Source organism: Sus scrofa, chromosome 9 (assembly GCF_054392235.1).
Source record: "Sus scrofa isolate SSC_HxYL_T2T_F1_AM1 chromosome 9, Sscrofa_HxYL_maternal_Yorkshire_Landrace_v2.0, whole genome shotgun sequence".
Classification (NCBI taxonomy): Eukaryota; Metazoa; Chordata; class Mammalia; order Artiodactyla; family Suidae; genus Sus; species Sus scrofa.
This window is the reverse complement of record NC_139391.1, coordinates 46,470,138-46,750,330: the sequence shown is the minus strand read 5'-3', so window position 1 is coordinate 46,750,330 and position 280,193 is coordinate 46,470,138. Positions and strand designations below refer to the sequence as shown.

The window sequence follows — 280,193 nt, the reverse complement described above, 5'->3', positions numbered from 1 at the left end:
AGTCAGCAGTTTGGCCAGGGGTCAATTGGGGCGGCTCATCTGTGCTCCGTGTGGACTTGGCAGGGCTCACCCATGCATCTGTGGTCAGTTGACAGGTGACCCGGGGGCTGGATGATCCTAGAATGGCTCACTCAATGCCTGGCAATTCGGTGGGCTGTGAGCTGGAGCATTTCAGTTCAGATCTCTCCAGGCGGCTGGCTTGGGCTTCCTCACACAGCAGCTGGGTTCCAAGAAGCAAGCCCTGATGGGCAGGCACCTATGAGGGTCCCTGCCTACATCATATTTGCTCAGATCCCATTGGCCAAAACGTGTCATGTAGCAGAGCCCAGAATCAATATGGAAGCTGCATGATTCCCTGGGGAACCGTTAACATAGCCATCTACCACAGTCTGCCCCCTACTCCTAATGATGCACGGCCTTCTCACATGTACAATATACACCCCCTCCCCAAACACCCAGACATCCAATCTTGACACCAGGCTCAAACTCTTCGACCTCATAACATGCAGCAAGTCTGGATGTGACTGAGTCTCTTAGGATATAACTCCTGAGGTCTGGCTCCTTTTGATCCAGAGGCCTGTGAACTAACAAAACAAGATATCTGCCCCCCAGCATGTCCAGTATACAGTGGTAAAGCACATACAGGATAACCCAATGGATGCTCCCATTTAAAGGGGGAGAAACAGCAGGCACAGATCAATCATGGATTCAAAGCAATGCTGGAATCCAGCCAGGTACTGTCACTAGGCTGCCCTACTCCAGAGGCAGGGACTGTTACTGGAATAGAGCTCAGTGCCCTTTGGCTTCTAGTTATGGCCTCTAGGCTCTTGGTTCTGCCCTCTGAGAGGATTTTCTTTTCCATAAGAAAAGGCCTGTGTGCATATCGGCCAGCTTACTGCCCATAGGGAGTTGGGGGGCCCAAGGCCTCTTTTCTTTTTAACTGTGTCATTCCCTTTTAGTCCAAACTCATAGAGTTTTTGCCCATACAATACGTTTTAAAACTTTATGGGCTTTCTGTATTATTGGGTTCACTTTGTGCCCCAAAAGTCACACACAAAATTAATTTCGAGAAGACTGCTTCTGCTATGGGACAGCATCCTTAACATCCTCAGAAACCCTTTGGTTTAACCGAGAAGGTCCACTAAGCACCATCTTAAATCTTCCTGGGGTGTGAACAAATGTTCTATAATCATACCCTTGATTTAATCTTTACCCTTAGGCTAGTTCTCCCTTTGAGAATCTGTTGCCTGCTCGAGAGACCAGAAATGAGAACTAGCTCTTTTCCACCTCAGCGAACTGGAGAGATTCTTAACTTAGTTCATCTCTCTCTTAGAATACTTTATCTATCATGTCAGTGAGAATCACCCAAATAACACTTTCAACCTTCTGCCACTAGATCCCTTAGCCAAGTCCACAAATTCGGTAGGTATATTTTCTAAGTTACCGAAAGCAACGTTTTCACCAATTGTTTTTCCACCGTATAACACAAGTCACCCTTGGTCCAGCCTCCAGGCAGCTTCCTTACTTCTTCCCCAGCCTCTCTTAGCAGTTCATTCACAGTCCCTCCAGTCTACACAGCAGCCTCCTCCCTGCCTTTCATCCAAGCCTTTGCCCACCACCCAGCTGCAAAGCCAGTAAACATGCTTAGGTTTTTGAAGCAGCACCACACTTCCAGGTACCAATGTACGTATCAAGTACCTAGTGTCACATAACAACATCACCTAAAACAACAGCTTAAAACAACCACTGTTTTATGAAGTTCATAGATTCTGTGCATCAGGAATGCAGACTTGTGCTCTGTCCCACAATATCTGGGGGCTTTGCTTGAAAACTCGAACAGCTAGAAGGACAACTCAAACAGCTTGGGGCTGGGATTGTCTAGAAGCATCTTTACATGTCCAAAGACTGGGCTTGAAACCATACTCCTCAAATGGGACTCGAACCCAGCCACAATCCAGATGGGACTTGAACCCCCCATTTTCTGACCAAAACAACACACCAGGTCTCAGGACTTACTGAAGCTCAGGTGCTTTTATCCCAGCACAGAAAGAATTCGGTGAGAGCCAAAGTGATAGGTAAGAAGTGATTTATTAGTACAGGATGTCCGTAAGAGATCCAAGCAGGCAGGCAAGAGATTGCCACCCCAGGAGCTGAATGAGCTGCATTTTTATAATCAAAGGAAAAGTGGGGAGAGGAGAAGACCACCATCTTCTTTGTTCCTCAAGTCTTCCGTCATTAACTCCTGCTACTCATGGCACAGGGGAGTTTTTGACCCTATATGGCGCAACCGAGACTGTCATGGCACAATGGAAATGTGCAAAAAGGTGGCAACATATACTAAAATGCAATAAATCATCTCAGGTTTTGGTACAGTGTTACCTTTCACCTATATTTCTGCTCTTAGCACATGCAGAACAAGCCTCTTCTCAAGACTTCAGTGGGCAGGATGTGGGTCTCATTCCAACTTTGTTTTATGGTTTGGGGGGCATGTCTCATGCTGCTATTGCATAGCTTTGTGCTAAGCCAGCCTGCTTTCTTGAGTGATCATTAACTTACAGGGGGCTCCCAAAGTTCCTTCTCCATATGTGATTTCCTAGTGGGATTTCTGAACTAGCTGGGTACTCTCTCCCTAAGAGGCTGAAATGACTCTGACGGCTAAGGTCACTTGTGTCTGTCTACCAGAGTACCTACACAACACCTCTCCTCACGACAGGGTGCCACAGCATGGCCTCGGGGTAAACAGACATCTTATATGGCGGCTCTGAGAACAAGTGTTCCAGCAAAGTAAAAGCTACATGGCTTTTTTTGTTTGTTTTAATGGCCGTACCTGTGGCATCTGGAAGTTCCTGGACCAGGGGTTGAATCTGAGTTGCAGCTACAGTTGCAGCAACACTGGATGCTTTAACCCACTGCGCCAGGCCAGGGATTAAACCCACACCTCTGCAGCAACCCTAGCCGCTGCAGTCAGATTCTTAACCTACTGCCCCACAGCAGTATATATGGCCATTTTAAGACCTAAATGCAAAAGCCTTTTAGCATCTCTTCTGCCATATTCTATTGGTGGAAGCCCATGGAGATTCAAGGGCAGGGCGAGGAACACAGACTATAATTCCTAAGAAAAGAGATCAAAGAATTTCTACCCACCTTAGTAGGCCTATTAGGGATGCTTCATTTCTGTTCTGTATCATTTAGCATTAGATATGCTTTTGTGATTGTGTAGCAGGTCAATGGGAGGCTAGCTGAACCCTATGGCAGTTGATATAAACTGAGGCACCTCAGTTCTCCACATGACCAGCTCGAACTTCCTCACATGGCAACTGAATTCCAAGAAAGCACATCCCAATATATAAACACTTACCAAGCTTCTGCTTACATCTCATTTGCGGACAGCCCATTGGCCAAAGCAAGGCACATGGTCAAGGCCAAAATCAATGCAGAAGGCGGTCACGTCAGGGCATGGATATGAGGATGCCTGATTCCTTGGAGGCAGAAATGTAACAATCTGCCATACCTGGACAACTCCCATGTGTCTTTAAAGACTCAGTTCATGCCTCTCCTCCTCCAAAAAGGCCTCTTTGCAGATTGGGAAATTTGTTGCTTTTTTTTTTTTTTCTTTTTAGGGGCACACTTGAGGCATACAGAAGTTCCCAGGGTAGGGGTTGAATCAGAGCTACAGCTGCCAGCCTACACCACAGCCACAGCAATGCCAGATCTGAGCCATGTCTGCAGCTCATGGCAATGTGGATCCTTAACCCACTGAGCAGGGCCAGGGATCAAATCCACATCCTCATGGATAATAGGTTCGTTACCACTGAGTCACAACGGAAACTCCTTTTTTTTTTTTTTTCAAGATTTTTAATTTTCATAGACTAGTCATAGCCCCAAAGAAGTCTGAGGAACAACAGAAAGTTACTGATTTTCTTTTTTTGCATAGAAGAGACACTGAAAACATACCATCTCACATCATCAGTTCAAAAAAGTAACTTAGGAGTTCCCATAGTGACTCGGCAGAAACAAATCCCACTAGCATCCATGAGGACACAGGTTTGATCCTTGGCCTCACTCAGTGAGTTAAGGATCCTGAGTTGCTGTGGCTGTGGTGTAGGCCGGCAGCTACAGCTCTGATTTGACCCCTAGCCTGGGAACCTCCATATGCCATGGGTGCAGCCCTAAAAAGACAAAAAAAAAAAGACAAAAAAGTAACTTAGGGAGTTTCTGTCGTGGCTCAGTGGTTAACAAATCTGACTAGGAACCATGAGGTTGGGGGTTCGATCCCTGGCCTCGCTCAGTGGGTTAAGGATCCGACGTTGCTGTGGTATAGGTTGCAGACCCAGCTCAGATCTGGCATTGCTGTGGCTGTGGTGTAGGCCGGCAGCTACAGCTCTGATTAGGTCCCTAGCCTGGGAAACTCCATATGCCACTGGTGCAGCCCTAGAAAACAAAAAAAGAAAGAAAGAAACTTAGAATGACAGTATAGACCAGTGACAGTATAGGAGGGCAGGTGTGTGGACTCTATTAGGCCAAATTAGGACTCAATAGTATATACCATCTTGACATCTGATGACATTGGGAGGGTCTCAGGTGGCTAACCACAAGTTCTGCTTCCCAAATAGCAGCTTCTTCTGCTAAGTTCCTCTGGCCAATTAACCCTCCTTTTCATGGGGACCAGGTATAGTTCCTGCTTACCCCTGAGAATCAGGCTTCAGGTTCCTGCCAACCCACAGAATTATTCAAACAAGCCAATCATACCCTCCTGCAGGAAAGGGGCCATCCACCCTTTGGATGTGACAAAACCTACCTCCCACACCCCCTGCTTATTCACTATTCCTGAGTACAACCCCCAGGTGGCAGTGCCTGGCATGTGGTGTCTTTCCCTGGGCTATGAGTACAGGTGACTAATAAACTGCTGTCAATAGCATCTGTCCAGTGTCAGGTGTCACATGTTCAACCATCTCCAAAACCCTAGAGTGGGAATCTGGGAATCCTGCCTTATCCACAGAGAGATTAGGAGGCAATCAGAACAAGGTAGCAATCTGACAGCTGTGCTCAGAGTACCCTACATGACCTTGTTTTTCTCATTTCCATGAACCAGTGAAGTTGGTCCAGCAGAAGTCTGAGGACCCACCCTGGGAGCAGAGGAGAGCCCTGAACATAGAGTCAGGAGACCTGGGATCCAGCTAGTCTTGGCTGTGCTCCAAGGTATTTATCTGACCTTTGACAAATCATTATCCTTCTTGGGCCTCGGTTTCCAGCTATAAAATGGTAGATGTCTTCTGCCACCTCTGTGATTCTATAAAGACCATCTGATGAAATCAGGCAACAACAAGAATGAATGGCTACTAGTCCCTGGGTCTTCCTAAAGGAGTCTGCATTTTTAGAGGCGTAATTACTCCCTGTGTCTCTAGATGGGGCAACTGGAGATGATGGGAGAAGAAAGCCTAAGGGACTAAGAGGAAAGCCACAATCTGTCGGTAAATCCTGCCTTGGGTAGAATCTTCTAAACCTTTCCCGCTTTCAGCACTCTTATCCTGTCCCACAGGCAAAGGGGAGTTTTTAAATCTCCTCTCCATCACCATCTTGTGTTCCGCCCTGGTTCCTAATTGTCTTACTTGAGCCATTCACTCCATCCAGCCGAGACCTTGTTTTAGCAGACACACAACTGCCTAGAGTCTACACGCCCCTCCCTTTCCCGAACTAAAGTGCTTAGGGACCCAGAAAATAGGCCAGGTCCTCGTAACCTTATCGAAATAGCACAGCTAGGCCTTCCACCCAACAACACTCAGAGACTGGGCCATAGGGTAGGAAACAGCATCCAGAGTCTTGTCCAGACAGAGCCCAGACATCTTCTGTAGTTAAGAGCCCTCTGGGTATTCTCACGTCCTGCCCCAAAAAAAGGAACCAAGCTTATCTGGGGGCGGTGGGGAGAAGGGGGTGTAAGCCAAAGCTAAAGCAACTAAAGCAACTGTGTTCTGATAGGAAAGATCCCTGGACTGAGAACAAGAAAGCTGTTCCGCAGGAAAGAACACACTGCGTGGAGTGTCAGGGAGGAGGCCAGCACCTCTGGAATGCGGCAGGAAGATGAATGGGAAAGATGAGGTGGTGGTGGAGGGCAGCAGCCAGGGCCTTCAAAATCATCCTCCAGACAATGACAAGCCCGGTCACCTGATCTGTGAAGAGGGATGGTCTGCAATCTCCAGGCCCTCGAGCCTGTGCAAAGGGCAGGCTCAGGCAGCTCTGCTGCTAGACTAAGGACATCCCAGGTGGGCACGGAGAGCTGCATTTCTCGTAAAGCGCCCTAGGAGCTTCTGTTGTTCACCAGAACCACGAGCCCCTGGACTGGACCGTTCACAAGGCTCGTTCCAGTTAGAAAATTCCATCACTCTAAGAGCTGGGAGGCACCTAACCTCCAAGGGAGGGAGAGGGAAGTGGATCTCCCACTTGCCAGCCCAGGGATGACTTCCAACAGTGCCATTACAGTAATGGAAACTGCAGTGAAGGTGCCAGGGCTGACTTCTGTGAAGAAAGAGGAGGACAGGAGTTCCCCTAGTGGCTCATCAGAAATGAATCTGACTAGCATCCATGAGGATGCAGGTTCAATCCCTGGCCTCATTCAGTGGCTTAAGGATCCAGCGTTGCCGAGAGCTGTGATGTAGGTCACAGACGCGGCTCAGATCCCGTGTTGCTGTTGCTGTGGCTGTGGCATAGGTCAGAAGCGACAGCTCTGATTTGACCCCTAACCTGGGAACCTCCATATCCCGCTAGTGCGGCCCTTAAAAGACAAAAAGAAGGAAAAGAGAAGAAAAGACATAGGCGAACAGAAAGGCAGATGACAGGGTGGCAGGGCCAGCCTACACGATGGCCCGACCAGAATTCACAAAGAAGCCACAAGGATGCAAATCAATCAAATAAACCTTTGTTCAAAAAAATTTATCTCACCTGTGAGTGGGAGAGACAAGTCACCCCAGGGCTTCTGGTGACTTCAAATTGATAGGGAGAAAATGGTTGCCCCAGGGGATTAAAAGCTTGGTATCTGCTACTCCTTTAGAGTTGGCCTGTCTCCTCCACTTTCCCACAATTCCACCATTTCCCCCTCCCACTGGGCTGGGATGCAGCTGTGGAGTGGCTCAGCTCCAAGGACTAGGGGCTCCACAGCCCAGGTCCGGCGGCCAGCCCTCCCACTTCCAGCCTGGAAGTGGGATGGGGAGTGGGATGAGATGAACCCGGCAGATTGTAGCCACAGATGTGGATGTGCAGGGTCCAGCACAGGGCTTGGGTGAGGAGGGCGGCACCCCATCCCTTGTCTGAAGACCAAGCAGACAGTACTCAGGACTTGGGAGGGGGTTGGGGGAGGAGGAGTGCATGAAACTGAGAAGAACCTTCTAGCTGCCTGCGCCAGGAGGTACCCGGGAGCTGAAGGAGATGGAGTGCCCCAGAGCAGAAAGCCCCTGCAGGTCTGGATGTTCTAGGCTGGATGAGGGGGCGAGGCAGGCCTGGGGACCTGGGAAGACCAGGCGCAGTACCTGCCTTGCTTCTGAAAATGCTGCTCCAACGTGGAAAAACACTCCCACCATCTTTCTTTGGAGAAAGCCTGTAATATTCCAACACCAAAACCTCTCACTAGAGGTTCCCGTGGAGATGGGTTCCAGATGAAAAGGGAAGGAGGAGGCATGGGCGCTGCCTAACCTCCATCCTCCATTCCTTACCCCTCTCCCACCGGCTTCTGAAGCCGGGGTCAGAAGAAAGGGTTAAAGCCTTAAAAGGGGACCGATTTTGCGGGGCTCTGGGGGTCGGCTGGCACACCCTGAGCGGCCCCGCCCTTCTCTCTAGTGTCCAGAACCCTCCCTGCCCTGCCCAGGCCTAACGGCCACAGGGGGAGGGCCCCCCTTTACTGCAGACCGCCACTCTCCCACACCAATATCGGACCGCCTCCTCCTCCCTCTGCCACCCCTTCTCGCTCCCCACTCAGCCTCTGATTGGCCGAGCCCCCGGGTCCTCCCCGCCCCTCCTCTCCCACCCTTGGTGAAAACTGCGGGTGCCGGGCAGGGTGCAGCAACTGGAGGCGGCGGCGTGTCCGGAGCAGTCTGCGGCGGCGAGGGACCGGAACCCAGGTGGGAACTGGAGCCAGGGCGGGGCCCGGAGCGCCCTCGGTGCCCCTGCAAGCTCTCCAGACCCCAAGCTTCAGAAAACCATCCGAGGGCGCTCAGGGAAGGAGCAGTGCAGGGCCTGGGGAGGGGTCTGCTTCCCAGGCAGGGGCGGGAGCCGGACGCCAAGGCTGCAGGCCGGGGGCCGCAACGCATCTTTCGCCCGCTCGGAGGACGTTTGCCTGGGGCGGGGGCGCTGGAGGAGAACTGGGAGGAAGGGCGCCAAGGACAGTTTTGGGTTCTGCTCGCCACCCACACATCCCCAAGCCCCGCTTGCAAAGACAGGGGCGGGGGGCGACGAAACTCGGGGGAGAGAACCGAGGACCCCAAACTAGAGGGAATCTCTGCCCTCCGACCTCGCGACAGGCTGGGTGCGGGGCATCCAAGGAACGGGAAACCGCAGTGCCGCGGGCGGGGACTGGGAGGAAGGCAGGCAGACGGGGGAGGCGAGAACTGGAAAAGGATGAGAGAGGGGGAAGGGGGACTTCAATTGGGAATGGAGGAGATTGGAATGGGGAGACGGAATAAGGGTGGGGTTAGTCGAACGCGTGCTGAGAGGGAGGGAACGCAAAGCTTCTGCGGGTTCTGAGCTGCGGGGACCCAGGAAACGAAAACAGACTGCGCCTCCCCTACCAGCTGTCTACCCCTCCCTTTGGCTCTCCATCCCCTGCCAGCCCCAGCCCCGTTTCTTCCTTTCTACCCCTTCCTCTCCTGGATCCCGAGCTCACACTCCTCCTCTGTAACTCAGCGTCCGCTAATCAAAACCAGATGTCAGTCCCCCTTTCTTCCCCAGCAGCACCTCCGGGTCCCTCTCGGCAGGGGTCTGGGAAGGAGTTGACTGCGTCCGCGGGCGCCGCAGTACCCCAGCCTCGCCCCTCCCTCCCCACCTCTGGGAGCTGGGCTGAACGCCTGGGACCCTGGAAGCCGCGAGTCGCGCGCCCTGCGCACCCGGCCGACCCCCCTCCTGTGGCCTCTCCCTGGAGAACTCCGCTGCGGACAGGCTAGGCTACCTGCTCTGTGTCTCCTTGCCAGAATATTGATTCAGCCTAGGCTGCAAAAATAAGACAGGGCAGAGAGCCTAGGCAGGGAGGCTATGGAAGCCAAACTGGAAAACTGCAAGCCCAAGAATTCCTCCTGGAGAGCTAGAGAATTGGAAAGGTCTTGGTTCCAAGGCAGAGAACACATGCACGCATTTGCAATAGGACAGCACTGCCGTTTTCCTCACACCCTTCGCTGTGGGCCAAGTACAATCCTACCTGGGGCCCCACACATACCTGACGTCATCCCTGGCCACACAGTCATCTAAGAGAAAGGAAATTAATGTTTGTGGATCACTTACTTACAGTGCCAAATGTTTGTCATTTTTCTTAATCTCCATCACGGCCCCGTGTTATGTATCTAAAGCCCAGTTTCGTTCAGTATCTTTCAGGCATCTGTTATCTGCCAGAAAGGTCTGGCCATCGGGGATTTTCTTCTGAATACGAAATAGGAAGTCTTTGTTTAACAGGTAGAGCGTTTTAGTTTTGCAGGATGTCAAGAGTTCTGGAAATTGGTTGCACCACAATGTAAATGAACTTAACACTTCTGAACTGTACACTTAAAAATGGTTTAGGAGAGGAGTTCCCTGGTGGCCTGGGAGTTAAGAACTAGGCATTGTCACTGCTGTGGCTCAGGTTTGACCCTGGCTGGGGAAATTCTGCATGCCACAGGCACAGCCCCGCCAAAAATGGTTATAATAATAAATGTTATGTTCTGCGAATTTTACTAAAAAATAGGAAGTCCCTATCTTCCTGAAGGGAAGAGGAAGTGGTAATTTCAAGACACTTACTCAAAGTCACCCAACTAGTAAGCATTCAGCACAGATACCCACCACCAAAGGGTATGTTCTCCATCCCTCTTGCTTTCTCTGACTGGGAAGAGCCGAGTGTCTGTCACATTCACTGAGAGGTGGGAGGGGAGAGGGCTACAGAGAGGGGCTTGGATGCCCCCCATGGCCATTATGGCATGTCTCCCAGGGGCCCCCAGGCCTGGCAGTAAATGTGGGCATACCTGCCCCGCCTCTTGGCTGATTCCCACCCTGTTGCACGCCTAGGTCCAGGACTGAGCTCCCCGGCACCATGAACCCTACCATTGGCATCGCTCTCTTGCTAACAGGTACCAGGCGGGCGGCGGGGCTGGGATTCCAAGCACCCTGGCTTCCTTCCCCTCAGAGAAGCTAGCTTCTTCCACACAACCTCAGAAGGCAGGGGTGACTAAGGGAGAGAGGGCTCCTTTTCATCCCTAAGTCAGCTGAGCAGCCTAGTTGATCTGACTCCCTGGGATGGTTTTTAGAAACACAAGTCTCTGAGCCTGCCCCATATTGAGCTGGAAATCTCCCATTGGGGACCGGGAAGTTGCATCAACTCCCCGAGGTCTCCTGCCACTGGAACATACTGGTGGGACCCAGGACTGGAGGAGACGAGGGAGATAGGCTGGCGTCTGCCCTGGGGAAGGCGGACTAGCCCTCACGGACCTCTGGGTGGAGAGAGGTACTCAGAGAGCAGACCCCTATGCCCTCCCTAGCCAGGCCCTTCTCTGCTGTCAATATGGGTGGGGAGCTCCCCTGCTCTGCAGGTCCTCCCCAACTTGGAGGGGGCACTGCTGGTGTCAGTCTTGCAGGTGGCCCGTGGACAGAAGGTGACCAGCCTGACAGCCTGCCTGGTGGACCAGAGCCTTCGTCTAGACTGCCGCCATGAGAATACCACCAACCTGCCCATTCAGTACGAGTTCAGCCTGACCCGCGAGAAAAAGAAGCACGTGCTCTTGGGCACTGTGGGGGTCCCTGAGCACTCCTACCGCTCTCGAACCAACTTCTCCAGCAAGTACGACATCAAGGTCCTCTACTTATCAGGCTTCACTACCAAAGATGAGGGGATCTACGCATGCGAACTCCACCTCTCTGGCCAGACGCCCAGCATCTCCAGCAAGAATATCTCTGTGTTCAGAGGTGAGGCAAGCCCCCGACAAGACTGAGTGAGCTGGGAGAGGTGGGCTGGGGAGGAACGGGCCCGAGAGGACAGTGGTTCCCGACCCTTCCCCTCTCCCCGCACTGCTGCCTGTTCCCGGCGGAAATCATGCCCTCAGCGAGAACAGGGGAAGGGCTAAGGGGACAGGCAGACGGGCGGACGGTGGTGGCGGACACTTCCCCCATGACTGCGGGCAGGTCACTTGGCATCCCTACACCTTCTCGCCACCTGGAAAACGGGATGGCACTAGCTACGTCAGCCATAGTTCTCTGGTGATGATACTTGTTCAAGGGCTCCGGAACTGGCAAATGGGAAAGATGGTTGGTTCTGTTCCACCAGGTTGGCCCTGGTTCCAGCCCAGACGCCATGGGAGGGCGGCCTTGCTCTGGGCCTGGGCCTGCTGAGTCCTGGTCCCTCTTCATTCCTGCCCTGCCTCTCCACCCCGTTCTCTCCACAGACAAACTGGTCAAGTGTGGGGGCATAAGCCTGCTAATCCAGAACACCTCGTGGCTGCTGCTGCTTCTGCTCTCGCTGCCCCTCCTGCAGGCCATGGATTTCATCTCCCTGTGACTGATGGGGCCCGTGGAAGATACACGAAGCCACAAGGCCCAGTGCAGAGACCCTACTTCTCTGAGTCAGCTGACCCCCTCCCCCCAACCCCTCACACACCTTGGGGAGAACTGGGGACCCCACCGCTCCTAAGGACTCCCAGTGCTGCATGCCATTATCCCCCTCTCCCCCACCGCCACCTCGTACCCTCTCCGCACGCCACTGGCTATTCGTCCTCTTTGTTCCAGAGCTGCTTTCTGTCTGGTTTATTTAGGGCTTGTCCTTCCTTTTCTTTGGAGTTTGTGAAAAGGGAAGCCAGGGTTGGGGGCCTGATGGAGAGTGGGGGGGATGGAAGGGTAGTAGGAGGGAGGGGCACCAGACCCAGGGGGCTGTCATCCTTGCCTGGGAGAGACCTGGACGAGGAGGGGGGCCTTAGCACCTCTTTCAGCAGGAGGGATGGTGCCTGAAGAGCTCCGATGTGAGGGGAGTGCCAAGCGCTTGTGGCCCATCAGGTGAGGAGACAACTCAGCATCCCCGGAAACACTTTCTGTGGCAGAAAAAAGGCAGTCTTCTTACCCCAGCGCACGTGCCTGGGCCCAGGGCATGGTCCAGTGAAAATGGAGATTCTGCCTGGAAGGCAGTGATGAGGGGCTGGAGAGGCAGGGGGAAGAGGGTCCATCATCCCTCCCCTCCTGAGGAAACTACAAATGGGAGTCCAGCATCTCGACCAGCAGTTGGGAGGGTGGCGAAGGAGGACAAGCCCCTTCCCAGGCTATCAAAAGTTCCTAAGAGCTTCCAGAACTCTGACCCGGGGGCAGGAAGTCAGGCCAGGTGGAGCCCCAGAGGCCTACAGAGTCTGGCCCAAGTGTTTCTCTGGGAGGCTCTGCCCTCCTCCCCCATCAGTGCCTGAGCCTTCAGACAGCATCCTGCCCCACAGGCCTGCCTTCTCGGGGTCCGCTGGGGGCCTGAGGGAGGCCATGGGGTGAGACCCATGAGCGGGACATGCTTTTCCCAACACCCAGCTCCCCCACCTGGCGGCTCTGCCCTGTCCTGTGACCGTGTGTAGTGTCACACAGCTTATGGCATCTCATTGAGGAAAAAGAATATTGTACAATAAAACCAAGCCTCTGGAATCTGTCCTCTGTCTCTGCTTTGCTCCTCTCTCCCCAGGCCCGCCCCCACCCCCTAGCCGGAAGATCCAACCCACCACCTCTTCCTCCCCCCCTTACCTGCTTCAGCAAGGCCTTCCTCTCTGCACCCCCACCCCTACCCCCGGCCCCCAAGGATGGACCAATGCTTGACAGGCTCTTCAGAACCACCCCAACCCAACACGATAAATGAATGTTCCATCTCTGCTGATTCACCTGGCGGGAACGACCTTACCTGCGCATGTGTGAGTTAAGCCACATGGCGCTGGTTCCAGAATACGCTAATAAGCACGAAGGTGCAGAGTCCATGTTTTCCTCTCAGATCTGGTTGATCTCAAAAATGCCCTGTCAAAAAGAATGTATATGGATGTATGGCTGTATCACTTTGCTGCGCGGCAGAAATTGACAGAACATTGTAAATCAGCTATAATAAAAAAAATGTTTAAAAAGAAAAAGAAACACCCTGTCAGGTTACATCTGCTATTGAGCGGGGCACCGAGAGGAGGCTTGGGAGGCCGTAGGTGGGCAGCGCATCAAGGTGTAAGGACCAGTGTGGCCACATGAAGGACTGCGGGTGCCCATCCCCAGCTCACGCCCCTAAAAGTCACTGAGTGGAAGGGGAACAGCGCCCCCTGGCATTAGGGGCTAGAACATCATCACAGGGTGGTTCTAAGTCCCTGTTGCTGGCAGTCAGGCCCACAGCCGAAGGCCTTCCCTGCTTTGCCAGGGAATTAGGGGAAAGAGGGTGGTGACTACGCAGAAGCTGACTCATTTGAAATTTAGCACTGGATAGGATGATTTTTTTTTTCCGGCGTTTGCTTAAAGGCCCAGGATCTAAATTCACACCACTGGCTCCCACTCTTCGGACAGCTCCCATCAATGCCTGGACCTTGCCAGTGGACCCTGTAGTGGCCATGTTCGAAGAAAGCGAGAGAAGCCCTCAGGGAAGAGAGGAAGCTGCTCTTGTCACCAAGCACAGGGGCCCACCCATCCCTGCCTGGGCTGTGGGCCATTCCACACAGTGCAGCCAACCTGGGGTCCCCAGAGGTGGGGACCCCCCAGACACAGACCCCTCGTGTTCTGCCCTGCTTGCAGCCAGAAAATGAAAAGAGTCCTTGTACAGGAAGGGGATTCAAATGCCTCCCTCAGGGACTAAGAGAAGGTCTTTCTGGAAGGAACTGGGAAGCCAGGTGTAAAGCCCCGACTGAGACCCTGGACCCTGTGTAAGGACTTCCGTATGGTCTTTGTTACCCTGGTGCTGTTTCCCTGAAGAGTTTCGAGCCCACCCGCAGTGGCCTGAGGAGTCAGCACTGCCCTTGGCAGCCACGCTCAGGAGGGGAGAGCCACAGTGAGTGGCATTAGCTTAAGAAGCCACGGAGGCCATTGGAAGCTCAGGGACTGTGGAGGAAGGCAGGACTGAGGGAACAGGCCTGGGCCCGAGAAGAGGCTGTACAACTTAAAGTCAGGGTTGTCTGGAGTTCCCACTGTGGCACAATGGGATCAGCAGCATCTTGGGAGCGCTGGGATGCAGGTTCAATCCCCAACCCAGCACAGTGGGTTAAGGATCCGGCATTGCCACAGCTGCGACTTCAGTCTCGACTATGGATCAGATCTGATCCTTGGACCGGGAACTCCATACACCTCGGAGCAGCCAAAAAAGAAAAAATAAATCAAAATTAAAAAATAAAGTCAGAGCTTGTCTCACAACACAGGGTGACCCAGAAAGACTGCAGGCCAGGGCTGCTGCCATAGGCTTTCAGAGGCCACGACCAGTTCCTTTCTGGTCAGGTCAGGAGAGATTGTGGGGGAATGGGACTTCTGCAGTGACTTGGCTAAGTACAAAGAGGGCTGGGGAGGAGTTCCCGTTGTGACGCAGGAGAAACGAATCTGACTAGGAACCATGAGGTTGAGGGTTTGATCCCTGGCCTCGCTCAGTGAGTTAAGGATCCAGCGTTGCTATGAGCTGTGGTGTAGGTCGCAAATGCAGCTCAGATCCTGCATTGTTGTGGCTGTGGGGCAGGCTGGCAGCTACAGCTCTGATTAGATCCCTAGCCTGGGAAACTCCATATGCCGCAAGTGCGGCCCTAAAAAAAAAAAATAAATAAAAAATAAATAAAAAATTAAAAAAAAAAGAGGGCTAAGAGGGCTGGGGCCTGCCTCAGTTCCTGCATACTTGCCCAGATCCCACCCCATCAACTCCCTCCCCACTCCTCCTCACCCCTCTCCCATGACCCCCTCGGCCATCTAGGTCCCTGCCTAAGGGCATGGAATTCTCACTCAATAGCAACAGAAAGCCCCTCTCCACACCCCCATTTCTGATTCCACTGAGACAGAGAAGTATCTGCAATGTGAGGGTCCCCCGCCCCCAACATCAAGGGGCTCCCTCAGGAAGGGCAAGGTCACCATAGCACAGGGACAAGCAATAAATATACAGCATCCAGGGGACCTGTGACACACATCCTCCAGCAGCCCAGCATGACTTCCCCCAGCATGACGCCCCTCTCCTCTCTGTTCATAGCCTCCATGTTGTGGTGGGCAGGTTTGTCTTCACATGTGACAGAAGCAAGTCCCAGGTTAGGAATAAACCATTTCCTCATCTACCACTGAGGAATCAGAGGGGCTGGGGTCCTTCCAGAGACCTCAGAATTCTGGCAAAGTGTGAGGGTCGTCAACTCCCTCCTAAGCCAGAGGCCTTCAGGACGAGGGTAGGACTGCCTTCCTGCCCAGGGCTCTCAGGCACTGAATGTCCCCCTCCACCTTTCAGGGAGGATCAATAGTGTCCTGTCTTTGCCTGGCAAAGGGAAGACCTCAGGGCAGGGGAGCTACAGAGGTGGGCACATATTGAGAGTTCCCCAGTGGCTCAGCAGCTTAAGGATCAGGCATTATCAATGCGTGACTCGGGTCACTGCTGTGGCATGGATTTGATCCCTGGTACGCAGGTACAGCCAAAAAAAAGAAGTGTGCATGGGCTGTAGAGGCCAGTGTGGCACCTATGGGACAGTTCCGTGGAGGCCAAGTGTGGCTTCCACACCGGAAGTGACCTTTGATGGCTGGAGTTCCCAGCAGCAGAGGCGAAAGAATGGCTGGGCACAGTCAGTGGAGGCCACCTGCCCAGTCTGCGGGAAAGCAGCTTCCTGGATTCAGTGGGAACCCAGGCTGGATGACCCTCAACACTTCACCCTTCAGTGCCTCACTTCTCTGATTTCTAGAATGAGACAGTAGGTAGCACTGGAATCATTTGTTCGTACAATAAACATTACGCACTGGGCCATGCTAAGAGGTAGATGACACAGCGCCTGGCTGAAGGAATCCACAGCCAAGTAAGAAGTGAGGAATTGAGTTCAGTACAGTGATAAGTGCCAGGACGTAGAGAAGCTGCAGCAGACAGTACTTGGGGGTTTCTCAGCATGCATTCTCCTCTCCTTTCTCAGTAAGAGGACCGGCAAATTAGAACTAGAATACGTGGTCCAGAATAAAGACTTTTCCCAGGTCCCTTGCAACGAGATGTGCACATGTAGCTAAATTCTGTCCAATGGAACATTAGCACAAAATAATATCTATGAAGTGCTTTTAAAGGGAGAATGCATGCCTTTCAACCCCTTTCACCTTCATGCTGGCTGGAATGTGAAGCTGATGGCTGGAACTGGAGCAGCCATCTTGGACAACGAGATAGAAACTGCCTGTGACAAATGACACAGCACGAAGACAGCAGCCTGGTTCCCTAACCATGGAAGAGCTGTCAGAGCAGCCATGGAAGACCGTGTTAGGAGTTTCCTGCACTCACAAGTGAATTAAATGTACCTTAAAAGAAGCTGTTATTTAACACGACTGGACTTGAGATGGAATTCCCGTTGTGGCTCACTGGAAACAAATCTGACTAGTATCCATGAGGACCCAGGTTCGATCCCTGGCCTCACTCAGTGGGATAAGGGTCCAGCATTGCAGTGAGCTGTGGTGTAGGTGGCTGACGCGGCTCGGACCTGGTGTTGCTGTGGCTGTGGTGCAGGCCAGCGGCTACAGCTCTGATTCAACCCCTAGTCTGGGAACCTCCATATGTCACAGGTGCGGCCCTAAAAAGATAAAAAGCCAAAATAAAAATAAATATAAATAAAATAAATAAAAGTGGTTAAGATAGTAAATTTGGGGTGGGGCCGCAACCTTAGCAGGTGGAAGTTTCCAGGCCAGTGATCAAACTTGCGCCACACCTATAATCAGAGCCACAGCAGTGACAACGCCCAATCTGTGACTGCTGAGCCATGATGGAACTCCTAAGATGTAAATTTTACATGTATTTTTTACCACAATAAAAAAAATAAAAAGCCAAAAGTCAAATTCAGAGAGCCAGGAAGTCGAATGGTGGTTGCCAGGGGCTGGGGAGAAGGGGAATGGGGAGTTATTATTTAATGGGTACAGAGTTTCAGTTTTGCAAGATGAAAAGCATTCTAGAGATGGAAGCTGGGGAGGTGGCACAACAGTGCGAGTGTATTTAATGCCACCCAACTCTTCTGGACATTTTATCACAGGTATTTTTGAGAAAAGGAAACAGCCAAAGCACAAAGGAACTTTTTGGTGTGCTTACATGAGCACTTATATTAGTCAAAATTCATCAAACTGTACGTTAAAACAGGTGAATTTCATGAAATGGAAATTTTACTTCAATAAAGTGCCATGAGAATACATATGTAGGGCCCCTTGCCGGGCTAAAGGGCTTTCCAAAGGAGTCATGATAGGCCTTAGCACAAAAAACAGGCGCTATTTTTTTTTTTTTTAATGGCGGCACCTGCAACATATGGAATTTCCCAGGCCAGGGACTAAATCCAAGCCGAAGCCTCAACCTACGCCACAACTACAGCAACGCCAGATCCTTTAACCCACTGCTCCAGGCCAGGGATCGAACCTGTGACTCTGCAGTCACCCAAGGCACCACAGTCACATTTTCAACCCACTGCACCACAGCAGGAACTCCACAGACTCCTGTATTTTGAAAGCTGATACAAAGATAGAAGTATCATTTTATTTCTTCTATATCCTGAAAGACTTGGGAAGGGGGAGCAGAAACCACTGAGGGTTCAATCCGAAGACAAGTCTCAGTCCCTCTCTCTGGTAACTCACAACTCCTGGCTGATACAACAGCCCTCAGAGCACATGGGCTTCCCTATCAGGGTCCCTGACTCATATCCATCCAAGCATTTACTAAGCGTGCATCCCAGGCCAGGAAGGGTAATTATCTATGCAGCGCAGTGGGAACAGAGCAGTGAGCGGTATAGACAAATTCCTTCCCCATAAAAGAGGAGATGGACATGAAGCAAGTAACCTAAGAAGTAAATCGGATTATTGTAGACAGGGATTGTTCACACCTGAGAGGTGATAAGAAGATAGGCCACTTTAGTTGGAATGATCAGGACAAGACTGAGGAGGGAGCTCTTGAGCCTGGATGGGAAGGATGAGAAACGGCCAGATTTCCAAAGAGATGCAGAAGCACAACCAGGTGGAGGGCACAGAAAGGGCTCAAGGTGCCCAGGCAAGGAGGGTACAAGATGTCACCGAAGAAGCAGGTGTGAGCCAGGTCCCATAGGGCCTGGGAGGTCATGATGAAGAGCTTGAATTTTATTCTAAGGGAAACAGGGAAATGATAAAGGATTTGATCTAATAATGTTTTTAAAGATCCCTCTTGCTGCTTTGTGGAAAATGGACAGGAGGAGAATAAAAGCAGAAGCACAAAATCAGGAGGCTATTGCTGTAGTCCTAAAACAGATGATGGCAGTATGGCAAAACAGAGAGAAGTGGTGACTTTGAGATACATTCAGAGTTAAAACAGGGAAGACTGATGAATCTGAGTAAGGGCTGTGGATTTTGCCAATATCAATTTCCAGGTGTCTTCTATTTGTTTTTTTGGGGGGGTTGTTTTGTGTGGCTGGCATGCAGAAGTTCCCAGGCCAGGGATCAAACCTGCACCACAGCAGTGACAATGCTAGACCCCTAACCACTGGGCCACCAGGGAACTTACTCCAGTTCTGATATTGTACTAAGGTTATATAGATGTTACCATTGAGGCAAGCTGGATGAAGGGTATGCAGGACCTCAACATACTTTTTTTTTTTTTTTTTTTTTTTTTGGCTTCTCCTGCAGCATATCGAAGTTTCCAGGACAGGGATCAAATCCAAGCCACAGCTGCAACCTAGGCTGCAATTGTAGCAACGCCAGATCCTTTAACTCACTGAACCTCGCCGGGAACTCCTTTTCATTCTATTTTTGTAACTTTCTGTTCATCTTTAATTATTTTAAAATAAGGGTTTGGGGAGTCCCCATCGCGGCACAGTGGAAACAAATCCAACTAGGAACCATGAGGTTGAGGGTTCGATCCCTGGCCTTGCTCAGTGGGTTAAGGATCCGGCGTTGCCATGAGCTATGGTGTAGATTGCAGACACAGCTCGAATCTGGCATTGCTGTGGCTGTGGTATAGGCCGGCAGCTGTAGCTCTGCTTTAACCCCTAGCCTGGGAACCTCCATGGCCTTGGGTGCAGCCCTAAAAAACAAAAAAATAAAATAAAATAAGGGTTTGTTTTGTTTTTTAATTCTCAACAACCAAAAAAAAGACATAAATATTAACTCCAGAAGCTCCAGAGGGACGAAAAAAAGAATTCTAATCATACAGCACATTACATGCCTTAGATGTGAAATATTTATAGAGTCATAATAATATAATATAAACACCAAATAGTGATTTTAACCAAAAATTGTGCTAAAGCGATATTGAAGGCTGAGAGAAGGCTAAGTATATGTGTTTGGTGGGGAGGAAATGGGCATATAAGAGAGCTAAACTTCATTTTCCATTGGTGAAAGTCAATGAATAATTGAAAAATCAAGAAATAGCTATCTTGGCGTTCTCATTGTGATTCAGTGGGTTAAGGACCCAACTAGTATCCATGAGGATTCAGGTTCAATCCCTGGCCTTGCTCAATCGGTGGGATAGGATCGGCATTGCCACAAGCTGCAGTGTACATCCCAGATACAGCTCGGATCTGGTGTTGCTGTGGTTGTGGCATAGGCTGGTGGCTACAGCTCCAATTCAACCCCTAGCCTAGGAACTTCCAAATACCTTGGGTAGGACCCTAAAAAAAAAGACAAAAAACATACATATATACACACACACATATATGTACATTTGTGTGTGTATATATACACACACACACACACACACACACATATATATGTGTGTATGTATGTATACCCATATATGTGTATATTGTGTGTACACATATGTGTGTATGTATGTGTGTATATATATACACACAAATATACATATATATATGATGTGTGTGTATATGTGTGTATATATACATTCTTTTTCTCACATTATCCTCCATCGTGTTCCACCACAAATGATTAGATATAGTTCCCTGTGCCATACAGCAGAATCTCATTTCATATCCACTCCGAATGCAATAGTTTGCAGCTACTAACCCCAAACTCCCAGTACATCCAACTCCCTCCCCTCCCCCTTGGCAACAACAAGTCTGTTCTCCATGTCCGTGAGTTTGGTTTTTTTCTGTAGATAGGTTCATGCGTGCCATGTATTGGATCTCAGATATGTGATATCATGTGGTATTTGTCTTTCTCTTTCTGACTTACTTCACTTCGTATGAGAGTCTCTAGTTCCATCCGTGTTGCTACAAATGGCATTGTTTTGTTCTTTTTTATGGATGAGTCAAAAGTTTTGAAAAAGAGCAATCAACTAGGTCAACTTTGGTGAAACAGTTGGGTAAGATGAGGACCAAGTTGTTGACGACTAGAGTAGCTAGTCTCAAAGACGGCCTCCGAAATAAAATATTCCTGTGTAATCCTGTCCCCTTGTACCTGGCATGGCTCTGGGTCTTACTCATAATCAATAGCATATGGTAGAAGTCATGCATAACTTCCGAAGCTAGGTCACAAGAAGCCTTACAGTTTCCACCTCATTTTCCAAGAATGCTCACTCATAGGACACACCTTCTTGGAACCCAGATATCAGTCTGAAAGCCCAATCCACATAGTGGCCACATGTAGGCACTCCAATTACCAGCCCCAGTGAAGCTCCCAGCCAACAGCCACCATCAACTGCCACCATGTCAGTGCACCATCTTGGACATCCAGCTCAGCCTATCACTGGGATGACTGTGACCTCATGAGAAAGAAATGCCAAGTGAGAAGTTTCCAGCCAAGCCCATCAACTGCAGCAGCATGAGACACATTCATAAATGTTTAAAGCCGCTAGATGTTGGAGTGGTTTGTGATGCTGCAATAGTGACTTTAACAAGAACAGTTCAATGGAGTGGTGGTAAGAGAAGCCAGTTGGGGAGTTCCCATCGTGGCACAGTGGTTAACGAATTCGACTAGGAACCATGAGGTCGCGGGTTCCATCCCTGCCCTTGCTCAGTGGGTTAAGGACCCAGCGTTGCCGTGAGCTGTGGTGTAGGTCACAGATGCGGCTCGGATCTGGCGTGGCTGTGGCTGTGGTATAGGCCAGCAGCTACAGCTCCGAGTAGACCCCTAGCCTAGGAACCTCCATATGCCGCAGGTGCGGCCCAAGAAAAGGCAAAAAGACAAAAAAAAAAAAAAGAGAGAGAGAAGCCAGTTGGGAGTGGGTGAGTGAAAGTGAATGGGAGGGGGTAGACCTCTTTTTCATGAAGCTGAGCTATGACTGGTGTGGGAGGTAGAGTCAAGGGGAGTTGTTTATTTTTAAGATGGGAGATACTAGAGCATGGTTGTAATGTTGATGGTGATTATTCTGGAGACAGGGAAAGACTAATGAACAAGGAGGAGAAGAAAGAGAAGAAGCAGAGTCTTCAGGAAGGCAGGAAAGGAGGGGCCTAGAGCAAGGAGTAAAGCCAAAGAGGATCGGTATGGACCAGGGGAGATTCGTGAACTTGAAGGTAGGAAGTTCAGGGGTTTTCACACAAGTAGCAAGGACATCAGCTGAATAAGAGGGTGACGAGATGGAGGGCAGATAAGACAGGTTTGAAAAATGTAGATAATATAAAATAGTCATAAAAAAAGTGGGAGTTCAACATCTTACAATAATCTATAATGGAAAAAAATACATATGTACGTAATGTGTAACTGAATCAGTTTGCTGTATAGCTGAAACTAACACAATATTGTAAATCAACTACACTTCAATAAAAAAAATTTGTTTTTAATTTTAAGACCCATAAGAAATCCAGACTGGTTAAAAAAAAAAAAAAAAAAAAAAAAAAAGCGGGAGTGGTAGGGGAATTCTAAAAAGAGCCTCCCAAGTTTCTACAGCCCTTACTCCTGGAATCTGTGAATGAGATGAGATGTCGCCCCGAGGTTGTGTTACATTAAAGGGCAGCATTGATCTGAAAAGAGAAGATCATCTGGGTAGGCCTGATCCAATCATGTGAACCCTGAAGAGCAGAGACCTTTCTCTAAGAGGGAGACGGAAAGAGATCTGAAGCACAGGGTGATTCAACAGGCCACCACAGGCCATGTGAGGAGGACTGCCGGCAGCCTCTAGGAAAGGAGAGCAGCCCAGCTAGCAGGCAGCAAGAAAACAGGGACCACACCTACGGCTGTAAGAACTGGATTCTGCCAACAACCTAAGTGAGGTTGGAAGTGAATTCTTGCCCTGAGCCCCCAGATAAGAGGCAGCCTGGCCAACACCTTGATTTTGGCCTTGTAAGACCCTCACCAGAGAATCAGCGGAGCCCACCAGAACTTCTGACCTTCCAACTGAGATAAAAAATGAGATAAGCCATTAGATTCCTGATAATGTGTGATTCCTGATAATGTGTTAAACGCACAGTATCAGAAAACTAATACGTTGGGAAAATAAACATCCTGGGGAAACGTAATAGAAATGCTGGGCGGTGCTGAGGTGACCCACTGACGTCTGTGGCCATGAACATAAAGGAGACTTAATTGGGTCACTCACCTGCCAGGGTGCAGGCATACCAAGGAAGGGAAGATGGCCTCGGAGAGGGCCCAGGTTTTTCCAGGCAAGAGCAGCAGAGGGCAGGAGGGGCAAAGGAATGGAGGAAGTTAGCAAAGGGGTGATTCAAATGAGCCTTAACTGGGTCAGGATGGGAAGCTGTCAGAGGGTGGGCAGATCACCTGTAGAGAGAAAGAGGAGATAAAGAAGGTCAAAAGCTGACAGGCCAGAAGGTTGGCCTGTTGAAATCAGGGAGGATGGTGGAGTTCCCGTCGTGGCGCAGTGGTTAACGAATCCGACGAGGAACCATGAGGTTGCGGGTTCCCTGCCCTTGCTCAGTGGGTTAAGGATCTGGTGTTGCCATGAGCTGTGGTGTAGGTTGCAGACACAGCTCGGATCTGGCGTTGCTGTGGCTCTGGCGTAGGCCAGTGGCTACAGCTCTGATTAGACCCCTAGCCTGGTGAACCTCCATATGTCGTGGGAGCGGCCCTAGAAAAAAGCAAAAAAAGACCAAAAAAAAAAAGAAAAGAAAAGAAATCAGGGAGAATGATGAAAGAGAAGGAGTGGAAAGGCAGACAAGGAGCCAGGTATGAGACGGGTGACCTAGAGCCAGCACAGGACAGTAGTGAGGAAGGGTGGTGACAGGGTGACCAGATGCCAGGAGTCCTGGCAGGGGTGCTTGAAGGAGGGAGGAAGGGAGGAAGAATATTTACCCCACCTGCAGTGGACTGAATTGTGCCCCCCTCTTCCAAAAGATACTTACAAGCCCTAACCCCTGCCATCTATGAATGCGACCTTATTTGGAAATAGGGTCTTTGCAGATAAACTAAGTCTGTGTGAAGTCACAGGATTAGAGCCTGGCATCCTCATAAGACAAAGAAAATCTGAACCCCAAGAAACAGGAGATACAGAGGGAAGACAGCCACGTGAACACGGAGGCTGAGACTGGCGTGGTGCTGCCCCAGGCCAGGGATCACCTAGGGCCACCAGAAGCTGGAGGAGGCGGGGAAGGATGCTCCCCTAGAGGCTTCAGAGGGGGCATGGCCCCGGCAACACCTTGATTTTGGATTTCCGGCCTCAAGAAGTGTGAGAAAACAAATTTCTGTTGCTTTAAGCCACCCAGTCATGGCCATACGTCACAGTAGCTCTAGGAAACCCACACCCCAGCTCCTGCCCCTGAGGTGTGTGAGGGTCAGAGTGAAAGCGGACTCCACTGAAGGGGGCTTCAGGGGGAATGGTGTCCTCAGGGGACAGTGAGTTTCATTTAAGGCCAGAGTGGAAGAGAACCTCCGGAGAGAAAGCTGAGGACGAAGCAGAGCCCGCCCATCCCAGAGCCGGGTCCTGGCACGAGAGGTGGGGGCAAAGGGTGGGGAATTAGCTCAGGCGAGGAGCTGCAACAGGAGAGATGTGCTGATAATCTATTTATTAGTTGGACTCTTTGGATCTCAGGGGACAGAGCCAAATGGCAAGGATTGGCAGGACGCCGTCACTGAGGGGCCGGTGGGCAATCAGTTCACTGTTGGCCCGATGCTCACGCCCACCGTCCTGGGTCCCTGGTGAGTCCCCTGCAGGAGGGGCCAGCTCTCAGGGAACCTGAGCCCTGGCACATTCAGGACACTGCCCCCTCCTGCCACAGGGCCTTCGGAGGCAGCTCCACCCCTCCCACAGGTGACACAGCCCCTTGGAGCCTCCGTGTCCTCTGGATGATGACAGCCAGCATCGGTATCACAGCTCTGGGCTCAGGCATCCAGGAAAGCTTTATGGTTTTCGGCCATTTGACCCGAGCTGTCCAATATGGTAGCCACTAGCCACAGGTGGGTATTTAGATGTAAACAAATTACATTTCAGTAAATTAAAAGTTCAGCTCCTCAGTCCCACCAGCCACATTTCAAGTGTTCCATAGCACGTGTGGCTAGTGGTGTTCCATCCTCACAGAGAATTCTATTGGACAGAGCTGGACTAGACTGCAGGCAGGAACCACAGCTGGCTGAACTGCTGCCCTTAAGAGCAGAGCTGGTCCAGAGTTCCCATTGTGGCTCAGCAGTGACGATTCTGACCAGTATCCATGAGGATGCAGGTTCGATCCCTGGCCCTGTTCAGTGGGTTAAGGATCCAGCATTGCCGTGAGCTATGGTGTAGGTCACAGATGCGGCTCAGATCCTGAGTTGCTGTGGTTGTGGCGTAGGCCAGCAGCTGTAGCTCCGATTCAACCCTTAGCCTGGGAACTTCCATATGCCTCGGGTATGGCCCTAAAAACCAAAACAGAAAAAAGAAAAAATTTGGAACTGGTCCACAGCAGGTGAACTCTTGAAGAGGGGCAGGGCAAGGACAGAATAGCCCTCAGAGGGACACGGCTCAGCCTTGCTCCCTGAGGTGAAGGTCAGCTCCAGGGATTCTCTGAGCACTCCAACGGCTCAAAGCCCAGGACACAGTGTCATGAGACCCAGAAAGGGCAAAGCTTCTCTTTACTGCAAGTCCAAGGCCTGCCTCACTCCCTGTCTCAGCACCAATGACAGCAGAAACTCCACTTCCTCCAACCCCTCCCTACCCAACCACAAGGCTGTGATACACCTCTAACCCTCAGAGGCCACTCACACCAGGACTCGGTCCATCCCAAAGCCAGCTGTGGGACAAGAGTAGGTCTGCATGGAGTTCCTGTTGTGGTGCAGGAACCATGAGGTTGCAGGTTCAATCCCTGGCCTCGATCAGTAGGTTAAGGATCTGGCGTTGCTGTGAGCTGTGGTGTAGGTTGCAGATACAGCTCGGATCTGGCGTCGCTGTGGCTGTGGTGTAGGCCAGCAGCTGTAGCTCCGACTAGACCCTTAGCCTGAGAAACTCCATATGCTGCGGGTATGGCTCTAAAAAGAAAAAAAAAAAAAAGAATAGGTCTACAGGGCGTCCACAGTCCACCCCACCCCTTCTCACTTTCCTTCACCCCCCGGTCCCTTTTGCGCCTCAGCTCCTGTAAACACCTGCTGGGCCCAGACCCAGCCAGAGCACCTGAAACTCAGAGCAAAGAGATACTTTCTCCCTACTGCCTTCTAAGAAACAAGAAGGAGAGAAAATAATTCCCATCCACCAGATCTAACATTCCTCTCGGCTCAGTGGTGGATACTTGATTTACATCTAAGAAACTAAAAGCTAAAAGCAAAAATAAACCAATGGGACCTAATCAAACTAACAAGGTTTTGCACAGCAAAGGAAAGCAAAAAGAAAACAAAAAGACAACTTAACAGAATGGGAGAAAATACTTTCAAATGATGCAACAGACAAGGGCTTAATCTCTAAAATATATTAAAAACTTCTACAACTCAACAGCAAAAAAAGCCAACAACCCAATTGAAAAATGGGCAAAAGACGTGAACAGACATTTCTCCAAGGAAGATATACACATGGCCAACAAGCCCATGAAAAAATGCTCAACGTCCCTGATTATTAGAGAAATGTAAATCAAAACTACCATGAGATACCACCTCACACCAGTCAGAATGGCCATCATTAATAAGTCCAAAAATAACAAATGCTGGAGGGGGTGCGGAGAAAAGGGAACGCTCCTGCACTGTTGGTGGGAATGTAAGCTGGAACAGCCACTATGGAGAACAGTATGGAGGTACCTCAGAAATCTATACATAGAACTACTGTATGACCCAGCAATCCCACTCTTGGGCATATATCCGGACAAAACTCTCCTTTAAAAAGATACTTGCACCCTCATGTTCATTGCAGCACTATTCACAATAGCCAAGACATGGAAACAACCCAAATGTCCATTGACAGATGACTGGATTAGGAAGATGTGTTATATCTACACAATGGAATACTACTCAGCCATTAAAAAGAACAAAGTAATGCCATTTGCAGCAACATGGATGGAACTAGAGACTCTCATACTGAGTGAAGTAAGCCAGAAAGAGAAAGACAAATACCATATGATATCACTTATATCTGGAATCTAATATATGACACAAATAAACCTTTCCACAGAAAAGAAACTCATGGACTCGGAGCACAGACTTGTGGTTGCCAAGGGGGAGGGAGAGGGACTGGGGTGGATTGGGAGCTTGGGGTTAATAGATGCAAACTATTGCCTTTGGAATGGATTTGCAATGAGATCCTGCTGTGTAGCACTGGGAACTATGTCTAGTCACCTATGATTAAGCATGATAATATAAGAAAAAAGAATGTATACATGTATGTGTAACTGGGTCACCATGCTGTACAGTAGAAAAAAAATGTATTGGGGAAAAAACAATTTAAAAAGAAAGAGAGAGAAGGAAGGAAGGAAGGAAGGAGGAAGGAAGGAAGGAAGGAAGGAAGGAAGGAAGGAAAGAAACTAAAAGCCCCCCTTTGGAATGATTTTCCCGAAGCAAAGCATGAGTCAGCCCCCAAGGTGAACTGAAGTCTCTCCCTCCCTAGAGGCTAAAAACTTGCAACTTTTAAAGGATGGTTTTTCCTGTTTCTCTTTACTAAGGTGTCAAAATCTTGGGCTGGCACCCTTTATAGAGGGTTCCCCAGAGTCAGCCAGAAGACCAGAGGGGGCCATAGTAACCAGCATCCCATGCCAGCAGAAGGTACCTGGCATGTGAACCCCTCACTGAATCCATCTGCATCCAAAAGAACTGGATTTACCACCCTCTTGTTGAAACTGCTGGGAAATCCTAAAAAGGTAAAATTACCCAGGAGTGATAAATAGAAATATAATACATGTACTCCTGCTAACTTCAGATCTGTAAGATGTTATTGATATTTTCTTTACTGCACATGCTAAATGTTCGTGTTGATTTTAGTGAAGATAAAATATTGATCAGGCATTTAACAGGTCACTCAGTCTTCCTAATCTTATTTTTTATCAAAGGTCTTCAACCGTAAAACCTCCTACTTTTCCAGCAACTTGATCCTCAGGGTTGGGAGGAAAATTGCCAAACAATAAGAAGTATAAGAATGACACTCTGAACTAAGACAGAAGCAATGGCGACAGAGAGAAGGGACCCTGAGGGGAATAAAAGAAAGAGAACCAAAGCGGCTCTGACTAGCATCCAGTGGGTTAAGGATCCGGTGTTGCTGTGAGCTGTGGTGTAGGTCGCAGATGCAGCAGCTCAAATCCCACATTGCTGTGGCTGTGGTGTAGGCTGGCAGCTACAGCTCCAATTCAACCCCTAGCCTGGGAACCTCCATATGACGAGGGTGCGGCCCTAAAAAGACAAAAAAAAAAAGTTTCAGGCCTCACAGTTGGTAATCAGAGAAATCAGAAGTTATCCCAGGAACTCTACAATCTGCACGTATAACAACCACTGTGCTTTAAGCTACACAAAAGCACCAGAGGAAAAGGAGATGGAGGGTGGGGGGAAGAAAAGCATTACCACAAAATCTGAAGGAGGAGAGGACTGCAAGGAGGAAATGGGTGCAGGTATGGAGTTTGTAAGAGGTCAAGTAATTGACTAGGACTAGAAAGGCCCATTGGACTGAACAGACGGCAGATGGTGCTGACTGGGTGAGGGAGGTTTCCTGATGTCTGGGGGGTAGGAGACTTCCCACAGGGAGGTGGGGAGACACAGGACGTACAACTCCTCCAAGAAAACTATCAAGAGGAGAAAGCAAAAACCTAAGTTCAAGATTTTCATTTGTTTAAAGGGAAGAACTGGGAGACTTATACATCAAAGGGAAAGTTGGTAGAAAAGGTAAGATTTTTGTTTTGTTTTTTTTTCTTTTTTTGTCTTTGTAGACACTTCAGTTCAATAGAAGTCTTAGCTCCTCCTCAAGGGATATACATAACAATCTGATGTAAATCTTTTTAAGTTCTGCTAGAACTAAGCCCCCCCCCCCCCATGGAGGATGGTAACTATGTAACTACCAGCTGAGACCCTGGTCTGAAACTAAGGAATGATGTTGACCTTTGCTGACCCTCATTGACTTCAGTCAACTAAAGCTTGGATTCTGGCAACCTTTGCCTCAATTCTATTGTGAATTCTCTTTGGCTCAAGGCCCTTCATGAATATGCATGCACCCTTAGCTTTAAACTTCCCCAATTTTGCTGTTCCAGGATACACTGCTTGGGGAAAGACACCGCCGTGCACACGCGCGCGCGCGCACACACACACACACACACACACCCTGCCCCGGTGTTCTTCTTACTTGCTACAAGTAATAAATTTTACCTTCTTCCAATCTTTGGCTTGGTTGTGTCTTTTGGCTTGAAGCCCACCAAGAGGTGAACCCAGTTTTCAGGTAACACTAAGGAACAATTAAAGAGTTGAAATCCAGAAGGGATTTGTCCTGGACAAGAAGCGGGACACTTCTTTCACTGCTCTTGGAGCAGAGGGAACACTGGATTTGGATATATTTGTAGGAAGAACTTTAAGTGTTTTCCTCCTGATTGCTTCTAGTTTCTCTGGGAAAGAGAAGACAAGAAGGGACTTCAGAGTGATGATGGGCAGAAATACCAGCCTTGCATAAGAACAAGAGAAGCAGCTAAGGGCACGAAAGGATTGATGGTCCAGGTGAAATTGAAAACCTGGACTTGCCCCGGCACCAATCTACATGGCTATGCGGTTTTCTTCACCACCGCAGTGTAAGTAGAGAAAGGTTATACACAAAGAAAAGGAGCGGCAAAAATTCAAATTTCCTTTCGGCTTTTTCTGAAAAGACAAAAGAGAATCCTTCCATTGACTCAGTGCCTCCGTTCACCCAGTCAAGGGGTCATCACTAATCACTGGTCTCCTGTTACTGAGTGGAGAGTCTTAAAGAGTAGAGAAAAAAGAGAAGAGGCAAAAAAACAGGTCCGCTCCTGGTCGGGTGGGAAGGAGAGGAACATTTAGCCTTCCCTAAATACTAAAAGCTGCTATATATGCCCTGGGACTCAACTTCTGACCCTTCCCCCCAAGACGCTTCCTCTTTCCCAGTACCTTACACCTCTCCCGTCGTGCCACATTCTTGCCGCATTGGGACCCTTCTCGTTGTGCTCCACCCCGCCTCCAAACTCACCTTTCCTTCACGTGGCTCTCTGTATATATCGGTCGCCTGGGAGACCCTGGCCGGGCGGAGTCTAATGACGCCACAATAGCAAAAAGCCAATAGCCGTGATGCGTCTCAGTGACGCGAAACGCGGGGTGTGACTTTGACGGCCCCGGCGCAATGAGGCAGCTGCCCGCTGGGTGGCGCCGATTTCCCGGGGAGGTCCTCTCTGGGCCCCCGGCGGAGGTGGGGGAGAGGCGGGCTGGAGCGGAGACCAGGGAGCCCTCTGCGTCAGCTGCTGCTCACTGCGCCGCTCCAGTACCAGTCAGGACTCACCCGCAGCTCCATGCTTGTGCCCGGCTCGACTCGTCCATCCTCGGAGAAGAGGCAGGTACCTGCCACCTGTCGGATACTGGGGAGGGGTGATGCGGAGGGCAGTGTTGTTTGAGGCTCAGAAAGTGAGGTGCCAACGACAGGCTGGGCAGAATGGGCACTAGAAATGTAGGGCGAGTTCCAGCTGCGCTGAAGATCTCCAGCTGTGGGTACCAGTTGTAGGGGGGAGGGGGGGCACCAGCTGACAGCCCAGGGTGCCAGGAAGAGCCATCTGTGCGCTAATCAGTGTGTTCTACGGAAACGCTGCTTGGGCAGGTCCAGGTCTCTGAGCCCTGGGTGGGATGTGGCTGAGAGTGACGCCTGGACACTGACAATCCTTTCCCCACGTGTGCGAGCAGCTCATTTACTCCCTCTGTCAAAGCTCCTGGGGGCTGTCTCTGGTCGGTTTGCCAAAGGGGGTGGGGTGGGGGGAGGGTAGCATTTAAGTGGAAGGGGAGATTTTCCACCAATCCCAAACCAGAAAGAGGCATCTTTGAAATCTTCACCAATCCCAAACCAGAAGCAGGCACGCGGTGCTCTAAGGCTAGTAACTTATATTTAACAGCCAAAGGGAGCCCTGGCCAATCCATTCTAGTTGTCCTCTAAGGAGTGAGCATCTACCTCCTGACCTGGCTGCTCTTCGAATGGGGCCGAGTTGGAGATCCTGCTGCTGCTCGCCTCCCCAGGCACAGGCATGAGAAGGTCCCCCAATGAGAACCCAAGGAAAAGGAGAGCTGGTTGAGCTGGGGTTGGATCAGCCACCCCTTCTCTGATGCTGTAGATAATGTCAAGCCGGGGTCGGAATGAGGACTGGAATGAGGGCCGGGGACAAGGGCGTCCTCTGAAGTGCATCATCAGGACCGGAGCTGAGTCAGTAGCCTCTGCTGAGACAGGGTGGAGGCCCCATCTTGGGTACTCCCAGTCCTCAGGGAGAGCCATCGAGAAACAGACCAGACAGACTGGGAGCAGACCAGAGCACCAAGAGCCGAGAGGTTAAGAATCCTGCTCCTTCCTCCTGTGACCCTGCCCAGCCAGCCCCACTCCTTGGGCTCCGGGATCCTGAGCACTCCTACAGGTAGAGTGGAACTGCCCCAGAGCAGCTGGGCTTGCTCCCGGGAGCCCCGGGGAAGCTGCACTTGCTGTATTTTTCTAGGCAAAGGAGGAAGGAGCCCAAGAGGGCCCGGCCTTTTGCCGGTGGGTGGACTGGACATCTGGGAATGGGGCAAGCCTCGTTTGCCTTGCCACTTATGGGACACAGACCTGCTCAGAAAACCATGGCATTAGAACAGCACTCCCGCGGGGTAGCCTGGAGGCCCTTTTCTCCCTAGCCAGGTTCCCCCGAGGGTGCTACTACAAAAACTACCTCTAATTATAAGTGGAAGTATTCAATATAGTAATAATTACCATTTATTGAGCTCTTACTAGGTGCCAGGAAATTTACAAATATTATTTAATCCTCACACCTGTGAGGTATAACATTATTATTATTATTATTCCCATTTTACAGACTAAATAAGGTTCAGAGGGCTTAAGGGACTTGCCCACCGACTTAGAGCCAATAAAAGGGAAAGAAAGAATACAAGCCCAGGCTTAGAAGTCCATTATAAATGAGAATGGCCTGGGAACCTGAGGAGGTCTCACCTGCCTTTGTATCCGTGTGCCCTTGAGCACGCTGCTGTCTGCCTCTAGGGCTCTTCCATCTCAAGAGTAAAGCAGGCAGACAAGCACTGAGGCTTCTTCCTCTCCTCCAGTTTTGTGACTGGCACCTCCTTCTCCATATTTTTGCCTCCATTCCACCCCCATCCCTCTACCATCTTTCCAGTTCTATTTCCCCTTGAATCCCCCTTCTGTCCCATTTCAAAATCCCTCCCTTCAAACAGTCTTGTAGGATCTTGCCTGGCACGGGCCCACCTCAAGGGAGGGCCTGCCACTGCCCCTTTAATTCTGCCCAGGCTTGGAATGCCAGTGAGTGGAGCTAGCCATCTCCGTGAGGTCAGATAAGATACTATATATATCGGAGTCAGTAACCTGAGCTCCGGATTACCCGGCCCCAAGTCAGACTCCTGCCTCTGGGCTCGCCACTGCACTCCCTGCCCTGCTGGGGAAGGAGAAGCCCCCAGATCCCATCCCGTGTCCCTGGACACAGGTCAGTAGCTGTCCCTTTGCTATCCAAACTTCACAGGGCTGTTGTCCAGAGGGCCCTGGACTGTCTGTTTGGGGGAGCCCTGTCTGTTTGGGGGAGCATGTGAGAGGCTGCCCCACCTGGCCTGGTAGGTGCTATGAGCAAGACCAAAGGCTCAGAGACCAGGAAGAGGAGAGGAAGCCCTAGAGGAGAGAGGGAGCCTGGGGCTCTCCTGTGGGGTGGGGGCACCCAGAGGGAGGTGGTTGGAAAAGAAGACCTGAGGACTCCAGTATTGCCTGGGGGCCTATATCTTTGCCTTTTCTTGGAAGTGTAGCAATGCCCACCCCCTCCCAACCCCAAATCAAGAAGCGCCCTCTAGAGACGCCACCCTCAGCCCACCCAGCTCTTCTCCAGGCAGGATTCTGGCTCTAATCTCTGGTCTCTTTATCTAACCTCTTTGCCCCCTCCGATCCCTTGGGCAACTACTGGGATTGAGAGAGACTGAGAGGGGCCCCAATCCCCTTGGATGACCCCCTTCCAAGGCATCTGCAACTGGTGGGTCACTGGGTGCCAGCCCCTGAGAGATAGAACTGTGAGTGACAGGCCAGAGGGAAGGAGACAGGCTGGGACTCCTAGGGGCCTGAGGAGTAAACAGAACTCCTGGACGGTGAGAGCAAAATATCCACCACCCCAGCCCACCCCAGCCCTCACTCCGTGTATCCTCCACTTCTGCCAGGACAGCCCTCGTCCCAGGAGTTGCCACTTGTCGAGGCAGTGTCCCAGCAGCCAGGAGTGTGTGCGGCTTGGAAAGTGTCGAGGAAGGGAGACAGGGCCCCTCTCTCAGCCCACTTTACCCTTCAAGGTCAGCCATCAGCAGGGCCTCATTCCGATGTTATTAGCAAGCGGCTTTGGGAAGCTCTGAGGTCACCCCTGTGGAGGTTCCCAAGCACCTGTCGGGACTGGCTGGGATTCCCCACTCACCTGTCCCAGACATCTGGGCAGGAGGGAAGGGACTGACCCTGTTGAGGCATACCTCTGAAATCCGACTAGGGGCTTTCTAGTCAGGCAGTGGCAAAGCCACAGAAGCCGGCCTGCCTTCACCCCAGAAAGGAGAACGGATTGGGGCTCAGAGAGGGGCCTTGAAGGCTGCTGGGATTTGGGACATCACCCATTCTCTACCCTGGGGGCCAGGAGTGCCTGGGATTCCTGGGGAGCAAGTCCCTCTCCTGGCTGGGCAGGTTAGGGAGCCCTTCACGTGAGCAACAGGAAATGACAGTGGCTGATGTAAGGGTGCTGGTGGCCCCAGCAGGGATAGGGTTCATTTTAACCCCTGACTCACCTTGCCTGGGTACCTTTGGGAGAGGACCAAGTTGCCACAAATATAGAAGGCCAAGGGGGAATGTCCATAACCAGGCCTTGGGCCGGGGCCCTACTGGGGCCAGATGCTGGTGCCAGGGGACACGCAGGAGCTTGGCACCACCGGGTGAAATGGAGGCCTCCTGGACCATCTCACAGCCGATCAGCATCGTAAAGGGGCTCAGGTTGCAAGTGGCTTCACTTTCATTGGCCTGCAGTGGAAACTTGAAGGGCAGCTCCTCCGGGAGTCTGTACCTGCCATGCTGTTGCCTAGACAGTGGGTGCCTAGATCCACCCCCACCCCTTGCTACAGCCCCTCCCACCCCCCCGCGCCAGCTCAGGGAGAGGCCAGGGAAGCGTGAAGTGGGGGCCTTGGCTTCAGTGCAGCTGTTAGCAGACAGAGCACGTGTAGGTCCCGATCCAGCTCAGCCACTCCCAGTGTGACCTTGAGAAAGTTACATCACTTCCCCGAACCCTAGTTTCCTCATCTGCAAATGAACATGATGATAGCACCTGTTGCTTAGGGCAGTTGTGAGGATTAAGTGAGTTAATACACCATGTCCCAGAAGTCCTAGTGCAGTTTTAAGCTTTAATGACTTCAGAAATATGAATGCTAAACGCTTCATGTGAATGTTTCATTATTTAAATTGCTTGTCTATTTTTTTAAATTTTGAATGACAATGTTTTGAATTTCAATTTAATGTAAAAAAATTAACCTTCAAATGATGTTTGTAAGTTTGAGGTCTTTATTTAAGTAAATTATTAGTTAAAGCTTCAGGAGTTCTCTCATGTGGCAGTGGGTTAAGGATCCCAGCATTGTCGTCTGCGGCCATACCACCCTGAACGCATCTGATCTCGTCAGATCTCGGAAGCTAAGCAGGGTCGGGCGTGGTCCGTACTTGGATGGGAGGACCCCAGCATTGTCATTGCGGCAGCTTGGGTCGCTGCTGAGGCAGGTTCGATCCCTGGCCCAGGGACTTCTATATGCTTTAGGTGTGGCAAAAAAAAAAAAAAAGTAAAGCTTCAAACTGACACTCCATGTAAAGTGCACTTAGAAGCGTGCCTGGGGCTCAGGGAGGGCTGTCTGAGCATTGGACCTCAGGCTGCTGAGAAATGAGAAGCTGCATGTGAAACAATCAGCGTGGTGCCTGGTCCAGAGGTGTTCAGTACGTGCTGGCGGCCAGCTGGCTCACGCATCCTTTCAGGAGGGGGAATGCCACCACATCTCCCAAGAAGGGGAGACTGAGCCCAGCCAGAGGAAGTCCGGCAGAGCCGGGAGGAGCGGAGGCCCCTCTGGGAGAGCAGGACGGGGAGGAGGCTGGCGAGGAGATTGCCCCTGCTGTCCGAGGTGGCAGGCACCTGGGGAGGCGCTGCCTGGAATCACATGCCTGTACTTGCCAGCTCTGGGTAAACAGTGAAAGGAGTTGGGCAGCAGGGGCCCCACGCTGGGCAGGGAGGGGGACGGGGGATCACAGCCAATGGGCTGGCCTCCCACTGCCCCATGAAAGGGCCATTCAGTTCAGGCCGTTCCTTTGGCAACAGGGAGACTCTTGCAGCCATGTGAGCGCCCGTCCTGTCCCTGTCTTGCGCAGCAAGGCTAGAGTCAGGGCCCTGGCCTGCCCTCCCACCCAAGGTGCATTCTGCAGGCTCCCAGGACAGCCCGTGCCAGGTAATGCCAGGGGCACCAACCCACCTATCTACTCACCTGAGAGGTGCTAGCCCTGAACTTCAGAGTAAAACTGGGGGCTGGGGGAAGGGATGGGCCTGCCCCAGACCTCAGTCCCAATAGGGAGCCTCTCCCCAGAGAGGGGATCTATAAGCCAGCTGCCTGCACTTAGAGGCAGCTTCCAGGGGGCTGTTAGTGATGGCTGCTGCGCCAGTGGGAGGTCTGTCACCAGCCTGCCAGATTGAAAAGAACAGGAGAGTGGGATTTAAGAGCCCTCCTGGGATTCTTGGGGGCTGGAAGGTGGGATTTCCCCTCCAGCCCCCAACCCTTCCCAGGGCTGCTCGTGGGCCATCCCAGGGTCGTCCCTGTCTGCCGTACCTTGTTTGGACCTGGCACTTTGGCATCTGCTGGAGAGGTTGCAAGCTTGGGGCACAGCCTGCTGAATACCAATTCCCTGGGAGCCTGAGTGTGGGGGAGGGGAAAGGCCCATGGCGGGGCGGGGGTTGTATCTGATTGGCTGTCGGGTGTCCCAGAGCCCAGCTCCTGAGGCCTGGAGTCTCTTTGACTTTGAATTATTGATGGAGCTCTCTCCAACGTGAAATAGAGCAGGACTGGTCCCCCCACCGCCGCCCCCCGGCCCCACCCCCACCCCCGCCTCTTTCTGTCTCTCCCCCTGGCCTCCCTCAGCCTTCATTCTCTTCCTTCCCTGGACCCCAGAAAGCTAAGCAGATAGGAGGGAAGCGTGTGGTTTCCCCCTAACCCTGCATGAGGTCCTCTTCCAGGTATTTTTTTCCTACATAGAGGTGAAAGTTGTGCTGGAGGTAGGAGCACAGTGGGCGAGGGAGTGTCCAATGAAGGGTAGGGGGTCCCCTGGCCAGGTGGGGAAAAAGTGGTTGGTAACTACAGGTCAGACCTCTCTGATGCCGAAAACGGCTGGAGGGCTTCGGCAGGGCCTGGAAGTTCTGTTGTGGGGCCTAGATGGAAGGTGCCACCTGCCGCTCTGCCACCCCTGCACCTCTCCCACGCCTTATATGGACAGAGTTTCTAGAGTTCTCTGCCCAGCCCTCTGCATGTGGGGCTTGGCACCAGCTCCTCTCTGCCCGCATGGGCTGGGCTGCCAGCCTGGGGCAAGCTGTGGGCTGCCCACTGCCCGCTTATCCGCTTATCCCGCTGGGAGCTGCAGGGAGAAGCCTGGCGCCCAGGGCTGCGGTCAGAGGCCGGCCAGGCCAGGAGACAGCCAGCCCTGACGTTATTATAGGCCTACAAACGGAGGAGCCGGGCCGCCTGGCAGGGGCTGGGGGAGGAGATAATAACCACTGTCCTTGTTGAGGGCTTTCGTGTGTTATTATCTCATTTATTCCTCGCGACAACCCTGTGAGGTAGGAATCTAATGATGATTATTACACAGATGAGGAAGCTGGGGCTCAGAGAGGGTCAATGACTAGTGCAAAACCACCCAGCTAGTCAGCGCAGGGCACAGCCCTTACACGCACGACTCTGAGGGTCCTGCACCCCCACCACCCCAGGAGCCCCCAAGAGCCACTGCTGACCCTCAAGGAAAGGAGCCAATCCCACTTGCTCCTCCCTTTAAAGTACCTTGCCCTCCAGCTCCATTGTAGATGAAGCCTGCAGGTTTAGGGTGATGGAGGGACTCTGGGGGTCCCCACATGAGCCTAAATGTGATGGGGGTGTGAACTGAGGTAAAGTCGGAAGAGCACTGGGCTGGAAATCTGAGAGACATGGACGCCAATCCCGGCTCTGCTAGTGAGTGACCCTGGGCAAGTCAGCAGCCCTTCTCCCAATTGTACGACAGAGGACTTAAGATGGACCACCCTGTAGGGCCCTCCAAACTCCTCGATTCAGAGATTCTGTGTTCCTTTAGCAGGCCCACCCCACTGCAAGGACTGCGGATGGGGCCCCGGATTGCTGCCTGCAGTGCAGGATTTTAGCCTCTAGGGGGCCCCTTTTGCACAAGTCATTATCACCATGGTGGTGCTGGTAGGGGAATGGGAATCCCTGTGAGGCCACAGGCCCTAACTCCACTGAGAACCAAAGGTTTGGACCAGTGAAGAGGGTGGACTCCACGACATGAGGATCCCCCACGGCAGCAGGTGACCGTGACCAGGGAAGAATGAGGTCAGGCACACTCTCTGTCACTCGCCGCCACCTCTCCACAGCCCCCTCTCTTCCTTTCTTCATCAGGGATCTTCCTTTCCTCATCAGGGATCTGGCCAAATGATCCTCGGGTCATGCCAGCTCAGACAGCGTAGGATTCCCAGGACTCACTCATGCCACCGGTCAGAAAGAAGGGGAGCAGTCTTAACTCTTGGAGTGTCCAGCGTTTTCAATCCAGGGCATGAGGGCGGTGGCAACCCCCCACCTCAGGAGTATCTGCAGAAGCAGAGGAGAGGAAGCAGATGGGATCTGGGTTGGAATAGCACTTGCTGCTTGAGGGGCTGCTGAGGTAGGGCAGTCCCTGCCCTCACACTGAGTGTACTCAGAGTGGGCAGGACATGCTGAGACTGATTGCCCCCCTGTGGTTTATAAAAGCCAACTCAGGGGAAAATGAATCTGACTAGTATCCATGAGAATACAGGTTCGATCCCTGGCCTCGCTCAGTGGGTCAAGGATCCAGCATTGCTGACAGCTGTGGTGTAGGTCACAGATGTGGCTCAGATCTCGCATCGCTGTGGCTGTGGCATAGGCCGGCAGCTGCAGCCCTGCTTTCACCTCTAGCCTGGGAATTGCTATGTGCTGCGAGTGCAGCCCTTAAAAAAACAAATGCAAAAAGCCAGTTTACCCCGTGTGCTCTCTCTAAGGTGTGAATGCATGGGTGCATGGAGACCTGCGTGCCTGCATGTGCGCGCACACGCAGAGGTGTGTCTCAGCGGTGGGCAGCAGACTGTGTGGTTCCTGGTCGAGATCTTCGGTCTGGCCAACTGGGGATGGAAAGCAGGTACGGTGGGATATGACCCCCCCGCAGGACCCTCTGACAACTGCTTTCCTTGTCTTTCAGCCCATGAGGCTCCCAGTCCCCAGTGAGTGCCGCCCTGAAGGATGTCCCAGCTCTCCTCCACCTTGAAGCGCTACACAGAATCAGCCCGCTACACAGATGCCCCTTACGCCAAATCAGGCTATGGCACCTACACTCCCTCTTCCTACGGGGCCAACCTGGCCGCCTCCTTCCTGGAGAAGGAGAAGCTCGGTTTCAAGCCGGGCCCCTCAACCAGCTTCCTCACCCGTCCCCGTACCTACGGCCCCCCATCCATCCTGGACTATGACCGAGGCCGCCCCTTGCTGAGACCTGACATCATCGGAGGTGGTAAGCGGGCGGAGAGCCAGACTCGGGGCACTGAGCGGCCTTCAGGGAGTGGACTCAGCGGGGGCAGTGGATTCCCTTACGGAGTGACCACCAGCTCCCTCAGCTACCTGCCCGTGAATGCCCGCGACCAGGGGGTAACCCTGACCCAGAAGAAGTCGAATAGTCAATCGGACCTGGCCCGGGATTTCTCCAGCCTCCAGACCTCAGATAGCTACCGGCTAGACCCGGGGAACTTGGGCCGCAGCCCCATGCTGGCCCGCACGCGCAAGGAGCTGTGCGCCCTGCAGGGGCTCTACCAGGCAGCCAGCCGCTCTGAGTACCTGGCCGACTACCTGGAGAACTATGGTCGCAAGGGCAGCACGCCTCAGGTGCCCACCCAGGCCCCTCTCTCACGAGTCCCTGAAGTCCTCAGCCCCACCTACCGACCCAGTGGCCGTTACACTCCGTGGGAAAAGAGCAAGGGCCAGACCCCTGTATCCAGCCGCTCCAGCTCCCCCGGGCGAGACACCATGGTGAGTTTGCCCCCTGGGGACCTGGTGATGGACTGGGGAAGGCAGCCACTGATGTACGAGAGCCAGGCTGAGGCAAGGACTCCCAACTTGACTGATGATCAAAGGCAGAGGTTTTCTTCTCGGACCTCACAGGGGCTGCTCCTGCAGCCCAAGTGGGGATGAGCCAGGGAAGCCACTTCAACACGTCTGGTGCCCTCGGGGCTCAGGACCTTCCTTGCTTAAGGGCCTTCCTGTTCTCCCTAGGAAACCTACTTCACCACCTGTGCCCTTGATGGTGGCCCAGCAGTGCTCTTGGAAATACTCAGCTACCCCCACATACACTGCGATTCTTGTCTTCTACTTTCCCACCCAACATGCCCAGGTTCCCTGCAGGCCCTGCCCTGTCCTGAACTGAATGCTGAGACCCCCAGACCACCACTGGGCCCTGTGGTAAGAGGGGCTTCCTTGACTGCCTGCGTCTCTCCTCCTGCTCAGACTATTACCTTCTAGCCCAGAAATGGGCTTAACCCTGGGACATAAGACATCAGGGCCGGGGAGGGGAGAGAGTTCCCATTGTGGCACAGCAGAAACGAATCTGAGTAGTATCCATGCAGATGTGGGTTCAATCTTTGGCCTCGCTCAGTGGGTTAAGGATTTGGCATTGGCCATGGGCCATGGTGTAGGTCGCAGGTGCCGCCCGGATCCCGCATGGCTGTGGCTGTGGTGTAGGCCAACAGCTGTAGCTCCGATTAGACTCCTAGCCTGGGAACCTCCCTATGCCAAGGGTGCGGCCCTAAAAAAGAAAAAAGGAAAGGAAAAGACATCAAGGAAGAGGGGCTGTCCTCAGATGGACCCTGCCTGGCTCAGGGAGTGAAGACAGGAGTGGTTCTCATGTATCTTTGGAGAAAAGTGGTAGAGAAGTTTTGTCGAGGACTTTAGACAATCCAGTCCCTTTCTACTCCGATCCTGGCTGAGCTCAAATAAGGGAAGAGGCTCAGCCAGAGACCAAGTAAGGGCAGGCATGGCCCTGCTCCCATCTAACCCCTGAACACCTCTCTACATTCTGCCTTTGCTGTAGTAACTAGTTTACCTATTAGGTGGTGAGCTGTCAGAGGATGAGAGAGAAGTCAGCTCTCTAGGCCTCTCCCCATGTGCCTCGCTCAGTGCAGACCTCAGCTGACTGCTGATCCCATGGATGAGTGGGTAGCTGAGAGGGCAGGAGGGTGAGTGGATGGGTGGGGGGATGAGTGGGTACATAGATGGACAGGCAAGCATGTGGATGTTGATTGTGTCTCCTTCATTACTTTACGGACCCTTCCCCTACTTTTAGGACATGTGTCTTTGGGGACCAGTTTCTGTGCCATAGCAAGAAATGCTGCCTAGGGGCCCTGTCCAGAATAATGGAGCAAGGGTGCAGGATGGAGGCGGGGCTTTGAGTCATTGACCTTGAAGCTTGTCATAACTAAATGTCTTGAGAGGGAGCTCCCACTGTGGCACAGTGGATTAAGAACCCGACTAGGATCCGTGAGGATGTGGGTTCAATCCCTGGCCTCGCTCAGTGGGTTAAGGATCTGGCATTGGCCCTGAGCTGTGGTGTAGGTCACAGATGTGGCTCAGATCCCGCATTTGCTGTGGCTGTGGTATAGGCCGGCAGCTGCAGCTCCGATTCGATTCCTAGCTTGGGAACTTCCATATGCCACGAGTGTGGCCCTAAAAAAAAAAAAAGAAAAAAGGTCCTAGAGAGGACAATTTTGATACCATTACTTAGAAAGTCTTGGCCTTGCTGGGCCATCTCTGAAGTGTCACAGGAGATACCGAAGCTGGTGCCTCCCAGAACATTCAGACCCTGTGAGGGCAAGGCTGGCTACACCGGAGGGCTGGTGTAAACGAGGCGTGCTAGATGACGGAGCCGGCCCGGGAGAGAGGGGCTGTGCTCTCAGGGACAGATGTGGGTTAGAGCCTGACACCCATTCCAAAGCAGACACCCCCGGCCCCACCTCCACCCCCAGGGCCAGGGTGAGGGGAGTTTTGAGAGAGGACCTCAGAGGGGTGGCAAATTGACCCGAGCAAACTCAGCCACCCTCACATCCCTCCTTCCCGCCCAGAAACAGCTCACAACACACTTAAGTAGCAGCAGCCCTACAATCAAGCTAGCGTTTCACTCTGAGCTCACGCTCAGGAAGATACCAACCACTGGGAAAGGCCCCTCTTGATTTAACCTCAGACCTTGATTTAACCTCACCTTCTCTCTCCTCACCACCCTTACCCTTGCTTTTGGAGCTGACATCTTGCTGTGGTTAGAACAACCCTGTTCATGGGGCCTGGACCACTTTTTTCTAGAACCAGGTCCAGTTTCAGAGTTCCTGTCATGGCTCAGTAGTTAACGAATCCGACTAGGAACCATGAGGTGGTGGGTTCCATCCCTGGCCTCGCTCAATGGGTTAAGGATCCAGCGTTGCCGTGAGCTGTGGTGTGGATCACAGACGAGGCTCGGATCTGGTGTGGCTGTGGCTGTGGCATAGGCTGGCAGCTGTAGCTCCAGTTGGACCCCTAGCCTGGGAACTTCCATATGCCATGGGTGCAGCTCTAGAAAAGACAAAAAAAAAAAAATAGAACCAGGTCCAGTTTCTTTTTCGATCTCCATGTGGGGATTTTCTGTCTCATTCATTCCTTCACGGTGCTCAGCTTACTAGCAGCGTGACCTCAGGGAAGTTCCTGACCGTCTAAACCTGTAAAGTGAGATCCGCATTGTTCCCACTTCATGGATTATTTTGAGGCGTCAAAGGCTGCAGGCGAATGGGCCTGACACACAGTAAGTGTTCAAAAAATATCAGTCTTCTCAGTCCTGCCACCTCCCAGGAGCTTCGGGAGGTAGGAGAGGCGCGAGCCACATTCCCCGCCCTCGGTGCATTTGCAACGAACTTGGGGAAATAAGCTCTAAAAATAATTGCAATAGAAGGCAGTCCTAGGTGTTTTTCAAGGTCAGAGGTGGTGGGAAAGGGAGAGGTCACAGAGGCTGGGTTGGGCTGCTGTGACCGCTGGAGGAACAGTTTGCCTCTTTAACCTTGGACACCTCTCATCTGAGCTGTTTCCTCAGCCATAAACGGGAATGGTCACACCTGCCCTGCCCTGCCCAGCTCACCGGGATGTCATGAGGCTCGAAGCAAATAATGGATGTGGAGGAATCTGAAACCAGTAAAGCGCGATGGTAGCATTGGTTTAAACTTCAGCAGGGAAAGGAGAGGATGGAAAAGGGGAATCTGGCAGCTGACTAGAGTCGGGAGCAGATCACCGCCGGGAGGAAGAAAGGTGGGGGAAAGCACATCCTGTGGCAGAGTCCAGTGAGCTGACTCCTCTGGGGCCCCCTGGGGCAGCCCTGGCCCCCGGGGTCTCAGGGTAGCTAACTTGAACTACAACTGGCCTTCATAAAGGGAGGTCAAAAGTAGGCCCAGGAGCTCCCATAGCGGCTCAGTGGGTTAAAAACCTGCCAGAGTGTCTGTGAGGATGTGGGTTCCATCCCTGGCATTGCCACGAGCGGTGGTGTAGGTCAAAGATGCAGTTTGTGTCTGGAGTTGCTGTGGCTGTGGCATAGGCTAGCACTACAGCTCCAATCTGACCCCTAGCCTGGGAACTTCCATATGCGCAAGAGTGGCCGTGGAAAAAAAAAAAAAAAGCCCAACCAGGGAGTAGAAGAGTTCTAACCCGACTCTCGTTCCCCTCGTTCATAGTAACAGCCCACACGAACTTGGAATATCACAGATTCAGTGAAGGATTGGTGGAGGGGGACAAGAATTCTGAGTAAGCTGCCCTGGCTTAAGCACCCCAAAATGCCAGTCCACAGAGGTGCCAATCAGCCTAGAACAAGGAAGGCTACCCCAGGCTCTACCTTCTGTTGGAATGGAGACAGATTAGAGAGGAGGGAGGTCTGTGTTGAGATTTAAAAAAAAAAAAAAGGAAAAAAAAAAAACTTTCACCACCCCAGTTGAGACTCCAGGCCAGGCCAGGTGTTTCTGCAAACAGCCAGGGGCCCAAAGTGCCCAACCTGGTCATGTCCCCACTCTGCCCATCTCTCCTGTTCCCTTGGGCCTATGGAAGGACAAGCTGTTCCCATTGAGCCCTGCCAGGGCTGGGCTTTAACCCCTACAATCCATCCTAATCCTCCTCTGCTCCACCCCCTCCAGCTGCTCCCTCCCCGGCCCTGGCATCCTGCCTGCCAGCCTCAGCTCTGCCCTGCTCTGGCCACCCCCTCCTCTCCCCAGGAAGAGCTGGGGTTGGGCCAGGGCCCTCCAGAGCCGTCCCCAGGCCCGGCACCTGCTGCTCAGATGCAGAGCCAGGGACCGAGGCTCAGAGCCTGGCCCAGCCTATTCCTTCCACACCCTTGCCCTCTGCTCTGGGACCTGTTGCTGGGAGTGGACGGCCTGGGAATCTAGAGTACCTGGGTCCTATTTGCCACTGGGGCTGCTGACTCATCCCCTGAAGCCTTGGGTTCCAGCTGTTCAGTGACAGGGAGATTATATAAGCTGAGGTCATGTGATTTTTTTTCTCTCGGGTGGGACTTTGGACTTGACTGCTGCCAAGCGGCAGGGGGAAGGGAGGAGTCTTACTCCAAAGAGAACATGTTGAGGACAGCAGGGGCTGTCCCAGGGCTCCGGGGTGAGAAGGGTGACCTTCGTCTCTGTCCCCTGCCTTCTCACTCTGTTTACTCAGCCACGCTGAACTGCATCCCTGCTGTCCTGTTTGTCCAGCTTGGCAGCCTTAGACCCTGGGGCCTATCCTCACCCACCCTGAGGAGGATGAACTTTCTGAGGGCCTGAATCTGTGTTGACAGCCTAGGAAGGTCACATAGAGGGGATTTTTAAGCCAGAGGGGTCCCATGGCCAGGACCAGTACTTGCTGCTGAAAAAAGAAAGGGCGGTCAGTTTGTGACCTGTGGTTAGAAGCAGCAAGATAACCCATGACTCCATCCCTTGAAGGCCAGCTGTGGGCTGTGACCTGGCTGGTGGCCTTGGCGCTGCCTTACCCAGGCTCCGTTTCTCGGTCAGTGCCCAGCACCGTGCTCCCTATGTCGTCCTCCACCTCCACTCCAGGACAGCCCCATGTGTTTCCGTGGCGCTGGGTGGGGCTCAGCAAGGCAGAAGTCAATCCAAGCCTGGCAAAATGTTCCCTGCCCCGGGGCAGCCGCTCCACTGACCCTCAGCCGCAGAAGTGAACATCACGTTCTGGGCCCAGAGCCGCACATGTGACCCCCTGAACCCTCTCACCTTCATGGATACATAAACCCGGCACCCCACACAGAGGATAAGGGGGAGAGGGAAGTGCGTGGGCCTCTGGAATCCAGCTGGTTCAGGCCAGACTGCCCCTGGGCTCAAGGGAGTAGGAACTTTGGCCTCCTGGGGTCTGAGTGATGCAGAAAGGCGGAGCTTCCTACCGACCTAGGAAGGGCTGACCCGGCCTCCCTCCCCAAGGGCGCTGAGCCCCTAGCAGTTCAGTCATTCAGGCCACCAGTCTGTCCATCTGCAGTGGTAATAGCAGGTGCATGCAGGAGCTGGGCTACGGGCCTTGATGTGTTTGCCTGGGCCTAAGCAGTGTTTCCAAACCCGGGACCAAGCCCACTAAGATCTGAGGAAGCAAGATATAACTTCACAGTGTTGCCTTTGCAGAGAGCTAACCCTGACTTTTTTTTTTTTTTTTTTTTTTTTTTTCTATCTATCTTATTTTTTTCTAGGGCCGCACCTGTGACATAGGGAGGTTTCAGGCTAGGGGTGGAATCAGAGCTGTAGCTGCCGGCCTGCACCACAGCCACAGCAACGCCAGATCCAAGCCACGTCTGTGATCCTTAACCCACTGAGCTCACAGCAACGCCAGATCCTTGCCACACTGAGTGGGGCCAGGAATCAAACCCAAATCCTCATGGATACTAGTCAGGTTCACTACTGCTGCGCCACAACAGGAACTCCCCTGACTTTATTTTTTTTTTTTATTTTTTTTTTTTGTCTTTTGTCTTTTGTCTTTTTGTTGTTGTTGTTGTTGTTGTTGTTGCTATTTCTTGGGCCGCTCCCGCGGCATATGGAGGTTCCCAGGCTAGGGGTTGAATCGGAGCTGTAGCCACCGGCCTACGCCAGAGCCACAGCAACGCGGGATCCGAGCCGCGTCTGCAACCTACACCACAGCTCACGGCAACGCCGGATCGTTAACCCACTGAGCAAGGGCAGGGACCGAACCCGCAACCTCATGGTTCCTAGTCGGATTCGTTAACCACTGCGCCATGACGGGAACTCCGCCTGACTTTATTTAAATACTCCATCCATGCCATGAAGGATTGGAGGTGAGAAAATTATTTATCCATAGGGGAAGCAGGCCAAGCACAAGCTCTGAGAAATGGCTCCAAAAAGAAAGAAAGAAAGAAACTACGGAAAAGGGCAGTTCCCGTCATGGCTCAGTGGAAACGAACCTGACTAGCATCCATGAGGACGCAGGTTTGATCCCTGGCCTTGCTCAGTGGGTTAAGGATCCGGCATTGCCATGAGCTGCAGTGTAGCTCAAAGACACGGCTTGGATCTGGAGTTGCTGAGGCTGTGGCGTAGGCCAGCAGCTACAGCTCCGATTAGACCCCTAGCCTGGGAACCTCCATATGCCCTAAAAAGACCCCCCCCCCAAAAAAAAGGTCCAGAAAAGAGCCCTACTCAGATTAGCTCTGTGTTTTTGAGGCAGAAAGTCATGGAGCAGGAGCCAAACTCAGATCCCAGACCATGTGCTTTACCCATCCCGTTTCAGGAAATGGCATCGAGGAGAAAGGGTCTCTCAGGGGCTGGGCTGGTTGAGAAACGATCACAGTTCTCAGTTCTCTGTTGCTTGTGTCCTGCACCCCTCAGACCTGCCTAACAAGACTGGACCCTGTGTGAATTCTTTCCGCCCAGACTCCTTAAAGGGTTCCCATGCCGGAGCTTTCCCCTTCCGGGCCTCCCTGCTCCCAGCAATGCCCCTAAACTGTGTGTCCCAGGAAAGAGGGAGAGAGCGTACTGGCAGAATGCCACCATGTCCCGGGGTGGCCGGCCTACGTCATGGGGAGACCAGCCAAATGCTCCAGCGGGTGAGCACCTGATAGACAGCGCTGCCTGCAGCTCGCTTAATTCGACATGCAAACCCCAGCTCGCCCCACCCTCTGAGGCTCAATGGGACTTCTAGGATGCCCAGCAGAGCCGGGTCTGGCCCCCCTACGTGACAAGCTCAACATCTTCATTAAGCACCCACTAAGAGAACCCACAACCCTGCCCTGGAGGAGGTATCAGTGTGATGGTACAATCAACACACTACCTCAGACCATAAAAGAAGTCTTAGAGACACTTAGAAAACAAAGGTAAACATATTAAGACAAATTCACACGGTAGAAACTAAATACTGGGGACTGAGTGTGTACAGTAATGAATGGGGTATTTAGAGTTGGGTGGAGTTCATTAGAGAAGGCTTTGCTGGAGTTCCCCCTGTGGCACAGCGGGTTAAGAATCCGACCACAGCAGCTCCAGTCACTGTGGAGGTGCAGGTTCGATTCCCAGCCTGGTGCGGTGGGTTAAAGGGTTGGTTTGGAGTCTTCCATATGCCTCAAGTGTGGCCGTTTAAGAAAAGAAGAAAAAAGACTTTATGGAAAAACGTTGAGTGTTGAGCAGAATTTACAGGCAGGTAATTGACAGAGACCAGGAAGGGCATTCCAAAATTTCCTGGTAGTTGTTACAAGCATGGGTATTCCTATGGGACAGGTCTGGGTTCAAAGCCCCACGCTGCCATTTACTAGTTTTGTGGTCCTGGCAAGTCATTTGACCTCTCAGGGCTCAAGATCCTTCATCTAGAAAAGAGAGATAACAGTTAACCACCTCATTGTGCTATTATACAAGTTTACTGGGATAATATATATAAACCACTTAGCAGTGCCTGGCATTTGGTAAGCACTTAATCAATCAATGGCAGTTTTGTTTTTTAAGCAGAGAAGGCAAGTGCTAAAGCAGGTTGGTTTGGCAGCAGGGATCAGAGAAGGGCAAGGGTGGTGACAGTGATGTCGTCTAGGCTATGGACAAGAGCCGCACAGACAGGGCTGCCTGAGGCTTCCAGATTGGATAGAAGAGTCAGGTGTTACAGAGCCGGGGAGTGAAGTGACGAAATGCAAGCACTGCTGCAGACAGTGTAGGACTGGCTCAAAAGGGTGTGGTTAGACAGAAGGAAGCATGGAGAAAAAGGCCGTTGCATTTTGTCCAGGGTTCAGGTTTGGTCACCAGGCAAGGTTAGTGACCGTGGAGATCACCCCTCCTCACATCACACCCTCACTTGTCACCCAGGAGAATGCCCTGCAGCTCGTGCCTCCTGCCCACTCCTCCCACCACCCCGTCTGTGCTCCCCTCTCAACAGCACAAAATCACTGTTCTGTGGGAGGCCTAGGGTACAGCCACACATGCGTCCTGGACACATTCCCCATGTGCCTGTGGTCATGTGTGCAGTGCTCGTGTACATGTGGGGATGAGCAGGCCAAGAGAACAGAAGGAGGCCACAGATGAGTAACAGGCACACTGCTGCCTCTCAGAGTATTTTTAAATGCTAAAAATACTGGCTAAAAATAGCCATCAAGCCCCAAACAAGATACTTTCTCCAGGCAAAGATTCTGTGTCCCTTGCTGATAGGTGAGGCGGGTGGAGCAGCAGGAAGAAAACACTAAGACCTCTGATCTTGAAGCTTTGTTGCCCATAGGGTCAGAGAAATACACTCACCCCCGCACCAGCTGAGCACCTATTTCTCCACCATAGTGTTACTTTCTCCCCATCTCCCCAAAACAAAGCAAAATTTGAGATTCTCAGGAAGATGGAGTTAGGTAACTGGAGAGAAAACACCAGAGAAGGTTCTGTCCTGGGACCAAAAGGGACAGTGACCATTGTACCTTATGAAAATACAGGCATTGCTTCTCTTGATAATGGGCCAAAGTAGGTAGGACTAGAGGAAGGGGGAACTCAATTCTAAAGCCATGTGAATGTATCTTCCTGACATGGGCCAGCGACCCTCGCAGGATGTATGGATGTTGGCCTCCAAGGAGGCCCCCTGAATGCTGTGCAAAAGTTTATTCGTGGGTGCATTTTCCCCTGGAAATTCAGTACAGAGCTTTCATCGGGTTCTCAGAATGAACTGCAGCCCCCCAAAAGTTAGGAATCTCAGGCTGACTTTGGGAAAGCTCTCCTGGCTGACACTCGGCCTTGGTGACGGGTCCCCGGCGGGTCTCTAACACAGTTTAGCCCGGGGTCCCACCCCCCCGAGGCAAGGTCGGGGCTCCGCGCTCCAGTCCCACCCATCCCCGGTGACTGCAGGTCTCAGCCGCTGGCCGGCGGGGTCCCACAATGGCCTGGGGGTTGCGAGCAGCCGGGCGGTGGGCGGATCCGCGGGAGGCGCGTGGGCGGCCGGGGGCGCGGCCTCACTTGGGTCCGCGTGCAGGCTCTGGGAGGCGGGGTCGGTAGGAGGGGCGGGGCTGGAGCCCTGGCCCCGCCCCTGCGCTGACGTCGCGCGGCCCCAGCCGCCCGCTCGGACGCCAGTCGGCCGGAGCGCTAGAGCGGGGACCGGGGCGGTTGGCCGCGCGCGCCGGGGAGGTTGAGGCGGAGGAGCGCGCGGTCGGCCCGCCGTAGCGGTTACCGCTGGGCGCCGCGGACGGTGTCTTGTGGCTGCCTCGCCGGCTTGGGCGTCCGGGCCGTGAGACCGCGCGGTACTGCCCCGCGCCCTCTTGGCCAACGTTAGGCGAGGGGCCGAGCCCGCCCCCCCCCCCCCAGCATGCGCACCTCGTACACCGTGACCCTGCCCGAGGAGCCCCCCGCCGCCCCCTTTCCTGCCCTCGCCAAGGAGCTGCGGCCGCGATCCCCTCTCTCCCCTTCCCTGCTGCTCTCCACCTTCGTGGGGCTCCTGCTCAACAAAGCCAAGGTACGCGGGGCCCTTTTCCCAGACCCCCACTCCGAGGGCTGGCTTCCGCCCCCTCCCCCGCCTTCGTCCGCCGCGCGCCTGTGCCCGGATTCTTCCCAGCCCCCACCTCTCCTTTCCCTGGGTCTCCCGGCAAGGAATGCCCCCTCCCCAGGTGATCTCACTCTTACTCGCGGCCCCCTCCCCTTGTTGAGGTCCCAGCCCCTCCCTGAGTAGCCCCTCCCGCCCGACCCCGACACCAGGTGGCTCTTGGGCACTTAATTCCTGGCACCTATCAGGACAGGTGCAGGAAAGCGTAACCTTGACTAGTCCTCGCTGTGTGCAGGAACGGGCACCTCGCGGGCGTGACTCCTTCAAGGCCAAAACCCACCCAGAAAGGCTGGTCGGAAAGGGGCCGCCTCCCTGTCATTGATCCCCACAGGCCCTCTCCCAGAGGGTCCGTAACAGGTCCTTTGACCCCGAGAAGGGCAGAGGAGGTGCAGCCGGGGAAAGAGGTCAACATCCCTTCTTCTCCCAGCCCTCCCCAGTTCTGCTAAGTGCATGCTGGATCCCTCAAATGACGTAGCCACCCCAGTGATGCTGGGGCTAAAGGCTGGGCACTGCCCCCTCGGGGAAGGGAGAAGGGGCCAGAGCTTGACAGATCTTATGTAACAGCACCAGCTCCCGTGTTGGCAGTGCGTGCACTGCCCCGTGCCAGGGCCACACCAGGCTCCTTGGCCGCAGCCAGGACTCATGGCTGACCCTCATGGCACAGGTGAAGTAAGCCAGAAAGCTCTTTCCTGGGGTCTCTAGGTTTGTGAAGGCGCAAACCTCCATCAGCCTTTCTTAGATGGCCCGTGTTCCTAGATGATTCCTTGGCCTTTCTGTGGAGGGGGCTCTTGCTGAGCCTCCCTGCTCCTTCCCTGGGAAGTGAATGTTGTGTGTTTACTGTCTTTGGAGGTGGCATCGACTTTCTGGAACAGTGGTTGCTGAGTCAAGTTAGGTTTGCTGAGGGCTAATTTTAAGGCAGTTCTTGACCCCGAACTTTCTCAGCCCTTTGCACTTGAGTCCCAGCATCCCAGCTGGAGTCACTTCCTTCTCTCCTGGTGAGAGGCTGGCTGTGCAGGGTCTCTCCCAACTTCTCCAGTTCTAGCCTCTCCCTGTCAGCCCTGAGGTAGGATTGTTTTTTCCCGGTAAGAAAGGTCACTCCTGGAACATTTTGTTCCTCTCTGGAATGGAAAGTGCTGACTTTCCCCGGAGCTCCTGATTTCCTCTTCACAGCTGGACATAAAAGAATATCTGGCCGAACAGAGAACAGCCCTGCTCTCCCCTCCACTCCCACTCCCTGACTCCTCTTACCCAGTTGCCTTCTACCCTGATACTCAGAAATTGGCAAGTAGTTTTGAGCTCACCCCCAGAACTGAGAAAGTGGCTGCAGGGAGACCTCATCTTCCTGCATCTCTCCACCCTCCGGGCCATAAGTAGGGTTAGATCCTTAAGAGTAGCAATCATAGATGGTGATCTGTTCTTCTTGACCTCCCTCAGCTGGGTCACAGTTAAGTGTCAACCCCACAGGAATGCTTCATTAGAAAGATGACTCCAGTCCTATTGCGCCCCCCCCCGCCCCCCGTGCTTCTTGACTGCGGTCTCAGCCAAGGGCCCACTTTGGCCAACAGTGACAGTCACCAGCGGGAGAATGCTTTGCTCCTATGGCCTGTGTAGGCAGGTGTTGTCTGGGGGCGGGGGGGAGCACTGGTAAAGTGCTGCCAGAAGTAGGTGGAAGAGTGGCTGTCTGTCCTGGGGAAGAAGGAGCAGGTACTCGGTCGTGGGCAGGCTTTAATGTTTAGTTCCAAATGGGCGACACGGAGACGTCATTGTTTTTGTTGGGCCCCAAGTCGTCCTCCAAATGCGGCTAAGGTCTTTGTCCAGGGAGTTCTCTCTCTTGTGGCACTCTGACTGGCACATCAGGGTTTTAGATGTCAGAAAGGTGAGCTTTAAATTTTGTGTTTGGGACCCAGACCCTGCTTTGTGCTTCGGTGGCTGCTTTTACCCCACCTGCTGCCAGTAGGCTTTTCTTTCTAGCTACAGATGGACACCAGGTTTCTCTTTGGGTTTAGGTGTTTCCTTCCCTACCTGTTAGTGTTAGACCTAGTAATCGGCAAGGAGGGATCTTACTTGTGGGATCAACAGGGCCATTCCTGAAAAAAGCCCTCCTTCAGCCTGCCTTTCCCAACCCCACCCCCTTATGCTGACAACCTCATGGGCTTTGAGCTGCTGACAGCACACGGCATGAGTAATTTTAGCTGAGTTATTTCAGGCTCCTGTTCTGATCAGGGTTGAGCTGGCCCCACGCATGCCCCAGCCAGCGTTGCTCCAGAGTTGCCTCCTCCCGGGTCCCCTCCCTGAGAGAGAGGGTGGCAGGCTCATCTCTTTAACCCTTTGAGCCTGGAGGTTTCCTGACTCCTTGGAGGCTGGGCCAGGATTAGCCAAGAGATCTGGACAAACAATACAGTCCTCAACTGAGCACCTGTTCTCTCCCCCACCCGCTCCCCAGCCTCCACAATAGGAACAGGAGCAAGAGTAGCACCTTCAGCCAGGTGCTTACCTCTGCTTGGCCGCTATCTGCCATCGGAAGGATTCCCAGCCAGTGGCCAGTGAGGATGTTGAAACCTGAACCAGGCAGGGAGGATTCTCCCAGGCTTCCATCGGCCCTTAGGGGCTGAGCTCAGCTGGAAGGAATTCCACCTGTCTCCAGCAAGTCGGAATAGCAGGCCAACTAGAGATTTTTCCCCAGCTGGAGATCTAAACTCAGTTAAGGTGTTTGTCATTGAACTTTGCAGGACTTCCTTGAGGAGCTTATGATGACAGCTGTTTTATCTATCAGACATCTAGGGGTACAAATGTAGGGTCATTTGAGAGGACACCTGGATTTGGGACCTGAGATTTCTTGGAGCCAGGAATGAGATATGTGAACACCGAGTCGCTGGCTCTAATCTCCAGTTTACGGTATGGCAGAGAACGAAGAGTAACATAAAGATGAGAGAAAACACATAGTCGATAAAGGAAAGCAAAGTATTTTTGTTGTGAAGAATATTTTTGCTGTGTGTTGGAAAGGATAGGCATTCCTCACCCCTCTTTCCTACAACATTCGTAGACTAAAGTTGAAGAGACAATACTGTGTGCGACCTGATTCTAGTGGCTACAACTGGCAGAAGGTTGCAGAGAGAACCTAGTACAGGCCGGGCCTCTTCCTGCAGCCTTATGTGCCACGTGTTCTTTGCTTACAGAACTCTAAGAGCGCCCAGGGTCTGGCTGGTCTTCGAAACCTTGGGAACACGGTAAGTTTTTCCCAGCCCACTTCTTTCCTGAGGCCACTCCCTACCATCCCAAGTGGGACCATCTAACCAGGGTCCCTTCCTGGCTTCAGCTGACTCCCTACCCCCTAGGCCAGTTGGTACCTGCCCTTCCTGGCTGGTGTTTTACAGAATGGCTGGGCTCTGCCTCATTCCTTGCCCCCAGCAGGGAGCACTGCTAAAGAGGAGTTGTCCCTTTAACCCTCAGCTTAGCTCCTTTTCTGGATTCTTCTCCGCAAGGACATCCATCACTTCCCACACACTTCTGTCCGGCTCACCCACACCCTTTTGTACACCTCTGTAGTAAATGCCCAGTTACGTCACCCGTGCCAGCAGTGGGAATTTGCCTCACTTCACCGCTTTCACTTACAAAAAGAGGAACTTGAGGCTGTGGGAGGATCCATTTCTGGGCCAGATGAACCAGAGGGCCTTGGGTAGGTATTAAGTAAAAAGACACGCCAGACAGGGGTCTTTGTTCCGCTGCTGATTGCCTGGGTGCTCTCTTGCAGTGCTTCATGAACTCCATCCTGCAGTGCCTGAGCAACACCCGGGAGCTGAGAGACTACTGCCTCCAGAGGCTCTACATGCGGGACCTCAGCCACAGCAGCAGTGCACACACGGCCCTCATGGAAGGTGAGGGCCCATCCTTGGACACTGCATGCTTTTCCACTCCACCAGTGCTGCGCTCTAGTCATGTGTTATATGTGCCTCTCTTTCTTCCCTTTGGCTTCTCTTTGTGGGGACCCTAGTTTCTTAGAGAAAATGGCCCATGTGTCCTTCACTCCTACAGAGTTTGCAAAACTAATCCAGACCATATGGACCTCATCCCCCAATGATGTGGTGAGCCCCTCTGAGTTCAAGACCCAGATCCAGAGATACGCACCGCGCTTCGTCGGCTATAAGTAAGGGCTTCAGGGACACATCCTCCGCACCGTGGGTGGGGGCAGCAGCAGGGCCCAGAGGCAAGAGGTATTGCTCACTCTCTTTCTTCGGGTTCAGTCAGCAGGACGCTCAGGAGTTTCTTCGCTTCCTTCTGGATGGGCTCCACAACGAGGTGAACCGGGTCACAGTGAGGCCCAAGTCCAGTCCCGAGGGCCTCGACCATCTCCCGTAAGCAGGAGGAGTGCTGGGGGCAGGACTGTGCCCGCTTCTCTGGGAGTAACGAGTGGGGAGAATTCTGGATATTAAGGGTTTCGATGGCTGGGCCTTTAAACTTATCATGGTTTGAGCACTGACCCCCTTGTCTTCCTCTCTCTGGGTCCTAGTGATGATGAGAAAGGGCGCCAGATGTGGAGGAAATATCTAGAACGGGAAGACAGTCGGATCGGGGGTAAGTGCGGGCATGGGGGAACACCCGCCTGTCCTGGGACCTGCCTGAGCAGAGCACAAGAAGCCTGCTCTCCCAGGGACCCCTTCTGCTGCCCAGTGCCCGGCACCAAAGGCCTGAGGCAGGAGCCATGAGGAGGGAGGAGTCTTGGTGCTTAAGCACCTCGTGTCCGTCTCTTCTCCAGATCTCTTCGTTGGGCAGCTGAAGAGCTCCCTGACGTGTACGGATTGTGGTTACTGTTCTACAGTCTTTGACCCCTTCTGGGACCTCTCCCTGCCCATTGCTAAGGTATATACCCCTGCCGCTGCGCTGTTGAAAGACCCACTATGACTTTTCCATGTCATCGACCTCTGACCTTTACCTTGCTCTCTTCCAGCGAGGTTATCCCGAGGTGACTCTAATGGATTGCATGAGGCTCTTCACCAAAGAGGATGTGCTGGATGGCGACGAGAAGCCAGTAAGTCACCTTCCAAGACAGCGAGAGCTCATCTCCCAGAGCCCTCTCGGGGGCAGACTGGCACGGGAGCTGCTGGATTCGGCTGTCGACCTCTCTGTGAGTCCTTGCCAGCCCTGTCTGTCGTGTTTTTCAGACGTGCTGTCGCTGCCGAGCCAGAAAACGCTGTATAAAGAAGTTCTCCGTCCAGAGGTTCCCAAAGATCTTGGTGCTCCGTATCCTTCAGATCCATCAGGGCAGGGATGTGACTTGTAGAGAGTGGCCGATGACCAGGGGCCAAGGCAAGGGCCAACAGAGTAGGAAACAAGGAAGCTTCCTTCTCTTGTTTGCTCGTCTGCTTCCCGAGACTCGCAGTCACCCTCAGGGACTCCGTCTCCTTTTCTTTGACTCTTCTTGTTACCCTCTTTGTCCTTGACACACATCAATGCCAGATCTGAAGCGGTTCTCGGAATCCAGGATACGAACCAGCAAGCTCACAACATTTGTGAATTTCCCACTAAGAGACCTGGACTTGCGAGAATTTGCCTCAGAAAACATCAGTGAGTACTTTTCAGCTGGAAGGGCAGAAACAAGGCACAAGTGTCTGAGATACAGATGGGAGGCCAGGAGGGGGAGGGAGGCGGCTAAGGAGTGAGATGTGGACACGGGGTGCAGAGGCGGGACGGGAGGGGCGAGGGATGCCTTGGGGGCTTGACACGCTCTGCCTCCTCCTCAGACCACGCTGTTTACAACCTGTATGCTGTGTCCAATCACTCCGGAACCACCATGGGCGGCCACTACACAGCCTACTGCCGGAGTCCCGTCACGGGCGAATGGCACACTTTCAATGACTCCAGGTGAGACAGGCCTCGGGGCGGGCCCGGCTGTCAGACCCCCGCACCTCACCCAGAAGAGGTCAGGGCCAGAAGGTGTGTCGCCGCCCCTGGGAGACTTTCCAGAAAACAGCAGGAGAGGGGGCCAGGGCAGGGGTGTCTGCTAGATCAGGGACGGCCCCCCTCCGCCAGGCTGACCTGCCCTGCTCTCTCCGCAGCGTCTCCCCCATGTCCTCCAGCCAAGTGCGCACCAGCGACGCCTACTTGCTCTTCTACGAGTTGGCCAGTCCGCCCTCCCGCATGTAGCAGCCAGGAGCTACGTCCCGTCCGCCCTTCCCCGTGGTAGCCCCACACCCTGAGTTTTTTAAAAAGACAAAAAAAAAAAAACAAAAAACAAAAACAAACCCTGACGTATAAGAAAAATAAAGGAAAATGAAGCTGCCAGCAGGAGTTGCGGCAGCATGGCCGGGATCTGGAGGCGGGAGCCGGGCGCTCCGCAGCCGGCCTGGCAGGGAAGATCCGCAGGACACAGACCCAGCGGGCGCGGCGCCCCTCGGCTGTTTGCATTTGCACACCCGCGGCTCGTTCCTGTGTGTGAGAAACGGCAGCATCTGTGGGGAGAAGACAGCACCTCGGCGCTGCGCGGCCGCGGCCTCCCGAGAAGACAGCGCCCTCTAGAGCCTGCGGGGAGGATCGCCCCCGGGAGCGCCCCGCCTTCCTCACCTGGACCCCCCGCTCACCGGTGCGGGAGCAAGGAAAACACCTGTGAGCCAAGAGCCCTCTTAACGCTGCTAACCCCAGGGGGACAGATGAGGGGACATCTTTGAAAAAAAGCTGTTTTTGGTTTTTAGAAGCCCAACTTTTTTAAAAAATTACCATAACTAAAGTTTTCAGACTGGAGATGCTCTCCTTGACACCTCTTCACAGCTGGGACGTCGTGCTGGTCATTTTTCTTTCTTTCCTTTTTTTTTTTTTTTTTTTTTTTTAATTCTTCAAATACAGATTTTCTAGTGCTAGCCCCCAGTGGTGCTAGGTGGGAGTTGGCCAGGCCCCAAACACAGCCACAGTAGATCTGGGATCTGACAAGTTTTTTGTTTGTTTTTTTAATGTTTTGGATGGAATCTAGTTGCCTCCAAGAACTGTGCCTTATAGCATTTGGGGACCAGGGGGTGACTGCCCCTCCCTGAAATATCCCACAGCCTCTTCCCTTTTCCCCGGTGCCATGTTCAGAGCCATTGGAAAGCTCGGGGTCTTGCCCTCAGCCCCTGGCTCGTTTCGCATCGCAGTGAGGTGAAGAGGAGAGTAGGTCAAAGATTTCTGATAGTGTTTCAAGTTCTGCCCACCTGCTTCCTCTAACCTGCCCCTGGTCTGCTCCCCAGCATTGGAAGGATAGCACGAGCCCCCTACCCTCAAGCTTCTCCCCCCTTTAATTTATTCCCCCTTAACAAGCTCTCCTCCGCCTTCCTGCCCCAGCCCCCTTCTCAGAACCTCCTGGCATAGGCCCTTTGGACCGAGTTTCTCAGGGATGCCCGTGCCACCCCCCGGCTCCTCTTGGCATCAGTCTGCAGTCCGGCCTGGGAGCTGGAGCCTGGGTATTTGGGGACATCTTGCCTCAATTGTATGATTCTCTGCCATGGGCGTGATTGTGCCCTACACAGCTGGGCAAAACTCTATGCTGTCCCAGGAGAGAAGCCCTTCAGCACCCAGGAACCGGGCTCTGGGCCTGGACCTCTCTGCACACCCACACAGCTGGGCCCTGCCTGTGTCCCTTGGAACCCAGGACTTTCCTGAGCTCCCAGGAGGCATCCGGAAAAAAACACACCCTGAGTTTAACTGGCCTGACACGCTTCTCCAGGGAAGACCTGTGAACCTGAGCCAAAGGGCTGGGGTACACTTGTTTACTGTGTAAGCAAGAGTAGAATGTGTGATGTACAGTGGAACCTTGTACAGAATAAATAATAGCTTTGAGAGATGAGTTGGTAAGTGGCAGAATCTTGATTTGGGAGGGGTTTGAACCCAGGGAGAGCGCTTAACCTGTCAGTGGCCAGGTATTTTACTGCTTCAACCAGATGGTAAATTCCACGTTCTGGAAAAAATTACACACTGTTTCGTTCAAACTTCTCAATTCTGTGAAAAAGCTGAAATAGTACATATTTTGAACAGTATATTCCTCCTCTGGATTCACTGATGTTAATATTAACATCTTGGGTCTTCCCGTTGTGGCTCGGATCCATGAGGATTCAGGTTCGATCCCTGACCTTGCTCAGTGGGTTAAGGATCCAGCATTGCCGTGAGCTGTGGTGTAGGTCACAGATGCGGCTTGGAGCGTGTGTTGCTGTGTCTGGTGTAAGCTGGCAGCTGTAGCTCTGATTCGACCCCTAGCCTGGGAACCTCCATGTGCCTCGGGTACAGCCCTAAAAAGCAAATAAAGGGTGGATTATGAAAATAATCTAAAAAGTAACATCTTACCACATTAGTTTATGTATACTTCATTTTTGGAGGCAAACATTTAGGGATGAGGTGTCCTATCAGCACTTCTAGATAACCCCAGCGTGTCTCCCCATACCTGGCACTCTGGCTTCCCACTTAAGAAAATTAGCATCTCTAATAGACATTTCTTTAAATAGACTGTCTGCTTTTTAACTGCTGGTATGGGCACTCTGGTGGTTCTCTGTTGACACACTTGGGTGTCTGTAAAGACCTCTGACGAGCTAAGACAAGCCTCTCCAGCAGAGGCTGAATACAGCCAAGTTTGCTCTTGGAAAAGAGTGGCTATTCCTGGATACGGAGTGATCGAGGTTTGGTTCTTGGTAAATTAACCAAAAGATCTCAACTTGCCCCACTAATACCTGGAAACGGCTGCCTTTGTGCTAAAGTGCTGCTTCCAAGATGGCACCAGATTTAACTCGAAGGGAGGGCCTCACGGGATCCCCAGGGATGTGACTCCTTTGGTTTTTCCCTCAGGACTTCAGATTTTTCATTTCTGCCACCAATCCTAGAACTTGAAAAACAAAAGTCTTCACCAGCTGAGCTTAGAGTATTTTATCGGGGTTTTTCCTGCCATCCCTGCTCCAGACACAGAAATCAAGGCCTGTCTGTGTCTCCCTCCCTCGAGGAATCAGGGGCACCTGTTGTCACTCCCCACTCCTGGGCTGAGACAGTGCTGGGGGGCGGGGGGGGGGCGGCGCTTTTTTCCTGCACATTTCCCAAGAAGGATTGAAAACAAGAGTGACTCAAGCCTAGAGTTTCTCCCCCACCTGCTGGGAGGGGCCTAACCCAGGATACGATGTTAAATACTGAGGATTTCCCTCACACCACAGGTAAACAGGATCGCCTTCAAAATGGAAACATTAGGCTTAGAGCAAAATGGCTAGCTGAGCCCTGGATTAGCGTAAAGTGCCATACCCTTCCTGCACCTAGTGTTTCACTGCAGGGGGAAACCGCCTGTGTGTTTCATTGGCTTCTACTGGGGAATATTCAGACTATAGGTAGCTGTTGAGGGCAGGGGCTCAGCCCCCTCCAGCTTTGCTCCCAGCCCTCTTTTCTGTACTTAACCTGTGGCGCTTTCTCTTCCCCATGGCAACAGGTCCTAGTGCTACACAGTCCCCCACACACAACCTGGCCCCGTGTTTCTCTACCCAAAAGCTTTGCCTCCTAGCAACAGGGATTTCTCTCCCCATTCTTTGCTGGTGTTCCAGCAGGCCTCTCCCTCAGGGAGGCAGTGTCCCTGCACCTGCTCTTGTGTGACCTTGACCAAGAACCTCCCTCTTTCTGGGCTTTAGTGTCTCATCTGTGAATTAAGGAGATTGGACTAGAGGATCTCAAAGGTCTCAGCTCACGTGTTCTCATCCTGAGTCACTTTTTCCCTAAATACAAGTCCTGTGTTAGGGGACTTGCCACCGCTGGCTCCCTGGTTGCACTTTATAGAGTTTCTATGTTTTTTTTTTGTTGTTGTTGTTGTTGTTTTTTTGTCTTTTTGCCATTTCTTGGGCCACTCCTGCGGCATATGGAGGTTCCCAGGGTAGGGGTCGAATCGGAGCTGTAGCTGCCAGCCTACGCCAGAGCCACAGCAACGTAGGATCCGAGCCACGTCTGTGACCTACACCACAGCTCACGGCAACGCCGGAACCTTGACCCACTGAGCAAGGGCAGGGATCAAACCCACAACCTCATGGTTCCTAGTCGGATTCGTTAACCACTGCGCCACGACGGGAACTCCCGAGTTTCTATGTTTTAAAGTGACCAGTGCTTAGCAAATGCATACTGCTTCAGAGTTTGGACCATAGAGGTCAGCTTGTCCACTGGAGAAGCCCCACTCAAGTCCACCAGCTCATCGGTGGCAGAGGCAGGATGGAAGCCAGGGATCTCGTCTCCCCACCCAGATCTCTTTCCACCTGAATGCTCTGCCTTTGGGTCCAATAATTGACAGTAATGTGGTCCAAAATGCTGCAGGATTTTCAGCAGCAAATTTCCCAGCCCTGTGTCTATTAGCAACTGATCTGAACAGCAACGTGACCAAGGAACTCCTTGACTCTACAGGTTCACACTCACCCAAGAGCAAACCCAGCACAATCTGTCACATACCTGGGACCAAGCAGGGCTGGGCGTGCACTTCTGAGGGGCCAGTCCTTCACTGCTCTTGGCCACAAACACCTGTGCAGGAGGCAGCAGAAAGAGACTAGCATTTATAGTCCAAGCAAATTACTTAATCTCTCTGAGTCTCCATTTCCTCCTTTGTAATCTGAGCATAACTATAGCTACTGAGTTACGAGTGTCCAGCACATAGTAGGTACTCAACAAAGGTCCATTTCCCGCACCTCACCTCCATTTCCAGGACCACACAATCCATGCTCTACTGAGATTCTCCTAGTGGGTGATCCTCAATAAATGCTTAGTTCCCCTGGCCTCTCGGGATGCTCCTGACTTCTCAGGAATTCAAAGTAAATACAACATTGTCCAACCCACAGAAGTCAGTGAGGCAGAGCCACCAAATGGGCTTTCCAAAGCCGAGAAATTAGCTTTCCTGATTTCCTGATACTCGGTGTGACCTGCCTCTCGGAGGCGGCAGTGGGTTGGCTGGGAGTGAGCTGCAGTCTTCCAGGCTCCTGGAGACTAGAGAAGATCCAGAAACCAGGGGGTGAGCATCAAGGATGGGGCAGCCGTGAACAAGGAGAGGAGGGAGTGTTTGATATATCGGGTCGGGTTGGGGCAAAGTCGAGTCCTAAGGCACACCTATACTGCTGGTCCTAAGAATGAACAAAAGGAAAGTGTTCTGGTCAGAGGACAAGTCTGAACAAAGACAGGTAGGGTGGGAACAGCAGGTTCCAGGGAAAAGGAAGAGGCTAGAAGGGCTGGAGGGGAAGGTTGGAGCTGGAGAGCCAGTCGGAGGGAGGACTACAGAGGGAGAGTTTAGAAGGCGATGGCTACCCTCAAGCTGGCCTCACCCCTCCTGGTTACTGAGGGGCCACAAGGCAGTCAGCCAGGCCAAGCTGCAGTGATTCAAGCTTCCAGGAACAAAAACAAAAGAACAATGGAGTTTCCAGGGGCTAGAGATCACTTGAACAAGAAAAGAGGTAACTTACCTTTGTTAGTTTTATCCATTGTGGTCGACAGAAAAGTCCACACACCCACCTCTGCAGCAGCAAGGAAAGAAGGCCTGGAGACACTGTGTCCCTGCAGACAGCAGGGAGGTGGGGGGACCCCAAGAGAAGGAAGAGGAGGGAAGGCCAAGGCCCAGGGACTGTGAAGGAAGAAAAGGAAGCCCGACAGGTGGCCAAGAATGAAGCAAGCGGCCTGGGGCTCAATGGCTGCAGGCCTGAAACCTCCCCAGGGCTTCTCTGCTCACCCGGGCTCCAGCAAACGCTGCCCACAGGACTCCTTGCCCACAGCCCTCTTGTCCCCACTCCTCTACAAGTTTATAGAAAGAACATGGAAAAATGTAAAAGAGGAGTTCCCATCGTGGCACAGCGGAAACGAATCCAACTAGGAGTCATGAGGTAGCGGGTTCAATCCCTGGCCTTGCTCAGTGGGGTAAGGATCTGGCGTTGCCATGAGCTGTGGTGTAGGTCACAGACACAGCTCAGATCCTGCATTGCTGTGGCTGTGGTGTAGGCCGGCAGCTGTAGCTCCGACTGGACCCCTAGCCTGGGAACCTCCCTATGCCACGTGTATGGCCATAAAAAAACAAATAAATAAAAATTTTTTTTTGTCTTTTTGCCATTTCTTGGGCCGATCCCTCTGAATGTGGAGGTTCCCAGGCTAGGGGTCTAATCAGAGCTGTAGCCGCCAGCCTATGCCACAGCCACAGCAACGCAAGATCCGAGCCTCATCTGAGACCTACACCACAGCTCACGGCAACGCCGGATCATTAACCCACTGAGCAAGGGCAGGGACCGAACCCTCAACCTCATGGTTCCTAGTCGGATTCGTTAACCACTGCGCCACAACAGGAACTCCTAAAAAAATAAATTTTAAAATGTAAAAGAAAGGAAAGAAAAATCAAAGGAAAGGGGGGAACGAACCAAAAGCTGAAAATGAGGAATCCAGCAGACCCAGCTCCGAACCCCAGTGCTGCTCCTTTCCAGCTATGTGACTCTGGCACTCAGTTACATCTGGACAATGGGAACAAAAACAGCTCCTGACCTTACCTCCCAGGGCTGTTATGAGGGTCAAACAAGACGATGAGTTGAGGGGTCTGCGTTCTGCTTCTCTCCTTGTCCCTTTACCCGGGCCATTCTCCCACCTGCCCTGACCCCTCACCGAGCGGCTTAGCTGCTCTCCTAGAAATGCTTTCATGGAGTGGCCAATTGCAGGGGCGCCTGCACCAGCAGAACCGGGGTGCAGCAGAGGACGGCTGTGGAGCTTCCTGCTCCCAACCTCCCTCTGCCTACTTTCCACCATCTTCCCACAAACAGGGACCATTCTAAGACCAGTTCTGGAGTTCCCATCGTGGCGCAGTGGTTAATGAATCCAACTAGGAATGATGAGGTTGCAGGTTCGATCCCTGACCTCGCTCAGTGAGTTAAGGATCTGGCATTGCCATGAGCTGTGGTGTGGGTCGCAGACTCGGTTCAGATCCCAAGTTGCCGTGGCTCTGGCGTAGGCCAGTGGCTACAGCTCCAATTAGACCCTAGCCTGGGAACCTCCATATGACGAGGGAAGCGGCCCTAGAAAAGGCATAAAAAGGCAAAAAAAAAAAAAAAAGAAAAAGAAAATCTAAGACCCAGTTCTGACCAAGCCACCCCCTGCCTAAAATGGGTTACAAGCCAGACTCCCTAGGCCCACCATGCTAAGCACCCCTCCTTTCTGGAATCCTTACCTAACCCCCAAGTTCTCCTTGTTAAAAATCTTTTTCAGGGAGTTCCCGTCGTGGCGCAGTGGTTAACGAATCCGACTAGGAACCATGAGGTTGCAGGTTCGGTCCCTGCCCTTGCTCAGTGGGTTAACGATCCGGCGTTGCCGTGAGCTGTGGTGTAGGTTGCAGACGCGGCTCGGATCCAGCGTTGCTGTGGCTCTGGCATAGGCCGGTGGCTACAGCTCCGATTCGACCCCTAGCCTGGGAACCTCCATATGCCGCGGGATCGGCCCAAGAAATAGCAAAAAAAAAAAATCTTTTTCAACCGTCTAACTTTAGACTAGATGCCCACCTTTTCCAGGGAGTCCCCCTGCTTCTTATAGCTATCAACATTTACCGTGGTAAAAGCAGACCTGAAAGAAAGTCAAATATTGTCTTATGAATTTTTAAATAACAAATTTAAAAATAACAGTAAACACTTTACATGCTAACATAAATAACATTTTCTTTAAACTACATTTTCCAAAACCAAAAGAAATTAGTAAAAAGGGGAGCATCGTTTTGCATCGCCACCCCTGGCTTAAGCCCACGGGAGCAGCCTCTGGAAGCCACGCTGTGCACCCACCAGCGAAAGAGAGAAGGAAAAAGAACGTGGCTGTGTTATCCTGTCAATGCTTTCAACCTCTCAAACCCTCTAAAAGCAGTCACATCCCAGGTCCAAGGAAAAGCTTATTCCTTAGACAAAAGCAGCCTGGGACTCTCGGGGCAGGGGGATTGGGGTCGGGGGGGGGGGGGCTCTCCCGAGGGTGAAGAGAGCTGCCTTCGGATCACAGGTCCCCTCCCGTGTTTCCTCTCTCCCCACGGGGTTTTTCACTTTGTCCCCCTCTGTCACCAGCCCGCCTCAGGCCAGTGCAGGGCCAAAGAGGTGAGTCACAGAAAATGGGCGCTTTGGATTTACCCGATCCTGGGTTCAACCCTTGTCTCCATATCTTACCGGCCGTAGGACCTTGGGGAATTTACTTAACCTCTCAGAGCCTTAGGCCATCATCTGTAAACAGTTCTGCTACCTCACAGAGTGAGTCAAGGAGAGAAACCGCACGTAGGACCTCTTCTCACCCAGGGTCTAATACATAACAGACCTTGTGCAAAGGGTAGCCAGAAATATTACGCGGCCTCCCCGCCTCCTGCCCTGCCCAACTCAGAGACTCGGCTGAGTATGGCTAACACAAACCAGATCAACAATCCCTTTTCCTTCTCCTCGAGGAGTGCTGCGCCAGGCTGGGATTTTCCAAGGAAACCTCATTCACGGAGAGAGAGGCGAGGAGCGATGTGGTGTGCAAGGTTTCGGTCCTGCAGCAGCAGATGGCACACCTGCCCGGCTCCACGGTCCATCTGAAGGGCCCACCCTGACCCCTCCCTCCAAGGCCACGGGCACTTCTAACTTCCTCCTGCCAGCTGAGGGGACCCAGGAAGAGGCAGTCAACCCTACAAGCTCCCCTACTTCCATCAGTATGCACCTGTTCTGCCCCATAATGGCTTATCTCCTTGTCCTGGGCACCCAGGTGCTTTAGGAGGATTTGCAAAGACCCAAGCTTGGCTAATGCCTCAATCACCCAGATGGGCCGCCGGCTTCGTCGAGAGCCCCTGGGACTCACAGCTTGAAGCTGCCAAATCCTTATTTGAAGGTTCCTTCATGCCTGCAGCCACCTCCCACCGCCCCCATCCCCCTTCCCTCCCAGCACCCTTCAGACCTCCCTCAACACCTCGGTGAGGTTAGGAAGGGGGTGGCCAGCTCCCCATCACTCCCCACAACCACCACAGAGCACTTCGCTTCCTGTGCCTTTAAGGACTGCTGCCCTGTGCCAGGGTCTTGACCTCAGCATCCTCAGCTGAGTTGGATTAAGGGACTGTTTTCATGCCATTGCGAATTCCTTCTGGCTGCTGTCCCTTCCCCCGCACAGAGGCAGAACAGCCAGTAGCCCGAATCAGTCTGCCAAGGGCAGCTGGAGAGTTGGTCTGACCTGGCAGCCCCCGCCCTCAGAGAGTAGAGGCTGCTCCTTTGATAGGCGGTTTAGGGGCACGGAGTGGGCCCTTTGGGGTCTTGGGCTGTCACGGGAACTCCAGAAGGCAATGCAGAGCCTAGAGCCATGAAGGACTGCTCAGATATCATCCTCTGTGTGGAGACAACAGAGCTGAGCAAGGTAAGAGTCACAGAGGGTCACTCCTGCAAGACCAAGAGGCAGTGCCCGGTCAACACGACTGCCAATTCTCAAGCTCTCAAGTCTCTCCCTTCAGACGGAGTTCTGCAATCCTGCTTTTGAGCCTGAATCAGGGCTGCCTCGCCCTCCACCTGCCTTCCGGGAGGACCCCAGCGGCCGCTTCCGAGCTCCCTGGCATGGTAACCATTTCAGGGGTGGCCTGGGGGTAGGACAAAAAGGCACAGGAGCTGAGGGCTGTGTGAGAGATGCCCAAGGAAAGGGCTCTCAGAATCCCACCCACCACAGGTCAGCGCCCCCGAGGGCTGCAGCCAGACTGCCGCTTCTCCTGGCTGTGTGTCCTCCTGCTGGCCAGCCTGCTGCTCCTGCTGCTCGGGCTGCTGGTGGCCATCATCCTGGCCCGTAAGTACCTGGGGCCTGCTGGGAAGAATGGCTTTAGAGTGAGACTCCAGGAGCAGTCCATCCCCTCCAAGGGATCCAGCTCCTCTGAGTCCTACCCCCCTTCTTCCTGCCTCCAGAATTGCAGGCTGCATCCCCATCTGAAGCCGCCTTTCATCTACTGCCTTCCCGAGGCTTCACCACCACTGGGGCCCCTAAAAGGCAACTGGAGGCAGGCATGAGCCCCACACCCCAGTCCAGTAAGGGCAGATCTTCCTGGGAAAGGGCTCAAGATGGCAGCCGGGGTGGGGTGAGGGTGCCAGGAAGAGGCACCTTGGGGAAAAAAATAAGTTCCCTCCTTTTGACCTCTGAACTCTAACTTCCATCTCTGCAGCCTGTGGGGGCCTCCTTCCTGGCCCAAGGGGCTTCTTCAACAGCCCCAACTACCCAGACCCTTACCCACCCAACACCTACTGCGTGTGGCATATCCAGGTGGCCACAGACCATGCTATACAGCTCAAGATTGAAGCTCTCAGCATAGAGGGGGTGGCTTCTTGTCTTTTTGATCGCTTGGAAATCTCCCCCGAGCCTGAAGGCCCCCTCCTCAGGTGGGTTCCTCTGCCCCCAAGAGATCCCACCCCCATCCTGAACCGCTGTCTGGAGGGCAGAACGAGGGAGCTGCAATAGGAAAGGCTTGACTGGGAGGAAATGGAGAGACTTGGTCTCTGGGCTCTGCCACCATCTTGCTCTATGACCTTGGGAAGGTCACGTTCCCCTCTCTGACCTCAGTTTCCAAATCTGGAAATCGGAGTTCCTGGCTCTCTTTCCCATAAATGAATGCTGCGAGGTTGGATGTGCAAGGGCCACGGTGGTCAGAGCTCCGTGGGAAAGGAGCCTCTTTGACACACTGTCACCAGGAAGGGGCTTGAGGAATGAGGACCACAGGGCCCAGGCAGGCTCCACTCTGGCTGGACCTGAGCTCTGCACGTCCATCACCCCAACCTGGCTTCTTACAGAGTGTGTGGGAGGGTGCCTCCCCCCACACTCAACACCAACGCCAGCCACCTCCAGGTGGCCTTCGTCTCTGACAGCAGCGTGGAAGGATCTGGCTTCCACGCCTGGTACCAGGCTGTAGCCCCAGGGCACGGTGAGAAAACGCCCACCCCATCCCCAGTGACCTGTCTATGGTCCAATTCCCTCCCCTCCAGCCACTGGCAAAAGGGTTGGAGACTCCAGGGGGGTGGGGGTCCTGAATCCAGATGCCCACCCCCAGGGAGCTGTGCCCACGATGAGTTCCCCTGTGACCAGCTCGTCTGCCTGCTACCTGACTCAGTGTGCGATGGTTTTGCCAACTGTGCCGATGGCAGTGATGAGACCAACTGCAGTGCCAAGTTCTCAGGTATGGCCCCCACCAGCCTCAGGGCGGGCACTGTCTTCAGGCATCTGATCCAGGTTGAGGCCGTCTTCCTCAGGCCTGGCCCAGCCCCAAACCTGCCTGGTTACTCTTTTGGCCCAGAATTTGTTTCCCCACAGGCATGGCCAAAACTCCTCTGCCGTCAATGCCAGCCCTACTGGGTGAAGGCCCAGACCTGGCAAACTCATGAGCCTCTCTGCCCCTGTACAGGGTGTGGGGGGAACCTGACTGGGCTCCAGGGCATGCTCTCTGCTCCCATCTACCTGCAACAGTATCCTCACCACCAGGTAAGCCAGAGCTCTCTGGGGAGGGTGGTGTGGTGCACGTGGGCATACCTGAGCATCCGGGTTAGTATAATTGAAAACAGCATAGCAGGAGTTTCTGATGCAGTTCAGTGGGTTAAGAACCCAACTAGTATCCCTAAGGATGCAGGTTCTATTCCTGGCCTCGTTCAGTGGGTTAAGGATCTGCTGTTGCCACAAGCTGTGGTGCTGTTCACAGATGTGGCTCGGATCTGTCATTGCTGTGGCTGTGGTGTAGGCCCACAGCTGCAGCTGTGATCAGACCCCTAGCCTGGGAACTTCCATACACTGCAGATGTGGCTGTAAAAAGAAAAGAAGAAAGAGAGGAGTTCCCATCATGGCGCAGTGGTTAACGAATCCGACTAAGAACCATGAGGTTGCGGGTTCGATCCCTGGCCTTGCTCAGTGGGTTAAGGATCCGGCGTTGCCGTGAGCTGTGGTGTAGGTTGCAGACGCGGCTCGGATCCCGAGTTGCTGTGGCTCTGGCGTAGGCCGGTGGCTTCAGCTCCGATTAGACCCCTAGCCCGGGAACCTCCATATGCCACGGGAGCGGCCCAAGAAATGCCAAAAAGACAAAAAAAAAAAAGAGAGAGAGGGAGAGGGAAAGAAAGAAATAAAGGGAATAAAACAGCATGGCAGATACTGCCTTGTACCTGGGAAGGTCAAGCAGGCAGGAAGTGAATGATTATGAAGTGTTTCCTGGGTTCCCAGATGTTCCCGTGCTGGGTAAGCTTATCTCTGAGAGCCCACAAGTAAAAAGGCCCTTCGGCCACTGATGCTGGGAACAGTGGGCAGGCCCCACCCACTCCCTACCCCGCCTGCATCAGGGGGAAGCCCATGTGAAGCTCAGCCTGGCCTCACAGACCTTACCTACCTGGAGAAGGTAAATTACTCCATCTGTGCCCCCCGCCCCAGCAGCTTTGCACCTGGCATATCTCAGTGCCCGCTGGACATGGCATAGAACTGCAGTTTCACAACTTCAGCCTGGACACTCAGGACGCGTGCAAGTTTGACTATGTGGAAGTTTATGAGACCAGCAACTCAGGGGCCCTCAGCCTCCTGGGCAGGTATCAGCAGAGCCAGTGGAAGGGGCCAAGGAGAAACCCCATCCTCCACAGTCCAATGGTCAAGGCTTCCTACAAATAAGCCCCCTTGTCTCCTAGCTTCAAGCTAGAGGTCTCTTCACTGTCACCCCCAAAAAGGCTTGTCCTTCCTCACCTGCGTACCTTTGTACCTGCCCCTCTCACCTTCCCCAGGAGGCCCTTCCCAGGCCTCTCCCCAACCCAGGTCCATTCCCATGCCCACAAGAATGATCACTGATCTCCTCCAGCTCAAAGTGGCTCAAGTTCAAGCAGTTTGTTTGTTTAGTACTTTGTCTACTGAATACCTGTCTTCCTCACCAGCCCCTAAGTTCCAGGAGTCAGCGACCATGCCTCCCATGCCCTCTGGCATCCCCTGGAGCACCCAGTGCCACGCCAGCCCCGCAGGGGACCTTGTGCACGCTGGCTGGGCCAAGGGCTCCTGCACCAGGACTGCTGTTTGCTTCCGGCAGGTTCTGTGGAGCAGAACCGCCACCCCGGCGCCTCATCTCCTCGTACCACCAGCTGGCTGTCCTTTTTAGGACAGATCATGGCATCAGCGGTGGGGGCTTCTCGGCCACCTACCAGGCCCTCAATGCCACAGAGAGTAGGTGGCCATGGGCGAGTGGGTGTGGGCAGGAGAGGCGCCTCCAGAAGACTAGAGAAGGGCTCTGGACCCTGGTTGGGGCACTGTGAAGGCAGCAGGAATACAGGCATGTTCTGGGGCACTGCCACGCCCCCTGTGCCTGCAGAGCCCTGTGGACCTGGAGAGCTCTCCTGCCGGGATGCAGGGTGTAAGAGTCTGCAGTGGATGTGTGGCTTATGGAGAGACTGTGCAGAGAGCAGTGGTGACAACTGCAGCAGCCCCTTGTTCCCACCCCCAGGTGAGGAGCTTCCCCCAGGGCACCGCAGCCAGGGACTGCAGGCCTGAACAGGCTGCGTGCCCATGTATAGAAACCCCCTGGCACACTTCATAGCAGCCACCCCTCTCCTCCCTGACGGGGGCAGGGGACCCACTATCCTGACTCCGGACCCCTTCACCAAGTCCTGGATTCTCCCCCAATGGGGGCAAAGGCATTTAGGGTCACCCCTAAAGGAAATGGGAATCTGGGAGTTGACAGCTTCAAGAACCAGTCCAGCCTTGTCAAACCAGCCCTCTCCAGGGCCCACCTCAAAGATGTGGGTGAGAGGAGGGGCACTCCTTCCAGAGGCCCAGCAGTCCTGCTGATGTTGGGGCCCCGTGCTCCCTGATGCGCAGGGCTGGCGAATAATGCCCATTCTCGAGAAGAGGAATCCTCAACATGTATAAAGCATCTCTCCCTGTTATCTCTGATCCTCACGACAACCCCCATCTGACCCATACAGAGCAATTAGGTGACTTGTGAGTGTTCCCCAGAGTGACCCTCCCCTCCCATCCTTGCAGAGCTGGCCTGTGAGCCTGTCCAGGTGGAGATGTGCATCGGTCTGAGCTACAACACCACGGCCTTCCCTAACATCTGGGTGGGCATGGCCACCCAGGAGGAGGTGGTGGAGCTCCTCAGAGGTTACAAGGTGCTCTGCGCAGAGATAATGAGGGACCCCCAGAAAGGGGAGGGAACCTGGGGAGCAGGATGCCTGAGGGCTGATCTCCTTCTTCCACAGAGCCTGACAAGTCTGCCCTGCTACCAGAATTTCCGGAGGCTCCTTTGCGGGCTGCTTGTGCCCCACTGCACCCCGCTAGGCAGTGTCCTTCCCCCTTGCCGCTCTGTCTGCCAGGAGGCAGAGCGCCAGTGCCAGTCTGGCCTGGCACTCCTGGGCACCCCCTGGCCCTTCAACTGCAACAGGCTGCCCGAGGCAGCTGGCCTGGAGTCTTGTGCCCAGCCCTGACCTTGAAGCCGGCCCCTGCCCTCTGCTGCCCATCCTCCTTTGCCTATCAGGGCAGGCAAGCAGAGAAGCAAAGGAAGGGGGCCAGCATGGGACTCTGCCCATCTCCTCTGGGTCTCCCCAGGGAGGGGAAGAGAAGTCCTTGGGGCTAATGGGACCCTCCCACCTTCCCAGATCCCTCCCCATCCCTTTACTTGCTCCAGCTGCTGCAAACAGCTGGCCTGACTCCACCACCTATACCACCAACAATCTGGACCACTTCCCACCCAAGCCTCTGACCCCAATTTGCTACCTGCTTTTTCAGGCTCTCCGCCACTCACCTTCTGACATTTTCATTTACTCAACAAAAAGGTACTGAGTGCTTAGTTACATGGCAAGCCCTGTTCTGAGCACTGGGAAGCTGCTTTGTCTACTGCTGCTGGAACCTTCCACCCTCAGGTCTCATCTTACCTTTCTCCTGGTCTAGAGTGTTGCCCTTGGTCTCTGTCACAGCACCATCTCTCCTGCCTGCTCCTTGGAGTTGTAGGCGCCCTGAGCATCTGTCTCTCGCGGTTCTGCCTCTCTGTGCCCGGCTCAAATCTCTCTCTCTCTCTTTTCTCTCCCAAACTTTGGCCGGCCGCCGGGCGACACCACGAGTTATTTCCCTGCTATTTCCCAGCCCGGGTTCTTGGCCCCTGAACAACTGGTTTCCTCTTGGAGTCTGGGAGGAGCAGAGCAGCCGGCAAGGAACGACCCAGGGCCAGGGAGGCGCCGAGGGCAGGGGCTAGAGAGAAGTGCAGGGCAGGCAGCAGGGCTCAGCTGGAGGGTCCGGAGTAGCGCGCCCCAAAGGAGGCCAGAGAGAGCGCGAGCTGCCCCCGAGCCAGGATGGAGGGGTGAGTGGGGGGGGCGGGGAAACGGAGTTGGGGGAGGGGACTGTGGGAAAGCCTGGGCGCCGGCCCGTGGGGGAGGGGGAGGGAGGGTCGGCCTCTCCCTTCCCCGCTGCGCGGTGCTCCCGGGGGTTCTCGGGTCTAGGGGCGCCGGGTTCTTCATCCTCCCGCGGCCGCTCAGCCTCTCTCAGGCGCATGGCAGTGGGGTGGGTCCCACGCCGACCGCGCCGAGGCCGGGAGCGAGGCTTGTCGCGGGATTCTGGGTCCCGACTCCTGTCCTGCCCGGCCCACAGACGACCAGAGGCCCCCGGCGTCTGGGCTCCGCGTGCCGGCGCCATGAGGCCGCTCCTCGCCCTGCTGCTCCTGGGTCTCGCGGCCGGCTCGCCCCCACTGGACGACAACAAGATCCCCAGCCTGTGCCCAGGGCACCCCGGCCTTCCTGGCACGCCGGGCCACCACGGCAGCCAGGGCCTGCCCGGCCGCGACGGCCGCGATGGCCGCGACGGCGCGCCCGGGGCTCCGGGAGAGAAAGGCGAGGGCGGGAGGCCGGGTAAGAGGCGCCTCCGCTGCGATCCGTGGGGACGTCGGAGCTAGCCCGGCCCGGTTCCGCTCTCCGGGCCCGGGGCTCGATCTTCCCACCAAGGGGGCGCCGCTCCTGTCCCACACCCCACCCCCACTCCCGACTCCGGCGGCTCCCAGAGCCGGGAGAGGAGAGGGTGACTCAGCGGCGGGAGCCACAACCCCTGGGATCCTCAGATCTGCCCCAAGCCCTGCAGGAAGAGGGGAGGGAGCCCTGGGGCGCAAGGCGGCCCCGGCCGGGCAGTGGTGGCTGGGAGGCTGAGGGTGGATGAGGGAGGAGCAGCGGGCACACCCTAACCGCTCCGCTTCTCCCCCACGCCCCGCAGGCCTCCCGGGGCCGCGTGGGGAGCCCGGGCCGCGAGGAGAGGCGGGCCCGGTGGGGGCGATGGGGCCTGCGGGCGAGTGCTCAGTGCCTCCGCGCTCCGCCTTCAGCGCCAAGCGCTCCGAGAGCCGAGTGCCACCGCCATCGGACGCGCCCCTACCCTTCGACCGCGTGCTGGTGAACGAGCAGGGACATTACGACGCCGTCACGGGCAAGTTCACCTGCCAGGTGCCCGGGGTCTACTACTTCGCCGTCCACGCCACCGTCTACAGGGCTAGCCTGCAGTTCGATCTGGTCAAGAATGGCGAGTCCATCGCCTCTTTCTTCCAGTTCTTTGGGGGGTGGCCCAAGCCAGCCTCGCTCTCCGGGGGCGCCATGGTGAGGCTGGAGCCCGAGGACCAGGTGTGGGTACAGGTGGGCGTGGGTGACTACATTGGCATCTATGCCAGCATCAAGACAGACAGCACCTTCTCTGGATTTCTAGTGTATTCCGATTGGCACAGCTCCCCTGTCTTTGCTTGATGCCCGCTGGAAAGTGAGCCCGTGCTCTCTCACTCCGAGGTGTGACACTGAGGGCCACATCATCCTGGAGGGCTGGCCCCCCTGGAATGTTGTGTAGGACTGCAGAGGTGGGATGGGGGCCTCTCCCTTCTGCTGCCTCAGGGAATGGGGACAGAGACTCTGAGATCAGGGCTGGCAGCATGGGGCAGTGGCTGGATTTCTGCCCTAGACCAAAGGAGTGCGCTGTGCTGGCAGGGTCCCCCCAGTTGTTCTGGCCCAGAACCCCAAAGTGGGGTGCTCCTTTCCTGGTCCTCTGCTTCTCTGGGTCCTCCCTCATCTCTCCTGTTCCTGGGCTCTTTTCTCAGAGATCATTCAATAAATCTAAGAAAACCTCCTACTGGCTTCAGCCTTTCTTCTTTAATGGTGGGGATGCCCTGATCCTGAAACTGGGGTGGTGGTGGGAAGGAGTGGGGAGAGGGTGCTCAGGCAGACGGGAGGGCTCTTAGGCTGGATGGAGCTGTGGGGCAGGAGACACAGGAAGCAGGCCCAGGTGAAAGGCTGCTCCACAGAGCTTCTGCCTAAGCTGTAAAGGTTGTGAACAGGAGTGGCCTGCTGAGGAGGGTGTCCTGGTATGGGGCTCCAGCCCCAAAAGGAAGCCCCTTTTTCCAACTCATTGATAGTATATGGACTGGCTGTGATTTCATCACACACACCCCTGCCCTGACCAACTAAAAGGAGCCCAGGATTTTCATTCATGACTGCTCTGGCTGTTTGCCCGGTCCCTATGTAACTCCAAAGCTATTTCTCTGTCCCCCATGCCAGGGGAGTGGAGTGCCCTTGGACGTCTAGAGGTAAGTCATTTTGGAGATGGCCACAAGGGGGCGTCCCAGTTCCAGAATGCAGCAATGACCCTAGGTTGCTTGAGCTCCTGACTACCAGGATTGTTAGTGGGAGAGAGGCTATTGAGCTCTGCCAATAGCATCCAGATGGGGGCTGAAGGAAAAAAGGGTTTTTTTCTCCCAGCTCAGGAAGTTTATCTTCTCTCAAAAAATGTTTATCCTCACTTTAAACAGAGACTGGAAGGAGCCAAGCTCCCTTTGCAGGGTTGGGGGAAGGGGGAAAAAAGCCCTTCCTCAGGCCTCCCAACTCTAAGGTGGATGTGGGAACTCTCCCCTACTGAGCTGGGCCGCTCCACTAAGTCTGAGGCTAGCCACAAAGCCCCTTCAAGGCTCCCCTCCCTGATCCGCAGAAGCCAGCCCCTGCCCCACTCCCAACCCAGTGCCTGAGAACCAGGGTTTGCCAACCCACATCAGCTCAAGCTCTCAACTCAAGAGAAAGTGGAGGGGCCTCTCCTCAGAGTTGCTTCCTGACCTCCTCTTTTTCCTTCTTGCCCTCTCTTCCAGAAGACTGTCCCTGGCATTATGCTCCTAGGTTTAACTTACAGTTACGGGGTAGTGTCCCCCGTTCTACAGGTCCTGTGGAGGTACAGATGACCCATGGGGACTGGGCCGAATAGCAAGCTACACAGACCAGCCAGCTCTCCACCAGGAGGTCCCACGGCCACACTCCAGCCCATCACAGCACCACTCAAAGACACGAAGACAAATACCAACTCCTCCAGGGATCTGAGGGTGGGTTGGACTCCAGGCAGCAGGGACCCCAAGTTCCCTCCTGGGAAGCGCAGCACCAGAGGAAAAGCTGGGAGGGCTGACTCAAGGGGTGAGAGAGTTCACAGTCCTCTCTACTAGGGCTCAGTTCTGGGAAAACTGATCTAAGATAGGCAGAGCTTTCCAAAAGCCATGCACGTGACAGGGAACAAACTGGAGGGGGTGAAAGTGAATGCAGTCACCCCTGGCACGGGCTCTCCCCAAGGCACAGAACCCCCACCGGGTCTTACCTCTTCCCCTGCCAGGTCCACCACCAACCACACCTGTGACTCCAGCGGGAACGAAGGACACTGACGACAGCTGACCCTTGCAAGGACGCACACAGAGGCCACTGGAGCTATAACAGAACTTTATTCACTGGAACCTGGGCCAGGCAGACCCCTCAGGGAGCTGCGTGCCCCTCTGCCCTGGCACCCTCTATATTTGGACCCTAGTGACATGAGCACAGTCTGCCCTCTGCAGGGCCAGGAGAGACAAACAGAAGGGGAACGCGTTTTTCTCTGTGATGTGGGGAGTGAAAGGGGTAAGAGTAGAAATCCGGCAGTCCCTCCTGAGGCTCCCAGTAGTGCTGGGGCGCCAGAGGGTACATGGTCCCAAGGCCAAGTGCAAAAGTGCACACGCACGCACACACACACACCCCCGCACACACACACACCCCTGGGGCTTAGCTCCTGATCCCAGCTCTTGGGTCAGACTGGGAGGGGGCCTCAGAAGAGCATGCCAGGTAGAAGTGGCAGCTGTAAGGGCACCGGAGAGATACAACCCTCAAAGCCTGCAGGGACTCAGAACCCCAGCTGAAAGCAAAGTTCAAGATCATTCCAAGGCCCTTGAGTTGCCAAAACATCCAAACGACACTGATGTGCATGGCTGCAGAAGCTGGGGAGGAAGGAGAGTGGGAGCAGGGAGAGAACCTACAAATCCCCAACAGAAAAACCAGAAGCGCAGGGGAGCCCCAGACACTGGCATCTGGCACCTGGCAAGCCGGAGGACAGTCCACGGCAAAGAGTCTCAGGGTCTTGCAGAGCGACACACTCAACACCCTCCGTGTCACAGGGACCCTGTGGGGAAAAGTGGTTCCCCTGCCCCCACCCAAGCCAGAGTCTTCCAGAGTCTCCCATCTCAGTATCCTGGACCCATGGCTTAGAGGTTCTGGCATGATGGCCGTGAGTGCAGGAGGGGATTCAAGCCAGGCCCCAGAGTTCAGGTGTTAATGCTGTCCTAGAGCAGGTGGCCACGTGGAGCGTGGAGGGTGGGCAGGGAGGGAGAGTCTTCAGAGGTAGACATTGAGGGTCTGCAGGATGCCCCGGCGGCACAGAGGGCAGTTGCGGTGGTAGACGGGGTGGCGCATCAGGATCTCAGTGCAGGCCTGGCACAGGCACAGGTGCCGACACGGCAGAAGCAGCACTGTCTTGCTCTGATCCTGGCAGATAACACACTTCTTCCGCTCCTCTTGCTCCTTCAGCAACTTCCACGGGTCTTGCCCAGCTATAGGCTCCTCCACATTGAGCCTCTCCCGGCCCCGGGCAGCTGTCATTCTGGCCATCCTGACCTCCTCCCCTTCCGCCTCTGTTCTGGGCCCTGCTTCAGGGAGAGTGTCCTGTCGCCAGGTCCTGTCAGAGGGCACCCTCCTAGGGCCACCCTGGGGGGCCCCAGGTGCCCCTCCTCGGTTTGGCCAGCTCGCCAGCTGCAAGCTACGGCTCCAGACTCGGCGCCATGCCTCCAAGCCCAGTGCTAGACGAGAAAGCCGCACAACATCCTCTCTGAGCCGGTGGTAGGATGGCCGGGCATGAAGCTGGCTGAAGGCCCGACTGGCCAGCCTCAAGGTGAGGTCCGGGTGCAACACAGTCACCGTCACTGCCAGCACACAAGCCAGCAGTGCCAGGCCGGTGAGATTGACAAGCACAAAGCTGGCCAGGAAGCGGGCAGCTGAGGCCAGGAGCTCCAGTACTAGTTGGCAGGGGGTCCAGAGGAGGATGGACATGGCCACAGCACTGCTGGAAATGTGGGCTAGGAAGGCAGCCACCACATCTGTCATCCTCCACAGAGGCCCCATCACTGCATCCCACAGGGCCAGCACCAGGGAGAAGAGGTTCTGAGTGCCAATGAGACAGATGTTGACCAGGCTGTTGATCACGTAGGCCACCAGGCTCATGGTAATGGCACATATGTCACAGGCCTGGCGCAGCAAAGCATGGCCACTGGAGACCATATTGAGGACGCCCCGGTGCAGGATCTCGCGGCTCCTAAGTGCCCCATGAGAGGCCAGATGCCCCAGGAGCTTTAAGCTCTCCAGGCCAGAATAGCAACTGTAGAGTACTGTACACAAGGCCTGCAAGCCCCCAAAGGTGAAGCGGACCACGGTTTCGATCAAGGCCAGCAGTGAAAGCAAGACTCCGCGGCCCAAGTGTAGAAGACTAGTCAGTACCGTGTGTGGCAGGTTGTAGATGAAGGCCAGGAGCCAGGCCAGGGAAGCCAGGAGGGAGGACACCAGCAGGAAGTTGAGGTCCAACACCAAGGTCAGCACATCCAGCAACAGGCCCACCCCATTCACTACTAGATACACAGCCTCCATGATAGGGGCTATGGGGATTAGTACAAAATGAAATCTGGCTCCCGGTTAGAAGGGTGTCACGGTGGTCAATGTTTAAGGGGCGGGGGAAAGGGGGTCAGGGATTAATTTGTAAGGGAGGTGAGAAGTCTCCAATCCAGGGAGAATCTGAGGAAGAAGCCAGTTAGAAGGAAGTGGAGACTCAGGGGAGGGAAAGGGGGCCAGGTACCGGTCCAGGAGTCCCGGTTTTGAAGGAAGGCTGTTTGGGAGGGAAGAGGCCAAACATCTCTAAAGTGAAGGTGATCCCGGGCTGGAGGAGAAACCTCAGCTTTGGAGGCCTGGTGGTGGCGTACCACGGCCGGGCAATGGGTCAGCCCGAGAGGAGATCGGGAACCGAAGGGATGGGGTCAGGCCGGGGCCGGGTGGGGGCGGCGCAGGCTGGGCGCGGACTCGCGGTCCAGCTACGCAGGTGCCCCTGTCCCCGCCCGGCCCCCGTCCTCTGGGCTCGCGGCGCTTTGCGCTCGAAGGGGCAGTGGGGAAGGGAGCCTCAGCAAACCCTAGGCGCGGCCTCTACTCCTCTGGGTGCCGCCATCTTGTGTGCGAAAGGGTGGGGCAAGAGGCGTGACAAGGAGGGAGGGACAATGAACTCTGGCCAATCGGCGAGGTCCAACCGCAGGAAACGTCGAGCACTCATTGGTCCGTTTGAACGGCGCCCACACATATTTAGTAATTTACCAAGGAGGGGCGGAAACATTGAATTCCCCGCCCCCTTGTGGCGGTGATTGGTCAGAGGAGGACTCTGCCCCCTAGCTCCGCCCCCTAAAGAAGCAGGGCCTTGGACCTGGGTGATGTGCGCGCTCATCTGTCTCTAGGCCTGTGGGTTTGATACCTTTAGGCGTGGGTTGCTAGTCTGTGCCTCTGAGCTGGGCTCTGGGATTGCACAGCCTCTGCAACCTCAGATTCGGTCCCTCGTCCTCCTCCATTCATTCATTTATTCTGTCATTTACTGAGTTCCTACAGTTGCCCTAGGGATACGAAAAATATTTTAGACGTGCTTGCTCGCAAGCAGTTTCTAAGAGGAAACAGATTGTGACAGGGAATTCCCAAGCTGCTATTCCAAACTGTTTCCTCAAGTTCTGTCACGGGTTTTTTTCAGCATCCTCAGGAGATTACTTTATTGTCAGTGAGAAAAGGCAGTCAGAGACCGGAAATAACTCACGCTTCCCAGCCCAGGCCCTATTTGTTTACTTGAGCACTTTAGTTAGACATCTATGCTTGAATGTTCTTAGTAGGCTCCTCGAAAATTTCTCCTTTCCTTTAATATTCAAATAATATTCGAAATATATAAGATCCTGTTCCAACTATATCGAGAAGCCTAAGGATTCCTGGGGGATCTTTATCCCTCCCCTGGCCTCCATTGCTTTAATTTCCTGCTTAAGTTTGTCAACTGGGAAAAACAAAAAAGAAAATGCACAGCACGAGAGTTGTGAGTTGTTTTATTTGGGGCAAAATGAGAGCTATAGCAAGGGAGACAGCCTCTCAGATAGCTCTGAGGAACTGCTCCGAAGAGGTAAAGGGGTTGGTAAGTATATACGCGATTCTGGTGAAAAGGGATGCGTGCAATCCAGCACACATTTTGGCAGGAAATTGCTTCTGGTCACAAGAAGGTTGCTGCTAATCACGAATATCCATGAATGATTTTAGTGCTTTTCTACATATAAGAAGATACAAGAAATGGGGCTCATGAAATCATCTGAAAATATCTAACTACCTGAAGGCCTCTTCTGCCGGTTTTTCCCAGAGCACAGACAGCCTCACTCCTGACCTCTGTCCTGAGCTCATTTCAGGGTGTGTTGAAGGTCAGCAATTACAGTGGCTAGGGACAGTTTTTAGTTGGCACACGGAACTCTTCCTTTCCACTCTGGTCGGGACCCCTGAAAGTGTCTGTACCCTTCACGCCACCCAGAACGCTGCCTGAATCCTTCATTTCCCAAAGCACCACTGATACGCTGCTGAGATATGCAGCATACATTTGATAGGGATGGAGTAGGCACAGGTAGTTGTAGAAGTCCCAGTAAGGGACCATAGGTAAAGAGGGAAACCTAGGGGACGCTGGGAGACCACTGTAAGTTAATAATTGCTCAAGAAACCATCAGAACCAAGCAGGCTTGCTCGACTAGTGGAGGTGAGGGAATTGCCTCAGGTCATTGGGTGGGGATGGGATGAGGCCCGCGTTCAGATTCAGACCAAGGGCAGGAGTCTGAGGACCGCCCTTTGGCTGATTTGAATATACACCTCACTGATACTAAGGAGGAGCTACTGCTCAAAGAAAGAGGATGAGGCGGTCCTTTTCCTACCCTCCACTCTCCCTAGACGGTAAAACTAGCCCACCAGATCCAGGGGCAGAGCCTCCTTGCCTTGCCTGCACACTTGCAACTCCCACGAGCGTCCTATCTTTTTTTTTTTTTTTTTTCTTTGTCTTTGTCTTTTTAGGGCTGCATTCGCAGCATACGGAAGTTCCCACACTAGGGGTCTAATCAGAGCTACCAGCTTACCCCACAGCCACAGCATTGCAGGATCCAAGCCATGTCTGTAACCTACCCCACAGCTCACGGCAACCCCAGATCCATAACCCACTGAGCGAGGCCAGGGATGGAACCCAAGTCCTCCTGGATACTAGTCAGGTTTGTTAACCGCTGAGCCATGACAGGAACTCCCTCAAACATCCTATCTCAATAAATCTATTTCTTGCCTATCACTTTGTCTCTCGCTGAATTCCTTCGGCAAGGAGGCATGAAGAACCTGAACCTCAGTGAGTCCAGACACCGGGTGAGTGATTCTAATTTAAAATCATGGTTTAAATCCCAATCTGGCTTTAGGCTGGGTTTGAGTCCGGCACATGGATTCAAGTCCCAATCTGGGTTCTGGCTATGTTCAGGCTGTTAGTGTTGTCAGTTTCCCCTTCACTGAGCCAGGGGCTCCCTGCAGGGTTTATACCATGGCTCAGGGCAATGAGTGCAATTTCTACTCCACTGGTTTCCTGCCCTCCACCCACCAGCCTCTCTCTCACAGCTGTCAAGCCCCAACTTAAAGTTTTCTCTGAGAAATGTTTTCCCTTTCTCTTCCTCTTGAGGTTTCCCCTCCTTTCTCTAGCCATCGGGCCCCAGCTTTCCATTGTATTTGATTTTACAGAACAGTTTTCTTTTCTTTCTTTTTTTTTTCTTATTTATTTATTTATTTATTTATTTTTGTCTTTTTGCCATTTCTTGGGCCACTCCCGCGGCATATGGAGGTTCCCAGGCTAGAGGTCGAATTGGAGCTGTAGCCGCCGACCTACGCCAGAGCCACAACAACTCGGGATCCGAGCTGCGTCTGCGACCTACACCACAGCTCATGGCAACACCGGATTGTTAACCCACTGAGCAAGGGCAGGGACGGAACCCGCAACCTCATGGTTCCTAGTCGGATTCGTTAACCACTGCGCCACGACGGGAACTCCCAGTTTTCTTTTCTTTTCTTTTCTTTCTTTCTTTCTTTCTTTCTTTTTTTTTTTTTTTTTTTTTTTCCTGTACCCACAGCATGTAGAAGTTCCTGGGCCAGAGATGGAACCTGCACCACAGTAGCAACCTAAGCCACTGTAATGACAATGCCAGGTCCTTAACCCACTGAGCCACAGGGAAACTCCTGGAACAATTTGTTTCTACCCCCAACCCCATCTAAGCTCTAGCCACAAAATGCTGACCTCTCTAAACAAAGGAGAATAATATAGAGATTTATTTAACCTCCTGCGCAGGTCACAGACTGTTGTGGATATTGTTGCTGGTGTTTTTATTGTGCATTTTCCCCCTGATTTCACATCTTGGAGAACAAGCCCCCCTTCTCTTCAAGACACTTGATCCCACCGCCTGTACCCGGTCCTTCTCAGAAATCTTACTCGTCCAGTGAACACTGTTGTGTTCTTAATCTATCGTCCTGCAGCACTTGACACCAGTGACCACTTTCTCCACCCTTGACCCCTCTCCTGTCTTCTTTCTGTCTCCATCATGGCCCCCTCTCCGCTCTGCAAGATGATTTCCAAATCTATGTCTTCAGGAGCTCCCTGATGCCCAAGCAGTTAAGGATCAGGTGTTGTCACTGTTGGAACTTCTGCATGCTGTGGGTGCAGAAAAAAAAATAATTGTGTCTTCAGCCTGAAACTTATATACAAAGTTCAGATTTCAACTGCTTTCTGGACATGGACAGCTGCTGGATCTCCCACTGGTGCTTCAAATTCCATGCGTCCAAAATCAAACTCAGCACATTTGCTGTGCCTGTACTGCGTGTACTTAAGCAGCCATCTTTCCACACCAGGAATGACCTTGGAGTTGGCAGGATCCTTTAAGACAGTATTTCCATTAGTTTGGGACCATGGCCTCCCCTTTCAGTGATCCAAGACATACTTAACCAAAGTGGGCAGGCAGAGGTTATCTGTGGCCAACTATCATTTTAAAAAAATAAATAAATAAAAATAAGGAGTAAAACCAGAAAGAATGTCTAATTCAGAAGTTTTTCTGTGGTACTTGTAACCCTTCCCTTTGTCTTCCCATCAAGCATTCAGTAAAATCCAGAGTACTGCCATGGTTTGAGTTGGATTTTTTCCTTTTTGATTTAATTTGGCTTTAAATTTTTTTTTCTTTTTGGCCACACCCCCAACATGCAGAAATTCCTGGGCCAAGGATCGAACCTGGACCACAGCATCGACCTAAGCCACAGCAGTGACAATTCCAGATCCTTAACCCCCGGGCCACAAGGGAACTCCTAGTTTGGGTTTTCAATTATGCAAATAATTTACAGGGTCTCAAAGTCAAAACTATGTAAAAAGGTACATTCTAGAAGGTTTGCTTTCATCCTGCCCCCTGTTCCTCCCAGTATCACCCTAGGTAGGCCCTACAAGTCAAAAACATACCAAAAAAATGTTTTCCTCTGTCGATCAGGATTAAGGGCTTGGCACCAGTACAGGAGAACCTGTAACCCTAAACATCAGCTCTTCTAATGACACTGGTCAGGCTCCAAGAAGCGCTTCACATCTCATAACCCACGTCCTGGAAACTTGAGGTGACTGTGTCCAAATGCCACAGAGATCTGTGGTTTGTTCTGGGGAGGATCTGAGCCATTGAAACACTTACGGAAGAAGAGAAATCCATTAATTAACTAGTCAGATCCTCTTGTTTTTCTTCCTGTTCCAATTTGTGGTTCCAGAAGTAGTCAGAAATGAAAGCAGTATCTGCAATAGCGACTGAGGAACATTTGTAATATTAATTCATGTTTTTAAAATTTGTACATGAGTCTAGATGAAACATGCATACCTATTTAATTGGTTTTGGCTCTGTTCCAATTTAAGGGAAGGACTAAAAAAAAGAAAAACTTAAAAAAAAGGAAGAGGAGTTCCCATCGTGGCTCAGTGGTTAACAAATCCAACTAGGAACCATGAAGTCACAGATTCGATCCCTGGCCTCGCTCAGTGGGTTAAGGATCCATCATTGCCATGAGCTGTGGTGTAGGTCGCAGACTCAACTCAGATCTGGCATTGCTGTGGCTTTGGCGTAGGCCAGCAGCTACAGCTCCGATTAGACCCCTAGCCTGGGAACCTCCACATGCTGCAGGTGAGGCCCTAGAAAAGACAGCAAAAAAAAAAAAAAAAAAAAAAAGAAAAGAAAGAAAGAAAGAAAGAAGGAAAAAAGATAAAGCATAGTTTCAAGTGGAAAATGAAATTACTCTTTTGCTTTTTTTTTTCTTTTTAGGGCCACACCTTTGGCATATGGAGGATCCCAGGTTAGAGGTCAAATCAGAGCTAAAGCTCCCGGCCTACGCCACAGCCACAGCCACATGGGATCCAAGCCACATCTGCAACCTACACCAAAGCTCACAGCAATGCCAGATCCCTGATGCACTGACTGAAGCCAGGGATCGAACCCACATCCTCATGGATTCTAGTCAGATTCATTTCCACTGCGTGACTAAAGGAACTCCTGAAATTATTCTTGAATATGCATTACCCACAGATATTTGAGATGGACTGTTGCTTAATACAAATAATACTGACAAAAATTTAACCAAAAAATCTAAATCTAAGTTTGACAATTTTTTTGGCCACACCCACAGCATGGGGAAGTTCCCAAGCCAGGGATCAAACCCACGCCACAGCAGTGACCTGAGCAACAGCAGTGTCAATGCCAAGTCCTTAAGTCCTTAACACTGAGCCACCAGGGAACTCCCTAAAGAGGCTGCATTTTTTTTTTTTTAGGAGCCACACCCACAGCATGGGGAAGTTCCCAGGCCAGGGATGGGATCAGAGCTGCAGCTGTCCGCCTAGGGCACAGCTACATCAATGCAGGATCTGAGCCACGTCTGAGACCTACACCGCAGCTCAGGGCCAATGCCAGATCCTTAACCCACTGGGCAAGGCCAGGGATTGAGCCCACATCCTCATGCATACTAGTTGGGTTCTTAACCCATGGAGCCACACTGGAAACTTCATGCATTCTGATAAACTGTAAGGAAAAGAAGCTTGATAGTATACTCTGTTGGTAAGACCCTGGAAAAGCAGGCACTCTCATACTTTGCTGGTAGGAAAGCGAAATCTTACCACCCCAGTGGAGGGGAGTTTGGTAATATCTACATATACTTTACTACCAACCCGTGGTAATCAATACCACGGGCACTGGCCTTAACGAGGGACATCCATATAGGCCAGTGAATGGACTAGAGAGCCCAGAAAGAAACTCTCGAATATATGGTCAAATGATCTTCAACAAGGGTGACAAGATTACTCCATGGGAAAAGGCCAGTCTCTTCAAGACGTGGTGTTGGGAAAATTGGACATCCATAGGCAAAAGCTTGAATGTAGACACTTAGCTTACACTGTAGGTAAAAATTAAGCCAAAATGGAATAAAGACCTAAACATAAGACCCCAAACTATAAAATCCCAAGGAGAAAACATAAGAAACTTTCATCTTTTTTTTTTTTTTTTTTATCTTTTTGGGCCACCCCAGGGCATATGGAGTTCCCAGGCCAGGGATCAATAAAATCCGAGCCACAGATGTGACCTATGCCACATCTGTAGCAAGCCAGATCCTTAACCCACTGTGCCAGGGATCAAACCTGCATCCCAGTGCTCCAGAGACGCCACTGATCCCCCTGTGCCACAGTGGGAACTCTGAGGGAAAGCTTCCTGACATTGGATTCAGGAATGATTTCTTGGATATCACACCAAAACAATAAGCACCAAAAGAAAAAAATGAACAAAGGGGACTACATCAAACTTGGAGGCTTTTGTGCATCAAGCAACACAATCAACAAAGAAGGGAGGACAACCTACAAAGCTGGGGAAAGTATTTGCAGATCATGTATCTACTGAGACATAGTGTCTACCATGTGTAGCAAGCTCCTACCACTCGGCAACAGGAAATCAAATAGCCTGACTGCCGGATGGGCAGGAGACTTGAATGGACATTTCTCCCAGGAAGATATGCTGTTGGCCAGCAGGCATGAAAGGGGATGCTTGGCATCTCTGGTGAACAGACAGGTGCTGGTAGGGCATGTCACCTTGTGTCCAATGAGGTGGCTGCTATCAAGGGAAACTGAAAATAGAAGGTGCCCGCCAGGAAGTAGAGAGGTTGGAGCCCTTTGCACTGTTGGTGAGATCGTGGAGTGAGGCAGCTTCTTTATAAAACAGTATGGAGGATCTTCAAAAAAATTAACATGGGAGTTTCCTCGTGGCTCAGCAGGTTAAGAACCTGACTGGTATCCCTGAAGTCGAAAGTTCAATCCTTGGCCTCACTCAATGGGTTAAGGATCCAATGTTGCCTTGAGCTGTGGTATAGGTCTCAGACGCGGCATGGGTCTGGCATTGCTGTGGCTGTGGTGTAGGCTGGCGGTTGCAACTCCGAGTCGACTCCTAGCCTGGGAACTTCCATGTGCCGCAGTAGGGGCCGTAAAAAAAAAAAAAAATTAAAATAGAAACACCAAATGATTCAGCAATCCCACTTCTGGGTGTATGTCCAAGAGAATTGAAAGCAGGGTCTCGAAGAGATATTTGCATACCCACGTTCATGGCAGCACTATTCACAGTAGCCAAGAGGCAGAAGTAAGCCCACGGATGGGTAAGCGGATAAACAAAATGTAGTCTCTCCATACAATGAAACATCCCTCAGCCATAATAGTGACTGAAATTCTGACACATGCCACTATATGGATGAAACATGAAAACACTGTGCTAAGTGAAAAAAGCCAGTCACAAAAAGATGAATACTACACAATTCCACTTCCATGAGGTATCTAAAGCAGTGAGATTCGTTGAAGCAGAAAGTAGAATGGTGGTTTCTGCAGGCCAGGGGGAGAGGGGAAAAAGGAGTTTTTGTTTAAGGGGTAGAGAGCTTCAGTTTTGCAAAATAAAAAGGTTCTGGAGACCTGTTTCACAATAATGTGAATATACTTAACACTGCACTGTATACTTAAAAATGTGAAATTAAATGTTATACTATGTGTTTGCTTTTTTTGTTTGCTTTTTTACCACCATTAAAAAAAAAAAAAGACGGAGTTCCTGTAGTGGCACAGTAGAAACAAATCCGACTAGAAACCATGAGGTTTTCATGGTTTAAGTACAATTTAAGCACAAGATTACACCAGACAAATCCAAACTGACAAATATGAAAGATAAAATCTGAGGAACTGCTGCAGATTAAAGGACAGTAATGAGACCTGAGGAGTAAGGTCAGTAAAGAATTCTGGACTGCATCGTGTGCTAGATGGGAAAAACAAATGCCACAATGGAGGTTATCAGGACTCTTGTCAACCTGGAATATGGATTACAGACTAGAAATGTTTTGTATCCATTTACGTCTTTTAAATTTGCTAACTGTGGAGTTCCAGTCATGGCACAGTGGTTAACGAATCCCACTGGGAACAATGAGGTTGCGGGTTCGATCCCTGGCCTTGCTCAGTGGGTTAAGGATCTGGTGTTGCCGTGAGCTGTGGTGTAGGTTGCAGACGCGGCTTGGATCCCAAATTGCTGTGGCTGTGGCGTAGGCCAGTGGCTACAGCTCCGATTCGACCCCTAGCCTGGGAACCTCCATGTGCTGAGGGAGCGGCCCTAGAAAAGGCAAAAAGCAAATAAATAAATAAACAAACAAATAAAAATTTGCTAACTGCACTGCATGTGGTTATATCGGACAATACCCTTCTTCTCAGGAAATACTGAAGTATTACGGGTCCAAGGAACATGATGTGTGCAATCTACTCTCATGACTTATATTTTAAAAACCCTATACAGGAGTTCCCGTCGTGGCGCAGTGGTTAACGAATCTGACTAGGAACCATGAGGTTGCGGGTTCGGTCCCTGCCCTTGCTCAGTGGGTTAACGATCCGGCGTTGCCGTGAGCTGTGGTGTAGGTTGCAGACGCGGCTCGGATCCTGCGTTGCTGTGGCTCTGGTGTAGGCCGGAGGCTACAGCTCCGATTCGACCCCTAGCCTGGGAACCTCCATATGCCGCGGGAGCGGCCCAAGAAATAGCAAAAAGACAAAAAATTTTTAAAAATAAAAAAATAAATAAAAACCCTATACATATGTACACATACATATCAAATAATTTTTAGAGAAAAATTGATTTAAAATTTTAATTTGCAGAGAATAAAAAAGCAAAAACTGTGACATAATGTTAACCAACTTCAACACTAGGTAAAGCATATACAAGGACTCTACTATGTTTTTTTTAAGGTTTTCTTTCTTTTTTTTTTTTTTTTTTTTTTTTTTTTTTGCATTTTTAGGGCTGCACCTGCAGCATATGGAGGTTTCCAGGCTAACGATATAATCTGAGCTACAGCTGCCAGCCTACACCACAGCCACAGCAACGCAGGATTCTTAACCCACTGATCAAGGCCAGGGATTGAACCTGAAACCTCATGGTTCCCAGTCAGCTTTGTTTCCGCTGCGCCATGACTGGAACTCCAGGACTCTACTATCTTTGCAACTTTTCTGAATGTGTGAAATTATTTCAAAATCGAATCAAACGTATATATAGGGAAACTAAAACAAGGAAATAAAATGTTTGCATGAGCACAAAGGAAAAAGTTCACATGCAAATAATCCTCAAACTAATTTCTAGAGAGACTAACTTCAGTCTCAATTGCAGAGAGATTTCAAGAAATGTAGCAATATACTGCTCTTCGGATTTTTTTTTTAATAATAGCTCAGCATTGAAGAATTTGAAAAAAGTAATACTTAAATAGCAGATGGTTTCTAGATATTGTTTTTAAAGAGATGTCCAAAGTGATAATATAAATGATAAAGATTTATATGATGAAAAATATTCTCTAGGATAAAATATTTATTATCTGTGTCTCCTTTGTATTGTTCGAACATGACATGTAAAATTTATGATTCAGGCACAATAAAATCCATAGCAACTTTGTGGCACAAGAATGCAGATTCAATGCCCAGCCTGTCACAGTGGGTTAAAGGATCCAGTGTGGCCAAAGGGGCAGCGTAGGTCACAGCTTTGGCTGCAATCTGATCCCTGGCCCAGGAACGCCACATGCCAAGGTGGCGAAAAAAGAAAATAAGTAAAGAAAGAAATAAGTAAATAAAGAAATAATAAAATTTATGATTCAATTCTGAATTGAAGTATTGCTTTCAAAATAGCAGTAATAGGGAGTTCCCATTGTGGCTCAGTGGGTTAAGAATCCAACTGGCATCCATGAGGCTGGGGGTTCAATCCCCAGCCTTCCTCAGTGAGTTAAAGGATCCAGCATTGCTTTGAGTTGTGGTGTAGGCCAGCAGCTGCAGCTTCTATTTGACCCCTAGCCTGGGAACTTACATATGCTGCAGGTGCTGGCCTAAAAAAAGCAAAAATAAAATAAAATATTAGTAATAATTTCTGTTTGGAGCAAAATTTCTCTAAATTGGAATTAATTATTATTATTTTTTTTTTGCCACACCATGGCATGTGGAAGTTCTTAGGTCAGGGATCAAAACCCATGCCACAGCAGTGACCTAAGCCACTGCAGTGAAAATGCCAGATACTAAATGGCTGTGGCACAGTGGGAACTCCTGGAATCATTTTTTTATTTTCAATGGTGGCACCCTTGGCGTATGCACATTCCCAGGCCAGGGACTGAATCCGAGCCAGAATCTTTAACCCATGGCACCGGCCTGGGGATCACACCCATGTATCTGCAAAGACCTGAGCTGCTGCAGTTGGATTCTTAACCCATTGCACCACAGCAAGAATTCCTAGAATTAATTTTTTAAACATCAAAGAACAATAACAACTCAAGAAAAGTAAATTAATTTGGCGTCACTGGCAACAGAATATGCATTATGAGAAAATTTTATTATAACAACATAATTAGGGATTTTGCCAAAATGAAAGCAAAAAAATTTATTTAGAGAGTTGAACATGACTTTATTATCCATCCAAACATTGCTGGTCCATCATGAGAACACTCAGGCACATGAAATGATAATTAAGTTAAATTATCTTGGATATTATCCCGACTTTAAATCATACAAAACTTATAGTTTCACATACTTTTTCTTTTTACAGCAGGGGTCAAATCGGAGCTGCAGCTGGAGCCTATGCCACAGACATGGCAACACCAGATCTGAGCCACATCTGTAAACTATGATGCAGCTTGTGGCAAGGCTGTAACCTTAACCCACTGAGCAAAGCCAGGGATCAAACTAGCATCCTCACAGAGACGATATTAGGTCCTTAACCTGCTGAGCTACAACAGGAACTCCTACATTTTTCTTAAATTTTGTCATTAGAAAGTATATTTGTCAGAGTTCCCATTGCGGCTCAGCAGAAACGAATCTGACTAGTATCCATGAGGACAAAAGTTTGATTCCTGGCCTTGCTCAGTGGGTTAAGGATCAGCATTGCCATGAGCTGTGGTGTAGGTCACAGACTCAGCTGAGATCTGGCGTTGCTATGGCTGTGGCATAGTCCAGCAGCTATAGCTCCGATTCAACCCCTAGCCTGGGAACCTGTATTCTGCAGGTGTGGCTCTAAAAAGACAAACCAAAATAAAAAGTATATGTCAACGTAAGAGGAACAGAGCATATTTAACAGAGTTTGCTAGCCTTCAAATAATTCCTGTATTTCAACATAGAATATGTGAACCTTCATTTGTCTGACCTGGCCACACAAATGTTGAGGGTGGGCCTGTTCTTTCCATCCTTCTTTAGGTAACTATTTTTATTTGGTTTTGATCCTTACATTGTTTCTATTTGAAATTATAAATATAGATGTATAACATAAAAAAAATGTTCATCCATTCTTACATAAAAGTAGCATTCCATATACAGAAGTCTATACCAAGCCTTTTAATTTAAAACTATATTCTACGTCAACTATACCTCAATAAAAATGTCAATGATCAATCAATCAAGCAATCAACAAACTCTAGCAATCATTCTATATCAGTGTATAAAGGTTGTCCTCAGCCTTTTAACAGCTGCATAGTACTCCACGGAGTGGAGCTTATTCAAGGATTGTTTACAGGGGACTCAAAAAATGTTGTGTCCCACAGCTCAGGTTGGATATGGGAATGAGAAAATGCTGTCAAGAGGATTTCAGTCCTGGTGGGTGACATAAGGGAAGAGGTGCCTCCCATGCTTTTCTTTCATTCTAGTATGGAACTTTTGGATCCGATGGATTGGCTTGTTGAAAGTTAAAATAAGGCCACACCCCAGGTATAGCAGCAGCCTTCCTGGAAATGACTGGATGTTTCCAACCTCAGTCACCCAGAGAAGTCACCAGAGAGAGGAAATGAAACCCTAGAAAGAAAGACCTTTGGTTCTGCCCTCTGGGCATGAACTCAGGTGGATCTAAACCGATTGGCAGATGGTTCCTGGGTCAAAAGCATTTATACCCACTCTGGTGTGCTAGATAATTGACCAGGGCTTAAACATACACTGCTCTCTGCCTCATCCCTCAGTAAACCCATTCCTCCCTTGCAGGGTACTAACTAACTGCTAGTCATCTCCTGCACAGAGTATGCTGCCACACTCCATTTACTTGGGTACCAAACATTATCTCTTAAAACCAAGCTGTGTCAGCTCTTCCAGGAAGCCTTCCTTGGCCACCTCAGGCGGAGTTAAATAACTGTTTCCTGTGCATATTTCCACCCGGGTACTTGGCACGTCATATTCAAATTGTTTATTTGTCTGTCCGCCTCACTAGAGTACAAGCTGCTCAAGTACATGGACCTTGTCTTAGTTATCATCCTGGAAAAGAGAAGAACCCCGGAGCCCCCGGCCAAGTACAAAACCGAGCAGTTAATGATTAGAACAATAGAGTCGCAGACCCAGTGTCTGATGCAAAATCCTGAGTTGCCCTACAGATACCATAACTGCCACCAGAGGAGAAAAAAGCTAACTATGTGAGGACCAGCTTGTAGCCATGACATAAGCTGCTCCAACTTGAGCACTACTGAATCAATGGCTAGCACAGTTCTAAGAACTGGCCTCAAGACAATGGGATTGACATTATTGCTCATAATAATCTATATCTTTGTGGGCACCAAAATAACTGTACCCTGCTCTGCCTGTGTATGTAAATGGACAACTACAATTGTCAGCAAAGAGATGCTACAGATCCATGTTGACATCTTTCATTCTAGGAACATGGCGCCCTGCATCAGCATGAAGAAGTTACAGGAAAAAAAAAGAGAGACCTCTGCTTCAAGTCCCAAGACATATCTTGATTTTGAATTCTCTCCGGGGGAAGTTGTTAGGGAAGCCTTGACTGAAACCACTCGCCCTGGCCAGGCACCGTAATAAACTCTTGCATGAGGTGTCTCTCAATAGGAGGTCCTGATACAGAACACATTGCTGACAAGCTGCCACCAAAATCAAACCAGAAGAGGAGTTCCCATCGTGGCTCAGTGGTTAACGAACCCAACTAGTATCCATGAGATGCAGGTTCAATCCCTGGTCTCGTTCAGTGGGTTAAGGATCTGACATTGCCGTGAGCTGTGGTGTAGATCGCAGACATGGCTCAGATCCTGCTGAGCTGGCAGCTGTACCTCCGATTAGACTCCTAGCATGGGAACCTCCATGTGCCTCAGGGGCAGCCCTAAAAAGACAAAACAAACAAACAAACAAAAATGGAAGAAGGGGTTCCCATCATGGCTCAGCGGAAATGAATCTGGCAAGTACCCATTGTACACAAGTTCAATCCCAGGCCATGCTCAGTGGGTTAAGGATCTGGTGTTGCCATGAGCTGTGGTACAGTTTGCACACGTGGCTCAGATCTGGCATTGTTGTGGCTGTGGCTGTGGCTGTAGCATAGGCCAATGGCTATAGCTCTGATTTGACCCCTAGTTTGGGAACCTCCATGTGCCATGGGTAGAGCCCTAAAAAGACAAAAAAAAAAAAAAAAAAAAAGAAAAAGAAAAGAAAAGAAAGAAAGAAGAAGAAAATGGTATTCCAAGCAAAGAGGACAACAACAACAGCAACAAACACCAAAAAAAAACAAAAACAAAAACAAAACCGGAATAATTCAGAAGGGGCCAAAAGGCGGAAGAAGACACCGGCCCACAATATGTTTTGCCAACCTCTCACACTGGAAACGCTCACACTGAAAACCATCTTGACTAAGAGATGAGCACACCACCAGAAAGGGCCCTGAGTTGGACCAAATATGGGCAGAAATAAGACGATTGGCCAGAGACTAACCCCACCTCCATAAACCCTGAGACTTCGAGCCACGAGGCAGAGTAGTTGTCCTGGGTTCCCTTACCCTAAGGCTCTCAGCCTGTGTGCCACCTGCACCCCTTTCAATAAAGTCTTTTGCTTTGTCAGTGCATGTGTCTCCTTAGACAATGCATTTCGGTTAGACAGGAGTCCACTCTCAGGCTCTCAAAGGGGTGCCCTGGGGTGTGCTTAGTACTTGATGTGCAATACCCTAATTCAGTTATGAGACAGATAAGGGAGCCATCACAATGCCCTTTTCCTTCAAACAAACCCTCTCTGTCCACATGTCACCTCTGTTTGTACTGCAGTTATCACTCAGGGTGAACTGAAATGAGGCCCAAGAGTCTGGCGTCTCCAAATCATCAATTCCACTTTTCAGCACCCCCATCCTCCCACCTACTCTGTAAGAGAGAACAATTCAAACTAGGGGCACTAGGGGGCACTCTCAGGCAAAGAAGAAATAGAGAAATTCTTACATACACCTAAATTCCAATTTCATCACATCATTTTGCCATTGCTCAAGAACCATCGGTGGCTCCCCAGTGTCCACTCTAAGATTCAAGTTCTTCCCCCATGACCTAACTCCACCTCATCTTCCCAAGCACCCTGTAGCCTGTTGAATTTCTGGAACAAGATAGTGATGAATTTCTTTTCTGTCTTTCTTTTTTTTTTTTTCTTTTTGCCTTTTTCTAGGGCCGCTCCAGCGGCATATGGAGGTTCCGAGGCTGGGGGTCTAATCGGAGCTGTAGCCACTGGCCTACGCCAGAGCCACATCCACACCAGGTCCCAGCCACTTCTGCGACCTATACCACAGCTCATGGCAACGCCGGATCCCTAACCAGCTGAGCGAGGCCAGGGATCAAACCCGAAGCCTCATGGTTCCTAGTCGGATTTGTTAACCACTGAGCCACAATGGGAACTCCCAGATAGTGATGAATTTCTAGTTAGCCATATAACACTTTCTTTACTACCAGCTGTTTGCGTAAAGTTGGTGCCAACAGGTGGTGGCAGTGGCTGAAGCTCTCCTCAAGACACTCCAAGGAAATGTATAATGAAAGTAAAAGCAGTGGGCTTGCTATGCAAATAGCAAGCTAAGTCCTCCAGCCTCCCCACCATCAGCCCAAACTTCTAGAAGAATCAGTTGTCACCGCGTGTGCCCCTTTTCTTCAGTCTCACCCCTCTCTTATTGCTTATGCCACTTGCCCTGCCCAGGATGATTTATCCTTACTCCTCCCCTATAGAAAGTTGACTTTTCTTCCCAACCTATGTCACAGTTGCGACAATGCCAAATTCCGTTTTTTGGGATTTTTATTAAGGCTGCACTCATGGCATATGGAAGTTCCCAGGCTAGGGGTTGAATCGGAGCTGTAGCTGCTGGCCTACGCCACAGCCACAGCAATACGAGATCCCAGCCGCATCTAAGACCTATGCCACAGCTCATAGCAACATCAGATCCTTAACCCACTGAGTGAGGCCAAGGATCGAGCCTGTGTCCTCATGGATACTAGTCAGATTCATTTCCCCTGAGCCACTAAGGGAACTCCAGTGTCAGATTCTTAACCCACGGCACCAGTGTGGGAACTCCTAAACCTGACTTTTCACTGAAGCTTCCACACTTCCAGAAAGGCTTTCCAGGCTAGTTCAGACCAAATCCAAACAGATTTTTGCTCTTCTAAATCCCTGTTGCATTTCCTGTTTATACCACATAATTCAGTGGTATTCAATCCACTGCTTTCATTTCCACGAAATGTTTACTTAATTCAGCTGTAAATTATTACAGGTACAGTGCCCAGTTTCTGGAGTTAAATCAATTTTTTTTCAAATTTTAGTCCCCTGGAGTGATCAAAAGTTCTGAAATTAGGAGTTCCCATCGTGGCGCAGAGGAAATAATCCAACTAGTACCCATGAGGACACAGGTTTGATCCCTGGCCTCGCTCAGTGGGTAGGGGATCCGGCATTGCCTCGAGCTGTGATGTAGTTTGAAGACGTGGCTAGGATCTGGCGTTGCTGTGGCTGCGGTGTTGGCCAGCAGCTATAGCTCTGATTCGACCACTAGCCTGGGAACCTCCGTATGCTGCAGATGCGGCCCTAAAAAGACAAAAAGAAAAAAAAAATTTTAATTAAGTAAATGAATAAGAAGTTTGATGGCAAAAAAAATTCTGCAACTAGACAGTGGTGATTGTTGCATAACATTGTGAGTATACTTTTTTTTTTTCTGTCTTTTTAGGGCCACCCCTGCGGCACATGGAGGTTCCCAGGCTAGGTTTCCAACCGCAGCTGTAGACGATGGTCTATGCCACAGCCACTGCCACAGCCACGGCAATGCCAGATCCAAGCCACATGTGCAACCTACACCACAGCTCACGGCAACGCCGGATCCTTAACCCACTGAGTGAGGCCAGGGATTGAACCTGCGTCCTCATGGATACTAGTCAGATCCATTTCTGCTGAGCCACAATGGGAACTCCCCGTGAGTATACTTAATGCCCTTGAATTATACACTTAAAATCTTTAAAAGGGTAAGCTTTTTGTCGTGTGCATATTACCACATTGAAAAAAAAGATGTAGCTCCATTACTCACAGGCTGTGTGACTTTAGGTTATATAACTCTTTTCCCTTCAATTTCCTCATTTTTGGGTCCAAAGAGCAAGATAAATATTAGGGATGAAAACGACCCTTAAGTGATGGGCTGAGTTGTAAAGCACTGTGCAAATATTAGATATGAGTAGCTTCTTCTCTCATTCTGAGCACTGCCATGGGCCCTCTGAACAGTCACTGGTTTGGCTACGTGCCCAAGATTATCTAATTAAATGGCAGGACTGTCGCAAAGCCACCAATTCCTCCATGGAGTTTACAGAAGCTGGATCTTGGGGATCACATTGAATGGCACTTTCCTATGTGATTGGGACACAATGGGAAGGTGTGGGGAGGGCACAGCCCCAGTCTGACTTAGTCCGGGGCTTTTCTCTGACTCACAATCCTTCGTGGTCTCCACTTTTCAAGTTCTCTTGAACCCCTAGGGCCTGCGGAGCAGGTCAGGGAGGCGGGGTTCAGGCCCCCCACCTCCCCCCGTCTTCCCTCCCACCTCTCTCTCCCAGCCTCCTAGATGGGCTGTGACAACTACAGTGGGGATCACAGGCTCTGCCAGATCGCGATGGGAAAAGGCTCCCCTCCTCCAGGGCTCCTGCCGGGTTGTTCAAAGCTCTATGTAGAAGGGAAAATGAAATGAAATGCAGAAGCAGAAGCGGCCTTCAGGGAGGAGAGGGGCCCTCCTGAGACACAGCAGAACCAGGGCTCCCTAAGCTTCCCAGAGACTCCTCTCCGGTAGACTAGCTGGCCTGTCCTCAGGGACATCTCAAAGTCAAATTTAAATAGCTCTCTGGGTACATTCCTCCTCCTGGGTGGTGGTATTTTGGGGAGCGGATGTGAACTTCCCTGAGGGGGAGAGGCGTAGGTTCCCAGCATCCTGCCCTGTGCCCTCCCCTGCCCCCCACTTGCTCCCTTCTCCAGATTTAGGAAAGGAGGAGGAAGTGGGAAGAGGCCAGAGAGCAGAGACCCAGGACTGGGAGCAGGAGGCTCCACTATTACTGCTGACAGAAGTGGGTCCAGCCGGGTCAGAGGGCGACCCAGAAGCCCCCATTCCTGTGCTGGAGCTGAAATCCTGGCTTGAGGGTCCTACTCTCTCCTGGATCAGAAGTCCTGCGCACCCAGAAGGCAGATCTCAGGGACTCCCCTCGCAGCCTGGCTCTCTCCCTACCACCCCCATCCCCGCGCCCCACCCGCAAGTCTGCTCCCACCTCCCACTTCCCAAAGAGGGAACTGAATCACTTCTACCGGCCCTCGCGGGGAAAGGCCTGGAAACCGGATTCGGGGCTTCCGGAAAGGCCCAGGGTCTCCCGCCCGAGCCCCTCCCCGGCCCGCGGCAGCCTGAGCATTTATGGTAATGTTTGGGTCGGCGCGAGAGCGGCCGGATGCCCCGCCTCCCCCTGGCTTCCACCCGGCAAGTCCTGGGGAGCAGGGGCTCCTGGGGTCCCCTGGGTGCTGGAGGGAGGCCCACGTGGAGAGGCCCCGCGTGGAGGGGTCGGAGAGGGTAAGAGGGACAGTCTGGGTCTGAGTGATGGCTCAACAGGGCTGGGGACTAGGATGGGAGGGCTGCGATTCCCCTCAATACACCCCACCCACGGCCGCCCCTCCCTGCGGCTTAAGGGTCCCCAGTCCCCAGGAGGAATCCCAACGCATTCACATCCTCTTTCTCCTTCTCACTCCCCACTCCCTGGTGGAGAAGGGGCCGAGAGGAGAGGCCAGCAGCTCCCAGGGGAGTCGCTGGAATGCTGGGAGCCTGGGAACAGACCCTGCGGTTCCTGGGAAAGCCAGGCTGTGGGAATCCCACCCGCAGCCCCCTCCCCAGGATGCACCACCGGACGCCAGAGACGCCACCTCCCCTCCAGGGGGCTTTGTGAGAGTGGCAAACCCTCTGTCCAAGCCCCAGCCTGGCTCGACCCCAGAGTTCAGTAGGCCAGCTGTGACGAAGACGCCCCCTCCCCCGCCCCCCTCTCCCCGGCCTGTTCCAACATAATCCCCATCATTGTGCCACTGCCTCCCTCCTCCTCCCTTTCTCTGGACCCCTGTACAATGGGGCCTTTGCCTCCTCCAGCACTCAGGGTGGAGATGAACTCACGGTTTTTCCAAGTTTAAAAATAGCCCCTCCCATCCCTCCCCAAGTCACCCTTGTCCTCTTCCACGGGGTTTCTGGGGCGCACCTCAATCCAGGCTGCGCCTCCCTCTTCCTGCCCAGGCTCAGGTGCAAAGGACATGGGTGAGACTGTGTCCGGCCAGGATAGGGGCTGCTTCCCCCCATTCAATCTCTTCCCCAACATCTTCCACCCAGCCCCCCAGTATCCGGTTTCCTGGCCCCCGGATGTCTTCAGCAGCAACTGCCCCCCCACTCCTCCTACCCTGCTTTTCACTCCCTCAGCACAGTCTCCTCCCAGCTCAGACCCCCCGCCCCCCAGGAACAGTTCTCCTACCTCCCCATCCAAAGACTCATACTGAACCCTATTTTTTTGCCAGGCCAGGGGGTTCGATCCCCAGCCTCTGTCATTGCCAAGACTATTGAGCCACCCCTCCACCCCCCACTCTTTCTCACTGCAGCTGCACACTTGTCTTTATCAGCTTCCTTCCTCCACCCAGTCTGTCCTTGTCATATCCTCCTGCTTAAGGTCCCTCCACCAGAGGGGTGGGTGGGAGGCCACCATACCCACTATGAGAGAGAGAGGACTCCTAGGTTTAAATTCCACCCAGTGATCCCCTGGGAGGAAGGCCCATCCTTGGCTTTTTACCTCCAACTCCACCGAGGTGGGGCCCCGCTCTTCTCCACTTCCTACAATGAAATGAAAGCCCCACTCATGCTGGAGACAGGAGCTAAGGGACCCAGACCATGGCCACCACCCCATGCAGCCCCAGTTTCTCTACCTGTGGTCAGATCTATAGCAGAGAAACACACAGAGGGCACTGGACACAGCAAGTCCTCTCAAGTCTGAGTAGCCTGGTCCTACCATGGAGGTGGAGGAAGGCAGCCTTCCTGCCCTTTCCTTTGGGGAGAAAAGAGGCAAAAAATTAGGACTCTGGCCTGAGTCTCTTCTAATCTTGGTCTTCTGATCTGATCTTGGAGGAGCAAGGCTGCCTCCAAACCAGTCCAGGCGCCGAGAGTCTCTGCTGATGGAAGATCGGGGGCTGCCTCCTTGATCGCCATCCTTTCTCGCTGCAAGTTCCCCTGCCGCCTTCTCTCTTGCCTAGAACTGCTGAAGCTCTATCTGCTGGCATCTTAGAGGAGCTGGAGGGCTGATACCCTCTACCCTTCGCTCTTTCACCCCGTGCTGCCGTCACTCCTTTTTCTTCTGTCTCCAGTCCCCTCTGAATCTTCTCCAAGGTCCTGACCTCTTTTTGGTTTGGAATCTGAGAGGCCCCCCTCATGAAGACATCCCAGAGTTGTCTGCCCCTGACTTCTACCACCCACTCCCTGGCAGCCCAGATCACCCCAGGCTACTGGCTTCCTTAAAGGACAGTCTTTGTGCTTGTTTGCTGGGGACGTGCAGGGAAGGGATGTCACCGGGGTCTCTAACCTCACTTTCCCTTCACTGCAGAGGCAGCTCCTCCACCCCCACCTGGCTTCACTTTTCTCAGGGCGGAAGAACCATTCTGAACTGACCGTCCTTGGTGGTTAGCTGGCTTTGTTTTCAGGCCAGAGAGAGAATGATTAGTTAATGGGGTTAAGTGAAGGGAAGCGGGTGGGGGCAGGGAAGCCAAGCACCATGCCCAGCTCCGGGCTTGCCAGGGCCAACAGCATCCTTCAGCCATCCCCACTCCTGCCCCTGCAGGCAAACCACCGCATCAGCATCCATTCCACTCTGGGCCCTGGGCCAGTCCATACATTCACTCTGGGGGAGAGGGAAGAACCCTCCTCTTCTCAATCCCCCGACCGCCCCCCACCCCAGGCTCCAGCCTCTGGCCTGGCTGGCTTGCCATGGCCTCTGGCCACTAACGGAGACGGAGGAGGGGGTCAGCAAAGGTTCCGCTAAGGTTCCGAAAGAAAGGGCTGATGTGGTTCGAGTGTCATCTCTTTGTCATCAAAACACTATCCCAGAGCATCCTCTCAAGTCACCTGCCCATCTCTGGCATTTGCTGCCTCATTCTGCTCCTCCCCCAACCAGCAGCAGGCTGCCCTGCCAGCCAGTTGGACTCTACCCCAGGCTCCCTTTGGACCCTCCTTGTTGAAGGAGTCCCAGCAGATGTGGACCCCTTTCCCAGGGATAGGGGACTGGGCGGGGGGGGGGGGGTCTCTGATGCAAGGGTCCACTCTCACTTTTAGTTCAAGAGGCCAGAAGACCCAAGGTTTGGGACGAAGGGGGGCTACCGGGTTCCCCTCACCTGGCTGTGTGGCAGATCTCACTCAGGCCGGGCAGCCTGAGGTTCCTGCTGATTCCTGCTCCAAACCCTTCCTGGCAGCAGCTGAGCCGCAGCAACAGGGGGCTTGAGAGGCCTGGTGGAAGGGGCAGAGTCCCGCTGCAGGGGGTCCTTTCAACCCTCCCGCACAGCAAAAGACAATGGGGGTCAAGCTGGAGACCTCACACCCATGTACTCTCTTCCCTCCCCTCTTCCTCACTCAGGCGAGGCGAGAGTGAGTGGGACTAGGCTCGATGAGTGCAGAGGGCAGAAGCAGACGTCTCAAGACGGAGGCCGGGGCCTGGACAAGTGGGACAACCCTGGGCCTGGGAATCCGGCCCCTCCTTCCTTCCTCTAGGTAAAGACGGACTTACAAGAGCTGGGAATGAAGGGACAGCCCTTAGAGCGCCATCTCCACGCCCCAGTAAAGGCACCTCTGGGTCTGTGGACCTGGGCCTACGGTTCTTCCCTCAAAGCTGCCAGGACTGCAATGCCAGGCCGGCGGCAGCCGCCGTGGTGCAATCGTTCTCTGTGGCAGGGGTCCGGAGAGGCGGAGGAGGAGGCAGGGAGAGGAATGGAATGGGAGGGAGGCCCCCATCCGGACGCCAAGGACCAGGTCAGTGGCTTCTCCGCCAGGAGGTCCCCCAGGGCTACACGGATGGGCGGGGGCTGAGCCGGGGTGAGCGCGGCGGGATCTGAAGCGGTGGGACTTCGAGCATCCGTGCCAGCTTCCCCACGTTGCAGTCTCGGCTGGGCAGTCCGGCCGGGAGACACCTGTCGCCGCCCCCTCTCGGTTCCCCAGCTGGGAGCTGGGAGGCGGGCTCCGGCCTCCCCTCGCGCCGCGCGGTCCCGCAGCAAAGCTCCGGGCATCTCGGCGCCGGGCCCGCCCCCTAGGGCTGCGGCGAGCTGGGCGGGGGGGCGCGGGGGGCTGCGCGGGGCGTGGCAGGCCGGCCCCGGCGCTCCGGGCCCCCTCCCCCGCCCCCCTGACGTCAGCCCCGGCAGCCGCGAGCTCCCTCACTTGGCTCTCGCCCTCCGGCCGGGAAGCATGGGGACGTCCGGGCTCATCTGTGCCTTCCTGCTAGCCTCCTGCTGCTGCTGTCGCCGCGTTGCGGGTGAGTGAACTAGCTGGGGGGGCCCGCGCCCCGAACGGCCTGGCCCGGGAATCTTCGGCGGAGCGTGCCCGGGAGCAGAGCCGGCATCGAGACGGGGACCCGGGCTTTGCACTGCGGCGTGCGCTCCTCCTCCCCAAGTCTCGGGCACCGAGCGCCTTGCGCGCGTGCAACTCTTCTTTGCAACCAGTTTGCAGCTCTATTCCAGACCGTCCTGGGAGCCTAATTGGAAAGGCGGGGGGCTGCTTCTTGGAGCGGGAAGGGGTGGGGCCGAGTCTCTTGGGGTTCTGTGGAGAGCTTTTCCTCAGGTGCTTTTTCTGGGGGCCCGCGTTTAGAGCTTTGGCGGGAGACGCAGCTACAGTGCATCCCCCAAACCTGAATTCCGCGCTCGCCTGTTGCTGGAAAAGGCAGCTCTCTTAGCTGGAGGGGATGCGCCGACCCCTCCTTCTCCCGCCTGGGCTTTGAGCCAGGCTGGAGGTGAGCGAGAGGGGGAGGAACGGCGGCTCCCGCCCCAGCAGGGCGTTGGCAGAGGCTGGAGGGCGGTGTGGGTCGCCTCGCGCCTACCCGGGTGACGGGATCACAGGTGGCAGGGACGAAGGATCGAGGATTCCCAGAGCGGAAGTGCCCAGACTTGTTACACTTCCCGGAATGGGACCACATTCAAGTGGAAAATGCACCCTTGCACCTCGGAGTTTTTCTCTGGAACTGCCCAGGAGCCCGGCGCTCCCAGGTTCATGGTGCCCTTGTATGGCCCGCAGCGGTGTCGCGTTTCTCTTGGCTCCCTTTCCCCGGTCCCAGCCTCTCTTTGGCTGGGGAAGGGGAGGTCTGGGAACTAGGGTGGCCTCATGCCGGTGCTGACAGCCCCTGGGGTACCCTCGGCTGCTGCCTCCCAAGCCCTTCTGGGGAAAGGGCTAAATCGGGCTCCACAGCTGCAGAAGGTCCAGCCCCACCCAGCCCTGCCCTTCTAGCTCTGGGGAAAAGGAACTAGGGATCTCAAGCTTCTGCTCTGGTTGTAGACCACTCCATCTGCTCTGCTTGTCAGCCCAGGGCAGCCACCCAGGCACCCGAGTCCGGCCAGATGGTATGGAGTGACATCACCTCCTCGCGGGGCGGGCAGCACGCTGGCACCACTGACGTCACTCCTGCTCACTGCCTGGTCCTTGCCCTGACCCCTGCCCTGACCTCAGGGAGAGATTCTAGCCCCTCCATGACTCTGACCCCTCCACACGCACGAGGCTCCCGAGATGGGGTCCCTTGAGTGTGTGGGATGTTCACAGCGGTGCTGCTGAGGGAGTATGAGATAAGGGTCTCCTGGCCAGGGTTGGCCCATTGGCTTTTATGGGGATTTAGGGAGGAGGCAAAGGGGAGAGTGATGTCTTCTCCGGGTGTGGGGACATAAAGGGCCTGTGTGCCCAGGCCTGGCACATGCCTTGCATTCCCACAGTCTGAGCTCACCCAGAGAGGAGGGGGCCTGGAAGGAAAGTGGCCTTCCTCTTGGCCCAGGGCCTGGGTCACCCCCTGCCAGCCCCATCTGGGAGGTTCCTGGTGCTCGGGACCACCCCCAAGTCCAATGACCATCCCCAACTCCCTTGAACCAGGAGAAGGCTGACTCGGGCTTGAGGGTAGAGTGTTTGAGGGTTAGGAAAGGACAGGGTGCCCTTCAGATCCTGGAAGTGGCAGGAAGAGCAGCTGCAGCGAGCGGCTGTGAAGGGAGGGCATGGAGAGCAGCTGGAGCTGACAGCTGCTGGGGTGCCCCCCCACCAGGTGTGCCTGGAGAGGCGGAGAAGCCCGCGCCTGAGCTGCTGGAGGTGGAAGTGGGAGGCACAGCCCTTCTGAAGTGCGGCCCCTCCCATTCCCAGAGCAACTTCAGCCACGTGGACTGGTTTTCTGTGAGTGCCCCAGAAGAGGGCAGCAGGGGGGGCAGGCAGAGGCCCCGCCCTTCACGGAGCCCCAGGACCCTCACCTCCTCCCCACAGGTCCACAAGGAGAAGCCAACACTCATCTTCCGGGTGCGGCAGGGCCAGGGCCAGAGTGAGCCTGGGGAGTACCAGCATCGGCTCCACCTCCAGGACAAGGGGACGACTCTGGCCCTGACTCACATCACCCCCCATGACGAGCGCATCTTCCTGTGCCAGGGCAAGCGCCCCCGGTCCCAGGAGCACCGCGTCCAGCTCCGGGTCTACAGTGAGTGCCCCATCCCTGCCTTGTGAGCAGTGTGGGTCCCAGGAAGTGGTGGTCCATGCACCTCCCCATTTCTCTCCCTTTCTAGAAGCTCCTGAGGAGCCAACCATCCAGGTCAATCCCTTGGGCATCTCTGTGAACAGTGAGGAGCCTGAGGAGGTGAGATTTGCCGGGGTGGCCAGGAGCTAAGGCGGGGAGCCTGGTGGGGTCTGGGGCAGGGAGACTCACACCCTGTCCTCCTTAGGTTGCTACCTGTGTGGGGAGGAACGGGTACCCCCTGCCTCAAGTCATCTGGTATAAGAATGGCCGGCCCCTAAAGGAGGAGAAGAACCGTAAGTCACCCTCTCGGCCCTTAAAGGCCGTGCTTGTGGCACCATATGAGACCTCCTTGCATTTTAGTTTACTTTTTCAAGTACACAAGTGAGCCTTGAAAATAGCTCATAAGAATTTAAATTGTACAAGAGTTCCTTTCGTGGCTCAGCAATTAACGAATCCGGCTAGAAACCATGAGGTTGAGGGTTCGATCCCTGGCCTCACTCAGTGGGTTAAGGATCTGGCATTGCCATGAGCTGTGGTGTAGGTTGCAGACGCGGCTTGGATCCCGAGTTGCTGCAGCTCTGGCATAGGCTGGTGGCTACAGCTCCTATTACACCCCTAGCCAGGGAACCTCCATATGCCACAGGTGCGGCCCTAGAAAAGACCAAAAAAAAAAAAAAAAAAAAAAAAAAAGAATTTAAATTGTACAGGAAATCTAGAAGGAAAATTTCCTTCCTGCCCCAGACCGCCCCCTGAAGAGTATCTCTGCTGTCAGTGTTTGCTCATGATTTTTATTTACTTATTTATTTATTGTTTTTGTCTTTTTAGGGCCGCACCTGCCACATATGGAGGTTCCCAGGCTAGGGGTTGAATTGGAGCTGTAGAATCTGTGGAGCCTCTACACCACAGCTCATGGCAACGCCTGATCCTTAACCCACTGAATGAGGCCAGGGATCGAACCCCTGTCCTCCTAGATACTAGTCGGGTTCGTTAACTGCTAAGCCGTGACAGAAACGCCTCTTGATTTTTAAATCACTGCAGCGGTATTTGTACACATCCTTGTATATGTGCCTACGTGTGTTTGTCTAGAGCAGACAATGAGCAGTACAACTGCTGGGTCGAAGGGTTGTAGTCTGCATTTGTACCTGGTCCTCCACAGGGGGGCTCCCCTGCCATCCCCCCACTGAGGTTGGAGGTGGAACAGAGGCTGAGCCCTTCTCCTCTCCCTCCCTGCCCAGGGGTCCAGATCCAGTCATTCCAGATCGTGGAGTCTAGTGGTCTGTACACCTTGCAGAGTGTTTTGAAGGCACAGCTGGCCAAGGAAGACAAAGATGCCCAGTTTTACTGTGAGCTCAGCTACCGGCTGCCCAGTGGGAACCACATGAAGGAGTCTCCGGAGGTCATGGTCCCCGTTTTCTGTGAGTACTGACCCATCGTGTTGGGGCTGGGCCCTGGGGAAAGTCCTGCTCACTCCTCCCCACCCAGAGCAGGCAAAGCTCTCAGGCTGAGAGCTGCCCTTTCGGCCTGTGCAGACCCGGCGGAGAGAGTGTGGTTGGAAGTGGAGCCTGAGGGAATGCTGAAGGAGGGGGACCGCGTGGAAATCAGGTGTCTGGCTGATGGCAATCCCCCACCCCACTTCAGCATCAGCAAGCAGGTGCGGAGAGCTCCGTGCTGGGTGCAAGTGGGGATGCAGGAGTGGCTGGAGGTCCACTCTGATCACCTGCTCGTCTTCTCCCAGAACCTCAGCACCAAGGAGATGGAGGAAGAAAGTACCGATGACAACGGGATCCTGGTCCTGGAGCCCGCCCAGAAGGAGCATAGCGGGCTCTACGAATGTCAGGGCTTGGACTTGGAGACCACAGTATCGCTGCTGAGCGACCAACAGGAGCTGCTGGTGAACTGTGAGGGGCTGGGGGCCCAAGACAGGGGGACCAGGCTGAGGCAAGAGGGAATTTGCCCCACCCTGCCCTGCCCTGCCTGACACGATTGCCGCATCCCCAGATGTGTCCGATGTCCGGGTGAGCCCCGCAGCCCCCGAGAGCCAGGAGGGCAGCAGCCTCACCCTGACCTGTGAGGCAGAGAGTAACCAGGACCTTGAGTTCCAGTGGCTGAGAGAAAAGGTACCCAGGTGGGCCCGGAGTTGCGGGGCAAGGAGCCATAGAGCAAGTGGGCCTGGGGATGACCTCTGACCCGTCTCTCCCCCCAGACAGGCAAGGTGCTGGAAAGGGGGCCTGTGCTCCAATTACGTAACCTGAAGCGGGAGGAAGGAGGAGGCTACCGCTGCGTGGCATCTGCACCCAGTGTACCTGGCCTGAACCGTACCCAGCTGGTCAACGTGGCCATTTTTGGTGAGGCCCTGGCCAGAGATCACGTGGCCCCTTGAAGCCACCCGGAGTTGGGTGGTTTCAAGCCCTTTGGGGACCAAAAGCCACCCACCGCCCTGGGGTCCTCTGGTAGGGAGGGGGCAGCAGGCTAGCAGTTTTCACTCTTCCGAGCTCTCCTGCAGGGTCCCCATGGATGACATTGAGGGAGAGGAAGATACGGGTGAAGGAGAACACGATGCTGAACCTGTCCTGTGAAGCCTCAGGGCATCCCCGGCCCAGCATCATCTGGAACGTTGATGGCACGGTGAGCAGGCCTGTCTCGGCCCCCCAGACTCCAGGGCCGGACACCCTCCCCACCCGCTGAGCGGCGTCTCCTTCCCCGCAGGCCAGTGAGCAGGACCAAGAGCCGCAGACTGTCCTGAGCATCCTGAGTGTCCTCGTGACCCCAGAACTGCTGGAGACCGGTGCCAAGTGCGTGGCCTCCAACCCGCTGGGCGAAAACGTCACCAGCATCATCCTGGAGCTGGGTAAGGGCCTGGACCTGCGGGGTGGGCCAGGGGCAGGCCCAGGCAGGGCCCTTTCCTGTCCTACCCCCATCCATTGAATGTCTCTCACCCCAGACTCCAACAGGACCAATAGCCTCAGCACCTCCACCTTCAGCCCTCCTGCCAGAGCCAACAGCACCTCCACAGGTAAGACGGGCAGGCCCAGGAACAGGGCCAGGGCCTCCTCATTCTGCCCTGACCGGCCCTGGGGAGCTCCGTCAAGGGCAGTGAGCAGCGGCCCATCCTCTCTCAGCCCTGCACTGAAGGGGCAGCCGTGGTAATGTGGCAACCCCGGGGCAGGGAGTGACTGAGGCTGTCTTTGTGGAACAGAGAGAAAGCTGCCGGAGCCTGAGAGCAAGGGCGTGGTCATCGTGGCCGTGACCGTGTGTGTCCTGGTCCTGGCCGTGCTGGGTGCTGTTCTCTATTTCTTCTACAAGAAGGGCAAGCTGCCGTGTGGACGGTCAGGCAAACAAGAGATGTAAGCCTGGCACCCCGCACCCCACCCCATCTCGTGCTCCCAGCTTGCTGCCTCCTCAGGGACTGTCCCCTGCCAGCCCCGTGCCCACTGGCCCCTTAGGAGCAGCAGTGGGACACTGGGTCTGAGCGCTCCCAGCTTTACCGCCACCACCCAGCTTCCATCTACCACACCGCCTCCCTTTCATGTGTTGCCCTTCCCTGAGCTGGTCCAGAGCACCTCAGGGCCCGTCACCACCCAGTCTGACGTCCCTCCCGACCAGCCCCCTTACCTTGCCCCTGAGTCGCCAACCTCTTGCCTCCCTCCCTCCTCCCAGCACGCTGCCCCCGTCTCGTAAGAGCGAATTTGTAGTTGAAGTTAAGTCAGATAAGCTCCCAGAAGAGATGGGCCTCCTTCAGGGCAGCAACGGTGACAAGAGGGCTCCAGGAGACCAGGTAGGAGACAGTTCCTGTGGCCAGAGCCTGACACCTTTTCAGGGGCTGACGGTTTCTGAACACTAACTCTGCCCTTCATCCTTCCCTGTTGGAGATGGGGAGCAGGCCCCGCCTTGCCTTCCTAACACTGCTCACAGACGGTAGGGCCAGGCAGGTGCTGAGGGACCCTGAGAAGGGGTAGCTCCCAGGACTGAGAGCAAGACCTGCCCCATTACCTGAACTGTGCCAATGGCTCATGTCACTAGGTTCCTAGGTATGAAGTGGGACCCAGTTCGATTTGGGGACCTCTCCTCTCTTTCCCTGCCCTGCCATTCCCTGCGCTTCTTCCCTTCAGGCTGCTGCACCTAGTTCATCAGCTGCGGCTTCAGCCCCTCCTCCCCTTTAGCGCTCACACCCTGAACCCCGGTCAGTGTCTCCAGGTTCCTCCCTCACGTCTCCTCATCACCCATGTTTAGGGAGAGAAATACATCGATCTGAGGCACTAGCCTGGCGACTCACAAGGCGCTCCCTCCCCGGCCTGGAACATTTCCTGTTCCCTGCTCACCCTGCCCCTACCCCAGCACTCAGGATGGTCGCCAAAGTCTCTGAAGTGGACCAGAGAAGAACCCCCTTCCAGCTGCCCCGCAGGCCGTTTCAGAGGGCACACAGGCTGGGACCCAAGCCATCCCAAGAAGGACCTCACATGGCCCTGGAGGCCCTCTCTTCAGGGACCTGTCCACCACTACTGTCTCAATCTGTTGAGTGACACTCATGCCAAGGAGGGGGCCTCAGTATTCCAGAAGTTTCTTGCAGAACATGTTTTCTCTTTACACGTATTGTGGTTGTAAATACCTGTTTTCTACCAGCAGCCAAATTAGGTAGCCTATTTATCATGAGCTGATTTCCCACTCCAGGGCTGGCTTCGTAGTTCAGTTCTATCACTGAAGTGAGTGAGGATGCTGCGAGCCCAGGCCTCTCTCTGCTGGTGAAGCACGTTGCTCAAACTGGTTCTAGAGACCCCAGCAGTATCTAGGAGCAGCCCCCTGCCTGCCTTTGGAGTCGCTTTTGCAACACTCCTCTCCCTAGCAGGAGCCAGGACCTGGAGGTGTTTCTTAAAAGATATGCTAGGTATATCTCACTGTCCCTGCAGTGAGGAAGCTGGGTGCCACTTTCCAGAGTTAAGGCCATTGAGCCCAAGCCCCCACGCCTTCTTGAGGAATCAACCTAAGACTGAATGCTAGGAGTTTGGGATGGAAATAAGGTCCAGAGTGTCCTTTATGAGGACTGAGGCTATAGAGTTATACCAGCACCAGACTTCTACAGACTGAGCTAATGGGTCTAGACCTTAGCAGAAGAGAAGGACCCTAATGGGAGAATGGTACTGAGAGATGAGAAATGGGCCTGGCTAGAGCTTTGGGGGTGTGTGTATGTGTCTCTGTGTGTGTATGTGTATGTGTGTGTGTGTGTATATATATATGGTTTTGTTAGGGTGTAAATTTGCAAATTCTTTCCTTTTTATATATGTGTATATATATATATATATATATATATATGAAAAATAAAGCTTAACTGTCCCAGAAATCTTATAATGCTGCGTTTTATTCATCATGGGTACCATAGCAGCCTGGGGCCTCCAGAATTGGAACTGCACCCAAAGGAACACAAAACCCTTTGCGCTTGGGAATAGGGACAGGGTTACCTCTGCTTCTGAGCAGACAGCTCAAGCTCTAACACAGGGGATAATCATTTTATTACTCAGCAGCCAAGCTGCTCTAGGCAGCTTGCAGGGCATGGTGGGCTATTGCCCCTTTCCTGTCACTTAGACTGCCCTCAAGGTAGCAAAACAGGCTTCTGGTGATGAACCAGTGGGCCTAGGAATCTGGCCCTAAAGCTCCCCAAGGTATCACACCCTAGCCCACGAGTGAGCAAGAACTCAGGTCTGCTACAACAAAAGAAACTTTATTTAAAAATATTTTTTACAGACATGGGTGCCTGAAAAAGCTCTTTAGTTAACTGTGTATGGAAATGAAAAAAATTAATAAATAACATTAGTATAACAGAACCTCTAAACATTAACACATTGGCAAAACAAAATGGACTTAAAATGAAAATGAATCTTAAAGCTCTGCTATTCTCTGTAAGAATATTTACCTTCTGTTTTTCTTATTCTTTACAGGTGAGAATGATTAAATACTGCTAATATAAATTTTTTTATATTAATGACACCTTTTTAAAATAGTCCACAAAAATCTCATCTTTCATTTTGTTTTATTTTTAACACTGATATACAAATTGGGACTCTTCATTCTGGAGAAAGCATCAAGTTCTCTCCAGCCCCACCCAGGCCAAGAATGTCAAAATTGTTAATAAGGAGGACTTTGAAAAGAATGGTTTCTATCTCCCAATGCTTTCTTTATTAGTTAAAGGCAGGGAAGAACTGAAAAAATGGAAAGAGAGAAAACGTCATTATACAGAAAACTTTTTTTTCTTTTTTTTCCTTTTTTTTTTTTTTGGTCAAAATCTACAGTGGCCACAATACTGAGGACCATGTACTCAGTTCTGGTATATGGTCCCTGCTGCCTTTCCCAGGGGAAAACTAGCCCCTGCAGAGGGCACCAGCTGCTTAATGCTCTATGTCTGAAGTTTTCAAAAGAAAGGAAAGCCAAGTCCAAGTGAGAGGCAGGAAGTCCAGGCCAGCTCAGGATCCAGCAAAAAGACAAGACAAGACAAACAAACAAAGAACCTCCCCTTCTCAGGAGAGTCCGCCCTACGTGTTTCATGCAGTTGGGTCATTAATAGGATCAGGAGTCCGGGATACTTGAAATGGTCCAGAGTATACCTGGAAATCATGGAACATTCTGTCTCATCTTATGGAACACAGAACATTCAACCTGAAAAACTAAGATTCTGACTGGAACCAACCAAAGGATCCCAGGGCACGATGCTCATTTCTTCCAACTAAGCATCATGGCAGGGAGGAGGGGCCGCTGACACGCTGCACCTGTGTGCCACCTCCCCAGCCACAGGGAGCATTTCCTCTCCCCTAGGCTGGAGGGACGAATGACACTCAAGGTAGAGGAGCTAAGACTCTGCTATTTCCATATTAAGTCCTAAAATGCAGCCTGGGATACAGTGCTGCCTTAGAAAGGCACAAAATGTTTGGCTTTTTTTTTTTTTTTTTTTCTCAGTGTGCTAAAAATTGTTTTGTTTTGAATAAAGGAAAATGATATATAAGGTTAAAAATCCCAAGTCACCACAGCCAGAAAGCAGATGTAGGAGGTACCTCATAGCTGCCATGCCCCTGTCACAAGTTTCAGCAGGAGGTCAAGGCCAAGATACTACAACAGTGCTGAGAAAGGCAGGTCAGGAGGCATCCACTCTCACGGGCACTGCGCCCATGGGCTCACACACCCAGACAGCAGAAGGAAGAAGCCAAGGAAGAGAAAACGTGCTCTCTGCCTCTTCAGTTTCCAGACAGCCATAGCTTGGCTACCCTCACCCACAACAGGGTCAGAGGTAGGTAAGGAGGAGGGAACCAACACAAAGGGAACGCGTCAGCACACATGTCAGAGTGCGGGTGTGGACGCACAGTCACCCCGCTCCCGGCCTGGGCCGAGCAGGGAGGCGGCACCAGCCTGAGGAGGCTGAGAGAGTGGGCCCTCAGCAGTGCTCCCCTGGCCTCTCAAACTGGTTCCGGGGCAGAAGGAGAACCTGTGGAGGCCTTGCACCTCTCACATTCAGTCTGGGGACTGAATCAAGAATAGGGGGACGGGCAATCAGAACTCTGCCGATTTGTTCAGCTGCCAAGTTAATAGAGCATCTGGGGATGGCTCTCAGCCTCTGCTCTCTACAAACAGAGGGAGTGGTCAGCCACATTTTTCTCAAGCACAGAACAAGGGACGGGGCAGCGAGACCTCCAAACAGTTGTTAGTCTGTTAGTCAGCAGCTGGCCCTTTTGGCACCACACTTTCCAGCCGCCTGCAAATGAGCTTCCTTGCAGGCCTTGCTCGCCCCGCCCCGATTTCCCCACCTACTCCTGTGCTACTTTCTGGAACCCAGAATTACTGGTGTTCCCCTTTGAAACCAACCCAGATTTCCCAGGACACTGGGAAGGCAAGTGGCACTGCTGTCTCTCTGCTCCCTAATTCTGGAGCCTAGAAGAGAAAGACTATCAAACACAAAGGCTGATGTGCCAGCCTTCCTCATGCGTCTCAGTGTCTATCTTTGGATTATTACGTTACTTCTGTATATATCAAATGACTCCAGTAGTCTAAAAAGTTATAAGTAATTATGAAATGCCTTAGTAACGTAGGACAGGCCCAGGATGAGATAAATAAGATCAAAGGATTCAGGCAAACAGAAGCAGGCTTTTAAAAAAACCAAAGGAATAAAGGTTTTACTCTATAGGACTACAAGGGGAGCAACTAGACAGGGAAGATAAAGGCATCCTGTCTAAAACGCTCTCAGTAAAACTCTAAACTGGAATCTACACCTAATTTATATCCTGGCAATCGTCCCAACTTTATACATTTTACTGGCAAAGTAGTTTCTGAGGTACCTAGGAAGGCCTGCCCAACAATATTACCGCAGAGCTCTGCGCACACAGGAGAGACCGGATGAAAGAGGAGGAGGGCGTGGCGGGCCGCCAGAGGCCAGGGGCCCACAGAATGCAGCTCTTTTTCAGCACTAATACCTGAAGAGAGCCATGGGGGGGGGGGGGGGGCTACAGTGGATGTGTGATATACTCTCCAAATAAAATGAAAGAGACCTGAGATCGAATGAAGGCTGAGAAATGTCACCTAAGAATAGACCAGCTCCGGAATAGGAGAAACTGGTCCTAAAGAGGGAGGTAAGAAATCTTGGATGCCAAGACTCATAAAGGGAAGGAAAATAGGAAATAAAGAAACAAAGACGACAGGAACCCAAGTTAACTTAAACCTAAGCTTTTCCTCAGTGTCCCACAGTCCCAAGCCTGCCTTTCCACTCTCAAAAAAAGCAGTATGGTAAGTTTTACGAACTAAAGTATTTTAGGGGATCTTATCACCTCCTCTCTGAGAACCCCCCCACCCCCACGTCTCACCTGAAGAAGCCCGTCGCTGCTGCCCCATGTGGCAAGGAGACTGGTCAGGGGTCGATACCTGACCAATGTGCTGGGCTGATTGTAGTCTTTCTTGAGAATATGAACCAAGAGACACTGAGAATCTGTTAAAATGTTGATCCCTTAGAGCTGGGAGGCCGTGAGGACCTGAGGACTGGCGTGCCTATTTTGGGGCCATGCATACTGGCAAACAGGCTGACAAGCAGGACAAAGCACTAGCTGCAAAGTGTCTCAGCTCCACAGAATCAACTATACTGCTCATCCTGGGTTCTGGGAAATACCCTGCATCCTTATGACCCCCTCCTTCCTTTGGCTTGAATGCTTCTGTTCCTTGTATCCAAAGGATTCCTCAACAGGACGGCCTTGACCTTCTTCCATTATGCACCCTCCTCCATGCATTAAATGGCTACATGCATTTCTAAAGAGAGACTGCTAGCATAGACTGAGATCAAAGCATCATAGTGATGTTTTAGGCTAGATGAGAATACTTTAAATCGAATTTCTAGAGCCTAGGAGGATAATAATGTGTTGACTCTGATACTAAGTTCTAGGATCTCTAAGCCCCATACCCCTAAAGATACAGGCTGAGTTTTTTGTTTTTGTTTTTGTTTTTTTTGCTTTTTTTGGGTTGTACTTGCAGCATATGGAAGTTCCCAGGCTAGGGGTCGAATTGGAGCTGCAGCTGACGGCCTACATCACAGCCATGGCAATGCGGTACCCAAGTTTGTGACCTACACCACAGCTCACACCAACACTGGATCCTTAACCCACAGAGTGAGGCCAGGGATTGAACCTGCATCCTCATGAATACTAGTCAGGTTTGTAACCTTCTGAGCCATAAAAGGAACTCCCAGGTTGACATATTTGAGAGCTGACTGAAGTCAATCTATTTTACTGCCTGACTCTTGGAGACCAAACAACTAGTTGAAAATCAGGACCCAGAGACAGGTGTCCAGCCCTTCTAAGACATAGGATTAGCTGCAAAGGTTGTTGAAGGATTGGAAAACAAGTTCCAAATAGAACAGGAGATGGTGATAGGAAAACTTCCTAATAAAGGGGATTAGGGGATACAAGCAGCTCAGGAAAAAGATCAAGGAAGGCACTAGAGTGGAAAGGGAGCTGTAGGCAGATGTTTTACTTAAACATTTAACTGCCCCATGGTGTGACTCTGAGCCAGCACACCAACCTACCAAACAGATTCTATGGACACACATAAAAATGGTGGGTTATCTTAACACAGAGGACTCTCCCTGACATTGTCAAAGCTATAGGAAGACAACAGGGGTTAATGGCAGCATCCTGAACTGATTTTTAACCAGGACAGCTCTATAAGGAAATGTATGTCTAGATAAAAGAGCTGTGAACATAAACTGCACAATCTTATTGGAAACAGCTATTTTAGGGCCAAATGCATGTGCTAGATAGCCCAAGTACAATCTCCCAATGTCAGTAAATCACCACGTGGCAGCAGGGGAGAACACAGAGCTGATACTTCCAGTTCATGGTAATTACTCATGAACATTTGCTGAATGAACAAACGCACTGTCAGAGCCAGGCCAATGGTCAGAATACCATTATTCCATGGGCAGTGGTCACTGCGATGTCAGAAAGCCTGACAACTAAGAAGGATGACTTACAGTTTGGGAAGGGGGCCTACACCCCTCTGCCTCTCATGATGTGAGGTAGGAGAATAGTCTGCATTAAGACTATTGCTGATGACACACAAAAAGGTCTAGATACTTGTTAAAGGGAACATATAGCTGGTCCCTACTTTGCAAGCAAATATACAAAAATTCATGTGTAAGACTGCTGATTGGACCATAAAATATATGTTACTTTTCTATAGAGGAAATACATTTTAAGTATGAAGAATAGCAACCGCCTAATTTTTTAAAAGATCCAGAAACAGCTAAATGATACTAATGGTACCATCCCACACCCTAGGCCCTAGTGTTAAAAGTCTGTATGAGAAGCAAAAGGACAGAAGAATGTCAGGACATGTAGACTGGGGTGGGGCTAGAAAGAAGGGACGAGAATGGCATCCACAGGTGTATGTCACTATTTATATAAATATTAACAGACAAATGCTGAAATGATAAACTGCCTCATCTAACATTTACCTAAAGGGAGGTATATCATTGAGCCCACAGGTTTTTTCCGCCTTGAGAACTCTTGACTTTTAAGGAAGGAGTACGGCAGGGGCAGCTGATTAAGTACTGCCAAGCAGCCACCCAGCAACAAGGCAGGCTATTAAAGCAACCCAGGGAGACATGGGGAAGCAAGAGACTGGGTTGAATACAATAGCCTAATGCATTTGAGAAAAAGAAATACATCCAAGTGGTTTTTACCTTACCCACTGAGAGTTAAGAGACGAGGAACCATTTGTAATCAAGAGGGGGAAGGGGAATGGGTTTGCCAAAAATGGCAAAACTCAAAATAAAGCCCCTCTGTGAAAGGGCAGTTTTAGTTAAATTCAGAGCAGAGCCAAAGAATTAAAAACTACCATACAAATGGGGGATGAAGAATGGGTTAGTGGTGCCTTAGTTAAAGGAAAACTTAAGAAATTAAAGTTTTGGAAATAGTCTCAAAACAGGGGCCACGCAAAAACTTTCCTGGGGCTCGCCTGGTAATCTCAGGCATGAATGTAGGCAGGACCTCCGAGCACCCAAGGAGAAAACCCCTCACAGAATGGTCTAAGACCCTGAATGCCTGCAAATACTCGGCCAACAAGCTAAGAACCAAACCAAGCAATGGTGCACGTGTTCAACACAGGGTGCTGGCACCTAGGTTTTGGCGCTGACCTGACAAGCCTCACGGGTATTCAGGAAAAGAAAGGAAGAACTTGCCTTTTTAGCCTATGCAAGTGAGGACATATCTCCAAAGAAGATGATTTTGGATGCACTTTGAAAGACAAAAGATATGCAGAACCAGTGCTTTGTTCTCTTACTAGATCTTCAAACTATGGGCAAACTACAGACAAGGAAAAATTTCAGTGTGGACAGGTATGCAAAATGCTGCCATCTTTTCTAGTTCTTTGTCTAGGCTTTCAACATCTAGACAAAGTGCAAAACTGAATGTTACCCCAAGTGAAACACTATACTGGCTTTTAAAAGGAGACACTAGGTTACTATTTCCTACTCACTGTTGCTTTCCTCTGCCCCATCCATCCTGCTTCAGGCTGATCTGCACCTGGTAGGGGCTGTCATTTTTTGCATGTAGAGGAGACACTGGGTAACCATGGCAAGTCAATAAGAAGTCCTATACTATATACTCTGGGAACATAAATGGATCTAAGGCAAGAAGATAAAACCAAAAGACCTAGGAACAGCTGAAAGCCAAAAGAAGAGTTAGAAAAAGTTTTAGGTCCAAAGATGACAAGATGGGAGAGAAAACAGATGTAAGAAGAGTCATTTCGGTTTAGATCTCAAGCAAAACCATGATGTAGATTGTGAGGAGGGGAGATGTATCAAAAAGCAGGCTTGCTTCTGACAAGGAGGACGGTTACACCTTGCTAGGAAGTCATTAGGAGGCTCTGAGCGGTGAGCTAAGTGAACTCCAGCGGTCCCTGGGCAGTATCTGCCGGAGCAGACCAATGGTGCCCCACGCCAGACTCAGACTTCTTTATGAACCTGCAATGGCACAAGCTACGGGGCTTTTCACATGTTGTCTGACTATGGGAAAGTCATTTACTATACCCAGTGTGGTCTAGTTACTGTGGGAATGCAGTCACTCAAGAGTACATAGGCCCTAAGGTGGAGAAGAAAGGGGAAGGAAAGGAAGAAGGAAAGGTTACATTCCCAAAGCCATAGGCACAAGAGAAAAGCAAGTCGCCAGGCGGCGCCAATGCAGGGTTGGTGCTAAGTATCGGCAGAATGCTATGCTACCATGGGTAGTTATCCCCATTCCCTAAAGAGCAAAGAAAAAAATCACTTCTGAAAATATAACCTGGCTCATGTTCAAAGGGAGATATCCATATAAGCTGAAATTCATTCACTATTTTCCTCCCTATTTTGTGCATTTACATATAACAAGGTAAAGAGCATGTAAATGGAACTTCCTAAAAGCTTCATGGTATTTGGGCCAGAAAGCCATGCTGGAAACCAGTGTTCTTCCCATTATGTAGAAAAGCTCATGACCTACATTCTGACACATAGCTGGCACCAAGGCAACTGACTCCCACAGACTATTTTCTGGGGAGGGCATGGAATGTATTTGAAGGCCTCTATCTCAAATCAGTCAATATGTAATTAAGATAATTAAAACATCTCTTCTTAAAAAACAGATTCAATGTTCCTATAGAAACAGTGCTTTGGAGTGACCAGTGTTAGCTGCTAGTATCAAATAGGACCATAAGGATAGAGCAACAGTACACTCCCCCACCCCCCCAAACTATCTACCAAACAAACCAACACCATCACACATAATAAAGAATGTCCTATAAGCAGCTTGGCTTCAGTAAGGCCGGTCATAGCAAGCCCACTGCCAATGACAGATACCAAGGAGGAGGAGAAGAGGGGGGGGGGGGGAACAGACGGAGGGTGTTCTAAAAATATAAGACTTTAGCTATGCACATGATAATCCAAGCCAAAGGGGAGTGTTGGGGTCGTAATAACCACTGGGGTTGGCTATAAAACCACAGTAGATGGGAAGTCTTTAAGATTCCTTCCTAAACCTCTTGTGCTAATTCCCTGCAAAGGATTAACACACACAGCAGGTTAATCTTTTCATCACAGGACACACACAACCACAGACAGACAGACAAGACACACACCACCACATCCTTAACCCAGGAAAGTCTGAAGTCCTCAATTAGGATTTACAGCACAGTACTTCTCCTACTGCCTTCTGGATTGTTCCCCAGGTAGGCTACCACTTAATAAAAATCCACACTCTAAGTGGGGACCAAAGGACACCTTCAAATGCACTCTCAAAACAAATAAAATAAAATAAGAAAATATTCTAGCTGCTCCGTTCTCATTCCACTGCTTTGAAATCTTGGAACCACAGATGTGATACCCCACAGACAGGGCAAGACTGTGAAGTCTCCAAAGGAACCTCTCTGCCCTTTCAGGTGCTACTCGAGCAAGAGCTCACGGCTCCTCGGTCCTCTGACTGGGCAGGGACGGGGTGTGCTAGGTGGCTACATGGGCAGGAGAGGAAATGGAAACAAATTCCCGGAGGATATTTTTGGCCATTTCAATGTTGTTGTGGGCAATGACCAAAGCCTTCTGAATGTCCTGGTAGGAGTACCCCTGACTCATGAGGCTCTCGATCTCACTGGATAGCTGCGGTGAGGCGGCGGCGGCGGCGGCAGCGGCACTGCTCTGCTGACAGCTACCAGCTTTTCGTTCAGAGTTGATTCTCCGAGGGAATGGTTTAGGAGGCCTCTCAGGAACTTGGGAACCCTCAGTAAAGTCTAGAAGAATTAGGAAAGAAAACATTTGCAAATCTGGGGGGGTAAATGCTCATTTAGTAACAGCACCCTAATACCAAGATACTACTGACCTACTGTCAGGCTGGGTTATACAGGTTCAAGGGTTTTAGTCCTCGGCCTCCTCTCTCTCATAGCAGCACAATTTTCTAAAGACACCAAGCTTCGGCCTTACGAACAGTGACCACCCTGCCTTCTGCACAGAACATCTGCCCCAGCCTTCTGCACAGAACATCTGCCGCTGCACCACACTTTACACTGAGCAACAAGGTTTCACACAAGTCATTGCCTACATTCATTAAAAACACTTCTGAGGGGTCAGAGAAGAGACTAAACTTCTCTTTTTACAAGTAAGGAAACAGGTCTAGGTTGCAGTGAAGAAGCATTAAATAAGGATGGGGGTGGTGGGGATCTTATCCTGTTTGGGCAACTGGATACTATGTATCTTTTTCACCAGCTGTTCTATAAGCCGTCTTCCATTTCCAGAAGGACAGCAACTCTGGCTGCTGCCCTCCCAGGTGGCCACAGATGCAAGCAGAACAGCCCTTAACAGTCAAGGCCCAAATGCCGGCTGGCTCCAGAGCCGGCACCCCTCCTTTCCAATGTGACAGGGCCCAGAAGTCAGCAATAGGTCATCTGAACCATCAAGCTTCATTACCACTATCATCAGGCCCACTCAGAAGAGCCAGAAATCCTACTTCCCCCTAGTACAGGAAGAGCCAGCGTTTACAGAACAACCCCATTTCTTTTTCTTTTTCTTTCTTTCTTTCTTTTTTTTGTCTTTTCTAGGGCTGCACCCATAGCATATGGAAGTTCCCAGGCTAGAGGTCTAATCGGAGCTGTAGCCGCCGGCCTACACCACAGCTACAGCAATGCCAAATCCAAGCTGTGTCTGCGACTTACACCACAGCTCACGGCAACGCCAGATCCTTAACCCACTGAGCAAGGCCAGGGATCAAACCCGCAACCTCATGGTTCCTAGTCGGATTCGTTTCCACTGCGCCACGACGGGAACTTCTGGAACAACCCCATTTCTAAGTCTGGCAAAAATCCTCAAGAGTCTGACTAAACTTCCTAATTTGGGAACCAGGAACAGCCTTCCTCCCAATGAGACATAACTTCTATCTAGTCTACTACTTCTACTCGCCTACTACCGCTAGCTACTAACTCACTGTCACCAAGCAAGCATCTGTTTCGGTATAACTAAGGAGCCATACAGCATTTCAGTAAAGCCCAAGGCAGCCTGGGGACTCACTTGTTGTGGGTTCACCTTCCAGAGACAGCCACCCGAAGGAGGAGCTGGCATTGGAGATGTCGGAGAGTGTGCGGCGGGCCAGCACCGCGGGCACAGGTGGCTTGGGCACATCATAACCATCCTCTTCGTTTTCGGATTCCTCAGGGCCAGTGTTGGCATGGGCTGTGGCCAAATTCCCTTCACCTAGAAAATAGTTTGTGCAGTTATTTCATTTTTCTAATGTACTTCATCTTCTAACACATTTCCATACAGGGGCATCCATTCATTCAAACACATTCAGAATGAATTACCGAATATCGAAAATTCACTGTGGGCTAAACAGGGTGCAGTCCCATGGGTAGAGAGAAAAGAAACAGGGAAAATGAAATCCGCACCAGTTCTGCAGTGCTACTTCTCTGAATATGTCAAAAGCTACCCTTGCCAAGGTTAATGTCCAATAATGCCCATGACTCAAGTGCTACTTTACAGCACTCACTTAACATTTCTCTCTGCATTTCACCTTGGAAGATCAGCCGAAGGGCCCTGGTGTGTGTACTGCCTTCTTGAACTTTCAATTTGGTAAGCTGCTTAATAGGGGAATTGAGTATTCACCACCCACACAAGAATTTCATCAATGTTGAAAAGCAATGGGAATAAGAGAGAGCTAGCTGCCAGCACTGCAGGTTTAGGCCATATAACACAAAAGCCTCCAGACCTTGGGAAGATGAAAAACACAAAAGGAACTATCTGTGCGAATGGGTAATAAAAGAGAAAAGGAGGTTTTACTGCCATGGACCAAAGATATTTTGCAAAGAAAATTATTTAAAAGAATATTCTACCTAGATCAAGTTTTCATTGGCCAAACGTTACAGGCTCATTCCTCCAGCACAACAATGATTGCTAAAGTAGCAGGATGACTACTCACCAAAAGTACCACTCTCTGTGACAGATGGTGCCGCCTGGGAATGAATATTATACATTGCTTCATATGTACAGCTATCAATCTGCAGGTCACAATCACTTGCTCTGAAACAGAAGGAAAGTGGCATTATGATCTTCAGAAACAGAACTCCATTATCGCAAACTTATTAAGATTCACCTGCTCACAACTACTCTAGATCTTGATTCTATCAAGACAACATATTCTCCTTTTGCCAATATCACTAATAAATATCATAAGGTTGATTCTTCTTATGAGTAATAGATGTGTATGTTTTGAAATTACCGTGGTACTGAAGAAACATTAAGCAGAATTGCTTACAGCTGCAAAAGGCTTGAAACACTAGGGGTTACATACATTTTTCTGTTTTATTTCTGGCTGGATAATGCTGTGCAGGCGGCAAGCCAAGCAGGTGAGTTGGTGTCAACTGAATTCCTAAATAGGATTGTTGTGAACCTACCGTGAACTCTGGGTTGTTTCCAAAGGCCATTTCACTTCTGTCTTTTGAAGTCCCACAGGCCTAGAGGAGGGAGTCATATACTCTGTGTCCTCTTCACTTTCACACTTCTCCTCCGGTGGCAGCTTTGGCACAGGAAGCGGTCTGGAAGATAAAGAGTAAAAAACAGTAAAAGAAAACAAAAAGAATGAACTGCTTTGCAATCATATGAAATAATTTGAAAATCTACTTGAGTAGAAGAAATATCTGATACCCTAAGCTGTCCGAGATATGCCTAGTGAAAAAGAGCATGTGCAGTATGATGCCGTATAGACAAGAATGGCAATGAGCATACAAGAAGTTGCCAATTACTGTCTGACTCTAGGTAGTAAGATTATGCATAACTCTGATTTGATTTCTTTCTTTTTTTTTTTTTTTTTTTTTTTGTCTTTTGTCTTTTTGTTGTTGTTGTTGTTGTTGCTATTTCTTGGGCCGCTCTCGCGGCATATGGAGGTTCCCAGGCTAGGGGTTGAATCGGAGCTGTAGCCACCGGCCTACGCCAGAGCCACAGCAACTCGGGATCCGGGCCGCGTCTGCAACCTACACCACAGCTCACGGCAATGCCGGATCGTTCACCCACTGAGCAAGGGCAGGGACCGAACCCGCAACCTCATGGTTCCTAGTCGGATTCGTTAACCGCTGCGCCACGACGGGAACTCCTGATTTGATTTCTTAAGCATTGCTTATCTGTATTTCCTAAATATTCTTTAAGGGCTGCACCCAAGGTATATGGAGGTTCCCAGGCTAAGGGTTGAGTTGAAGCTGTAGCTGCCGGCCTACGCCACAGCCAGAGCCATGCTGGATCCAAGCTGCGTCTGAGACCTATACCACAGCTCACAGCAACACCAGACCCTTAACCCACTGATCGAGGCCAGGGATTGAACCCACATCCTCTTGGATACTAGCCATTCGGCCCATGACTAGAACAGGAATGCCTTCCTAAATATTCTTTAATTAACATGTACTACTTTCATAAGGAGAAAAGGATCATTAAAAGGGCAATCCAAAAATTTTAACTATAATTCTTTCTTGATGATGTTAGTAAAAATATAAAATTGCACCTCTTGTTCATTAAGCATTTTGGCAACACACACTAAAACGGTCACATTTTTTGGTCACAGTAATTCTACTTTGGCTTCATTTCTAGCTATGTACAGAGGTTCAGGGAAGCAAATTTATTACTGTAAAAGATTTTAAATAAAATAAATATCCAACAATAGGGGAATTGTTAAATATATGATGTTATAAATACATTATATGATAACAGGTAATCATTAAAAGTGAAGATTTTGAAGCACTTTTATTTTTTTGTCTTTTCTAGGGCTGCACCTGAGGTATATGGAGGTTCCCAGGTTAGGGGTCTAATCAGAGCTGTAGCCACTGGCCTACGCCAGAGCCACAGCAATGCGTGCTCTGAGCCGCATCTGTAACCTACTCCACAGCTCACCGCAACACTGGATCCTTAACCCACGGAGCAAGGCCAGGATTGAACCTGCAACCTCATGGTTCCTAGTTGATTCATTAACCACTGAGCCACGACGGGAACTCCAGCTTTTGAAGAACTTTTTTAAAAAGTTTTTTAAATTTTTATTTATTTATTTTTTCTGTTTTGGCCAACCCACAGCATATGAAGTTCCTGGGCCAGGGATCAGATCTGAGCTGCAGTTGCAACCTAAGTGCCGGCTGAGGCAACACTGGATCTTTAACCCACTGTACCAGGCCAGGGATTGAACCTGCGTCCCAGCGTTCCCAAAACACTGCTGATCCCATTATCCCACAGCAGGAACTGCTTGAAGAACTTTTTAACCAATAGGAAGAAATGTCCCAGATATAATGCTAGGTTAAAAAAAAAAAAGGAAGATGTGAGTTCAATCCCTGAGCCACCAGGGTTTGGAACTCCCTGTCTCTGTCTTTCTAAAGGAAGTTATTTGGCGGAATAAAAAAGATTCCAAAGGAAGTGTGGGGAAGCAGGAAGAAATGAGGAGAACTAGAGGATAAATACGTGGGAAGTTTCAATGTCCAAGGAATGTTAAGAGGCATTGATTCAAAGTAGACTCTAATGAGTAAACAGTGCAAGTTGGAATCCCTAAGACAACTATTAAAAGAATATTAAGAGTGAAATAGGGAGTTCCCGTTGTGGCTCAGTGGTTAACAAATCTGACTAGGAACCATGAGGTTGTGGGTTCGATCCCTGGCCTTTCTCAGTGGGTTAAGGATCCGGCGTTGCCGTGAGCTGTGGTGTACGTTGCAGACATAGCTCGGATCCCATGTTGCTGTGGCTCTGGCTTAGGCTGGTGGCTACAGCTCTGGTTAGACCCCTAGCCTGGGAACCTCCATATGCCTCGGGAGCGGCCCTAAAAAGGGTAAAAAGGCAAAAAGACAAAAAAAAAAAAAAAAAAAAAGAGTGAAATAGTACAACAAAAAAATACTTTAATCCTAAGAGAGTAAGTAGAAAAAATGAACAACAAAAAAGATGGGGAAAATGGGGGAAAGAGTAGGAACAAATATTTCAATTATTTTATTTTTTCTTTATTCGAGTATACTTGATTTACAATGCACAATGCTGTGCCAATTTCTGCTGCACAGCAAACTGACTCAGTCATACATATATACTTTTTTTTTTCCCTTCATTTTTGGCTGCCCTGCGGCATATGAAGCTCCCAGGCCAGGGATCAGATCCAAGCCACACTCACGACCTAAGCCATAGCTGTGGCAACGCTGGATCCTTAACCTATTGTGCTGGGCCAGGGATCGAACATACATCCCAGTGCTCCCAAGACACTGCTGATCCAGATGTACCACAGTGGGAATCCACATTCTTTTTTTGTGTTATTTTCCATCATCATCTATCCCAGGAGATTGGATATGGATATAGTTCCCTATGTATATACAGTAGGACTTTGAATATTTCAGTTATTTTAAAACAAAGAAGACTAGACTAGATATAAGGGGAAAAAACCCCAATAAATATATACGGCTTATGAGAAACATACCTTCCATACGAGGATTACAGAAAAGTTGAAAGTAAAAGGAAGGAAAAAGATAATGCAAACATTAACTAAAAGAGAGCTGATGTAAGTCAAAGCAGACTAAGGCTGGTGAGAAGCAGAAATGGAGAGTAAATGGAATCATAAAAACAATTATCAATTAGTCAATTATTCTAACTTTCTATGTACCCTAATTACATAGGCTAACTACATATACAATACAAATGGACAGAACTAAAAGGAAAAAAGAGAGATGCACAGTTATAGGGGACAACTTAACACATTCCTCTTAGTATCTGATAGAATGTGTAGATTAAAAAAAAGAAGGGATACAGTATATTTGAATACAATTTACAAACTTGATATATTCAGAATGCTGTGCCCAACAACCGCAGAATACATACTTTTATGAAATGAAGGTGATATGTATGGAATTTACAATCTTCCAATGTTTGAATATCAGACAACACAAAAATAGCCCATACATGGGAAATCATATATTCTGAAGCGAACAATATGAAAACATGACATATCAAAACTTGTGGAATGCAGATACAGCACTTGTTACAGACTGAATATTTCCTCCCCAAAATTAACATGTTGAGGCCCTAATCTCCAGTGTGGCTGTATGGGCTGATGGGGTATATGAGGAGGTAATTCAGGTTGGATGAAGTCATGCAGATGGGCCCAATTCAACAGGACTGGTGTCCTTCTAAGAAGATACACCAGAGAGCTTGCTGTTGCTCTCTATACCTCAACCTGTGTGCATTTATCAAGGAAAGGCCACGTGAGGACACAGTGAGAAGGCTATGCAAGCATGCAAGCCAGTAACATATCCCTCACCAGAAGCGCACTATGCTGACATTCCAATCTTGGACTTCTAGCCCCCAGAACTATGAGAAAATTAACTCTGCTGCTTAAGCCACCCAAGTCTGTAGTATTTTGTTATGGCAGCCTGAGCAGATTTAGACAGCATCCATCTCACAGAACTAGAAAAATAACAAATAAAACCCGAAGAAAGTTGAAAGAATAAAATAAAGAGGAAGAAGCAATGAAACAAAAAGCAGATACTCAAGGAGGATTCTAGGAAGGCAGCAGAGTAGGGAATACCACCTAGACAACAACTGCACTGGCAGAAGTTGTCTAACTATTTTGAAACTCTATTTTGCAACTTCCAGGTGAAGACTTGGATGCTAAATTGCTGTTAATTTCAGCTCTTAGCAGGGTAGCAGCTACCGATTCCCAACCCCTGCCACATGGCAAGCAGCTATGCAAATGTTCCTAGAGCAGCCTATATACAGATTGCTGGAGCAAGGGTGGGCAAAAAGGACTCAGTCCTCAAAATATTGGGGAATCTGCGTTTTGACTGCTGCTCCTGTTCACAGGGGCAGCAGTCACAGTTGCTGCACCTCCCCCCACTGTTGCAAGCCCTTTCCCCTCTGGCTGAAGTGACTTCCACGAGATTTAAAGGGCTGGACCCCTTTTGTCTTTCCCTTCTTTTTGCACTTCTTCTCTTTTAAGGAGTTAGATATTAAAGACTAGGGCATTCATATACATTTCCCATGTATATGCGGAAACTTAAAAAGCGACTGCACATGCCCAGGGAAAAGTTCAGGAACGACCTAAAAAGACATTAAATTTATACTCTGACTGATCCTCCACACAGAGACGGCCTGTAACAACTAAAAAACAAAACAGGAGTTCCCGTCATGGCGCAGTGGTTAATGAATCCGACTAGGAACCATGAGGTTGCAGGTTTGATCCCTGCCCTTGCTCAGTGGGTTAACGATCCGGCGTTGCTGTGAGCTGTGGTGTAGGTCGCAGACGTGGCTCGGATCCCACGTTGCTGTGGCTCTGGCATAGGCTGGCAGCTATAGCTCCGATTAGACCCCTAGCCTGGGAACCTCCATATGCCGCGAGAACGGCCCACGAAACGGCAAAAAGACAAAAACAAAACAAAACAAAACAAAAAAAACACCCAAATAATGAACAAAACAGCAAAACCTAGGGAAGAAGGATAATCTGATTTCCAGAGTTAATACATTATTACATTCAAATGTTTAGTGCACAATAAAAAAATTGCAATGCATACATAGAAAGCAAAGTTTGGCCCATTCGAAGGGAAAAAATTAATCTGAAAAAACTTGCCTGAAAAAGATCAGATGGCAAATATACTAGACAAAGACTTTAAAATAACTACCTTAGGAGTTCTCGTCGTGGCTCAGTGGTTAACAAATCTGACTAGGAACCATGAGGTTGTGGGTTTGATCCCTGGCCTCACTTAGTGGGTTAAGGATCCGGCGTTGCCCGTGAGCTGTGGTGTAGGTTGCTGACGCAGCTCAGATCCCACGTTGCTGTGGCTCTGGTGTAGGCCAGCGGCGACCGTTCCGATTCGACCCCTAGCCTGGGAACCTCCATATGCCTCGGGAGCGGCCCTAGAAAAGGCAAAAAAGCCAAAAAAAAACAAAACAAAAAAACACCTATCTTAAAGATACTCAACTAAGGGAAGATGTAGAGAAAAATCAAGAAAATGATGTGTGAACGAAACAGAAATATCTATCAATAGAGACAGAAAACCTAAAAAAAAACCAAAATGAAATTTTGGAACTAAAAAGTAAAACCGTAATTTAAAAAAAAAAAAAAAAAAAAAAACACTACAGGTATTCAAAGGCAAATATGAAGAGGGAAAAAAATCAGTGAACTTGAAGAGAGGACAATAGAAATTACCCAGGCTGAAGAGCAGAAAGAAAAAGGGCCAAAGAAAACCAAATAGAACCTAAGGGAGCTAGTGGGACCAAACACATCAAAGGGCCAACATACACATTGTGGGAGTCTCAGGAGAGAGATAAAGGAGCAGAGAGAATATGCAAGAAATAAGGGCCAAAAACTTCCCAAACTGATGAATATACACATCCAAGAAATTCAACAAACTCCAAAAAAGAGGAACTCAAAGAAACCCACACTTTTATCTTCCTTTTTTGTTTTTTTTTAGGGCTATGCCCATGGCATATGGAAGTTCCCAGGCTAGGGGTCCAATCAGAGCTGTAGCTGCCAGCCTATACCACAGTCACAGCAATGCAGAATCCAAGCTGCATCTGCAACCTACACTGCAGCTCACAGCAACGCAGCATCCTTAACCCACTGAACAAGGCCAGGAATCAAACATGTGTCCTCATAGATACTAGTGTGGTTGGTAACCCACTAAGCCAACATGGGAACTCTGAGACCCACACTTTCAAAAGACAAAGACAAACAGAGAAGCATATCACATATGAGGGATTTCTCAGTAAGATTATGAGCAGATTTCTCATCAGAAACTTCGGAGGCGAGAAGACAGTGGGCCGATAAATTCAAAGTGCTATAAGAAACCTACGCTGTCAACCAGGAATCCTACACAGGCATACCGTGTTTTATTATGCTTCACAGATGGCGTTTTTTACAAATGGAATATTGGTGGCAGCCCTGTATCAACCAAGTCTACTGGCACCATTTCTCCAACAGCATTTGCTCATTTCATATCTCTGTCACATTTTGGTAAATCTCACAATATTTTAAGCTTTTTCATTATTATATTTGTTACAGTGATCCATGATCTCTGATGTTACTACTGCAAAAAGATTATGATTTGCTGAAGGCTCGGGTGATAATTAGCATTTTTTAGCAATAAGGTAATATTTATTCTTTTATGTGCAGGTTAATATTTTCTTTCTCTGGATGTATCAATAAAGTATTTTTAAATTAAGGTATGTACATTGTCTTTTTAGACACGATGTTACTGCACACTTAATAGATTATGGTATAGTACAAATATAACTTTTTATATGCACTGGGGAACCAAAAAAACCCCATGCGTCTTGCTTTACCTGCAACATTTGCCTTATTGCAGTGGTCTGGAACCAAATTACAATATCTCTGAGGTATGCCTGGATCTGATAGAACAGTTTTTCAAAAAGTGAGGAAGAAATTAAGATAGTCCCAGATAAACAAAAGCTGAGGGACCTACCCTGTAAGAAATGCTCCAGCAAGTCACGCAGGGTGAAATGAAGACACTAGACAGTAATTTGAAGGTATGGAGAAACAAAGACCTTAGTAAAGGTAAATATATGGGCAATCATAATTACTACCGCAATTGCTACTATTGTAACTATTACTGTAATAATGGTTTGTAAGTGGACTTTTTTTTTTCTACGTGATTTAAGAGACGAATACCTAATTCTCAGTATGAAAGCTAATATTACTGTAACTTTGGTTTGTATCTCCAAATCTATTTTTCTGCATAATTTAGGAAACTAATGCATTTAAAAGCACTAGTTCATGAACTAGTTTAAAAGAACTAGGGGCACACGATGTTATAAAGATATAATTTTGTGACTCAACAACCGAAAGGGGCATGAGTATAGCTGTAAAGGAGCAGGGTTTCTGTATGTTACTGAAGTAAAGCTGGTATAAATTCAGGTTACAGTGTTATAGGATGTTAAATGTAATCCCTATGGTAACCACAAAGAAAATTATCCAAAGAATATACATAAAAAGAAATGAGAAAATAATTTAAACATTTCACCACACACACACGAAAACAACTAAACACAAAAGAAAATAATGCAGGAAGTGAGGGACAAAAAACTATAAGGCATACATAAAACGAATTGCAAGATGATGGAAGTCCATTCTTATCAGTAATCGCTTTAAATATAAATGGGTTAAACTCCCCAAGCAGAAGATGTAGAACTGGCAGATTAGATAAAAAACACACAATCCAATTATATGCTGTCTATAAGAGGCTCATTTGAGACCCAATGGCACAAATAGGCTGAAAGTGAAAGGATGGAACAAGTTACTGCATGCAAATAGTAGCCAAAAAAGAGTGGGGGCTGGGGGGAGAAGAGATGATACTAGTATCACATGAAATAGACTTTCTATCAAAAAGGGTTACAAGAGACAAGGAATATTATATAAATTAGAAGATTTAACAATTATAAACATTTACACACCTAATTAAAGACTATCAAAATATATGAAGCAAAAACTGACAAAACTGAAGGAGAAACAGCTCTATAATAACAGCTGGAGATTTCAGAACCTGACTCATAATAAAAGATTTAAACAATCAGACAATAAATAAACCTATTAGATACATTAACAAAGCAAACATCCTTCTCAAGTACACACGAGACATCTTCCAAATAGACGATATGTTAGGCCACAAATTAAGTCTCGATATATTTAAAAGTAGATATACAAACCACCTTTTCTGACCATGACAGATGCAGTTAGAAATCAACAACAAAAGCAAAACTGAAAATTCACAAAACTGTGGAAATTAAATAACTTTTAAATAACTGTGGCTCAAGCATACTGACTCCATTTTGTCAGCTCTATCTTGGGTCTGCAGTCCCACCTCCTCCCCTCCTGTGTGACTGAACCTTAGTCTGCTCACAAGGAATATACCTAAGTCCTACCAACTTTTACCTCTGCCTTCACCTGATATGAAAACTGGAAGAGTGCCTTTTGCTGAAACAGATGGTTAATGGCCTGTGAAGAATAATGGTCATGAGACCCCTGGGGAGCGGGAGGATGCGAGAAGGAAAAAAAAAAAACCAAAAAACCAGTTACTGTTGCCGCAGACATGACTGTCCCTTAGCAGTCAGATTCTACCTTTAGCTTCGGCCCCTTTAAATTCCCCATATCCCTGTCAGTGATGTGTAGTGCAGCCCTGAATGCCTCTGGATGGTCATCCACCGGATACTGCCTATATGTAAATTGCCCACAAAAAACTTCATGATTGTACTTTATGGAGTTGCCTGGTTTGTTTTTTGGTCTCAAGTTCCTTCTCTTTTTAGGAAATATTATTCAATATCTCCACCTTTGAATGATAACCAATGGACCAAAGAAGAAATCACAAAGGAAATTAGAAAATACTTAGAGATATATGAAAACAAAAATAAAACATACCAAAACTTATGGGACAAAACAAGAGCAGTGCTAAGGGGGGAAATTTGTATCTATAAATGCTTTCATTAAAAAACAAAGATCTCAAATCAATAACATAACTTTATAAACTTCAAGACTAGAAAAAGAATAAACTAAACCCTAGGCTAACAGAAGGAAGGAAATAATACAGATTAGAACAGAGCTAAATAAAATAGAGAACAGAAAAATAAGATAAAATGGTTCTTTAAAAAAGAAATGAAAGTGGGGTTAATACTACAATTATACATAAATTAAAAGGCTTATAAGAGAGTGCTATGAATAACTACACAACAAAAAATTAGGTAATCTAGATGAAATGGACAAATCAGGATTAAATCAAGAAGAAATAGAAAATGTGAATAGACCTGTAACTAATAAGGAGATTGAATCAGTAATCAAAAGATCTCCCAACAAAGAAAACCCTATACCTGACACTTCACTGATGAATTCTACCAATCATTTAATGATGAACTACTACCAACCCTTCTCAAATTTCTCCAAAATTTAAGAGGGAATACTTCCTAACCCATTCCATGAGGCCAGCACAACCGTGATACAAAGCCAGACAAAAACACTACAAGAGAAAACTATAGACTAATATCCCTTATGAACACTGATGTACAAGCCCTCAACAAAATACTACTAAAATAGTAGTAAAAAAAGAATTGAGCAGTATATTAAAAAGATTACATACAGTGAATGACCAAGTAGGATTCATACCTGGAATACAAGGATGGTTAAATATACTAGTATAATATACATCAACAAAGTAAAAGAAAAAAAATTCCACATAATCATCTCAACTGATGCAAAAAAAAAAAAATTTGAAAAAATTCAATACCCTTTCATGATAAAACAATTAATAAAATAGGAACAAAAGGAATGTACTTCAACATAGTAAGAAGCCGTAAGTGAAAAACCTATAGCAAGCATCATACTCAATTGTGAAAGACTGCAAGCTTTTCCAGTAAGATCAGAAAGAAGGCAAGGGGGAGTTCCCGTCATGTCGCAGTGGTTAACGAATTCGACTAGGAACCATGAGGTTGCGGGTTCGGTCCCTGCCCTTGCTCAGTGGGTTAAGGATCCGGCATTGCCGTGAGCTGTGGTGTAGGTTGCAGACGCGGCTCGGATCCTGCGTTGCTGTGGCTCTGGCGTAGGCCAGTGGCTACAGCTCCGATTCGACCCCTAGCCTGGGAACCTCCACATGCCGCGGGAGCGGCCCAAAGAAATAGCAAAAAGACGGAAAAAAAAAAAAAAAAAGAAAGAAAGAAAAGGCAAGGGAAACTGATTTCACCGTTTCTATTCAACACAGAACTGGAAGTTCTAGCCAAATCACTTAGGCAAGAAAAAGAAATAAATTGGAAAGAAACAAGTAAAATTAATCTCCCTGTTTGCAGATGTGATCATCTTATATGCAGAATACCCTAAAGACTCCATAAAAAAGCTGTTCAGCAAAGTAGTAGGATACAAAGTCAACACACAAAAATCAGCTGTATTTCTTTTCCCTTGTCTTTTTAGAGCTACACCCATGGCATATGGAGGTTCTCAGACTAGGGGTCAAATTGGAGCTGTAGCTGCTGGCCTACACCCCAGCCACGGAAACAGGGGATCCAAGCCGTGTCTTTGACCTACACCACAGCTCACAGCACCGCTGGACTCTTAACCCACTGAGTGAGGCCAGGTATTGAATCCGCGTCCTTATGGATACTAGTCGGGTTCGTTAACCACTGAGCCACAATGGGAACTCTAAAAATCAGCTGTATTTCTAAAAATGAACAATAAACAACTTGAAAAGGAAATTTTAAAATCGATTAAAGAGATCAAAGATTTATACAATAAAAACTACAAAACACTGCTGAAAGAGATTAGACAAACAGAAACATATCCCATGTTCACAGATTGGAAGACAAAGTTATTAAAATGTTATTTAGTACTACCCAAAGTGATCCATAGATTAAATGCAATCCCTATCAAAATCCCAATGACTTTTTTTGCAGAAACAGAAAAGCTCATCCTAAAATTTGTAGGGAATCTCAAGGTACTGTGAACAGCCAAAACAATCTTGGGGGGGAAAAAAAAAAACGGACAACAACAAAAAACCTGGATTACCTGGAGTTCCTGATTTCAAAACTTAGCACTAAACTACAGTAATCAGGAGTTCCCTTCGTGGCTCAGCAGTTACTGAACCCGACTAGGATCTGAGGATGTGGGTTCAATCCCTGGCATTGCTCAGTGGGTTAGGATCCAGCATTGCCTTGAGCTGTGGTGTAGGTCGCAGATATGACCTGGATTCGGCATTGATGTGGCTGTGGTGTAGGCCAGCGGCTGCAGCTCTGATTCAACCCCTAGCCTGGGAACCTCCATCTGCCATGGGTGTGGCCCTAAAAAGTAAAAACAAACAAACAAACAAACAAAAAAGAACTACAGTAATCAAGGAGTTCCCTCATGATGCAGCAGGTTATGAATTCAGCATTGTCACTGCAGCAGCTCGGGTTGCTGCTGTGGCACAGATTAGATCACTGGCCAGGCAACTTCCTCATGCTACAGGTATGGACAAAAAACAAACAAAACTGCAGTAATCAAAACTGTGTGGTGTTGGCATAAATACATATAGACCAATGGAGTAGAGTGGAAAGCCTAGAATTATATTCTCACATATGTAGTAAAATGATTGCTGCTGAGAATATTTAGTGGGGAAAGGACAGTCTTTTCAACAAATGATGCTGGAAAAAAACTGAATAAACACATGCAAAAGGAGGAAGCTGAAACCTTACCTAACATTATATGCAAAAATGAACTCAAAATGGATCAAGGACCTAAATGTAAGATCCGAAACTAGCTCTAAAATAAAACTCTCAGGGGTTATCTCATGACTCAGTGGGTTAAGGATCTGGTGTTGTTACTCCTGTGGTGCAGGTTCAATCAAACAACATGGATGAACTTTGAAGACATTATGCTAAACTAAATAAGCCAGTCACAAAAGGAAAAATACTGTATGACTCCACTTATATTAGGTATCTAGAGTAGTCAAATCATAAAGACAGTGCAATGATGGCTGCCAGGGGCTGATGGAGAGGGGAGAATGGAGAGTTGGTACTTAAGAAGTGTAGAGTTTCAGCTTTACAAGATGAAAAAAAGTATGGCAATGGATGGTAGTGATGGCTGTACAATGCGAATATACCTAACATCACTGGAACTGTACACTCATTAATGAGTGTGACAGTTTATGTTATACGACTGTCCTTTCCCCATTAAATGTTCTTGGCAGCAATCATTTTACCATATATGTGAGAATTTAACTCTAAGCTTTCCACTCTACTCAACTGGTCTATATGTCTGTTTATGCCAACACCACACTCTTTTGATTACTATAGTTTTGTTTGTTTATATTAAGAATTAACATAAAATATTATAAGAATTTTATGGAGTTCCCGACGTGGCGCAGTGGTTAACGAATCCGACTAGGAACCATGAGGTTGCAGGTTTGATCCCTGCCCTTGCTCAGTGGGTTAAGGATCCAGCGTTGCCATAAGCTGTGGTGTAGGTCGCAGACGCGGCTCGGATCCCGCGTTGCTGTGGCTCTGGCGTAGAACGGTGGCTGCAGCTCCAATTGGACCCCTAGCCTGGGAACCTCCATATGCCGCAGGAGCAGCCCTAGAAAACGCAAAAAGATAAAAAAAAAAAAAAAAAAAAAAAAAAGAATTTTAAAACAATATTTTTTAAAAAACAAAATTGCTTCTTTGAAAAGATTCATAAAATTGATGAACCCCAGCAAGACTGATCTATGTACATACACAAAGAGAAAATACCAGAGAGAAACAATCCAAAACATGATCATTTTTACATAATGGACATACAGATCAATTTTAATTTTCTTCTTTATATCCCCTAGGTATTCTAAACTTTCTATAAATAAGATGTTTTAAAAGTATCAACTCTTGGAGTTCTCCCTATGACTCAGTGGTAACGAACCTGACTAATATCCATGAGAACGCAGGTTTGATCCCTGGCCCTGATCAGTGGATCAAGGATCTGGCATTGCCATGACTTGTGGTGTTGGTCGCAAAAAAAAAAAAAAAAAAAATTACCAACTCTACTGTAAGAAACACAGCTTTATTAAACTTACCTGGCAGCCAGAGAATAAATGGCATTGGCAGATGCGGATGGTTTGATTTTGGGATGCTCACACTCTGGACCTGCTAATGGGCTGCTATTCATATTCTGGAAAGAAAAGAAAAGTATTAAAAAAAATAAATAAAAAGACTGACTGTATGAAGTATTGGTGACGATGAAGAGAAACTGGAACTCACATTCGTCCCTTGATTTTGGCAGGTTTTATTTTCTCTTAACTGAAACATACATCTACCATATGATCCTACCCTTCCACTCTACTCACGAAAAATGAAAGTATATGTTCATATAATGATATGGAAATTTGTCCATATCAGCTTTATTTGCAAAAATAAAAAAGTATATAAACAAGTGTTCATTAATAAGTAGTTTATATATGCACAATCTTTTTAACTGTAAATGTTCTAACAGAAATATAATGAATCAGAGTTCCTGTCATAGCACAGTGGAAACAAATCCAACTAGTATCCATGAGGATGGGGGCTCAATCCCTGATCTCGCTCAGTGGGTTAAGGATCCGGTGTTGCCATGAGCTATGGTGTAAGTTGCAGATGTGGCTCAGATCCCACATTTCTGGGACTGCAGTGTAGGCTGGCAGCTGCAGCTCTGATTCGACCCCTAGCCAGGGAACTTTCATATGCTGTTGAGTGCAGCCCTAAAAAGCAAAAGTAAATAAATAAATAAATAAAATATAATGACTTAAAAGAAAAGAACCTTCTTATTAATACAGCTTACTATCTCCTCTTATTTATTTAACCTATTCAGAATAACAAGAACAAGCATATCTCACCCTCAATGCCATGCTTAGGAATTTTTTTTTGTCTTTTTTTGGGGGGGGCACACCCATGGCATATGGAGGTTCCCAGACTAGGGGTTGAATTGGAATTGTAGCCGCTGGCCTACGCCACAGGCACACAAACACGAGACATGACCCTCGTCTGCAACCTATACCACAGCTGACGGTAACGACAGATCCTTAATCCACTGAGCAAGGCCAGGGATCGAACTGGAGTCCTCATGGTTATGAGTCAGGTTCTTAACACAGAGCCACAACGGAACTCCAACACTTCAAATTCAGATGCCACTCTTTCCATAAAGCCCTCATGACTTATTTACCTGGAAATAATCTCTCCTTTCTCTAAAACTAAAGCATTTTCTATTTATACCACTTATTGGGCACACACACCTTGCATTTACAAGCATACTAACACCTACATTTCTTGAGGGTATGGATTAAATTACTTCTGAATCCTGTAAAACACATACCACAAAACTGACTCATTCAATATCATCTACAAATATTTGCTACCAGAATAAAAAATTTCAAAACCAGGACTCACCACAGAGGTATCCAGGCTGAATGCGCTTCCAAGCCTAGGCACATCGGTTCTGGGTTCCATTTGTGAGGGCAATGAAAATGGAAGTGAGTGCCGGTTGGTTAATTCTCTCCCTGTCCAGGGGTCGCCAGGGTTTGGGGCAACTACTGGTACTTTGGGGATTGGCCGAGGCAGCCAAGATGCTTCTCCAACACGGCTAGAGGGGACAGGGGGCAGTTTGTCTCTGGATGGACAGTCTCCGGGTGTACAAGGCAAGGGGCGTCTTTGAGGCCGGGTCTCTGTTCCACCAGAATATGGCCGGTCTGGAGGGGGTGGTGGTGGGAGATCTCGAAGAGTCGGAGGTATTGGTAATGGTTTGTCCTTATGAAGGGAGCCAGAAGGAGCCTGTGGAAGCATGATGGAATCAATCAATCAAACTCCACTAATCCACAACATAGAATCAGAAAACTGTAGAAATGGATAATGCTTACCTTAGAAGCAGTTCCAAGACCGGAAGTACTCGAAGGAATAGATATTCGCTGTTGCAGAAGGTCAAGCCGTGGTGGCACCGGGGGAAGGGAAGCTTGTGGGGCCATGGAGAATGGAGAAGGAGGCCGCTCCACCTAATACAAATAAAATTTCCTAATAGGTTATTCTTATCTGGAGGAGTGGAATCTCTTACAACTCCTCCTAAAGCTGTAAAGAGCAAGTACTACATCACATTGAAGACATCAATGGGCCTGGCTTTTTGGCTTGAGGGAGCGCTTCCTGAATTATTTTTATGTTACCATAAGAGGGCGCTCTCAATCACAGAAATACTATGCAGATGCAAGCTATAGACAATGTATCTAGAAATGGCTGTGCTATAAAAAGCTTCTTGGCATACAATTAAATTTTTTTTTTACCATCTCTCATATCTTCATCTTCAGAAAAAGAAAAAAAGTCCTTTCAAAATTAAAAACAAAAAAAAATCATATAAAAAGAAAGACGTAGACATTAACCTGGGAAAATAATGTTTAAGGGACAGAATGAAGAAAGATATCAAAGTTGATAAATTCCATTGGTTATTGTAATTTATTTATTTATTTATTTATTTTGTCTTTTCTAGGGCCGCTCCCGCGGCATATGAAGGTTCCCAGGCTAGGGGTCTAATCGGAGCTGTAGCCGCTGGCCTACGCCACAGCCACAGCAACGCCAGATCCGAGCTGCGTCTGCAATCTACACCACAGCTCACAGCAACACCGTATCGTTGGCCCACTGAGCAAGGCCAGGCATCGAACCGGCAACCTCATGGTTCCTAGTCGGATTCATTAACCACTGTGCCATGATGGGAACTCCCATAATTTATTTTTAAAAAAAGAAAGATCTAGAAGAGAAAATGATTGTAACATTATAAAGTTTCCTGAGCACTTCCAAAGAAGTAATTTCAATTCAGTAATTAAAAGGGATGAAATTTTTTTTTGGTCAATTTATATTCTAAAAATTGAGATGCAAAATCAAAAGAAACAAATATAGATGGAAAATAGGCAAATATGTATTACAAGCACTTATGTAAGATGACAGAGAAACAACCACCCCCATACTTAGTCCTGTCATTAATGCTAGGTGGTGAGTGAAGGAAAAGAAAGACTGCATCACTAGCTACTTGCTTTTACTCATGTTTAAGAAAATGGGCTCCGTATCAATGGAGGGTGAGCAGCCAAACACCTCAAAAGCTAAGGAAGTGAAAATCCTATACAGATAAAAGCATATTGGGAAATATTTGCTCAACCCTCTGGACTTTAGGAATGAGGAGAGATGGAAGATGGGAGGGATCAAAATAGGCAGAGAGGGCCTTCCAAATTGAGAGACAACTTGAAGGTGGTAGGAATTCCAAAGTAGGAAATTACGGAAAATACTGTTGGTTAGGAAGACCAAACTAGAGAGTCCTGTGAAAGCGAGTCGGGAGAGTGACATTTTATGACATAGAAAAGTGGGAGTTATTGATGGAAATGGTTTTTGACCTAGTGAGTATTTAAGGATGGTTAAACTGGTAATGGTGAACAAAAGATGGGTTAGATAAGAAACTAGAAGTTGGGACAATCACTAGAAGGTGGTTTTAATAAACCAGGTTTGAAATAGGTAAGTAGAATGAAAAGGAAGATATAGACATGAGCTTCTTTAATGGAAAAATCAATAAAATTCAGTGACTGACCAGTTACTGGTGATCAAGTGAGAGTTGGTAACTTTTCACACCCAGCAAAAACCAGTCCAGGCTAGAGCCAAAACATGGAGGATTCCAATACACCAGTATACTACATCACACACTATCTACTATATTAATATGTTAATAGGAATTACTTCATAGAAAAGTGTATTGAGAGGATGTTTGACAGCATGGTAAGACTTTGTAGTGACAGGTATAAACTGAAAACCAAGGAAATATAAACAAATCAATTATTTTAGAAGAACAGAAGGTTGTATAAGAAGGCAAGAGTAATTACATCTCAGTATTATTACTTGATAGAATAGGGAGCAAAATCATTTAAACACTAAATACTGGAGCTCCCGTCATGGCTCAGCGGTTAATGAATCTGACTAGGAACCATGAGGTTGCAGGTTCGATCCCTGGCGTTGCCATGAGCTGTGGTGTAGGTCGTAGACGTGGCTTGGATCCCATGTTGCTGTGGCTGTGGCGTGGGCCGGTGGCTTACAGCTCCGATTAGACCCCTACCTTGGGAACCTCCATATGCCGCAGGTGCAGCCCTGGAAAAGACAAAGAGAGACAAAAACAAAAAACAAAACAAAACAAAAAAACACTGAATACTGATTGAGCCAAAAAACATTCAAATTAACTAAAGTCAGATGATATGGAGTAGGAAGGAAGGAGATAAGAGATTTAAACCCTTTTCTATAATACCTAAAATAAATAGACAACTAATACTGCAGAATCAGGAGAAAGCAGTATAGTATATGGTTAAACAGTTTTAGTATCTGAAAATATGAATGGGACACAGTGAGGAGTTGGAGGGGGTGGAAGCTGGGAACTGATATTTCTTTAAGCCTTTTAGCAATTCTTTTTTTTGCTTTTTAGAGCCACACGCATGGCATGTGGAGTTTCCCAGGATAGAGGTCGAATTGGAGCTACAGCTGCCAGGCTACAACACAGCCACAGCAATGCAAGACCCAAGCCGCATCTGCAACCTACACCACAGCTCACGGCGATGCCAGATCCTTTTAGCAGTTCTTTAAAACTTAAATTTAAAAACAGGCATTTATCATTTATCTTTTTAAAAAACAGATTCACTATTTTAAAAACAAGACAAAGTGAAACAAACATCAACAGAACAACAACAGCTACTAGTATGTAACTAAATAGGCACTCTCGTAGTCTCATACACTTTAGAAGTGACTTTAGGACAGTGACCTTAGGACAAAAATTGGGAAAGAAATTTAAATGTCTAGCCAAAGAACGTTAGATTTTTTTTTTTTATCTTTTTTTTTTTTTTTTTTTAATGGCCACACCTGCAGCATATGGAAGTTCCCAGGCTAGGGACTGAATCAGAGTCTCACAAGAGCTACTCCAGATTCGAGTCTCGTCTGTGACCTACACCACAGCTCGCAGCAACACTGGATCCTTAACCCACTGAGTGGAGCCAGGGATCAAGCCCAGGTCCTCATGGTAAATTACAGAACAGCCAAGTGACAATAAAACACATGAAGCTATTTTGTCTCTACTTGAATTTTTACAGTATATATTAATTAATTGATTAATTTATGTATGCATGCATGCATGGTTTTTAGGGCCACACCTGTGGCAATATGGAAGTTCCCAGGCCAGGGGTTGAATTGGAGCTGCAGCTGCAGGCCTACAACACAGCCACAGCTACGTGGGATCTGAGCCATGTTTGCAATCTACACCACAACTCATGGCAATGCTGGATTCTTTAACCCACTGAGAGAGGCCAAGGATTGAACCTGCATCCTCATAATAGAGTCTACTCGGGTTCATAACCTGCTGAGCCACAAGGGGAACTATTACTTTTATTTAAATGAGTGAATTTAATCTCATTTACATATATATTAGCTACAGGGAAAAAAATGTTAATTTTCTTCTTTCATCTGAAGTCCTATAGCATTTAAGAGTGTGTAACCAACAATTCAGAATAATGTAGACTGCCTTGTATTAAACAGTGTTTCACACACACATATATAGTCCCTTCCCAAATAAAACTACTGTCTCCTTAGGGCCTTTGTCTTAGGTTTCTTATCCTATATAGCAAACAACAGAGTTCCTTAACTAGCACAATAAACATCTTGCAAAATATGTTAACTGAAAAATTCAAATATACCATACAATTAAAGTCCTCTGATCCTCCAAAACAGTAATTTGATGTGTTGTCATTCAATTTTTCCTCCTATGCAAGTTAAAAAAAATTTTACAAGCAAATCATTTCTTAACAGAAATAAGGTGATATTATACATACTATAGAGTTGTTTTTTAAAGTTAATACACACTGACATCTTTCCACTTAAGTATATGTAAACTGAACTCATGCTGCAGAGTGTTCCATTAGAATAATGATCATCACTTCCTCCCCTGCAGGAAGATATTCATGCCCTAAAACCTGTGAATCTGTTATCTTATGTGGCAAAAGGAACTTTGCTGATGTGGTTAAAGGTATGGCTCTTGAGATGGGGAATTATCCCGTATTATCTCGGTGGCCCCATCTAATCACACAAGCCCTTAAAAACTAAGAACCTCAGAGGGATATGATTGATGGAGGAAGAAAGGAATCCAGGAGCCAAAAAATGTCATTGGCTCCTAAGAATACTATTAGCTGACAACTAGCAAGGAAACAGGGATCTTACCCTTACAACTGGCAGGGAACAGAATTCTGTCAAATCCAAACAAGTAAGAAAGGCTGACTGTATTCATTGCACCATGGCGTTTTATATAAGGGACCTGAGCATCCATGGATTTTTTTATCTGCTGGAACTCCTGAACCCAATACTCCTATGGATACTGAGAGACGACTACAATTTGTTATGGCAGCAACAGAATACTAACACATGGAGGCATAACAATTTTTTTTACTGATGGACAGGTGGGTGTTTCTAATTTTTTAATATCACAAATAATGCTGTAAAAATAGCTACATCTACATCCTTGTGTGCTTATATGAGTATTTCTTTAGGTTAAATTCCTAGAAATGGCATTGCTAATTCAAACTGACATTTTGATAATGTCAAAACTATCCTCTAAAAAGATGGAACTAATTTGTACCCACACTGACACTAGAGTTCCTGTTTCTCCACAATGAGTACTACCCATCTATAAAACTTAATAAAGAAAAAAGAGCATTTTAATTTCAAACTAGATATATGACCACTTCTTTATATTATTATTCAGCGTCCTAACACTCCAGGAGTTACCAGTAAATTTTCATGAATGAATGGAAAACAATCTACATAAAAACAAAACTGCTTTAGAGGTCACATGAATCTCTTAAAATGAAACCAAAGAACTTGGTTATAAGGGGCCAAGACTACTGCCAACTTCAAAAACCAAAAATGTACCTCAGTCCAGATTTCAACTATCAACTATTGATACAGCATAGATAAATTTATCAACTTCTATTTTGAAGTGTTTTCAATTCCTGAATATCCAAAGCAATTACTGGGTACTCAATTTTGAGCAGCTAATTACAAATGAGATATAGCTCTTGTCTTCTAGGAATTTATAATGAGAAATACTTTTAATAAAACATTACAAAGTGATAACTTCTATGGCAGACATTCATAGCATCCTAGAAACACCTGATTACATGTATATAAATACATACCTAGATTATATGTATATAAATATATGTGAGTTGGGGGTGGGGGGAGCAGGATACAGTCTGGAAAGGTTTCCTAGGAAATGAAAACTGAGCTAAATTACACAGAAACCATCAAGACAAAAGCATGGAGAACTTCCTAGAGATTCAATCTTGCAGCATCACAAAACATGAAGTAGAAAGGATTATCAGGGTAAAATGCCTAGAAAGAAGAATGTAATTATTTACCCATCACGTAATAAGAAATCATTAAAGTGTGTGAGGCGAAAGAATGACGTGGTCAGGTATGTGTTGTAGATCAATGACTCTGGTAGCAGGGAAAACATGATTATGAGAGCTTGAAATAAGGGAGTGGCACTGAAGACAGAGAGGAGGATACAGAGAATGCAGTCATTTAAGAGAGAAAATCTACCCTTTCAGGAGTCCCCGTTGTAGCACAATGGGATTTTCAACGTTTCTGCAGTGCAAGTACGCAGGTTCAATCCCTGGCCCGGCACAGGGGGTTAAAGGATTGCAGCTGCAACATCGTTGAGACATGACAGCTCGGTTCTGGTCCCTGGCCTTGGAGCTCCATATGCCGCAGGGCAGCCAAAAAGAAAAAAGAAAAGAAAAGAAAAAATCCAGGAGTTCCCGTCGTGGCGCAGTGGTTAACGAATTCAACTAGGAACCATGAGGTTGCGGGTTCGGTCCCTGCCCTTGCTCAGTGGGTTAACGATCCGGCGTTGCCGTGAGCTGTGGTGTAGGTTGCAGACGCGGCTCAGATCCTGCGTTGCTGTGGCTCTGGCGTAGGCCGGTGGCTACAGCTCCGATTCGACCCCTAGCCTGGGAACCTCCATATGCCGCAGGAGCGGCCCAAGAAATAGCAACAACAACAACAACAACAAAAGACAAAAAGGCAAAAAAAAAAAAAAAAAAAAGAAAAAAAAGAAAAAATCCACCCTTTCAATACTTATCGAGCATCTACTACGTGCCAGGCAGTTAGGTATTGGTATAAAAGAAAGCTTCTTTTGCACCAAAAAAAAAAAAAAAAACAAAAAAACAAAAAAAACAAAACATCCTTATGAAGTTTATAATAGTCTAGAAAATTGACAGCCTATTATAACCTTTGTTTGCCCTAATTTATTAAAATCTTCAATGACTGCCTTACTTCCAATTAATGACTAAATCCCTATATTATTCTACCACTTACGTAACAGAACATGATTGCATGCTTTCTTAGCCTTTATTTTCCCTATCTTCTTTCCAGTTTGTTTAGTTTCCATATGGTACCTCCTACCACTCTCCAATCACTTTAGTTGCCCTTTACTTGGTTGTTAACAGTGCCTCATTTCTCCTGCCTAAACCTAACTTTCCAATGCCAAGACTCCATTAGAAAAAAAGACAAGAAGGGCATATTTTAGTCACAATAGCAAACAGGGTTCAATTCTTTTATTCCTGCCTTGTTTCTGTACCAAGCTATCTGAGCAGAGCTCAATTCTAGGATACAGACAATAAGAACATGGGCCTGGAGGCTGAAAAGCCTGGCTACGGATTCTGGCTCAACTTACTAGTTATGTGATCTTCAGCCAATTCCTTAACCTCACCATGCCTTGGCTTCTTCATCTGCTAAATGAGGATAATAACAGTATCTAATCATAGGGTTACAGGAATACACATGAGTACAGGATTGTATGAGTTAAAGTGAGTAAAGTACTTAGCATGGTTATCTCTCACATAGCAAATGTTCAAAAAACATTAGCCATTATCATTCATTTTACCTTGGATGGTATTAAGTGCTCCATTGCTTCTGGACACAACTCCTAAAGGATTTTGCCACAGTCTCTTAAACTGAAGACTTACCTTGGCACAAGCCAATTCCTTCATCATGAAGAGAGAATCATCAGCTCGTTCATCATCATCATCATCATAATTTGGGGAGGGAGCTCCCTCCGCTCCTTGCCTCAACAGGCTGCCACTTCCTCTAGGATCAAACGGATCCACCACAATGGGCTCAGTACCTTTAATTTCACATCGGCAGAAAGGACAGCCCTGGCCTTCTGATTCCTGCAAAGGAAACAGGAGACGGTAACAGACACATCTGAAAGGAATTAAAATATTAGTCCACTAAAAATACACTTCCCAGAAAAGGAAAAAAGAGATCAAGAGTTTAGAACCAACCCCACAAACCAGGCCATCCTTTTATCTGTATAGGATTTAAAATCCCCAGGTTCTTGTTTGTGACTACTTAGCTGAGAAAATGCATGGTTTGGATGCATACCTGCCAAGATGTTAGACAGGATGTGCACATGAGGTGTCCACAGGGCTCAATCTTCACATCTTTATCATTTTCAGCACATATTTTACACAGTTGGAATGTGGAGCCCATCTCACAGTATAATTCATATTGTTCCTTTGATTTAAAAAAATTGAGATTATTTAGCATATTGCAGATATTTGTTGAAATGAATGAATGACTGCAACCGTAAATGCTACAAACACACTGTTACTCTTAATACTAATTTTGCTTGTATAAAAGTATCACAACAGTGGTCACCTAGTCTTGGCTATATTTTAAGCTGCATGGTTTAAAAAGAAAACACACATATGTAAATTCACTAATCTAGTCAATGACTTAAAATTTAAGTGTTCCAATCACTTAATGAAATTCTACCATCAGTTCTATAAACTAATACACAAAAGCTTGGCTCTAGCAATATGGTTAACCCATAAAACGAAACTCACCTGGGTCACTTTGATGTGGTCTTGTGGAGTTGGTTCACATAAGCCTGTCAGGTCAGGATTCTGATTCCGTCCATCAGGAAACAAATAGCTGTAAAATGAATAACCACACAACATTGTAAATCAACTACGTTTCAATTTAAAAAAAAAAAAAAAGAGCAGCTAATCTTGGTGTTCTATTGAAGCCAATTTATCACTGCTTACTAAAAAAAGACAAATATTATCTAGGAATTCTCTCATTTCATTCTAAAAGGGCAACTTTGTATAACCTCAAAGATAAATGTTGCTAGTGCTTCAAAAAAAATTAATTAACTGGGAGTTCCCATCATGGTGCAATGGAAATGAATCCGACTAGTAACCAAGAGGTTTCGGGTTTGATCCCTGACCTGAGGTTGCGGGTTTGATCCCTGACCTCGCTCAGTGGGTTAAGGACCCAGTGTTGCCATGAGCTGTGGTGTAGGTTGCAGATGTGGCTCAGATCCAGTGTTGCTGTGGCTGTGGCATAGGCTGGCAGCTGTAGCTCTGATTAGATCCCCAGCCTGGGAACCTCCATATGCCACAGGTGCAGCCCTAAAAAGCAAAAATTAAATAACATAAGTCAGTTGCAAGAAGATATTCTCCAAACACTGATATTCTTTCTCTAGGGCACAGTGACACAGGCTGGGGCTGACCAACTTTTTTTGTAAAGGGCTAAATATCACATGTTTTCGGCTTTGCAAGCCACACAAGTCTGCATCACAAATTCTTCTTGGGTTGTTTTTTTTTAACAACACTTAAAAAGGAAGAACTATCTTAGGCACAGGATGTACCAAAAAAGCTAGTCTGTGGGCCATAGTCCACCAACCCTTATTTTAATCTATGGATGACCACAAAGTACAAATTGCTAATTTAAATAGCATTTGCTTTTAACCAAACACCTGAAATACCAATGTTTACAGATTTAACATTGAGAGACACCAATTTTTTAAAAAGTCATAAGAAGCAATTAAGCCACTGAGGTCAACTACCAGGAAGATTATAGCATCAGGTTGTTTTGACATGTGGGGAAGAACCCTTTTCAGCTCCAGTGTTAGATTATGATGCATAATGGAAAACAGATTTTCCTAATCACTTTAAAACACAAGCAGTTTTCTGATACCTGGTCAATTGTTAGTATTTTCAGTGCTTACCAAATGATAATCAATTTGAATTCCCAAAGAATAGCAATTCTGGAATGAGTAAGAACTTAGTCATAAATATTAGCACAGATGATTACAAAAGTCCAAAGCCTGAAGAAATGCCGCTGAACCAAAACAAAGTAGGGTGAGGGTAGATGAAGGCCACTGAACCTGCTGCTACAGGGAACATCTAATCACTCAAATGTTGGCTAGTGAAATAACTGGTAACATTTTCTGCTAACAACTTTTTTTTTTTTTTTTTTTTTAGGGCTGCACCAGTGGCAGTGTATGGAGCTTCCCAGGCTAGGGGTCCAAATGGAGCTGTAGCTGCCAGCCTACACCAGATCCACAGCAATGCCAGATCTGAGCCACTTCTTTGACCTACTCCACAGCTCACAGTAAAGCCAGATCCTCAACCCACTGGGCGAGGCCAGGGATCGAACCCACACCCTCATGGTTCCTAGTCAGATTAGCTTCCGCTGAGCCATTACGGGAACTCCTAACTAGCATGTTTTCAAATCTAACATAGAAAAAAGATACAAGTTATTTGTGGTAACAACCAAAGCAGTAGAGAAAAATAATTTCACTCAAGGAATCTCTTTTAAATAAAAACAAAATCCTATTGAACCTGAAAATCCAAACAATATGATTTGTTAATATACTTCCTGAACTGGAATAAGTTACCAATAACTTTATAAATTTTTTCAGCCCCTAAGTTCCCAGACTTTAGCAGATGATAAACAGTCGGTACTCACAAGCCTTCCCTGAAGCCATCAATCAGTGCTTGGAAGAGAGGTTTATTGTGAGGGATTGTCTGGAGAATGTTCCCATCAGCAGTGACATACCCGATGGCCCACTGACCCAGACGAGTACAGCTTAGCCGAAAAATGTAACTGAGAACAGAGAAAATCAAAATCTCAAATGCATATGCTCCCATTAGGGTGGAAGGCAAGACAGAGACAAAAATCAGAAGGACCATCAATAACAGATTCTTCAATGACTCCGGACCAAATGCAAAAGACACACAGGCCCAATTCTTAAGAGGTTTGAAAATGTCTATCAAATTATAGTATCTGAACAAGTCAATTCCTCTGATAAACAGACATCAATGCTACTGCAGAAACATGGCCACTAGGGAACAAATAAAAGATCGTGTTTCCTCTATTCCAGCAAAAGTCACAGGAGAATAAAATTCAGGTGAATAAACCTCTTTGCTTCATGGCACTGACCTGCCAGGTTTGTGAATGAATTTCTGGAGCCGAGCTTTCACCTCATCGTATGTCAGGAAAGCCATGTAACCAGGATGAGTTACAGCAAGACTATTCCAGTTTCTGAGCAAAGATGACCAGGGCTAAAGAAACAAGAGATCAGTCAGACCATTTGGCTCAAGACATACAACCAGCCTCAGAGCAATGAAAAACAAAAGGAAAAACAACCTCACTTCTCAATTATCAATTCTCCATTTATTATCACAAAAAGTTTAAATTATATTGTCATTTTAAGGAAAAGCAAACATGTTTGGGAAATAAGAACTCCAAAAAGCTAAGAAAATAACATGTTTATAAGGAGAAACTTAACTGCACAAAATGAAATTTAAGAAATTTAAAAGCAGCTCTAACCAACAGTTTGTTGAGGTTTAACAACAAACAAAATAGAGAAAAAGGGCAGGGCCTAGATGTGCAAGTAAGAAGTTCCAAATAAAGGTTTATGCAAGGTGGCATATTCACACATTATTTTTATTTTATTTTATTTTATTTTTGGCTGTACCCACGGCACATAAAAATTCCTGGGCCAAGGATCAAACCCACAATACAGCAGTGACCCACACCAGATCTTAATCTGCTGAGCCACCAGGGAACTTCACAAATGATTTTTAGAAAAAGAAAGAAATGAATTATTTGTGAAGCATCAATACATTTCAATATGAACAGTCAAGAATTTCAATACAATAGGAGAAAAAGTTGGAAACATACATAAAATATTCAATAACAGAACTGATTAAATACATTTTAGGATATTCTACAACCGTTAAAATGATGCAAAGAATATTTAATAACAAAGAAAGATTATAAATGTGAAGAGAAGAAAAACTTGTAGTTATTTTTCAAAAAATACATAGGTAGGGAGTTCCCATCATGGGTCAGTGGTTAACAAATCCAACTAGGAATCATGAGGTTGCAAGTTCAATCCCTGGCCTTGCTCAACGGGTTAAGAATCCAGCATTGACGTGAGCTGTGGTGTAGGTTGCAGACACGGCTCAGATCCCGTGTTGCTGTGGCTCTGGCGTAGGCTGGTGGCTAGAGCTCCGATTAGACCCCTAGCCTGGGAACCTCCATATACCGCGGGTGCAGCCCTAAAAAAGACCCCCCCCCCAAAAAATATATATATACATATATATATATATACACATATATATACATATATATATATATATACACACATATATATATGTGTAAAATATGGAATATAATGAAAAAGTATATATATGTGTGTATAACTGAGTCATTCTGCTATACAGCAGAAACTAATGCAACATTATAAATCAACTAAAATAAATAAAATACAGAATAATAATCATCTTTTTTTTGGCTCTAGCTTCTTGAATGAATAAAAATACTTCTATAATTGGCAAAATCCCAAATGTTATTCTTTTAAAATAACTTTAGAAAAGTAGCAATAACTAGTTTAGCCAACATTTTAGTATCCTACCTGAAAGAGCCGTGTAAAGATGTCAAATTCAAAAACAGAAATATAATCATTGCAGGTCAGATCAATAGTGGATTTCAAAGCCATGGCCTCCAGCCCAGAGCTGATGGGATGTACTTCATGAAGGGCCTGTCTGAAGCTCTTCCAAGGGACTATTGTCCTGGGATGCGGGTGGGGGTGGGAGAGAAGGAACAGAGTAAGATAACAGATAATTCCAGGCATTGCTATATTCAAGGAAAAGACAGCCACATGTTAAGTTCTCTCTATCGATTTTAATTTTCTTAAAGAAGGTGAACTATATTTTGCATTGAGAACAGAAATGGAGTAAATGATATATTTCTTAACTTTCTGATGAATAAATTAATAATAAGGACATCTTTTTCCACTTTTTTTGGGCAGAATGCCACAAAATTAATTCCCTTTCTCATCTTTCTTCAGATATTTGTTCTGTTAGAGAAGCAAAGAGAGATGAGATTATCCTTTTTATATAAGAGATGTAACCTGTAGCCAGATCTTTACTAACTGTATGCTAGTGTTTAAAGTAATTTTTTTTTTTTTTTTTTGGTTTTTTTAGAGCCACACCAGCGGCACATGGAGGTTCCCAGGCTAAGGGTTGAATCGGAGCTGTAGCTGCAGGCCTACACCACAGCCACAGCATCCCCAGATCCAAGCTGTGTCTGCAACCTACATCACAGCTCATGGCAATGCCAGATCCTTAACCCACTGAGCAAGGCCAGGGATTGAGCCTGCGTCCTCATGGATACTAGTGAGATTCATTTCCACTGAGCCACGAGAGAACTCCTAAACCAACTTTTTAAAAGCACACAAAACACCCTTTCTTTTGAGGAAGCCACACTATCAAGGACTAGACTGGAGGAAAATTGGCTTAAGTACAGGAAAAACAGAATTCTGATAGAAATGAAATTATTTAACATAAGAATGATTAAACCCCAGATATGGCTATCAAGAGGTATTGTGGGATTTCTACCTCTTGAGATCTTTTAAAAAAATAAAATCACATTGCCTTTGAAAAGTTTAGTTATTCACCAGCCTGAAAATGAGAGATCAAGTAGTATTTTGAACTCTTTTCTAATGTAGTTATTAAGTTAAAGGAACAAAGTTAAACTTATTCCATCCTCTTCAAGTAAGTTTTTTTATTTGTTTATTTCTGGCTACACCCATAACATGCAAAGTTCCTGGGCCAGGGATTGAACTTGTGCTGTAGCAGTGACCCAAGTCACTGCAGTGACAACACTAGAACCTTAACCCGCTGAGGCACCAAGGAACTCCAGTAAGTTTTTTAAAATCACTATTCTATAGGCAATGTTTAAAACACGATTTTAGGAGTTCCCGTCGTGGTGCAGTGGTTAACGAATCCGATTAGGAACCATGAGGTTGCGGGTTCGGTCCCTGCCCTTGCTCAGTGGGTTAACGATCTGGCGTTGCCGTGAGCTGTGGTGTAGGTTGCAGACGCGGCTCAGATCCTGCGTTGCTGTGGCTCTGGCGTAGGCCGGTGGCTACAGCTCCGATTCGACCCCTAGCCTGGGAACCTCCATATGCCGTGGAAGCGGCCCAAAGAAATAGCAAAAAGACCAAAAAAAAAAATAAATAAATAAATAAATAAAACACGATTTTAAAAATAAAGCCTTTAACAAATATCAAATCAATACATAGTATGCCTGAAACTAACTTAATTACATACATCAACTGTATTTCAACTAAAAAAAGAAAAAGAAAGCATTTAAAGAGAGACTTATATTAGGATCGGTATATTCAACTGAAAAATTTTATTGCTTTTTTACCTTTTCAGTACTTTGATCCAAAATTTCAGTACTTTGATCCAGGGGAATATTCAAGAACATTTATATTAATACTTAGAAACATAAACGTGACTCATAAATCTGTCCATATATAATTTAAAACTTCTGGGACTTCCTGTCATGGCTCAGCAGTAATGAAGCTGACTAGTATCCATGAGGACACGTGTTCCATCCCTGGCCTCATTCAATGGGTTAAGGATCCAGCGTTACCATGAACTGTGGTGTAGGCTGCAGACACAGCTTGGATCTGGCTTTGCTATGACTGTAAGTGCAGGCTGGCAGCTACAGCTCTGATTCAACCCCCAGCCTGGGAACTTTCATATGCCACAGGTGCAGCCCTAAAAACATTTTAAAAAAAAGAAAATTAAAGTTTCTGAATATCAAAAGGACAACAAAGTAGAAAGACAAGCCAGAGACTAGGAGAAGATACTTGTAATGTAACTAACAAAAAATTAATATCTTACAATAGGAAAAAGACATCTCAATAGGAAAACAGGCAACAGGAATAAGAACAGGCATGTCAGAATAAGAATCTTGATTGGGGAGTTCCCATCGTGGAGCAGTGGTTAACGAATCCGACTAGGAACGATGAGGTTGCAGGTTCGATCCCTGACCTCGCTCAGTGAGTTAAGGATCTGGCATTGCCATGAACTGTGGTGTGGGTCGCAGACTCGGTTCAGATCCCAAGTTGCCGTGGCTCTGGCATAGGCCAGTGGCTACAGCTCCAATTAGACCCTAGCCTGGGAACCTCCATATGCCGAGGGAAGCGGCCCTAGAAAAGGCATAAAAAGGCAAAAAAAAAAAAAAAAAAAAAAAGAAAATCTAAGACCCAGTTCTGACCAAGCCACCCCCTGCCTAAAATGGGTTACAAGCCAGACTCCCTAGGCCCACCATGCTAAGCACCCCTCCTTTCTGGAATCCTTACCTAACCCCCAAGTTCTCCTTGTTAAAAATCTTTTTCAGGGAGTTCCCGTCGTGGCGCAGTGGTTAACGAATCCGACTAGGAACCATGAGGTTGTGGGTTCGGTCCCTGCCCCTGCTCAGTGGGTTAAGGTTCCGGCGTTGCCGTGAGCTGTAGTGTAGGTCACAGACGTGGCTCAGATCCTGCTTTGCTGTGGCTGTGACGCAGGCCGGCAGCTATAGCTCCAATTAGACCCCTAGCCTGGGAACCTCCATGTGCCGTGGGTGTGGCCCTCAAAAGACAAAAAAACAAACAAACAAAAACTAACCAAAAGCCCAAAACACAAGCTTCAGTTCTTCACAGTTCAAATTTATTATTTTGAGACTTACTTTTCCCCAAAAGCTTTCCTCCAAAACTCTGCAGCGTCTGCTTTAGTAATCCGAAATGTGTCTCCTTGAAAGAGTCCACTTGGAAAGATTCCTTTCAGTTCTGCCAGCATGTGGCTGAAGATTAGGGACAGTTTGGTTAGGTTTCGCCTACAAATGATCAGAAGTGCAATGATTAAATGAACACATAAAATTATTTTTATTTTAAATGTGCTGAATTCACTATACCAGGTGCATAATTATAATAGAAAAAAAGACTGTTATATTCATTAGGTCCACTCCTTTCCCTCCATTCAAATAAACATTATATGGCAAATAAGGAAAATACTTTAATAGTAATCTATTTAAAGATTTTAATCTTAAATTAATCAGACTTAATAACTCAGCATAAACATGAACAAATTTACTTTGGCCACGCCCACAGCATGCAGTTCATGGGTCAGGGACCAATCCACGCCACAGCAGTGACAATACCAGATCCTTAACTTGCTGAGCCAAGAAGGAACTCCCAAACTTACTTTTTGGGGATGACGGTATAAGAACTCAACAAATAAGTGTAAGAACTTGTACAGTGCTATTACCATTCACTCACAGAAGAAAGATTAGAAAAGCAAACTGTAGTATTTCCTGCATTGCATAAACTAATCTGGATTTTTAAATTATCATAGAACTCATCCAAATTAAAAATAAAATCCCCCATAAAAGGGACTATTTAAATATCCAGGTCTGGAGTTCCCCATCCTGGTACAGCATAAACGAAACCAACTAGGAACCATGAAGTTTTGGGTTCCATCCCTGGCCTCCCTCAGTGGGTTAAGGATCCAGCGTTGCCGTCAGCTGTGGTGTAGGTTGCAGATGCAGCTCTGATGTGGCTGTGGCTGTGGCTGTGGCATAGGCCGGCAGCTGTAGCTCTGACTGGACCCCTAGCCTGGGAATCTCTATATGCTGTGGCTGCGGCCTTGAAAAACAAACAAACAAATAAATAAATAAATAAATATCCAGATCTAACAAATATTTTCAGTAAATCAGACCTTAAAGAGAGAGGTTTTCTTTAAGAAACTTAAAACAACTTATCTTCCTTTACCAAAAATAAAAGGCTAACATCCAAACCATGTTAAAAATTTCTACCTAAGTGCATATGCTACTACGTTTTAAAAAATAACTTTATTCTAGTAAGTTCTATTTAATGGATGTGATTAAGTTCCAATTTAATACATAAGATGATGTGTCTTCTTTTAGGTATGCACTTTAATCAGATTATCTTTGTTGTCTTTAATAGTGCTCTCACATAAAACAAGATACAGATATTTTAGACATATACTAAACCAGCTACTGCTATACCTGTTTATTCTTCTTTGTCTCAGTAATTTCTATTTATGTATTCAAAGTCAATTCTTGTCATAAAAGTGAACTATAAAATTTTAAGTACAATTCATGATCAATTTTATTGCCTACAAATTCTCTTTAATACAGATAGTTTTTTTTGGTTTTTAAACGCTATACTGGAAGGTCGCCACTAGTCCCAACTTTGTCTTTTTTTTTTTCTTTGCTATTTCTTCGGCCGCTCCCACGGCACATGGAGGTTCCCAGGCTAGGGGTCCAATTGGAGCTGTAGCCACCGGCCTATGCCAGAGCCACAGCAACGCGGGATCCGAGCCACGTCTGCAACCTACACCACAGCTCACGGCAACGCCAGATCGTTAACCCACTGAGAAAGCGCAGGGACGGAACCCGCAACCTCATGGCTCCTAGTCGGATTCGTTAACCACTGCGCCACGACGGGAACTCCTGCTGAAATCTTTCTAATCAGCTTTCAACAGATCAGCTTTAGCTTTTTTATTATTTATTTATTTATTTATTTGTCTTTTTAGGGCCGCACCAGCAGCACATGGGGTTCCCAGGCTAGGGGATGAATAGGAGCTATAGCTGCTGGCCTACACCACAGCCACAGCAATGTGGGATCCGAGCTGCGTCTGCGACCTACACCACAGCTCACGGCAAATGCCGGCTCCTTAACCCACTGAGTGAGGCCAGGGATTGAACCTGGGTCCTCATGGATGCTAGTCATATTCATTTCCGCTGAGCCACGACAGGAACTCTGGGTTTAGCTTTTTGGTGTTTGCCTCCTTGCACTCGTATCAAGTTATTCTTTTCTGGTTTCCTATTTGTTTTCTGAAAGCACCTACAAATGTGACAAAATTGATATACTTTGAAGACAGTCTAAAATAATTTATATGTTAAATAGCTTAAGCATAAGATAGAAAAATACAAGCACTTATCCAATCCCTAAGCTCCATGAACTGTTTTCCTCCTTGCACTCTGAGATCCTTCAATTATAGCTGGTTAGGACTTTTATTATTCTACCAAAGAGGAAACAAAAATAGAAACCATTAAGGAGTTTCCACCATGGCTCAGCAGAAATGAACCAGACTAGGATCCATGAGGGTGAGGGTTCAATCCCTGGCCTTGGTCAGTGGGTTAAGCACCCGGTATTGCTGTGAGTTGTGGCATAGGTAGTAGATGCAGCTTGGATCCCGTGTTGCTGTGGCTGTGGCGAAGACCACAGCTGCAGATCCAATTCGATCTCTAGCATGGAAACTTCCATATGCCTCAGGTACAGCCCTAAAAAAAGGGGGAAAAAAAAAACGAATAAAAAGAATATATCACAGATAATATGATAGGAAACCTGCAAAGCACAAATTAGTCCCAATAACTTTATTTTCAGGTCTTCAGTAGGACACCAGACTGCACAGTGGACTAAAACTAAATATTTATATAACACTTTGTCATATGTTAATCCCTGAAGATAGTCAGGACAAAGTCCATGACTCCCTTAAGATATGCTGAATTGTTGAGAACTTACTATGTGTAAAGAACTATGCTGAACAATACAGCAGAATAAAGAATATGACAGAAAAAATATCCCAATATTACAGCAGAGTTCTTTCTGGAAGAAACAGGTTTGAGTCTTCTTCCTTGGTTTTTCCAATGTCACTCTCTCTTGGTTTCCTACTTGCTTTTGTTCTTCCTATGGCTTTTCTTTCTGTTCTCTTAATATAGCTATTTCCCAAGAATTTGCCCTCCACAATTTTCCTTTCTTTTTTCCATGTATTCTCTTGACTCTTCCTTTGCAATCCCAAGCCTTCAAAAACTACCTTGCAGGGTTCCTGTCATGGCTCAGTGGTTAACAAACCAGACTAGGAACCATGAGGTTGTGGGTTCGATCCCTGGCTTGCTTAGTGGGTTAAGGACCCAGCGTTGCCATCAGCTGTAGTGTAGGTCGCAGACGTGGCTCAGATCTGGTGTTGCTGTGGCTGTGGCGTGGGCAAGGGGCTACAGCTCTGATTCAACCCCTAGCCTGGGAACCTCCATATGCTGTGGGTATGGCCCTAAAAAGACAAAAACAAAAACTACTTTGCAAACGATTCCCAAATCTTAGACCTTGGTAGCTTTCCAGCTGCCTACTACATTTCTCCACTCAAATGCTAGCACCTCAAAGCAGTATGTTCAAAATTAAACTAACCTTCCTTCTCAAATCTGCTCTTTCGTCACGTTCTCTATTTTCTCTTCAGTGACAATACCATCATATTTCCCACAAGGCCAAAACCTTCAAGTCAGTCATCTTAGCGTCTTCCATTTTCTTTATTCTCCATATTTAACTTATCAATTTGCTGACCACATATTGTCACTCTTACCTTTGCATTTATATTATTACTCTAATATACAGTCCTTGCTACCTGTACCTACCTCCTCCATAATTCAAACTTCAGGCTTCAGCTTATTCCTACGTATGTTCAATCACACCGCATATAACTGCCTTTTAAAGAGAGAGAAAAAAGGAGTACCCTGGTGGCACAGTGGGTTAAGGATCTGGCATTGTCACTGCTGTGACATAGGTTCAATCCCTGGCCCAGGAAATTCTGCATGGTGCAGGTGCAGTCAGAGAAAAAAAGGGGGGGAGTACAATTTCTATAATACCAATAAACAAAAATCCAAACTTAGCTTCAATTTTTAGACTTTCCACTAACCTGGATCTAACCTACCTTTATGACTAATTTCTTAGTTCTTCACTACTATAGTCTACTCAAACTGAGTATTTCATTTTTTCTTTTTTTTTTCTTTTTACAGCACACCTGCAAGATATGGAAGTTCCCAAGCTAGGGGTCTAATCGGAGCTGCAGCTGGGGCCTACGCCACAGCCAGGGCAATACCGGATTCAAGCCTCATCTGTAAACTATGCTGCAGCTTGCAGCAATGCCAGATCCTTAACCCACTGAGGAAGGCCAGGGATCAAACCTGCACCCTCACAGAGACAACGTCAGGTCCCTAACCCGCTGAGTCATAACAGGAACTCCAACTTCACTTTTTCTTAAACATACTATCCTTATTCACTTCCCCACCTCTAAGTAACTGCTTATTTGTTCCTTAGTTTGGAAAAGATCTAGCTTAAATGTCATTTCCTAAGAAGTCAGCTAGAAGTAATATACCTTTCAAATACCCCCAATATTTTCATTGCAGTTTTCTTATGTCAACTGACTCTATCTTGTACTATAGTTATTTGTATACATGAGGGCTGAGTCTATTTATAGTGTGCATTTATATCCCTTTGGGCATCGGGCATACTTTCTAACCTTTATTATACCTTCAGAAGACGTCTGAGTGCCTACTATGTTCTAGGTACTAGGAATGTACACAACAGTGATCTAAACAGATTTCCTGGTTTTACAGCATTTTCGTTCCCATGGCAGAGTATCAGGTAGTAGGAGAAAAACACTTTGAAGAAAAACAAAACAGGGTATGAGGGCATGAGAAGGGAGGCATGTAAGGTTGCCATTTTAAAGAGGGTGGTCGTGGGAACCTCTCTGAATGTTCATTTTTAAGCCAATTCTGAAGTGAAGGCAGGAAGTGAGTCTCTGGATGACTGGACCATATCGACATCTTTTAATTTTCCACTGAAAATCTACTACTAGGTATCCAGCACTATGCTGGATCAGATTAAATATACATACCAAACAATAATGGACAAAAAGCTTTTTTAATTTGTGAAGTAAGCCACAAAAAGAGGAAAATTATTGACCACAAGGATGTAATGGCATCAAGTGCCTAAGAGGAGTTCGAAGTGCTGACTGAAATAGTTGCTGAAAATCAATTTAAGACACTTTCCTACTCAAGGATGTATCTTCCAAAAAGCCAGCTTATATTTCTTAAAACCACCAGAGACGTGCACTGCAAGCATCACACTTCTTAAAAGGAAAAAAAGAAAAAAAATCTATAAAAGCCCATGGGTCAGAGCATTTTGTAATTGGTCTGATTGAAATTCTGTGCAACAACATTTTAAGGCCTTGGGCTTATGGTTCAGTGTCTACAGCATACAGGGAAGAATTTAATCAGCAAATTCTGTCTAAACATGTAAATTTAGAATAATGAGGCATGATGAATATTTGGGCTAATTACAAGGTAAACAATACTTTTCAAAATTCTGTCTGTGGTTCCTTCGAGTCACACAATCTGTTCTAACATTTCTGCAAAGATCCACAAAGGAACACAACCATTCAATTTTTTGTAAAGCCCTGAAGATAAAACTTTTCTTTAACTCTGAGTAGTAACAAGCAGTACAAGTTTTTCTTTAACTCAGTATTTGAAGAGGCCATTTTTACTACCCTTACATCTAAGTAGCTGCAAATTCTACTCTAGAGCTTCCACCTTTCTCTTCTCTTGTCCTTTCACAACTTCAAATGCTGATACAGTGTGTGGTGTTAATTTTTAAAAAGGGCCAAGACTGGTGGTGTGAGTTCTTTTCCCCCACCTCAGGTCCTACTCTAAAAGCCATGTACCTCTGTACCTTAGGCCTAAAGTAATGGTATAATTTCAACTAATAAGGGACTAAGATTTATGTCACCAATGCACAGGTATATTAAAAATTAAAATGAGCAATTACAGCTCCTGATTTAGCTTCTAATGTAGAAAAATATAATATACGACCTGCTGGGATCCACAGTCACCATTTCTGCAGTTCAAACAAGACAGCGTTGGAAAGTAGCCTTTATACAAATGTGAGATAAAACAGAAAATTCCTCAAATGATGCAGACCAGTGCATTTTCACTACACAAAATACTGAAAAACAAGCTGTCTTATAATTCTTGGCCAGAAAATACTTTGCAGAAAAAGAGTAAATGGGAAAAAGGAGTTCCTGTCGTAGCTCAGGGGAAACAAATCTGACTAGTATCCATGAAGACAAAGGTTCGATCCCTGGCCTCAATCAGTGGGTTAAGGGTCCGGTGCTGCTGTGAGCTGTGCTGTAGCTCGAAGATGTGGCTTGGCTCCTGAGTTGCTGTGGCAGTGGTGTAGGCAGGCAGCTGCAGCTCGGATTCAACCCCAAGTCTAAGAACCTCCATATGCCATGGGTGCAGCTCTAAAAAGACCAAAAAAAAAAAAAAAAAAAAAAAAAAGTAAATGGGAAAAAGAACATAATGTGGGGAGATACACTTATAATATTTAACAGATGTACAGACAGTAGTACCACTCTTTTTTTTTTTTTTTTTTTTTTGTCTTTTTGTTGTTGTTGTTGCTATTTCTTGGGCCGCTCCCACGGCATATGGAGGTTCCCAGGCTAGGGGTTGAATCGGAGCTGTAGCCACCGGCCTACACCAGAGCCACAGCAACGTGGGATCCGAGCCGCGTCTGCGACCTACACCACAACTCACGGCAACGCCGGATCGTTAACCCACTGAGCAGGGACCGAACCCGCAACCTCATGGTTCCTAGTCGGATTCGTTAACCACTGCGCCACGATGGGAACTCCAGTAGTACCACTCTTTTTCGTTTTATTGAGAATGCTTTATCCCATACAATAAAATCCCAGCACAAAAACAGTTTTAAGAAAAAGATGTTGAGAAATAATTTTTTTTTTTTTTTGTCTTTTTGTCTTTTTTAGGTCCACACCCACAGCATATGGAGGTTCCCGGGCTAGGCGTCTAATTGGAGCTATAGATGCCAGCCTACACCACATCAACAGCAACACCAAGATCCAAGCCCTGTCTATGACCTACACCACAGCAACACCAGATCCTTAACCCACTGAGCAAGGCCAGGGATTGAACCCGCAACCTCTTAGTTCCTAGTTGGATTCATTTCCACTGCACCACAACAAGAACTACAAGAAATAGATATTAAGAGATTGAGATCATCTAGAAAAAATATTTAATGGTAACTTATATAACAATTAGTCCAATGTATTTGTAAAGCTATTCTCACTTAGAGTTACTTTTTTTTTTTTTTTTGGTCTTTTTGCCTTTTCTAGGGCCGCTCCCAAGGCATATGGAGGTTCCCAGGTTAGGGATCTAATTGTAGCTGTAGCTGCCGACCTACGCCAGAGCCACAGCAACTCGGGATCTGAGCCAAGTCTGCAACCTACACCATAGCTCACGGCAACACCGGATCCTTAACCCACTGAGCAAGGCCAGGGATCGTACCCGCAACCTCATGGTTCTTAGTCGGATTCGTTAACCACTGAGCCACAACGGGAACTCCAGTTACTTTTTTTTTTTTTTTTTGAAACCTCATTTTGATAGAGACAAATTCTAAAATTGACAAGTATTATTTATTCTTTCTACAAAGTACCTGAAAATATATATATGATAATAGTCAAGATGACTAAAAATCTAAAATGTATTTCCTGTAATTCCGCTTCAGCTCAGTAGGTTAAGAACTAGATTAGTATCCATAAGGATGTGGATTTGATCCCTGGCCTTGCTCAGTGGGTTTAGGATACAGCGTTGCCACAAGCCGTGGCACAGATTGTAGATGTGGCTCGTATCCATGCTACTGTGGCTGTGTGCAGGCTGGCAGCTGCAGCTCTGATTGGACCTGGGAATTTCCATATGCTGCAGGTGCTGCCCTAAAAAGCAAAAAAATAAAAAACAAAAAATTCCTGATCTCCCATTAATTTACTATGTCCTGTGACAGTTACTTAACCTGCTCCAGTGACCTGATGTAATATAAGGGAAGCTGGAACTCAATTCCTTTTTTCATGCCTATTGTGCCAGGGGTCAAACCTGCACCACAGCAGCAACCCGAGCCACTGCAGCGACAACACCAAATACTTAGCCCACTGTGGCTGCCACAAGGGAACTCCCTGGAACCAATTACTCTTATTAAAGATATCTTTTCCATTTATGAAAGTGTATAGGGAGTTCCCCAACACAGCAAAGTACGTTAAAGGATCCATTGTTGTCGCAGCTAAAGCATAGGTGAGAGCTCAGCTACAGTTTGGATTTACTCCCTGGCCTGGGAACTACATCCTACAGGTGAAACCATAAAATTTTTTTTGTCTCTCTCTCTTTTTTTTTTAAGGGCTGTACCTGCAGCATATGGAGATTCCCACGCTAGGGTCAAATCAGAGCTATAGCCCCTGGCCCACACCACAGCCACAGCACCAGATCCAAGCCACCTCTGTGACCTATACCATAGCTCACAGCAACACCAGATCCTTAACCCACTGAGCGAGGCCAGAGATCGAACCTGCATCCTCATGGATACTAGTCAGATTTGTTTCCACTGAACCATGATGGGAACGCCATAAAAAAATTTTTTAAGTATAAATTTATGCCACTGATTTGAAACTAGAAAACATTAACTTCAGTTTAATTTCAAAATCCAATTAAAGAAGAGAGACATGAGAGAAGGAAAGCTAGTGCTAGAAATTATGTCAAGAGGACTAGAAATTATGTCAAGAAATAATAATTTTTAAATGTACATTTTATTGGAGTTCCCATTGTGGCTCAGCAGAAACAAATCCAACTAGGAACCAGGAAGTTGTGGGTTTGATCCCTGGCCTTGCTCAGAGGGTCAAGGATCCAGCGTTGCTGTGAGCTGTGGTGTAGGTTACAGACGTGGCTTGGATCTGGCATTGTGGTGGCTGTGGTGTAAGCTGGCAACTATAGCTTTGATTAGACCCCTAGCCTGGGAACATCCATGTGCTGCAGGTGCAGCCCTAAAAAGCAAAAAAAAAAAAGCACATTTTATTTCTGCCTGAAAAGAATTTAAATAACTTATGTCTTATGGAACTTACATGAGTGGTTAACTGTATGAACCATATATGGAAATAAACACTAAAATATTATTATTTACTCTAACACCAAGGATATGCTAAATCCAAGAATGTGTAGTGAATTATTTCACTCAAAGAATTTTATAATCTATTTAGAAATAACATGGAAACATCAAAAAATCATCTCAGCTATATGAAAACACTGTCATGTTGAAAATAGTTCAAAGACTCAGAAGATTCTTTGATTTTTAAAATGGGAAGAAAGTGGAACTTTCCTTTTGAAAACAATAATTTAGTTGACTATAGATCTAGATGATCAGGATAAATTAAAATTCTGTAAATTTCTTTCGATTTTTCTCTACCACTGAAAATTTTAATATTAAAATATTGGGGGAAACCCCAAAAATCTATTTTAAGAATATGTGTGGACCTAAAATGATCCTGTACTTCCCAGTAGGTAAATTTCAAAATGATTAACACTTTTATTACAATGACTGACAAACAAGCTGCACAACATTATATAATACCATTTTGGAACTATAAAATATTTCCCAAATGAGGTAACTGTATAATCCACTCTTTGCCATTCAGCCATGGTGTGGGCTGTAAAACCCATATAGATAATGATAAATAATTACACTGCTCAATGGTGAGGTGATCAGTGATTTTAAGTAAACCACTTTTTTTTTTTTTTTTGCCCACATTCACGGCATATGGAAGTTTCCAGGCCAGGGATCAAATCCAAGCTGCAGCTGTGACCCATGCCATAGCAGTAGCAACTCAGGACCCTTAACCCACTGCACTGGGCTGGGGATCAAACACATGCCTCTGGACTGACCTGAGCCACTACAGCTGGATCCTTAACCTGCTGTGCCACAGAGGGAACTCAAGTATTTCATTTACTGGTACCATTTCAGTGATAACGCTGCTGCTTTTTCTATTTGTTAAACGCCAAAACCTTACATGCAAACGCTAGTGTCATCCAAAGAATGCTGAATGAGAACATACTGAGATGACATTTCTAACTCAATAGCAGGGTCCTCTGCACACAGTAACCAGCTTTAAAAATAGATACAACGGAACTTCTTTCAACAAAGCTGCACAGGAAGTCAATGAAGTACTGTCTAACTATCATCTGCTTAAATTGCTTAAAAAAAAAAAGTAGGACAAAGCAAAAACTATCACCTATTAAAAAAATTCTAAGCCAATATATCTAAAAATATCAACTTTTTTTCTTACTGAACACATATTATGTTTGATACCATACTAATGGTCCTGCTTCTGAGACTCCTAAGTAACATAACTGATCACATTATCATTCAGAGCATTCTGAGCTGTTTCAAAGAGTTTTAAAGCTGAAGAAACATTAATTCAACAGGTAAAAGGAAAGTCAGCAGCCCATATGACAATCTTCAACACCCCTCTCATACTTCTACTAAATTAACCTTAAAACACAGACTCGGAGTTCCCTTCGTGGCTCAGTGGTTAACAAACCCAAGTAGGAACCATGAGGATTTGGGTTCGATCCCTGGCCTTGCTTGGGGGGTTAAGGATATGGCGTTGCCATGAGCTGTGGTGTAAGCCACAGATGTGGCTCAGATCCCACTTTATGATGGCTGTTTGACCCCTAGCCTGGGAACTTCCACATGCCGTGGGTGTGGCCCTAAAATGAAACAAACAAACAAAAAACCACATACTCAATCTCTTCAACCCCCCTACACAAAAATCTTCAAGACTTCCCAATAACCACCAAAAATTTCAACCTGCTCAGCTTTTAAGTCAAAGCACTCACAATATGGTCTCCATTAACCTTTATAAACATATACTACTCGATATATCCCTAAACCTTCTATATTTTCCAGGCCTTAGGCCTTCAGCGATGGTGAAGGTGTTGTATCAATAATAAATGTCTCTCTCCTCTGTTTTTTTCTTTCTTTCTTTTTAAATAATGATTTTTATTTTTTCCATTATAACTGGTTTACAGTGTTCTGTCAATTTTCTACTGTACAGCAAGGTGACCCAGTCACACTTTTTTCTTTTTTTGGTGGCACAGAAGTTCCTGGGCCAGGGGTCAAACCCTTGCCACAGTTGTAACTAGAGCCACAGCAGTGACAAAGCTGGATCCTTAACCCCTCTGAACCATGAGGGAACTCCTCTGACAGTTAATATTAAGAGCTTACTATGTATCAGATATTTTGTTAAACTACATGTATACTGCATTTAAATATCGAATAACCTGCCCAAAGTCACAGAGTTAATAAGTGGCAGAGCAGGTCTATCTGATTCAAGAGCCCAGGCTTGATGGCAGATACATATTTCCTTTCCAATAATTATGGTTACTTAATTATTGTCCACTTAAAATTCATTGTAAATTCTATTTTCTTGATGTGTAAGCTGGGGGTAGAAAGAGGTACTCCCAGTCTTCATTTTAATGTCCGTCTACTCTCAAACTCAGACACCCTTCACCCACCCCTGTACGCCCCACAGCATCTTGTTCATCACATTCTGCTTTGTATCAGGTATCTTATTCCCCAACTGGATGACAACTCTTTAAGGGCACAGTGTCTTATACACTTTGTCCCCTGCAGTAATGAGCACACTGCCTGGCACTTAACAGGCATTCAATAAATTTACAGAACTGAATTTTAAAATATTACTTTTCATTTTATTTTTTTATTTTTTGGCCACCCCTGCAGCATTTGGAGTTCAGATCTGAGCCACAGTTGTGACCCACACCACAATGCCACATCCTTTAACCCCCTGTGTTGGGCCAGGGATCAAACCTGCATCCTGGCACTGCAGTGACACTGCTGATCCCCACTGCACCATGGCAAGAACTCCAAAATATTGCTTTTTTAAAATGACTTTTTATTTCAGAATTTTAGATGTACGAAAAATTTGCAAAGATGATACACAAAGTATTTCCATATACCCCTCATGCAGCTCCTGTTTCCTTTAATATTACCACCTTACATTACTGTGGTACATGTGCCAAAACTAAGAAACCAACATCCGTACAATGCTGTAAACCAAACCCTAGACTTTATTCAGATTTCACTAGTTGCTTTTTTTTTCCCATTATCTATTCCCGGACCCAATCTAGGATACTAAATTATGTTTGTCATATCTCTTTACTCTCTGTTGGTCTGTAATAGTTCTTGTTTTCCTGACCTTAATAGTTTCAAGAAGTACTACTTAGATGTATATTGTAGAACATGTCTCAATTTGAGTTTAGTTATTATTTTTCGCATGCTTTGACTGGGGTCAAATAATACCACAGAACTGCCTTTCTCATCACATCATATTGAGGGACACATGACATCACTCTTTTGATGTTAACCTTGACCACTGGGGTTAAAGCAGTTAAGTGTTTGCTTCTCCACTATATAGTTACTACTGGAAAAAAATTTTTCACAGATAAATTCCTTCTCTCCTAACTCATGTAAAACAGATCACTTATACTTGAGTATTTTAAAATGATTAATGTGGAGATCCTGTCATGGCTCAGTGGTTAGCGAATCCAACTAGGAACCATGAGGTTGCGGGTTCGATCCCTGCCTTTGCTCAGGGGGTTAAGGATCTGGTGTTGCCGTGAGCTGTGGTGCAGGCTGCAGATGCAGCTCGGATCCTGCCTTGCTGTGGCTGTGGCGTAGGCCAGTGGCTACAGCTCTGATTCGACCCCTAGCCTGGGAACCTCTATGTGCTGCAGGAGCGGCCCTAGAAAAGGCAAAAAGACAAAAAAATAAATAAAATAAAATGATTAATGTGACAGTCTCACTTAAGCACACACTACATAAATATATTTATTTATAAGTTAATACATCTTCGGTCTTTGATGTGGTTGGAAAAGAAAAAACAGCTTCAAAATTATTGTAAACATGTAGCAAATGTTCACTAGAGCTACATTAAGTTATGGTACTATCATCATTTCTTGAGAGTTCAAGAATATAACCATACTTCTCTGTATTTCAAAACAGTCTTTGACTTTACTCAACCCAAGTTCCAAAAGACAGCTATGTAAGTTATATACCCTGGAGCATTTGCCTGCCGCTAAAAGCATATTAACCCTGAGAACTGATTACTACTTCTCTATGCCAGTTCCTTAAAGAATACAGATATATCAGTAACATAATGCAGAAGTCTCCAAAACTTCTCATATTTTGCCCTCAACAAATGACAAAAGCTACCAAGTATCTTTCAGAAGTTTCACCCTGTGAACTTGAAAAATAAATTTTAAAATATATAAATAGACAGATAAAATAAATTATAGAGGGCAAGAATCAGTTCTAATAGAACCTAATCAAATATGGAGAAAGTCTAATTAGCATTCATTAGTTAACTCCTTAGTTATGACATATCAGACATCCATTTCTATTTAAATATATGGTTTTTCTTTTTTTTTTCTTTTTTGTCTTTTTGCCATTTCTTGGGCCGCTCCCAAGGCATATGGGACGTTCCCAGGCTAGGGGTCTAATCGGAGCTGTAGCCACCGGCCTACGCCAGAGCCACAGCAACGCAGGATCCGAGCCACGTCTGTGACCTACACCACAGCTCACAGCAACACTGGATCCTTAACCCCCTGAGCAAGGGCAGGGATCGAACCCGCAACCTCATGGTTCCTAGTCGGATTCGTTAACCACTTCGCCACGACGGGAACTCCCTAAATATATGGTTTTTCTGAACAAATACAGAGTAACTACTAAACTTGGCTCTTCTCAAAATTTGGAAAATAAAATGAAATTTTTCATCTCTACCAAAACAGCAGACTGTTTGGAAGGAATCAAAGTTAGAGGAATCTTCATCACTGCCATTTCCTTCAATATATTTTCCATGAAAAATAATCTTCTTCAAGATTCTGTGTCTCTACACAAATCTAGTATTTGTATTTTGGTTATTTAGTTGGGAGCACCTAGTATTTTAATTAGTAATATTTTATCAAATTTAACATACTTTTATTAAAAAGCTGTAAGTAAAGGTATGCCAGGTAACAGAGGAAAGAAAGTCTCCCTGGACCTGACGAGTTATCAAAGCAGACACACACATTTAGGCAAACTTTTTAGTGACTACTAGAGGAAAGTAGAAACCAAGTGTCACAAGAGCACGAATAGGAGAACCACTAATTAAGACTAATATAGTTTATGCAGCTGCTTGGACATTAAAGAATAGACAGGATTTCAATAGACAATATGGGAGGGAAGGGGATTCTAGGCCCAGGGAATGACAAAGCAAAGGCTCAGTAGAATAATGTTCAGGCACTGGCAAACAGGATGACATAGTTAGAAGGTAGACTCAAGGTAGCATAAGATAAAACCAAAAAACACATGCAGGAATCAAAATGTAGGGTGAGCGATATTACAAATGCAGCAGAAGTCATTAAGGGTTCGGAACTGCAACTGCAGGGTGACATCTAATCTGTTTTAAAAGCCATATATGACAGCAGTATGCAAGACGAAACAGAAGCAAAGACAAAAGCAGCAAATGCCATGCGGATAGTACGGCAGCAGAAAGGTAATGGGAGCCTGAACAGAGGCAGCAAAATATGACACCCTTGAGATATAGTGCGGAAGTGAAACCAAGAAGATGAGATGACTGACTTGGAGAGAGGAGATGACGAACCAGAAACTGAGCTGTAACAGCTGAGAGCAGGGTCCTAAAAATGGCATATTAATAAGGCTAATATTTTTCAAGGGCTTACTAAGTGTCAGGCATTTTATGCATTTAATTAATTTTCATTCATAATCCTCTTAGATTCTGCTATTACTCCCATTTTATAGATAAAAAAGCTGAAAAGAAGTTAAACCAAAAATCAATCTCAGTAATTCATGCTTGTCACTACTATATACTACTAACTCAGGGAACTCAGAAGAGGAAGTTGGTTTGCTAATGAAGAGGATACATTCAATGTTCAGACATGGTGAGCATGAGATATCTGAAAGATATTAATACAGCATGTCTAGCAGGCAGTTTTGGAAAGAGGTATCAAGAAGGGAAAGGGATTTGAGAATATCTGAGTAAGATTTTGACACTGTTGGAAATAACCTTCTGCTTGCTAATTCCTTCACACAGGAGAATCAAAATGAAATGGAGTTTTAATCAAATCAACATGTTGCACAGTTTAAACCTGTATAATGTGAGAAGTCAATTATATTTCAACAAAAATTTTAAAAACTATTAAGAAACTGAAATGAAGTTTTGAAAAGACTTACTTTTCCCTTCGGGAGGAATGTGGGAATAGGCGAAATGAAGTCAAAAAAGAACAGGAGTGGCAGGTTTCTTTTATTTAAAAAAAAAAAAGAAGAACAAATCCATGTGAAAGGTATTTGGAAACTGGGCAACCAATATCCCAAGTGAGTTATCATGCTAGGAAGCTCCTTTGTGGTGCAGCAACCTAAGGATCCAGCACTGCCACAGCTGTGGTGCAAGTAGCAACTGCTCTGTGGGTTTGATCCCTGGCCTGGGAACTTCTACATGTCATGGGTGGAGAGGGAGAGGGAGAGAGAGGAAGAGAGAGGAAGAGAGAGAACGAAAGAACGAACGAAAGAACGAACAAAAGAAAGAAAGAAAAGAAGAAGATCATGCTGATTTTTTAGCTGTTCTCACATGAGGCAAAATTAACGCCACCTATTTGAGACCCAGTCTTTGTTTCTCAGTATCTTTTATACAAATCTAACACATTTAGATTCCCAACATTTTTTTTATAGATCCTCAAATGTTAGGGGTTCTAACACCCATTCAGTGGTTTTTATCATACTTCCCAATAGGAAAATTTATATGGAACTTGAATATTAGAGGTATTAAGCAAAAGTAAATAGCATTTGCTGTGTTTACTAAACTCTGTAAAGTAAAACACATGATAAAATTTCAATTATTGTCGAAGGGGCAAAGGTATATTCATGAATCAGAAAAAATAAGCAGAAGAATAAATAATAAATGGAGGAAAAGTCATAAATGTATCTTGACGAGAGTACAAGAAATTTAAAAGCATAAGAGTGCCAACTTCAACCTCTTATGATGAATTAGTAAAATTCTTCAGAATGCACAAACTTTAAATCTAATAAAATTAGAGACATACTAAAAATATAAAGGTAATTTAACAGCAATACAATGAACTCTATTCCAATACTTTTCACTAATACATTCATTCCATAAATATTAAACGCTTACTATATGGCAAGCACTATTCATTTTTTTCTTTTTAGGGCCTCACTGGAGGCATATGGGGGGTCCCTGGCTAGGGGTCTAATCAGAGCTATTGCTGCCGGCCTATACCACAGCCACAGCAACACCAGATCTGAGACGCATCTGCGACCTACACCACAGTTCATGGCAACACCAGGTCCTTAACCCACTAAGCAAGGCCAGGAATCAAACATGCAACCTCATGGTTCCTAGTTGGATTCGTTTCCTCTGAGCCACGATGGGAACTCCTGGCAAGCACGATTCTTAAATTCATAAATTTTAGGGGAAATGGATCATTCCAAACCCTGAGTAAACCAAAAACCATTAAATAGAATAGGTATCAAAATTCACTTGCCACACATAGACACAGTCATACACAAAAGAGTGCACAAGCAAGCACGTAAGTACCACTGTAATGGTACTATACTACAGAAGAATTTTTGCTATATAATCCCCATAAAAGCTAACTCCTATTTCTACACACTGTTCACAAACACAGAAAGAGAACTAACTCATTTTGATTACTTCCATTATCAAAGACCACAGAGAAAAAAATTACATGCCAATTTTACTTACCAATACAGATGGCAAAATCTAAATGATTATTAAATAGAACCCAGAGAAGCATTAAATTTAAGTATCACCCTAGATATCTGCCCCAAAGAAATTAAAATGTATATCCCATACAAAGACTTGAACATGAATCTTCATGTTAGCTGTTATTTCTTTTTGTTTTGTTTTGTTTTTTGTTTTTGTCTTTTTGCCATTTCTTGGGCTGCTCCTGTGGCACATGGGTGGTTCCCAGGTTAGGGGTCTAATTGGAGCTGTAGCTGCCAGCCTACGCCAGAGCCACAGCAACGCGGGATCCGAGCCGCGTCTGCGACCTACACCACAGCTCACGGCAACGCCAGATCGTTAACCCACTGAGCAAGGGCAGGGATCGAACCTGCAACCTCATGGTTCCTAGTCTGATTTGTTAACCACTGCACCACGACGGGAACTCCCAGCCGTTATTTCTAATAGCCAAAAACTGGACACAACTGAAACGTACATCAACAAGTGAATGCATAAACAAAATGTGGTATACCCATCTAATGGAATTCTACTCAGCAAACAGAGGAATAAACTATTGATATGCAAAACACAGATACACTATTATTTCGTAGAGCCAAGGACTTTTTATTTCCACCATAGTCCAGTTACCGTCTTAATCCAAACCACCATCATCCCACCTGGATTTGACTCCTGGCCGGCCATCTTGTTCTTTTCTGGGTTGCTTGGCAGTGAGCTAACTAGGACTAACATCTTCCCAATGGCCTCCAAGGTCTCTAGTTACCAGGCAGCTTCTTCTCAGAAACTCCTGTGAACAGGTGGCACCCAAACCCACACTTTTTATCTCCCTTACCACATTCACCTTCATAAAAAGAGAGTACAGGGGTGCACTGGGGGAGATTGAGTTCCTTTCCTGGGGCCCAGTCTCGTGATACTGCCACCTGTGCTCAACTCAAGCACTCTTCTCCATAGGACACCAAAAGAATAGAGGGTCTGCATACAGGCTCACCCCTCCACTCATGAATTCCACTCATGTTCACCTGGAGTCTACTGAGAGCAAGATCTCAAACATATCTGCTGAATGAATACTTGCATAGAGAAAATTTCAACAGCCTCTGAATCATGACATTTCTTCTTAAAAAAAAAAAAACTATGATAAAATATACATGAAAGGAATTCCCTAGTGACTCAGTAGGTGAAAGATCCAGCATTGTCACTGCTGTGGCGCAGGTTCAATCCCTGGCCCAGGAATTTCCATGTGCCACAGACACAATCAAATATATACATATGTTGTATATATAGATACACACACACACACACACACATATATACACATGACACATAATTTATTATTTAACATTTTAAGTGTATATAACATTTCTTGTAACATTTTTATAATTCTTCAATGAGTGCATAGCTCATTGAAGAATCAAATACTTTGGTCCTGCTTTCTGTGAACCAGGCATTAATTCTAAGTGCTTTCTAAACATTAACTTATTATATATATAATAATAACTCACAATTCTATGAAAACACTTTTGAATGAGATATCTGAGGGAAAGAGAAGTAATTTGTCTAAGGTCACACAGAGTCCATCTGGGCAATCCAGCTGACATACTTAGCACCTAACTCTACATTCCTTTAACATCATGGTTCAATATTACATGTTTACTGACAATATATGTGTACCACTGACTGAAACTGACTGAGAAACTGTACTATAAACCAGTGCCATAATCACTCACCTCATCTATAAAACCTTAATCGAGTGATAAAAAATAAAATAGATAATATTTAGTCACATACAGGCTTAAAAAACCCTTCACAAAAGGTTCATGTCAAGGGAACTTAGCTTATTGTTAACAGATATAATGATGAAAGATTTCCCTTCCTGAGTGGCTTTTTAATCATGCTTTTTGAAGTTAACAGAAGAACAGAAGAAAAGAGATCACTATAGTCTGGTTCAACTTTACAGGGAAAATAAAATTAAATGTAAATAATATGAGAAAATACTTTAAGAATAAGAATGAAAGAAGTTAAGAAATATTAACTCTGAATACTTAAATCATTTAGATACATTTTATTAGACACTAAGCTGGATGAGTATTTTGCATGTAAGAGGAATAGGGGAAGAGTTTAAACAAAGAGGAAAGAAAAATGCTAACAACTTTTTAAATCCATTTCTTTTAACAAATTTAATATATCAGATTTAAGTTTTCCAAAGAAAACATTTATTTCAAGTTTAGTACATAGTAAGCTAAAAAAAAATATGTTGCCAGGATTCAAGTTCACAATGTTTCTAACATTTTCACACTACCCGGTATCTCTAGCAAGCATTTGCTGCTTTGTATACTACAGCTTGGCAAAAAAGACCAGTTTTGAGCCTGTTCTTTAAGATGCTCTAATTTAAATGCAGTTGTAGACTTCACATGTATTATAGTTTTACAGCAGGTCTTGGTTGGCACTATTAGAGCAAAGCGATTAGCAAAAGCTTTTGCACACTCTACTTGACATTCACAGCCTACTTCTCTATACTGCTCTGGTTTTATAAAAATCATCACAGATTCTTTGAGGGGATATAAGGGAAGGTATCCTCATATTCCCTCTCTTTATCTACATAATCGAGCCTATGTCCTATTAGAAATATTTTGAGTGAAATTTTCTTGCTATATGAATACCTAATCCTGGATTAAATCATGTATTGAAATTTTCTGCATTCAAAAGACTTGTCCACTAAAATGTTCCCCAAGTTTACATAGTTTACTATCTCATAAATACTTGCAATATGACCTCCAAGTGATCATTTCTATAATATGACATGAAATACACAATCATCATTCCTTTATAGTCAAACAAAGAAAACCAAAGTAATTGGTAATAAATATTTGGGAAACTAGCTTAAAAAAAAAATCTCTGGCACTTACCAGCTGCATGTACTTGGGTAACTTATTCTAACTTTCTGAGCCTCCTTTCTCACATCTATAAAGTGAAAAATGGAGTTCCCGTCGTGGCGCAGTGGTTAACCAATCCGACTAAGAACCATGAGGTTGCGGGTTCGATCCCTGCCCTTGCTCAGTGGGTTAAGGATCTGGCAATGCTGTGAGCTGTGGTGTAGGTCGCAGATGCGGCTCGGATCCCGTGTTGCTGCGGCTCTGGCATAGGCTGGCAGCTACAGTTCCGATTAGACCCCTAGCCTAGGAACCTCCATATGCCACGCAAGTGGCCTAAGAAATGGCAAAAAGACAAAAAAATAAATAAATAAAAATTAAAAAAATTGGGAGTTCCCGTCGTGGCGCAGTGGTTAACGAATCCGATTAGAAACCATGAGGTGGCGGGTTCGGTCCCTGCCCTTGCTCAGTGGGTTGAGGATCCGGCGTTGCCGTGAGCTGTGGTGTAGGTTGCAGACTCGGCTCGGATCCCGCGTTTCTGTGGCTCTGGTGTAGGCCAGTGGCTACAGCTCCGATTCAGCCCCTAGCCTGGGAACCTCCATATGCCGCGGGAGCGGCCCAAAGAAATAGCAAAAAGACAAAAAAAAAAAAAAAAAAAAAAAAAAAAAAAAATTAAAAAAATAAAAAATAAAGTGGAAAACACATAAAAGTAAAGGCCATGTTCATTCCATTCAACATAAAAGAGAGAGTGCCCAGTTAATAGTGGGAGTGACCACATTTTGAAGAGTAGACCACATTTTGAACTTTTCAGACATACAGCAAGCACATGATAATTAATGGCTCATTTGGAACGATGCCAAATTAAATTTTAGATTGAGACTCCTGTCTTCAGCCAAGTCAGAAGTGCAGTGAGGAGTTCCCGTTGTGGCGCAGTGGTTAACGAATCCGACTAGGAACCATGAGGTTGCGGGTTCGGTCCCTGCCCTTGCTCAGTGGGTTAACGATCCGGCGTTGCCGTGAGCTGTGGTGTAGGTTGCAGACACGGCTCGGATCCTGCGTTGCTGTGGCTCTGGCGTAGGCTGGTGGCTACAGCTCTGACTGGACCCCTAGCCTGGGAACCTCCATATGCCGCGGGAGCAGCCCAAGAAATAGCAAAAAGACAAAAAAAAAAAAAAAAAAAAAAAAAGAAAGAAGAAGTGCAGTGACTAGATTTACCCTCCCTGAAAGAAGTAAATAATTGGGCAAAATATAAGGAGGAGGAACCCAGGCAGAAGCTGAGACTCTTGAGTTGAGGAGACAGAATTGTGAGTGTAGGGAAACCATGGCAGCTGGAGTTCTCAGTACAGAATACAAGAGAGGAGAAAGCTGCATAGAGAGAGCAAGCTCAGAAGATCTACAGCTGAGCACTGATGAGCACACACTAATACATGAGGTTGGGGAAAGAGCCACATGAAAGGAATAGAGGCAATATTCTCCTCCACTTCTCACACAAGAGGAGAGGGTAAAAAAATCCTGTAATTCAGAGAGCATGGGTAGAATCTAGCAAGTGGCTGGATTAAAAGCTATTCTGGCCTTGCCCAACAAAATTGAAAAGGATCAAACTACTCACCTGTGTCCCAGAACAAAGCTCAAGAATATTTATAAGAATACAAAAGTATCCAGTACCTAACTCCAACAATATCTAACATCCAATCAAAAATTACTAAACATGCAATGAACCAAGAAAACATGACTTAGTGAGGAGAAAAATAAATCAACAGAATGAAATCCATGAGTGATAAATGACAGAATTAACATACAAGGATATCAAAATAGTTATCATAACTATATTTGTACAAAAAGGTAGAGAAACACTTGTACATGTTAAGTACACACAAGACATAAAAAAAGATCCAGGGAGTTCCTGTCGTGGCACAGTGGTTAACGAATCCGACTAGGAGCTATGAGGTTGCGGGTTTGATCCCTGCCCTTGCTCAGTGGGTTAAGGATCCGGCTATTGCCATGAGCTGTGGTATAGGTCGCAGACGCGGCTCGGATCCCGCGTTGCTGTGGCTCTGGCAGCTACAGCTCAGATTCGACCCCTAGCCTGGGAACCTCCATATGCTGCGGGAGCGGCCCAAGAAATGGCAAAAAGACAAAAAAAAAAAAAAAAGATCCCAATTCTAGAAAGATCCAAATTCTAGAGATGAAAACTAAAATGGAAGGGAATCATGGCAGATTAACTATCACAGAAGAAGAGATTAATTAACTCAAAAACAAAATGATGGAAACTCCCCAAAATAAAACACAGGGAAAAAAAAAAAAATGAACTGAGCACCAGTGGCCTGTGGGACAGCATCAAGTAGCCAAATATATCTATAAACGGAGTCCCTTGAAAGAGAGCAGAAAGAAGGGAACAAAAAAAAATTTATTCTAAAGAAATATAAAAATTTTTCAAATTTGACAACTATAAATTTTAGACTGAAAAAGTGCAAAGAACAAATTAAGACACTGCCATATCTCTTTCCGAAGTCCAAGGAAGACACTTCTATTCCACGCTAGGAGCTTTACTCAAGACAACAATTTAAGCGGCTACAACCTGCTTAAAAGATTAGCCTGCCTCGCTCCAGAATTACAAAGCAGTACTGGAATAGTATAAGATCGAGTCTACTCTTTAAAAGATTAGAAGGAACTGTACGAAAATGACATCAGCATTAATCACTTTATTTTTCTTTCCACTACTTTTTCAACTCTCTATAATATGGCTATAGCATTTTTAAAATATATACATCAATACGGCGGTTCTCAAAGTGTGCTATACAATCCCAAGGGGTCCAAGAGACTCTTGCAGAGGGTCTGCAAGGTCAAAATTATTTCTATAGTAATACTAAGACACCCAGGATTCATCTTTTCCACTGTGCTGATACTTGCATTGATGGCACAAAGGCAATGGTGGGCTAAGTCTGCTGGTGCCTTAGCTGGATCAAGGCAGTAGCACTGAACATGTAAGCACCGTATTCTTCACTAAGACTTGCAGTAAAAACAAAAACAAAATGCTAGCTGCACTTAAGAATGTCCTTGATAAAGCAGGAGAGACTACTAATTTTACTAAATTTTTAATATAGAAGACTTTTTTTAACATTACATGTGGGAGTTCCCGCCGTGGCTCAGTGGAAACAAAGCTTACTAGCATCCATGAGGATGCAGGTTCGATCCCTGGCCTTGCTCAATGGGTTAAGGATCCAGTGCTGCCATGAGCTGTGGTGTAGGTCACAGACTCGGCTCGGATCTGGCGTTGCTGTGGCTGTGATGTAGGCTGGCAGCTATAGCCCCAATTCAATCCCTAGCCTGGGAACCTCCATACGCCATGGATGCAGCCCTAAAAAGGCGACAAAAAAAAATTATATGTGGAAAAACGAGACATACACAAGAAGCACTCCTATTGTAATAACAGCTATTCTCAGATAAAGCACTTGTGCAATATTTAAATGGCTGAAGTACTCACTTTTTTGTGGAATATCTTTTTTATAAACCATTTAAACTATTTTAAGTGTACAATTCAATAGCATTAAGTACATCCATAATGTTGTGTAATCATCACCACTATCCATTTCCAGAATTTTTCGTCATCCAAAGCAGAAATGTTAGCAATAACTACCTACTCCCCTTCTACCCAGCCTCCTGATAATCTCACTTCTATTTTCTGTCTCTAAGAATCTGCCTATTCTAGATACCTCATATAAGTGGAATCATACAACATGTGTCTCTTTGTATCTGACTTATTTCACTTAGCACAATGTTTTTAAGAATCAGCCATGTTACATCATGTATCAGAATTTCATTTCTCTTTATAACTGGATAACATTCCACTGTATGCATACACCACATACTGTTTGTCCATTCATCTACCAAGGGACACTTGGGTTGTTTCTACTCTGGCTAATATGAATAATGTTGCTATGAGCATGAGTGTACAAAAACCAGTTCAAGTCCCTGCTTTTGATTTTTTTGAAGTAAATACTTTGAAGAGTCACAGGATCATATGGTAATTTCATTTTCAACTTTCCGAGGAACCACCAAACTGTTTTACACAGTGGTTTCACTATTTAACACCTCCATCAGCAATGCCCAAGGGTTCCAATGGTCCTCCTCAACTCTTATTAGTTTCCCTTTTCTGATAACAGCCATTCAAATGGTGTGAAGTAATATCTCAAAGTTTTTAGTTTGTATTTTCCTAATGACACTGAGAATCTTTTCATGCACTTACTGGCCAATTTATAACTTCTTGGGGAAAATGTCTATTTAAATCTTTTGCTCTTTTTTTGTTTTTGGGTTTTTTTCCTGGCCGTATCCACAGCATGTGGAAGTTCCCAGGCCAGGGACTGAACCCTGAGTCATGGCAAGGACCCAAGCCACTGCAGTGGCAGGGACCCAAGCCAATGCCAGATCCTTAACCTGTTGCACCACAAGGGAACTCCAAGTTCTGCCATCTCTTAATGATACTAAGTTTTCCAATCTATGAATGTGGGATGTCTTTCCATTTATTTAGGTCTTCTTTGATCTCTTTCAGCAAGATTTTGTTGTTTTCAGTATACAAGTCTTTCACCTCTTTGGTTAAATTTATTCCTAAATATGTTATTCTTATTGATGTTACTGTAAATGGAATTATTTTCTTATTTTCATTTTTGGAATGTTTGTTGCTGGTGTGTAGAATACAACTGAGTTTTGTATTTCATCTTGTATCCTGAAACTTTGCAAAACTTCTTTATTGATACTAGTAGCAGTGGGTTCCTTTTTTTTTTTTTTTTTTTTTTTTTGGCCATGCCTGTGGCATGCAGAAGTTCTGGGGCCAGGGAATGAACCTACACCACAACTGCAACTCAAGCCACAGCAGTGATGACTCCAGATCCTCAACCACTGTACCATCAGAGAACTCCAGTAGTGGGATTTTTAGCGGATTCCTTAGGATTTTCTAAAAATAAGATCTTTTCCCTGTGGATGTTTATTTCTTTTTCTTGCCTAACAGCTCTAGCTAGAACATCTGATGTTGAATAGAACCTATGTTGAATAGAAATGGTAAGAGCAGACACCCTTGTAATATTTCTGATATTAGAAGGAAAGCTCTCAGTCTTTCACCAATGAGTATGATGTTAACTGTGGGATTTTCATATATGGCATGGAACACCATTTTTACTTGAAAGAATGACAAAGTATGGTCACTCAGAGTATTTGGCAGACAGTTTCTCCAAAACAAAGTGACCTGTCACTTCAAGGAAAACAAATGGTAGTTTTTATTGCCAATGATAAAACTCAAGCTTTTAAGCAAAAATTAGAATTTTTAAAAATGATCATCCTCTACCATGAGCGTAACAGCTTCCCAATAAAACTTTTCTAATGAGATTTAACAAATGTGATTGTACAATAATGTGTCAATGCTTGGAAAACCTACATAACCCAGGGAACCAATATTTTCCAAGTAACCAATGCATGATGTTACAAAATCGTGCATGGGTAAAAATTCATTCCAAATGCAAGACAGACCAGTTGATTTACTTTTTTTAAATTTTTTTTTGTCTTTTAGAACCGAACCCACAGCATATGGAGGTTCCCAGGCTAGGGGTCCAATCAGAGCTGTAGCCGCCAACCTACACCACAGCCAGAGCAACGCCGGATCCCAGCTGCGTCTGTGACCTACACCACAGCTCACAGCAATGCCAGATCCTTAACCCAATGAGTGAGGCCAGGGATTGAACCCACGTCCTCATGGGTACTAGTCAGGTTCATTAACCACTGAGCCGCAATGGGAACTCCAATGTAGACCAGTGGATTTTAATACAACAAAGTACAAAATGTTTCCTGAGGCAGGTTTTAAAAATTTGCAAAAATGTAAAATTTTGGAGTTCCCGTCGTGGCGCAGTGGTTAACGAATCCGACTAGGAACCATGAGGTTGCGGGTTCGGTCCCTGCCCTTGCTCAGTGGGTTAACGATCCGGCGTTGCCGTGAGCTGTGGTGTAGGTCGCAGACGCGGCTCGGATCCCGCGTTGCTGTGGCCCTGGCGTAGGCCGGTGGCTACAGCTCCGATTCGACCCCTAGCCTGGGAACCTCCATATGCCATGGGAGCGGCCCAAGAAATAGCAACAACAACAACAACAACAAAGACAAAAAGACCAAAAAAAAAAAAAAAAAAAAAGTAAAATTTTAAAAAACATTTTCCATTAAAATGTTTTCATGCTTTAAAAAGCTTTTTTATATTAATATGTAATGGGCTTGCTATTATTATGATTAAATGTTATTTTAAATGTTTTTCAAATTCTCAGTTTCAATACTGAATACTGTAAATATTGATAAATATAATCCACATACAACAAAAGCTCTTTGAGGTCCTCAATGATTTTGAGTGTAAAGGATTCCTAAAACCAAAAAGTTTGAGGAAAAATCTGTATTAATTAACAAAAGCTCTACACAACAAAGTATATATTTGGTTTAAGACAAATAAATAGTACTTTAGGCACTAACATGTTGCCAACCCCTACATTATAATCTCTTAAGAAAATAAGTCTTGGAGTTCCCATTAAGGCACAGCAGAAATGAATCCGACTATGAACCATGAGGTTGCAGTTCAATCCCTGGCCTAGCTCAGTGGGTTAAGGATCCGGCGTTGCCGTGTGCTGTGTTGTGGGTCCAATCCTGCGTTGCCATGGCTCTGGCGTAGGCCAGCGGCTACAGCTCCAATTAGACCCCTAGCCTGGGAACCTCCATATGCCGCTAGTTCAGCCCTAAAAGCCAAAAAAAAAAAAAAAAAAGAACTACCATTTGATCCAGCAATCCCACTGGGCATCTACAGAGAGAAAACTATGACTCAAAAAGATACATGCACCCCAAGGTTCATCACAGCACTATATATAATAGCCAAGACATGGAAGCAAACTAAATGTCAACTGACAGAAGAATGGATAAAAAAGATGTGGTACATATACACAATCAAATATTACTCAGCCATAAAAAGGAATGAAATAATGGCATCTGCAGCAACATGGATGGACCTAGAAATTATCATGAAGTTAGAGAGCAAGAGGCAAACCTCATGTGCTATCACTTATATGTGGAATCTAAAAAAAGGATACAATGAACTTCTTTGCAGAAGGGAAAGTGACTCATAGACTTGGATTGGCTGGGGGTCTGGGATGAAAATATTGTAAAACTGGGTTGTGATGATGGTTGTACAACTATAAATATAATAAAATTCATTGAGTTTAAATAAATAAACTGCAGTGTATAATCCCATTCAGCTTCTACTGTAACAGGTGTAAAAACCAGAGTTATAAATGAAAGGCAAGAAAAGAAAGCAGCTTATGGTTTTTGCCTAATTTATTTTTTATAAGGGCTAAAGAAAAATGAGGGCAAACTTATCTTTAGAGAAGTTAATTCATCTAACATCCTAGCCAAAATAAAAACAGAAAGCAACTATATTATATACAGATAGATATACTTAGGTACACTCTTCTAGAGAATATTTAAGAGATTAGCTCCTCAATATCCAGCCTGGGAACAAATTCCCTCATGTACATGGTTTTGGGGGCCCAGATATGTTCCCCAAGACATAGCAGGTTTGTCCTGAGGTGATACCTTGCCTATGCTGGACTAATCACGGTAGTTAGCTTTTCTTTCCAGAGTTGATTGGTCCAGAGATAATCAATTGATCTGTACCAAGCCTAAGTCAAAACTGGGACCAGGAGTTCCCGTCATGGCGCAGTGGTTAACAAATCCGACTAGGAACCATGAGGTTGCGGGTTTGGTCCCTGCCCTTGCTCAGTGGGTTTGGGATCCGGCATTGCCGTGAGCTGTGGTGTAGGCTGCAGACGCGGCTCGGATCCTGCGTTGCTGTGGCCCTGGTGTAGGCCGGTGGCTACAGCTCCGACTGGACCCCTAGCCTGGGAACCTCCATATGCCACTGGAGCGGTCCAAGAAATAGCAAAAAGACAAAAAAAAAAAAAAAAAAAAAACCTGGGACCAAAAGGCAGATGCTCTGCTATAGTGGAAACCCATTAAGATGTAAATCTTAGGTGTAGCAGAGTTCAGATTTCCCTGCGAATTCAGACATTAATCTACATTGAAAGAATGTGGATACTGGATACTGTCCTGGCAGCATTTTCAGGCTTGCCTGCATTCTTGCCCTTAGTGCAACTCAAGATACTCACTTTTTCTAGAATTTTACAGTTTCACAATTGACATCATACTCGACAGTGAAAGGCTGAAAGTTTCCTCCTACTATCAGCAACAAGGTAAGGATGTCTGCTCTCACTACTTCTATCCAGAATAGCCTCTATTCAATATACAAGGTTCTTGCCAGAGCAACTTAGGCAAAAAAAAAGCACAAAGGAAGACGTAAAACTATCTTTTTTTAACTGCATACAAATAGAGGTCATGCAGGATCATGCAAATATGATCTTATTTGTAGAAAATTCTAAGGAATCCACTAAAAAACCCCACTACTACTAGAATCAATAAATGAATTCTGCAAATTGCAGGATACAAGATCAAGTACAAAACTCAATTGCTATTCTACACACAAGCAACAAACATTCCAAAAATGAAAATAAAACAATTCCATTTATAATAACATCAGAAAGAATAAAATACTTAGGAATAAGTTTAACCAAAGAGGTGAAAGACTTGTACACTGAAAACAACAAAATGTCGCTGAAAGAGATTAAAGAATACCTAAATAAACGGGAAGACATCCACATTCATAGACTGGAAGACTTAGTATTATGAGGATGGCAGCATCCCCAAATTGGTCTAGAGGCCCAATGCAATTCCTATTAAAGTTCCAGCTGCCCTTTTTGTAGAAATTGTCAGGTTAATCCTAAAATTCATTAAGAATCTCAAGGGACCTAGGAGTTCCTGTCGTGGCTGAGTGGAAATGAATCTGACTAGGAACCATGAGGTTGCGGGTTCGATCACTGGCTTTGCCAAGTGGGTTGGATCTGGCATTGCTGTGGCTGTGGTACAGGCCAGCAGCCACAGATCCGATTCAACCCCTAGCCCAGGATCTTCCACATGCCGCAGGTGCAGCAACCCCACCCTCCCAAAAAGGAAAAAAAAAACGTCAAACATAAAATTACCATATGATTCAGCAATTCCACTCCTAGGTATATACCTAATAGAATGTAAAATATATAGCCTCACAAAAAATTGTACATAAATGTTCACAGCAGCATTATTACTAATAGTCAAAAGTGTAAACATCTCAAATGCCCACAATCAGAATGTCAATACAGTAAAATTTAGCCATAAAAAAGAATGAAGTACTGATCCATGCTACAACACAAATGAACATGAAAACATGCTAAGTGAAACAAATTATATGGTTCCACTTAAATGAAATGTCTAGAACAGACAAATCCACAGAAACAGAAAGTAAATATTGTCAGGGCCTAGGGGGAAGCAGGAGTGGGGAGTGATTGCTAATGAGTATGAGGTTTCTTTAGGGCGTGATAGAAACATTGTGGAATTAAACAGTAGTGATGGTTGCACAACTTTGCGAATACACTAAAAACCACTGAATTATAGGAGTTCCCATATGGTTCAGTGGGTTAAGGACCACACTGTCACTGCAGTGGCTCAGGTTTGATTCCTGGTCCAGGGAACTTCCGCATGCAGCTAGTGCAACCAAAAAAAACAAAAAACAAAAACATCACTGAGGGAGTTCCTGCTGTGACGCAGTGGGTTAAGAACCTGACCGAAGCAGCTCAGGTTGCTGAGGAGGCACAGGTTCAATCCCTGGCCAGGTACAAAGGGTTATTAACAGATCCAGTGTTGCCACAGCTAAGTGGCAGCTGTGGCTCAGATTCAATCCCTGGCCCAGAAACTTCCATATGCCACAGGTGTGGTCATAAAATAATTTAAAAAATAAAAAAATAAAAGACTACTGTATTACAAATTTTAAATGGGTGAATTTTATGACATGTGATTTACATCTCAGTTTTTAAAGCTGAATAGAAAAAAAGCCTACAATAATAACCACAACATAAATCACAAAGATTATACAATAAAGCCATTTTCCTTTACCAGAAAAAAAAAAAAAATTCTTACATGAAATTTTTTCTTTTCTTTTTACAGCCACATCCACAGCCAGAGCAATAGCAACGCCAGACTCAAGCTGCATCTGCAACCTACACCACAGCTTGCAGCAATGCCAGAGTGAGGCCAGGGATGGAACCCACATCCTCATGGATACTATGCCGGGTGCTTAACCCACTGAGCCACAACAGGAACTCCCTGATATTTATGTATTTCACTTTATATATATGTACAAACCTGGTTGTACAGTCAAAGCCTATAGCTGATTAAAAGCTTCATACTAAAGAAAATAAAATTGATACAGACAGACATGATAGTAAGATTTTAAAAAGGCAAAAGAACTTACAAGCATCATGTGATGCCATTTAGTAAGGGCAAATTGGTCTACATACTTCATTAGGTCCTGGCAGTACGACTGATAAACAGACTGATACACAAATTTATGTTAATAGTAATGAAAATAATGAAGATGATTAATACACTAAGAGCTTTCAATGTGCCAACCATTGTTCTAAGTACTGAACACTTAATTACTTAACTCCCAACAATCCTACAAGGAAAGTACTATTATCTCATTTTACAGATGAGGAAACTGAGGCATCACATAGCTAAGTCAGTGGAAAAGTTAAGCTTCAAACTAAGACAGTTGGCTTCAGACTCCAGCCTCTTAATCAGTACACTAACCTGCCTCTCACTGATGAACTATCAGTCATAAAAAATGTTCAACAATGTTTGGTGTGCTCTAAGAAGACTGGAAAATCTACAATATTTATTCCATTATAAAAATATTCTAAAAACACACACACACAAACAACCCAAAACTGCTCTATGGGAGCCTGTTATCTATATAAGAAAGTCTAGAGGTCAAAAAACAGCACCTTAGAGAGACTCCAACCTGTATTTCCAGCTTACCTATCTCTCCAAATTCTAGCCAAACCAGATTGCTCACGTTCCTTAAACATTCAGAGCCTGCATTTTCATGCCACTGTGTTAAAGGTCTTTTCTTCACTTCTCTGCCCAGAAAATTTCTACTCACCCTTCAATATCTAGCTCAAATAACACTTCCTCTGGGCCACCTTCCCTGATGCCACTAGGCAAAACTGTGTTCATAGAGCATTTGGTATGTATCTCTATTAAAGCACTTATCCCATTTCATTATCACAATATCAGTCATTAGAACTGAATGCATAACTCTTCTTCACCTTCTAGAATTAGAACTGAGTTCACTGTATGATAAATAAAATTTTTAAATTTCAGTACCAAATGAAGTCCAAAAACTTTTTTTAATTCAGCCAAAAAAACCAGCCAAAGTCCATACAGTCAAGGTTTTAACAAAAGTCATGAAATTTAAATAATTTAAATGGTAAAGTTCATTTTCATATAAAAAGAAATTACAAAGGTTCCTAAAGATGGAATTCAGTCACCAGAATTCTTTTTAAAAAGAAAATACTAATACTCTGGACCAAACCTGAGTAACTTGTCACAGTAAAGGGAACATGAATAACGATGTGGGTAAAATTTTAAGTGAGAAACAAAGGATAACCAGAATCTAAGACAACAGATTCAATGACTACAAGGATACCATTTGCTCCAGCAATGCATGCTGACAGAATGCGCTCAGAAATTACTGTTCCCTCCTAATTTAGGTCACTCCTCCTCAAAATAAGTTACTCCCTAAGAAGTTCTAACAGAATTTACATTTCATTACTTGTTCTAGATGAGTTAATATTTATTTCCAGTTGGACAAAACCAAATACAACTATACCCTTGCATACAATCTACTTCTTTCTTTCCCAGCATATAATTTACAACAACCAAGCCAATAATACATGGCACAGCCAGTATCGCTTTTAGTATTATACTAAGTACAAAAGCATACCTAATGGAATTCTCAAATACTAAATTAACTGCATTTGCCAATTCTATTTGAGGAGTATTCTATTCTATCTGAAAAGTCACTTCACCCAAAAAGGAAATATCATTTCACTTTGCTTCATTAAAAAAAATAATAATAATCTACTGGCTTAATTTTTTTTCCTACTAATCCATACTTAAAAATTACCTAGCATGCCACCAGCTTGGGCAAAATCTGACCTCTTATTATTTATTTACTCCCAACCTCAGCTTCACCACAACGGTTATTTCAAACTCTCACCTATCCATAAACTCTCATGATCTTCAGGGCTTCTAAAGTACCTACTGCCTCCAACTCACCTTCATGACTCTAAGTCACTGACTTTTCAGAGGTAAATAAAACGATCAGAGCTAGCCATGGTTCAATACCATCCAAGGCAACCTTTTATACAAAACACAGCTTCAAATCAAGTGTCAACTTTGCATTCTATTCTTGTTGACATAAAATTAAAACCAACTCAATTATTTCTATGTGTTACTCATTCGGGCAGTCACAGACCTGAATAAATATTTGTGTAGTATTCTCCATTACCTAGGCTGAGAATTCTCCTCATACATTCTTTCTTTCCCCTCTTTGAAGAGGCTTATGGTCTGCTTAGTTTTCTTCATCAAATTCTCCATGAACACCCTAAAATACTCATTTTCTCCAAGTGTCTCCATCTTCCCCTCATATCTTGACAAGATAGTGCGGAGATGCTGGTAGGTATCTGGCAGCAGGTCTAAGATATAAGGTGGGCTATTCTTTAGCGCCAGCTTTGGGTTCTGACACAACCGCACCACCTGCAACAAATGGAAAAGAACTATTACTTGGAGGATCTTAAGGGCAACTTCCTTTTTTAAGTTTAAAAAAGTTATATAAAGTATGTGCTATTTTATAGAAATACGAAAAATGCATAAGAATATAAGAAATGATCCATAACCCCCCTGCCCACAGGCAACATTTTACATTTTTAGTGGTCCCCCAGGAAGGGTGAGTTCTTACAACTGTTATCTAATAGTTCAGATGACACTTAGAAGACTAAACAACTGGGGCAGGAGAAACATTCATATATGTGCCTAAAAATGCTAGATGAAGTACGGCAAATTCTTTGAAATGCATAGCTCACCCCACAACAGAATAAAGAAAACTCCCAGGGGCAGAAATAAAGAATATGGCTGCTCTGGGAGAGAAACCTTCAGTAACCCGACCTCAGGCAGTAGACCTTTACCAACCACTAGGGGACAGGAGCACAGAGGCCTTGGACCCAGCAAGGAGATGAACTGAGACACTATTCCTTTCCATATAAATTCAGGGGTCTCAGAATTTGCTTAGCAATTCTCTTACTTTCAGCTTTTTCAGAGTTCTTAGTTTTAACGAGGGTTTTTGTTTTCGTTTTTTTAATGGCTGCATCCACGGCATATATAAATTCCCAGGCCAGGGACTAAATCTGAGCCACAGCTGCAACCTACGCTGCAGCTGCACCAACACTAGACCCTTTAACACATGGCACCAAACTGGGGATCCAGCCCGTGCCTCCACAGCAACCCAAGCAGCTGAAGTCAGATTCTTAACCCCCTCTGCTACAGCTGGAACTCCTTAACTAGGCCTTTTTTCAAGAATATATAGCTAGGAGTTCCCAGCTGGCTTGGTAAGTTAATGATCCAGCATTGTCACTGCTGTAGCTCTGGCTACTACTATGGTGCAGGTTTGATTCCTGGCTAAAAAAATTTTAAAAATTAAAAAATGTTTTTAATCCAAGGTAACAATCTTTTGCTTGTTTTCTGGCCACACTCATAGCATATGGAGGTTCTCAGGCCAGGGATCAAAACCTGCACCCAAGTTACAGCCTGTAGCTTCAGCAATGCCGGATCCTTAACCCACTGCACCATGTGGGAACCTCCAAAAATCTTTGTTTTTTAACTGGTGAGTTTAGTCCATTTTATATTTGTTATAATGACTGATAATTTTTATTTATTCTTACCATTTTATTTTGCACTTTCCATTTACATGGATTTTTCTGTGTCTGGAAAAGATCAATTAATGGAACAAAAAGGTCTAGAAATAGACCCACACATATATAGGCCCTTGTCTTATCATAAAGGAGTTATCTTTTCCAAAAATAGTAGTGGAACAATTAAGTATCCATATAGGAAAAAAAGAAGATCAAACTAAACCCTCACCTTACATGATACAAAAAAACAAAAACAAAAAAATACTAGAGGGACTAAAGACCTAAATGTGAAAGGCAAATAAAGCTTTAGAAGATGAGAAAATCGGGAGTTCCTGTTGTGGCTCAGCAGTTAACGAACCTGACTAGTATCCATGAGGACACGGGTCTGATTCCTGGCCTCACTCAGTGGGGTTAAGGATTCAGCGTTGCTGTGAGCTGTGGTGTAGATCACAGATGTGGCTAGGATCTGGCAATGCTATGGCTGTGGTGCAGGCCAGCAGCTACAGCTCCAGTTCGACCCCTAGCTTGGGAATCTCCATACGCCGCAGGTGCAGCCCTAAAAAAAAAAAGGACACACACACACAAAAAATCAACACAATTATAATACTGTATATTCTTCGCCATCCTTTTTATTTTCTTCTTGGTAAACTGAAACTTTTATCAACAAAACATCCTTCTTTATCTCTAGAAACACTTCTTGCCTTAAAAGTCCACTTTAATATATCTAACACAGCTAAACCAACTCACTTGGGTTGGTATTTGCATGGTATCTTTTTCCATTCTTCTGCCTTCAAAAATTCTGTATTCTTACAGTTAATGCATGACTCTTTGTCATGCAGAATATAACTGGTTTCCTTTTAACCCATTCTGACAATCTTTGGTTTTAACCAAAATCTGTTTATACTTCAATTATGAAACTGTTACTACTGTAGGTCAAAAACTGGTAATTTCATAAGTTTCACTTCATAAGTACTGATCCTATAATAAAAAATAAAAGAATTTACTATGTGTTTTCTCTGTCTTTCCTGCTTCATATTCCTTTACTTCCTCTTTCTTAGTCTCTTTTGCTTTAAGCATTTTTAAAATTTTCCTAGTGTTCTCCCCCATTAGCTTACCAAATACATGTATTCTTTTACTACTCTTTTGGTGATTACCTTAGTAATTATAAAATGCATCTCTGACTCATGAAATCTCATATAAAGTAGTGCTTTTACCACTTCCCAGACAATTCAAGGAATTTAAAACACTAACTCCATTTACTCTTTTCAAGTTATATGCCATTACTATCACATACTTTAATCCATATTAAGTCCAAAAATCATTATACTACTTTTGTTATTATTTCACACAGCCAATGCTCATTCATATTTACCCATGGTTCCCAATGCTCTTCACGGCATCTGAAACCATTTTCTTTCACCTAAAGAACATCCTTTAGTAGTTCCTTTAGGGTATAGGCTTCTGGCTACAAGTTTTTCTCAGTTCTTATTTATCTGAAAACATCTTTATTTTGTATTCACTTTCAAAGGCTATTTTCACTGGATAAGGATTGGCAGTTACTTTCTGTCATCACTTTATAGCTGCAGGCATACCTCGGAGATATTACAGTTTCGGTACCAAACCACTGCAATAAAGGGAGTATCGCAATAAAGCAAGTACAGCAATAAGGCTACTCACACAAACTCTTTGGTTTCCTAATGTACATAAAAGTTATGTTTATACTATACTGTAGTCTGCTAAGTGTGCAATAGTATTATGTTTTAAAAAACAATGGATGTACCTCAATGTAAAACTACTTTATTGCTAAAAAATGCTAACCATCGGAGTTCCCGTCGTGGTGCAGTGGTTAACGAATCTGACTAGGAACCATGAGGTGGTGGGTTCGATCCCTGCCCTTGCTCAGTGGGCTAAGGATCTGGTGTTGCCGTGAGCTGTGGTGTGGGTCGCAGAGGCGGCTCAGATCCCGAGTTGCTGTGGCTCTGGCATAGGCTGGCAGCTACATCTCTGATTAGACCCCTAGCCTGGGAACCTCCATATGCCGCAGGAGCGGCCCTAGAAAAGGCAAAAAGTCAAAAAAAAAACAAAAAAAATGCTAACCATCAAATGACAACATAGGGTTGCTACGACCTTCAATTTAATGCATTAAATGCATTACCTGTTAAGTGCAATAAAGTGAAGTGCAATAAAATGAGGTATGCCTATTCCCATGCTTTCTGGATCCCATTGTTACTGCTGAAAAGTGAGGCTATCATCTTAATGTTACTCCTTTGAAGATAAATTGTCCTGTATGCTGTGGTTGCTTTTAAGATTTTACTTCAAGTTTTCAGCAGTTTTACTATGATGCGCCTAGGTGTAGTTTGCTTTGGATTTTTCCTGGTATCTACAGAGCCTCTTTAATTTGTGACTTGCTGATTTCCACCCGTTTTGGAAAATTCTCAGCCAATTTCTCATCAAATATTGCTTCTGTCCCATTCTCTTTCTTCTCTCCTTCTGGAACTTCAAGTACATATATATAAAATCTTCACTGCATATTCCAAATGTTTCACACACTTTTCTATACTCTCCATTCTTTTGTCTCTCAATGCTTAGTCTGGATTTTTTTTCCTGACTTCACTAATTTTTTTTCTTTGCTTTTTAGGGCCTCACTTGGGGCATATGGGGGTCCCAGGCTAGGGGTTGAATTGCAGCTACAGCTGCCGACCTATACCACAGCTCACAACACCACCAGATCCTTAACCCACTGAGCGAGGAGGCCAGGGATCAAACCCACAACCTCATGATCCCTAGTCAGATTCATTTCTGCTGCACCACGATGGGAACTCCAGACTTGACTAATTTTTTCTTCAGCTTTATCCTTTTAAACTTGCCACTGAGTTTTTTAATAATCAGTTCTTGTGTTTTTCAGTTCTAGAATTTCTATTTCATTACCATTTCAGATCTGACAAAATTATCTTTATCTTTAATTCCTCTAACATATTAATCATAGATATAAGTCCATGATTGATAGCTTAAATATCTGTATCCCCTTGTGGGTGTGTTTCTTTCTTTTTTTTTTTTTGGCTTTTTAGGGCCGCACACACGGCATATGAAGGTTCCCAGGCTAGGGGTCCAATCGGAGTTATAGCCGCCAGTCTACACCACAGTCACAGCAACATGGGATCTGAGTCGAGTCTGCGACCTGCACCACAGCTCACAGCAGCACCGGATCCTTAACCCACTGAGCAAGGCCAAGGATCGAACCCTCAATCTCTTAGTTACTAGTCAGGTTCATTATCCACTGAGCCATGACGGCAACTCTGGTTGTGTTTCTTTTCTTTTTTTGGCTGTTTCCATGGCATGTAGAAGTTCCCAGGCCAGGGATCAAACCTGTGCCATAGCTATGACTCAAGCTGTTGCAGTGACAATACAGGATCCTTAACCCACTGAGCCACAAGAGAACTGCCCTGAGGGTGTGTTTCCATTATCAATTTTTCCTGTTAGTTTTCAGTTGTAGTTTGTCTTTTCCTAAGCGTAGTTATTTTTTATTAAGTGCTGAAAATTATATATAAAAAATTACAGAGAGAATCTGAGGGTATGGATGACGTTATTTACTTTTGCTTCTAGCAGGACAGACTGGCTAGGGAAACTAGGAACTCCAGGTCATCTTAATCTAATCCAAAATTGAAAAGATTAAAAAGATGGGCCTCAGTCTTTGGACCCTTGAAAAAGACTGCTTTACTTCTGTTTCACCCATACTTCTACAATTTAGGTCCTCGGGAACCCAACCCCAAAACCTTGAGTGTTTCCCCAGGCCCTCTACCTTGGCTGGCCCTAATTCCAATTTTTTTTGTCTTCTTTAATATGAGTATCCCCGAAACTCTATTCAGCCTCTCAGCTATCACTTCTAGGAGTTGCCCTTGTGGCTCAGAGGTAACAAACCTGACTAGTATCCATGAAGACACGGGTTCGAGCCTTAGCCCCGCTCAGTGGCTTAATAATCCAATCCGTTCAGTGGGTTAATGATCCAATGTTGCTGTGAACGGCAGTGTAGGTCGCTTGGATCAAGAGTTCCTGTGGCTGTGGTGCAGGCCAGCAGCTGCAGCTCCAATTAGGCACCCTAGTCTGGGAACTTCCATACACTGTGGGTGCAGCCCTCAAAAGCCAAAAAAAAAAAAAAAAAAAATCCTATATGCCTGGCCTGTAGGAAGTAAACAGCCTCTCAGCTATCACTCTAGCATCAGCAATGATCTCATGGGCAAGGTAGCCTCAAAATCCAGGCTTACCTCTCAGAGCTCTCCTTATCTTCCAGAACCTGGTCTCTAATTCCTCACCGCCTTTATAGCTCTTGAACATCTAGCCTTTCTAGCTGTCAGCAGTTTTGTTTCTTTTTTTTTTGTTTTTAGTTTTGTCTTTCTGGGACCTCCAACCCACGGATTGGAGCTGTAGCTACTGGCCTACAACACAGCTCACAGCAACGCCAGATCCTTAACCCACTGAGCAAGGCTAGGGATCAAACCTGCATTGTCATGGATACTAGTCAGGTATGTTTTCCACTGAATCATGATGGGAACGCCAAATGGTTTTGAGTTTTTTTGTTTGTTTGTTTGTTTGTTTGCTTTTTAGGGCCACATCTGAGGCATATGGAAGTTCCCAGGCTAGGGGTCGGATCAGAGTTGCAATAGCCGGTCTATGCCACAGCCAGAGCAACATCAGATCCAAGTCATGTATGAGACCTACACCCCAGCTCATAGCAATGCCAGATCTTTAACCCACTGAGCAAGGCCCGGGATGAAACCCACATCCTCATGGATACTAGTCAGTTTTGTTTCCGCTGCACCACACAGGAACTCCTCAGCAGTTTTATTTGGTTCAAAATAATGTACTCTTGAAGTTCCCGTCATGGCTCAGTGGTTCACGAATCCAACTAGGAACCGCGAGGTTGCAGGTTCGATCCCTGGCCTTGCTCAATGGGTTAAGGATCCAGTGTAGCCGTGAGCTGTGGTGTAGGCTGTAGACGTGGCTCAGATCCCGTGTTGCTGTGGCTCTGGCATAGGCCAGCAGCTACAGCTCCGATTCGACCCTTAGCCTGGGGACCTCCACATGCCTTGGCAGTGGCCCTAGAAATGGCAAAAAGACCAAAATAATAATAATAATAATAATAATGTACTCTTAACATTGGTAGAAGCAGAAATCACACTTTTTATTTCCTATTTTTAAATGCCTATTTTCTTGTGTCACCAAAAGCTCATTATAAACTTTTTAAAGATGTCTAAATTATAAATCAACTATACTTCAATTTTTAAAAATAAGTCTAAAAGATTCCATTCTATGGATATACCGTATCTTATACCGTCCCTTCTACTTTAACAATTATATTGCTTTTAAATCTTCACTATTATAAGTATCACTGCAATGAAGAACTCTGCACATTTTATTCTTCTAAACATCAGATTATTTCCTTGGGACAGATCCCCCAGAAGTGGGATCATTTAAGTCCATCTAGAACTGTGAAATTCCCATTTAATTACTAAGGGGCTTGTAAATGATATAATATTAAAATTTTTAACTAAATATTTTATTCTCTATACATCATTTCCTGAACTCTTGAAAAACAGCTCTATATAAGCCTAGTAAGTAAAGACAAGCTGAATCAACAAAAATATCCAATTTATGAATATTTTAACAGTGTTTTAGGAAGCTGCTTATCCTATCAAGGGTTTCAAGCCAAAAGGGAAAAATATGGCCTAGAAAAAAAGGACTCCACCTCATACGACTGCTATATTCTAAGTGAGAGAGTTAAGAACTCATATTAATAAAACAAATAATTCCCAATTTATAAGTATTATAGTCCAAAACTTCATTTCTAAAACAGGTATTTATAATTCAGAACATATTTTTTACAGAATATATACATTTATACTAAAATATGAAAATGAAAATGGTAGGTTCTTAAATTAGTCCATGAAGGGAGTTAGGGGTAACTGACATTGAGACTAAATAAATGATCAAGATCCAGCAAAGACTGCAAGAGGTATATAACTGAAGGTTTTTCTTTTCAAAAAATATTGAATATGTTTTTCTGTGAAGAAAGAAACCAGAAGAGAAAAAGATAAATGAAAAGAAAATGGAAAATGAGATACACAACACAGCTAGGAACACTAAACACCCAACGACATTAAAAGAAGGGACACCTCCTTCCTCTAAAAAAGAAAGCAAAGGAGTAAGAACAGGTTCAGACAGCCACAAATTCAGAAACATGGAGGCAGTACTTTTAAGAAGGTTGCACCCGATGGTTTTGATTTTTCTCACTGCATCCATTCAACAAATCTATGTCAGGCATTGGGACACAGAAATGAAAATACGATACACCTGAATCTGAGAGGAATCTGACAATAAACAACAAAGATATCAGGTTCTGTGAAAAGAATTAAAATAAAATAATAATAAGATGATGGAGCTCCCTGCATGGCTCAGTAGTCAACAAACCCGACTAGGATCCATGAGAACATAGGTTCAATCTCTGGCCTTGCTCAGTGGGTTAAAAGATCCAGCGCTGCTGTGAGCTGTGGTGTAGGCCGGCGGCTACAGCTCCAATTCAACCCCTAGCCTGGGAACCTCCATATGCCGAGGGAGCGGCCTAGAAAAGGTAAACAAAAAGACAAAAAAAAAAAGAATTAACAAGGAGATACTACGATGAAGCCTAAAATATCAGCTTTTAAGGGTTGAATGAAACTTAAATCAAAATGTTTTAATATATTGACAAGATTACATCAAATAGCCATATCAAAATGTCCTATTTCAGTCATTTACCTTCAGTAAATTTCTTAACTGCTGAGCCTCAGTTCTTTCACCTATAAGACAGATAAAACCACCTCATAATGAACATTTATGAAGGACTACAGAGTTTCTAATAAAGTAGCCATTCAATGCTTGTTCCCTTCCCATCTCCATACAAATTTATAGGCAGGAATTACCTACCGAAGACAGAATGTTAGAGCTTACATCACCCTTTGATGCGTTTGATGACACCATTATCTCTACCATCTTGGCCATGCCACAGTTACCCTCCCAAATCTGCATGGTCTCTGACTACCTGGTAGTCAGAAGAAAAGGTAGCAGGTCACCTGAGAACAGGGTGACCAACAATCTACAAAAACTACAGTATCTACCCCTTCAAAGGTCCAAACTAAGCAGAGCTCCCTATAAAACTGTTTACATTTATATCCAGGACTACCCACACCAACCCATATATTCTTCCTATTTAAAGGCAAATAAATGAGCTAAAGATATCTTGAAAAAGAAAAATGGAACAGGAGAAATCAGGCTCCTGAACTTCAGACTATGCTACAAAGCAATAATCATCAAAACTGTATAGTACTGGCACAAAGACAGAAATATAGATCAGTGGAACAGGATAGAAAGCCCAGAATTCAACCCATGCACCTACAGCCAACTCATCTATGACAAAGGAGGCAAGAATATACAATGGAGAAAAGACAGCTTGTTCAATAAGTGGTACTGGGAAAACTGGACAGCCACACCTAAAAGGATGAAATGAGAACACTCCCTAACACCATACACAAAAATAAACTCAAAATGGATTAAACACCTAGATATAAGACCAGACACCATAAAACTCTTAGAGGAAAACATAGGCCAAACACTCTCTGACATAAACGATGCAACATCTTCTCAGATCCACCTCATAGAGTAATGACAGTAAAAACAAAAATAAACAAATGGGACCTAATTAAACTTAAAAGTTTCTGCACAGCAAAGGAAACCCTAAACAAAACAAAAAGACAACCCACAGAATGGGAGAAAATCTTTGCAAATGAATCAACTGACAAGGGATTAATCTCCAAAATTTATAAACACCTTCTGCAGCTCAATACCAAAAAAAAAAAAAAAAACAACCCCATCAAAAAATGGGCAGAAGGAGTTCCTGTCGCGGCTCAGTGGTTAACGAATCCGACTAGGAACCATGAGGTTGCGGGTTCGATCCCTGGCCTTGCTCAGTGGGTTAATGATCCAGCGTTGCCGTGAGCTATGGTGTAGGTTGCAGACGCGTCTCGGATCCCAAGTTGCTATGGCTCTGGCGTAGGCCGGCTACAGCTCCAATTGGACCCCTAGCCTGGGAACCTCCATTTGCCAAGGGTGTGGCCCAAGAAAATTAAAAAAAAAAAAAAAAAAAAAAAGACTACAAACAATAAGTGCTGAAGAGGGGGAGAAAAAGGAACCCTATTACACTGTTGGTGGAACTGTAAATTGCTGCAACCACTGTAGAAAACAGTATGGAGATTCCTCAAAAAACTAAAACTAGAACTACCATTTGATCCAGCTATCCCACTCCTGGGCATCTATCCCACTCCTGGGCATCTATCCAGAGAAAACCATGACTTGCAAACACATGTACTCCGATGTTCATTGCAGCACTATTTACAATAGCCAAGACATGGAAACAACCTAAATGTCCATCGACAGAGGAGTGGATCGAGAAGATGTGGTACATTATACACAATGGAATATTACTCAGCCATTAAAAGGAATGAAACACCAGCATTTTTAGCAACATGGATGGACCTAGAAATTATCATGCTAAGTGAAGTCAGCTATACAATGAGACACCAACATCAAATGCTTTCACTGACATGTGGAATCTGAAAAAAGGACAGAATGAACTTCTTTGCAGAACAGATACTGACTCACAGACTTTGAAAAAATTACGGTCTCCAAAGGAGACAGTTTGGGGGGTTGGGGTTGTGGGATGGAAATCTTATAAAAGTGGATTGTGATGATCATTGTACAACTATAAATGTAATAAATTCATTGAGAAAATAAATAAAGGCAAATGCATTAACATTACAGAATTAAGGTTAAAATACACTATTTGCCTAATACCTCTGGGAAAAAGGTATACTTCCTTTCAACAACAAAACTAAACTAAAATTGATCTGTCCAATCTATAGTAAGCAATCAATAAATGCTGTTAATGACAATGAACTGAAAAAAATATATCATCCCTCATAACATGCCAGATTTAAAGTATCATGAATTTTTAAATGTCTCCCAAATACTTGATAGTTCACATTTACAAACTACTACCATGTGCATGCCACAAATATTATCAGTCCCTCCTTAGAATGTGATCTAGTAAAGATAATTTGTAGATTAAATATCTGCTTTTCTCAAGACCTTTCAAAGATAAATCATCACATGACCAAGGAAATCATCACTCCACTAACACAGACCATGGGGGAATTATATAGGCAGAGCAATTCTTTTGATATTAAAATCTTCTGGCAATAAAAAAAATGCCCTAAATATTTATAACCTCTGGAGAAAAAGTTCCAACAAGGCTCTGTGATTAATTCAATAGTTACCAAACATCAAAAGCCCAAAGAACCTTAGTGAATCTTAAATTGGCAATTTTATTTAACCTCTAAGGTACAAAGGTGCACTTCTAAGCTTAAAACACATTCACCAAGGGCAACCACAAATCAAAACCAAACATTACATTCAAAAAACTAAAAAGAAAAGTACAAAAGCATAAAATAAATGGAAATCATCCAACCAAAAAGAAATGAACAAAGAGAAAAACTTTCCTTAAAAAAGGCACGTGCACTGGTATGTTCATTGCAGCACTATTCACAATAGCCAAGACATGGAAACCTAAATTTCCATTGACAGATGAATGGATTAAGAAGATGTGGTGTATATATACACAGCAAATACAGCTTAGCCATAAAAAGAACAAAATAATGCCATTTGCAGCCACATGGATGGAACTAGAGACTCATACTAAGTGAATTAAGTCAGAAAGAGAAAGACAAATACCATATGATATAACTTATATCTGGAATCTACTTTACGGCACAAATGAACCTTTCCACAGAAAAGAAACTCATGGACTTGGAGAACAGACTTGTGGTTGCCGAGGGGGAGGGAGTGGGATGGATTGGGAATTTGGGGTTAACAGATGCAACTATTGCATTTGGAATGGATAAGCAATGAGATCATGCTGTAGAGCACAGGGAACTATATCTAGTCACTTTGATGGAACATGATGGAGGATAATGTGAGAAAAAGAATGTATACATATACATGTGACTGGGTCAATTTGCTGTGCAGCAGAAAACTAACAGAACACTGTAAACCAACTATAATGGAAAAAATAAAAAGCATTAAAAAATAAAAATATGAGGATGTTATGAAAAACTGCACACACACACACACATACACACAAAAACCACATTCACCAAAAAATTTCTAAAAGGTATTTTCCTGCTCATCTGTTCTCTATTTGACCAATTTTATTTTGCTTTCTAAGTCTTGCAATAGCAAAAATGACTTCCTTTTGTTTACTTCTGTCTGTACATTTACAGCATCACTCAGAACAATGTCAAAAAGAAATATGCTTAGCTCTGAGAAACTAACAGTATCCTTGTACAGCTGCCATATACTCCATTCATAACAGCTTCCTCACTGGCCCAGATCCTCCCTTTGGTTCTGCCAAGGGCTCAATGGTCAACAGAAAAAAATTGTGAAAGTGCTATAACTGCAATAAAGGGGAATAAGATTATGCCTAGAAATTGCTAAAATTTTAAAAAGAGAAAATTTTAAAAAGAGAAAACTATACCTAATTCTATTCTGAACACAGAATTTTTTCTAACACTAAAGAACTATATTTCTAATTAGGCAGAAAACTATAAGCATATGAGATTATGAATATTCTTATCTCTGTAGATCTTAACTAATCCACAGAAGCATTTTTCATTTCAAACTTTTTCATATGTTAAAAAACATGATTAAAATAAGCACTATGCTTATTTTACTTCAAAAGCAAGTTCAGTATGGTGAGCTATACATAAAACACATAAAATTTGATTACAGTTTTAAAAGAATCAATTGCTCAAGAGAACAGGAGGTATAGCAGAAAGAACAGAGCAGGAGTCTAGATACCTGGGTCCCAGTTTGGTGACTGACCTTAACTGATGATGTGACCTCTGAAAAGTTACTCTGGTAATTTATAGAGTCTCTCTTCCTCTATAAATTAAGAAGCTAGATGAATTGATTTTTTTTTTTTTTTTTTGGTTTTTTGAGGACCACATCCACAGCACATGGAGGTTCCCAGGCTTGGGGTCAAATTGGAGCTGTAGCCGCTAGCCCACCTATACCACACACAGACACAGCAATGCCTGATTTGAGCCACGTCTGCAACCTACACCACAGCTCACAACACCAGATCCTTAACCTAGTGAGCGAGGCCTGGGATCGAACCTATGTCCTTATGGTTACAAGTCAGATTCGTTTCCACTGAGCCATGATGGGAACTTGTAGATCAATTAAATTCTTAAAATCTTCTTAAAGCTTCAAGTTTTAGAAACTAATCAACTCAGAAACTTGAAGAGACTTAACAGTTTAACAAGTGTAACTACACAGTACACAGTGAAGCTTTTAAATGAAAACAACTCATGATTGTTTTTCAAAGAGAAATCAGAAACCCATACTTTTTTCCAAAAGAAACATATCATCACTAGATAATGGCCCCAAAGAAAAAAAGTCTTTTACTTCTAATTACTATTCTCCATCAATGATTTATCAAAACTCCATTCAGGGACTTGAACTGTAATTACTACCCAACACTCCTCAATACCACCCAACACTATTTATTAAAAACACTATGCTACTTACAACTCATTACCAATCTCATTACTTTCATTTACCACACTAATTGCAGAGAAAAAAAGTACATCCAATACAATGTAGGAAATTAAATAACTGACATGTGCTGACAGCTCAACTGTGTAGTTTTTATACATGGATTCTATTTTTAAAAGGAAAATATAAGTATCTCCCCCAGACTTATCAGTGTAACTTCAAACCAATACTTAACATGAACTACAGATTAAATGATTTTAGCATCACTTTTGGATTAAGGCACAATTGTGGATTAGGATATTGCAGAGGTGCCTGCTTGGTCCCAATCCCCTTTCTGGTCTCCTGAAGGATTAAGCAGTGGTTTGCCTAGCAATTCCCATGGCGGGGAGGGGGGATCCCCTGAACCCTTTGTATCACCAGGTTGCAAATACGAGCAACGGGTCATCCTTAACTCCCTAGCATTCGACATAAAGTTCATGTTCAATCAAAGTGTGATGGTGGGAGTTCCGGTCATGGCTCAGTGGTTAACAAATCTGACTAGGAACCATGAGGTTGCAGATTCGATCCCTGGCCTCGCTCAGTGAGTTAAGGATCCGCCATTGCCGTGAGCTGTGGTGTAGATCACAGACGCAGCTCGGATCCCTCCTTGCTGTGGCTCTGGTGCAGGCTGGTGGCTACAGCTCCAATTAGACCCCAGCCTGGCAATCTCCACATGCCGTGGGTGCGGCCATAGAAAAGCCAAAAAAAAAAAAAAAAAAAAAAAGAATTCGACTGTAGCAACTCAGGTCAGTGCAAAGGTGTGAGTTCAATCCCCGGTCCAGTGCAGTGGGTTAAATGATCCAGATCTGGCCATGGCTGCAGTGTGATCCCTGTCAGCAATGCAGACTCTCTGGTTCCACACTTGACCTACTCAGACTTTACATTTTAACAAGATCCCCAGATGATCTGAATTAATGATAAAGTTTGAGAAGCAATGGCTTATAAGAATCACTTAACAGAGTCTAAACACCAGTTCTAGATCCACATACAAAACCAAAAGTATAACGATCCGGCGTTGCCGTGAGCTGTGGTGTAGGCTGCAGACGTGGCTCAGATCCTGCATTGCTGTGGCTCTGGCATAGGCCTGTGGTTACAGCTCCGATTCGACCCCTAGCCTGGGAACCTCCACATGCCGCGAGAGCGGCCCGAGAAATGGCAAAAAAACAAAAAAAAACAAAAACAAAAAGTATTCGCTAGGTGGCTTAGGTTAATCTCTCTGCATCTATTTCATTCTCATGGATATTATTTTGAAATTTTTGCTGTATCAGCAGATGTGAAATTGGGTTTTTGTTTTTTTTTTTCTTTTTTGCCATTTCTTGGGCCACTCCCTCGGCATATGGAGGTTCCCAGGCTAGGGGTCAAATCGGAGCTGTAGCTGCCGACCTACGCCAGAGCCACAGCAACACGGGATCCGAGCCGCGTCTGCGACCTACACCACAGCTCACGGCAACGCCGGATCCTTAACCCACTGAGCAAGGGCAGGGATCGAACCTGCCAGCTCATGGTTCCTAGTCGGATTCGTTAACCACTGCGCCACGACGGGAACTCCCAGCAGATGTGAAATTGTAAACTGCTCTACAATATAAGAAGTTATTAGAACTTGGTTATCAGACTTAGTAAATGCTAAAAAGGCAACAACTTGCTCAAGTGTATAAACCTTTCAAAGGCAATGCTATCCATCCAAATTTCTCAGAGCCACTTAGAAAAAGGGACTGGAAGGATGGACCCCCAACAGTGGACAGTGGTCACCTCTGGAGGAGGTTGTCATTTGGGGGTAGGAAAGTAAAAGGAGACACTTATATTTTGTTCTGTATATATGATTCATAAATTGGTTTTTCACAAAGAGGGCTACACCTATGTACTGCTATTCAAAGTATGCCTAAGAAGGAGGCAGGAATTAGGATTCCATCTCCCTCACTTAGGTAGCAGTGAGTTGGTCTCATTTTAAGATTTCCTCACAGCTGATCCCATGAGAGGGAAGGTCAATGGTGGCTGTAAGAAGGTGCCCAAGGCCTTGGACTCTACTAAGTAAGATTCACCATCCGTCCTAAAAGTTGCACAGGGGAGAGACCCAGAGTCAATGCTAATTTAGGAGCTTCTATGGTAGTGACATTCTATCCCCAATGGGTGTGTACCACCAGTGCCATCATTGCACCCTTTCCCCTCCTCCCCTGCCACTGCAGGAAGGAACATTGTGGGGACAGAGCTGAGGCTGGCTTCCAGTGCTCCTGGTTGACTACTCCCACCTATTTCCTTCCAGCACAAAATGTGCTAATCATGAAAACATTTCACAATGACTTGCTTGTTATAATCCCCCTCTTCCAACAAACCTACTGTAGATGAGAATTAACAACTTCATTGGAAAATGTGATTGAAATTTAGGCTTAGTTTTCAAACTAATACTTAGTCAATTTTTCTTTTACTCCTCTAGTTTAATCACTAGGGGAACGATATTCATAGTATAAGCCTTCTCACATATTTGAATACACATGAACTCCACTGAAAATGAAGACTCAGGGATTAATGTGCCCATGGTTTATCAGCTTCATTATATGTATTCAGCTGATGAACAACATTTAAAAACATTTGCAACTATACCAGGGTCACCAAAAACTTCAACCAAGGCCACAAAATGAACAGAGCAGATTACCTTCTTCCCTGGCCTAACTCCAGTTTATTCTACATTCCCTTCGAAATTTCTATCATGAATCACATGAAATGCTCAGTGAGCTCACATTTCATAAGGAATTATGGAGAATTTTACATCCTTTGGAGGAAGTCTTTTTTTTGGGGGGGGGGTCTTTTGAGGGCAGCATCCGAGGCATACCGAAGTTCACAGGCTAAGGATCGAATCAGAGCTGCAGCCACTGGCCTACGCCACAGCCACAGCAACTCGAGATCCAAGCTGCATTCAACCTACACCACAGCTCATGGCAATGCCTGATCCTTAGCCTGATGAACGAGGCCAGGGATGGAACCTGGTCCTCGAGGATATTAGTTGGCTTTGTAAACTACTGAGCCATGATGGGAACTCCTTTTTTTTTTTTTTCCCCCATCTTTTGCCTTTTTAGGGTCAAACCCATGGCATATGGAGGTTCCCAGGCTAGGGGTCAAATTGGAACTGTAGCTACAAGCCTATGCCAGAGCCATAGCAACTAGGGATCGGAGCCACGTCTACGACCTACACCACAGCTCACGGCAACGCCAAATCCTTAACCCACTGAACAAAGCCAGGGATGGAACTCACAACCTCATGGTTCCTAGTCGGATTCGTTTCTGCTGTGCCATGACGGGAACTCTGGGAACTCCTTTTTTTTGTCTAGGAATTCTTAATAGGCATGAAAAACACCACAATCATGTTTTATAACCGAAAAAGGTAAAACTACTTTTAGTAAATGTTACTTTAATTCAACACTCAAAATCAATAAATAAATTCCCTACATGATCCCCCTAATTAACCACATATTAAATGAGGGAATATGTTTTGATCCCACTTTACTTTGTTAAAATGTTTGCACTTCATTCAGTAAGTACTAGGTGTTAGGCACAGGACCAGAGGTTAAGACAGAGCCTTGATCCTTAAGAGCTCTGGTGGAGGGGGAGACAGATGAAATAAAAAGTTATAAATGCTACCATAGATAACATGAATTAAGCATAATGGGAAAATAATGTGTATGAGCCTCCACAATAACCATGCAAAGTAATCAGTATACATAATTTGAAGAGACAAAACACTTAATTTAAAATTAGATATTTCTTGGAGTTCCCGTCATGGCTCAGCAGAAACAAATCTGACTAGCATCCATGAGGACATGGGTTTGATCCCTGGCCTCATTCAGTGGGTTAAGGATCCGGAGTCGCCATGAGCTGTGGTGTAGGTCGCAGACGAGGCCCGATCTGGCGATGCTGTGGCTGCGGTGTAGGCTGGCAGCTACAGCTCCTATTTGACCCCTAGCCTGGGAACCTCTATATGCTTCAGGTACAGCCATAAAAAAGAAAGATAAATAAATAAATAAATAAAATTAGATATTTCTTGGGGAGTTCCCGCTGTGGCACAATAGGATTGGCAGCCTCTCTGAAACACTGGATGGCAGTTCAATCCCTGGCCTGGCACCATGGGTTAAGAGATCCAGTGTTGCTGTACCTGTGCCTTGGGTTGCATCTGTGGCTTGGATCCTTGAACTTATCACTATAATGTAATCTTCTGGAATGTAAGAATTTACACCTAACACTATGCTCGAGATTTAGCAAGCATGCAAACATACAAAGAAAAGTGAGAAGGGAGAGAAGAAATAGTCCAAAGAAATATACTGATTCAGTAGTTCCCATCGGGCTCAGTGGTTAACCAACCAGACTAGTATCCATGAGGACTCGGTTTGATCCTTGGCCTTGCTCAGTGGGTTAAGGATCCGGCATTGCTGTGAGCTGTGGTGTAGCTCACGGATACGGCTTGGATCTCAAGTTGCTGTGGCTGTGGCGTAGACTGGCAGCTACAGCTTCAATTCAATCCCTAGCCTTGGAACCTCTATATGCCACAGGTGCAGCCCTAAAAAAAGCAAAAAGTATACTGATTTATAAATGCTATTAAGTGCACCTTATTTCCAAATTACAGGAAGTTACTTAAAGTGCTTTTTTTTTAGGGCAAGCAGGAGAAGGTAAGCAGCAGAAAGATTATCTTTTTTTTTGGCTTTTTAGGGCCACACCTGCAGCATATGGAGGTGCCCAGGCTAAGGGTCTCATCAGAGCTACAGCTGCCGGTCACAGCCACAGCCACGGCCACAGCCACAGCCACGGCAACGCAGGATCCAAGCCACATCTGTGACCTACACCACAGCTCATGGCAATGCCAGATCCTTAACCCACTGAGCAAGGTCAGGGATCAAATCTGCAACCTCATGGTTCCTAGTCGGATTCGTTTCCGATGCACCATGATGGGAACTCCGAGATTATCTTTTGAAAATGCTTTTTTAAACCCATGCTTCAAGGAAAGCATCTTTTCAATAAAGTATAGCCTATTAAATAAATTGACATTTAAAATAATAATGTAAGCTAATTTAAAATAAAAACATAGTATGGACCTAAATACTGCCAGCTTGATGCTCTACTTCAGAAGTGGACAAACTACAGCCTGCAGCCTTTTCTGAACACCTGCAAGATAAGAATAGCTTTTACATATTTAAAGTGTTGTAAAAACAACAATAAAGAACACGGGACTAAGAAATGCCTAAAGTATTTACTATCTGTCCCATGACCAAAAAAAACTTTGCCAACTCCCACTCTACTTCATGATGGAATTTTGAGTCTCTCACTAAATTAAATACCTTGATAATTCTACATTTATATTTACAGCAATTTATATGATTGCTCTCTCCACTTCCCTGCCCAGCTGTCTCTTTACTTACTAGTCCTTTTGTTCACATTCAAGTATCTTCACAAATATTAATCACAATATACCAGGGTGGCAAAAAAAAAAAAAAACTATAGAGCCTGATCACATCTTCTGTTTAATAAAAAACATTCTAGCACATGCACTTTTCCAACAATGAGTTGAAGTTCTGCAGTGGAACAGTAAGTCGGGCCTGTGCTGACTTGAACCCATTACTTACGTCGACTTCTCCATTCGTATACATCCAATATTGGAAGAGAAGAAGAGACCATTCCCAGTGCTAAATCAATAAACTAATAACAGGCTGAACTAATATTCACCTAGCTTCAACAACAAGGTTAAAACAGGTATGAGATGGTGACTTAGAGCTAAATCCAATAAATATATAGAACATCTGTGGCTTTGACATTAAATTCTTTACCATTTAGGTTATACAGCATCAAGTTGAGAAGGGCTGGTGATACATTTAAAACTTTTAGACAATAATGGAGTTCCCGTCATGGCACAGCGGAAACGAATCTGACTAGTATCCATGAGGATGCAGGTTTGACCCCTGGCCTTGCTCAGTGGGTAGGGGATCCAGCATTTGCCGCTGCTGTGAGCTGCAGTGTAGGTCGCAGATGAGGCTTAGAGCCTGAGTTGGGGTGGCTGTGGCACAGGCCAGCAGATGTACCTCTTGATTCAACCCCTAGCCAGGGAACTTCCATATGCCATGGGTGCAGCTCTAAAAAGCAAAAAAAACAAACAAACAAACAAAAACTTTTGACAATAAAAATAAAGTGAGAAAAGAGAACATCTAATGCTCAAAACATCAATGAAAGAAATGGTACAATTTAACAACACTCACAGAAGTGCTCAGAAAATCTGGAAAGCAGCATGAGCCTTTGGACTAATATAGCAGAAAGAAGCACTAAGTTTTCACTTCAGCACAACTAGTAATACGGGATATGGGGCACAGAGTATTAAAAATCACCTTCCAGGACAAGTAACACAAGAATTAAACATCCCTCTTCCTATGGTAGAATGGAAAAGCTAGAAGTATAATTTTCTTAAAACTATCTATCAAAACCCAAAAAGCATTTGACTCAAAACTGAGTGGTACATGTACTCCAATGTTCACTGCAGCACTATTTACAATAGCCAAGACAGGGAAACAACCTAAATGTCCATCGACAGAGGAGTGGATCCAGAATATGTGGTACACATGCACAATGGAGTATTACTCAGCCATTAAAAAGAACGAAATACCAGCATTTTTAGCAACACGGACGGACCTAGAAACTATCATGCTAAGTGAAGTGAGCCATACAATGAGACACCAACATCAAATGCTTTCACTGACATGTGGAATCTGAAAAAAGGACAGACGGAACTTCTTTACAGAACAGATGCTGACTCACAGACACTGAAAAACTTATGGTCTCTGGAGGAGACAGTTTGGGGGGTCGGGGGATGTGCTTGGGCTGTGGGAGGGAAATCATGTGAAATCAGATTGTTATGATCATTATACAACTACAGATGTGATAAATTCATTTGAGTAATAAAAAAAATGAAGAAAAAAAAAACAAAACTGAGTGGTATTTATTCTTCCCAAATAGTTAAATATTCTGCAGAAGAAATAATACATCAACACACACTCTTTAAAGAGATGAAGGAGTAAGACTTAAGGGGTAATCTTATTTGGACTACCTTACAGAGGCTCTAAAGTTTGATACATTTTTTGTTATTGTCTTTTTTAGGGCCACACCCATGGCACATGGAAGTCCCCAAGCTAGGGGTCAAATCCAAGCTGCAGCAGCCGGCCACCGCAACACGAGGTCCAAGCCAAGTCTGCCACCTACACTACAGCTCACGGCAACTAGATCCCCCACCCACTGAGTAAGACCAGGGATGGAACCCAAGTTGTCACAGATACTAGTCCAGTTCATCTCTGACAGGAACTCTGATGAAAATTTTATTTTTAAGGAGAGGTCTATAGCCAATACAATTTTGATACGATGAATGCTGATAACATGTGTCTTGAATGAGAACTAATTAGAAATGCCAATTTTTTCTATTCCAGGAGAAACTTTTTTAACTCTAAACCCCTAAAATGGAAACCTACAAACTTCAGATTTTGAATAGATTCAATACATTTTTTAAAAGGTATCAATGCATTTCTGAGTTCGCGTCATGGCTCAGTGGTTAACGAATCCGACTGGGAACCATGAGGTTGCGGGTTCGATCCCTGGCCTTGCTCAGTGGGTTAAGGATCTGGTGTTGCCCTGAGCTGTGGTGTAGGTTGCAGGCGCAGCTCGGATCCTGCGTTGCTGTGGCTCTGGCGTAGGCAGGCGGCTATGGCTCCAATTCGACCCCTAGCCTGAGAACCTCCATGTGCCGTGGGAGCGGCCCCAGCAAAGGCAAAAAGACGGAAAAAAAATAATAATAATAAAGGTATCAATGCATTTGGAGTTCCTGTCATGGCGCAGAGGAAACGAATCCAACTAGGAACCATGAGGTTTCGGGTTCAATCCCTGGCCTCAATCAGTGTGTAAAGGATCTGGCGTCACCATGAGCTGTGGTATAGGTCAAAGATGAGGCTTGGATCCTGTGTTGCTGTGGCTGTGGTGTAGGCCAGTGGCTACAGCTCTGATTAGACCCCTAGCCTGGGAACCTCCATATGCCGAGGGTGCAGCCCTCAAAAGACAACAGATGAGAAAAAATAAAAATAAAAATAAAAGGTATCTATGCACTTAAGATTTACTTTACATGCCTAACTTTCTGTATTGGTTTTGTTACAATTTCTAATAATAAAATTAGCATTACAACACCAACATAATCAACATACAAATACTATTATTTGTATTACAAATTGGATAACAAAATGTATTAATTACAATACCAATTGCTTTACAGGAGAAAAACTAACCCTGAAAAAGTAGCTCCTGAAACCACTGGTATGCACTACAGGAGCGCTAATTCACACACAGGACTTATTAAGCATTTATATACCACATTTATATTTGCCAAGTGCTTCATAATCACTTTTATTAGCTGTTCCAAGTCCAAAATAATCCATTAAGAACTTTTCAGAAGGGAGACCTAGGCCCAGAGTGGAACCAAAGAAAACCAATTTTACTCTGGAGGAAATAAAACCATTCTTACAATATATATCAGATACCTCTAATCACTTTTCATCTGCAGTATGAATTTTTTAAAAATAAGTTATTACTAAGTGTGAAAAACAGCAAGGCAATATTGAATTCTCTGGAACAAAAAGACTGTTTAAATACTTGAGACTACTATATGTCATTACACAGACACAGCTATGAAGAAGTAAAATTCTCCCAAACGCCAAAATTAAAGTGGAGTTATTTTCCACACTACCGAAAAAAGGTAATCAAGACGGCGCATCAGACAAGCTTAAAATCAGATTCTGTACTAAGGTGTCAGGTCCTGTTACCCAAAAAGGTAGAACCCACTGAAAAGCTGGGTGTGTAAGGAGGAAGTTCTGAAAGAGTCAGAATCTGCTGCTTAACCCGCTCAGGCAATACATCTCTCCGAAGATAATAGTTATAACCAGAACTTGTGGTTTAATCAGTGCATTTCTCAGCACCAGCAATGGATCCCATCCAATGTTTTGGGGGATAAAAACTTGAGCCAGCGCTATATGGGGAGGAAAGTTCCTCCCTCGGCCCATTTAAACATCCCCCATTTCTTTTATCTCGGAGTTACATCTTAACGAGAAAAAAACCGAAATGTTCACCCAGAGCGCGGTTTGCCTGCGGAGTTGTCAGGACCCCAGGTCTCTCAATCGGAGCCCGTAAAAGTAATTCCTTAGAGCTCATCCAGCTAATAGTTCTTAGCCGGTAAATCAAGAGCTCTTCCTCACCCGCCTCCCTCCTATCTCCCGGGGCCAATTCCGTGACCCACATCCTTACTCTCTGCACAGAGCCCCAAACTCTGCACCCCCCATTATACTTCCGCCCCGGTGGCTCCCCAGTTAACCTTCGCCCCAGCCCCCACCCCATCTTTGTCTTGCAACCCCAAACACACCATCTCAACGTTCCCCAATCCCAACCGCAGCCCTTCCCCCACCGTCGACCCCCATCCTCCGGTCCTCCTCCCCACCCCTACGCCCCCACCCCTCGGCCCCGTCACCCCAGTTCCTCGCCTCCCAGCCTCGCACGACCCGTCCCCTCCCCCAGCTTCCTCTGTCCCTTCCTTCCCCTCCCTCGGCCCCTCCGCCCACACCCACCCCTGCTCCCGCGGGTCCTAGGCAGGCCTTTCACCTTGTCCATGAGCTTCCAGCACTTCTCCACCATCTTCTTGTCCACGGTCCCTGGCGGGTGGGGGCTGAGGTGGTGGTGGTGGTGGTGCGGCTGGAAGGCGTCCTTCATGAGCCCGATCAGGCCGCCCGAGCCCGATCCTCCGGAGCCGCCGCCGCCCCCGGCCCCAGAGCTCTTTTTCACATTGCCGGCCATGGCCCGGGGAGGGTGAGGGGCCCAGCCGCGTCCGCCGGCTCCGCTCTGCTGCGAGTGAGGGAAAGAAGGAGGGCGTGAAGGAGGGGCCTCTCCCGGCCGCCGCCGCCACCGCCGCCGGCTGTCCGGGCCGAGGGAGGGGCGGCCGAGGGGAGGGGGAGGGGGCGGAGCCCGGAGCGCGAGTCCGCGCGGGCGCGCCCCTTCAGAGAGCGCGAGCCCGGGGGCGGGAGGAGCGCGCGGAGCTCAGGTAAGTCGGAGGCCGCCTCTGGAGAGGGGAGCGACCTCCTCCCAAGCCACGGCTCCCGGAAAGCGGCGGCCAAGTTTCCGCGCCGCCTCCGGAGTCCCTGCCCCGGGGGGGCGGGCCCAGGCAGAACCTTCACGCCAGTGCCCCCTGCTGGAGGAGCGGGGAAAGGACGGGGCGGGGTCTAACATGGAGTCTGCGCACTGGGTAGCAGTCAAGCCCTCCATATTCCTTATGGGTGGTTGGTCGTTGCTCTTGGAGAGGGTTATTGGAGCCTTTAAATTAAGACAGGTAGCTCTTGAAAGAATCTCGTCGTCTAGCCTTTCCTCCACACCTGACAGATGAGGAAATTGAACTTAAAGTTATTTGTTTCTTCACATTGTGGGTGAAAAAGGGAAGTTAGTGTTCTAAACTTGTTAAGTCGGGACCAAGCACAGGAATGTGACTGCTGCAGATTGTTGCATCCTGTTTAGACCCCAGAAAATCTTGAGACACTCAGGCCGCAAGCTTTTCTTCCAGGCCCTTTGACCTTCTGAAAACAAAATAGTTCTCCCTTTTTTTTCCCTTTGAATACTAGTTCCTTTTCTGGGAATTGAATATTTTCTTAAGTTACCCTGCTCAGCGCATTGCTCTGCAGGTGGGCATCTCTAACATCAGGCCCCCAGCATGGAAACTGTGACCTTCAAGCCCAGGCCTGAGGAATACTCACTGCTCCCATGAAACAGAAAGGCGGTTTCCAGTCACGTCAGTTTCTAATCTAAAAGTTCTGTTGGAAGAGCTTTGAAAAAAAAAAAAAAAAAAGAACTTCCCTCCTAAAGAAGGAAGTGCCCTGCCCTAATTTGCTAATTCTGAACCTCAGCTTTGGGAGCTTGCAGGCCCCAGTGTGTCAATAAGTACTCAGTTCCTCCTTAGATTCCATGCCTGGTTCTTCCACAAAGCTCTTGACTGATTAGGGGATTAAGCTTATCAAATGATCCTGTAAGAGGGGAAAAAATATCTCCGCACTTGAGCACTCTTCAGCCAGACATCCTTGGTTTGCAATTCAATGGCCTTCATCTATCAGTGGAGTCATTCCCTATCAGTAGAATTTCCATTAATCAGTTCCTACCTAGAAAGAGTTAAAATGTCTAAAGAAAAAAATCTAGGCAAAGCTCTTAGATAATTGTCAAGATTTTGCATCCCTAGTGCCTCCACCCTTACTTGTCAATCCTCCTTCTCTCTTCCTTGGTCTATTGAAACACTTTCCTCACTGATTTCCCTGCCACCGCCAATCCATTCTGCTACCAAGCCAGTGTTCTTAAAGTCTAGCTCTGACACCGTCACACACAAAAAAGCACTTTAAACATCCCTGTTACCTCCTGAAGTTAACGGTCATGATCTAACACCAAACAGCCTTACAGTAGTTTTATACTGTTCCAATATCTGTATCCTATGCTCATCAAGTTACAAAATACCAGAATTCCTTCTCTTCTCATTACCATTACTCAGATGCCCTCTGCCTAAAGTGTGTGCTACTAAAGTTCAAGCCATTCTTTTTTCAATTTTATTTATTTATTTATTTTGCTTTTTAGGGCCACACCTTGGCAAATGGAGGTTCCCAGGCTAGGGGTCCAATCAGAACTACAGCTGCTGGCCTACACCACAGCCACAGCAACATCAGATCCCAGCCTCGCCTGCCACCTACACAACAGCTCTTGGCATGATCCTTAACCCACTGAGTGAGGCCAGGGATCAACCCTGCAACCTCATGGTTCCTAGTTGGATTTGTTCCCACTGTGCCACGACGGAACTCCTCAAGCCATTCTTCATAGTCAACTCAAATATTGTCCTCCTTACCAGACACTCTAGATAGAAATAATCCTTCCCTCAAACTTTCCAGAACCATTTATTTCTCACCTACCACATTAATTTATGCTATACTATCCTTTTTTTTTTTTTTTTTTTTTTTTTTTGCTTTTCAGGGCTGCACCCCTGACATATGGAGGTTCCCACACCAGGGGTCTAATGGGAGCTACAGCTACTGGCCTACACCACAGCCACAGCAACACAGGATCCAAGCTGCAGCTGCCACCTACACCACAGTTCACGTCAACACTGGATCCTTAACCCTCTAAGAGAGGCCAGGGATCAAACTTGCAACCTCATGGTTGCTAGTCGGATTTGTTTCCCCTGCACCACAATGGGAACTCCCATGCTATACTATCTTATTGGCTCTGGTCTTCCACAGTAGCTGGCACAGTGCAGATACACAAGGGTACTTTTTCCCCTCATAGTCAAATCCTAGATTTAATGGAGTATAGGCAAGAAATTAATCTTTGGAGCTGTGTATGAGCTTGCAGGTCACATCCACATCTCTGGCTTAGTTTAAGTCTTACCATTTATATTATGTTCAGTATGGTTTGTATAGAATAGAGTTATAATAATATGTAATATATAATTTGTCCTTTGCTTCTGCTGCAGTAAGCCATATTTCTTTCCATACACAATGGACTTATCCATAAGTCATATGCAATGACTTATCTCTCACATTGGAATGCAGTAGAATCTCTCCTGTGTATCTCCTTAAAACTCCTGGATAGGATCCTCTTCAAAGGAAGACAGGGTTCTGCTGAAATGATCTTTCCTATTTTTACCTCTAAACTGAGGTTTATAGGTGAAAAAAAGGAAAGATTGACTTTTTTCTCACAATTTTCACTTGGCTTGTTTTCAAAATGTCCTAGAGATTGAATTGTTGCTCACAGTGCCATTCTCATTCCTGGATTATTCTAGAGCTGGCTCAGTTTGTATCACATCATGTGACATGTAGCACTCTTCTTATTCCATTTCATCTTCACCCCAAACCACATCCTCATTCTGCACCTGAAAGTCGGTTGACTGAACATATTTGAAAAGTAAATGCTCTTCTGCGGCATGAGATGTTGTTTGTATTCTGTAATCTCTATCCTCAATATATCACTGTGCATCAGCATACCGAGACACTAATTATCCCTTGGAAAATTCCCCAAATAGGCTTCCGTATGAGAAGGACCAGGACAGCAATCTCTACTGCATTCCTAGGCAGGGAGAGAGGGATCTTGGGGGTGGGGGTGGGGATAAATGGAAAACATGCTTTGAAATTAGAAGAAAACTTGTTTCCAGATTTAGGAAATGTGCAGGTTATCTGCAAATAAGTACAGGAACTATTCACATCTAGAAGAACAAGACCAGTTCTTTCCTTTACTCTGTAAAATCTCCACAGAGTCTGAGAAGTACCCTGCAGCCATGAGGAGACAAATAAACATGCATCAGCTTCTGCCTAAATCTACCTGATCCCTAGAAGGACTTTTCTTTCCCCCAAACCTCATGGCTATTTCTTCAGATCGGTTCCTGACAACAGGCATTTGGCCAAAAATGTTGAGGGGGACAGAAATAGGGAGAAATATCTAAAGAAAGAGTCTGGGTATTCCCAATATGGCTTGGGGCTTTGAAACTCAACTAGTATCCATGAGGCTGTGGGTTCAATCCTTGGCATCACTAAGTAGGTCAAGGATCCAGCATTGCAGCCAGCTGTGGTGTAGGTTGCAGATGCGACTTGGATCTCGTATTGCTGTGGCTACGGAATAGGCTGCTGCTATGGCTCTGATTCGACCCCTAGCCTGGGAACCTCCATAAGCCGAGAGTGCGGCCCTTAAAAAGAAAAAACAGAAGAAAGAAGGAAGAAGAGTCTATAGTTCCCTTAATCCACAAGGGGGAAAGGCCTAAAATTTCTGTTGTTTTCATTCTAGCCAGTGTGGTAAACAGAGATCCAGGGGGCAGATGGATGACAAAGCTCCCAGCAGCAAGGGCTGGAGGAGGGTGGGGTGAAGGGAGGGCTGCCTGACAAGGGCAAAGCCCCCACCATTCTCCCTTCCCCAGACTGATTTTTCCAACTACTCATGACTCCCGGAAGAGGCTAGGAACTATCCCTAAGTGGGGGAGGCACCCCCACATTGCTTACTAACTGATTTAAATAGAAAAATGTAGGAGACTCCGGAGAAGGTCAAATAAGTCCACTAGAGGGAGCCCCAATCAACTTAATACCGCAGAGCCAAGCAAGCTATTTTCTCGGCACCTGTGTGAAAATCAACCACATGAGGGAATAGGGGAAGAGAGTCTGTATATTAAGTCACCGTGAAAAAAGATAGCCCTATAAATACCTGGTGAAAACCCAAGCCTTTCAAGATTTATAAAATCAAAAAAATTTTTATTGGGGTTTTGGTTTATGTTTTGGCTTTTTAGGGCCGCACGCCTGGCATATGGAAGTTCCCAGGCTAGGGGTTAAAGCAGACCTGCAGATGCTGGCCTACACCACAGCCACACCAACGCTGGATCTGAGCCGTGTCTGTGACCTATACCACAGCTCACGGCAATGCCGGATCCTTAACTCACTGAGCGGGGTCAGGGATTGAACCAGCATCCTCATGGATCCTAGCCAGGTTCATCACCACTGACCCACGACGGGAACTCCCCAAATCAAGGATTTAAAGACTAGGAAACTGAAGCCAAGCAAGATCAAAAGACTTGCCCAAGTTTACGTATCCGGAGAAGGGATAAGAACTCACAGCAATTGCCTCTAATCAGTGCCCTTCCTTCTCCACCAGCATCTCTGTGTCAGCATCCTGAGGTCCTGAATTTGCCTCTTCTCTGCGTCTCATTTCTCTGAAATGGGAAACTCTCTGGACCACCTTCTCCTGCTTGTTTTTCCCTCATATACCACAGAATGACTTGCTGAAGGGGATCTTCAGTTTTAAGCCTAAAAATATCATTTAGTTGATTACACCTGGGGTGTAAGTTGACCAAAATGGCTACCATCAGTCCTTTTCCTCTGAATCGGCAGGGAAGTGCCATTTCAGACGTGTAAATCTGTAATTTGTGAGTCTTCAAATTGCAGGCAGTGCTACATGGAAGTGAATTATAGCTAGTCAGCTCCAAAGCCCTTTCTCTTCAAACTACACTTAGGATTTGGGGGAAAGAAGAGAATTGACCCTTTGAGACCTTGGTATTTTAAGCTTTGTATATATCCCATTCCACCTTCCTATGAACCTCATGTTTCCCAGTTGCCTGGACAACATGTAGCCTCCAGAAACCCAACCCTCTGGTTCTCAGCCCCGCCCTTGAAGGAAATTTGCCACTCTGGATTGGCTCCCAGTACCCAGTCTCCTTCTCAGGCTCCTAGCTGGTTGGGCCTTCCCTCTGCCTCTCCTCATGAGTGGTTGCACCACAGGGAGACACAACAGAGGCAAGAGAGGATCTTGCAGGAAGGAAGAGGCAGGGTAAGGATGGTGAGAAGAGGGAAGGGACCAGGTAATAAGATTTATTTTCTCTGAAAGATAATTGAGCGGAATGATTTCTGTACTAAGAGCCTGAATGGTAAAGGGAAACAGCTCCATCCTTACCACTGGCCCTAGCTTCGTCTAAATTTCCGAGGAGACCAAGAACAAAAGATTCTGTAAAGTATAAAAGACAGATTTGGAGTTGCCTCTGGGACTCCTGGTTCAGTCGGGGGGGTCAGGAGAGCAACTTCATGTCCAGACCTAAATGTAAGTTCCTTCCTTCCCCCAGGACAGCAAGGAGATGCCACGTAAGACCAAAGAAAAAGGGACAAAAGCTGGAGCACAAAAGAAGAAAAAGAATGCAGGTGCTGGTGAGTCAGATTGTGTGGAGATGGGTGCCCCCTGCTTCTCCATGTTCTGTCTCAGAGACCAAGCAGAGGTCCCTCAGAGAGAATTCAGCCTCTGCAGGACAAGACAGAGCTGCCTTGACCTTCCCCTGCATAGCCTCACATTTCGGTTCCATGAAGCTGTGAATGTGGGGAAATCAGCACTCATGCCTCCCCTGAGCTGCTTCTGGCTCTCTGCCTTCCTTGTATGTTCATTACACATCTTTTGAGAACCTACTATGTGCTGGGCACTGAACTCATGAGATTCTGCCATCAGAGATCCCTTTTGGGGGTGGGGGTGGTGCACCTGGGGCATATGGAAGTTTACATGCTAGGGGTTTAATTGGAGCTACAGCTGCTGGTCTATACACAGTCACAGCAACACAGATCTGAGCTGCATCTGCAACCTACACCACAGCTCTCAGCAAAGTCAGATCCTTAACCCACTAGGTGGGTCCAGAGACGTAACCCACGTCCTCATGGATACTAATTGGGTTCAGTTCCACTGAGCCATGACAGGAACTCCAGAGATCTCTTACTGAGCAGTCCTCAGATCTCTGGCAAAAAGAAAGTCCCAAGTGTGAGGTGAGGATGGAAAGGGAGTAAGGAGGCTGAGCTCCTGTTAAGCTGAAGTTCTGTCATCTTGCCAGGGCAGATGTGGAGGCTGAATCCATGCACAGGCTGGCACTGCTAGAAAAGGAGTTGCTCCGAGACAACTTGGGTAAGAAGGGTGGAAATTCTGGGAGCAGTAGAGGTGGAACAATGGGCATTTCTGTATCCCTGGGAGTTCGACCGTTTGGAGCTATGGTGGAGGGCAGAGCTGACCTCTAACCTCCCTCTAGCGGGAAAAGTTTGTCAAGAGTTGGAATTGTAAGGAAAGGGTGGGCAGTAAGGGTTGACAAAGGCAGGGCTTTTTTTGTTTTTTGTTTTTGGGCTCTTTAGGGCCAAACCCATGATATATGGAAGTTCCCAGGCTAGAGGTCAAATCAGAACTGCAACTGCCAGCCTATGACACAACCATAGCAACTCGGGATCTGAGCCACATCTGCAGTCTACACCACAGCTCAGGGAAATGCCAGATCCTTAATTCACTGAGCGAGGCCAGGGATCGAACCCACAACCTCATGGTTACTGGTCAGATTTGTTTCCGCTGTGCCACAACGGGAACTCCCCACTATTTTTTTTTTTTTAATAGCAAAAACACAAAGGACGTTTTTGCTTCTCAGTAACTAAAAGCCTGTGGGATTCTAAGGGAAAAAAAAAAAAAAAAAAAAAAACAGAATGAAAATGAGAGGCTGGAAGCCTGCTGCCAGGTTTCCAGAGGTGGGAAGAATCCATTAAGACCATGGAGGCTGATTCAGTGGGGTCCCCAGCCCATCCTGAGGACTGCTCTGGGACTGTTCACAGCTCTGCGGAGGGATGAGGCCCGCCGAGCCAAGGCTTCTGAAGACCAGCTGAAGCAGAGGTTGCAAGAACTGGAGGCAGAACTGGAGGGGGCCCGAAGTGAAGGGAAGGCCATATATGCAGGTGTGCAGTTGGTCAAGCAGGTGGGTGGGAGACCTGGAAGAGGACAAAGAGGGCCAGAGGGTGCCAGGAAGGAGGACTTCCATCTGCCATGCCTAGCTCCGCCTTCCCAGCCCACACCAGAATCCTGAAGGAACCTAAGGAAGGCCTCTGAGATCCTCGGCAGGGACACTGAAGGCCATGCGCTCAAAGCTGTGTGGGTTACAAAATGCAGCCATAGCCTTAACCTCATTCATCCCCTGGAAGTGTGTGGGGAGAAGGGCTAGATTCCCCATCCTGAACTGGCACAGGGGAAGGGGCTCTTGTTTCCTAGCTCTTTCCCCAGTTTCTCAGACCCCCCACAACAAGAACCAAAAGGCCTTTATGCAGCTGTCCCACCGGACTAAGCAGAGCCCTCCCCACCCACACCTTCCTGTCCATTCTCCACCGCTCTTTCCCCACCCACTGTCCCTGGCCACCCACTGCCCCACCACAGAGATGAGCCGTCAGCGCCGGGCCCTGCAGGAGGAGGTGGAGACCCGCAGCAGGCAGCTGGAGGAAGAAGTGAGGCGCCTTCGGGAGCAGTTAGGTAGGCTTCCCCACCTTCAAAGTCCTTTCTCGCAGAGGGTCAGTGATGAGGTCCAGCCTGAAGGTGTGGGCTTAGGATGGTCCTTCTCTAGAAGATCACCTTCTCTCACTCTCTTTTTTTTTAGTTTTGTTTTGTTTTGTTTTGTTTTTTAAGGCCACACTTAAGGCATATGGAGGTTCCCAGGTCAGGGGTCCAATCAGAGCTACAGCTGCCAGCCTACACCACAGCCACAGCACAGCGGGATCCGAGCCACGGCTTCAATCTACACCACAGCTCACGGCAACGCTGGATCCTTAACCCACTGAGTGAGGCTGGGGATCGAACCCGCAACCTCATGGTTCCTAGTCGGATTCGTCTTCACTGCGCCATGATGGGAACTCCCTGCAATTGCTCATATTGCTTTCCCCACTGACTCTCCCACCACTGAGGATTGCAGCAGAGGGTTCAGAAGGCAGGAAAAAAAAAAAGCCCTTAAGCTGTAAGTAAAGAAGACATAAGGCAGAGTTCCCGTCATGGTGCAGTGAAATGGCAAAAAGACAAAAAAAAAAAAAGGCATAAGGCTCTCAGCGCTTTTCCCCCCTCAATGGCCTCTCCAAATCCAGGTCTTACTCCCCACCACTGCCGTATCTCTCACAAGCAAAACATTCCCTCTTAGTTGGCTGACTTTTACAGCCAACTAAGAGGGAAACCAAGCTGAAATAAAACTTTGACTTACTTATTTCCATATCTTCAAGGTCTAGAGTATGAGAGATCCTAAATAACTATTTGCTGATGAATGAATAAGGGTTCTAAATAAGGAAAAATAAAAAACAGGGAGCTTTTGCTCTCTTCCCTCTTGGTAACAGGATGGAGTTGAAAGGTTGTAGATTGTAGGCTACTGCACAGATTTCCCACGATTTTGACCTCAAGGTTTTCTTATCCCCAGATAGCTTTTGTTTAGCTAGAGATATCCTGGAGTTGCTTATTTGCCATGCAGACCCTCTCCTGGTCTTTGCCTTATCTCAAATTTAAATGCAATCAATAGGAGTTCCCATCATGGCTCAGCAGAAATGAATCTGACTAGCATCTGATTTGATCCCTGGCCTCGCTCAGTGGGCTAAGGATCCAGCGTTGCCGTGAGCTGTGGTGTAGATCGAAGCCGTGGCTCAGATCCCGCTGTGCTGTGGCTGTGGTGTAGGTTGGCAGCTGTAGCTCTGATTGGACCCCTGACCTGGGAACCTCCATATGCCGCGGGAGCAGCCCTAAAAGCCCTAAAAAGACTAAATAACTAAGGAAATACATGCAATCAATATTCATTAAGCACCTCTTCCATACTAAGTGCTTTCCCAGGCATTGTCACATTTAACTCTCAGAGCAGCCTCTGAAGTATGTGTCCTTCTCTCTATAAAGATGAAGAAACTGAGGCTCAGAGAGAGACATGTCAGATGTTAAACAGGTAGTAAGTGACAACCAGATTCAGGATCCAGGTCTCCTGTCCCAAGCTCCTTATTCTCTCTGTGATAACGTAAAGGTGTATTTCAGCTCTTTATCAGGACTTTGGGCAAGTTGATGACCCTGGGGGAGTCTGGAATGATCCCACTCAAGTTTTGCTCTTTGAGTAACTTTGGAGACTCCGTTCAAGGGTAGAGTGTCACCATCTTGTCCTCTTTCCTCTTTCCACCCCCTTCCCCAGAGATGTGCCAGAGGGAAGCTGAAGCTGCTCAAGAAGAAGCCGAGCAGGCCCTTGCAGAGCGGGACCGAACTCTGGCTCAGCTTCGGGCGCACGTGGCAGACATGGAGGCCAAGTATGAAGAAATCTTACATGTAAGCCCTACCCTCAGAAGGCTAGCCATCCCAGTACCCAGCACTCCCCTGTCCCCACAAATTCCAGCCAGTGTGACAATGACAGAGCAGGGGGACGGAAAAGAAGCCCCTCCACAGGGACCTCTGCTCTGTCTGAAGGAAATACAACCATGCCTACTCTCTAAGAATCAGAGCTTTAAGAAAACACTGGCTGGGAAAGCTTAGCAGCCAGCCTGGAAGCACTCCTCACCCAGCCCTCTCCTTTCCTGAGATCTGAAGCTTGGTGTCTGCAGGGCAGCCTGGACCAGCTTTTGGCCAAACTGAGAGCCATCCAGCTTCAGTGGGATGGGGCTGTGCTGAGACTCCATGCCAGGCACAAGGAGCAGCTCCGCGAGTTTGGACTCAACCCCCTGGATCTTTGAGAATGTGAGCCTCCAGTCGCTGAGACTGAATAATAAAGCTCTCTTGATGTAGAATTCAACAGAACTGTAGACTGGTGGCTTTTGGGCAGAGCTGAGTGCCTCTCATGGGAACCTCTCTGTTCTGGGATGACCCATGACCCTGAAGACTGAATAAGGGGAGAGAAATTTGACAAGGTTTCAACTCCTCTTGGAGAAACTGGTTCCCACTCCTTGAGGCTGGGCCGCTTTTGGTCCCCCTATCCCCACCAACACCAACAAAACAAAGGCAGCCAGATGTGTGGGGAAAGACCATTTCTAGAACAGATCAACAGTGGCCAGGCAGCAGCCCCCACAATCCTAAGGTGCCCACAGAGGGAAGGTACGGCCAGTCTCCAAGTTCTGACAATACACCCAGCAGTCCCGGAGTCAGGCCTAAGGTGAGTTCCAGGTGGCTTCATTCCTAGGCAGCCCCACAGCCCACTGGAAAAGGGAAAACTCTGTGTCTCTCCTCTATTTTACTACAACACTCTCGGTTCTGCTTTCTGGTCAAATGTGTGTGTGTCGAGGGTGGGGAGGTTCCTCACACCAAGTAATTCTCTGTAGGCACGATTTAACTTTTGTGTTATACTTTAACTTAATTCGGCCGCCATATACCTGGAGATATCATCAGATCCCACAAGTTGAGGGCTCAGTCCCATAAGACTGTCCCTGACCTCAAATGCCAATCTCAAGTCCAGGTTGTCATCACCTGTTGCTTCTGACCAACAGGCTATCAATCAGAGGTTCCTGCAACCCCCTCCTTGGGTTCAGTCATTTGCCAGAGAGTGATTGAATTCAGGGAAACAGTTTACTTACTAGATTATGAGTTTAATATAAAGAACACAGCTCAGGAACAGCCAGATGCAAGAGATACACAGGGCCAGGTACGAGCATAGAAGATCCACGCCCACCCCAGGTGCGCCACCCTCCCAGCACCTCCACATGTTCAGCAACCCTGAACCTGTCCTTTAGGGTTGCTTATGGAGGCTTCATTACATAGGCATGATCCATTCATCCACTGATCATTGGTGATTAATTCAACCTCAAGCCACTCTCCCCTCCCAGGAGGCTGAGGGTGGGAGGAAGGGTGGTGCTGAAAGTTCCACTCCTCTAATCCCATGATTGGGTCCCCTGCCCCCATCCTTAGGTGCTTTCCAGAAGTCACCTCATTAATAAAAACTAGGTGTGGTTTTTATTATTCAAAAGAGCTTATTTTGAATAAGAGAAGACACCTTTATCCTTCTGATTACTTAAGAAATCCACGGTTCTATGAGCTCTGCACAAGAAAAGGGCATGAAGACCAAGCCTGTTTCTTGTTCTAAGTCACAAAATCACGCCACTCGTCTCAAGCAGAACTTCATCCTTGGGGCACAGCTCCCAAGGCTTCCACATGACTTCCTTTGGAATCAAAGGGGAGGCTCCCTCAGGGCCCACCTGAGACCTCTGACCACACCCTTTTCTGGGAGGGGGGCGCCCTGGGAAGGGAGGGAGACCCTGGGCAATCCCTGTGCTTAGAGGTATGCAGAGTCCTAGAGCTGCAGCTTCTGGCTTAAAGAGCATCTCAGCTCCCACCACCCAGGCTGGAGAGTGAAGACAGGGAAGCTTGGACAGACCTGCACCAGGCCCGGGGGCGCTAGAGCAAATCTGAGGCTAGAGCCCAGTCCTAAGCAGAGAAAGAAGGAGAAAGGTCATTCAGGGACCAGAAGAGTTCCTTTCCCCTGCCCCTACCAGCACTGGAATGCCCAGGACTGGGGCTTCTTCGCTGGGTCCTTCTGTCCCCACCTACCATGGCCTAGAGTCCCAACCTGTGTGCCTGATACTGCTTCACCCTGCAGCCCCCTGCTCTGCCCTCCTCTCTGGTTCCCCTGTGTCCTTCTCTGGCTGCTCACAATCCATCTGTTTCTTCTTCCTCACCTCTCCAGATCCTGGGGGAGTCCAGGCTTCCAAGTCATGCTGAGACCTGGCCGCCAGCTTCAGGCATATAGGTGGCTCCGCCTCGGCCAGCTGCTGAAGCCTTTCCAGGTCATTCTCTCCATCCACGGGATGCCCGTTCACCTCTAGAATCACATCTCCCATTTGCAGCCCTGCCCGGGCAGCTGAGCCTCCCGAGGTCACCTGATGGGGTAGAGGGGGAATACAGAACATGGAACAGCGCGGGAAAGCTTGCTGGGGGCTCTAAGGCTCTGGGAGGGAAGCAGAGGAAGGCTCATCAGGAAGCAAATGATTGAAAGGATCCAAGGTAGGAGTTCCTGCTGTGGCTCAGTGGGTTAAGGACTCTATGTTGTCTCTGTGAGGTTGTGGGTTCGATCCCTGGCCTTGCTCAGTGGGTTAAGGATCCAGTGGCATTGCTGTGGCTGTGGCATAGGGCCTTGGCTGCAGCTTCAATTTGACCCCCAGCCTGGGAACTTTCATATGCCCACAGGTGCACCCCCCCACCTCCAAAAAAAAGATCCAAGGAGTCCCTGGGGCATCAGTCACCTGGGAGATGAAGAGATGAGGCGGCCCACTGGCCACACAGCTGAGTCTGAAGCCATAGCCACCACCAGGCCCAGGATACAGGAAGCAGTGGCGGAATCCACGTGGGACAGGGGACACTGTTGTGTCTTCAACTGGTGGGGCCCCGGTCTCAACCAGAGAGGCTGAGCAGATGTCCTGGGGAGAGTCAGGCGTCTCTGTGCTCTCCAAGAAAAGGAGCGGGGACAAGCGAACCTGGAAAGAGTCAGATAGATAGGACAGAACTGTTGCTTCTCCTGGCACCGGAGCCCTGTTCCACTCTTCCCTCCATCCTAGCCCCGCCCCTCAGCTCGCACCATTCTGAAGAAGCGGTCAGCCTGGGGGTCGATGACAATGAGCGAGACGGAGGAGCCCTGCGCACGGATCTTGGACACTGTCTCCTCGTGGCCCAGCCCCTCCACGCTCTCCCCAGCCACAGCCACCAACCGGTCCCCAGCCTGCATCCCAGCCTTCTCTGCTGGCAGTCCTGGGTCCACCTCCCACAGGAACTGACCTGGGACACAGACATCCTCACTGCTCCTGCCCCACTGAGCCCAGAGCTGGCCCAGGCCACTGCGTGCACGGCCGGGGACTCACCCAGGGGATACCCAGGAGGAGGAGGCCCCAGGCTGGGGTTCAGCCAGAGACACCCCTTACCTGCCCACCACAAGGCCCACCTTCCCTCTCCACCCCCAGGGCTCCCACTCACCTAGGCGACCGTCCAGGCCCTTCTCCTCCCGGAGCACGAACCCGAAGCCCTGGGGCCCCTTCTCTAGATGCAAGCATCGGGGTCTGTTGGGCAGTGCCCAGCCCTCTGCCAGGGGTGCAGCCAGGGGCATTCCCAGCTGGCGACACTGTTCCTCCACCTCTGGCCCTGCCACCAGCAGGGTCACCTGCTTGCCACTCTGCCAAAGCTGTGAGGACCCAGCAGGGCATCAGCACCAACCTGGGTGGGAAGGGCAGAGGCAGGCACCTCCTCACAGCTCCTCTTCCCAGGCCCAGGAATGAGGCACTAGGGGGGTGGGGGGAGGGACTGGCACTGAATGAAGGGAGGGATGGTGACAGAGGCATAAGATCTGGTCAGGAGAGTAGGCGTGTGGGAGAGGAGTCTGTGTCCTAAGGCGGGGCCCAGGCCCAGCGCGGAATGTGAAGAAGAATGGGAAACAGACAGCTGTACCTTCTTGCTGAGCTGGTTGTGTGTCAACTTCTCCACACTGACCCCATTCACTTCTAGCAGTCGGGCCCCAGGGGGCACCCCTGCCCGCTCAGCTGCTCCTCCAGTGCTCAGCACCAACCAGAAAGGACCCCAACGTCCTGAAGCACAGACAGAAAGTTTCTGCCCGCTGCCTGCCCAGAGCAGGGCCAGGATCCCCCTCCTGACCTCTCCCAAGCTCTAAGCTCACCTTGCGTGACACTGAAGCCAAAGCCACCCTCGTCTTTCACTATGTGGCACAGTCGAGGCCGGACCCCCGGGCCGAGAGTAGGACAGAGATGGGCACCATTCCCCCGCTGAGCTCGGGCCACATCATGCACATGCTTCGCCAAAACTGTCAGCAACACCCGAGGCCCGCTGGCCCGGATGCGGCGTATCACCTGAATGGTGGGCAGGGCAGCGGGCAGGGCGGTGGGCAGGGCGGTGGGCAGGGCGGCGGGCTGGGGCTGGCCCCTCTTGCCAGCTCCCGCTTCCTGGAAGCTACACTTCACTGTGGGAACCAGCTCTCTGGAGGCCTTCACCCAACAGGTCTGACCTGGGCACCCCCACATCCTGGGGAGTGGGGGAGTCCGAGGCTTGGCTCCTGACCCCCCATATACCCAGGGAGGTGACCACCTGGCTTCCATCTGCCTGAGGGGGGTCCCAACCCAACCTCACCACCAAATGGTCTTCATGTTCCACAACGTGGTTGTTCACCCCCAGGATCCGGTCTCCTTCCCGAAGACCCTGGTGCTGGGCAGAGGTGCCTGGCTCCACCCTGCACACCACATGCCCTGTCCTGCCCCGCTCCTGCTGCAGGTGGAAACCAAAACTCTTGCCCTCCTCTTTGCTCAGCAGACAGAAGCGAGGCCGGTCCAGACTCCAGGGATCTGGAAGGGGAGGCGGGCAGTGTAAGAGGGGGAGGAGAGGGGACATAGCCCAAGTACAAGTCACTTTGTGCCTGGCAGAGCCTGCCCCTGTGATTGGACACTGGGTGGGCTTCTGCTCAGTGAGGTATCGGGCAGTGGGGCTGAACACCCCCCAGCAGAGTGGCGGGGACAGAGGGAAACTCCTGGTCCCCTTCCACCTCCTCACAATTACTCCTCACCAGGCCTGTTATCAGTGGGAGACCGAGTGACTCCCAAGGAGATGGGACACTGTTTGGAGCCCTGATGACTTTGGGAGGGAAAAAATGCTTGCCCTGGGGTTGGGGTGGGGGGAGGTTACCAGAAGGATCGAGGTCTTCAGCCAGGGAGAGGACAGGATTATCAATGCCCAGCTTTGGGTTAAACTCAAACTTCCTGCAGGGAGGCAAGGGTAGGAGAAAGCTGGCATCTGGACTTGGGTCCCGGGCTCGCCCTGCCAGGCCAGTGACAGCTGAAGAGCTTCCCCACCTCCAATTCCCTCCTCGCCTTGATCCAGCCCCTCATAGCAGGGCACTTACAGGGCCAAGGACACTGTCTCCTGAAGATCTGCAGGGCAAAGAAGGGATGAGAGGAGGAGAGGCACATTCTGCCCCCCGAGACCTCTCTTCCATGGTCAACTCAAAGGACTTAGGTGAACCCCAAATTCAGGACTTGCCCCCTCTGTTCTGCTCCAAAAGGGTCCTCCCTTCCCCTTCTTTCCCCTCCCCAGCCCGGTCCTTGGGGCAGAAATCTGAGCATATCCGTACAGGGCGTGGACCAGGAAGACACATTTACCCAATCACCTCTCCTCCCCTAACCTCTGGTCTCTTTTCCTCAGGGCCCCAAGCCCTCAACCAAGGGTGTCCTTGTCCCAAAGCCTTCCAATCTGCCCTCTGCCTGAAAGTCCCCTCCAGAGGGTTTCTCCCAGCCTCCTACCTGCAGCTGCCTCCATGGTTGGATCAGCGAGCCAGTGCTCAGTGCAGGGACAAGGTCCATCGAAACCAGCTGATCCTCCCACCTACCCCCCCCCATGTCCCGCCTCCTCCAAGACGCTGCCTTGGAAGCAGTCGGGTAATGGTTAACGGGAGGAGAGTCTTGTCCTCTGGGGAAGTGTGGAAGTCCCTCCTGCCCCTGTTCCTGAGCCCCACCTTTCTCAGGAGGCTCTGCTGCTCTCCCCATTCCCCGTCTGTGCAGAGAAGGGTAGATTACTGGTCACTGCAATTCCAAGCCTGGGGACAGGAATCTTATGGCCCAGCATGACCCCAATATCCTGTTTATACCCCCCCCAACCCCAACCTCACTGCCTCTGAACCTAGGGCCCAAGAAATATTTGCAACAGACAGTGGTCAGGGAGTTCCCTTCGTGGCTCAGCTGTTAACAAACCCGACGAGGATTCCTGAGGATGAAGGGTCCATCCCTGGCCTCACTCAGCGGGTTAGGGATCTGGCATTGCCATGAACTGTGGTGTAGGTCGCAGATGCAGCTCGGATCCCATGTCGCTGTGGCTGTGGTGTAGGCCGGCAGCTGTAGCTCCAATTTGACCCCTAGCTTGGGAACTTCCATATGCCTCGGGTGTGGCCCGAAAAAAGAAAAAAAAAAAAAAAGTGGTCAATAGTTTAAATGGAATGATCAAGAATAGTACCCTTTCTTGAAAGCACCAGGCAAAGAGGCCACAGTAGATGGAAGACACAGCTCTTTAATTGCAACAAATCAGCGCCCAAGCTCCTAGGGGCCCCTGAGCTTAAGTACCATTGCGATAAAGGGGGTACGAGGATGAGGTAACAGCACCAGTGAGAGAGGAAAGTGGCTGCTGGCATCCTGAGTGTCCACAGAAAGCATAAAAACAGGACTCCGAGGCCTTCACCACATCTGGATGGCAACACCGACGGCAAGGCTGATGTAAGAAGTGTGCCCCCTGGTGGCACAATCCGAGGCTCCTTGAGAGGTGGCAGGGGCAAGGTTGGTGGTGGTGCTACACAGCAATATGGCCATCCAATATGCCACATCCTCCAGTCCTCCTAACATGTCCCTGGAAACTCCAGACTTGAGAACATTGGTTGGACATGCCCCAGGAGGGTAAGTGGCACAGCTGCGCCCCTTCTTTTGCCTCCAGCCCTGAGGGGCTCTTTCTAGAAGCGATAGTACAAGCCAGGAGGCCACAGACCGAAGGGGCTTGGGGCCAAGGGACACACAACCAGGTGCCTGCTGCCACTGTCTCAGGTTCCTGGGCCTCCCAGCTGCTCCAGGAGGGCCTTGACCTCGCTCTCCACTCGAAGCAGCTGGGCCTTACGCCAAGGATTAAGGGTGGCTCCCCAGTTATCTTCCAGATCCCGCAGCAGCAGCTCAAGGTGGCGCCGGACCCGGCCCCGATCCCAGCTGTTGAGATTCCGCTGGACTTCACCCAGGATCACCGACCAGTATTCGGACACTGCTGTCCCCTCCGTCAGTGACACCACGACCCGGGCACCGCCTTCCGTGGTACTGCCCATGTCCCGCAGGGCCTGCCGGCCCTCTGAGCTCAGCTCGTTGAAGTAGAGGCTAGAGGGGAGAGAGAAGAGCAGATGCCACAAGCAGGGCTCTGAGAAGGAGGGGCAGAGGGAGGGTGGGCAGAGGGAGGGGTCTCACATCTCATCCCCTGCCTGTGGAATGTGATGGGGTGTCTGCCATAGCCAGAGATGCAGGGTGGCGGTCAGTGGGAGGCAGAATTCAGTGAGGCCAGGGCCACTAGGACCCTAAGAGAAATGTGGTGGAGAATCAGGACAGGATAAGAGCCTATCACCAAGGGTGGGGCGGGGCAATGGGACCGGGGCCAGACTCACTGCAGCAGCTCCAGGGAAGGGTGCTCCCGGGCAGCCTTGGCTAAGGCCAGGGCCGCTGTGTCACCAGCGCCATTGTAGGCCACGTTCAGCTCCTGTAGCTGCTGGTTACGATCCAGCTGGGCAGCCAGCAGCTCTAGGCCCTCGTCCCCGAGGCCCGTGTGCAGCAGAGACAGGTGTTTTAGGGAGGTGTTTCCCTCCAGCCCCTCCATCAGCAGGGCCACACCTGCCGCAGTCAGTGGGTTGTTGGACAACCTAGAGCCACAAGCACCCCAAGATTATGAAGATCCATAGCAGATGCCCTGTGCTGGGCATCAGGACTTGGGCCAAAAGGGTGTACGGCCCAGGGCAGACACCAGCCTGGATGCAGAGAAAGACAGGCCCAGGAAAAGATGGAGAAAACAGGGGTGAGGCTCACTGCAGAGGAGGGAGAGTGGGGTGGAAGCTGGCTTCTCCCTCCCCTCCTCCCACCTTCCCTTCTCCTTTGTGACTCCCCTCTCCTCCTTAGCATTTCCCTCCTTTCTCCTTTTTGCACCCCCTCCAGCCCCGGCTTCACCCTCCCTGTTTCCCATCTTTGTCACCCTCCCTCCTTCCTCATTCATTTCCCATTACTCCAGCTGGAAATCAGGAAGCCAGGCCTCTGGGTTGCTAGTAAATCAGTCAACATTTTGGGATCCTCTATTGTGTGCCCAGCATCAGGCTCAGGCTTGTGAAGTGTCGGAGAAAATCCTGGGAGGGGATCAGAGGCGCTGTTACTAGGCAACCGGCCTGGGTGTTATTCCATCACCAGCCCCAGGCTGATTATAGCCACTAGAGAGGCTTTCTTTAGCACCTATTGCTGGGGGCGACTTTCCCCCTAATCTGCTGATTGTACTGGACCTGGGGGTGGGGGTGGGAAGGACAAGGTCTACACTCCCACCTTTTTTTTTTTTTTTTTGTCTTTTTGCCTTTTCTAGGCCTGCTCTTGCGGCATATGGAGGTCCCCAGGCTAGGGGGTCTAATCAGCGCCGTAGCCACCGGTCTACACCAGAGCCACAGCTGTGTCTGCAACCTACACCACAGCTCACAGCAACGCCGGATCCTCAACCCACTGAGCAAGGTCAGGGATTGAACCTGCAACCTCATGGTTTCTAGTCAGATACGTTAACCACTGAGCCACGACGGGAACTCCACTCCCACCTTCTTTACTATCTGTGCAGGGCATGTGGTAAGGTGAGGAGCTCACCCTTGACCTAACTGGTCCACAGGATAGAGCCCCCACCCAGGGCACTCACCGCAGGGTGGTAACTTGGCACTGGTCATGCAGCAGCAGGTCTCGGAGGTCCTTGCAGGCCTCAGGGCCCAGGCTGTTGAGTTGCAAGCTGGAGCAGAAGGTGGCAGAGGGGAGGTAAAAAACCAAGGAAGGATTTGGGCATGGAGTTTGCCCATCCACCGTGCCTCCTCCCTCACCTCTTCTGCCTCTTTTTTTTTTTTTTTTTTTTTTTTTTTTGCCAAGCCTGCAGCATGTGAGTTCTGGGGCCAGGGACTGAACCCATGTCACAGCAGCAACCCCAGCCACAGTAGTGACAATGCTGGATCCTTAACCCACTGAACCAGCAGGGAACTCCACCATCCTGCCTCCTGCAGTCCACAGCTGTGTTCCCTTCGGTTGCTCTGTCACCTCCACCCACCCCAGACTTCTTCACCCCACCCTCGTGTCCTTCCTCACTCCCTTTGGTTTCCCAGCATCTTCTCTTCCACCTGTGCATGAGGAGAGGGCCTCACCCCAGCTTCCGGGCACGCAGGAAGACGGGCCTGAGTGTGCGCAGCCCCATGGGGTCCAGCTGGCAGGAGGCCAGATTCACCTCATCCAGAGCATGCCTCCCGCTGCCCAGGACAGCTGCCACCACTGTGCACTTGAGGGGCGTCATGCGCACGCCGGCCAGGTTGAGCTGGCGCAGGGAGCCCAGCACCTCAGCGGAGAAGCGCTGATTCTGGAACTCATAGTGGAAGAAGAGGTGGTCAAGGAGCTCCGAGGGGGGCAGCACCTGCCGGCCCAGCTTGCCTAGCTTCTTCTTGATGGCCTGGGCATTCTCCAGGGCATCGAGGGTCTTGATGGGGCAGCCGAGCTGAGCCAGCACGGCCCGGTTGTGAGCAGAGAGGAGCCCGCCCATGAACATGGGGAAAAGCTCAAAGACCTCATCATCTGGGGGCTCGTCCGGGTGGCGCCGAGGGCCCTCCACGCCCAGGATGCTGGCGCCTATCTGGTCCAGGACGTCGTCATTATAGTAGTCCTCCTCTCGGAACATCTCCAGCACCATGGCCTGGGCCACTGCCTCGCGGCTCTTACCTACCACGCGCCCAAACACCCGTGGAACCACCTGGAAGGGAAGCAGGGAGAGTGTGCTGCAGCCTCTTGCATGCTGCTCTTTCAGGATCTCCCTGAAACTGGAGTGTGACTCTCTGACCATACGACCCCCCTGCTGCGGCACCCTCCCTGGCTCCCTGCTGCCCGCGGGGAATGTAAAACATTTCGTCATTTGGCTCCAATTTGACCTTTCCAGAGTCATCTCTCAACACGTGTCTTATCTACTCCGGACATCAGGCAATTCTTTTTCCCAAACATTCTATACATGTCCAAGATCAGGGGGTGGTGGGAAGGAATGAGAATACATTATTCATTCAGCTTGATACCGGGCTCGGTGGTATAAAGACAGCACCACCTGCAACATCATCATCATCACAGCAGCAAGGACTGAGGTTGCCCCTACTATTTCAGACCCTGTGTGATTTGGCCTGATGAAGCAAGATTCATATCTTTTTGGTTTTTTGGTCATGCCCATAGCATATGGAAGTTCCCAGGCCAGGGATCCAACCCACGCCACAGCAGCAACCCGAGCTGCTGCAGCGGCAATGACGGATTCTTAACCCGCTGTGCCATAAGAGAACTCCTAAAATTCTTTTTTTTCTTTTTTTTTTTTTTTGTCTTTTTGCCATTTCTTGGGCCGCTCCCACGGCATATGGAGGTTCCCAGGCTAGGGGTCAAATCGGAACTGTAGCTGCCAGCCTACGCCAGAGCCACAGCAACACGGGATCCAAGCCGCATCTGCAACCTACACCACAGCTCACGGCAATGCTGGATCCTTAACCCACTGAGCGAGGCCAGGGATCGAACCCACAACCTCATGGTTCCTAGTCGGGTTCGTTAACCACTGAGCCACGACAGGAACTCCCAAGAAAACTTTTTTTTTTTTTTTTTGTCTTTTTGCTATTTCTTGGGCCGCTCCCGCGGCACATGGAGATTCCCAGGCTAGGGGTCTAATCGGAGGTGTAGCTGCCAGCCTACGCCAGAGCCACAGCATCGTGGGATCCGAGCCACATCTGTGACCTACACCACAGCTCACGGCAACGCCGGATCGTTAACCCACTGAGCAAGGGCAGGGATCGAACCCGCAACCCCATGGTTCCTAGTCGGATTCGTTAACCACTGAGCTATGACAGGAACTCCCCAAGAAAACTTTTAACATAAAATTTTTCTCTGTCCATTTGGGTCTCCTCCCTCCCCGCTAGTGTACATTGGCACCAGACCTCCCCAGTGGCAGAAATACCTGCTCAACTATAAAGATCAATTCTTCTCTCTCTGGCTCCAGTCATGTGAGTCCTTAGAAGATAACATTCCTTTCTCAATCCTGGAGGGAGGTCACAATGACCCACCTCTCACCTTGTATGTGCAGACATATTTGGTGAACTTTATGTACAATGCCAGTATACTGTTTTCCTTAAAGATAGTGACTGGTGCAGGACAGACTGGTCAGATGGCCTGGGGAGATACTGGGCCTCATTTCATGGACATTCTTTCTTTTTTTTTTGTCTTTTTGTCTTTTTTGTTGTTGTTGTTGTTGTTGTTGTTGCTATTTCTTGGGCCGCTCCCGCGGCATATGGAGGTTCCCAGGCTAGGGGTTGAATCGGAGCTGGAGCCACCGGCCTACGCCAGAGCCACAGCAACGCGGGATCCGGGCCGCTTCTGCAACCTACACCACAGCTCACGGCAACGCCAGATCGTTAACCCACTGAGCCGGGGCAGGGACCGAACCCGCAACCTCATGGTTCCTAGTCGGATTCGTTAACCACTGCGCCATGACGGGAACTCCTCATGGACATTCTTAGCTTCAGTACTTACTTACGACCCTCTTAATGCTGCTAGCTATGTTACTTGTATTTGCCTATTTTCTTTAATTAATTAATTAATTAATTTTTTGCCCTTATGGCCACACCCTCAGCATATGGAGGTTCTCAGGCCAGGGGTCGAATTGGAGCTGCAGCTGCCAACCTACACCACAGCCACAGCGACATGGAATCTGAGCTGTGTCTGCGACCTACACCACAGCTCATGGCAACCCCAGATCCTTAACCCACTGAGTGAGGCCAGGGATCGAACCCATGTCCTCATGGATGCTAGTCAGATGCATTACCACGGAGTCATGACAGGAACTCCTTTATTTGTCTATTTTATAAAATTGTTGTTTTTTGCTTATTATGTGTGTGACTGAGCCTCAGATAAAATTAATGATGATTAGGTGACTTGAAACAATTGATCAAATATATGGTTCTGGGAGTTCCCACTTTGAGGCAGCGGGTTAAGGATCTGGTGTTGTTTCTGAAGTGGTGCAGGTTCAATTCCCTGCCCTGCACAGTGGGTTAAGGATCTGGCATTGCCACAGCTGTGGCTCGGATTAGATGCCTGGCCTGAGAGCTTCCGTATGCTATGGGTGCAGTCAAAAAAAATTTTTTTTAATAAAAATAAAAATTTTAAATAAATGTAGTTCTGTAAGATGAATGACTGTAATAGCGTAACTCTAGATATGGGAAGAAACATTGAGAGGAAACCATTTCCTGAACCATAACAGACTAGTAAGTCAGGCGGTCCAGACGTTTTTGGCTTCTCTTAACAGGGCCTCGTCCAGTAACAGCACATTGAGTGGCCTATCAACAAAATCCTCACCTGACCTTGAAGGAGCATTCCTAGCACCCTGGAACACACTGGTCACAAAATTCCTCCCAAATCTTGGTCAAAATTAAGACCGAAAGGAAAGAGATTATAAAATAAAGAATGTTGCCCACCACCTGGTTGTACAAGAATCAAGTCATCAGCCATTGCAGCCACTGATCTACACTAACTTTGAAAGGAATTCAGGTGAAGATCAGGATAAGGCACTCTGGTCTCTGGGAAAACTGATAGAACTGATCCTTAGATATTTTCAGGAGAAATTTTTATGAACCTGGATTCTTGCCTTTTTCCATACTTAGAAAAGCACTAAAACAATTAACTAGGATCCTTGTGACCAGGTGCAACCTTCCACGGAGACGTGTGTTTAATTACAAGTATCCCCGTCACTGTTTTTGTGTTTTAATAATGCCAAGGTTTTTCTTCCTTCAAAGCTGTACTCTCTTCCTGGAGTGTTCCCTCCCCACCCCAACCCCATTCTTCTCCTGGCTAATCCTGCAGTGATCAGATTAAATGCCCTTCTTGCAAAGAGGTTTTCCTTATCCCACCGAACTGCCTGGCTCTTACACACCTTCCAGCACCTGGAGCTTTGCTTTCCAGGCACTTCCCAGAATTTTTAATTACATGGTTATTTGACATGTTTGTGTTGAGACTGTATGATCAAAAAAGGCAGAAACCTGGGGTTCTGTTAATTGTTTTTTCCTCAGAATCGAACACATTGCCTCGAACACAGCAGGCACAGAAATACCTGCTGAAGAAATGAATGTTTGGGAGGTTTGCGACATCAGCTCCCATCTTTGCAATGGTTCTGAAAGGAAAACCGGGCTCTTTTCCTCTGGCAAGAGCCAGAGGTTGTTTTGTGGCACCTCTTCTAATGTATGGTTTGGCTTTTGTTTTGTTTTTTGTTTGTTTGTTTGTTTTTAGACAAGAAATGGATTTATTAAGATAGGACGCTTGTGGAGTTCCCGTCGTGGCGCAGTGGTTAACGAATCCGACTAGGAACCATGAGGTTGCGGGTTCGGTCCCTGCCCTTGCTCAGTGGGTTAACGATCCGGCATTGCCGTGAGCTGTGGTGTAGGCTGCAGATGCGGCTCGGATCCCGCGTTGCTGTGGCTCTGGTGTAGGCTAGTGGCTACACCTCCGATTCGACCCCTAGCCTGGGAACCTCCACATGCCGCGGGAGCGGCCCAAGACATAGCAACAACAACAAAAGACAAAAAAAAAAAAAAAAAAGATAGGATGCTTGTGAGGATGCAAGCGGGCAGGTAAGGAGGCTCTGCCTGGTTTGTTTTTTTCCGCTTTTTACAGGTGAGGTTTCTGCCATGGAGGTTACGATGCCCCTCCCCCAACACGCCTCTGGAGACAAGAAAACACCCTGGGAAGCTGAATCAATAGGCTTCTGAAGGGGAGTTCCCGTCATGGTGCAGTGGAAACAAATCCGACCAGGAACCATGTGGTTGTGGGTTCGATCCCTGGTCTTGCTCAGTGGGTTAAGGATCTGGCGTTGCTGTCAAGCTGTGCTGTAGGTCGCAGATGCGGGTCGGATCTGGCATTGCTCTGGCTCTGGTGTTGCTGTGGCTGTGGCATAGGCTGGCAGCTGTAGTTCCGATTAGACCCCTAGCCTTGGAACCTCCATATGCCGCGGGTGCGGCCCTGAAATAAAGGCAAAGAAAGGCTCCTGAAGAAACCGATGAGTCCAGTCCTCTGCTAGGCAAGCCTCCCTCAGATAGGGCTGGGGGAGCGGTGTTCTGAATGCCCTTAGGAGACTGCAGCTTCTTACAGCCATCCGGATACGGCAAGGCAAGAGCGTCCTCAAAACGGCAGGGTGGCCTCAGCAGTCGCCATTACCTCCCTGCCTCCAGCAGTGGCCGGAGAAGTGACTGGGCTGTCCGAGCCTATTTTCTGTTTAACAGTTAAATAGCACTAACTATGTGCCAGGTCCTGGAGACGAAGACATTTACTCCTCGTGGTAGAGCAAAGATGTAGACTCCACTATTATTCCCATTTAGCAGATAAGGACCTTGAGAGGTTAAGTAACTGGCACAAGGTCACACAGCCAGTTAAGTGGCAGAGCCTAAATTTGAACCCAGGCAGCTGCGTTACAGAATCCCTGTTCTTAACCCTGAGGCTTTGCTGCCCACAAAAAGGAAAACTTGTTCAAATTTTGTCAGCTCACCAGGGCTCTGCTTCCTGAAGACCAATTATTGAAACATTCCTAGAGAGGACCTGGGTTACCCAGCAAGGGACCATAATTTCACAGAAATATCCAGAGCACGTTGGTAAAGTCTGACAGAAAGAGCACAGGCTGCAGGATCACAAAACCTGGACTCAGGTCCCAGATTCTTTTGTTTGTTTGTTTGTTTTTTGACTTTTTAGGGTTGCTCCCGCGGCATATGGAGGTTCCCAGGCTAGGGGTCGAATCGGAGCTGCAGCCGCTGGCCTACACCACAGCCACAGCAACGCCAGATCCGAGGCACATCTATGACCTACACCACAGCTCATGGCAATGCCGGATCCTTAACCCCCTGAGCAAGGCCAGGGATCGAACATGGGTCCTCATGGATACTAGTCAGATTTGTTTCCGCTGAGCCACGACAGAAACTCCCAGATCCCAGTTTCTATTTACTATCTGAGTGACTTTGGTCAAGTTACTTAGCCTCTGTGAGCCCCAGTTTCCTCATCTATAAAAGAGATCATAATAGTATTTCATTTACAAGGCACCTGGCAAACATCAGTCAAGGGAAGATTCTTCTTCCCATCAAAAATCTAGCACATCCGCTCCGCTCACAGCACAGTCCTCAGGCCTGTAATTTGGTTTCTGGAGCAGACCTACACCCCGGACGGACTGTCCTAAGCCAATTACCAATGCCATTTATCCTCCTGGTATAAGTGAATAAAATGGCATCTGCTTTATAAACCTGTCTCTGGTGATTCAATTAGCATGAGACATCACTCCCAGAGTCTAATCACCTCTGGGAGAACAGATGCAATTGGGTTTCTGGGCCTGAAACGCATAGGACAGACCCTGGACTGCAGTGACCCCTGCTGCCCAGCAACAAAGACTAGGAGGAGAGATGCAAAAAACAAACGAACAAACAAAAAACCCATCATTAGAGTTTAGTGGTGGGATTGTTATGAAAGTTCCTGCACCCTCAGATTCCCCTCCCAGCCTTCCCCAGCCTGTGTCTTCTCTCCCCCTCTTCCCTGTGCCCCCAATCCCACTGAAAGCCAGATTGCCCAAATCTGAAAGCAGATCCAAGAAGAGGACTCTCAGCTACGCAGGAAGAAGCAGTTTTCTTCTGGGAGAGGAGCAAAGGGCAAATGGGGAGGCTGGGGGCTGGCAGCCTGGGGCCCTGGGGCTGTTACCTTGAGCAGGTTGAAGAGCAGGGGCAGGGCTCGCAGGGGCAGCAGCTTGGCCATGATGCCCAGGACCAGGCTGACGTCCTCCCCGACTCGGCCCACGAACTCGGCCACCTCCTTGCCTACCCGCTGCAGAGTTGTCTTCCGCAAGCCCAGCACAATGTAGAGGGCAGCCAGGTATTCCTGCATGGCGGGCACAGTGAACACGAAGGTACCCGGGTGCCCTGGCTCCACACATGGGGCTAGAAAAAACCTCAGGGCATCCCGGCGGAAGACATGCAGCAGCTGAAACTCCTCCTCTGTCTTGATGCCAGCTTCCAGGCAGCCACGGACATCCTCTTCAGAAAAGTAGGTCTTGCGGGAGGACACCCCCTCATAGGCCAACTTGCCCATGGTTCGGGCTGCATAGGCCATCAGGGACAACTTGGAGGGGTCAGTGCTGTCCAGCATCTCCCCACTGAAGTTTAGACGCAGGAAGCTGGTGTAGATGCTTGTGAGGGTCTGGCCGGCAGGCGTGGGGGCATGCAGGAAGTGCAAGGTGGCACAGACAAGCCAGCAGTAGGAGGGCAGGAAGCAGGCGGCAGCGATCTGGTGGTGCCCCTCCAGGTTCCGGGAGAGCATCTCCACCAGGTTGTCATGCTGAGCCAGCGTGGCCGAGACACCCGCTCCCCCAGCTCCGTGCTCGCAGTCTGGCTGGTTGAGGCGGAGCTGGAAGTAGAGCTTCTGTAGGTTGGTATCAGAGAAGCCACAGATCTCGCCATAGCGGCCCACATACTTGCTGGGGATGCGGCCAATGGCAGAGGGCCGGGTGGTCACCAGAATACTGGCCTGGGAAGAGCAGAGTTGAAGGTTAAGAGAGACCCTGGGAGTTCCCGTTGGGGCTCAGCAGCAACAAACCCGACTAGTATCCATGAGGATGTGGGTTCGATCCCAGCAGATTAAGGCTCTGGCGTTGCTGTGAGCTGTGGTGTAGGTCACAGGTGTGGCTCAGATCCTGAGTTGCTGTGGCTGTAGTCCAGGCTGGCAGCTACAGCTCCAATTCGACTCCTCGCCTGGGAATTTCCATATGCCTCAGGTGCAGCCCTAAAAAAGACCAAAAGAAAAAAAAAAAAAAAAAAAAAGGAGAGAGACCCTGGTGTTCTAATTGCCTCCCTTGCCAGGAGGCCCTGAAGACTGAGTGTTCAAGGATGAAGATGATGATGACATAGTAATTCCAGCTCACACTTATTGAGCACCTACTATGGTCCAGGGCACCGCACTAAGCACTTCATGTGCAGTGTCTCATTTGATCCCTACAACTTAAGGAGAGAAGAAAACAGAAGCTTGAGGAAGTTCCTGACTTGCTCGGTGCTACACCTGGGAAGTGGAGGGGCAGGATTTGAACTAACCCAGAGCCTACACTCCTTACCCATTAAAGATACAGCTCCAGGTCACAAAAATCCTTAGGGAACAAGGTGGGGACAATGGAGGCACAGCAAGGGGCACTCACCTCCGGCAACATGTATTTGCGCAGCAGATTGACAATGATGGCAGCTGGTGCCTTTGGCTCCTCAAGGTCACTGCAAAGCCCTGTGTCCGCCAACTGGAAATTGAGGTTGAGACGCTCTAGGCCATGGAGCACAAAGAGGAGGCGGGAGCCTGCAGCGGCCATCAGAGGCAGAATCTCCTTCAGGGGCGTGTAGCGCTGGGCCACCAGTTGGCACAAGGAGGCTGGTGCAGGGCCTAGAGATGACAGGTCCTCGCAGGAGAAGGGGATGAGCAGCTCAAAGGCTGGCAGCCGCCCATAACACCAATCCAGAACCATCTTGCGCACCAGCGTGCTCTTGCCAGTGCCCACTGTTCCGTAGAGCACCACGGTCTGCACCCGGCGCCCGCAGGCATCTGGGTCAAAGAGCTGAGACAGGGCCAGTGGGGGGAGCCCGGCAGAGGGTGGATGATGCTCCAGGGCCAACTCAGCCGTAGGGCGGAGCAGCTCATCGGGGGTGCTCTCTCGGATCACAGGGTCCACGTGGACTGTGTCTAGTGCAAAGGTCGGGCCGAACTGGCGCTCTTCCCTGGGCAGCCGGCTGAACCACTCAGCCAGGTTCCGGCGGTGCTGCTGGATGGCTTCTGGATGGGAAGGCAAGGGGGATGCATCAGGGAGAGGCCCGGAAATGCAGGCGCTCAGGGAGCTGGTAGGGTGAGGTGGCGGAGTCAAGGCCCAGCACCAGGAAGGGCTGGGGCCCAGAATGGTGCTGGGCACGCAGGACTCCCTCAGACTGTCCGGAGGTTTGGACCCCTGCGGCAGAAAATGAGGAGCCATGAGAAGAGTGGTGGTGAGCCTGGGCTGACTGGCTGCGTGATTACCTGGGTACCATCTTCTGACAGTTAGAGGCAGTGGAGGTGGGGTGATAGATCCCTCCCAGGGCTCTGCACATCAGAAGCGAGCCTTGTGTTGCGGGAAGGGATATGCGGACAGACGGATGATGGGGCGAGGGAGGGTGGGTCCACTGACAGATGATCATGATGACGGTGGATCCTCTATCCTCCTCCTTCCTGCCTGCTTCTCTCTCCAAGCCCTTCTCCCCCGCCCCATCCCCACAGTGAGATCCCTGCAGCCCTTCTCAGGCTGATTGAGAAGCCGGTCCCTTTACCAGTTGCAGCAGCGCCCTGGAACAACAGCCTGTGCCTCCCTGGTGGGGGATCACTGTCCGCTGAGCTTCCGTGGTGGCGTATAAAGGCCCTGTGAGCAAGGGGAAGAGGTGAGCTGGAGCTTGGCTATTGGGCTCGGGCTCCACACAGGCTCAGAGCCCAACTCAAGAATGCCTGGAATGATGGACTTCTGGCCTCCTGAGATCCAGGCCTGACCCTGGACACTCAGGCCCAGAGCCTCTCTGATTCTCACACCCTTCCGAGAGACGGAGGTCTCACCCCAGCCCTCTAGCGCCCCCCCCCCCCCCCCACTGCTGGCTGCCTGCCTGAAACTCAGGCTGGCCACTGTGACTTGTACAGCGGATGATGTAACCCAACTTCCTCTCAGGCCTGGTAACTGACACTGTACCCTCTCCATCCCCAGAAGGCCAACCTCTCCCCAGGCGGTCAAGTTCTCCTCAAGTCCTAACCCCTCCCAGGCTACCCTGCTGTGCCCAGATGTGCTCCAAGGTATGACACCGTGGCCTCACCTAGGGGGCCCAAGGGGTCGCTGCCCTCTAAGGGGCCAACTCCAGTGGATCAGGAAAGGGATACGTTCATCTATGGAGAGAAAAAAGAAGGAAGAAATAGCATCCAGAACTCACCCATATTAGCTCAACAACACATAGACCCCACATCTACATCAAATCCCTCATTAGGAGTTCCCATTGTGGCTCAGAAGAAACGAGCCCGACTAACATCCATGAGGTTCCTGGTTCAATCCTTGGCTTCGCTCGGTGGGTTAAGGATCCAGCGTTGCCGTGAGCTGTGGTGTAGGTCGCAGACACGGCTTGGATCCCACATTGCTGTGGCTGTGGTGTAGGCCAGCAGCTACAGCTCCAATTTGACCACTAGCTTGGAAACTTCCATATGCTGCGGGTGTGGCCCTAAAAAGCAAAAAAAAAAAAAAAAAAAAAAAAAAAATCCCTCATTATTTGCTCTCATAGCATCATGTATTGCCCCTTTGTAGTAGTTATTATGCAATTTTTATATTTCATTACGCAATTATTTTATTAACATTCATTCATACATACCCCTTATTCCTCCATGAGAGCAGGCATCGCATCTGTCTGGGTTCACAATTATTTACTTAGAACTTAGCATGGGGTCTGGCACATAGCAGGCACTCAGTAAATATTTGTCGAATGTAAAATGAAATCAGGCAAGTGTTCCTGGACTTATACAGTTACAGGGACCCTCAAAGACCATCGAGTCTGACTCCCATACTTTAGGATGGGCAAAAGGAAGCTCAGGGAGGTGCTGTGACTTTCCCAAGGCCCACAGCTAGTGACTCACAGAGCTGGGACTAGCACCCCTGGTGTCTGGATGCCTGCTCTCTTGGAGGTGCCATCTGGGCTCTGAAGAGGAAGAAGAGGTAGAAACCGAAAACTCTGCTTCCTGCTCACCTGCTGGCTGGAGTACTCTTCCCAGACCAGGACCCCAAGAGGCCCTGGGCAAATGGCAGCCCCACCTCATGGCAGGAGAAAAGGTCAGAGCCTGGAGTCTGAGCAAACCACCTTCTATCCTGTTCGAACCCCTGCAGGAAGAATGGTGTGAGTGGACCCCACGCACCCCCACCTTCCCACCCCACCTCCCCTTTCAGGTCAAGGGACGGTCTTCCTCCTCAGGAGGACATCAGCCTTTCCTTAAATGTCAGCATCACCAAAGCCCTGGCCTGACCTTCAGACCTCCCTCCCCTACACCCCCCACCTGGGTGATCCCGTTCTACCTCCTACCACCCACTGTCTCTCCCTGTGGCTTGAAGATGGCCTTTCTCCTGAGTTCTAGCCTAGTGAACTGTTTCATTTAGATGACTTTTTTTTTTTTTTTTTTTTTTGCTTGGCTGCCATCAAGCTCAGATGAGCCCTGTGTTCATTTTCAGTGGCTTTTTCTGAGCCAATATTTTCCAGGAACCATCATCCACTCTTCCCTGCAATTTTTCCCCTAGCTATCAGGTCCTTTTAGCTGAGTTTTAATGGTTTATCATTTTATCTTCTCTGTGACTTTTATGTAACCTGCCTTTGAGTCTGGCATAAATAATAGATAAATGAATGAATGACTTCCTATTTGATATCTCCATATGGACATCCTACCCATGCTTCAAGCTGCATGGCTGCAGAACTGAACTCAGCATCCCTCCTCCCCTTTCAGTAACTTTACTGCAAATCTTCTCAATCATATGACTTATACTTGAAATTTGACCTCTCTGTCTTCAAATCCTTCCCCCGCTCCTTCAGACAGTGGCAACAGTCCTGCCAGTTCCTCCTCCCAGTGCTTGACCAGCCTGTTCCTACTGTATCACCCCTACTGCCCCTGTGCTAACTCAGATGCTCCAGGGACTTCTGGGGACCCCCCTTCAACTTACTGGCCTCTGCCTTCAGTCTCATTCCACTCTGATCCCTCATCCCAGGCACCAATCACCTCCCTAAAATCCTACCTTATGTATAGAGTCCAAATACCTGGCCCACACTGGCTATTTTATGTTTGCCTCTGACCTGTCCCTCATCCACCAGGCTTACTGAATTCTTGCTGGCACTTCCCTAACTTTGTTCCTACTCTTTCATCAGCTTGGAATCACCTTTCTTCCCTGTCAGAATCTTAATCTTTTTTTTTCTTTCCTTTTTTTTTTTTTTTTTTTTTTTTTTTAGACAAGCCCACAGCATATGGAAGTTCCAGGGCCAGGGATCAAACCGAGAGACAGCAGTCATCTGAGCCACAGCAGTGACAACGCCAGATCCTTAACTCACTGAGCTACCAGGGAACTCCCTACCTAGTCTTTTAAGAATCTACTCAAGTGTCTTCTTCCCAGGAAAGAGGAAGGCTTTCCTGGCTCTGAGCTCTCTTAAATGGAGCATACAGCTATTTGGCACCTGGTCTGCACTGAGATGTGGCTCCTTAAGGGCAGGGCACACTTAGGGAGAATTGGTTGCTCTGGGCCCATTTGCCAGCAGAAACAACCAGTGGAAGCCCAGGACAGGGGTCAAACCAGGAGTCCCAGGGGCTGGAGAAGAGTTAAAAGAGGGTCCTGGAAGGTTGAAAGGGCTTGAGGAAACTAGTGGGATAAAATGAGATGCCAGGCCTCAGACTCAAGATGGGGCTGGCGGTGGGGAGGGCAGTTCTCTGAAGGTCCTTCCTGGGCAGTGAGAAAAGGAAGGTGCACAGCAGGAAAAGCACGGGGTCTGTGCTCCGACGATCCAGAGTTCCTCCCCTTAAACTGGGTGCCAGTTTTGCTAGTTCGAGTTGGTTTTCGACCCCAAGGGGAGAGCCTGCCAGAACGCCCACCACTCAGCGCACCGGCTCGGTCCTACGCATCCTGCCGCCGCTCCTAGCGGCTCTGGCTCAGCACCGCCCTGCCCCGCCCCGCCCCGCTGCTTAGACCTTTACCCGCCGCTGCCCAGGCCCGCGAGCCGGTCGCCGCCGGAGTCTCCCGCTTGCTCCCAGAGGCCCCGGCGCCGCGCGGCGCTTCCTGCCCGCCTCGCCCGCCTGCGCGGAACCCTGCCCGCCCTGGCATCCAGCCCCGCAGCGGGCACGCGCGAGGACGAACCCAGGAGCTCCGGGCCGCCGGGTCCTGGGAGGACGGGGACAGCGAGAGGAGCTGGTGTCCCAGAGAGCAGGTCTGGGCAGGGACTTCTTCCCCTTCCGTCCCTCCCTCGCCCCCGCCCACCGCGGTGCTGCTTTCCATCTGGGCGGGGCCTGTCCCTGGGACTGCCCTCTGCCAAACTTCAGTCCCAACCCATTACACCCTTACCCCCTCCCAGAAAGGGCTTGTTGTGCCCATTTTACAGATGAAGGAACTGCAGCTCAGAAGGCCCAAACTTGCACAGGTTGACCCCGCTGGGAAGGGAAGAGCCAAAACAGGACTCTGGCTCCTGCGTCTTCCTACCTGGCCCCTAGCCCTTCCTGAGGCGCCCACCCGCTGGCCCCCAAGGCGTCCTTCCCTCTCTGCCTTTTCCCTGCCTCAGCCTACCATCTGGCAGAGGTCCGAGCCAAGGTCTTCTTGGGTCCTTCATCTGTAGCTGGCTCTCTTCAGACCCCAGACCTCTGTGTACAGCTTCTGGCCACTTGGATCAAGGAAGGCAGAAGAGTGGGGCTGAGGGACGGTCTCCCACCCCAACCTGCTCTTCTTGTCTGGCACCCAATCATGGCTTAGCCCTGGGGCTTCCTGGTCCTCAGAGCCCCCACCCTCACCCCTGTGCTTTCATACCGGGCACACCCAGGGCCCACGTAAGCCAACGGAGGAGTCACCCACCACCCACAGGCAGGACACGCCTCCACATGCAAACACAGGTGTGTGCTGAGCCAAGGTGTGCAGGAGGGAAGCGGTGGAAAGGCGTCTCTGGCAGGCCCAGGAAGAGGGCTTTGTGGTCTCTGCCCTCTATCCAGACTGCAGACAGTGCAGATATTTCACTTACACATGTGGCCAGCTGTTCTTTCACTGAGCATGTGGCATTGGGCTAGTACTGAGCAACCAGAACAAGGCGAACAGGGACCAGACCAGAGCAGCTGCCCTCCAGGGAGCCCAAATGATGGTACTTCCGAGGCAGACAGAAGCCTTAAGAAAGACTGGAAGAGGAAGGTACTAACTGCCTCTGGCACAGGAGGGGACATTTGAACTGGATCTTAAAAAATAAGCTGGTACTCAGCCATAAAAATGAATGACATGCCATTTGCAGCAACATGGATGGACCTAGAGATTATAATACTAAGTAAACCAGGCAGAGAAAGACCAACATCATATAATATCACTTATATGCGGAATCTAAAAAAATGATACAAATGAACTTATTTACAAAACAGAAATAGACTTACAGACGCAGAAAACAACCTTACAGTTATCAAAGGGGAAGTGGGCGGTAGGAATAAATTTGGAATTTGGGATTAACAGATACACACTATTATAAGTAAAATGGATAAATAACAAGGACCTATTGCATAGCACAGAGAACTACATTCAGTATCTTGTAATAACCTAAAATGGAAAAGAATCAGAAAGAGAATTCACGTATAGAATTGAATCACTTTGCTGTACCACCTGAAGTATTGCAAATCAGCTATACTTCAATAAAAAAAAAAAATTACAGAAAAAAAAAAGAAGCTGGAGTAGGGAACGGCATTCCAGGCAGCAGGGCAAACAGCACATTTGATTTTGGGGGGGGGGGTGGCTGCACCCACAGCATGTGGAAGTTCCCAGGCCAGAGATCGAACCTATGCCACAGCAGATCCTTAACCCTCTGAGCCACTAGAGAACTCCCATGATTTTAACAGATCAGCTGTTAAAGTTCTGAAAGAAGAGTAGGATGGGATAAGGGGAGAGAAAGTAGAGCAACCCTGCAAGTGTGTGTGGTCTCAGGGAGGACATTTCGGACCTGCGTCCCCTCTGGCTTCACTCCTCTTGCCTAGCCATGCAAGGCGGACAGGCCCCCGGCTGGCTACTGGACACAGCTCAGAGCAAGCTGTTCCCCTCCCCCGACCCCACAGGGTATGACAGCCATGTAGGTTTTATTAATAACATATAATCTGGCCTCTTGCAGACAGAAGTACTGAGTCATGCTGTGGGCATGTGCTCTGTCGTCTGACCTCAGGATGGGGCAGCTGGTGCTGCAGAGCCACAGCATGGAGACCTGCCCTGGTCATACCTGCCCTCCAGCACCTTGCACAGACCCTGCCACAGCAGGCGGCTGTGTGGAAGGAAATGATCAGGAAGGTCAGTGTCCATGGAAAGCGCACTCATTTCAAAACATGCCTGGATGCCCCACCTCTGCAGGTTACTGGGGCCAGTGGAAGAAACTGCAGGTGGTTCTCCGTGGCAAGAGCATAGCATCTTGAGAGCTTGCTCCAGTTACTTATCTAAGCCTTGGTTTCCTTCTCTGCAAAAGGAGGAAATGACAATACACATCCTAGCAGCCTCGTGCAAAAGAGCTTCCTTTGCAAATGTGTGAGCCGACCTGTAAATGTTCTCTGTGCCTGAACGGCCCTTTCTGGCGTCAGAATGACTGTTCCTTTAGCTCCCAAGGGAACTTACAAATGTGTGAATTTATAAATTTTACTCTTTCAGGAGTATTTTAAATGTCATCTTAAAAGAGAAAGAATAGGAGTTCTCTTGTGGCACAATGGGTTAAGGATCTGGCGTTGTTGCACCAACAAGCTTGGGTTGTGCTGCAGTGCAAGTTTTGATCCCTCACCAGGGAACTTCCCCATGCTGCAAGTATGGCCAAAATTTTTGAGAAAGAGTGAAAAATGAAGACTAGCTAATGGTGGGTTTTTTTTCTTTAACTTTAAGGAGTCATCTGTTGGCATCGCTCCAAGAAGAAGGTGGCCCCCAGAATGCCCCCTAAAACTAGCTAGAATTCTAGGAGCTAAGACTCAGATTTCCCACTTCCCTCTCCTACTCCCCAAGTCCCACCCAGACTCCCACCTCCATAAGAAACAAAGTAAGTCTATCTCCAGGCAAGCACCCAACCGATCATAGATTGAACCCTACCCTAGCCCAGAGAACTTAATCCTGTGTGTGGCAGAACAGGGTGTTCTGGGAGTTCTCGCTGTGGCTCAGCAGAAATGAAGCTGACTAGTATCCATGAGGACACAGGTTCGATCCCTAGCCTCCATCAGTGGGTTAAGGATCCAGCATTGCCATGAACTGTATGTAGTGTAGGTCACAGATGCAGCTCGGATCCTGCATTGCTGTCGGCTGTGGTGTAGGCTAGTACAGCTGCAGCTCCAATTCAATCCCTAGCCTGGGAGCCTCCCCATGCCATGGGTGTGGCCCTAAAAGGACGAAAGAAAGAAAGAAAGAAAGAAAGAAAGAAAGAAAGAAAGAAAGAAAGAAAGAAAGAAAGGAAGGAAGGAAGGAAGGAAGGAAGGAAGGAAGGAAGGAAGGAAGGAAGGAAGGAAGGAAGGAAGGAAAGAAAAAAAAAAAGCCAACCAACCAACCAAACAAAAAACTAGGGTGTTCCAGGTAGCTGGCAGGGTTGATGACGACCCCTTCTTTCAGTCCCCAAGCAAAGGATCAGGAGAGAAGGAAGAAAGAGGATGAGACAATGTGCTGCTTCTTGGGTCATCCTGCCACCAGCCCTCAAGGCCTTTCGGGCAACTGCCTATTCCAAATCTCAGGCCACCAGAGCCATCTGCAGTCCTGGTGGCTGATGGGTTAGCCCTAGAAGTGTGGCTCAATGGGAAGGAAAAGAAGAAAGGGGGAAAGCTGTGTTGAGATTAATGGAGTCCCTGCCACTCTCATCCTAGGGCTTTGGCTCCTGGGTCATTTCTGCTTCTCACTGCCCTCCTCACGGCCCTTAACCTCCCCACTCCCCAGTAGGCACAACCAGGGCTCAGGGGGCTTTGAAACAAGAGTCCCGTATCACTCGGGCAAGAATGCACCCATGCAACCAACACTGAGCCCCTGTACACAGCTTGCAGATCCACCATGAATAAGCATCATTGGCTGAGGCCAAGAATGAGAAGTCTGGAGGCAGAAGATCTGGTTGCTGGGGCTGGTTCCAGCTTCATTAGCTAAGGATCCATTAGCTAAGTTATTTAACCCAAGTCTTAAGTTCTCTCATCTGCAAAATGGGTTGTTGTAATGCTCGGGTTGGGCAGAGACTCCCCTGAGATAATGAACAGAAGCGTTTGTAAGGAGTTGCCATTGTGGTGCAGCGGATACGAATCTGACCACTATCCATGAGGACATGGGTTGGATCCCTGGCCTCGTTCAGTGGGTTAAGGATCCAGCGTTGGGTGAGCTGTGGTGTAGGTCGCAGACTTGGCTCGGATCCCACACTGCTGTGGCTGTGGTGTAGGATGGCGGCTACCACTCCAATTCAATCCCTAGCCTGGGAACGTCCATATGCTGCAGGTGTGGCCCTAAGAAGAAAAAAGAAGAAGAAGCATTTGTAAGACATGAAGAATGACACAGCTATCATGTAAGACAGATATGCACTTAGAATTTCCCATCCCCTGCCAGTTTCCCTAAAGCTCACAGACTTCTTGCCAAGTGTTTTGAAAAGCCCCTCACGGCCCGTGGTACCAGGTGTCAGACCCACACACACTGACACGCTGCCTGTATAAATATAGGTTTTATTAATAATGGGTGAAGTCCCACAAATACAACTGGCATCTCTGTGTGATGGGAAGACTCTGTGGCACGGTGGGGAAGGTAGAGGGGTATGTGTACAGGAAAAAGGGGGGACGAAAGCCCTAGGGGAAGGGGAAAATCAGAAGTAGAATGGGCCTGGGTCCCCCTCCAGGAAAGCCAGGCACCTTCTAGGTGTGTGTGTGTGTGTCGCTCTGATGCCCGAGGCCCACCTTGGCTGATAGGAAGCAGATGGAGAGACATGGATGGGAGTCTGAATGAGCAGCAAGTGGCCTTGGAAGGGCTGGGGGAGTGAGAATGCCAGCTTGACACACAAAAGAAGAGCCATAGGGTGGCAGTGGCCAAGTCTAACTTATGCCCGTGCTTGTGCTTGTGTGCGGTCCTGTCCTCCAGGGAACTGGTGCCCAGTGCCACCCCTGGGTTGGGAGGGAGGGAAGACTGGGGAGGGGGGCAGACACCTGCAGATCCTGGGGACACCTAGGCAGCACCAGCCTCATCCTTAGAATCAAAGCAGGATCCCCAGGAGGAAGTTGGCACCCCACCTCCCCACAGCACCCACCACCACCGCACCACCATCACTCTTCCTCTGTGCCCTGGCAGGGCAGAGGGGGACAGTGAATGTGTGTAGGGCTGAGATTGCCTGCTCGCAAGTATGTGCCTGTAACTCAGGAGAGGAGAGGGAGCACTACGGGACCTCTCAAGCAGCGAGAAAGGAGGCTCAGGTCTTTCCTACTCCCTCCCAGAATAAAGTGCATTCTCCAGTTCCAGGGCCGGGTGGGAGAGAAACAAAGACATTATTGCAGAGGTGCCACAGGCCCAGCCCCCACTGGAGGTGACAGGGAATGGGGACAGGGACAGCCCGTAGTGCCAGGCCTCTCCAATCCCCAGGATTGGGAGGGATGACCCAGACAGAAAACCCAGCTTCTGTCCCAAGAGATTGTCCAAACTGGCCAGGGTCTAGAGGCGAGGAGAAGGGAGGCGGAGGAAGAGACTTCCAGAGTCCATCCCTGCTCCGTTCCCACGTCCAAAGGGACATCCAGGGGACCCCACCAGGGCCCAGCCCTGGAACCCCAACCTTATAACAGCCCAGTTTACAAACACTTGTGTGGCGGGGACCCCCAAAGGGGGCCACTTTGGTCAGTTGTAAGTGGGGGCCTGGAGAGCCTGGGGCTCCCAGGCAGACAACAGAGGAGGGTGCCAGGGACAGAAAGGAGGGTGGCAGCCTCCTAGTGGTCTTCACATGCAGATGTTGGGGAGAGGGGGGAGGAAGCTACGGACCGCATCAACTTGGGAAGATGCCTGGGCGGGCCAGAGAGGCCTGGCACCCCGACCCCCAGGGCCGAGGCTGGGAACACAGCCCAGTCCGACAGCCAGCCTACAGAAGAATCGAGAGGGGAGGGTGGCTGCACCAGCAACCAGTGCCCAAGTCTACAAGGTTAAAACAGTCCCAGAGGGCTGGGGCTGGGGGCTTCCTGCCGCGGGGGCTGGGGCGCAGGCCAGGACAAAGCTCTATCTCTCCGACTTGACCCGGTAACGGAGCACAAGGTATGCCAGCAGCCGCAGGGCCAGGAAGAAGATGCCCAAGACCAAGAAGTCCATGTAGAGCTTGGCATCCTCTACATCCAGCGCTCGGAGGATGCTCTGTGGCTCCCGGAAAGGGCAGCGTTCCTCCAAGCAGGTGAGGTCTCCTCGCTCCATGCCATAGATGGTCAGAATCACACCCTCAAAGCCATACCTAGGCAAGCAGCGCCATCAGAGCAGGACACAGAGCACAGGGTCCCCGCTCCCCGGGCAAACTGCCAGAGCCCAGGTGCAATCTCTCACCCTTGGGGCAATGCAGGGAGGAGCAGGAACTGTGAGGAAAGGGGCACTGACCTGACATAGGAGAGGTACGAGCTCCATTGCAGGTACGTGGGGATGGTCTTAAAGCTGACAAAGAAACCGGAGAACAAGAGGACGGGGATGGCGGTAACTGGACCCACAAAGGTGGCCACCTGGAGGGGAGGGAAGGTGACCGGTCCGTCACAGGGATGACCAGGACAGACTCAGGACTGGGGCGACCCCTGGGTTTTCCACACATCCACTCCTTAGGCCAGCCCCTGCTTCCTCCCCCCAGTCCCCGTCCCAGCATGGGGTCCCCACCTGCTAGCCCCTCACCTGTAGGGAATTGGAGGCGGCTCCGATCAGCAACCCCAAAGACTGGGCCACCAAGGCCGTGGCAGTGGCCAGGGCTGAGAAGAGCAGGAAGCGGCTGGTCTCAGCTGGCTGGCCTGTCATCCAGTATACGATGCTGCAGTATACCACCGGGCACACCACCTGGGGAGTGGGCACGGGGCTGGGCAGTGGCGGAGACCCTCCACTCCACCCAGGCAGGAGCCTCTAGACCAGCCATTGCTAGAGCGTCCAGGCCTGGTCTTGCCTCCACGTTCCTATTCATGCTGTCACATCAACTTGACACATGTCCTCTTCCTCCCTGGCTCTATGAACTTCATTCATTTTCCAGTCTCACCTCTTCCATCAAGCCTGCTCAGACCCATTCAGGCATGGTGACTTCTCCATCGTCTGAACTCCTAAGGTCCCTCCCATCTGGACCAGCATATTCCTCATCCTGTCAATTAATTAACTCTCTATATAAAAGCGTTTTGTCCTCATGGATGCCACCACCTCTTGGAGGACGGAGACCAAGTCTACCATGTACAGTATTGCAGGTCACTCCCTGCACAGGACACTCAATCAAGAGGCAACCCAGCTGTGCTCTTCTCACCCTGGCACAATGTGGCCTCCGCCCTGAGGAAGGGATGCCTTTTCTAATTTGCTCAGAGACGTTCTGTGGATCATTGGTGGCCCTGGTGCTTAGAACAGGGTGGTGGTGGCAATAACAGCAACCAAACCCAGCAAACATTATTGGGCACTTGAGCACACGCCAAGGACTATCCTAAGTACTTTTCATGTATTAACTCATTTCATTCCCACGAACAATCCCAAGGAAGATACCGTCATCATTCCACTTTGTAGATGGGACACTGGAGCATGGGGACACTGGAGCAAAGAGAGATTAGGTGACTTGCCCAAAGTCTCTCAGCTAACAAGGTGCAGCAACTGTATTCTCTGATGCCTTGAATAAGAATGAGTGTCACTTGACAAAAAAAAAAAGGTGGAGGGGGGAGCTCCAGTCGTGGTACAGTGGTTAACGAATCTGACTAGGAACCATGAAGTTGAGGGTTCAACCCTTGGCCTCGCTCAGTGGGTAAAGGATCTGGCATTGCCGTGAGCTGTGGTGTAGGTCACAGATGCGGCTCGGATCCCACATTGCTATGGCTGTGGTGTAGGCCAGTGGCTACAGCTCAGATTTGACCCCTAGCCTGGGAACCTCCATATGCCGTGGGAGCGGACCTAGAAATTGCTAAAAGACAAAAAAAAAAAAAAAAAAAATCAGTGTCACTCATAATTTTCATTATTTTCTGTTTGTCCTAAGTTCCACCAGGTCAAGACTTCTTCGGTCGTGTTCCTTGCCCTGTTGCTCGTGCCTGGCCTAGAGCCTGGTGCATGGTGGGTATTCACCACCTGTTGCTAAGTGAATAGAAGTCGAGGAAAGGATGGCAGGGGACAAGGCTGAGAGAGGCAAGCAAGCAAGGATGCAAGACAGGAGGGAAGTGGCGGGAGGAAGGGGCTCACCTGAAAGGGCACATCGGCCATGGTCTTGGCCAGGTAATACGCTTTGAGGCTGTACCAGTAGTTGAGATGCTCCCTCATGAAGACTGCCATCTCTAAGGGGACTGAGGACGCAGGCTGATTAGGCACAGCTGTCCGGAACCCTGGCCCTGCCCTGTGCCCACCGCACCCCGCCCCGCACCCAGGGGAGCTGAGCTCAGCTCACAGGTGAGCACAGTTGGCATCAGGGCAGCGAACATGAGGAAGAGCATGGAGAAGAAGAGGCAGCCGGTGTTGTTAAAGACCTTGCTGGCATCGTCGCCGATGTGCAGGTAGAGGAGACCAATGAGCACGCCGATCACCACGTGGGACACGAACCGCAGGTGGGTCAGGACCTGTGTGAGGGGTGATCACACAGGCTAGGGATGGGCAGGCCACACTTGGGTAGGACCCACGGGGGCCCTGGAGGCGGGGGGGCTGAGGGAGGGGCCCCATGGCCATCCTGGTGGCTGGGATCCTACACACCACAAGGCCAGGCCTTCACCACCCATCCCTCCCCCAGTTTGATGCCTCACCGTGTCCCTGAGGATGGACAAGAAGGTCCTCTTGAAGAGGATGCAGAACTGTGTGAGGGTGCTGGTGGCAAAGGTGTGGCTTTCAATGGGATCCACTTCCTGGGGAGAGGAAATTGGATCCCGTGAGCCTCCCCCACCCACCCATGGCACACCCAACTCTGTTGGTGGGATAATCCCTGAGCCCCATCCCCAGGGCCAGGGTCCTCCAGAATTTTCCACCCTTCAATTGGATACCTGGAAGCTGACCCTAGAGGCATGAATCGAAGTGACAATCAGAGAGAGACACGAAGAGGGGGTAAAAACTTGGGAGGAAGGAGACAGAAGGGGAGTTAGGGACATCGTGGAGGCTACTAATAGATCAGCCACTTCACTTTAATCAATTGAAAACATTGACCCTAAGGGGATAATGCCTTTATGCCACCAGCTTCACAATAACATTACCACCAATGATAATAACGATGACAATGGCAACAGGACCTTCCAGTCTTCCAGGGTTTTAGTCTCCGTTTAAGGACGAGAGCTGGCATGGAACAAACACTAACAGTACCAGCCACAGCGGGAAGATCTAAGATCTAATGCGACCTCTCAATAACCCTGTGAAATAAGTATCGTCATCTCCAAGTTAGAGATGATAGGAAACCACACTGCCTATGAGGCCAGAGACCACCTCTGCCTTGCTTTCTAGGTGGCACTGAGGACAGCATGCTAAAGATGCTCAGTAAGAATTTTGCTGAACAAATGAATGAATAAGAAAGCCGAAGCTCAGAGAGGTTAAGTAGGCGTTCCCATTGTGGTTCAGCGGGTTAAGAATCCAACCAGTATCCATGAGGATGCGGCTTCCATCCCTAGTGTTGCCATGAGCTGCGGTGTAGGTCGCAGATATGGCTCGGATCTGGTGTGGCTATGGCTGTGATGCAGGCCAGCAGCTGCAGCTCCAATTCGACCCCTAGCTAGGGAACTTCCATTTGCTGCAGGTGCAGCCCTAAAAAGAAAAAAAAAAAAAAAGAGAGAGAGAGAGAGGTTAAGTCACGTACCCAAGGTCACGCAGCTAATTAATAGGTCTATTCCACGTCCTGGGTTTCTTCCTAGTGCCCAGTGGCTGTGATGTCTCCGGGGCACAGCCCCTTTGGCAGTGGCACCATTAACAGTAGTCCTGATCCCTCCCCCTCTCCGCACTCTGCCCTCTGCACCCCTACTCACCGGAGGGCAAGGGGGACAGGGCTCAGAGACCTCATTCTTCTCAGGGCTGCTCTTCTTCTCCGCCATGGCACAGAGCCCATTCTGCACAGCCCTGAACAGCAGGGGGTTCAGGTCTCCATACTCTCCAGAGGCCACCTCGATGACTGGGACACAGAGGGGTGTGCTCAGCTAAGAGCTAGCCTTGCTTCCCAAGGGAAGCCAGCCCCTCCTTGGGCAGGTGGGGAAGGCAGGTGACAGTGCCATCTCTGTTCCCCGGGAGGCCCAAGTGCTCGATCGGAACCTCAGGTTGGACCCACCATCATATCCCAGCCCCTACCAACAGGTCCCCACTCACTGAAGTCAGCAGGGTTGTGGTAGGTGGGGCAGTGCAAGCCGAGCCCCTTCAGGTAGGGGATGAGGTTGGTGACCACGCCCTTGAAGATGCACTGACCCTGGCTCAGGATGTAGAGCTGAGGCGGGAAGAGAGGGGCGAGGAAAACATGCCAGGCGGCAAGCGGGTCAGGCTGGTCCCACCAACCCTCTACTGACCCCCCTCCCCATCGCAGGCCAGTCACCTTTGAGACCCAGAGACCCTCACCTTGTCAAACATCTCAAAGAGCTTGGCACTGGGCTGGTGGATGGTGCAAATGATGGTACGGCCCCCCTGGGCCAGCGACTTCATGAGGGACACCACTTGGAAACAGGAGGCGCTGTCCAGACCACTGTCCAGAGAGAGACCAGCAGGGGGCAGAATAAGGTGGGCAGAACCAAGGGAAGGGAGTGTTGGTGAGGCAGCTGCCTTTTTCTTTCTTTCTTTTTTTTTTTTTTTTTTTTTTTTGCTTTTTAGGGCTGCACCCACAGCATATGTAGGTTCCCAGGCTAGGGGTCAAATCAGAGCTACAACTTCCAGCCTACGCCGCAGCCATAGCAACGCAGGATCCAAGCCACATCTGCGACCTACACCATAGCTCACAGCAACACCAGATCCTTAACCCACTGAGCCAGGCCAGGGATTGAACCCCCAACCTCCTGGTTCCTAGTCGGATTCGGTTCTGTTGTGCCAGAACAGGGGAACTCCGGGGCAGCTGCTTTGAGGGGAGGGAGCTGCCAGGAAGGGGGCTGCCCTGGCCATTCCTATAATCCATCCACACTGTATGATTCAGGCATTTGGAGGTACCAAGAAGCCCAGAGAACTGTTCAGTCTAACAAGCATATATTAAGCACCTGTTGGATGCCAGGCACTAGGATAACAAGGATAAATACAACATAGACTCTGGAGGAAGAGAGAGAAATGCACAGATCATTTGAGATAATGTGGGATGTGCTGTAGAAACGTGAGGAGAACTGGGGATTCAGCTGTGCTGTACAAAGGTGTTGGAGGGTAGACAGAGACGGTCCCTTAGTGAGTCTGGAAGAAGAAAGAGCTAAGCCAGGTGAGAGAGGAAGGGCCGGTGTGGTGGTGAAGGGCATTCCAGGCAGAAGACACAGCATGTGCAAAGCTCAGAGGCATGAAACACATGGCTTGACTGAGAGAATTATAAGCCATTCAACATTATTAGAGCATAAAATACAAGACAGCGTGACGCAAGATGTGAAGCCAGAGAAATAGGTTCAGACCAGGACCTTGTAAGTCCTCTGACCTTATTCTGAGGGCAAATGGGAATCGCTGTATGTTTTGGGGCAGGGGGGTTGGCTGCATCTGCAGCATGTGGAAGTCCCTGGGCCAGGGATTGAACCTATGCCGCAGTTGCAGCCTGCACCACAGCTGTGGCAACACCAGATCCTTAACCCATTGCGCCACATGAGAACTTCCAATCACTGCATGTTTTTAAGCAAGGGAGTGAGTATTGCCAGATTTGCCTTTTAGAAAGTTCACCCCGGGTGCAGTTTGGAGGAAGGATGGGCTGGGAGAGCCTGGAGAAGAGGAGACAGGAGTCTGTTGCTGAGATGCAGGCAAGAGTTGATGATGTCCTGAATTTAAGCACTGGAGCTAAGTGTGGGGGTGGGGCGAATCGGAGAGATGGAAAAAGAAGGTAGACTCAGCAGGACGTGGTGACTGATTGACTGTTGGGGCGGGTGGTGGAGAGGAGCGGGCAGCTTCAGGAGGACATCAGGATTTCTGCTTGAGTGAAGGATGGGGCCGCTACGGCAACAGGATTGGCAGGAATGGAGCCCTTCTCTGGCTCCAGGAGTCTGCAAACACATGCTCTGGTCTCCAGCAGTGTAGCAGGTGCAGCCTCCAGCCCTGACTCTGGGCTGAGGGGAGGAGGCATCCCGGTGGGGGAGGAGGGGGGAACTACCTGGTGGGCTCGTCAAAGAACATGACAGGCGGGTTGTTGACCAGCTCCAGGGCGATGGCCAGGCGCTTCCTCTGCCCACCGGAGAGTAGGGCTGTCCTCGTGTGGGAGCAGGACATCAGGCCCAGTGCTGTCAGGATCTCCGTCACCTGGCCCAGCCCCCCCACCCCCACCCCAGGTCAGCTTCAGAGTCTCTGTTTTCCCCCAGCCCCCCCCCCAATTTATTTTATTTATTTTGGCCACGCCTGTGACATGCAAAAGTTCCCAGGCCAGAGATTGAAACCACTCCACAGCAGTGACCTGAGCCACAGCAGTGATGATGCCAGATCCTTAACAGATAGGCCACCAGGGAACTCCCCCACCCCAGTTTTTTTTCCTTTTCTTTTCTTTTCTTTTTAGGGCTGCACCTGTGGCATATGGAAGTTCCCAGGCTAGGGATGGAATCGGAGCGGCAGCTGCCAACCTACACCACAGCCACAGCAATGCCAGATCTGGGCAGAGTCTGCAACCTATGCCACAGCTCATGGCAATGATGGATCCTTAACCCACTGAGCAAGGCCAGGAATGGAACCTGAATCTTCACGAATACTAGTCCGGTTCTTAACCCACTGCCCTACAATGGAAACTCCACCTCACCCCAACTTAAATAAGCATCTCTTTAAGCTCAATGTCCCAGCTTTGACTGCTCCTCTCCCACCACCCAACTCTGGGGCCCCAGAACTCAGCAGCACCAAAAAGGGCAGCTGTCCTGTTCCCCCCTCCCCTCCCCCACTCACCAGCTCCTTCTTCACCTCCTTCTTCTCACTCAGCTTCAGGTTAGCAGAGACCTGGGCCCAGAGAGGAGGCGGATCAGATATGTGTGACAGGGGCACTGCCTCCACTGCTTAGCCAATGGAAAGGAAAGACAGGGACCGCAGACTAAAGAGGGGACAGGGAGGAGGCCACCCAGCCCTCACCATCATGGCTTCCAGCACCGTGAGATGTGGCAGCAGCATATCATCCTGCATGATGTAACAGGACATCTTGCGGAAGGTCCTCAGTTCCCGTGGCCTCCCATTGACCAGGATCTGCCCCTTCATTCCAGACTCCCTGCATAACATTGGTTGGGGATGGGGGTCAAAGACATTTCAGAACATTTTCTGTGGTCCCCAGGGGACCCCCTCTTCCTGGGTCCTGCCCCCATTCCACCCCAGCCTTGTCCTCACCTGTATCCTGCCAGGATGTTCATGAATGTGGACTTGCCAGCCCCTGAGGGGCCCATGATGCCAATCAGCTCTCGGCGGCAGAATTTCCCTGATAGGCACTTAAGGAGGGTCTTATAACCTGTTGTGAGGGAGGGAGGAGGCTTTTGATCAGGGCTGCAGCGAGCAGAAGCACCCACACTCTTAGGAGCAGCCAGGGCTATCAATGAACTAGGCGGTCCCTCGTCAGTGTGAGTGGGTTAGGATGGAGGAGGGACCTTCAGAGCCCCCACAATCACCTATACCCTCTCAGCCTGTTCCCCTAGAAACAACCACCATGAAAGCCAAAGTACTCAAGATGACATTGCTCTCTGAAGGCCCTGGGAAAACCCCCATAACTCATGGATGGGCCTGAAAAGGGGATCGAGGTTATAGGAGACCCTGCTCCTCATCTGCAAATGCTCCCGCACCCCCTCCAGGAAGACCGTCCCGATGATCCAGCCCGAGCTGGCTGACGGTCCTCTGCGTCCCCAGAGCACTTCTCATGTGCCAGCGTGTTTGTTACTTGATGTGCCTGCCCCTTGCCCCCTCCCCCAGCCTCTTAGTCACTCAGCTTCTTGGAGGCAGGGTCTGTGTCTTACTCATCTTTGTAACCTTAGCAGACTGGCTGGCATGTGCTAGATGCTCAATAAGTGTTTGTTCTAAGAGTATGTGTTCTCAGAGCCTTGGCCTCATTCCGAAAAAGCTTTCTTCGGTTGTACTCTCTCTGCCCACCAGGCTTGTCTCTGCAGCCCCTAACATGGCCCAGTAAAATCTCACCTTTCGTTCACTCACTGGGAGGCAGCATATGCATTAAGAGTACAGGTTTGGAGTCAAGTGGATCTATGTTCAAATTCTGGCTCCACACTTACCAGCTGTGACCTCAGGCAAGTTGCTTAACCTCTCTGAGCTCCAGGTCCCTCATCTGTAAAATGAGGATGATAGTACCTATCTCATGGGGTTGCTATAAAGATTCAACGAGATAATATATGTAAAGCATATGACACAGTGCTTGGCACATAGAGCACATTAAGAACAAGTGACATTTTATTATCGATTCCATTTTAAAAATGCTTATTGATATATACTACATTCCAAGCTCTGTACCAGACACTGGACCAAAAAAATACGGAAGGCATAGTTCCTGCATTCCAGAAAGTGGTAGTCTAGGTAAAAAAAAGATTGATAAGTAAACATCTTGGAAGTTCCCTGTGGCGCAGTAGGTTAAGGATTTGGCATTGTCCCTGCTACAGCTGGAGTCCCTGCTGTGGCATGGGTCTGATCCCTGGCCTGGGAACTTCCACATGCCATGGGTGCAGCCAAAAAAAGAGTTTAAAAACAAAAAGAAAGAAAATATCTATGGATCTGAAGAAAGATAAAGCAAGGATTTATAACAGAAGTATAAATCATGTGCAGTGAAAATGCAGAAAATGGAATTGATGATTAGAGAAACGCAAATCAAAACCACTATGAGGAGTTCCCGTCGTGGCGCAGTGGTTAACGAATCTGACTAGGAACCATGAGATTGCGGGTTCAGTCCCTGCCCTTGCTCAGTGGGTTAACCATCCGGCGTTGCTGTGAGCTGTGGTGTAGGTTGCAGACGCGGCTCGGATCCCACGTTGCTGTGGCTCTGGCGTAGGCTGGTGGCTACAGCTCCGATTCAACCCCTAGCCTGGGAACCTCCATATGCCACGAGAGCGGCCTAAGAAATAGCAAGAACAACAACAACAACAACAGCAACAACAACAACAAAAAACCACTATGAGATACCACCTTACACCGGCCAGAATGGCCGTCATCAAAAAGTCTACAAAAAAATAAGTGCTGGAGAGGGTGTGGAGAAAAAGGACCCTATTACACTGTTGGTGGGATTGTAAATTAGTGCAACCACTGTGGAAAACTGTATGGAGATTCCTCAGAAAACTAAAACTAGAACTACCATTTGATCCAGCAATCCCACTCCTGGGCATCTATCCAGAGAAAACCATGACTCGCAAAGACACATGTACTCCAGTGTTCGCTGCAGCACTATTTGCAATAGCCAAGACATCGAAACAACCTAAGTGTCCATCGACAGAGGAGTAGATCAAGAAGATGTGGTACATTATACACAATGAAATATTACTCAGCTATTAAAAGGAACAAAATAACGGCATTTTTAGCAACATGGATGGACCTAGAAATTATCATGCTAAGTGAAGTCAGTCAGACAATGAGACACCAATAACAAATGCCATCACTTACATGTGGAATCTAAAAAAAGGACACAATGAACTTTGCAGAACAGATACTGACTCACAGACTTTGAAAAACTTATGGTTTCCAAAGGAGAGAAGTTGGGGGGTGGGGGGGTGCACTGAGGATTTGGGATGGAAATGCTATAAAATTTGGTTGTGATGATCGTTGTACAACTTTAAATGTAATAAAATTCATTGAGTAATAAAAAAGAAAAAAAATGGAATTGATGAAGGTGGAAGGGCAAGGGGAAAATCAGAAAGGGCTTCATGGAAGAGGTGGCATTGAGCTAAGTCTTGAAGGATGAGCAGCATTTCAAAATGGAAAGAGAAGGCAGAGGCTCTCCAGGCTTTGGGAGGAAGAGCTCTGCTATATAAGAGTTTATGTAATAGAATCTAGGGAGCAGAGGGCAAAGACTTCATGGACTCAACTGGTGAGACACAGGGGTGGAGAGGAAAGATAAAGCGGAGGAGGTTGGCCTTGCCAGCTGCACAAGCAACACCAATCCCCAAGCATGTACTTTGCTCACTACTACCCTCCTCTGACCCCTACAGAGCCCAATTCCCTCTCCACTCTTCCTCCTTAGCAGAGGCAGTGAGGGATGCGATTTTCACCCTCCCTCCACAGCACCAAGCTGTCCCTCTGGACACATCCGGTCAGAGAGGGGACCAGCTGCTGCCCACTGAAAGAGCCTGATCACACCAACTGCCTAGATGGTGCTTTCCAGTTTACAAAGTTCATTGCCAAAATCTCTGCTATAGCAACATGGATGAGGCAATTGGGGCCCAGAGACATCCAGTGACTCACTCAAGGTCACACAGCAAGTTCTTTACTGGAAGAGGGGAAGTCATGGATTCCAGCCCTCTTCCTCAATCATCATCACAGAAAGACGTGTGCTTGTACACACCAGCGTATGCCTTTCAGAGACACTCATAGGAGATGACTTCTGCAGGGGAAGTAATTGGTAACGATGAACCTTCCCCTCATTTAATCACAGCCAAGCACTGGATTGAACACTGATGCCAAATTCAAATATTATCTTACTCTTGCCTTTCACAGAGCATTTTCGCAGCTAACGTCTCAGCTGAGCTGCACAACAAGCCTGTGTGGCGGGTGCTCTTATCCTCCCTGCTTACAGATGAGGAAAGTGAGGCCAAGAGAGGGTAAGCAGCCTGCCCAAGGTCACTCAGTTCACAAGTGGCTAGGAACCCATACCTTTGGACTCCTGCTGGACCACAATGGCTCAGCATGGAAGGGGACCGCCAGGCCTTCAGGATGGAGACCCACCAGAGTTCTAGTTCTGCCTCAGTCAGTAACTCTCTTTGCGATTTTATTAAGTCAGTCTTTCAGGGCCTCCACTTCCTCATCTGTAAATGAAGGATAGGGAGTTCCCACTGTGGCTCAGTGGTAACAAACTCTACTAGTAAACATGAGGATGAGGGTTCGATCCCTGGCCCCACTCAGCAGGTTAAGGATCCGGTGTTTCCGTGAGCTGTGGTGTAGGTCGCAGGCTCGGCTCAGAGCCTGTGTTGCTGTGGCTGTGGTGTAGGTTGGCAGCTGCAGCTTCAATTCGACCCCTAGCCTGGGAATTTCCATATGCCATGGGTGCGCCCCCCCCGGAAAAAAAAGGGTAGTATTATCTCCTCCCAAGGACATAATAAGGTTGTTGTGACTAGTAAGTGAGATAATTAAAAATAATTAATAGAAAAATGTTTTGAATTGAAAGTCAAGAAATGTCATATATAATGAGGAGAGGCAGGTGACAAATTCTTACCTGGGAAAGACAGAAATCTCCCTCTCTCCACACCTTTTGCCCTTTCACCTCTCTGCCCACCTCTAACTGCTTTCCATCTTCCAGAGAAAAGGAGGGGGAGTCCAGTGAAAAAAGAAGTCAGAGAGAGGAGGACAGAGGGCAGAGAAAGGGGCAAGGGATGGAAAAAAATGCCAAAATAGACAGTAGAGCAGGATGGGGGGGCTGGCAAGGGCAAAAGAGACAAGGACACAGCCATGGGTGTTCATTTGTGGCTGGTGGGTTGAAGCAACCAGACAGCTGGTCCATCGAGTCACATTTCTTTTGTGTTTGCATTTCTCCTTAGAACTGTGAGGACATGAGAGGGCTAAGGAAATAATAGCTCTCTTCTCATTTTGCCCAGAGCCAGTTTTGGGGCCAAGAGGCTGCTTAGGGATAGGAGGCTGAGCGGGGAGCCCAGATGCCTCTGTTTCTATTGGCTTAGGCCCTGTGACCTTTTTGGCCACTTATGGGACCAGGAGTAGGGACTGCAGAGACAGTTCAGGCTCAGCCCTGCTCTGAAGCACCCTAAACATCTCTTAAACCTCAGAGAACAATGTCCCAGCTCCACCCCTGACCCACACCCAGGCTCTGGGAAAAAACCCAGCTTCTATATTCCCAGCTCAACCTGCTTAGGGCAGGCGCTTGTGGTGGGGTTGGCAAAAAATGTAAGGGATGCGGGCGATGGGCAGGGTTCAAAGGAACTCAGAGCCCCAGCCAGACCTTACCCACCCGTTCTGAGGTGAGAAATGTGGAGGAGATGGGGAATGCTGTACCAGGGAAATTATGAGAGAGAAAAGAATCACGGAGAGCTGGAAAACCTGGCTTCTGGTCCCAGCACTGCCACTTACTAGATGTGTGACATTTGTCAAGTTGCTCAACTTTTCTGGACCTCAGTTTCCTTATTAGTAACAGAGGGATGTCATCTACCCTGCTAAACCTTCACCCTCCCTGCCTTGGAGTTCTTTGGCAAGAATGAAGTAAGACAGGCATGAGAACATCTTTGAAAATCAGCAGCGCTCTACAGGTACAAGGATTTTTGCTCACCGCTGGGGACAACCCCCACAACACAGCCCCCACATTCCATGCCAGCCCTCAAAGACAGGAGTCTACCCTGGAAGGAAGAAGGAAAACTCCTCAAGGACCAGAGGTGATAGTGTCAACTTAGAAGAGGAAAGTTTCAATAACCCATTGAATCTAGTGTCCCATAGTGCTTACAGGTGTAGGGGCGGTGCAGACCGTGGCACCTCAGCTGTGCCCACAGTGAGTGAGGGGTCATTTTAGTGGGCCCCATCCTGCAGAATTTGCAGAACGGGGACACCCAGGCCTCCGGCTCCCAAAGGGGCAGCTCCTGGGGGCCCAATGCTCTCCACCAGCTGCTCCCTTACCCCGTTTGCGCCAGCAGGGCCCCTCCCTCACGGAATAGGAGAGCTCCACGAACTCAATGTCCACGGCTGAGCGCTTGGGTAGGTGGGAGAAGCGCTGGGCTTCGGTGATGTGGTTCTCCACCTTCTTGAGGTGCGTGGTCAGCATTGGGGGCTCCGCCCCATCCTCCAGCGCCACGGCCATGGCCACAGCCCCAGGTCCTAGTCCACAGCCCACAGCCTCCAGCGCCTTCTCCGCCATCACGCCGCCGCCGCCGCCGCCGCCGCCGGCCTGCAGAAAGAGGGCCTGCTCAGTTTCGGGCAGACCTCGATCCCTGGCTCAAAGCGCCCTTGCTTTCTAATGCTGCCCTCGCCCCCAGTCCCCGCCTCCTCGGGGTAGATCGGCTACTGGGAGCATCCTACAGCCCACCGCCGGAGCACCTGCCCTCCGCCGACCACTACTCCCGCGCAGCAACGTTCAGTCCACACCTCTCCTCGGTCCCGGGCAGCCCCAGCCCCAGCCTGGCCCCAGCCCGGTCCCTCAAAGCCCTCGCCCGCTCCCTCCTCCCCACCGAGGCTCTAATCTCCTTACCCCGCAGGCCAGCAGCCCCTGGGGACTAGATGGGGGAGGGGAAAAAAGAAGGGGTGGCCGACGGAGGTTGCCTGCTGGGAGGTCAGGGTAGCAGGGTGAGCGCAGGGTGGACCAGGCAAAGGCGGTGGAAGAGCAGGCTCTGAGCCTCCCGCTGCGTCCCCCTCCCCATCCCTAGGAGATACGCCCCGGCCGGCCCCTCCCGCCGGCGCCCCTGGGTCCGCGGGACCTGGGCTCTCCCCAAAGATCGGCGCACCACCCGGACTCAAAACCCCCACTGCCAATTAAGCCCCTCAAGGCGGGCTCACTTCCTCTCACCTCCCGCGTGCCTGGTCACCTTGACGCGCTCCCGGGCCGATTTGGAGCCGGGATGCTTAGCGCGGCCACGGGCCAAGGATGGAGACTTTGGGCCCTCCTTACCTGCCTCAGGCTGCGGCACCGGCGTCCCGGCTCCCGGTCCCGGCGGCCGGGCCGGGGCGGGGCCGGGGCGGGGCAGGCGACAGGGGAGGGCCCGGGCCTCAAGTCGGAGGAGAGATGACTAGGTTGGGAAGGGGTGATTGCGGTGCGCCCCTACTCCGCTCGGCCGCGCACACCCGGTTCCCTGAGCCCCTCAGCGCTGTGTCCTCCCGAACCAGCCGGGCGACTGCGCTCTGCTCCGCTGCTGCTCCCGGGTCCCGCTGTTCTTAAAGGGCCCGCGCCGCCCCTCAGTCCGCTGGGAGCGAGGATGGCGAAGGGGAGAGCCGAGCCAGCGACGCAGGGTGCCGGAGCTGGTGCAATTGTGGACCCAGGACTGGGGACTGGTGGCGAAGGGCAGACTTGGGGGCAGTGAGGAAAGGAGAACTGAAGTCACTCAGAGGGGACGGCTTCCTGGATTATAGACTATACAATGGTGATGGGGGAGGGGGTACAGATTCCATCACTCTCAAGGGATTGCGAAGCTGTCAGACTGTCTGCACTGCCCCCCCCCCATCGATTTCCCTCAGTTCTGGCCCTTGAGCTCAGGCACACACACCTCCGCCCTCGAATCCCCAAACTAGATAAAACGGCTTTGAAAGCAAGTCTTGGAACCTCCTCCATACTACCACCCCCACAGCCCACAACCGCACCCCGCCCCCAGCCCTCCCCCCAAGCCATTCCCTCTCTCAGGGAGAGACTAGTTTAAAAGGGACGGAAGGTGGCCGTTTTGGCGGAGCATGCAGGCAGCTAGCTCCAAGGTTAAACTGGTACCCAGAGTTGAGCCTGCTCTGATGGTGGAAATCTTTATTCTCCCGGGCAAATTCGGGCCCTTAAGACAGGCAATGCCTGATGCTGGAGGCACCTGTGTGCCAAGGCCTACACACAGGGCTCCCAGAACACTGACATGCGTGCCTTCTCTCCCTCATCCCACAAGCCTTCAAATGTAGATCCCCAGAGCACTCTTGAGGCTTTCTCCTGCTCTGCTCCTTTCTCAGGCAATTCCTCTTGGCCCCTGCCTGCCCTGGCCCCAGTCTTCAAGGGGTAAGTAGGTTAGCTGACTGAGACATGTGACCTGAGCTTTTAAGTTCCCACCTGTCACACAGCAGAGACGATGGGAGGGGACGCTGCTGGTGATGCTGCCACCGCTGAGGCTTCTTCTTACTGCAGCAGATGAGAGGTTACTAGCAGTCAAACCTCTCCCCTCCTGGTTCCCCTCCCCCTGCCCCACCAGCCTCTCCGCAGCCTGGAGGCTGGCGGCCCCTGCAGGACATTTCCAGGCCCCATCCTGTGGCAGAATTTCACACTGGTTTTGTTTTGGTTTTTTTTTTTTTTTTTTTTTTGCTTTTTAGGGCCACACTCGCGGCATATGGAGGTTCCCAGGCTAGGTGTCAAATCAGAGCTACAGCTACTGGCTTACAGTATAGCTCATGGCAACGCCAGATCCTTAACCCACTGAGCGAGGCCAGGGATAGAACCCACAACCTCATGGTTCCTAGTGGGATTCGTTTCTGATGCGCCATGACAGGAACTCCTTTATACAGATGTTAGGTCCAATTCTCTCTACCTTCCCCCACCCTCGACCCCATGCTCCAGAGCACCAACCTCCAGTGCTCTGCTGTGGACTTCCCGCCCCAAGAGTTGCATTATCTCATTTAATGCTCACACTATCCCTATGAGGAGGGTATTTCAACATCTCTTTAGAAATAAAGAGGAGTTCGGAGTTCCCATCGTGGCTCAGTGGTTAATGAATCCAACTAGGAACCATGAGGTTGCGGGTTCAATCCCTGGCCTTGATCAGTGGGCATTGCCGCAAGCTGTGGTGTAGGTTGCAGACACGGCCCGGATCCCGCGTTGCTGTGGCTCTGGTGTAGGCCGGTGTCTACAGCTCCGATTCGACCCCTAGCCTGGGAACCTCCACATGCCGTGGGAGCAGCCCTAGATAAAGCAAAAAACAAAACAAAACAAAAACAAACAAACAAACAAAAAATAAAGTCTCTAAAAAAAAAAAAGAACTCAGCTAGTATCCATGAGGATGTGGGTTTGATCCCTGGCCTCCCTTAGTGGGTTAAGGATCCAGCATTGCCGTAAGCTGTGGTGTAGGTTACAGATTCGGCTCGGATCCCACATTGCTGTGGCTGTGGCATAGGCTGGCAGCTGCAGCTCCGATCTGACCCCTAGCCTGGGAACTTCTATGTGCTGCAGGTGCAGGCCTAAAAAGAAAAAAAGAAATAAAGAAACTGAGGCATAGGTAGGCTAAGTAATGTACCCCAGAGGACATGCTCAGTTGGGAGAAGAACAGGGCTTGAACCCTAAAGTCCTGGCCTTTACCCGCTCTGCTATAAGGCCTCTGGGAACCCTATTCTCAAACAGACTGTCTCCCTTCATTTTCTAGACAGGCTCGTCAGAGTCGAGTGACACTCCCCTCCATTCCCTGGCATATGACTTCCCAGGTCTCAGGAAAATGTTCTGCCCTTCCTTAGGAAGACCCTGTCCCCATTCCTCAGGACAGCCTTTCCTACCTGCAGAGGCCAACATTTCCAAGCCTTCTATCAGTTTTCCACCCTGTGGGATTCACTCCCCTGCCACAGAGCAGTGGTCCTGAGCCTTGACTGAAAGTTGACATCACTTGGGACTTTCAAGAGCTGTTTAGATAATACTCTGAACAGTTCATTCTGATCTCTAAGGTGGCATCCTGGCATTAGCATTTTTAAAAGCTCCCCAATCGATCCCACTGAGTAGGTAAAGGGCAGCCACTGCCCCAGATGAACCTTCCATTCCCTGGATTAAGGGTTCTGCCATGCACTCACTAAAGGCCTCTCTCTTCTTTAGAATGAGCCTCCCCACTCTCTAGGCTACCCTCTCCCCCTTCCTTTTTCTTTCGTTCTTTTTTTTTTTTTTTTGGTGTTTTTAAGGTCGCACCCACTGCATATGGAAGTTCCCAGGCTAGGGGTTGAATCTGAGCTGTAGTCACCAGCCTATACCATAGCTCAGGGCAACACAGGATTCTTAACCCACTGAGCAAGGCCAGGGATTGAGCCTGCATCCACATGGACACTAGTGGGGTTCTTTACCACTGGGCCACCATGGGAACTCCCTCTCCCCAACTCGTGAATATATCTTCCATGTCCTGAATTTGGAGTCAGAAGGTTATTTGGTTTTGTTGTTGTTGTTGTTGTTGTTTAAAGAGTCCTTTTATTTTTTTATTTTACTTTATTTATTTTTTGTCTTTTTAGGGCCATATCCACGGCATATGGAGGTTCCCAGGCTAGGAGCTGAAACAGAGTTGCAGCTGCCTGCCTACACCACAGCCACAGCAACCCGGGATCCGAGCCAGGTCTGCGACCTACACCACACCTCACAGCAATGCCAGATCCTTCCCACTGAGCAAGGCCAGGGATTGAACCCGAAACCTCATGGTTCCTAGTCAGATTGTTTCCACTGAACCACGACAGGAACTCCTAGATGAAGAATTTTTATTCTCAAGAACAGATCATACACCCTTACTCTCCAGGTCAGATTTGCCATGGTTCAAGGTCATTTCATTTCCTTGTGAAAGGAAGGGAAACTACATTTATTGTATGTCAACTATGTGCTAAGCACCAAGCATAGAGATGTGCTCTCCAAAGAAAAAGCTACCTCTGTTTCTTTCGGCCCTTAATTCCCAGATCCTGTGCACAAAGAAAACCCACTCAATAGATATTTGTTCACTAAACAGTCTACCCAGTCCTTAAAACAAATTTGAGGCAAGTATTATCCTCCTGTGTTTCAGATGTTTCGGATAAGGAAACTGAATCTGAGGAATGTATAAACATGAGGTCACACGACTCATGTGATAGGTTTGGGGATCCGAATTCAAGGCTGGACATTGTGTTGTGGTTTTTGTTTTTGTTTTGGGTGGGTTTTCTTGGGGGGGGTTGTTTTGTTTTGTTTTGTTTTTTGCTTTTTTTTTTTTTTTTCCTTAAGGGCCACACCTGTGGCATAGGGAAGTTCCCAGACTAGGGGTCGAAAAGGAGCTACAGCTGCCAGCCACAGCAACAGCCACAGCCACAGCAACATCAGATCCAAGCAGTGTCTGCGACCCACATCACAGCTTATAGCAACACCGGATCCTTAACCCACTGAGCAAGGCCAGGGATCCAACCCGCATCCTCATGGATACTAGTTGGGTTCTTAACGCGCTGAGCCACAACGGGAGCTCCCTATTTTTGGATTTCTTGGCGGCAGCACGCAGCAGCATCTCAGTTCCCAGACCAGGGATTGAACCCAGGCTTCAGCTTTTCAACCTTCTAGAGGTCCAGTAGGACAGACCCTCCCCCAATCTGGGAGAGACCCCCAACTCCCTCAACATCTCTTCAAAGACAGAACTTGGACTCCCTAGAATTCACACCTCTAACTCCAAGAAGAGACGTCATAACTCAAGAGCAGTGGTTCTCAAGCTTAGCGCACAATGGAGGGCTCCTTATTGTACAGGACACTGGGCCTTCTTCCCAGAGTTTCTGATTCAGTATCTGGGGTAGGGTCAGAGAATTTGCAACTCTAATAAGTTGCTAGGGGAGTTCCAGTTGTGGCTCAGCGGGTCAAAAACCTGACTAGTATCCAGGAGGGTGCAGGTTCAATCCCTGGCCTCACTCAGTGGGTTAAGGATCCAGTGTTGCCACGAGCTGCGGTGTAGGTCGCAGTTGTGACTCGGATCTGGTGTTGCTGTGGCTGTGGCCTATACTGGCAGCTGCAGTTCCAATGTGACCCCTAGCCTGGGAGCTTCCATACGCCGCAGGAGTCTCCCTAAATAATAAGTCGCTAGGTGAGGCTGATGCTGCTAGCCTGGGGCACACTTTGACTTCTCATCTTCAGACGAAATTTCCAGTCTCTTACCATGGACTTTCCTTCTCTGCCCAAATGGACCCTCCCCTCCATTCTTTGAAACTGATGTCTTTCCTATTTCTAGGATGCTCCCCAATTCCTGTCCCAGAACCTCCCACTCCACATCAAGACAGACTCCATCACAGGCATGTTCCTTAGATCTAGATGGGAGAGATTATTGGTAATTGACTTACAAGGAGCAAGGAAGAAGCAGAAAATTTCTGTGTCAGCTTAGTGCTTGGAGCTAATCTAGCAGGCACAGGGTGCACTGGGCAGGGATTTGAGGGAGAAGCAGTTGGTAACGAGCTTTATGGACATATGGGGAAAGGGCAGTAGGAAAGTGCTATAGGATCTGGGAAGAAGTTGGACTGGGAACTTTGGAACAGACTCAGTTCTGCTTCCGCCACCCCAGGCCCCCTGTCCCTCCCGGCCTCCCATGCCCACCGTGACAGTCTCTCATCTGGATAGACTTGTAATTTGGAAGGACCCTCTGCTGGTCACTTGGGGAAATGCAGCCCAGGTTTGGGAGTGCGTGGTGGATAAAGAGGGAGGCTGATAAGATAGGAAGTCTAGGCAGCAGTAGGGTACTTACTAGGCAGAGACCCTTCTGCTGCCTTTTTAAAAAGTCTCTATTGTTTAGAAATATAAGAATGTAACATATATAACAAAGTCAAGCAATATTGAAGTATATTTTTAAAGTGCAATATTTGTCTCTCCATCTCTTTCCTGCCATGTCATACCGTTTTTTTTTTTTTTTTTTTTTTGGCTACGCCTTTAACATGTAGAACCTCCCATACCAGGGATGAACCCGAGGCACAGCAGCTGCTGCAATGACAACGCTGGATCCTTAACACGTTGCTCCACAAGGGAGCTCCGCCATTTCCTTTTGATAAGAAGAAAATGAGGGGTTCTCTGAAGCAGCAGAACACCAAGGTTCTCTGCCTAAGAGTCACTGCCTATTTTCCTTGAGAACCCACACACTTCCCACCTCCCAGTCTCGGCTTCCTTCCCCTAGAATCTGACCTCCCACCACACCCCTCTACCCTTTTTGTGGAACCAGCCTGAGACCAGGCTGTCAAGGACCCGTTCCCCTGCTCCTAATACAGGGCCCACTCCACTGGAGGGTGGACAGAAAGGCCACTGCTGGTAGGTGTTCAAAACACCTGATTTCCCTTGGTTTCTGCTACTCCATTGACCTCAGTCTCCACTCAGCAGCCTACTACTTTGTGGACATGTACTCTGGACTCTAAATAGCTCCATCTCCATTTAAAAATATCCCTTTTCCAGAGTTCCCTTGTGGCTCACAGGTTAAGGATCCAGCATTGTCACTGCTGTGGCTCTGGTTATAGCTGTGGTGAAGTTTTGATCCCTGGCCCAGGAATTCCCCCATGCCAGGGATGTGGCCAAAATAAAAAAAAAAACTAAAATGTCTCTTCTGACTACCTTTCCCTCCTGACCCTTAATTTTCAGAGGCTTACCTTATTTGATTATAACTACTCCCTTGCAGTCTCCCAGGGCCTCGGTCCAGCTTGGACCTCATGATCCTTCTCTGGCTGCTCTAATTACCTTGCTCCTTGGCCCTAGGCAATCCACCTCCAGGTTGGCAGGCCATGCTGACGATCAACCCCGTGGTCTGTCTTCTGCTTTTGCTCCAGGGGTGCTGGTATCTGCTACAAAAAGAGTCTGATTGTATTGAAGTTGCCACTGCCTGATCTTGGTCTTCAGCCTCAGCTGAGTTGTCAGGTGGATCAATCTCTCTCCTGTATGTAGCTTTTTAAAAAAATTATTACAGGAGTTCCCGTCGTGGTGCAGTGGTTAACAAATCCGACTAGGAACCATGAGGTTGCGGGTTCAATCCCTGGCCTTGCTCAATGGGTTAAGGATCCGGCGTTGCCATGAGCTGTGGTGTAGCTTGCAGACACGGCTCAGATCCCGTGTTGCTGTGGCTCTGGTGTAGGCTGGCAGTAACATCTCTGATTTGACCCTAAGCCTGGGAACCTCCATATGCCAAGGGAGTGGCCCTAGAAAAGGCAAAAGGACCAAAAAAAAAAAATTATTACAGTATAGTTGATTTACAATGTTCCTTCAATTTCTGCTGTACAGCAAAATGACCCAGCCACCCATACACACCCTTTTTTTTTTTCATTTTCCATCAGATTCTTACCCTAGAGACTGGATACAGTTCCCTGTGCTGTACAGAAGGACCCCATCACCCATCAGTTCTAAATATAACAGTTTGTATCTACCAACCCCAAACTCCCAGTCAGTCCCCCTCTCTCCCCACCCCCATCCCTGGAAAACACAAGTCTGCCCTCCATGTCCATGATCTGTTTCTGTTTTGTAGACAGATAATTTGTGCCATATTTTAGACTCCACATATAAGCGATTTCATATGGTGTTTGTCTTTCTCTTTCTGATTTATTTCACTTAGTATGAGAGTCTCTAATTCCATCCATGTGTCTGCAAATGGCATTATTTTGTCCTTTTATGGCTGAATAATACTCCGTTGTATATCTGTACCACATCTTCTTAATTCATTATCTGTTGATGGACATTTAGGTTGTTTCCATGTCTTGGCTATTGTGAATAATGCTGCAATGAACATATGGGTGCATGTATCTTTTTCAATGAAAGTTTTGTCCAGATATATGCCCAGGAGTGGGATTGCTGGATCATATGACAGTTCTATATTTAGTTTTCTGAGGTACTTCCACACTTTTCTATTTTTTTGACCATATTAAAGTACAAAATTTAATGATTTTCTGTTTATAGAAGACATATGTAAAACTGTGATAATGGGTTAAGAAGAGAATTAGCAAAATATCAAAAATATGAGTCAAAATATAGTACAGGTGACATTTTTCTTAAGTTACAAGGTAAAATTATAGACAACAACCTTTTGGAGCTGAATGATGTAGCCATAATTTTTTTAATTGCACAAACTAATGTTCTAAAACGTTTTCAAATACACAAAAACCCTTGAGAAAGTTGGTATTAAATATGTATTCCATAAACTTTTACTGTAAATACAGCAAATTTTACAAATGTCCAGGAATATAAAATAAAGCTGTTATCTGTATATACCTCCATTAGGGATTCATTTTACCAAGCTCTACTTCCAAGAGGGCATCTTAGAATTTGAGTCATGCAAAGCTCTACTTAAAAGAGACACATGCACCCGCATGTTCATTGCAGCACTATTCACAATAGCCAGGACATGGAAACAATCCAAATGTCCATCGACAGAGGATTGGATTCGGAAGATGTGGTATATATACACAATGGAATACTACTCAGCCATAAAAAAGGATGACATCATGCCATTTGCAGCAACATGGATGGAACTAGAGACTCTCATACTGAGTGAAATGAGCCAGAAAGACAAAGACAAATACCATATGATATCACTTATAACTGGAATCTAATATCCAGCACAAATGAACATCTCCTCAGAAGAGAAAATCATGGACTTGGAGAAGAGACTTGTGGTTGCCTGATGGGAGGGGGAGGGAGTGGGAGGGATCGGGAGCTTGGGCTTATCAGACACAACCTAGAATAGATTTACAAGGAGATCCCGCTGAATAGCATTGAGAACTATGTCTAGATACTCATGTTGCAACAGAAGAAATGGTGGGGGAAAAACTGTAATTGTAATGTATACATGTAAGGATAACCCGACCCCCTTGCTGTACAGTGGGAAAATAAAATAAAATTAAAAAAAAAAAAAGAATTTGAGTCATGATTGCTTACTTCCTTAGTTAGCTGTGTGGTCCATGAGCAGTTTGGAGACACATCTGCTTGGGGAATTGTAGGACATCTGATTCACCTAGACTCATAGTAAGCACCCAGAAATGTGGTGGGCTTTTTATCAGTTACTCACACCCAGGGGCAGGCAGACATGTGGCTAAAAAAACTCCAGAATGCTGGGAGTATGAAAACCTCCCAGTACAAAGGGGTTTCTCCAAGGTTTTGATGGGCTCCTCATTTAATTTTAAGGTGGTAACTGGAATCTGGGTGCGTGCATAAGGACTTGAAAACCAGAGAAATTTACACCTCTTACTGGGAATGCTCCATCCTTTGCTCTGTGTAGGTGTGTTATGTCCACAGTCTGAGTCTGTTGGCTTCTTCCCACCCATGATATCTCCATCACTTCTGTCACCTTGCAGGTAGTAAATCAGGTCAGGGATACTCTAGATAGCAGAGGACCCAGGCTAGAACAAATCTACATGTGAACAGCTCCCAAACTACCATCTCTTTTTTCTGTTCTAGACTTTTTTTTTCCCATTCTTTTGGGTGCTTGATACCATTGCAAAGGTATGGACAAAAGGTCACGCAGGCATTATTGAGGGTGAAGGATATAGACGTGGAAAAGTGATATTTCTCTGCCCCCCAGAAAAGGCAGAGGAGAGATTCAAGATATTTTATTTTTGAGGGGTCAATGGTACGTTTAGGTTCAGCCTACTGTTGTGTGTCTTCCCCACTCTTTCTTGATGGCACTAGCATTCTACCTGACTTCCAGGCTCCAGAGGACATCCACTTCCATACTGTTTTCCATTGTGGTTGTACCAATTTTCATTCCCACCAACAGTGAAGGAGGGGTCCCTTTTCTCCACATCCTTTCCAGGATTTGTTGTTTGCTGACTTGTTAATTACAGCCATTTTGACTGGTGGGAGGTGATACCTCATTGTAGGTTCTTTTTTCTTTTATTTATTTATTACTCAATGAATTTATTACATTTATAGCTATACAATGATCATTACAATCCAATTTTATAGGATTTCCATCCCACAGCCCCAACGCATCCCCCCACCCCTCAAATCATCTCCTTTGGAAACCATGTTTTTCAAAGTCTGTGAGTCAGTATCTCTTCTGCAAGAAGTTCATTGTGTCCTTTTTTCAGACTCCACATGTCAGTGATAGCATTTGATGCTGGTGTCTCATTGTCTGGCTGACTTCACTTACCATGATAATTTCTAGGTCCATTCATGTTGCTAAAAATGCTGGTATTTCCCTCATTTTAATGGCTAAGTAATATTCCATTGTGTATAATGTACCACATCTTCTTGATCTACTCCTCTGTCGATGGACACTTAGGTTGATTCCATGTCTTGGCTATTGCAGATAGTGCTGCAGTGAACACTGGAGTACACGTGTCTTTGCGAGTCATGGTTTTCTCTGGATAGATGCCCAGGAGTGGGATTGCTGGATCAAATGGTAGTTCTAGTTTTAGTTTTCTGAGGAATCTCCATACAGTTTTCCACAGTGGTTGCACTAATTTACAATCCCACCAACAGTGTAATAGGGTCCCCTTTTCTCTATACCCTCTCCAGCACTTATTTTTTTGTAGACTTTTTGATGATGGCCATTCTGGCCGGTGTAAGGTGGTATCTCATAGTGGTTATGACTTGCATTTCTCTAATAGTGAGTGATGTTGAACATGTTTTCATGTGTTTTTTGGCCATCCATATGTCTTCTTTGGAGAATTGTCTGTTTAGACCTTCTGCCCATTTTTTGATGGGGTCGTTTGTTTTTTTGGTATTGAGCGGAGGTGTTTATAAATTTTGGAGATTAATCCCTTGTCAGTCGATTCATTTGCAAATATTTTCTCCCATTCTGTGGGTTATCTTTTCGTTTTGTTTAGGATTTCCTTTCCTGTGCAGAACCTCATTGTAGTTTTGATTTGCATTTCTCTAATATTAGTGATGTTGAGCATTTTTTCATGTGCTTGCTGGCCATCTGCATGTCTTCTTTGGAGAAATCTGCTGTAGCTATGAATGCCATTTCTAAAACTTGACAATTCTTATAAATCTCCTTAATCCAACAGATTATCCCTCAATAACGTTAATCCCTACTTCATCAAGGAAATAGAGATGCCAGGCAGGAAATCCCTCTCATACTTACAAACTAAATCCACATCCCCTCCATCTACTCAAAGGAAAGGTTATCTCCATTCCTTTCCAACCTTCGTCTATCTACTTGTCCTCTGCATTCCTTGCCCAGACAAGAAATGCAAGCTATTTAGCATGGTATGAGAAGTTTTCACAATCTCCCCAACCTTCCCCTCTCAGTCCCAAGCCCCTCTGCTACTGTACATGAAATGAATGTGCTCCTCATTGGCAAAGTGCACCATGGGATTCCTGATCTTGAGCAAAATTCATTCATTCATTGACAGCCTATATGCACTAGGTCATAATCTGACAGAAATGACTCCATTCCCTGTGACTATTCCTTCCTCTTCTCATCTTGGAAAATCATTTCTCTTTTATACACACTCAGCTCTTCTCATCTTGGAAAATCATTTCTCTTTTATACACACTCAGCTCTTCTCATCTTGGAAAATCATTTCTCTTTTATACACACTCAGCTCTTCTCTCCTCTTGTTGGAAGTTGTGGACTTGCCCCAAATATGAGAGAAGCATTGGCTTCCACGCTCCTGGTCCACCTGCCCTCTCTCCCTACCCACACCCCTTTGAGGAAGAGTAAGACAGGGTGTCTCCTTAATCTTCAGACATCCTGATGTCTGACTCCAGATGAAACTTTCAGGCCATCGAAATAGTCTTGACACCCTGCTTCCTCCAGGGATCCGTTGTCACCCACCTCCGGCTTCTAATCTTCCCACAGGTCTCTGGCTGCTTGGACCTGCTTGGTCCAGTGCTTTCTAACCCCAGTGCACAGAGCCTGGGCAGGAGCCCCTCCTCCTAGAGAACCAGAATCACATGGTAGCAGGCCAGAATGGCTTCTGCTGTCCCCATGGTCCAGAGAGAGCAGTAAGGTTTGGTGTGGGCATGACTGATATGACTGAGAGAGAAGGACATTTTCCCAGGGTGCTGGCCTGATTCCGAAGGCACTGATCCTCTGAGGAATGGACCACATCAGTAATGCTTGAGGAATCACTCAAGGGGCAGACCAGGCCCCTGCCGAGAAGACCAGCAAAATAAGGGCACCAAGAAATGAGAAAGAAAAAATAGAAACCAGAATTTGATAGTATATACATACATATATTAATATACACACATATATGTATATTAATATACATATATGTGTGTATATATATTGAAAGTAAAATCAGGAGTTCCCATCGTGGTGCAGTGGTTAACGAATCCGACTAGGAATCATGAGGTTGCAGGTTGGATCCCTGGCCTCATTCAGTGGGTTAAGGATCCGGCGTTGCCGTGAGCTGTGGTGTAGGTCGCAGACACAGATCGGATCTGGTGTTGCTGTGGCTGTGGCGTAGACCGGCGGCTACAGCTCTGATTAGACCCCTAGCCTGGGAACCTCCATATGCCATGAGAGCGGCGCTAGAAAAGCCAAAAAAAAGAAAAAAGAAAGTAAATTCATGTTGTACTTCCATGTATAAGCTTCCTGGTTTAGTATTTTCATTCTGAATTATACATGGGAAATAGGGCACCAGTCTTTCGGCCTTTAATCTTCATCTGGTCTTGATTAAGAGAAAGATCTCTATTGACTTGCCTTTGGGGGTCTGCCTTTGGCCCTGTCCTATTTAACCTTTTAACCTACCACTTGGACAGAGCTGTCAATTAAGCCTAAGTCAAAATTTAAAGAAGACAAACACAAGGGCCTGCTGTTAGTTCCAGGATAACCACTGCCTGCATCCAAAGGGAAGGAGCATGGTTTAGGCAAGAACAAAATATGTAAAGGCTTAGGGGTTCCAGCGGGCAGCACTTCACATTAAATTGAAAGCATGGTGTAACCAAAACCTCAGGCCCTGAGTGGGGGTAGAGAGGGGACCCCAAACTACATGACACAAGAAGGTTTAGAAGATGAGGGGGAGTTCCCGTCATGATGCAGTGGTTAACGAATCCAACTAGGAACCATGAGGTTGTGGGTTCGATTCCTGCCCTTGCTCAGTGGGTTAACGCTCCGGCGTTGCCGTGAGATGTGGTGTAGGTCGCAGACGTGGCTCAGATCCCGCGTTGTTGTGGCTCTGGCATAGGCTGGCAGCTACAGCTCCGATTAGACCCCTGGCCTGGGAACCTCCATATGCCGCGGGAGCAGCTCAAGAAATGGCAAAAAAGACAAAAATAAAATAAAATAAAATAAAGAAGATGAGGGTACTTAGTCCAAAAGAAGCCTCCATTATCTTCAACTATCTGAAGGCCTGATAGGAGAAGCAGAGTTAGACTTGTTTAGTGGAGGGACACAGCATGGATGGTGAAATTAGAACAGGATCCTAGAGGAATTTGGAAATGCAGTGTCTTTGCTTATGGAAAGTCTTCACTTGCATTTCCTCTCTCCTCCATGTAGCCATTAAAAAAAAGTATCTTTCCCTAACTGAATCACTTTGCTATACACCTGAAACTAACACAACATTGAAAATCAACTATACTTCAATGTTAAAATTTTTAATTAAAAAAGGTATTGGAGGAGCTCCCGTCGTGGCGCAGCAGAAATGAACCTGACTAGGAACCATGAGGTTGCGGGTTCGATCCCTGGCCTCACTCAGTGGGTTAAGGATCTGGCATTGGTGTGAGCTGTGGTGTGGTTTGCAGACGTGGCTTGGATCCTACATTGCTATGGTTGTGGTGTAGGCCAGCATCTGTAACTCAGACTGGACCCCTAGCCTGGGAACCTCCATATGCTGTGGGTGCAGCCCTAAAAAAAAAAAAAAAAAAAAAAAGGTATTGGAATGAAAAAAAGGTATTGGGGTTCCTATCACTGGCTCAGTGGTAACAAACCTGACTACTATCCATGAAGAAGTAGATGCTATCCCTGGCCTCATTCAGTGAGTTAAGGATCTGGCATTGATGTGAGCTGTGGTGTAGGTCACAGATGTAGTTCAGATCTGGCATTGCTGTGGCTGTGGTGTAGGCCAGCTGCTGCAGCTCCAATTTGACCCCTAGCCTGGGAACTTCCGTATGCTGTGGGTGTGGCCCTAAAAGACAAATAATAATAATAATTTTAAAATGAAATTAAAATTATTATCAGGAGCTCCCATTGTGGCTCAGCAGGTTAAGAGCCTGACTGGTATCCATGAGGATATGGGTTCGATCCCTGACCTCACCCAGTGGGTTAAAGGATCTGGCATTGCTGCAAGTTGTGATATAGGTTGCAGACGTGGTTCACATCTCATGTTGCTGTGGCTGTAGCACAGGCCAGCAGCTATAGCTCTAATCAGACCCCTACCTGGGAATGTCCATATCCTGCAGGTATGGCCAAAAAAAAAAAAAAAATAGCATAGTTGATGTACAATACTATGTTACTGGCGTACAACAGAGTGATTCACAATCTTTAAGGGTTATACTCCATTTATAGCTATAATGATATATTGCCTATATTCCCTATGTTGTACAATATATCCTTACAGTTTATTCCATACATTATAGTTTGTACTTCCAACCCCCTCCCTCATCTTACCCCTCCACTCTCCCCTCTCCTCACTGGTAACTACTAGTTTGTTCACTGTATCTGTGAGTCAGTTTTTTTGTTGTATTTCCTATCTTGTATTTATTAGATTTCACATATAAGTGATATCATATAGTATTTGTCTGACTTCTTTCACTTAGCCTAATACCCTTCAAGTCCATGTACGTTGTTGCAAATGGCTGTTTCATTCATTTTTAAGGCTGAGTGGTATTCCATTGTATATACACCACATCTTCTTTATTCATTTGTTTGTTTTTGGAGGTTGCTTTTTGGGCTGCGTTCGTGGCATACGGAGGTTCCCAGGCTAGGGGTCTAATCGGAGCCACAGCTGGCGGCCTACACCACAGCCACAGCAATTTGGAGTCGGAGCTGCATCTGTGACCTACACCACAGCCCATGGCAATGCCAGATCCTCAACCCACTGAGTGAGGCCAGGGATGGAACCCACAATCCCACGGTTCCTAGTTGGATTTGTTTCCGCTGCACCATGACAGGAACTCCTTTATCTGTTTATTTGTTGATGAACACTTGGGTTGCTTCATATCTTGGCAATTGGGCTGCTATGAACATCAGGGTACATGTATCTTTTCAAATGAGTGGTTTTTTGGGGGGATGTTGAGTTGTATGAGCTGTTTATATATTTTGGGTATTAACTCCTTATTCATCATACAATTTGCAAATATATTCTCCCGTTCAGTAGATTGTCTTTCCATTTTGTAGATGGTTTCCTCTGCTGTGCAGAAGCGTTTCAATTTAATTAGGTCCCATTTGTTTACTTTTGCTTTTATTTCCTTCGCTTTAAAAGACATATCCTCAAAAGCATCGCTACAATTTTTGTCAAAGAGTGTTCCATGTATGTTTTTCTCTAGGCTCTTATGGTTTCTGGTCTTACATTTAGGCCTTTTGTATATGGTGTTAGAGAACACGTTGTGTTTTTCTTTTTTTTTTTTTTTTTCTTTTTGCTTATTAGGGCCGCATTCTCAGCATATCAAGTTCACAGGCTAGAGGTCGAATCAGAGCTACAGCTACCAGCCTACGTCACAGCCACAGCAATGAGGGATCGGAGCTACATCTGCGCCCTACACCTCGGCTCACAGCAATGCCTGATCCTTAACCCACTGAGCAAGGCCAGGGATTGAACCTGAGTCCTCGGATACTAGCCAGGTTCATTACGTCCGAGCCACTGCGGGAACACCCCATGCTGCATTTCTTGAAGGGGATCTTGCGGAGGCCAAGTTCACATCCATAGTGGCTTGACCTTAAAGCCCTCATTATTTCTTGCCTGAATTCCTGCTGTCACTCCCTGTCACTGGCAGAATCACCATTCTAAAACTTGACAGTCTTTTGGGGGTGGCTTGGCTTTCCTTTCCGGTCTTGTCTCTCTCCACAACCTCCTACTGTCCTCTGTGCTCTGGACCACAAAGTGCCCTTTCAGGTTCATTTAGACTAGATCCTCTGCCTGGAATATCCTGCCCACCCCTTTGTAGACAGTAGTCTAATCACTTCCTTGACAAAGCCCTTCCTGATCCCTTACCCGGGTTATACTCTCAGCTCCTGCTTTGAGCCACTTCAATGAACCCTGACAGGCCTCTCGCTCCACACACTTAGGTCTTTCCTGGCCTTGGTACTGCAAGTCCCTCCCGGGCAGATCCTGGGCTTATTCATCTTGGAATCCCTGGCACTTACCGCAGTGCCTTGGACTAACAAGAACTCAGTAAATGGCTGATGGAATTAAAGAAGAGACTTCTCTTTCCTAATTCTTTCAGCAGTAGGCACACAATTTTTGTAGTAAGAATTACAGACACCCTTTGGGGGCAGCTTCCTGCCCAGCCAAGACCCCTGAGAATACTTCCTTGACCTCTTCAGCGCGGTAGAGACCCTAAGAATGGACACAGAGAACTACAACATGACTTTACAGGCAAAAAAAAAAAAAAAAAAAAAAAAAAAAAGCAGAAATGAATCCTATTAGTATCCATGAGGATGCAGGTTTGATCCCTGGCCTCACTCAGCAGGTCAGGGATCTGGCATTGCCATGAACTGCAGTGTAAGCTGCAGATGCCACTTGGATCCCACGCTGCTGTGGCTGAGGCATGGGCCGGCAGCTGTAGCTACAATTCAACCCCTAGCCTGGGAACTTCCATAGCCCGCAGGTGCTGCCCAAAAAGAAAAAAAAAAAAAAAAAAAAAGCTATTTTGCAGGGTTCCAACCCTTTTGAGATTCTAATGAAAAAAAAAGACCCACTCCTCAGGAAAACGCACATTCAGATACACATTGGATCCTGAGCACCTGCCCTTCCCTACAGCCTCCATATCTACCCTTCGCCTCCAGAGTTCCTTCTTTGTCCCACAGGTAAAGAACCCCCACCCCAGAGGCAGTGGGTTCTAACGAGGGTTCAGAGGTGGCCATGGTTGGATGCTCTATATTCCTGATGAGCCCTTGTCCATTTTAGAGTGTTCTACTGCCCACTCCCAGCCTAGCCTGGGATTTCTGGGAGATGGCAGATATTCTGAGAAGAAATGGAGAAGTTTCACCAAACGTGGGGAGTGTGGCTAGGGGACAGGAAACAAGAGGACAGTTAAAAACAAAAACAAATCCCAGTCACTAAAAGGAGAACAAGCCTGGAGTTCCAATCATGGCTCAGGGGAAACGAATCTGACTAGCATCCATGAGGACGCAGGTTCAATCCCTGGCCTTGCTCAGTGGGTTAAGGATCCAGTGTTGCTGTAAGCTGTGGTGTCAGCGGCAGAAGGGGCTTGGATCCTGAGTTGCTGTGGTTGTGGTGTAGGCTGGCAGCTACAGCCCTGATTCAGCCCCTAGCCTGGGAACCTCCATATGCCATGGGTGCAGCCCTAATAAAAAAAAGAAAAAAAGAAAAAAAAGGAAAAAAAAGGGGAACAAGCCTAATTACTCAGCTCCTCTACTGGGCAGCTGTTACCTCATGACTTAGTTAATACCACCAAACATAACAAAGAAATGAGTAACAGCCTAAGTGTTTCTTTTATTACCAAAAACAACTGACACAAGCACACACTCAGTGCCTCCAATCCCATCCCTGAGGAAAACCATCAAGTCCTTGCGGTTGTTGTTGAAGGAAGTGTTTAGAGGGGAATGGCTGCCTGGTTCACTGTGCCTTGGCTGGCTGCGAGGAAAGGGCCCTTACAGGGACCAGTTATGTGTCATCCCTGGGCCTAAAGACCCCTAGAGATGGGAATGGATGTGAGTTGACTAAGGATTTTAATCACTGTTCCAGCGCGTCTAGGGGGTTGTGGTTAAGCCCGACACTAGCCCCTCTACTATAACACACACACGACCAGGGTGCCCTCCTCAAAGAATCTAAATTCCTCAGATCCCCCCACAATGTGGTCTGGTGGAAAAGGGCAGTCCTCTGAGACTGCCCGATGAGGCGAGCCAGGTCCAGAGTGGACCACACTGCCCTGGGCGCCACTCCTAAAGGCATTCATTGGCAGGGCTGCCCACCAGGGGCACTGTTACCAGCCCGGCTCAAACCCTAGGGCCTGGGGGCAGCAATGGTCAGGCTCTGCAGCCGTCACACCATCTGGACTTCTGGCTCCTCAGCTATTCCCTGAAGCTTTTCCATGACTTCCCCCAAGCGGGGCTCAGGGGCTGGGGGGGGCTCTCCCGGGGCCTCAGACAGCACGTAGTAGACGATCTCTCGTTCTCCTTGGACGCTGGTCTGATTCTCCCCATGGACGACAGGGTTGGAAGTGTCCTGAGAGGCCGAGGGGGCTGTCCCCTCACCACGCCTGCCCTCCTCTTCCTCTTCTACCTCTTCCGGGGGTCCTGGCTCCCCTGGCACTGTTTCTAGAATGATGCCCTGCAGGCTGCTCTCATTCAGTGATGCTCCTAGGCCTGATCCCTCTTGTAGCTGCTGCAGCAGCTGCTGCGTCAGCTCCACGCTTTCATAGCGAACCAGCTGCAGCCGCATGTAGCCGTCTTCATGCTCCTTGTACCTGGGGAAGGAGGAGCAGAGGGCAGCAGGCATGGGCAGGGGGAGGCAGAAATGGCCTGGAGATCGGGAGGGTAAGGGTCAAATACAAGGGAAGCAAGAAGCCCTGGGATTCTAAGTGGTGGGGGTTGAAGACAAAAAAGGTCTTTATGAGAATATTTAGGAAAAAAAGGCAGGAAGGATCACTACTCAAAGTGAAGGGGGTGGTGGAGAGAGAGAGAAATTATTTGTGTGGACAGCAGGGTGGTCAAAGGATTTTATGAGATGGCCACGGAGCGATGGATCAGGACCTTGGACTCCAGTTCCAGCTCTGGCTGCATGACTTCTGGCAACATTTACTAGGTTTAGCATCAGGCCTTGGATTCAAAAATCATAAAAATAATCTTTGCCCCCCTTCTACTCCCTAGGTTCCTTATAAATGGAGATGGAACATCAAAGCACCATCAAATTCAAGGGACTCTTTTGTTCGTTTTTTGGTCATTCCTACAGCATGTGAAAGTTCTTGGGCCAGGGATCAAACCTGCGCCACAGCAGCAACCTGAACCACTGCAGCACTAACAATGTCGGATCCTTAACCTGCTGTGCCACAAGAGAACTCCCAAGGTTTTTATTTGTTTTTGTTTTGTTTTGTTCCAAACCTGCAGCACATGGAAGTCCCCAGGCCGGGGATTGAGCCGCATCTATGACTTATGCCACAGCTGCAGCAATGCCAGATCCTTAACTTGCTGTGTCACAGTGGGAACTCCCCAAGGTTTTTAAATTGTCGAAAGGCATGAGAAAAAAGTGTGGGAATCTGGGGGTGGGGCATTGAGAGACATACCGAAAACGGGGGTGCCCAGAGGGCCACTTGAACTGGTGCTTCTTGCGAAGGTGCACAGTGAGGTTGTTGCCCCTTGTGAAGCATTTGTCACACACATGGCATCTGTACCTTGGCTCTGAGTCTCCCTGATGGAGAGAGGAGGGAGGGTGAGGCCAGCTTCTCCCCTGGGCTCCCCCGCACTCCTGATGGCTCTTTCCCCACCACCAGCCCCACTCACTTCGTGTACTTTTCGGCAATGGGACTTGATAGAGCAGAGTGACCGGGCACTGAAGGTGCAGTTCTCAAAATCACACCTGAAGGCTGGCTCCTCACTGTGGGTATGCAGGTGCTTCCGGAGGTCGATCAGATTCTTGCAGCTGCCAGGACAGGAGGCATGAGGGGTTAGAAGGAATGAGGGAACCTGGAACACGAGTTACCTGACTTCCGGTCTCTGCTTCCCCTTACCTGTAGTCACAACAGTCACATTTAAAGGGACGGTCCTCGCTGTGGCGAAAGCGCATGTGGTTTCGGAGGGAGGATGGCAGCGGGCAGGTCATGTCACACAGAGGGCACTTATAGTGGTTCACTGGCAAGCAGAGAGAAGGCTGTGATCCCAGGGTAGCGGAAGCCTGGAGGGCGAGCCAGGAAGATGGGGGCAGCTGGCTACTCACCATGGTTACGCATGTGGTCCCGCAGCAGCCGCTCTGTAGCAAACCTCTTGGAACAGTGAGAGCACTGGAAGTGTTGCTCTGGGGTGGGGCAGGCAGAAGAAAGGGTGGGCTGTGGGGGTGGCAGAGAGGAGAGCGAGCCTGGGAGAGGGGAACCACCCCAGGCAGAAGGGAATCACCGAGGAGAAAAAGGGACCTTTGGGACCTACGGACGGACACAGTACTGTGGAAAGAGCACGGGATCTGGAGTCAAGAACCTGGATTAGAATTCCAGCTTGACCACTTACTACTACCTGTGTGATCTCAGGTAAGTGAGTAACCTCTCTGTTTTCTCATCTGCAAAAAGGGGGATAAGAAACCCACCTCATGGGGCTGCTGTGAGGATTCACTGAGATAAAAGCGGCACCCCGTAGGCACGGAATGACATCTAATGAGTCACAATCAGCTCAGACTGCAGCAAATGACTGTACCCTTGAGGTAGACAGATGTAGTCAAGCTGCAGATACCTTCAGGGGCCCCCTCTCCTAGAAACATGCCCCAGCCCCCAGCCCAAGCAGGACAACTTGTACCCATAGCCCTTCTTCTCCGATTGCTTACGATCCAATGAGGTCTGACGACGGATGTGATCTAAGAACTTGGTGTTGTTGGCAAACATGCCCCCGCAGGTGGGGCAGGCCACCACCTTCTCCTGGGTATGGCTGCGGAGGTGCTCTCGAAGCTTAAAGCGGTCCTTGAAGGTGCAGGTGCAGCCTGCGAAGAAAGGCCTGGTCAGGTCCAGCCATAAACCCCCAGAGGAGGCTCTGGGACCCCTAAGTCTCTCCAGCAGCCAACCCGTGCCTCCAGGACTGGTCCCCCCACTACCAGCCCTAGTCCCTCAGCAACCCCAAGGTTTCTTTGGAAGCCCGAAGTTAATGAGTGGCCCTACCTTTCCAGCCACATGGCACCACATGGTTGTCCTTGCCGACTGTTTGGTATTCACAGCACAGGCTGTGAGCTTCCACGTGCCGATAGAACCACTCGGGGTTGTCGAAGGAGCTCTGTGCCAGGAGCAACGTGGGGTAAGGACTGAGGGTGGGAGGAAGGACTCTTACCCCTAGGTGTGCAAAGGGGGCTTCTTCGCTCTCTCCCAAATTCACTTGGTGGGGGGAAAGCTGGAGCAAAGGGGATCTACTCGGAAATGAAGGAGGGCTACTCGCAGAAACCTCGGGAATACAGGGCATCCCTGAAAGGGTCAAGGCATCTTGAGTTAAGATCCCAGCTTCTCCACCCCTATTACTGCCTCTGCCTGCTGACCTCACAGTGCTCCCACAGACACAGGAAGTGGTCAGGGATGTCAGGGATGAGGTTGCGGCTCTGGAAGTCCAGGATGCACGGGCTGAGGTCGGCCTGGCTCTGCAGCGCCTGCAGCCCCCACTGCTTCAGCTTGGTGTGGTAGCAGTGGAAGTAGACATGGCGGACGAGAGCGGCAGAATTGTCCAGAGAGCAAAAGCCGCACTCCTGCCACAAGCAGGAGAATTCTTCCTCTGCAGAAAGGGGTTCAGAAGGAAGAGTCTGAGACTTTCCAAAGATCTCCTTCCACCTAACGGTGAGTGAGAAAGCCACACTGATCACATCACCAGGAGCTCATTCTGCAAATACCAGTATTTGATGTGACAACTAATGGTGTGATACGTACTGGGGATACAGAAAAGAGTAAAAAATGTCCCAGTCCTTGCCCTCCCACAGCTTCCAGTCAGGGAGGAAAAAACATCAAATAATCATATGTATAAATATAAAACCAGGAGTTCCCGTCGTGGCTCAGTGGTTAACGAATCCGACCAAGAACCATGAGGTTGCAAGTTCGATCCCTGGCCTTGCTCAGTGGGTTAAGGATCTGGCGTTGCTGTGGTGTAGGTTGCAGACGCGGCTCGGATCCCGAATTGCTGTGGCTCTGGCGTACGCCGGTGGCTACAGCTCCAATTCCACCCTAACCTGGGAACCTCCATACACCATGGGAGCAGCCCAAGAAATGGCAAAAAGACAAAAAAAAAAAAAAAAAAAAAAAAAAAAGCTGCAACCAGGGAGTTCCCGTCGTGGCTTAGCGGAAATGAATCTGACTGAGGACACAGGTTCAACCCCTGGCCTTGCTCAGTGGATTAAGGATCAGGTGTCCCAAGATAGGCTACTCCAACTACTTCCTATCTCTCTTTGTACTATATTTCCAATGCTTTATATAGGGCTTTACTTGTTTTGAAAAGTAACTACTTTAAAAAATATAATAATCACCTAATTTGTCTTTTGTAAACATATTACTTGACTTTTAAAGCTATCGTTATAGTTCATAGTTATTAACCTTAAAACTGAATTTGAACTATCAAGAATTTTTTAAGGAGTTCCCATTGTGGCACACTGGAAAATCCGACTAGTATCCATGAGGATGCGGGTTCAATTACTGGCCTTGTTCGATGGGTCAGGAATCCAGCATTGCCATGAGCTGTGGTGTAGGTCAAAGACATGGCTCGGATCCCATGTTCCTGTGGCTGTGGTGTGGGCCAGAAGGTGCAGCTCGATTCAACCCCTAGCCTGGGAACTTCCATATGCCTCAGGTGTGGCCCTAAAAAGACCAAAAAAAAAAAAAAAAAAGTATTCCCAACTGGTGGTCACAGTTAAAAAATAAAAAAGAGAAAGAAAAACACTACCTGAGAGTGAAAAAAGTACATTACCAAGAGCTTGTACAATATGATCCTTTTTTAAAAAACAAAATTGTATTTATCTAATTCATATATACACATGCAGAGAGAGGCCAAAAAGAATATTCACTAAAGTATTATTAGTAATTAACTTTTGATGGCAAGATGGCAAGTTAACTCCATATATCTTTGTTGAATGAGTTTTCTATGACTCTACAATGTTTTTATTTTTAATTTTTTCTTTTTGCTTTTTTGGGCCATACCCGTAGCATATGTAAGTTCACAGGCTAGGGGTTGGATCGTAGCTGCCAGCCTACACCACAGCTCTGGTAACGCTGGATTTTTTAACCCATGGAGTGAGGCCAGGGATCGAACCTGCGTCCTCAAGGATACTAGTTGGATTTGTTACCGCTAAGCTACGATGCGAACTCCTACAACGTTTTTAATAAACAAAAATAAAGCACAATTAGCAGAATAAACCATGATTCCCAATGGCTACCTTCTCCCTTGGCAGCAAGAAAGGTCACTTTCCACACCCCTTGAGCTCTTTTCCCTTCCTGAGTCCTGCTCCCTTACCGAGCGGGTCCTCCTCCTCCTCTTCCTCCTCCCCGGAGCCCTGCAGGTGCTGCTGCAAGTGCTGAGTGACATGCTCGCAGAACTCCTCCATGGCCGAGCACACAAAGGAGCAGGACCCCCACTCACACTGCAGTCCCAGGTTCTCATTTCGGGGAACTTTCCCAGGGGGCGGCATGGCCTTCACCCTAGAGGAGGAGGAAGAAATCAGCAGCTGCAAGGATTCCACCCAACTGGGGGCAAACAGCTGGGCAGGCAGCCTGCCTACAACCAGGAGGTGTTTTCCAGCAACCCTTGAGGAGCGGCGGGCTTTTTCAGTAAGGATAGAGTGAGTCCCAGCTCCTCAAATCCCTGCAAGCTGTATGGGGTTCCTGGGAAGGGAGAACACAAACTAACATTATAGGCTCTGAGCTAGAACTTTAACAGACTTTTTTTTTTTTTTTTTGTCTTTTGTCTTTATAGGGCCGCACTCACAGCATATGCAGGTTCCCGGGCTAAGGGTCCAACTGAAGCTGCAGCCACTGGCCTACGCCACAGCTACAGCAATGCCAGATCCGAGCCAAGTCTGCGACCTACACCACAGCTCCCGGCAACACCAGATCCTTAACCCACTGAGCAAGGCCAGGGATCGAGCCTGCATCCTCATGGTTGCTAGTCGGGCTCGTTAACCACTGAGCCATGATGGGAACTCCCAGACATTTTTTTTCCAAAGCTTTAGAGCAACCTGCTAGAAAGGAATTATGTCTACAGGAGGCAGAATGATGCTCAAGTTCAAAAAGATGGCTTTGGGGAATGATGAGAGTTCAATTCCAGACTCTTCTATCCACCACCTACTTAGCTGTGTGACCTTGGCCAAGTAACTTAATCCCTCTACTCCTGAACATCCTCATCTTTGAAATGGGGATAACAAACCCTTTCATTTTTCATTTCACGCTTACTACATGCCAAGCACCTTACGCAGCACTTTATTTACATTGTGTCACTTAATAAGGAACACCACCCTGTGAGCTAAGTACTATCTGAAATTTCATTTGTAGATAAGGGCTTAAGGCTTGGAGAGGTTAACTAGTGGTGTGGCAGGGTCAGGCCAGGATGATTCCAAAGTGCAAATTCTTTCTAATCCACACAGATGAGCCTTTAAGTTCCTTATTTCTTACTGTATCACATCCTAAGTCCCCCATCGGACTTTCAAAGTGCCATACAAACTTGCTTTGCCTAACCTATCTGGTGGCTGACCATCACTGACCTAACATCTTCCGAACTAAAATGCAGATGTCAGGAGCTCCTGTCGTGGCACAGTGGAAATTAATCCGACTAGGAACCATGAGGTTGCGGGTTCGATCCCTGGCTTCACTCAGTGGGTTCAGGATCTGGCGTTGCCCTGAGCTGTGGTGTAGGCTGTAGACTCAGCCTGGATCCTGCATTGCTGTGGCTGTGGCACAGGCTATAGGCCAGCAGCTGTAGCTCTGATTGGACCCCTAGCATGGGAACCTCCATATGCCACGGGTGCGGTCCTAAAAAGCAAAGTAAAATAAAATGAGATTTCAATTGACATAAGAGGCGGTTATCTGTCCAGGTTATACCAGGTCTATGTAGCTAGGCATGCTTAGGCATATAATAAATATTTGTTGAAGAAAGCTGAATAAAAAACTAAGGTTCTCGATCTTTAATATGCACACAAATGCAGAGTATTCCAGCCCCTTCCCTATGGGTTCAGATTTAGAAAGGCTGAGGTTAAGCCTAGAAATCTTCCCTTTTAACTTGGCACCCCAGTTCTGATTGGGCAGCTCCAGGAGCAGTTTCAGGGACAATAAAAGAATATCTAACCATCATTAAAACCAAAGACCGGGGAGGGAGTGGGATGGACTGCAAACTATAGATGCAAACTATAGAATTTGGAATAGATAAACAATGAGATCCTGCTGTATAGCACAGGGAACCATATCTAGTCACTTGTGATGGAACACAATGGAGGATAATGTAAGAAAAAGAATGTGTGTGTATATACATATATATAAATAAAACTGGGTCACTTTGCTATACAGTAGAAATTGACAGACAATGTAAATCAACTATAATAGAAAAAGTGAAAACATAAAAAAAACCACAAAAAACAAAGACAGAATGAAGAAGACACTGCAAGCAGAATCTCTTGAGGGGAGGAAGGGAGAAATGACACTAAGAGGCCCTGACTCTGTCTCCTGGGTATGACCTCCTCCTTGAGGATTCTTCCTGATTCTTCTGCCTCCACTGTGGTT

The 280,193-nt window shown here is 48.0% G+C and overlaps 12 protein-coding genes and 3 long non-coding RNA genes across 84 annotated transcripts in view; 8 read left to right on the top strand and 7 right to left on the bottom strand.

Annotated features, from left to right (window-relative positions):
* The first annotated feature begins 8,018 nt into the window (after nt 1–8,018).
* On the top strand, nt 8,019–13,302 carry THY1 (Thy-1 cell surface antigen). Of its 2 annotated transcripts, XM_005667396.4 has the most exons (4): nt 8,019–8,108; nt 10,234–10,295; nt 10,792–11,127; nt 11,604–13,302. In XM_005667396.4, exons 2-4 carry the CDS (start codon nt 10,259–10,261, stop codon nt 11,714–11,716), a joined length of 486 nt encoding a protein of 161 aa, XP_005667453.1. In that variant the 5' UTR covers nt 8,019–8,108; nt 10,234–10,258; the 3' UTR covers nt 11,717–13,302. The 2 variants fall into 2 exon arrangements, with proteins under 2 accessions (XP_005667453.1, NP_001139601.1); NM_001146129.1 differs by lacking the exon at nt 8,019–8,108 and having other exon boundaries at nt 10,259–10,295; nt 11,604–11,716.
* Nucleotides 13,303–29,943: 16,641 nt separating this feature from the next.
* Nucleotides 29,944–56,893, top strand: USP2 (ubiquitin specific peptidase 2). 7 transcript variants are annotated; one of them, XM_084976361.1, is made up of 14 exons: nt 32,135–32,243; nt 38,258–39,075; nt 39,319–39,504; nt 52,260–52,310; nt 52,835–52,958; nt 53,116–53,227; nt 53,325–53,435; nt 53,591–53,655; nt 53,837–53,940; nt 54,029–54,109; nt 54,243–54,321; nt 54,538–54,645; nt 54,822–54,942; nt 55,137–55,345. In XM_084976361.1, exons 2-14 carry the CDS (start codon nt 38,299–38,301, stop codon nt 55,222–55,224), a joined length of 2,007 nt encoding a protein of 668 aa, XP_084832487.1. In that variant the 5' UTR covers nt 32,135–32,243; nt 38,258–38,298; the 3' UTR covers nt 55,225–55,345. The 7 variants fall into 7 exon arrangements, with proteins under 7 accessions (XP_005667490.2, XP_084832485.1, XP_084832486.1 ...); XM_005667433.4 differs by lacking the exons at nt 32,135–32,243; nt 39,319–39,504 and adding an exon at nt 29,944–30,112 and having other exon boundaries at nt 55,137–56,893; XM_084976359.1 differs by lacking the exons at nt 32,135–32,243; nt 39,319–39,504 and adding an exon at nt 29,944–30,116 and having other exon boundaries at nt 55,137–56,893.
* Nucleotides 52,031–73,736, bottom strand: LOC110255443 (uncharacterized). 3 transcript variants are annotated; one of them, XR_014815432.1, is made up of 7 exons: nt 73,630–73,736; nt 62,565–62,625; nt 61,440–61,529; nt 60,501–60,658; nt 59,503–59,571; nt 57,768–57,919; nt 54,014–54,660 (listed from the first exon to the last, which is right to left on the bottom strand). It is a non-coding gene; the product is annotated as an uncharacterized LOC110255443 (long non-coding RNA). The 3 variants fall into 3 exon arrangements; XR_002335677.2 differs by lacking the exons at nt 54,014–54,660; nt 73,630–73,736 and adding exons at nt 57,180–57,332; nt 69,915–70,051; XR_014815431.1 differs by lacking the exons at nt 61,440–61,529; nt 62,565–62,625 and adding an exon at nt 52,031–53,477 and having other exon boundaries at nt 73,630–73,722.
* On the top strand, nt 64,170–69,597 carry MFRP (membrane frizzled-related protein). Of its 5 annotated transcripts, XM_003129941.5 has the most exons (13): nt 64,170–64,413; nt 64,508–64,610; nt 64,717–64,830; nt 64,947–65,066; nt 65,201–65,414; nt 65,823–65,953; nt 66,080–66,205; nt 66,431–66,507; nt 67,441–67,589; nt 68,075–68,208; nt 68,354–68,485; nt 69,025–69,152; nt 69,243–69,597. In XM_003129941.5, exons 1-13 carry the CDS (start codon nt 64,360–64,362, stop codon nt 69,465–69,467), a joined length of 1,707 nt encoding a protein of 568 aa, XP_003129989.2. In that variant the 5' UTR covers nt 64,170–64,359; the 3' UTR covers nt 69,468–69,597. The 5 variants fall into 5 exon arrangements, with proteins under 5 accessions (XP_003129989.2, XP_084832484.1, XP_013834929.2 ...); XM_084976358.1 differs by having other exon boundaries at nt 69,025–69,597; XM_013979475.3 differs by having other exon boundaries at nt 66,080–66,507.
* On the top strand, nt 70,155–72,126 carry C1QTNF5 (C1q and TNF related 5). 4 transcript variants are annotated; one of them, XM_003129940.4, is made up of 3 exons: nt 70,155–70,336; nt 70,624–70,880; nt 71,236–72,126. In XM_003129940.4, exons 1-3 carry the CDS (start codon nt 70,329–70,331, stop codon nt 71,751–71,753), a joined length of 783 nt encoding a protein of 260 aa, XP_003129988.2. In that variant the 5' UTR covers nt 70,155–70,328; the 3' UTR covers nt 71,754–72,126. The 4 variants fall into 4 exon arrangements, with proteins under 4 accessions (XP_003129988.2, XP_084832490.1, XP_084832489.1 ...); XM_084976364.1 differs by having other exon boundaries at nt 70,155–70,349; XM_084976363.1 differs by lacking the exon at nt 70,624–70,880 and having other exon boundaries at nt 71,342–72,126.
* On the bottom strand, nt 73,732–76,548 carry RNF26 (ring finger protein 26). The gene has a single exon (XM_005667432.4). The coding sequence runs from the start codon at nt 75,969–75,971 to the stop codon at nt 74,670–74,672; it is 1,302 nt and encodes a 433-aa protein (XP_005667489.1). The 5' UTR covers nt 75,972–76,548; the 3' UTR covers nt 73,732–74,669.
* Nucleotides 76,549–94,507: 17,959 nt separating this feature from the next.
* Nucleotides 94,508–98,298, top strand: LOC146399885 (uncharacterized). 2 transcript variants are annotated; one of them, XR_014815428.1, is made up of 3 exons: nt 94,508–94,624; nt 97,851–97,984; nt 98,165–98,298. It is a non-coding gene; the product is annotated as an uncharacterized LOC146399885 (long non-coding RNA). The 2 variants fall into 2 exon arrangements; XR_014815427.1 differs by having other exon boundaries at nt 94,508–94,774.
* A 344-nt stretch (nt 98,299–98,642) lies between these two features.
* On the top strand, nt 98,643–107,952 carry MCAM (melanoma cell adhesion molecule). Of its 6 annotated transcripts, none has more exons than XM_005667431.4 (16): nt 98,643–98,738; nt 100,500–100,624; nt 100,712–100,919; nt 101,005–101,075; nt 101,161–101,248; nt 102,191–102,370; nt 102,485–102,606; nt 102,691–102,853; nt 102,954–103,072; nt 103,159–103,300; nt 103,459–103,580; nt 103,662–103,803; nt 103,897–103,968; nt 104,152–104,299; nt 104,613–104,730; nt 107,027–107,952. In XM_005667431.4, the coding sequence occupies exons 1-16, from the start codon at nt 98,672–98,674 to the stop codon at nt 107,249–107,251; spliced, it is 2,112 nt and encodes a 703-aa protein (XP_005667488.2). In that variant the 5' UTR covers nt 98,643–98,671; the 3' UTR covers nt 107,252–107,952. The 6 variants fall into 6 exon arrangements, with proteins under 6 accessions (XP_005667488.2, XP_084832460.1, XP_003129983.2 ...); XM_084976334.1 differs by having other exon boundaries at nt 107,023–107,952; XM_003129935.5 differs by having other exon boundaries at nt 106,886–107,952.
* Nucleotides 107,953–114,034: 6,082 nt separating this feature from the next.
* On the bottom strand, nt 114,035–203,044 carry CBL (Cbl proto-oncogene). 2 transcript variants are annotated; one of them, XM_003129932.5, is made up of 16 exons: nt 202,733–203,044; nt 179,998–180,245; nt 147,823–147,969; nt 144,716–144,872; nt 143,236–143,357; nt 142,762–142,899; nt 140,853–140,940; nt 140,389–140,520; nt 139,971–140,174; nt 132,804–132,935; nt 132,337–132,717; nt 130,992–131,086; nt 117,873–118,013; nt 117,398–117,498; nt 116,494–116,676; nt 114,035–115,223 (listed from the first exon to the last, which is right to left on the bottom strand). In XM_003129932.5, exons 1-16 carry the CDS (start codon nt 202,922–202,924, stop codon nt 114,940–114,942), a joined length of 2,745 nt encoding a protein of 914 aa, XP_003129980.1. In that variant the 5' UTR covers nt 202,925–203,044; the 3' UTR covers nt 114,035–114,939. The 2 variants fall into 2 exon arrangements, with proteins under 2 accessions (XP_003129980.1, XP_020918628.1); XM_021062969.2 differs by lacking the exon at nt 179,998–180,245.
* On the top strand, nt 196,111–200,827 carry LOC146399884 (uncharacterized). Its single transcript, XR_014815429.1, has 2 exons — nt 196,111–197,471; nt 197,952–200,827. It is a non-coding gene; the product is annotated as an uncharacterized LOC146399884 (long non-coding RNA).
* A 58-nt stretch (nt 203,045–203,102) lies between the features above and the next one.
* On the top strand, nt 203,103–213,199 carry DRC12 (dynein regulatory complex subunit 12 homolog). 13 transcript variants are annotated; one of them, XM_084974356.1, is made up of 7 exons: nt 203,106–203,168; nt 208,743–208,824; nt 209,495–209,560; nt 210,247–210,366; nt 210,839–210,931; nt 212,604–212,734; nt 213,007–213,199. In XM_084974356.1, the coding sequence occupies exons 2-7, from the start codon at nt 208,755–208,757 to the stop codon at nt 213,133–213,135; spliced, it is 609 nt and encodes a 202-aa protein (XP_084830482.1). In that variant the 5' UTR covers nt 203,106–203,168; nt 208,743–208,754; the 3' UTR covers nt 213,136–213,199. The 13 variants fall into 13 exon arrangements, with proteins under 13 accessions (XP_084830487.1, XP_084830482.1, XP_084830484.1 ...); XM_084974358.1 differs by having other exon boundaries at nt 203,126–203,168; nt 209,490–209,560; NM_001445397.1 differs by lacking the exon at nt 203,106–203,168 and adding an exon at nt 208,401–208,453 and having other exon boundaries at nt 209,490–209,560; nt 213,007–213,194.
* Nucleotides 213,200–213,960: 761 nt separating this feature from the next.
* Nucleotides 213,961–218,769, bottom strand: NHERF4 (NHERF family PDZ scaffold protein 4). 7 transcript variants are annotated; one of them, XM_003129933.5, is made up of 11 exons: nt 218,680–218,769; nt 218,283–218,310; nt 218,066–218,139; nt 217,517–217,728; nt 217,050–217,239; nt 216,824–216,960; nt 216,356–216,560; nt 215,964–216,160; nt 215,632–215,862; nt 215,068–215,268; nt 213,961–214,816 (listed from the first exon to the last, which is right to left on the bottom strand). In XM_003129933.5, exons 1-11 carry the CDS (start codon nt 218,693–218,695, stop codon nt 214,787–214,789), a joined length of 1,521 nt encoding a protein of 506 aa, XP_003129981.1. In that variant the 5' UTR covers nt 218,696–218,769; the 3' UTR covers nt 213,961–214,786. The 7 variants fall into 7 exon arrangements, 6 of the variants coding, with proteins under 6 accessions (XP_003129981.1, XP_084832478.1, XP_084832479.1 ...); XM_084976352.1 differs by having other exon boundaries at nt 218,233–218,310; nt 218,680–218,722; XR_014815425.1 differs by lacking the exon at nt 215,964–216,160 and having other exon boundaries at nt 218,680–218,751.
* A 650-nt stretch (nt 218,770–219,419) lies between these two features.
* Nucleotides 219,420–235,744, bottom strand: NLRX1 (NLR family member X1). 13 transcript variants are annotated; one of them, XR_014814317.1, is made up of 10 exons: nt 235,541–235,744; nt 232,980–233,110; nt 232,065–232,134; nt 231,537–231,625; nt 230,393–231,012; nt 228,910–229,731; nt 222,324–222,919; nt 221,834–221,920; nt 220,563–221,288; nt 219,420–220,281 (listed from the first exon to the last, which is right to left on the bottom strand). XR_014814317.1 is itself a non-coding variant. In XM_021102056.2 (10 exons), the coding sequence occupies exons 2-10, from the start codon at nt 233,047–233,049 to the stop codon at nt 219,960–219,962; spliced, it is 2,928 nt and encodes a 975-aa protein (XP_020957715.2). In that variant the 5' UTR covers nt 233,050–233,110; nt 235,541–235,744; the 3' UTR covers nt 219,420–219,959.
* A 3,879-nt stretch (nt 235,745–239,623) lies between these two features.
* Nucleotides 239,624–255,184, bottom strand: ABCG4 (ATP binding cassette subfamily G member 4). Of its 5 annotated transcripts, none has more exons than XM_084976337.1 (16): nt 255,076–255,184; nt 254,877–254,970; nt 253,994–254,261; nt 248,567–248,684; nt 248,318–248,450; nt 248,138–248,188; nt 247,365–247,510; nt 245,663–245,786; nt 245,420–245,534; nt 245,086–245,228; nt 243,886–243,984; nt 243,537–243,705; nt 243,335–243,435; nt 241,817–241,975; nt 241,535–241,653; nt 239,624–241,394 (listed from the first exon to the last, which is right to left on the bottom strand). In XM_084976337.1, exons 3-16 carry the CDS (start codon nt 254,229–254,231, stop codon nt 241,169–241,171), a joined length of 1,941 nt encoding a protein of 646 aa, XP_084832463.1. In that variant the 5' UTR covers nt 254,232–254,261; nt 254,877–254,970; nt 255,076–255,184; the 3' UTR covers nt 239,624–241,168. The 5 variants fall into 5 exon arrangements, with proteins under 5 accessions (XP_084832463.1, XP_084832466.1, XP_084832465.1 ...); XM_084976340.1 differs by lacking the exon at nt 255,076–255,184 and adding an exon at nt 249,454–249,506 and having other exon boundaries at nt 254,877–255,017; XM_084976339.1 differs by lacking the exons at nt 254,877–254,970; nt 255,076–255,184 and adding exons at nt 249,454–249,506; nt 254,979–255,017.
* A 7,406-nt stretch (nt 255,185–262,590) lies between these two features.
* Nucleotides 262,591–280,193, bottom strand: part of HINFP (histone H4 transcription factor) — a 21,233-nt gene continuing 3,630 nt past the window's right edge. The window contains exons 2-11 of one of the 13 annotated variants that reach the window (XR_014815423.1): nt 277,939–278,123; nt 275,987–276,216; nt 275,619–275,730; nt 275,291–275,443; nt 274,697–274,774; nt 274,491–274,611; nt 274,264–274,402; nt 274,047–274,171; nt 266,236–266,789; nt 265,399–266,195 (exon numbers count right to left, since the gene is read on the bottom strand). Coding sequence is in view for 11 of the 13 variants with exons in the window: in XM_084976341.1 (XP_084832467.1) it covers nt 272,807–273,230; nt 274,047–274,171; nt 274,264–274,402; nt 274,491–274,611; nt 274,697–274,834; nt 275,291–275,443; nt 275,619–275,730; nt 275,987–276,216; nt 277,939–278,113 (1,617 nt within the window). In the remaining 2 variants the exon portion in view is untranslated. Of the gene's footprint in view, nt 266,790–272,233; nt 273,231–274,046; nt 274,172–274,263; nt 274,403–274,490; nt 274,612–274,696; nt 274,835–275,290; nt 275,444–275,618; nt 275,731–275,986; nt 276,217–277,938; nt 278,124–280,193 lie in introns of those variants that run through there. The other 12 variants (XM_005667424.4, XR_014815424.1, XM_084976342.1 and 9 more) reach the window with 12 other exon arrangements.

Coding starts and splice junctions, on each gene's coding strand:
- THY1 (XM_005667396.4), top strand. CDS start 10,259: ATGAACCCTACCATTGGCATCGCTCTCTTGCTAACAG. Junction 10,296..10,791: donor CATCGCTCTCTTGCTAACAG/GTACCAGGCGGG, acceptor TGCTGGTGTCAG/TCTTGCAGGTGGCCCGTGGA. Junction 11,128..11,603: donor GAATATCTCTGTGTTCAGAG/GTGAGGCAAGCC, acceptor TTCTCTCCACAG/ACAAACTGGTCAAGTGTGGG.
- USP2 (XM_084976361.1), top strand. CDS start 38,299: ATGTCCCAGCTCTCCTCCACCTTGAAGCGCTACACAGAATCAGCCCGC. Junction 53,436..53,590: donor GAGGGCCTCGACCATCTCCC/GTAAGCAGGAGG, acceptor TCTGGGTCCTAG/TGATGATGAGAAAGGGCGCC. Junction 54,322..54,537: donor CCCAAAGATCTTGGTGCTCC/GTATCCTTCAGA, acceptor CATCAATGCCAG/ATCTGAAGCGGTTCTCGGAA.
- MFRP (XM_084976356.1), top strand. CDS start 64,360: ATGAAGGACTGCTCAGATATCATCCTCTGTGTGGAGACAACAGAGCTG. Junction 64,611..64,716: donor CTTCCGAGCTCCCTGGCATG/GTAACCATTTCA, acceptor CACCCACCACAG/GTCAGCGCCCCCGAGGGCTG. Junction 65,067..65,200: donor GAGCCCCACACCCCAGTCCA/GTAAGGGCAGAT, acceptor CCATCTCTGCAG/CCTGTGGGGGCCTCCTTCCT.
- C1QTNF5 (XM_084976362.1), top strand. CDS start 70,526: ATGGCAGTGGGGTGGGTCCCACGCCGACCGCGCCGAGGCCGGGAGCGA. Junction 70,881..71,235: donor AGGCGAGGGCGGGAGGCCGG/GTAAGAGGCGCC, acceptor CACGCCCCGCAG/GCCTCCCGGGGCCGCGTGGG.
- RNF26 (XM_005667432.4), bottom strand. CDS start 75,971: ATGGAGGCTGTGTATCTAGTAGTGAATGGGGTGGGCCTGTTGCTGGAT.
- MCAM (XM_005667431.4), top strand. CDS start 98,672: ATGGGGACGTCCGGGCTCATCTGTGCCTTCCTGCTAGCCTCCTGCTGC. Junction 101,249..102,190: donor CCTAAAGGAGGAGAAGAACC/GTAAGTCACCCT, acceptor CTCCCTGCCCAG/GGGTCCAGATCCAGTCATTC. Junction 103,581..103,661: donor TCTGGAACGTTGATGGCACG/GTGAGCAGGCCT, acceptor CCTTCCCCGCAG/GCCAGTGAGCAGGACCAAGA.
- CBL (XM_003129932.5), bottom strand. CDS start 202,924: ATGGCCGGCAATGTGAAAAAGAGCTCTGGGGCCGGGGGCGGCGGCGGC. Junction 143,358..144,715: donor TCTTTACACGGCTCTTTCAG/GTAGGATACTAA, acceptor TTGTTTCTTTAG/CCCTGGTCATCTTTGCTCAG. Junction 116,677..117,397: donor CACAGAGAGTGGTACTTTTG/GTGAGTAGTCAT, acceptor ACTATTTTCTAG/GTGAAGGGAATTTGGCCACA.
- DRC12 (XM_084974356.1), top strand. CDS start 208,755: ATGCCACGTAAGACCAAAGAAAAAGGGACAAAAGCTGGAGCACAAAAG. Junction 208,825..209,494: donor GAAAAAGAATGCAGGTGCTG/GTGAGTCAGATT, acceptor TTGCCAGGGCAG/ATGTGGAGGCTGAATCCATG. Junction 210,932..212,603: donor GCGCCTTCGGGAGCAGTTAG/GTAGGCTTCCCC, acceptor CCCCTTCCCCAG/AGATGTGCCAGAGGGAAGCT.
- NHERF4 (XM_005667428.4), bottom strand. Junction 216,961..217,049: donor TGGCTTCAGTGTCACGCAAG/GTGAGCTTAGAG, acceptor TCTGTGCTTCAG/GACGTTGGGGTCCTTTCTGG. Junction 216,161..216,355: donor GGGCCTGGACGGTCGCCTAG/GTGAGTGGGAGC, acceptor TCTGTGTCCCAG/GTCAGTTCCTGTGGGAGGTG.
- NLRX1 (XM_021102056.2), bottom strand. CDS start 233,049: ATGAGGTGGGGCTGCCATTTGCCCAGGGCCTCTTGGGGTCCTGGTCTG. Junction 229,732..230,392: donor GCAAATACATGTTGCCGGAG/GTGAGTGCCCCT, acceptor TGCTCTTCCCAG/GCCAGTATTCTGGTGACCAC. Junction 220,815..221,833: donor TGCCAAGTTACCACCCTGCG/GTGAGTGCCCTG, acceptor TTGTGGCTCTAG/GTTGTCCAACAACCCACTGA.
- ABCG4 (XM_013979467.3), bottom strand. CDS start 254,231: ATGGCGGAGAAGGCGCTGGAGGCTGTGGGCTGTGGACTAGGACCTGGG. Junction 245,229..245,419: donor CCACAACCCTGCTGACTTCA/GTGAGTGGGGAC, acceptor TCTGTGTCCCAG/TCATCGAGGTGGCCTCTGGA. Junction 241,654..241,816: donor CCGCCTCCAATTCCCTACAG/GTGAGGGGCTAG, acceptor CCTCCCCTCCAG/GTGGCCACCTTTGTGGGTCC.